Genomic DNA, 279046 nt, shown 5'->3' with positions numbered 1-279046 from the left:
AAAGAAAAAGAAAAAGAAAAAGAAAAAGAAAAAGAAAAAGAAAAAGAAAAAGAAAAAGAAAAAGAAAAAGCCTGGAAGAGTTGATTTATAAAGGGAATGAGCTGTAAGATAATGTGCTTGGACTGGCTAAGCTGAGGCAGGTGTGAGAAAAGTGGGTGGCAGCCAGCAAGCACCAGAAACAGCCCAGGCAGTGAGAGGGAAAAGCACAGCCTTCCTGGTGAGAGTGAGACACACAGAAAGTGCATGCTAAGTAGGAGTGCCAGGATGACATTTGAAAAGGGGAAAATTTAGGCTGAGCATCAGGAAAAGCTTCCTGACAGTGAGATGCGTGCACTGGAACCATCCCGCGGGAGAAGCCCTGGAAGCCTCATCACTTGGCTCACAAGGACCGAGCTGGAGGAGAGCTGCAAGTCCTGGAAAGGCCTTATCCAGAGCTCGCTAAAAGTCAAGAGCAAGGCTTGGACTAATTATGGGAAGCCTGCCTCAAAGACAAACTCCACAACCAGGAATACTGTGCAGGAAGAGGGGAACTCCCCATAGGTAACTGGGTGGTAGCAGATTCCAGGCACAAGCATCACTCTCCCCACGGGAGCTGAGAAAAAACCAGGTGAGCATGGTGGGAAAATAGATGGGGAAATAAATAATCCCTTCTCCTTTAAGGCAACATTATCTCTCAGAGAATAGTTGCTCTGCTCTGGCCAAGGCACAGGCAGCTAGGGCTCAGGCTTCTGTTAGTCTGGGCCCCTGGGAAGGCCAGCTGCCAAAAAAGAGGGAAATTTTGCTTTAGTCAGGGGATAGGGCATGGGTACATTGGGAGGGAAATGAGAGTGAGGTAGCTTTCCACAGGAGACCAAGGGAAAGAGGGGAGACAGGCACTGTGTCTCTGGATGTGTAACAAAACAAGAAGCCCATCAGAACAATTGGGACTGGGGGAAGGAGGTAATGGCTGCACGCAGAAGCCAAGGCAGAGAAGCTTCAGGAATGATGCCATTTCCCTCCTATCAAGAAGAAGTCTTGTCCAAAGGAACTCATATTAAGAACAGCCAGGGCACTGACTCCATCCCCAGGGCTCACTGAGCCACCAGCCCTCTTTTGTCACAGGAGGCAGGAGGCGATTTCCCCTTTGGGGAGGCAGAGTAATTTCACTTGCAGGGGACTATCTCTGTGCCCCATTCCTGGGCATGTCGCTTGGCCAGCTGTGCCCAGCCAGGCCAGGTGGACCCTCTCTGTCGTGGCACATGGAGAGCTACAGCATGAAACCCCAGAGCTGTGAGCTAAGATCACAGGTGACATAGTGTGAGCTGAACATCATCCCACCAATTCCAGTGACCTTACTGGGAGCTTATATCACAACATCACTTCCACAGCATGAAACTGAATTTCAAATTCCGATCCCATGTGAGCTTGTTCTACCTCCAAGGATAGTATTTCAGTGCCAAAGGTAGCCACATAGTCATGCAGGAGATAGTCAGGCATGGGCAATTAAAGCAATAACTGGGCTGTGCACACAGCAGCCCTGGGAATGCCTGTTGCGTGTGCCATCCACCTCCCATCCCAGCTTTTACTGCTGTGTTCCTTTATTCAGAAACACTGCCTTCTCCATTTAAACAGCAAACCCAAGAGGGCAGGAAATGACAGCCCATGCTCTTGCCAAGCCAAAAGAAACGGACCTAAAGTGGAAAGCCTATTTTAAGAGTAAAGTACAATACAAAGAGGTTGCACTTATTTCCAGACCAAGCATTACAAAACCAGGGAATTCAGAGTTAAAGTTATGCTTAAAATAAATTCAAACTTGTTGAAGTGTGGCAGTGTGCAACCAAGGCATACAAATAGCCTTAATTCTGCCATGCACTGACACAGCCGTATGACTGTGATTAATATGTTTTACTACTTGTGTTCCTAAACTAGATTACCCTGATAGATACATTTTTTTTTCATATTCCCTTGTTTTTCCCTCCCCCAACAACCCTGTGCCCCAGATATTGCCACTAGCATAGATTTCACTGCCTACCAGGAAAAAAAAAAAGATATATATCACAGGTCCTTCACATCTGTAATGGGAGCCCCAGGCTAAGTATTGTCTTGGAAATACTCTCCCTCCTACCCTCAGATCTGCAGCCACCCCTGCCCAAGGCTCTGAAGAGCACAACTGAAATGTACACCCAGTCCTGCTGAGGAGAAGGAAAGGGCTTTCTTCACACCTTTGATACGACTGTCATCTACACTCGTATTTATTTTACAAACCCATTAAAACCTTGCGTTTAAAGTGTAGAGAAAATAAAAGAGACAAAGAAGCATCATCTGGATAAACAATTATGGCTTTTTGTCAAGGATTCAGGAGCTAATCGAGTCCAGATCTGTTCCACATTCACATTTACATGTGAAATTGTACTTACTGAGCTAGAAAAAGTCAGATTAGCATCAAGAGTCAGCTCTGTCCTCATCTACACAGTGCAAACTCTGTGGAGTGAATGGAGGCTCCCAGGGTGTAACAGAAGGCAAAGTTTGGCCCCAAATACTTACAGGCCATGCAGCTGAGATGCACATGAAAGTGGCTGCTCTGCACTTCAGCCCAGTTTGAAATGACTCTCCAGAAGTTCTATTTACTTAAGAGTGTGGGTGGCCTGACTTGTCACGATGCGTTTAAATATTTGGCACTAAATCACAGCTGTCCACTTATTTGCACTTTTGCTGCTGGGCAGCAGGAACACCCCTGGAATTAGTCAGCATGAGATGCATTAATGAGCTAACACATATATTATGGTTTACATTTTGGACTTCTTTTGTTCACATAAATACACACCTACTCTCCGCTTCTTTCCCAGCACAGCGTATATTCCTGAACATGTTGACTTTCCAAGCTTTATTTTATTTGGCCTTTATTAATGAGCTTGCAAAGTTTTCTGTAATGGAGAAAAGCACCTTGCCCCTAGCAGCCTTTCTGTGCATTACATGCAATCCTGAAGAGACTCATTGTGCGAGGAGAAATCTTCCAGCCTCAGAGAAGTTTTTCTTCACAAGCCAAAAGCCATCCTCTGCATGTAAAGATCCCAAGTAAATATGGAACCAATAACAACCATGAGCAAAGACCTTTGCATACGGAAAATATTTACAGAGTCCGTGTTACAAGTCACTTTGGCTGGAGGAAAATGCTTGCACTTTTGCTGTGCAGAAAGCAGGCAATCTTTTGTACAAAAGGAAAGAAAATCTTGTTATCTGGGTTAACACTCCCCCAATTCATCCATACCACTTCTTCACTGCCAGTAACCTTTTATAAATCACAGATATAGCACAGGTCATGATTTAATAACTCACCAACAAACTGTGTCCCATTCAGTAGGACTGCAAGGACTGCAACTTGTATGCCTAATGGATGCTAATTGCAAAATATAATCATTTTTTATTAAACAAAATAATGGAGATTTTACCAGGGTAATGCTCTAGCATGGAATCAATGGAAGCCAGTTTTTTTGTGTGTGAATAAAACAGTTTTTCATTAAAAAAAAATGCTTATTTGCTAACACCAAAGTTTCTTGTGGGAATACATCACTTTTATAATTTAATTTTCATCTGGAAGATTTTTCAGGTCAAAAATGGAATTTCTGGTCAGAATCATAGCAGGGAGGAACACACAGGAAGCTGGGCTCTGAACTGAGCACAGCCGGACCTCTTTTTTGCTCATTTTTGGCCATACTTCTCCAGCACCATTTCCCGGTTTTCACTCCAGCCCCTCCCAGGAGCAGAAGGTGCAAAACCACAGACTGAAAGCATGGGCCCACTTTGCAATTGTATTTTCCGGGAAGCATCCCCAAATGGGTTGTTGCCTTCAGCCAGAGGACCACGAAGGAGCAACCCCAATGCCAGCAGCCACTCACCCACGCAACAGGATCTGGGAGAGGATGTCTGGCTATATCTGCCTTCTCCTCCATGTGCAGGAACTCACTATATCAACCGAAAGCACCTCTGGTAAAGGCATAAAAGCACCCTCTTCCCTGGGAGGTTGCACAGCTTTATCTGCAGCAGTGGAAGGAAGCGGGAGAGCTGAGCTGCCAGCAAGCCTCCCTACCCTCATAGCCTGATTCACCAGAAGCCCGGCTGCTTTTTGCCACCATAATGACCACACACCAGAGCTGCAAACCTGGTTTAACTGGCCAGTTTGTAACACTCTTGTGTCCACAGAGTGGTACCAAATAGCTGGAAGAGGCTGGTGAGCCCCTCCATGAACTCCTCTGCATTGCATACCGCAGGCAGGCTGCTGCAGCAGAGGTGGAGACTGAGCTGTCACCAGCCACAGTGCACAGCCGTGTCCTCCATTCACCTTAAGGACAAGTCAGAAGCGGTTCAGCTCAGCCGCAGCAGTCAAATGAGTCTGAAACACTTTAAGGAGGGATCAAAATCACATGTGCGCATGTGCGTGTGTGGTTTCACAACACCTCCCTCTCTCCACCACCAGCCACACCAGTTTCCTCAAAGCAGAACAGTAGAGGACAGACCCGTGGTGCACTAAAGCCTTGTTTTTCCCACTGCTTAAAGAACTGACCCAGCCCCCTCAAATGTTCCCAGCATATTTGAATCGTGAGTCAGAGACCACAATGGAGATACTTGCCTAGCTTGACAAAGTTTTAAGTACATCCTGCCAAATAGCAATCACTGATTTTTTGCTCTGTCACTCATGAGCCCTCTTCCTGCTGCCCTAACCATACAAAATGCACAGCCTCACTGGGGAAGCAAGGATTACCGTTTGGATGTTTACCTGTACCACTTCCAACTTCTCATGGTCCCTTTCATGCAGAGCGCTGCCAACAGACCAGATGGAAACTTGCAGGTATTGAAAGCTCATATCTCTGTATCCACTGTGGAAGCAGTAAAGATAGAGGATGGAAAGAATAGCAGCAGTACTGAAAAGCGAGGCCAGGAAACACTTCATCTTTACAGGCAGGGCCTAACATTTAAAAGAAATAATTATTCAAGAACAAGATTTCCACAGACTTGTCTAGCACCTCATTTAGCAAAACATCCTAAGGCTTAGGAGTTAATCTGTGATGGACCTTCACACCCTTCATTGGGCTGCCACTATTGAGGTAAACCTTGGCAAAAGGGAGCAACCAGGAGTAGGAAGCACCAACCATGTCTTTCCTCATAGCTAAAGCCGCTGCCTGTCAGGAGTTAGCATCCAAAGTGATAAAACAATTTTTCACTCTTTCTTTTGCAGTGGCAAAAGGCCTCAGCACCAAGCAGGGCTCTATTTCCTCCCCCCACTCTGGCATATCATCTGAACAGTTCATACAGCCATGCTAGGGGCAAAAAGATTATTATTGTACCATAGGTCACACTCATTTCCTATTTGTAAGTTGCCCTACACAATCATGACTGTTAGAAAGCTTTTTTCTTAATTAGCTGCCCCCTCCCCTGCCCCTTTTTCTTCCATCAAAAGCCAAGATTCTCACACGATCCCAGCACTCTCGCAGAGAGGCACAAGGGCCTCAAGGAAATCCCCCAGTATCACAGTGCAAGGCTTGATCTGCAGCAAGGAGAGCTGGCAGCTGTGCAGTGCACCTCAACATGCCAGCTGTTGCTCCAGTGGTGGAGCCATGTTGGGAGGAGTCCGAGTACCAGCAGCTGAGAAGAAAAGTCAGACACAACCAAACCCTCCAATGTCATAGGAAATCAAGGCTGTGTGTGTGTATGTGTGTGCACTTTACTTTTCTTTTTTTTTTCCACTGCAACTAGACAATATTTCTTCAGAGCATTCATGCTCATACTTGTACCAAGAAATCCTTGCCATTATCTTCTCCATCGCCTGGGCTACAATGCAGGGAGCAGCCTGCTGTTATCCATCCCTGTTGTCTGGGGTTTGGGACAGCTGTGCTGCAAGGCTGGAGGGATGGGGGAGTTTCTGGGCTCTGAGACGTACAAGGAGGAGAGAGATCATTTTGTGTGCTGCTAATCTGTCTCTGCAGGAACACTGATTTTCACCTCTGTAGCACCTGCCATGGGGAGCTTCAGAGTGGGACACAGGAGCAGAAGAAAAATAACTTCAAGAAAGAGTTACTCCCTTCCTTATTAGTTAATGCTTGCCAAAAAAAATGATACAGAGGTAGGGAGTTGAATAGGTCTTAGCGGACTTCACATAACAGATGAAAACATCACACTGACATCTTTCTCTTTTCAGAAAGAAGGAAGCTTTGACTGAAGCTGTCTCCAAAGCCCTAGATAGCAATCCAGGAGCTCAAGGATGTTCTTCCCAGCTCCATCTCAGGCTTGAAATTTCAGGACCATGGTGTCTTGCTGACAAACCTGAGCCACGCTAAGCTGAAGATAAAATACTAGTGATAGTTTCAAACTTCCCTTTTCCCCCACCCGAGCACTCATTGCTCTGAGCTGTGCACGTGTACTGGCCTCTCCCAGCTCGGCCCTGGTGACAGGGTGATACATGGCCCAGACCTGCACTCCCTGAATGCCTCACAGGCTTTCATCTAGCACAGAGCTAGGCACTGGAGGTGCATAAGAGGGAGCAAGAAAGAAAAAGAAGCTGTTGCAATGTGCAACAAACACAGATCTTAATATGGATTTCCTCCCAGCTGAAAGAAAAACCCTGTTGTACAGCCACAGTAGGTCGGACCAGCTAGTGCAGGGGGATGCAATGCATTTTTAGAGCACACTATTCTGGACGACAAGCTTTGGAAAGTGTTTCTGGAGGCTGAACCAACCTCACAGTGCTGGCCCCAAAAATATTTAACACGTGCTCTTCTTAAAAAAGGCATTTTAAAGAAGTCTGGAGTTCAATCTGAATGCAAGCAGTTTCTTTCAGCTCTCCATCCTCAGAGGCAATGCAAGCAGATTCAAGGGGCACAAGCTGGCCACAAGCCCTCAGCTTGCTCCTTAAGCCAAAAATAAAGAATATGGCTGCAAAAATCATTGCATATTCACCTTGTAAGTTTCTAATGGTGTTTCTCGGAGCAGTGGCCACCACTAGTGTGCACCACAGTGCTCTGCCTGGTATTGTGCAGCCACCATGCCATCAACTGGGCTGTGAGATTGCCAGCTGTTGCTCACAATACAAAATCTGGAAGAGAGATGGAACCTGAAACCAGGGAAGGTGTAAACAAGGGGTAGCAGCCTCCCACAGCAGAGCAGGATAGGCTGCCCACCAGGAGTACCTTCAGTACTTTGGAGAGGACAGACTTTCAGTACTTGGCACTCAGAAACCTTACATGAGCACATGCATTTGCACAATGTGCAATGAAACACTGGCTCTGCTCTTTTGACAAGGGCATGTAGTGATGGGACAAGGGGTAATGGCTTTAAACTGAGTAAGTTTAGATTAGATATTAGGAAGAAATTCTTTACTGTGAGGGTGGTGAGGCACTGGAACAGGTTGCCCAGACAAGCTGTGGATGCCCCATTCCTGGAAGTGTTAAAGGCCAGGTTGAATGGGGCTTTGAGAAACCTGGTCTAGCGGAAGCAGTCTCTGCCCATGTCAGGGGGGTTGTAACTAGATGATCTTTAAGATCCCTTCGAACACAAATAATTCTGTGATTCTATGATAACACACACACCAGCTCCTTACAGCTAACATTCAGACCTGACGACTCCAGAGGCCTAAAACAGGGGATGCACCTCTCTCCTACCCCTGCTAACTCACAGCAGCTACGAGGGAGGAAGCAGCACATATCCCCACTCAAATCCACTCCTGGAACCCATATCACCAGCAAACCACCAGGCTGTTACACCATTACAAGTGGGCTTGGCAGAGCAGCCTCCCCAGCCAAGGTAAGGTTTGTATCAGGGGCTAAAGATCAAACTGTATCTATCTCTGAACACACCTTTGTTAGTTTTGGCTGCACCCTTTCAGGTATCACCAGTCTCCCCAGGCAAACACATTCCTATCCCAAGTGCCCCAAGCCTGCCGTGCTCCTCCAAGGGCTGCGTTCACCTGCCAGGTACCTGTGCACCTACTACATCCACAACACCAGCCAGTAGCCAAGGAAGGACAGCCCCGGGAATAATGTAGCTGCAGCAAGCATGTTGCAGGGAGCAGAGGAAGGAGCTGGAAGCAGATGCATGGTCAGGCTGCTCTTTGGCTTTGCTGGAAACAGGAGTGGAAAGCTGGCACCGACATCCAACCACCCCAACAAACATTGCATTCATATGCAGAGCTACAGAGAAAACGATCTGTCAGTTGTTCTTCTGGAGAACAGGTTTCACCAGCCCGGATTAAATGATTACGTTGCCACAGCATGTGCTTCTTGCTGCTCTTGGAGATAAAGGAAGTAAGGCACAAGGAGCCTTATGGGAGAGAGACCTGACCCTGCAACCCAGCTCCAAGCACCTTTATGCTTGGAGAGAGTTTGAACCAGCACAGAGCACTGGGGAATGGGGAGCAAGTGCATTTAAAGGCAGAATTTTGGTGCTGATGCACTGAAATCACTAATGCAAGAAAACACCTCATTTGATCGAAAACAGAAGGCGCACACTTTCCCTCCAATTACTGCCTCCAGATGTGCACCAGACTGGCTGTATTTCTGAGCCTTCTGCTCCTTGTTCCCACAAAGTTTAAGGCAGAGTGAGTGCAGTTGGAGGTCTAAAAGCACATGTGCAGCAGCAACAGGCTCCACCAGAGCCTGCGTCCTGCCTTCACAAAACCCCTGTTGAGTGACTCCCTTAGGATGTAATTGCAGTCGACTTCATTCCAGGCCATGAGCATATGTCTGGCTACGGACACTACTGCAAGCACACGAGGAAAAAAAAAAGAAACATAAAGGAGAAAGTGCGAAACTACACTCTGGTAATCCAAGCCCAGTTAGGATAAACGGGTGTTTCCCTCCACAAAAAAAGGTTACTTTGCTACCTTTGGCAGTCTGGCCAGCTTCCCTGAATTAGTATTTTGCAAAGCAGAAAAGAAAGGCTGACACCAGTTCAGCAGACTCAAAAATAAAATATTGCACCAAACCCATGGGCCCCAGCAGCACACCCTGAATCCCTCTGGAGCACATGTGGGCAAAAAGCAGATGCCCAAAGAGCTAACACAGCAATTTTAGGACTCTTACAGACTTCTGGGGGCTTTGAACCCTTGAACTAGGGATCCCAAGGCATCTTTCTCCACACTGTGGCCTTTCATGGATCATCAGAGCTCACCCCAAGTCCCCATCTCTCAGAGGAGTATGTGTCTGCAGTGGGGGCAGTGAAAGGTTCAGGGTCAGGGATGCAGTCACAGCACAGTGTGGGCAGCAGGAGGTGGAGCCACCACCCTCTGCACCCACTGGGTTTCACAAAATGAACAGTAGCAGCAGCACTATTGCTTTCATATTTGCCTTTGTTTTTCCCCCAGAAAGAGCAAACCTGTGCATTGGTCCATCTACTGCTCAGGAGCTGCACTGCTCTGAGGAGAACTCCCTACAAATAGCCTGCACCAAGCACCCAGCACTCTCAGCTCAAACAGTTGCAGGCTGGCAAATCCCTAAGCTATCAAAGTAAGGTCTTATCAATGGGAAGTTTGAGACAGACCTAAGCAACACTGAGCTGTCCTTCCCACATCAAGTGGCCATGAAAACACATAGGATTTGTCCAGCTGGGATGGCTCCCAGTCAGGCATTTACATTTATGGCTCATGGTTTTTAAAAATACATCCCAGTGCATGTACGCATGTACTCCAAGATACACTTACATCCACAAGCACATGACCCAGGAGATGGGTTTGAGCTGAAGTGACTCAGCCTCCTGGTTACAGGAACAAAATTAGCAACCACTCATAAACGTCTTATGTCTTAGATGGGGCTAGATGGCACTGTAAGTTAGTTAATGTCCTTTGCCTCAGGAGATTTCACTTTGGCATTATGATCAGTGGAAAACCAGGAAAGCTGCTGCTCCCTAGGGTATATTTTCCAGAGCTGGGCTAGTAATTCACTACAACAGCCTGATTCAACACATTTTCTAGGTACCTAGTTAGGAGCTGTATCCAATAATTTAGTCATCCTTTGGAATTTACTTCTTTTTTTTTAACAAATAATTTTTGGCTTGCCAAGATTTAAACATATGTTTTCCCCCAATACTTGGCCTACATTTCCCCTGCTTTAATTTATCCCATTACTCCTTATTAAGCCCTGCCCCCCTACCCCGTTGTTCCCATGCTGGATCCCTCTACCTCTCCCAGGAGAGCAGTGATGAAATGACATTTGCCTCCCAGACCTCCTGGCACATCACCCATTCTCTTCAGGGTCAGCCCAGCGGGGCGGAGAGCCCTCTGGCCTGGAGCACTCAAGGATGCACAGCTGAAACAGAGCAAGGCAAAGCAGTGGAGGGAGGCAAGGACCAGGCTTGAAGGAACAATGCCTGGCTGTATTCAGGTTAGAGCATTCCAGTGCCACGGCCTCGAGTCACTGCCTGAGCTGGTTAGGAGATGAACGAGTAAGGATCTGCCCTATTCTCACACCCAGACCTTCCAGAGTCTCTGCACTCGAGCGAGCACTCTGTGGCTAATGGCACCGTGCCACCGTGTGGGGGGGGGGAGGGGGACATGCCGTCTCAGTGCAGAACATCTGCCTCTGGGGCTGGGAAGAGGATGGTCACCTCTTTAACAGAGACCCTATCCATCACATCTAATACTCAGATGGATATCTCTCTCCCATCATTTAACAAAGGGAGCAGCCCTCTGGAAAAAAAAAAAAAAAAAAGAAAAAAAAACCCCAACACTTTTCCCAGCAGAGGATCCCATCAGCTCCCCATCAGCCTGGGTCATTCGTGCTTGTGAATCTGCCTCCCCGTTCCTCAAGTAACAGATTAGTCACGTACATTTGCAATGGCAGCAATTCTGCCAAATAGCTGAGGAGCGGGGAAAGAGGAGAACAGCAACATGAGAAAAACAGGCAGAGGAGAGGAGATGAGAAATAAAATGTCTTTTCCTCTTCTCCCATGCTCCTTTGGTTTTCAACAGCGTTTGCATTCACAAGCTGCTGAACAGCTGAATCACATGCTGCAGGTGAAATCCAGGCGTTATCTAGCCAGAGACTTGGACAACCCTTTCTCTCCTCTTTTGCCTCTGGGCTGGCAGGAGCACTGCCCAGCAGCCAGAATACTGACAGCTCCTCTGAGGTTGGGACAAAAAGCCTTCCTAAATACGAACAATGTTTGGCAACTGGGAAAAACTCTCACTTGAGTTCCCGTCTTCTCAGTGATTGACAAATGCCAGACCCTGCAGGGCTGACATAGGCTCCGGGCTGCAAAGTGTCCCACTTAGAGGCAAGTCAGTCGGAGGGGAAAACAAACAGGCTAAAGGTATCCAAAAATCCAGCTCCTGATTAGTACGTGGCTTACTGCAAATAGTTACTTCCTTCTTTCAATAACACGCATGAAAAATCACCGTTGTCATTAGAGCAGCAGCGCGTGGAGCCTGTAAGCAGGTCATACAGCTCCTCTGTGCTGTACATGCTTGTGTCGAACTGCCCCTGTCCCAACACGCTTTCAGCTACAAATGCCCCGACAGGTAACAAAGAGCGAGAATCAAAGCAAGAACACCTGAGTGATCCAGTAACGGGGAAAAAAAGTGCAGGCTGTTTCGGGTCATCTGATTTGTGCACACATTCCCAGACACTCAGTCTTTTCCCTGTAGTTCAGGGAAATTCTAAATGGGCAGCATGGCCTGGAGAGACTGTAAAGAGGAGAAAAGAAAACTAGTGCCTGGGGGAAAGCAGATGAGCTGGTTTTCAAGAAGAGCGTTACTACTGCAATAAGAGATAGGGACATACGTAGGCGGTCCCTGTCCTGGTAATAAATAACAGCTACAAAACTCTTATTAACCTCTGTAAAATATGTTGGTTCTGCCAGTTCATCCATCACGAAGCTATCTGTCACGTGTCAGCACTGCAGTACTCACTTCAGCTGCCCCAAGACAGAAAATACAGCAGGCCGGTCGCAGCATCCCACATACCAGTCAAGGAAAGTCACAACTGCAAAGGACGCATCCGTGTTATGATAAACTGATGCTCCCCTCTTGTATCCTCTGCATTAGGGGGCAGTTCTGAAAAAGGACAATAAAATACAAGTATCACTTCTGAGACAGGAACTTCACTGTAACAAAAATATAAAAAAAACCCCTCAGGAATCTTCTACCTTTTCTTCCTACGAACAAGCAGCCATGGGTTTTGGCCTGAGCATCTGGCCCAGTGCATTCACCTGCAGTCCAATGCAAGCCTGGCTGGTCCCATTCATCAGCAGGGATGGGAAGAGCCAAGTCCCTTCTCCTTTCCCCATCCCACTTCACGGAGGGGGATTCAAGAAACAAGTGGCCTGATACTGCTGAGAGAAGTCCTGTCCCATGCGTTGCCAGGCTTCCCCCACTGTTCCATTTCAGAAACAGCATGGGGAGGAGGGAGAAATGGATAAATCAGAGCTCTGATATCTGGCACTACACCAGGACATAGATTAGACTACTCAATCATTTTAATTGCTATCCAACAGTAATAATCTATTTAGGCAATTTACTCTAAAACATGCATAGCACTTTGGTCTGTTTATAATGTTAATTGGGGAGGTCCTGAACCAAACAACCACCCTGGATAGCAAAGCTGTGTATTTGGGGGGATTTGTTTGGTTGGCTATTTCCAGAACTGCACTAGCATAATGTTTTTCTTAGCTTTTTGCTTCAACATATATATTTTTGTCTGTTTACTTGGCAATCTCATGTACTTGGCAGAGAGAAAAAAAAAGCAGAGCAGTAACCGAAATTACACACACTTCCCCATGCAACACAGGGTTATTCTTCCATGTCTTGTTCCTGCCCAGCATATTTAATTTTGTACTCCTTTGACTTGGATGCTCAGGAAGGATGCCATTTTTAGAGTTACCAAACCCAAGTAGCTGGAGATACATAAATGAGGAGTATGTCAAGACCTAAGGGGAACCAATGGTTTTACTAGGTCATCAGTTAACCCACATAGACAGGAGTGCTGGGTGTCGGTGAAGGAGACAATCCAGCTCCAAGAGAGACCCCAGCATGGGGAGTTTCATCCTCCACAGAGGCACTTTGCTCTCCCTTAAGGAAGATGGGACATCGGAAAGAGTTCATTCCCCTCCATCCACACTGTTACCACCTCTGTTATTGCAGGTAGGCCCTGGTAAGGATGTGCTGAGTATGCAGAAGCTATTGCCTGCCATATACTGAATAAAACCACAGGGAAAAAGATGGAGAAGCCTCTGCTCTGGCTGTGTCCATCCCACATGTCAATAAGCAATAAAAACAGGGCACTGAAAAATAAACCTCACTGCTTCAAAAAGCTCCCAGGAGCGTATCTTCAGTGGTATCATATTTTTCCTGCCTCTTTCTGATCCTTTTTTTACTGTTGAAGTTGACATCTTTTTCCTCTTGCTGAACCAGCATTTCCTGACAGCAAACCATAGTCAGAAATTTTCCATCCAGCCCTCAAGTGGATTTCAACATTCAGTGCTTGTGCATGCTTATGAGAAGACGTTAATGTCAATCTCAGAAAATTATCTACAGGATGTGCAAAAGGGTATCACCAATGAGGAGCATCACCTGCATTTGGGGAAGTTCAGACACTAGCTAGTTTCTTTGCCTCAAAACTGGTGTCAGCTCTTCTCTGCTCACACCTGTAATGGTGATCCTCGTTTGCATGTTTATTGCCCAACTGACCTGTCACTTGGAAAAAATCCTTCCACAGGGAACACTGCCTTTCGTGACAGAGCATATCCCCTTTCAAACACCCCAGGGACATTCTGATGGTTTTAAAACCAAACATTTTGGAGAAGAGCATTGCTCTCCCAATAAACAGCAGTACAGACAGGCCTCAGAAGCCAAACAAGCAAGACAGGAGCTTGTGGGAGGAGATGGTAATAAATACAATAGCCAGCTTCTTAATCACCATTCCCAATGCCTGATAATCATTACCTTGTCACAGCTGCCCTGGTCATAGCAGTGACAGGACAGCTCTCCCCATTTGCAGGACTTTACCCAGCGAAATCTCCTCAGGGATGAACAAAGACTTAAGTGTAAGCACACCTAAGAACTTTTAAAGAAGTTGGAAAAGAAATATCTCCTGCTCTGCCAGAGAGCCATCAGTCACAAGGCAGCCCAGGAACAGCAGCCTCCAATCTGCAGCAGTTGGACTTCAGCAATCCCAATAGTCAAGGCTTTTTTGGGAGTAGGGATGGACACAGTGAAAACCAGCCTGTCCCACTCAGAATTTCTGCCTGCAGGGCACTCACGCCAAAGCTGTCTTAATATGGTTTTAATGGCAGTCAAATGACAAGCAAGGCATCATTCCCTTCAAAGCCCAGCACTCCTCCTCCACTAAGATATCTACAACTGCTATCATCAGCTTAAGGGGCAATAACTTCACCAGGACACAAAGCTGGTTTATGAGGGGGAAGGGGCAGAGTTAACCCAAAGTCATTAAACCACCCACTGTCATCAGCCAGCAGCTCTGAGCACACTCGCAGGGAGGCAGTGGAGAGACACAACATCCCAGCAGCATGTCCGAGAGAGGATGCGTTTTCTAAAGGACGCAGCTGATTCATCTCTGCACTTAAAAATCTCGGGCAGTTTCAGCTGCAGAGGCCTGACCTGCTTGGCATCCAGCCGGCCGGCATCAGCTGCCTCCTGGAAAAGGGAAAGAAAAAATAAAAAGCTTTCAAATTACTGAGTGGGCAGAGGAATTGGGAGGTGGGGAAAGGAGCGAGTGTGGGGAGAAGGAGGTGGGCTTGCAGGCTCTGGTTGAGTAACAGGCTAATTCCACCCTGCTCCCTGACCACGACTCCATCTAATTACCCTGTTTCCTCTGAGCTGATTGGAAAGTGGCCTTGTGTCTGGAAAAGGCAGTAAGCATCTTACATGCATCTGTTCCACCTAATCCCTAATAACTAGTGCCTGTGTGTTCCGGGAGAGGAGGAGGAGGTGGGGGAGGACAAGCAAGGAAGGGTTTCCCATGTACACTGCCATGTGGCAGTGGGCAGGGCAGCCCTGTTGCCTGGGCCAGGGGCTTTCAGGGAACTAACACTGTTCCTCTTCTGCCCGTTTCACAATCTGGAGGCCCTTTCCTCCTTCCCCTTGCAATAATAACAAATTTTATTTAAAAAAAAAAAAAAGAGAGAGAGAACTAGGACTGGGAAGAACACATTTTGCTGAGCCTCGCTGCAGTTGGGATCTGTTTAAGCCACTCGTTTTCCCCTTGCCCTAATCCTACATTATCCTTTAGGCATGACGTGCAATTCCTGAAGGGGGGTGGGAAGCACTCTCCAGGGCCCTGCATGGTTTGCCCAGGAATTTGGATTGCACTTTTTATGTGCAGCTCCGGGAAGGGGCAGAGGGATAATTATGCAGCCATTTAGTAGCCAGACAGGCACATTTTCAGCGAGCTCTTCCTAGTGGGAGCTAGTTCAACGCGAGGAAAGTGCGGGGATAAACAGCTCCATTTGCCAGTAAAAGGATTGTCACATCTGGAATTTAAACAAGTTACGAGGAGCCAGAAGCCACTATTTTGTTTCGCTCGCACGGTGTCATAAAACATGTTAGCACTTTAAAAGTGTTGCAAGGCAGATGGACACAGGACAATGACATCTCCCATAACCCTGCCATGTCCTTGCGATGGCAGGGGACACCGGACTCAGGCCCACATCTTGCTCAATGCCCTCAACTTTGTTCCAGCCCCTGGGAAGGGAGGCTTTTGGCCTCCAACACAACCAGCTGGCGTCACATCTCCACATTATAGCCTCGGGAGGCTCCCAGCTGGGAGAGAGGCATGCTGTGCCCCCCTTGCACACCTCATGGGGGATGCCAGCCTTCCCCCCAGGCTCAACCCACATGGAGGAGGACTAAGTAACCAATCACTTAAAACCAATTTCAAAAAGGTTGGCTGTGCCTCTGTGGGGTGTTTATTTCCAAGAGCTTTCCACATTTATCCAGCCAATTTTCCAGTGTTTTGCTTTGGGATTTTTGCAGTTGCAAGCTATGAGTGCTCCTACTGCAAGAGCCTCCTTGCTCATGCCTCAGCACACCAATGATGCCAGAGGTGATAATGAGTCCCAGAGGCTGAGATGCACCTGGTTCCCACAGAAAGCCCTTGTCCTCACTCCAACAAAAACACTGGGAAGCATCCTGCAAAAGAATGGTGGATACAGACGTCCACAGGCTAGACCCATCCCATCCAGTAATGGTGGACATAAAAATTAAGAGGAAGAAAACTGAAGTCAATGGCATTAGCCATTTCACCTTTGGCGCTTCAGATCTGCACACAGGCCTTAAGGATGAGCAAGGCAAAACCCAACAGTCCACCTTTCCCAATTTACTTTTTCTCTCATTTTGTGTCATGGAGCAGCGGTTACCCAAGAAACCTGCTGCCCACTGACTTTCAAGAAGGACCGAGCCAAACTGGGTGAGAAAACAAGTATGAGCACAAAAGTCATCTCTCATCCCATCGTGCTGGTTGTGAAACACTGTACAGAGGTAAAGGCCTGCAGGTTATCATGTAGAAACCTGGCTGTGATTTATATCTCCTCCTCACCCTCCCTCCAAGGGACAAAGTGCTGCCTTGGGGAGGCTCATGTCACTCTGCAGAGGACTGGAAGCATCACTGCTCACTATGCTGTTTGCTGGTGGGGTACAATCCCAGCTTTTGTGAGTCATCCACCTAGCCCATCCAGTATCAGATCCACTGCCTGGAGTCCCACCAGCACTCACATGTGCCTCTTGGGGAGCAAACCTCACGGCAGGGACAGCTCCCCTGCAGTGGGATGCACAGCACCAGCCCTTCAAGGGTGACGGGAGATGGAGAGAGTCAGCTGCGTTCTCCTTGAGCTCTCGTGACTGGCCAGAAAAGTGAAGTGAAAGAACATGATGGGAACCTGCAAGGTCAAACTTTGCTTCTTATGCTGTCTTCCTGGTTCACAGGCTTTCCTTTTTGTTTTATTTTATCACATTTTTTTTCTCATCAAGATAATGCTTTATTTTCTTGATGAGAAAGATACACCAGTTGAACTTCAGCTTTGTTAACATGAATCATGGAATCATAGAATTATTTAGGCTGGAAAAGATCTCTGAGATCATCAAGTCCAACCTTTGACAAATCACCACCTTGACAGCTAGACCATGGCTCTAAGTGCCACATCCAGTTGTTTCTCGAACACCACCAGGGATAGTAACTCCACCAACTCCCTGGGCAGTCTGTTCCAATGCTTAACAACTCTTTTGATGAAGAAATTCTTCCTAATGTCCATTCTGAACCTGCCCTGGCTTAGCTTGAGGCTATGTCCTTTTGTACTATCACTAGCGTCCTGGGAGAAGAGGCCAACCTCCACCTGGCTACAACCTCCTGTCAGGTAGTTGTAGAGAGCGATAAGGTCTCCCCTGAGCCTCCTTTTCTCAGCTAAACAACCCCAGCTCCCTCTGCCACTCCTAAATAGGATTTACTCTCTAGACCCTTCACCAGCTTCATTGCCCTTCTCTGGACACACTCCAGCACCTCAAATGTCTTTCTGCCCTGGTCCTGCTGGCCACACTATCGCTGGTACAGGCCAGGATGCCATTGGCCTTCTTGGCCACCTGGGCACACGGCTGGCTCATGTTCAGCCACTGTCAACCAGCACCCCCAGGTCCTTTTTTGCTGGGCTGCTTTCCAACCATTCTACTCCAACACTGTAGAGCTGCCTGGGGTTGTTGTGATCGAAGTGCAGTACCCAGCACTTGGCCTTGTTGAATCTAATATCATTGGCCATGGCTCATCAATCCAGCCTGTCCAGATCCCTCTGCAGAGCTTTCCTATCCTCCACATGCAGAAGGCATCTCCTGTCACTCTAACTGAAATTTAAAGCCCTTTAAGGTAACTTGATGCGACTTTCTCATAAGTAAAGGCTCCTGACACTTTAAGATTAGCAGTTGAAAGAAAAAAAATTAAAAGTCTTTTCAAAACCTCCATCTTTAGGTAACAGATAAGTGGCATAAACATTGTGTGCCCAGAACCACAGGCAGTTTTCTGTTAATTGAGGCTGAAGTGCTGAAGTACTTTGAAAACAGAGGTCACCTTTCTCCCAAGCTGCAGAGATGGCTTTGGGGAGGAGCTGTGACCACAGGTGTCCCAGTAGCACAGACTTGCCTGAATGTGCAAGAGTTGGCATGGAATATAAACAGTAGCAAACAGATGGTGTTTTAGGAGGAGAAAACATCCAATTGATCAAATTTATGGCCAGAGGTTGTGCTTACAATTGCAGCTGCAGCCTCACTACTTCCTCCTCAATGTTCCTACCAGCCATGCCACAATAGTTCCAGCCCTCTGAAGACCTTTTCCACAACCTGGTCATTACTACCTCAGGGAAAAAAACCCAAACAGTCCAGCCTGGCATGAACTCTGCCCCCAAGCTACATCTCCAAATGACAGGAGCTGCAAGAGCGGTAAGAAGGAAGAAAATTTGGCTTGAACAGATCTCCTCTAATGAGGAGTCAGTACAGAAGGACATTTATTTGCACCAAAGTGCCAAAGACAATGTAGAAACCTACCCAGCATTTATTTGCAGTGCTAGGAGGAGAACACTGAGGTACCTAGGCTTCCCACAGTTAGTGCCTGTAGGAAGAATAAATGACCACAGTTCAGGAGACATGTCTCATAGTCCCATGATGTACATAGAAAGCTTCAATCAGTCCTTCAATGTCTTGCATTCTTTGAGATCCCTTTCAAAGCCATTAAAAGGCTGTTTAAAACAGAGTTCTTTGCATGACAAATTCCACATACTGCATACACAGACATCATGGTTTCAAAACTCCTAAAAGAATAAATTCACTATATCCCAGTTCATGCTCTGCATATGGCATGATGCTCTCAGCCTAGATGGATGAAATAAAACAATGACTATGTTATATGGTAGGGCTTAGCATGAAGTGGCTATTTTCTACTCTGCCTTCACTGAGGTTCTATCTTTCTAGGATGAAACCTTCATAAATTTTCCATTTGGGGATACTGAGCAGATTTATTCTGACGCCCTTCTCTGGGGAAACTCTGCCGCTTCTGAAAGACGGGACGTGGCTGCAGCACCTGCATGGTCACAGCCCGCTAAGGGGCATTTGTTATCACCCATCCCAACTGAGCTGATTAATCCTCAATAGCAATGGCTTATTTTAATTGTCTGAACTCTGTCAAGGCGGGGCCAAATCCCCTTAGCTCCTCTAATTCTAGGAGTTGGATTTTCAGCTCACTTCATAGGGTTTTTGTCTTTCAGTCTTGCACTATCTTTGTACTAAGTCACATACCACAGGCCATACCTTGGAAAAACCCGTATCTGCAGGTTCCTGTCCTGGACAGGGAAAAAGCTGATCTAACATGGAATATGACTCTACTTTGAAGGTGTCCCTCCGGAAGTCCTTTCCAACCAAAGTGTCTCTGAGATAAAGGCATTACACTGCTTGAATGGGGATAAGCAGAGTCGAAGTTGCATGAAGCTGGGCTGACCCAGAGCATGACCTGTGCACTAAGCATTCCTGGGAGCCTGGAGATGCCTAACTGTGGGCCTGCCTGTCCAGAGATGGTCTCCTTTGGGACTGTTGATACTCAGCAATGGGTTCAGAAATAATACCATGCTAATGGGCTTGAGGACAGAGTGTCCACTCCTGAAAATCTCAGCTGAAAGCACTCGCCCAGTGCTAGGCAGTGAGTGAGCTGGCAGAAGCACAAATTGTGCCTCATTCTCCCTGTTGCCAGATTTCTTCTTTAGCCACATGATCTATGGTAAAAACTTACCTGCTGCAACTTTATATAACAATTATGTCATCCTTAGATTTCAGGCAGCACCTGCAAAATCCAGTCAACTTACCACACCAAAAAAAAGAAAACAGTATGGTACTTCAGATGAGAAGATAGATTGACAGCCCTGTTTTCAAGGGTGAAGCCTTTACAGTTTATAATTAAATATAACCCTTTATTTGAGCTATTAACCCAACTTTAATGGAAATCCTTGAGAACTTTACCTAATGTTCTGTGATGGGAAAATGTAAATAAGGCATTTCCAAAGCAGATAATGAACTTTTTTTACAAACACCAGAATCTGTTTTTCCTACACCACAAATGTTATAGGTAATCCAGCTGAGGGGCCGAGCAGACACAAACTGTATACTTTTCCATTTCCATGTGAACTGGTGTAAATCAGGAAGAATTCATCTAGTCATTAAGCATAACAGAAACAGAGGGGTTTGCTTTGGCTATAGCTTATTCATCTATGGCTCTATATTTAAATATTTTCACAGTATCTCCCACACTGGGGCTTGGGGGTTCATAGGCAGTCAGAGATGCGATTAGATAAAAGACTAATTTAAGGGCTACTTGACTTTTCATCCTTATTCCTTACTGCCTTGCTTTTGTGGGTTTAAAGCACAATCTTTTGACTAATTAAACACATATGAATATTCTGTTGCCTGTGCACTGAATATATAATCAGACTCAAGAGAATGATTATGTGCTGTCTAGCTGACACTAACACTTCAGCATAAAGGTACCCCAGACACCACTAAATGTAACCTATGAGCTCCTGCTAATAACGTGCTGCCTCTGATCTCCAGAGGATTATCTTACTCTAGAGCTCTTATAGGAGCCGTATATTGAAAGGGGCCTGAAACAGATACCCTGTAATTTATGTCTCTGCTTAGTGCCTCAATGAGGAAAGGTGGCCTTTGCTCTAAATTTTAAGAGTTTCTTTCCTTCTCTTCTTTTCAGGTGTGAAGTTAAGGCACGTGATCTTCAGGGAGTAGAATGCTGTAAGGAACAACTGGGTGGTTTCAGGGAAGAAAGTGTATTTTGTTGCCCAAGCTCCATCTTTTTTTCTTTTTTTTTTTTTCATATTCAGGACCACTTTTTCCCCTTATACACACAGAGAAACCTCTTAAATAAATTATAGTAGGCAGGGCCCTGTCTCTCTGCTCCAAAATTAAAGATGTCTGCTGCTTTATCCTCACTAACCACTACCTCCTAGTGCTGTTATTTAGTATACCTCATAAATATCAGAGTCCATTTCCTTTCCTCTACTTGGCATTTTTCCCATCACTTTTATGCTGCTGGGTTTTGGTTTTTTTGTTGTTTTTTGACAGAGGTTACCCTCCCAGTCACTACATGATAATGATTTTTTTTTCTTCTGTGCTCTGTGGTTAGACCAGCTCAGACAACTAGATAAATATTGTGGAGAACTGACCCTTAAATATCAGGTTTGCCTGTGTTTTTTCACAGAGGTCTTTATTTCCTTAAATTGTAGGTGGTCTCCTTAAGACAGCAGGAAGACAAGCCTGATGTAGTGAAAGGAGGGGAAAAAGAAGAAGCAGAAAAATCCCCTTAGGATGTTTCCTATGGTAAAACAGAGTAAAGAATATTTTCAGAAATGGTAAGAAATATTTCAGGGCAGCTCCAGACAAATTCAAATCCAAATCTTCTGTGAGATTCAGTGAACTCCGCAAATTGTGTGTTTTCTCCAAAACCCCAAACCAGGCAACTTGAACCTGATTTTGGAGTGAGTACTGGGGATACTGGCATTTCTGAAGAATGTTTGGTGTGATTTTTTAAGATTTCTGGTTTTTTAGAGTAAAGTCTGCTTAAAAAAAGAATGAGTGAGCTACTGAAAATCAGCCTCTATCAACTAATATCAACCAAAGATTTAGATAAGGAGGGGGGAATGCCCCTTTACTTGAAGTATGGGCTCAGTGTAAGCAATCTGCAAATTTTCTCTCATCTTAAAAAGCAAGTGATACTTGGACAGGCCAAGAGATAACAACAGGCATGCAGTCATAATGTTGGCAATACCTGTGACACTGCTAGCATTACACTCATGTTATCATGGCAAAGCATACGGTATCACTGCAGTTCAGTCACTTTTCCACAGGGTCTACCTCCTTATAAAACTTCCTTCAGCAGGAGACTGGCTTACTTTTTTTGTTGCTGTTGTTTACACTGTCAGTAGGACATGTCTTCTGCTGGTACTGAGAAGAACTGTACCAGAGAAGACGTAGGACCTTTGTCAGTGTACTTGATCTCTGGATTTCATCACACATAACATGCTTCACTGCAATTGCTTTACTTTACCTCTTGCTCAACACAAAGAGGTACCCAGACTTCAGAGTTGTGTATCTGTGCCTAAGCTCCAGGTAGACATACCTGAACATTGGGAATGAAGCGAGCATCTCCTTTACAGCCCCAAAAGTGTGCCATTTGGAAAGTTTAGGAGCAAAGTAATTACTCAGCTAGGGAGCACAGCTTATTGGTCCCAGCTGATATCAACCAACTCAAGGTAAAACTTCTTTCCCGGGGCGACAGGTGGTCAAGTTGGCCCCATTGACACCCCTCTGCAGCTCACCCTCAGCTGTGGTGGAGCTGCTCTGTGACACTCACCACACTCTGCTTGTGAGGCCTTGAGGGTTGCAGGTACCTGACACAGGGCGTCTGGTGGGACCCTTCATTCACTTTTCTCAAAGTCATTTCCTTTTGGGAAGGAAAACCCAAAGTGTCTGCCTACTCACATGGAAACATACCACATATCTCAATCAGAGCTGCTAAGGCAGATTGCTAAACTTAATTACCAGTTCCAAGGGCTGAGATAGTGAATGACAGGTCAATTCATGCAGTGAGCTAGCAAAGATTGCTGATAAATGCTTTCTAATTGAAAGGATGATAAAACACCTATTAGTCACTGAGGAGCTTGAAGAATGAGTTAGCCCTGGGTTTTTTTACACTATGAAGATCAAGAAGCGCTAATCTCATTAGCACTCTGTCGTCATTTCCTACCAGCCTAGTCACTCAAAAGGTCCAGGAGGGATTGCGACATTGCGGGAGGATGACCAGTCACTTGTTCTCTCAGTCCTATTAAGGAGATTAATAGAAAGAAGCATTATCAGCGTGAATAGTCTGTTGTACTCTGGAGAACATCAGACATTTTTATGAATTAGGAAAAAAGCAAAGAACAAAACTAACCTCTTACACAGATCTCCCTTGGAAAAGCAACTGTGTTAACAGTATGTTGTATCCTTTGCAAAGCACCTTCTAGCCTGAAGCATAAGACGGAGGGTAGTGGGCATTAGGGGTCCAGACACTTGAGGCCCACCTCCAGCAATGATCTGTGTACAAGCAGTTTGAAACTCGAAGGCTGAACTTTGCCCTAGACAAACCACTACATGGGCACACGTACCTGTTTTTCACTAAGGCATTAGGACAGTCACTCTGGCAGTAGGACACAGCAGTCACACAGGATGAGAAATACTCTTAGATTGTCACAGCACGAAAAGCTACCAGAGCTGCCCTGCAAAAGCTCTGTGCCTAGACATGACCCAGAAGTTACCTTCTGCAGAATTAAGTAACACAACACTTGCTGCTGGGAAGACACGAAAAGAGCCACCACCCATTAGCAGGAACCTCTGCTGCCTTGTTTCCACGCTGTGCAACCCTGGATGATTTTTTTCTGCTGTTTCTCTTTCATTTCCTGCTTTTTTGCTGGTCCTTTTAGACCATGAGATGTTCAGAGTGAGACTGACAGTGTATTTGCTCTGTGCTTAACACAGTGGGCTACAGCCCTCTCTTAAGCCTCTAGGTACTGCTGTCATGTAAACAATAATCCATGACACTTGCACACACCACATTGCTGAAATGTAGCCATGCTAGAGGTAAGGTTGGGATGTGGCCAAGTGACACAAGCCACAGTACACGTATAAGGTAAAGCTTTGCCAAAGACAAAAGGTCAAGTCGTTTCTGCACCCTTAAGAAGCAGACCTCACCTTAAGAAGCAGACCTCACCTTATGTGTTAGGATGTGCCTTACTTTCCCCCTTTCTGTCTCACCAACACCCACACAGTACCACTCAGTACACAGTATTTGATATCTACATCAGGAAGCCCAAGGTTTTCCAGAAGGTTGCAGCACTCCTGAAACTGTGCTTTCCATGTTTAACTAGTGACAGATTTACTGTCTCTATCTCAAAAATCGTGTAAATTCTTTCCACAAAGAAGGCCATTTCCCATGGAAAGAAGTGAGCCAACTGGCATATCTGACTAGAAACTGGCTTGAGGGGAGACAGAAAATAGTTGCACTAACCAGTGTGTGAAAGCAGTCCAACGATGAGATGATTAGTGGTCCTTGTATTTATGGATTCAAATAGTGTAGAAGCTTGTAAAACTGTAAGACCTTGTTCTTTTAATTGCAGATCTCCAAACTTTTGAAAGTCCAGATCAGTCTTGGTCAGCTCATTCTTGTTGTACACAATACGGTTTGCCTCAAGCCAAAAGCCTCAGGCTACGCACAGACAGCCAGTTCTTCATAGTCAGATGTACAGGTAGGTGTTTTGACAGAACTGCAAGAGACAAATCAGAACAGCAGCTCTGCAAGTAAAATCTTACAGATATAACTTGCAAAGGAGTAGCAGTGATGCGCAACTATGGGCAAAAACTTCTTCCATCAGCTGCATCCAAAAGATGTGTTAACTAGAAGTATAGTATTACAATAGTACACTAACATTTAGAACAATGAGTCTCATTTAGTGCCTGGCTGTGAATGGAGGTCATCTCGTGCCATTCACTTTACAGCACACGTTTCAGACCTGCTCTCCATATGCTCTCCACATGCTCTCCACATGTTATAATTATGTATCAAATATAGTCATGCATATATAATTATGTATCACATATATATATATTTTAATTTGTGTGGTCTCCAAGCGTACTACCCCTGTTGTGCAAGTACCTATGTTGGTATAAAAATTCTGTTTAGTGACTAATTAAAATATATTTCTATAGTACATTTTATTATATAAGTTTATTTATGCTTACACTTACATAAAAATTTCTAAGTTAGGGATAAGCCATGCTACTCTACATCCATTTAAACTACTAAGCACCCATTCTCACTGCAAGATTTTCTACTAGGCATTTGGAAAAGTGCAGCAGCTGAAGCAGACCAGTCCGTGGTTGTAGTGGTTATACAAAGCTTCAGTATACATCCCAATAAAGGCTCCCTAGCGATTTTCACACATACTCTGGAATAAAGGACACATATCTCAATGATACAGAAGCTTTTCTCCCTCTCTTCATGCTCTCATCATCAGTGAACATCCTTTGGATCAAAGATTGTTTTTTGATCCCAAGAAAAGACTAGCAGTGATGGCAGTGTTTAGGCAGTTGCTCCAATAGTTATTCACAGGAGTGCAGTACAAATCCTATCAGGCAACTGATTCTTTTTTTTTTTAATAAAAACATCTTTAATTTTTCAGAGTGTCTTTTTTTTTCTTGAAACACTTTCTCAAGCAAGCTACAGCTGCAGCCTCCATCTCATCAAACCACAGCCCAAATTAGCATCCATTCAAATTAATGACAGATATCCCAAGTTTTATGTTTCATGCTTACTGCAAAACTGAGAAGATGTGAAGCATGTTTACAAATACAGAGACATTTTGGGAGTTGCCCTGTTTGATGTCTGGACTTGTTTTGTACACACTCTTTATATTGCTACAAGTTCTTGGAGGAGGATCCTTCCGCGGTGACTTTACTAAATTAAATTAAATGAAGCCTCCTTCTGTTTAAGCCAAAGGGAACATGGCTTAAAGCTTTTTTTTTCTTTTTTCCAGTTGTAAGATATCTTTTTAGCTTATATCTTACTGTGTCATCAGCAATTAGGCATGTACAGGAAATCAATCTCAACAGGGATATAAGATTCAAAACCTGCCAGTAAGCATTAGATAACAATGCTTTTTAAACATAAACTCTTCAAAATTATGCTTATTAGTGAAATACAGTGTCTGAGTCAAACACTTAGATAACCTAACAATAACTAATTTTGTTCAAAAGAATAAACCTGAACTGTTTTGGTGACCATAGGAAGACAGACCACTAAGATAAAGACTGGCCAGAGTTCCTCTAGGCTGAGAAGTATGCATAGCAGCATGACAATTGCTAGGAGGGACATCAATGTAAAAAAAGAAACAAAAATGCACACAAAAAACCCACAAACAAACAAAAACAAACAAAAAACCCCTCATAACAGAAATTTAGGCCTGGGAAATGCATGTCAGCCAGTAAGGAACTCTGTTCCTGTAGGCCTGGAGATTCAGGATGTCCTTACTGGGTGCAAACTAGAAGGACCACTTTTGAGGCACTTGTTTTCTCCAGTGGTTGTTTTTTGCATCAAAAATTTTCCCCAATAGTTACGGGAGCTAAGATTTCCCACCTAGGCAGACAGGAAAACATAGATATTTTGTGCTCATATATGTATTTCCATATCTCTGTACACACCTATGAATACAAACACAGAGGAGATCAAATGCTGAGCTGAAGGGAGGAAGTGTCCCTTCTCTGGTTACATGTCTGCACACGTAACATCAGGTTCAAACACTGAGGTGAGGTAAATTGGAAATGCTGTGTTTATGTCAGTAGAGTTAGGCCATTTGATGCTGATCCAAAATATCTGCTTTAAGTATGTAGACAGGCCATGCCTTCTTAAATCTGAACAGATCCACTGAGTCAGAGGGAGTTTGCAAAGAATCAAATTTACTCCTTTTTCCCTCCACCTGCAGCCTATTAATCCATAAAATTTGGAAAACAATGCAAACACACTGCAGTGTATTATTAGATTTTGAAAAGTCCTGCAGACTGTTGGAGTTACTCGCAAGAGTTAGGTTAGCAAAGTTGCTCTAGCAACACAATTCTTGAGGTGCAGTCAGCAAACCAAGGCTAAAAAAACAAAGAACCCACAAATCAAGCCCAGAAGAACAGGCAGCTTGTTTCATTGCTTCTGACAGCAAGGTGGTTTTAGTCCTGCTTTCATTTGGCCATGTGTGTCCTTAGTGATTTTGAAACTGGAAAGGACCTATTAGATATGTTGAATTGGGGTACTGCCAGTAGCTATTGCTTTCAAGACCTTTACACACTGAGATGGGAAGAATGCGTCCATGAAATAGATACTGGAGCCTGTGTGTTTGTGCATGTGTGTATCAACTTCAGAAGTAAAAAGGCCTGAATGAGTTAGATCTGTAAACTTAGCTCCCTTCGGGAAAACTCCTTCTCCAGAAACCTTCTACTTTTTTGGAAAATACACATTCATGTTATTCCAGCTCTCTTATATATTTTGTAATTCCAATATGCAGTGAGGTCAGTGTCTACATTGGCATAAAGGACTCCTGCACAAACGAGTAATAAAATGTCAAGACTGCTACACAGATACACAAATTTATCTATAAAAAGGCTTAACGTGCTGCTTTACATTCACAAATAATGGTGTATGGGTACCCAGATACGCCTTCATCCCTGCTCTTAATAGTTTTCACTTAATGACTTTATTAGTCAAAATTCTTCTGTATCATAGAAAGAGACACTGGAAGACAGTTTGATGTTGAAAGGACATCACAACACTCTGCCTCTCTGTTTCCATCTTGTGTCTGTATCCTGTGATTTCAATTCCACCTCCAAGTTGGACTGAAGCGGAAGAAAAACTCTCCACAGTGCCCCTCCACAGCATCACTCTGGTAGGGAGACAAAGATGTGTGGGATGGAGAGCGGCTCAGAGGACACATAGCTGACCGCTGGTCTCTCTGCATTGCCTGCTGCAACTCTTGACCCTGTGCCACTTCCAGACTTTGAGTGTAGCAATGGGCCATGGGCCCTTTCATCAGCCCTAACTCCCAGCAATTGTCTTTGTGATTGGAGAGTTACCTATTTGCTCCATAGTTAGTAAAGGAAGCAACCAGACAATTGGAGCAATAGGAAGTCCCTGTTGCCTCCCCATGGGATGGGACGTGCCCTCTCATCCACTTGCAGAGCTCTCTGGACCAGGAGTGTGAGAAGGGATGAGGTCCTACTCCACATCCAGCCATGGCAGCTGAGCTCAGCTGGGAGGCGCCGGCAGCCAGCTCCCAGGTTCAACCTTTCATGTCCAGCAACAGCAGCGAGGAGTTCTCAGATGAATGCTCCTGCCCTGAAACTCACTCCCCTTGGCAGTTGCTCAGACCTTGAGTCCACTGACCTTCAGGGCACCATACAAGCTTCATTCATTTTGCTTAACGTTCGATTAACTGAGTTTTCTTCTATAACTTACTCTCAGATTGAGGCCTCTGTGGCAAACAGGAATGAGAAATAAACTTCTTAAATTTTTCCGCAAAAGACTGCAGGGCAGCAAAGTAAATACAGTTACTCCATGCAATCTAAATCAAAAAACAGTATACAGAAATATATACAAGAAAAAAAACCTTTAACATTGATAAACGTAAAAACACTGGCAGGGATCTGTAAAGAGTTGACTGACTGCCTCTGTTTATCTCCTTGGCAAAAAACCGCTTTGGACACAGATCAGAGTTACAGCAAAGGGCCAAAAGAAAATGCACAATTAATCTTTTTTGTTGTCGTTTTTAAAAACACCTGTTATGCTAGGGATGCAAGAAAAGTTTTTCTATTTCTTTTGTCTCTGAGCAATTGCTAGAGCTGCTGCAGAGATATTTTGCAATTGTGAATGCAAAAGGAGGTGGTTTATCTGGCAATCAAGCTGTGGTTCCCATGATGAAAGAGTCTGAGGACTCTGGCACTGGCATGCACATACCAGCTACTCCCTCCTGTGATCCTCTGGGCTGCAGCTCACCCATTCTCTCTTTTTTTTCCATGTCAGGACTTTGTCATAAAGTTTCTGAACACCTGGGCTGTGGCTTCAAGTCATCTCCCATCCCAAATGAAGGGACTGCCTCAGGGAAAGACAACCTAGCTAAAGGCTCATGTCCTAGTTGCCAGGACAAAGTAGGGGAGGAGAGAGATTTAAGGGACTTAAGGGATTTTAAAGTGTTCCCTGTAATTTGACACTTATTAATCATGTTCCAGCCCTCTTACTGCCTCCAGCTCCTTCATAACTCAGTACATACCTGCAGAACTCCAAGGGTTTCTACAGGTGAAAACAAAAAGATCTGAATAGTTCCCAAAGTACTTCAAAATTAATTGGGTAGATTATGATGTTGAGGTTTGTTGAGCTTTTTCAAAAATCCTGACAATTTACGTGAACCAAAACAGGGCAGAGCTGACTTTCAGAGTCAGTATGGTTGGAGCACATTGTATTTCCTCAAAGATAAGAGAGAGAATCGTTTCACACTTTGCCCAGATTTGCAGCAACACTGGAGCTATGTCAATCATGATGATAAATGTTGCAATGCACAGCAGACTCCTGATACAAAGTCTTCTCTTTATGAAGTTTTCCAGTTTCTGAGAGAGTATGATGTAGCTCTTGGGCAGATCCCAGATGGTAGAAGCCCACTTCAGCACAAACTCCACTGAGACCTTTATGGCAGAGATGAGTCCTCTCTTCTTGGCCAGACAGTGCAAACACAGCTCAAACATGCTCATCCTCTTTGGGTTGGATTTGGTGACTCCTGGAAAAAGGAAGACATGAATACTACACTTTTTGTGCCTCAGCCATAGAAAAGGACAACCTGTGCGTATTTAACACCTATTCACCTGGACATTAATGGTGCATCCTTACACTGGGCTTTCAGCTTTGCATATTTTCGGTTTGATCCCAGGTAAGGCAAGGTAGCATTCAGCACTCATACAGCCTCACCATTTTGGGGGAACCAAGCAAAACCCTGCAACTTCAAAATCTACATCTGCATCCATATTTTGTAGCTCTTGCCCAACCCTGCTTTGCATTAATAGTTTGGGAAAACACTATTACAAGAAGAAGAAAAAAATCAAAAGTTTCCTACTCTGCATGATGAAGAACCCACTTGGGAAATCACCTAACCCACTAGATGCCAGGCATAAACATTTCATCCAGCTGAAAGTAAATACAGATCTCTCTGCTAAACTTCAGTTCCAGATATACAAAAAAAGGCTTGAATGAAGGAGTGAGGCCAAAAATTAACTTCAGCAGCATGAGTAGGCACAGTGCTGGGGAGCACAGGGGAGTAGAGGTGGAAATTTGAGTAGTGGTGGGAATTTGAGTGACTCATTATTCCAAAATGCTAGAAAACACCCTTGGTCCCACACTATGGTGTGGCTGCACATGCTGAAGGTGTCTCAGGTTCCAAGAAGCAGAGGCATCCGTGGGGCACCTGGGTACTCCTGGGACTTCTCCGTGCCCCTTTGATTCCCAGGCACAGTGGCAGGATCTGTACATGCTCTGAAGGGTTGCATCCCTGCTGTTTCGGGCAGTCCACGTGGCTGGGGGCAGCAGGTCCCCCTGAATGGGGCAGCTCAGGTGTGTGCTCCTGTAGGGGTACACAGGCAAGGAGATCAGGGCCTGTGTGTTGCTGTGAAGATGACTTTGATCTTCCTTTTTCTGGAAAAAGTAAAGTGGTGGGAAGGATAGAGAGGGAAGAGGAGATTACAGAGCATGTAACCACCCAGAAGTATTGCCCACCACCTGGGAATCCCCCGAACATGGGAGAGGGCTTCCTTTGCCAGAAAGCTCAGCCAGCTGTTTTCCCAAAGGGCTCCTTGGCATTAGAAGTATCTTCGCATAACAAGGAGTATCTTTTAGCCTGTTCTGCTTTTTATTAAGGACTTAGTAAGCACTTTCTTAATTCATTTAATGACATCTTTCCTTTGTTTCCCAAAGCCAGTCACACACTGAAATTACTGACCTTAGTAAACACCAAAAAAGAAAAAAAAACCACTCTTTTTATTGAAAAGTTTGGCATTAGTTCCTAGTAACAACTGCAGAATCCTTACGGAAGAAGCCAATTAAGCAATAAAGCACAATGAAGTACAGCCTATTACACTAACATAATAATTCACACCTACAGTATTGCTACTAGAATCACACCTGCAGTGTTGCATAAAGCCAAAAGCCAGGAACTGTTAAAACAAGCTGGCCAGTTTATTATTACAATGTAATTTCTGCCTGGGGATACACTGCAGAAATTATAAAATATTGATATGTATTTTTATTTGAGTGTGAACAAAAATCTGAAATGAATGAGTGATTTAAGAGTAAAGTCAGATGGAGCTTGATTCATTTGAAATTATAAAAGGCCAAATGCTAAAAATTAGCCAGTGGGGTGGGGCTCTGCAGCAGAAGGGGAAAGGAGTGGATAAGGTGACATCTTGCATCTGCTCTGTGTCCTGCTTTCATGGAGCAGGTATTCATCTGATCTTAGTTGAAGGATCTCATTGAAGCCAACAGAGCTATCATGTACATTGAGCTAGCTGTCGGGCTGGAAGTAATTTGATGGAAAAAAAATTAAGTGCTTAGTCAGAGTATCTAGCATGCCTTCCCTTTGAAACATGCCCCAGTGATAACTATCATAATGATACTTCCTTGCTCAGGTTGATTACAGAGGAATTAGGCAGCCATCGTCCATTCTTGCTCTGTGAAGAGTTAAAGGCATCTGAGTTAAAGGCATGGGACATGGCACTGCTCAACTGTGTCAGCAGCAGGTCACCCCATTCCAAAGCCCTCCCAAACAAGGAAGAACTAAAAGCAAAAGATCTAGAGACAGTAAAGACCCCTTCTCTTATGGCACTCCCCAGATAGTTTAGAAAACAAAAAAAAGTGTTGTTTTCTTACAGCATGAACGGGGCTGTATATTCCCATTTCATTTGGTTATGACCTTAAATGAACCAGTTGCAGGATATAAATTAGGTAGTGGTGCTCTGGTACTTGGGATATACTCTTTCCATTAAAATTTTGGCAGACCAGAGAGCAGATGTAGCCTGCTCCTGCTCTAACACCTGGTGGGCACTGGGCATCATGGGGGAGTTGCCTGCTGGCATTCATTCTTCGTGCACCTGTAACGCAGTGCCTAAAGCCACCCCTGGTATTACAGGCAAAATAAAGGCATTGCCCATTCCCACGCAATGGCAAAGAAACCATGCTGCTCACTGTGGGCTCCTTTGGCAAGCTGGGGCCCTGACGAACAAGCTCCACAGCTTCCCTCTGCTCATTGACCTGATGGCCTGAGGCTGGTCACCTCAGCCCAGCTATCACATCCTCCTCCTGCCTGGCCTCCCCTGCCTCCGCTTTCCTGTCTGTCTGAAGAGCTGCCACAAAAATAACCTTCTCTTTCCACTTACTGTGACCTTGTCCCCAGGTGCCCCTGGGAGGCGACAGTCACACCAGATCTGCTGTACAAAGGCTGCAGCCATCTCTCCTGGTAACACTTTAACTCTGAGCAGCCAGGCAGGCAGGAGAGAGGTCAAGGTGGTCCCTGCATCACCTCTGCTGACCAAGTCCATGGCACACCAAAGTCCCTCATACAGGCAGCCTCCTCAACACTGGGTGGACAAGGGTCTCCATCCTGCATTCTTGCCCTACCCTGCATTCTGGATCCCCCAGAGTACCTTTGGTACAACAGCTGATGATGATGCTTGCTCACCAGCAGAGGCAGAGGACTGCAGGGGTACTTGACCTAGGACATGTCCCTGTGCTCCAAGTGGCCCCTTGGATCATGCCAGACAGTCTCCGGGAGTCCATGTGTGATAAAATCCAGGGGTCCATGCACTCCGTGAGGTGCTGAACATATAGCCTATTGGAAATCCCATAGATTACAGCCCAAAGAGTTACTCAAGATTACCACTAATTAGTTAAACAAACCTCACCCTCTGTGATTTCTGTGGAGACTCGGCGGCCTGAGCCTCCACTGCTTCTCTCTGGTGCCCAGACGTTATCAGGGGCACTTGTCTCAAAACTGGATTGTCTTGCAACATTTTTCTGAAGCATTGTTTGCTTTAATCTGAGGATTTCTTGTGCAAAACAAAAAAAAACCAAAAAAACCCCAAAAAACCCCCCAAAACAACAGACAAATAGATAATTTCTAGGAACAAATTAACGGCTTTAGGAATCAAGTTGGGGGAAGGGAGTAAGAAAAAAAACAGTAGGAGCTGAGGGACTTTAGAAATGCCTGGAGCATGCCCAGACCTTGTGCTAAAGTGAAACGAGGTGAAAATGGGTCAGATTTTTTTCTTTTAAATTTGTATTCTACCTGTTTAAGTGGCTCTTTGAAAAGTTGTAACAGCCAAAAATGTGTTACACAGCTCTGAACACTGAAGGGAAGTAAGAGTAATCTAGTCTTTCTCGCCTTTTTTTTTGTGAAAAAACATGCCTTTGCAAAGGTACAGTGCTGTGCTCAATTCAGTTCCCAAGCTGCACTACTAAACTATCACACATACATACAATTAATTCTAAAACCTAGAAATACAGGGGAAGGGGAGTGACACTATTTTTTTTGTTTGTTTTTAAAGAAGCCATTTCTAAAGATGTAGCAAGGAAAAAAAAAAAGGCACAGAAAAACACATTTTATATTAAGACCAGATGTGAAAAGGGGGAAAAATACTTGGTTTGTGCCAACCAGCACTGAGGAGAATTTTTTATGTTTCAGCTTTGGAGTTGAATCTGCAGCACCACGCACCACATGCTGATATCCGTCAGTCTGATGACTGGCATTTTAGCAGCATAACACTCCTGCCAGCAGGGAAAAGGGAGTTGGTAAACTAAAAGCAATCTCTTCTCACCGTCTATTATGGTATAACCTTTTGGACAGTTAGTGAAAACCAGTTCAAACTGTGTTGCCGTCCAAACTTCAGACCCATTGAAAAGCTTGCCTTGGCCCCAGGCCAAAGTCCAGTGTTTTATTACCAGTCTCATGTCTTTCTGTCCCTCGCCTTCTATTATCCCCTTATTTTCTTAGCTTTTTAGGAAAAAAAAAAAGAAAAGAAGTATCCTTATAGTACAACAACTGTCTTAACAAATCCTGGTACATGTCATGGACCTTGTTAATTGATTCCACATCCAAAACAGAAGACTTGGGCTATTTTTGTTGTTCAAAGCTGTACATTGGCCAACATCCTCTGCATATAATTAACCCCCTATTTCCATGGAATCTCTGCATTAACTTATTACAGACTCGGCTGGTAATGAACTCCCGGGAGAAGTCCACATACAAACATTGGCCATTGGCTTTGCTGCCCACGTGGATTAAACAAAAATTAATCTCATCTATTTGGTTATTCATTTGGTGTCTTTAAATTGGAGGCGTTTTTCTGCTTCGTTTGATGCACACAAAGAAAGAGGGATCTGGCTACTGAACTTTATCCAGAAACATCCATGTGTGGCGCAGATTAATGGGAACTTTTCATACCCATAATAGCTTTACAGCAGCGAAGTAGAACACGCAGTTCTCCCTGGGTGACTATAAGGCTCTAGGAAACAGGGAAAACAAATGTGGCTAGAAGATAGTAATGTTTTGCTCATCAAGTGCTGTGTAGTTTAGACATCATTAAAGTGACATGTTTAGAACTGAATCTGGGAGGAAACGCACATTATGTTAATGTGGGGGTTTTTTGGTTTTGGTTTTGTTTTTTTTTGTGGGGCACTCAGACTTTTGGACACTGAACTAAAAAGAAGGATGTGACAGATAGAGATGTCCCAAAGCAGCTGCTGGTATCAAGTGACCACATGTAAAATGGTAAAATGGACCACACGTAAAAGGGAACTGACAGGCAGACTAGTAAGGAAAAGCAGCGGCAGCAGCAGGGATTACCAATTCCCCCTCTACCTGCTTCCTGCTGGAAATGGTTTTCTAACTTAAAAGAGCAAAACAGATATTTTTAAATCAATTATGACTTAACTGGTAGTGACTACCAAACTGAAATCCAAGAGAGTGAGATCCTTCTCCAGGCTTTGCCCCGACCACAGATCTTACGGTAGATGAGTTGGAGGGGGAGATCCTTCAGGCCTGGTTTCAGTCCATACCTGGAAGGTGTATGCCCTTCCACCCTTCCCCCCACCACGTGGCCCTGAGACCCCACAAAGGAGCACTCACCAGACCACCAGGGGAGAGACGGACGAAAGAGGAAGTCTATTGTGGGATAGGGGCTTATATAGCTCTTGGGAGGGTCAAAGGGGACCAATCACAGGTGAGGGGTCTTGCAGTCAGGTAGGGAGTTTACAGCCAATAAGGAAGGGGTTAACAAAGGACCAATGGGAGTACCTTGGGACATCTTCCCAGGACACTCCTGCCTGAGAGATAAGGGGTTACACAGAAGGTATTGGGAAAAGCAGTGACTCTGCAAAGAGCCATCTTAACACGAGTTTAAACAACATTAAAAACTTCTGATTCACCAGTCCATCTTTGGCAGCAATACATCCATTGCTACACAGATCAGTCATCTTACTGTTCTGTGCCTCAGTTTCCCCATGGGATAAGCCTGGCTAAGAATAACAGCATTCTCTGGAAAATGGTCTGAGAGCTACTAGAGGAGAAGACTGTAAGTGGATAACTCTAAATAAACTCACTTCTTCCCTGCCTCCGCCCTACCTCATCTAACTTCTCCTCAAAAAGAGGGTGCCTCTTGGGTTTTGAGGTTGCAGTCTTCAACAGCACTCATCTTTATACTCTGTGGGGATCTCTCTGGTCCATTATGCTCACATGGAGGTATCCTGAAGAAATGTCACAAGGCCTTATGGTCTCTTCTCCTTAGCATGGACACAGAATCTGCTTCTTGGCATTAATGGACTTTGTCAGGTCAAAAACATCAAGGTCAGTCCATCTGTGCTAAAGAACTTCCTCAACTAGACCTTTCCAAATTCATGGTCTAACTTTTGTGGACAGTACTAATCCAATTTCTCGCATGAGATCCCAGTGCAGCAGACCTGCCTTTTCTGTAAACACCCTTCCCTACCTCACATGTGATTTCAGTTCTATTTAGAAAAAACTCATTACTTCAAAAGGTATTGATGAAAATTTTCAGTTGTGGGTGGGCCGTGTGGTGTGAAAACCCACAGTACAGCCTAAGTCACCTCCTCATACAATATTCCTGCTGTTGTAGGACCTTCTGGAAGAGGAGCAGACCTGGCCACATGCTTCAGGGCCCTTGGGATTTCCCCTGGCCCAGACAAGTGCTCCTCTTCCGACAAGCCAGGGATGGAGTTCCTCAGAGACCAGCACCTTGAGTCCACCTCAGGGGTGGCCTGATCAGTCAGGAGGACTATCCACAGTGCAGCCCATCCCTCACAAGGGAGCTGCCAGCCAGGATCAATGCCAGACAAAACCTCTACCTTTCACTGCAATGCCATCATTTTCAGCCTGAGGTTTTCAGGCTCACCTGGCACTTGCTCAGGTGATTAAAGTTTGGGGCGGCAATTGCCTGCCTACTGGCACCTAAGCCAGTTGGATTAAACCTCACTGGCATCTGCCTGTCTGCGTCAAAGCCTTGGGCAGCCATGCAGACTTTGCCTTTGACAAGCAGGGGCAGATGGGCTTGGAGGAAGGCAAGTGTGGTGGCCCAGCTCCTTCTTGGAGGCATTTCTCCCCTCCTGCCCCCCACGTCCCCAGCCAGCATCTCCCCCACACAGTGGGGCTGAGGCAGCAGCCAGCTGTTCCCCCCCCACATTCCCAGCAGTTGCTGTCCCCCTGCCACCTCAGCATCCCACTGGCATGGTGAATTACATCAGTGGGAAAGCAGTCAGGGGTCACTGGTGTATGGCGAGAAGTAAAAATGATCAACACACCACCTCTGCAAACAGCTTTGAGCCCCACAATGCAGGGAGCACACATGGGTGAAGCCCCTCTGGGAGGAGGGGGCTACCTGCCCTGCACCCCCAGCCTTGCAGGAGGAAGCGGCAGGAGCCGTGTACTCTGGAATACCTGTTTCAGATGTATCTAAGTAGAAAGCACTAAAAGTTGCTGAAGGGCCTGGGAAAAAGTGGCTTAGAGAGAGTGTTCACATCCATGGCCCTAAGTGCTCTTCATCTGAAAACCACCGGCTGAGATGCTGCCAGGACTCTCACGGTAATGCCCCCAGGGTGGTGTGTCCTGGGGTGCCACTGTCACTCATCTCCTGCAGTTTGAAAGATGAGCAACAGGAACACAACTGGTTGCCCCACTCTTTCTGTGGGGTTTTCAGGCTAGACAGAGAATGGATGGGCTTTGTTCATCCAACGGAGGTCTCCATCCATTTCTGACAGCCTGCCACAACCTACTGGCCAACATCTCCTGCCAAAAAAGCAGGAGAGCAGAAAGCAAAGGGTGTGCAGAAAATGGAAATCAGGCTTGAGGACAAATACAAAAGCCAGTGGGGAAGTGGCTGAGACCCACCCACTTCTTTAAAGCAGCTTTGCAAGTTCTTTTGCCACCCGTATTTAACCAGTCAACCAGTTCATCTAGTCAGCTACGTCAGCAAGCATCTCTGCTCCAAACACACTGCAGTTGCTGTAAGGACATCAGCGCTGCTCAGGCACATCACTGCCAGCCGGAAACACACTGACTTAGGTATTGAGTCCATGCAAAAGAGCGGCAAGGCACAGGAATGGACTAACAGCGGGAGGCTGACTCAAGTTCTCCAACAGAGCTGCCCAGCTCATCTTTTTCCAGACACAGGGTGTCTTTGGCTGGGTAATATAAAGCACAGCACAGCTATGACCAGTCCAACGCACAGCAAGAAGAGGAAGCAAAGCAAAAGTGGCACTTATATTGACTGCATCAAAACCAACATCCAAAGGACATCACTGTCGTTTATTGTAAATAGTGCAAGATAATTTCTGCAGGCAAATACATCAGTTGGACATGTCCAGTCCCATGTTCATTACCAGCTTGGGGATGAAGTTTGTGGGATTCTTATGGTGCTGAATTACTTGGCTTATTACAAGCACACATTCTTACATACAAGTTTTTGCACCAGGGTGCAAAAAACAGTGTGTAAGAATTGTGAGTTTAAGATCAGGATTGCACCTCATCTAGCAGTCTTTCTTTCACAGTTCCCATGAAAACAACAGTGTGATTGCCCTTTATTCAACATTTACTAATGCTTCTAAAATACTGGGAAGAATTTCACTAATCATCCGTTTCCTTGTGCTTCACAAAGGAGCCAAAATAAACCCTTAAAAATTACAAGACGTGCAACAATTAGTGGAGGTCCGTAAGCAGCACCAGTTAAATAACCAGCCAGCAGATTACAGGACAAAAACCTTTTCAAAGGGAACTCGATAGCAGAGCATCGCTGAGAATTCAGTGAATGAAAATTTTCAAGTTGCCTCTGAGGAAGGATTTTGCTGAAGTCAATGAGACCCTAGGGAGAGATTTAGGGAATTCACTTTTCATTCAGCCTGAAGTCTTCTCAAAGTAACTTGGCTATTCACACCAATATCCAAAGCCTCCAGCTCAAGTACACAAAATTCAGACTACCACAGCTCTCACACACATTCAGGCTCCTCCAGCGGAGTCAAGGTTTGCCCGGTGGATCCAGAGTTTCCCTTCTCTCTGTTTCTTACATTCCCTGACCCCATGGAAACTACCCTCAGCACAGGAGGGAGCTGCCTGTATTAAGGGGGAGTGGGGGCTCGAGAGGAAGACAAGAGGAGCAAGCAACTGCTCTTCAGCTGACCTGACCACTCTGCGAGCTTTACAAGGCTCTGCAAGGAAGAGGATGATCCTCGTGGACCTTGCAGTGCAGGTGATTGCTGGGTGACAGTGGTGACAAGCTGCCACAGGAGAGTCAGAGGTGCCCCATGCAGATAAGTCTTGCCCTCGGCAGGTCCCTCAGAAGAGAAATCATGCATTGGAAGGAGGTCGAGCTGTGGGTTTGCTCCATGGTGGAGCATCCTTGTCTCCATCTTCCCAGAAATCTGGTAAAGAGTGAACCAATGGACACAGTGACCAGGCAGCAGACTAGAAACCCTGGGATTTCAAATGCTTCCCTCAAGTTTAAAACCTGGTGGCATCCATCACACACTTCCTAATCAGGCTTCCATGATCATTATCCATTTTTATCTTTACTTTCCCTATGGTACTCTGGATGAAAGATACCAATCCATCTGTAATCACAGAAAAAGAATGCTATAAAAAGTCCCAATAAGCTGCTAGGACCCAGCAATTTCTATAAATCACATTTACCGTTTAAGTTCAAGGAAAAAAAAAAGAAATTGATCTACAGTAAAAGCAGAAAATGCTGTGTCAGGCAAGAACTTCCTGGTTTGCTGAGCTGGGGAGTATCAGCTGGGATTTTAAAACTGAACCTTTATGTGTCAAAAGTGTAAAATTCACAGGAAAACCAGGTTTCCAAAGGTTTATGTACACAGTTTCAAGCCTTATGTAGGCATGAGAAAGTTCTACCAGCTCAACAAATAACATGATTTTTAAAGTGAGATATTCAGGCCAGCTCTGTGAATGTGTATTTAATTTTCAGTTTATTTTGGTTTAGCTTAAAATTGACTTCAAGATCAATTATTCTGTTTTCAAACTAAGCTGTCCACTTTGCAACAATTTTAAACTTTGCTCTCAGTTGTGGAAAGCAACTTTCCCACAGAGCAGAGGACAAGACTAGTTTTAATTCACACCTTTGTTTATTTGAGAATTCCTGTGTGGAGCTAGTCTTATTATAGAATAAAAGCACTTCATGCAGGGACTCAATTAACAAGAGAGTTAGAGCCCATATAATTATTTCCGAACATTCTGTGTGTATGCCAGCTTTGTATCACAACACCTACTCTGTATGCCAGTTCTGATGTCATGACATAACTTTTTGTAATAGGTTATTTGGGGATTAAAAACAAAACAAACAGGTATTATAAGGAAAAAATATTGCCACATGAGGGCATGCTTCATCTCTTTCAAAAGGTTGCCTTTTTGACTCAGATCTAAGGCAAGTTACATTTCAAGAGCTAGTTTTAGGAAAAGGGAAAACTCAGTTTTTATTTATGATCTGCTAGGTTTCTTACATACCAATTAAGTGCAAAATTAGCACAAACTTTGAAAAGAAACATTCTTTATTTCCATCCACAGTCATACTGTTTTCCTGTGGTGGCAGCAACATACCCTCTGAGCTTAGGGTATGAGGAGATGAGCTATCTCAATGAATAATATTCATATTCCATGCCATTTAGTATGGAATAAACACAGGACACAAAAATCAAACACAAAGTTATGAAAGATACAAACTTCACCTTTTGCCCAATGGGAACATCTTCCTGGCCAATCAGCCATGCCAAGACAAAGGGTGACATCTCTTACTGCCCTCTTGCAAAAGAAGGGTGGGGTTGTGAGGTTCCCCAGGGTTTCCCAGCTCTAGTGCACCACTGGATTGTCTCCTCCCAGGAAAGACTGCCCATGAGTCTGTGCCCCCTAGATCCTGAGATTGCTGCCAAACCTGCAGTATACCTTTATGGGGATTTCTCAAATCACATGGTCACCCCAACAAAGTGTCACCTGCAAAGTCCACCTTTTAGGCAAAACTACCACTGTCAGGCTTTCAGAGTTCATCAAGTCATTTGTGGTAACAGCCTAGAAATTAATTAGGCCTGTAGATGCTACTGACAGGCAGCAAGAGGTTAATCTGTCCACCCAGAGAGCTGCACCAGAGCAGGAATGATCCTCAAGGCCCCAAACTTTCTCTGGTCCTCAAAGGAGGATTTTGTACCCATGGTGGAGCACAGTGACGAATTAGGAAACAACAGCATCCAAGCCTTTGAGTCACTAGAAGTAATTTTTCTTCTAGTGAGTCAGAGTATCTGCACATTCTTGCTTCCTGGAAACTTGAGCATTTAAACATTCAACATCCCACTCAAGTATCATGTCTGTATCCTGGAAATGATTCTACAAAACATTAGGTTTCTCCCAGCTAATTCCAGCTAATTCTATTCTCTAGCCAATATCCACTGATGCTCAACATGCTACAGGACCTAGCCTTGAGGTGATTTGTTAAAATAAAATGGGTAGATGTTTTCCCAAATTCCAGAGGAACAGGGTCACATGCCAAGTTTCAGAGCCTGACACTCACTTGACCTGGGCTCAGAAGTTCCTGCCAGAGGAGCACTAGATCCTAGAGCCTTCATCATTGGCTGATGCAGGGAACCAGGAAGCTGCAGGGACTGTAGCCCTCACAGCACCCGGCTGCACAATTTTGGCAACTTGAGCTTGTGCTGACTAAGATGTTCACACTGACGATAAAAGCCAGCTCATGGGGGAAATCTTTCTTTGGCTTCTCCCTTTATCCCAGAGATGTAAATTCACTATGTGTGTCTTTCACCACCACACCCATGCTCCAAGATGACTTCATCTGGCCATGGAAAAGACAGACAAAACACGAACGCTCTGATGCCTGTGGAGACAGGTGCAGTAAAAGCCATGGGTAGAGCAGTAAATAAATTGAGAGACAGGTTTTTAATCCAGTGACATGGATCATGTTGAATTCCCACATATTTTTGTTGCTGTAAACATGTTTCAATTATGAAATTGAAAGATGCCAGGCTTTATGTTCTTACTGTAAAATATCACAGGAAAATGCACTGTGATATTGAATGGGATCAACACAGGTAATAGTGACTAAGATTTTGCTCTTTTTCCTGTGATGTTACCAAAAGTAGTTTTGAATTTATACCTCAGCACATAAATACCTGGACATTTACAAGCATTCATGGGGCCAGACACATTGCAACCCTGGCTGAGCAGACCTGAAGGAACAAGAAGCCCGAATACCCACTTGCAGTTTAGGGAGGGATCAAGTTTCTCCTTAACTGCCTTGCCAGGCCATAAACTGATTTTTTGTGCATCGCCTGGCTTCTCTGTCAGCTTTTGCACCACAGCCGGAACCCATCCATCCTCCTAGGCCATCACTGCTCCTCAGAGCCCTGCAGCTCCTGGCAGAGCTGTGGCTGGCCACCACTGCCCACTGGCTCCTGATGCTGCCCCTTCCTCAAGGACTTTGCACAGCCACCCTATCACCCTGGAAGGGCTGCACTGCAATTTTCTAATTGGGTGGAAATAGCAGCTGTATCCCCCTGTGCCTACCAGGAATAAAAGCAAAGGCAGGGAGATGATCATCCGCTGAGTGCTAAGGGAGAGGAAAGGTACCCCACTTGCTTGCCTGGCCCCTGCCATGCACAACACCAATATTATCTGCACCTCTGAGCATCCCAGGCTTGCCTGGCACCAGGAGATAAAGGAATTCCATCATATCTTTAAGGAGGGATGGGGTGCATGAGAGGTAGCCTGTGACCCCATTTCAGAATTAGCAGGAAAAGCTCAGTGAGTGTGTGGGAGCAGGTGGCCGCAGGAACACGGGACACTTGAGTCACACATGGTGAAGACCAGCCTGAAGCAGACACCATCACCCAGCTGGGGCAGCAGGATGGCCCTCCCACAGCTCCTGTCCTGAACAGTGTTCTACATACATACAGGAATGAACTCCAGCACCAGAGGAACAACCTTCCCACCAAGCAGAGAAGGAGGTGCAGAGAGCAGAGTGAGAGGGACTGTCATCTAAAGAGTGCTCAGAGGAGGGAAGTAAAAAAGATGGAGCTGAGCCAAGTAAAATAAAAAAAAACAAAGTAAAAATAAACAGAGCAAAGTAAAAAATAAATATGTAAAAAATAAAGGGGAAGGAGAAGTAGCCACTTTCTCACTAACTTGTGCCTCAGCAGCACAGTCCTCTCCTAGATCATGGACAGACAAGGGTGGGTCTCAACAGGACTTTGTCCCTGCAGGAACATCACCCATCAGACCAACCCCCACAGCAGGAGCCTTCTCCCGACAGCAGAGGAGCTGATCCCACCCACAGCAGCCAAGGAGGCTGCTCCATGACCCGGTGGATGATGAAGGGTGATGAAGGACCTGAGCCCCTGGGTGCCATCTTAACCTGACCCATGCTGCCATTTCACAGGTGGCTCTGGCTGGGAATCAACAGGAACCCAACGCCCCGGTCGAAGGCTAGAGCAGCTCGCAGGCTACAGCGGGTTTACAGATAGTGCCACCAGTGCTCCCAGGAAAACACAGAAGAGGAAAACACTTCCTTTTTCAGTTTGTGCCCTCCTGGATTAGGCAGGATGAGGACATCTGATGTCATCTGCCCATCCAGGCGGCCTGTGAACATCCCCATGGGGGACTGCCACCCAGAAGAAAACCTTCAGGGAACATAAGAGGGCACAGGAGATGACCTCTTTCCTGAGTCCACAATGTCCAAGGCATTGGCTGGCTCACCATCTTCCCCAAAAGACATTGGTAGGACACATGCATCAGGGCAGGATGCGAAATCTACAAGCTTTTTATTTCATCTGAATTTAGGTGTTGTTTCTGAACAGCCACCACTTCAGCAGGTGGCATTCTAGCTTGTGGGCCATCATGCACTTGGAGGTCTCTCTGCCAAAATTTGCCCTTATTTTACATCACTACAAGTGTGGCCTGACTGGGAAGGCTCCCCGATGGCTGTGGAGGAACAGAAACAACATCCCAGAAGCTTAAAAGGCTGGATTCAGGCACTGAAGTTCCTTTGGTGCCACTAAAAATCCCATCCAAAGTCCCAGCACAGGCAGGTTATACAAGCTCACCTGCCCACACACAGGCACTGCTGTCCCTAGGACTTTTGCCCCACTCACAAAAGTAAGTCTATTTATAAAGCACCAGATTCCTGTTCCAGCTTCACCACCAGTGCTTGCAGCGTCAACAAGCCTCTGCAGCTGCAAGGCTGCCCCTTGCCACTCACCCCAACAGGATCCATCAGGACAAAATTCTGCCCACCCCAAAGCATCTCTCTTTGCTCCACTGCCTGTCTGCAGCTTTTGGGGCAGCAGCCACTCCTGTGAAGGTGCCAGGCTCCACATGGCCACAGCCGAGGTGCGAGCACAAGTTCTGCTTGCCTGATGGCTGGTAACCTGTAGCAGAGAGGCAGTGAACAGCTGGGTTGAGAAAGCTGCTGCTGCTTGCCAAGTCTACATGGTCACCATAAAAAAAATTGCTAGGCTTTTCATGGAGTAAGAGCTAAGCACGAGCTCCCACTTCAGCCCAGAGACAACTGCGCCTGCTTCTCTCTCTCAGGAGGAGAATTCCTCTTTGACTGGAGAACAGGCATAAGGGAAACAGCACATGGCAGCAATCATGGGAGAGTGGCAAACAGCCATCCTAACTGGTGGTCACAAAGCTGTCCAGCAGCTGCAGAGAGAGAGGAGGGGAGAAAATGAGCCAGAGGGAAGATGGAGTGGGGGAGGAGGGGAGGAAGCTTTAAAGACAGGAGATTAAGGGCAGCCTCTCAAATGAGTCAAAACTCACTGAGATGTGGTTACAATTTGTGGAGACATCCACAAATGAATAAAAAGGAATAAAACCTGGACAACTAGGAAGTTGAAGTCAATTGGGTTTATACATATTTAACAGGGACATTCATCTGAATAGAGGCCTGCCTGTAGCATGCTAGAAACAAGTCACACTGACTGGGAGGCTCACACAGAAAGCCTTGCTCCAGGCCAGCACACGATAGAATGGCAGGGGATTGTTTGCTGCGCTCAGGGAAAAAGCAGCCCTGATGCGAACAGAGGAGAAGATGAAGGAGCCAGTGAGGTACAGGGGAAAGGGTATCTCTCATGCTGATGAGATGCCAGGGAAAGGGCATGCTCTCTGGACCCTGACCCAGGAAGGACAGGACAGACCATGCTGTTTCACAGCTGAAACCTTCCTCCTGGCACACACTGTGGGGACAAGCAGGGCTGCTGCCTGTGGAGCCAGAGCAGCTGAGCTGCAGCCCAGGAGACAGCACAGCTGCTCAGGGTGGATAGCCCCAGGAAAAAGCTTTAGCTCTCCTTTTCTGGTCCACAGCTCCTGCTCTCAGTGCAGCAGCAGGGCTTTGACAAGAAACCCCAGAAATGTGTCGGGATCATGACTGACGTTAGGAGGATGAGGGACATCTCTCTAGCAATGTCTCTCTAGCAATGGCCTGCATCCAGGTATGAACTTCAGCTATATAAACCTCTTGCCACACATCCTGGTGGGCTCTTTAAGAACTGGATTAGTGGGAATTCAAGCCTAAGAGAACCACGCTGCATCAAACCAAATTACGTCTGCTCCACCTCTGCCTAAGCACTGCCTGAAGTAATGCTCTGGCATAGGGCTCTGCAACAGCATGTCCTGTATCAGAGTTGCTCCATGGGCAGCCCTCAGCAACCTTGGCATTTGATATGAACCCTGTTAGTATAAAAATGGAAAAGCCATACTGGGTACTACTGGCTTGAGAAGTGTCATCACAGAATTCCCCCCTGCCTGGTGTCCTCCATCAGCATCCCTATAAAACACAAAAACAATTCTTACCAAGGCAAGTTCCCTCTCTGTCCAGCACAGCCTGTCATAGGAGTTCTGCAACCTGGGCTACGTCCTCACTGACACCTTCTCAACCTCAGAACCCTCCAAGGGTTTGCACAAGCACAACTGGTTGAACTTTCTGGTGAGGCACAGGAACACAGGCACTCTCATCCCACAGGAATGGCTATGGCCCTGTTGACATGGAGGCTTGTAGGTGGTGTTTCCAGAGCAGATTTCCCTCTCTCCTCAATGCGGAGGCTCTCCCTTGGGGCAGAAGCAATGGCCTTAGTCCACCATGTCATCTGTGGCAAAAAAGCATCAGCCAGACAAGGAGAGGCTCTTATTTGACAGCTGGGAGGCAGGACATAGCTGAAGAAAAAAAGGGGAGCGCACCTAGAGCACATGACAGTAGTACGTGATATGTTCCAGAGATATGTGAAAATGACGGTTATGAAAGAGACAAGAGGGGAAGGGAGAGGGAAAAAAAAGGCCTTTTGGCCCACGTCCAGGGGGAAAGGTTCACTTCTGTCATCAAACTTAATGGTTCAGCCTAGGGAGAAATGCAAACGGCATCAGGTCCTCCCTTCCCAGAGAGGGAGAGCAGGGTCAAATGCAGCACCACCTTTCCTCTCCCTGTGCATGCCATCTGCCTCAGCCTGACCCGAGGCAGGAGGTTGTCCTGAGCTGCCATTGTAGCCGGATTCAAGGAGAACAGCAGTGGTCTGGTGATCACTGCATCATGTAGGGAATCAGAAGTACTTTTGCCTCAGGCAACACAGTAAGCTCAGTAGGAACCAGTTTTCATGCATCAGATATATAACATGGATGCCACACATCCCATTTGGCAACTCCCTCACGTATTGCAAGCTTCTGGACAAAAGGACTCCAAACTCTCTGGATCTGGCACAGCACTCGCTTGGGCTTGAATTTAGACTTGCATTCTTGGCCAGCAGCCCCAAGCGCTGGGAAGGAAGCATCCTTATTCCCCCTCTCCTCCCTCCTTTCCACTCCTGCCCCCAGACTGAAGGCATATCGGATCACTCTGTGAGAGAGGGAGTGCTCTTCTTCTGAAATAACACCCTCTGCACGGGCAGTTCTGCTGGTTCTGCTCTTCTCAATCCACCAGGAAAAAAATCTCTGCTGGAATCCTGTTCTGCTGGAATCAAAAGACAAAAGGCAGCTGATTTCGGCAGAATTTTCCTTAAGAATAAAATCAGGAAAACAAAGAGTTCCTGATGGTATGCATTGAAATATTTTAAAGAATGCTTGAAAGGCAACATAGCTGCTTTTTATTATTATAATTTCAAAGCTACTTTCATTTTAATTTTGAAACTCTTTGTATTGCATTAGATAAGCTGTAAAACTCAAAATCAAAGATTTCAGTAATTCCAAACAAAAATAAAAAACCTATTTGAAAGTTAAAACCCAGAATATTTATAAATTTGCCAAATCAAATTCTGAGAAGTAAAAATGCTCTACAAAACAAAACCTAAGTATCAATTTTCACCATCTGTATAAATATTAAACATTACTTGAATACAATTCTCAATCTGAGAAATCCCCTTGCGTAGATAAGCCTTTAGTACTAGGTAGGATGAGAAAAGTGCTGTAAAATGACGTAAAAAGCTGCTATGTAAGTATTGTAACTCCAGTAAGGGGCTCTACCAGTACAACATCTACATCTTTGAAAAAAATAGATATATTGTATCACCAATAAAAGTTTACAACTAAGGGAGAAGTTATCTGTACATCAGGATTTACAGGTTTAGGAATTATATAATCCTAAGTGACATTTCCAGCATTCGTCCTCTAGACCACATGACTTTTCAAAACAGTCAAATAACTTCAGCATCCTATTAACTGTGTCCTCATGTGCATGTATGCAGTGCCATTGGTCTTACAGGTGTAAATTAGGGCAGGATTTAGTCCATGATATCCATATACCAAAAGAACAATTGCAAATCCTTAAAGGAGAGGGGGAAAAAGGATTCAATAGCCTTAAAAAAAATTAGTGAGATTAGAGACAAAAGAAAAATAATTATGTCGACAAAAACAAAGCTATATGTTAACTTGACCCTAAATAAAATCTTAGATACTGGCTAGTAAGTTCTCTGTTGAAATCACTGAACCCAACACTAAAATAAAAGCCACTTTGGAGGGGGCAGCAGCTTTAAACCTACAGAAAGCAGCTTTACATACCAACCGCAGGCAGTGAGCAAAGATCACTGTGTTTAAGCAGAAACTGCAGGAAGTGTGTGGGTGGCAATAGCCATCCTCCACACTAGAGTTTAGTGGGTGACCATTCCTGTGGCTGGTCCAGGAGAATATCCATGCTGTGGTGAGATACACTGCCAAGATGCACCCGGCTTTCAAGGCTCAGCAGCTGACTTTTTTTGCCAGGAACCAAAACAAAATTAGAAGAGCCAGAAATGAAAGGTGAGATCTTGGACCAAGTACAATAAACTTTGGATCCTGTACAAAAGTCACAGAGATCAGATGTCACCCAGTGATTATGAGAAGATGGGGTAATACCAAAGAGAAGGAAGGCCAGCTATGTTAAGAGGAAGAAAACTCCTTCAATTATAGCCCAGATCTACAAGTCAGAAGATCTAGTTTACACTCTTGACAAAGCTGAAAACTTACTGTGACATCTTAAGCAAACTCGTTTGCTCCTCGATACAACAGGATAATAATTTACACAGTATGGAGCTTTCCATTAACTGAGGTGCATAGACTGCTTGCAGCTCCTAAGGTGAAAAGTGCTCTTACCTTAAAACACAGCAACAAAACCCTCCTATCATCCATCTGCAGAGCACAGTGGGAATGCTCCCAGTGGGGTACTACACACAGCCAGTTCCCACTGATGTAAAACATTTTAGTACTTGCTACTCAGTGCCATTTACAATAAGGTTCAAGCATACTGCTTCCTATCCCTTATAACCACCTCTACCACACCACATTCTTCATGAATGGAAACTATTCATACCATTATACTAGGAATAGCCAAGTAAACAGGAAAAAACCAGAAGATTTACTAGCAGGTGCTATGGGAGGGGAGAAGGCTATGGTGATCAGCAGCGTTGGCAGCTATGTAAATGGTACTAAGTGTGGCAATTTTGTTAACTACTTCACTGTCAAGAAAGTCAGAACCATGGGGATTCATATTTAGAGAAGGCTTTCCAACATACTGTTGGCTCTTATCTTAACCCAGCATTCTATGTGCTATTAATCACAGGCCATGACAGACATTGTATCAGCATCAGCAGCAAGCAGAGTAGCAGAATATTCTGCGTGGGAAAAAAAAAACAACCAAAAAACCACCAGTGTATACCATGAATAATGTCAGTTGTTCTACAGTTTCCAACTTCCAGTTAGGGTTATTTGGCTCTGAGCTGATGAAAGCACTTTCAGAATATCGGCTGGAAGGAGGACAGCATCCAGATGTATTTGACAGGAGTAAAAACCTATGTAAGCCCTACGTTTCTTGTCTAAAAGTCACCACCCCAAAATAGCTTGTGATCTAGTTATTTTTATTTAAAGAAGAGACTGTGCCTTGAGTTTGGATCAGAGTCCAGATTCCACTAGAGTTTCAGACTGTTATTAAGGTAGGATGCTCCATTTTGGCCCAGTTCAGAAACAGGATGACCAGTAAGCTAGGGATCTTGTTTAGAGCCAGGCTCAGACATTAGGGGTGGTCCATTTTTACAGGTTTGTCTCATACTGTAAGGGAGCAGTGTTACATGAAAGGGAGAGTTTGTTTCTTGATGAAAGGAGAATTTAAAAACTGTCCCCAGTTCCACATTTCAGAAAGGCTGCAGGTTGTTTCTTGGTTGCTAGGAAGATTCTGCATCTCAGCAGTCCTCAGAGAGTTACCATTTGATAAATAACAACGTTTCACTACCTGAAAATCATAGTGGTGGGTACTAACAGCCATTCATGTTAAAGCACAGTCAGCACACACACACATTTACCATGAGGCCACACACAGTATTATAGCTTGGTTTTTTTACCTGTGCCTACATCAAGGATTTTTTTGACAGTTCTGTGTTTGGGGATGTCAAAACCCTGTAGGAGCTACAGGATCTCTTAAAAACCACCTGCACCTTTTCTTCATCCTTCCTCCCATTTCCAAATGATCCTTTGAGCACAGGAGTCTTCTTCATTGCCCCAACTGAATAATCTTAAAGATTTTATTATAACTTGCCAGTTCAGCTTTAACCACAGTGGTAGTAACATAATAATTAACACCAATTTCTTGTAAAGACTGTTGGGAAATTTGGACAATAGTGATCCCAAAGTTACCTGAGCTTCTACCACACTGTGTACCCATCCTGGAGCTCTTGTTTACATAGGAAGCTGACACAGTTCCAAATATTCCATTTTAGTTGCTCATGTAACAAACAGTTCTTCACATATATTTTATTCACATGCTTGGCACATGAAACAGCTGTAATATAGTCTACTCCAGTAGATGCATCCAGTCCCAGACCCATCTTCAGACCTCTAGGAGGCAATGCAGGAACTGTTTGGGCCTGTGGGCACATTCTGTGGGAAAGGATTCAGCCGCCTTCTCTCTTCTCTCACCTCTCCTCTCACTCAGGGCAAGCCAGTGCTAGTAAACAGCTCTCTCTTAAAGGTAAGGAGTGTCGGTGGGTTAACAAACACCACCTTTTTTCAGGACTTAAAACTATCTGAGAGGCTTCACCTGACAGATTAGGAAGACCTTGGACCACCTTTTCTAATAGCAGAGTAAGGGGTACAAGCGCCATCAGCAGAGGATTGGTAGCAAGCATCTGGAATGGCTGTAAAATTTCCAACCAGCTCAGCTGTTTGAAAATAAATGTCTGTCCACAGCCTTATGGAACTGAGCTGGTACCTCTTCAGACATCCCTTACATAAATCTCTTGTACACTCAAGAGATTTATGATAAACACTTGCTCTTTCCTTAACCTTCAAAACCTTTTCCACCTGCTGAATAACACCAGATTCTTTCCTCTCACCCAGCCTGTTCACTATCTATAAAAAGCCTCTAGAGAAGATTCAGTGGCACCATGGACTGGCTTGTCAGCAGTACACATATGACACCCATCTCTCCATCATCTTCACCTCCCATGCAAATGACACCATTACCCAGCTCTTCAAGGGCTTGGCTAAGATCAGCAAATGAATGAAGTTGGCAGAAGGTAAATTGTTGTAAGAGCCTGGGCTGATGAAGATATAGGGAAATATTTTACACTTTGATAATGTCCATTGCTGGCATTAAAGACTAATTAAAGATTTAATGATCATCTGCACTCTATCATCCCAAAAACCCCAATAATTGTTGCTGTAAAAGCCTCAATCCTTCAGCACTATTTCCAGTCTGATAACCTGAAAGATTGGACTTGGCCCTAATGCTTGATTTCTATAACCTAGTGGGTTTAGGAATGACAACCCATACAAGAATGCATCAGGCCATTTATTCAGCAGCACAAGACCACCAAACAAGCTTAAGCTCTGTTCTTTGCTCTGCTAACTACTCAGTCCCAGCTTAAATTCAAGGCTTTGCCCTTATTTTTAAAGCCTTTATGACCTTAGCAAAAATTGATTTAAGGGCATCCACATTTCTGAGATATGACACTGTTGAAACCTGACAGTTAAGTTGCTCTGTAACAAAATAAATAGTTACTTTGCAGGGTGTGTGCACCAGGGATAGAGATTCCCTACTGTCTAGTACACAACTATGGCCTCCTGATCACCTGCAGGAGACAACCATACATCTTGAAAGTGCAGAAAAGAGAAGCTCCAGCTTTTCCACCCCCTCCTTCCCATCTTTATTCCAAAACCATCAGCATGAATGAGTAGTCCATGACTGACAGACAGGATGAAGTCTGATTTCCAAGGGCACGCTCCAGTGGGAGCTCTCTGGTGCCTGATAAAAGGTGAGCTGAGCTGGTAGCATGTTGATGCTTCTAGCACAAACAGGCTCTCTCATGTACCCATCTGCCTCTCTCTTTCAACCTCACAGGAACTTCACTTTCAGATCTGTATTCTTTTGCCAACAGGCTCAAACACTTGGGGAGGTGGGGAGGGAGGGTACATGGAATCACATACACAGACAGACATATACACACAGCATGAATTCAGAGGCATTGTTTTACTAGGAAAGAGTTATTGGCAAAAGTGCCCTATGTAAAAAATAGGAGAGGAAATGAGAGAGAGGAATGTCAAAGATGCCTTGTGTTCATTTTCATGAGCTCATAAAGTAATTGGAGGCAGACAGATAAAGGTATACAAGAACATCTGAGGAGTCATTGCTTTCCAACACACCAGTAACAGCCAGGGACTCAGAACCTGGAGAGAATCAGACAAACATTTTTAAATGACAGATGAGTCACTAATGATAATCAGATCTAAAAGAAATTTATTTCCTCCTAAAACAAACCCAAAAGCTGTTTTTCAATTATGTGAGATCAAGACAAAAAGTCTAGAAGATATCATTGAAATACACCTGAATCTATGTCCCTAACTCACTGCTACATAGGGAGGGGACCTTAAGATTACATTTCCATGTCACTTTTTCATTTCCTGACCACTGCTAGGTTGCAATACATCTAACTACATTTAAATTGCCTGCCAAGCAAAGTAAAACAGAGGTACCTCAATAGGGGAACCAACCAGACATGTATCTATAAAATATTCAGTATAAATGCTCTGACAATGCAGAATTCTCATGAGGCATCTAGCATTCCATCCATCCCCCTGGATTTGCTGGTTTTGCCTGGAATGAAAAACGTGCATGTATGAGCAGGGATGTCTGTTCAGAGACACTAAAACAGGTTTATAATACACCATGCTCTTTTCTTCAGCACAAAAATAAGCCCTAAAGAATGCATGTCAGGTAATTTTTTCTGAGAAAAACCGGCAATAACTCTGAGCATTTCAAATGCCAGTCAGACAGCTTTTCAAATGGTTAAAAGGTGCGTGAAGGTTGAAAAGCTCAGAAGTCTTGCCAAGGTTGATAAGACTTTGCAGAATTTGTTAAACTAAAGTTTCCATTAAATTTTCACCACAACAACCATGTAACTTGACATCTGCCTAAATTTGTGCAGACCTTTGTGATAATCTGACAACAAGTAAATAATCAAGCAGATCATCAGAAGAGAAACTTAGAATCACTGAAGAGGCCAACTCAAAGACTATGCCTTGATGAGGTTGTATCTTGTCAGGCTTTTCCAGCTCTTGATTCCAGCAGCAACACTTGGGTTGGCAAGTAATTTTTCAATTACAACTGAGAAGAGAAGCAAAAATTAGAAACAAAAATTATGCTGATTTAATTATTTCATAAGGCAGCTAGCATCATCATAAAAGTGCCCAAATTTTACTGCAAACCAACCTCCTCCTCATTCTCTCCCAAAACGCTTATCTTCTTGTCTTTAACTGACAATTCAGAAAACAGTCAGAGTGCTGCTTCTTTCTGCCTTGTATCCTCTGCCTCGCTTGCACATGTGCTTATCCAGTAACAGCCATCACTAGTGAAATGGGATTACGTTCCACTGGTTAAGCGCATGAGCACAGCCCTGGGTGGGGCTGTTGGAGGATCAGCTCTTAATAAGGTGTCCAATTTATAATCTAGCAGCGTGAAGAGCAACTGGCTCTCAAGAATGAATAGCTCCTCTGTGTTACCATCTCCTGAGGCTGGCTGCCGAGCCAGACCGCCTCATCCTTTCTTCTCTCTCTCTTTCAGATGTTGTTACTCTTCTCACTAATTTTTTGGTGTTTCCCAGACTGGAGATATAACTAGAAAGGAAGACAAGAAGTATCCACCCGTGTCTGGTCACACACAGTTTGAACAAACCCTCTGCTAGCTAAATAGGATGCAAACCCTTCGTATTTACTTATTCCAAGAAGGTTGCGTCTCAGCCTAGGATCCTGCTCTCGGAGACAACCTTTGTGCCAAGAGATGCCTTTAAAAGGGATGTTCTGTGCAACAGCCCCCGATCCGCGGGACTCCAGGCACCGCACGCAGCGTGCAGCCGAGGGGAGCAGAGAGGCGCGATGCCCGGGCTGATGCCCTCCCTGCTTTTGCCCCAAACCTCTCCGCTGAAGCGGTGCCTGGCGAGGCGGGGCGTGCGCAGGCGGCGGGCGCGGCCCCGCCCCCGCGGCGGCGCGCACGGCGCAGCGCCCTCTGGCGGCGCGCAGGGGCCGCGCGGGGCAGCACCTGCCGCGCCGGGCCGCGGGGACCGCCGAGGCTGCGCCCGTGATTACCCTGAGCCGGGTTTTAACGTAGCGTCTTTCGCTTACCGTGCAGGTCGGGAGAGGCCCGTCCTTCTGCTGTAAAAAGACCCCGCAGGGAGGCCGTTGGCACACCGGTTCTGCAAAGGCTGGCGGTGGCACAGCCGAGCATCTCCCTCCCTCTCGTCTCCAAAGCGGTTCTCTGGCTAAGGATCCACCCTGCCACACGAGGCTTGTCATAGAGCCTCCCATACCTCCAGGAGACACAGTTAATGTATTTCCTTTCCATGGCGATGATCTAATCCAACCTCTCACAAAGCACACATCTGCAGCATGCTGTGTTCACAGGAAGGACTTCTCAGGAACAACTGCTCCTTGGTACCTACTGACCTCCTTTTATTCTGTCTCTGTGCTGGCACTGCATGGTGTAGAATGACTCTTTCCTGCCTGCAGCACTTAAACAAAAAAACCCTTCAAATACTTTCTGAAAGTACCACCTGAAAACTTTCCATCATTCCGTGCTTTCCCTCTTGCCAAAGTGAAGTGAAAGGTGATACGACCAGCCAGTCAATCAATCTCTGTCAGGGGCATCTGGCTCCCGTAGGCTTTTTTATAGTAGCAGTCTGTTTCTAGGACCATTGGTTCTTCTGCAGCAGGATGCTGTTTTCCGGATCTGATTTAAGCTGAACTCCAAAAGACCACAGAGAAAGAAGAAGCAGGGAGTGTGCACTCAACTTCCTGGAAAGACACCCAAGCTGTTCTTATAGCCTTCTGCAACCTCACTCCATCCTCCCCAGCTTTCCAGCAATTGCCAGCACTACGGACTCAGAGGGCATGGGACGCAGCCTGCAGCTGGCCCGGGGAGCCTGCCTGGTTTGAGCAGTGTTTTCAATTAATAGCCTGCTCAGCAGCCACACTATGGTCTGTGAGAAATGCTAAGTGTTACTAGCAGTTTCTTGGTCCAAAATGTTTGGGAGAGCCACTGTTCTGTCCTCAACCTCACAGGGTCTTTGCATCTGGGAGGGATGCCTGGGATGGAGAACACAAAAGGACAAGCTGGACTGGAGTACCCATTATGCCATTGAAAAAAATGAAAATAAGATGTCAACAACTTCTATGGGCCTAATTGTTTCTTCTCAAACAGATTGTTAGCTTATGTGAATCAGGGTAGCTCTACTGAGTAAACCAAAGAATGGAAGAGGGAGGGGGGATAGCCTTGGTATCAGAAAGGCACAATATGGGTCTTTACCCACATTGATTGCTGGCTACTGAGTAACATTAACTTATTGCCACAATCCTTCCCACCACCAACAGATAGTGGCACTAAGAGAGATGAAGAGGCACAGAGTGGCAAATAGTGAGACTGCACAGTTTCTGCAAACACCACCATGCAAGGCCACCTGAAGGGCTGGACCTTCACTCCCTCTCTCTGCAACTCCTGCTCTTGCCCTGCTGCTCAGCTCTACCATTAAACCCAAACACAGAAAACTTAGCTGATTAAAAACCAGAAATGGTTATTTTCTGAGCCAGATTGCTTCCCTGATCTGTTCCACCCTACAGTCACATACACTCTGGACCAGGTGTAAAGAAATACAGTACAAGTGGTTCTTTCAGCATCAGTGCCAGCTTGAAGAGTTCATCAAACTCCAGTCTGGTGAAACACTGGGAAATCCCACAGAAAGCAAAAGAGAGGAAGCTGTACTTTAATTTGTGCAAAACACAGGCTAAGATCAGGCAGTGAGTGAGTGATGCAAATGCGCCTAGTCAGATTTCTCCACTGGACCTTCAAGAGAAAAAGAGGTAAAACATCAAGCACAAAGGGCATCCTGACTTCTCCAAACACAAAATCAGGACAAGCTAAATCCTGTCCAATTGCACAACATTAAAGAGTGATTCTGTGCTCTTACCTTCTGCTAAGGGAACAGCAATGTTCTGACCTGCAGTGATTTGTGTGTAGGAAATTAATGCCATAAACAAGTGAGAGGAACCAAAATCTCATGCCCTAATCCTTCAAAGCAAAACCAAATTCTTTATGGGCAGCACGACTGCTGATGAAGGAGGTAATGTTTATCCTTATTTGAATCCAATAAAAACATCCAAACAAGAGAAACAATGCTCAAAGAGCTCTTCTCCATTACATGTGCAAATAATGTTTTAAAAAAAATAATAATTACTTCACATGCTTTACAAATACTAATTAATTTAGCCTGATGTCTCCCCAGCTGGACAGGTGTTACTACCTCCAGTGAACATATGAGCAAGCTGAGTAAAACAGATTTGGCCCTGTTTTTTTAAGTAGCATCTAATTTTCAGTGCAATTCTGTGTACAGGCAGCTTCTGTTAATTTTGGCTAGAGCTGTAAGTGATTAATACATGTGCAAGACAGATTCTGGGTATCTCAAGCTACAGGGCTAAAATTAAAGCCCGTGCTTGAAAATGTGATCTTAAAGGACTTGCCCTTGGCTGGGCAAGAGAAGGAATCTGTTGCAGGATCAGGAAAATAAGCCAAGTTTTCAGATTCCTTGGGGCTTGTCTCCACAAGAAATGTAGGGAAGCAACGCAAAATTGCAGCATGCCAGAAACATTCTCCTCAGGTGGACCCTTCAGTCTTCACTGCTTTCAAAGAGCAAATTTTAACACCACCATAAATTCATCCTTTCCTCCCCAAACACAGAGAGACTCACTTCTCACATAGTGCTGAATACTGTAGCTTGTTGCCACTTTCTAAACTGAAAGGTGATGGTGACAAGAGAAGGATGTGATGACTCCAGAGTAGCAATAAGAAAGCCAAGGGTAAAGTTTCACTTTGATTTCAGCAGAAAGCTTCCCCATAAAGATGTTTTGGTTCGCAATCAGTGATGAAGTACTTACCTGCATTTCAAAGAGGAGTGAGCTTCCTTCCACTTAGCATACTCAAGATCATGTCTACTGATTTTAAGAAGAGACATGGACAATCTGAATAGTTGCCCCCATTAGTTGGAGCATGATGCCAGCCCAAAGGAGGAGCTGTGTGGTTTCATGCTAGAAATAAGCAGCATTTCTCTCTGCAATAAACCCTGTAGAGATAATCTAACAATGTCTACAAAGGAGATTGGGCTACAGATACACATCCTCCCAAACTGAGATGCTGGTGGAAAAGTCTATTGTCTCAGCCTGTGGTTAAAATCTCTTCAGGTCTGTTTTGCTCAACTGTGTTTGAATGTTTCTCACACATTTTCAGTCTGAATGAGGTAGGTTAGAGGCGACTTCAGTATTATAAGCTACCACCCAATGCAAGACAGGAAGGGCTCAACCCACAGGTTACTCCCTGGATCTGAAGCAGCAGGAACCTCCGATACCAGGGAAGAGCTGGAGACAGAAACTTCTGCCACAGCTTACGTGAACATCTATGGCCTAAGTGAAGGGTGATGGTGTCTACAAGTTCATACTTTGGCTTGTCACATGCCAGCTTTTCATGGAAATGAGGCTGGTGCTAATGCATTAAGTCGTGGCTAACATTTAAAATGGTGTGGGCATAGCATTGCCATTATTTAAATTCTCAAATTGGTCTGATGTAGTTTAACTGGCAAAAATTACTTTAGGCTAGGTCTGCCAAAACTGGTGGGTTCAAAGGAAGTGCTGCAGAGGGTAGCCTGCTGTGAGGATGGTAGCCAGCCACAGAGCAACCAGCCAGTAGGTGCATGCACCACAGCAGCAGGCCTAAGGTCACTTTATGGTCTTGGTGGACTTGAGAAGAGTAGGAACACCACGATAGATGTAATACTGGTTTTGCCACTTCAGGTTACAGATATACAACTGTTTGGACTGAAGCAGAGCCCTTTGGTGTAGCTCCCCCTCATCCCTCACACACACACACACAGACTTACACCTGCTGTCCCATGACACCAAGCCAAGTGTTTGTGTAGCTAAGATCTAAAGATTTTTTTTTAAGGATCTTTGGGCTAAAAAAACCCCACCGCGCACTCTCCCTGAAAAGCATATATTTTCTTTTGAGAGGATCATTTCACAGAACTGGTTTAAAGGGCAGCTAGACAAACAGCTGTATCAGCACAGCAGTAACTTGGGGCAGCAGAGAAGGAGCCAACCAGAGCAGCCACCTCACTCAGTTGAAAACTAGAGCAGGATGTCTGACTGTGGCCCAGCTCTCCCAATACTTTCCAAAGTGTATGTTTTGGTTAGAATTGGGTTTGTGGTGTTCTTGATTTTTTTCCTTGTTTCCTAAGGAAATTAAGTTTATGCAATTGCTCTGTCCCTCAGTTTTCCTGTAATCTGTTTCAATTCTGCTGTGCACTCTCAGTCAAATATGAAAGAGTTCGAAACTACCAGGACTGTCTAGGTAGAAGCCCAAACTTGTGTCCTCTGCAAGCAGAAAAGCAGGCAGAACTCAGCTGCTAGCCAGTGCTGATGGTTAGCTGACACACAGCTCTGGCCTATGGCTTCAGAGGGGCAGAGAGGGAGCTGAAGTGGTGAACTTGATGTTCATCATGCAAGGCCAGGCTTTGTCACTGTGATTGCTCGTGCACAGACTGCCTAAATCCAGACTTTGAAACTTATGGCATGCAGACTTCAGTGTGCACTTGTGCTTTAAAATATAGCGTCCTGTCAGAAGTTCCTACTATAAGTCATTAAAATGTAGTTAGTACTTTTAAATCCATTCAGTGATTTCTGTATCAGGCTATTGTAAGATTAATTGTCTTAACTACACAAGTAGTACAGATATTCTTAGTGAAAGAGGTGATACTTGCTTCTGTGCAGGGGCTCAGTTGTACCACTTGTGCAATATGATGCCTGATACTGTATTTATATTGCTAAAATGCATTTTCTGAGGGGAAACTCAACACAGAGATGAATTGCATCTAACATGAGAGGAAAAAAAAGAACTTGTCATCCAGATAGGTTATTTGCTGATCTATAAATCCGAGAGAACAACAACGCATACCGTATTCCCGCCTGTTCCCACACACTCCTTGTCATCGCAAGAGGTCTTTAGTACCCTGAAATATAGCTTGACAATAAAAATTAATTGAAAGTGCGCTAGAATCATTAACTTTCAGAGCTTCATAGTTTGCCCATCCTTAAATAATGCTGCTTATAAAATCCTGTTTGTGCTACAATTTCTTGGCTCTCTGCCATGTAGCATGTACAGAAATCAGCAATATGTGCAGCAGGGACTTAGCTGGACGTAATACGAATGCAAATAATAGACTTTCTTCTTCAGCTCAGCAGCAAAACATTGACTCAGATCTTGAGACCAGTTATAGTCCCAGTGGTGTTTACTCTGTGTAATTAGCAGTATCAAGTGTGTTGTCTTTTGGGTAGCCTGATTGTTTCCATATGGACGTGTACCTTCTGTGAACACAGACAGGGCAAGAGGCAGACAGCATTCAGAGTGCATGCATTACAGGAAGCACATATGTTTTAAATACATTATCTCTACAATTAAGAAGAGTTTAGAAACTGGTCATATAAATCTTAGAAAATGCAGCCAGCAGAGAAAGAAAAAGACCTTCTTTCCAAGCAAGAATTTTGCCTGGGTAACTACTTGTACCCAGGTCCCCAAGATGGTGCAGACATCTCCCTGCTTGCTGGTGGGAGAGCAGCATGAATCAGTAACTCACGAATTGCTCCAGGAGGGAGAAGGCTGTTGACGCTGTGCTGGGGCCTGGAGGAAGATCGGGCTGGCATTCGAGGTGGGGCGTGCCTGGGAATGCTGCACAACATTCATCTTAGGAGCAGGTACTTGCTGAAATTCCAACTACTGAGAGAGATGGCTGAAGCAGAGTGACGCCTTGCCTTTGCCTCGCAAAGAGGTGCAGTTTTTTTACCTTAGGCTAATGTTTCTGACCTGCCCCACGGTAAAAACGCTCTGAAACCAAGCAACTTCAGCCTCACTGCAAGGCAAACCAGGCAAGGGCAACTCCAAAGGTGGGGGCCACTGCTGGACTCGCCTACTTTACCACATCATCAGCAGTTACTACAGGGTTGAAAAATAAAAAACATTAAAAAAATCCTTGAGAGCAGAAAAGAAAGGCCCTAATGTCTGTTTTGAAATAAAGAGTACAGAAAGGGTTTGTTTGGGGTTATTTATCTCTTGTTCTCCCGCTCCCTTCCACGCCCCCAACATTGCCACAATCTGGCAGGCTCTCTCACCCCCAACCCTCAAGCCTTTGCTCTGTGGCTGGCAGCATGGCTGGAGGCTGCAGGGAAGTGGGGAGAAACAAGGAGAGCCATTTCCACTGCGGCTTGGCTCTTCCTGCTCCCCTCTGTCCTTGGGATCCTCCACACACCTCTCATAACAGCAGGGCCCCTCTTCACCTCACCCTTCATGACACTGCACCTTCAGGCACACCTTGCTGATTGGGAAAGGCTCTCCCTGGATATTACCTCGCACACCTATTTTTATGGCTGCAGTAGATGCCTGAATACATGTCATCATAACTAACTGTCTTGGGCTCCTCTCTGGCTCCTGCCCTCAGTGCACTTCCTTGTGCCATCCCAGCATCCCAGGACAGCCTCCTCATCACGCTTTTCTCACCTCCCAAAACCTCCTACATATGCGCCTGTTTGATCACTTTGCTAACAATATTTCAGTATCTGTTTTGTAGCAAACCACTCTTTGTCCATAACTTAAGCTCACCAAAGGAGACTGCCTGACCAGGGTATTACAACTTCTTTGTTGTCCTCTTTGCTACTGCAGATATGGTAAAGATTTAACCTTAAAACTTGCCTTGCAGTAGAGAAAACACATCCTTGCAAAGCACCTTTAAATTTGAGCAACTGCAGCTAGGGCTGTACGAACTTGCATCACATAATTTCACCTCCCTTTCTCTTCTTCCTCTAGGAATTATCACAAAAAGCTCCCCAAACAAGCTCTTTAATTCATAGATCTTCACTTTAAAGTACTGCAAAGCAATATTTTATGCAAAAAATCCACACAATACATTCTTCTCTACATGTCTTCTTGAAAATATCTTGCAGTTTGTGATTTGGATAGAATTCTGCAAGCCTAGTAAGAAATAAAAAGCTTTTACAGAAAAAGGCATATGTTGTTCATGGGCATTCATTCATTAAACAGCCTAGCGGTTTGTTTCAATTGTGTCTTCTGACATTAGGATTGAGGATGCCACTACTTTAATAATAATCTATCAAACAGTATTGCAAATAGTCACTGCTCTTCAATTTCTTGAAAAGCTCTGAAGAGGTGAAAAATGCCTTTGCAGCACAGCTTCTGTTTTATCTCCACCACAAGATTTGGTTATCTCAGTGAAAAATATTGCACTCGAAATTAGTTTAGTAGTTTTTACACTTTGTAGTTTTGACACTGTTGTCATTCTGCATTTACTATTTTCTCAGTGGTTTCTGACTTTTTTTTTCTAATTTTTCTTTTCTCGTTTCCACTTAAATGTCTGCCATGGACAAACGCACTTCACAGCATGCGGTTGCTGTCATGGTCACAACAGATGCAGGGAAGCCCAGTGTAATCACTCAACCTAAAAAACATTATTGGCAGTGAAATAATCTGCGTGCAGTCTCATATCCTCACAAACCCTGCTGCAGGTATGTAACTCTTCCCTAGTGCATGGCAACCTGAGGAAAGTTTAAAGATGCTTGAGGTACTGCTACCAACTTAGTACTGAAGCATACAGGACAGTGCATGCTGTTTTAAAGCTTACATAAATACTAAATATGTTTTATGGCCCTTTTATGTGTAAAACGTTAGGTTAGTTGAGAAGTACAAATGATTAGTTCAAATTTAATAATTAAAAATACAACCACCTAGACCTTTGCTACATGCACATTTACATACAGAGAGAGAGTATCTAGAAAACCACCGTTTCCGCTGTGATGACAATAATATACTGCTTATGTGTCATGTTATTTTGAGTCATTATTAATCTATTACTCAACTAGTTTAGTAAATGTGGTACAATATCTCGGGTGACATTGAAGATTCAGGCCACGGACTCCGCAGATGTAAACATATGTGTAACGTGCTGAAATGCTTACAGGAACGGAGCAGAAATATGTATCAAGTCCAAACTTGAAAACAGGTGGTTTTAAGTTATACAAGGACAAAGAACAGCAAACAGTTTTTTAAGCAGGCAGTTTTTGAGTTCAGAAATTAAACAGCTTTTTTTATTCCCTTTTCCACCACTCAAAAAATGTGGGACAAGAGCACTTCCTTGGCATGAACCAGGGAGCCCTTGCAGGGTGGGCTTTGCAGCAAGGCTGGAGCAGGTCATAGCTGGTATTTTGCAATAACAGAACTGAAAAAAAAATTAAAAAAAAAAAAAGGCTTCAGTTAACATCTCTTGTGGCAACCATGGTGGGCTGGTGCATGTCCTAGCAGCAGGGCTCCCCTGTGTCCCGGGGAGGTGTTTCCCCTGCTCGTTCCCTCGGGCCCAACACATCTGCCTCCTCAGGGAGCTGCCCCCTTCCAGGTCCTGCTGAGGAGGGAACTCTCAAACCTGCCACCTGCTCAGGGACCGGGGAGTGCTGTGGGCCACCCTACTCTCTCCTTGCCTCAGGCACGGCCCTGTTCTCTGAAGGGAGCCAGGTAAGGCGGAGATCGGGAGCTGGGGGTGGCAGCCCCCCTCTTGGACCTTGTGAGTCCCAGCCACACCTCCAAATGCTGGTACCCCCAGGGTAGCACCTGTCCCCGGATTGTCTACACCCCCTTCCCAAGCATCAGGGGCCTCCCACGGCCCGGAGAGGCCTCGGTTGCCCGTCGGCACAAGGCTGGGGATAAGTGGGCAGCCCCGGTGTCGAGGCGAGGTGTGGCGCGGCGGTGAATGTCTGCCCCCAGAGTGGGGCGAAAGGCTTCTCGGCTGCCCTCGGGGGAAGGGAGTGTCCCTCGCAGGGGAACAGATGGAGCGCCCTCCTCTTACTCACCGACCTGCCCGCCACGTCGGGAGGAGGTTTTGCAAGTATCTGGGGAAAGGGACGGGCCCCGGGAGCGTGAGAGTGGGAAAGGAATGGTGGGGTTCCATAAAGGAGGGTGGGCGAGAAAGGGAGCGGGACAGTCAGGTGTGCGCGCCCAGGCTAATCCGGAGGCAAGGGGATGGCGGAAGGGGCGCTGGGAAAGGAAACTAAACACAGCCCAAATGTAGCTGTCCGGCTTGGAAGCACAGGGAAGGGGGACAGCCTCACGCTACAGCTGGTGTGGGTGCATGCATCGATGCGGGTGCGTGAAAGATCTGGACAAGGAGCACCATAGATGCACAGGCGAGAGGGAAGACCTCCTTTCCAGGAGGTCTGCAGTTCCCCCTTCCCGTTCCTCGCGTGCTGCTGGGGAAACCTGCGCTTTTGCTGCTTGCTAGGAGACAGCACACAGCTCGGTGGGTGCGGGTGTGTGAGGCTTGCTAAATGGAGGCTCTTGCTGGCCTGCTCGTTGCTGCTGGGCTCGGGGAGGGAGGAGGAGAGGGAGGAGGAGGAGGGAGGGATGTGAAAGTGGGTCAGGAATGTAACTAGACTCTGCCCCCCTTGTTGCAGGCGCAGGCGGCGCTGCCTTAGCGATGGAAAGCAGGCATTTCACTGTTGATGTTCCCCAGTCCTGCCGGCTGACGGTTACTAGGGGATCCTGAAGGATGTGTTTTCCTGTGACCCTTTGAGAAGAAAAACTTAGTTGCCTCAGTAACCAAGTTTGGCTTGGATGCAATGATGCAGTAAATAGCATAGGTGAGCCTTGCTAAATGGAGGAGGAGGAAGCTGAAACTTTATAGGCTGGATAACTTGCAGTCAGGTCCGGAAACATTTTAAAAACGTCCCAACAAAATGTATTAGTTAAGTACACGACTTTTACATTTCCTCATGCAATAAAACTCTCAGAATTTATCCCCTATGTATTGTAAACTAATAAGAAAACAGAGATAGAAATAAACTGCCTTAGTGATGTAGCATGAGGTACAGAGCTCATCCACAACTCTGCAGTAGCCCTGTACAGCCCTTTTCAATGCAAATAATTTTTGTTTGGTGGCCTGAATTTTAGAAAGTTAAGGAGTGTGAAAGAAGGTGAACACTGACTCAAAAACTAAAGTTTGCATCCATCTTCTTTTCAGCATTGTTACTGTAGGCTAACAATTTTCAATATTGTTACTTAGATTAAAAGAGAGAACTCATCAACCCTGCTTCTATAGGATATCTGTAAACTAAATACTTTCAAAGTGGAAAGCAAACTAAAATAACAAGCAAAAACTTTTAACTTGAGGCCCAGTTATGCATTATTTCTGCCTATTCCCTTCAGTTGTTATCATCTGATTTCTATCATCCTCTAATAGAAAAATAGGCTTTTATTCATGAAGGTGGGGAATCACTTCTCAGAGTTAGAATGAAGAACTGAAAAGAAACACTGAAGACAGATGCTGTGATACATCCATTTCTTTTTTAGTTTTCTTCCAGAGTTGTGTCTTTTCTAAAACACTGGTATTCTGAAGAAAAAATGGGCTGCTGTACACAAGACTGATTCTGTTCCCAGCCTGAGGATCAACAGAGAACTGAGCTGTCAAGCTTACAGATGCATCAGGAGTGAGGGGACAGCGAGTGTGTCAGTGCAGGCCACGCAGCAGATAGGTATGCATCCAGTCGATGGATGAGGCTATGTGTGTACATTTCATTAAGGGAACAAAAGTAACTGGAGCAAACTGTGCAGCTAATGCTTTTACTCCTTTGAATTATTGTCAAGGAGGTATTGGTATAAATAAACATCCCTTCAGCTTATTTCACCTCTGAAAGCTACTCACTGTTTTAATTAAAGGACATTCAAGGATGAATAATGAATGTTACTATTTCTACATTTTCCGTGAAATAATATGTCAAGCTGATTTCCCATATCATCTTCTACTAAAAGCTAAATGTAATAATAAAAGATACATGAATGTAAGCAAATTGTGGTGAAATATAGCTAATATATTGTACCGTTACTCTTGTTTTAAGAAAAAAAAAAGTAGAAACCAATACTGATTTAAGTGCTATGAACCAAACAAAACTTTTCTTAAACAGAACTCAGTGGAGGGCCTAGGTGATACCTTATAGATGAATGTAGCCCATTGCCTCCAGTCATGGAAAATATTCACACAGTCTTCATCCACAGTTTTAAGATCTGCTTCGGTATGTCATGCTTATTTTTTTGTGGAACAACATTACTTGGTTTTGTCAACTTTCTTGGCCATGCTGAACAGTTAGTGGACAGTCTTTCACGCCACCTGCTTGCACAGGCCTATGCCGCTAAGCAGTCTTGCAGATCTGGACAGGGGGATCCCACAGGTCTCTCACATTATCAGTGAAAATGCCAGGTTAGAAAGCTTCCTCACTGGGGACTGCCACAGACAATTTTGATGGTCCCACCTATTACCTGCATATTTTCCTGTGTGTTCAGGCAACCCAGTGGGCTGGGAAAACTAAACATTACGGAGAAGAACAATTTGTGTTAGCAACCATACCTGCACTTACTGGCAGGGAGGTTTTGTTGTTACTCTGGGGCCCTTTTTATGCTCCTCTGGACAAGCAAAGGGCATGCTAAGCCTTATGGAAACAGTCACGAGAAAATCCTCCTGTGCTCAGTGTAGGAGCATGGTGTTTCCTATCTATTCCCTCCACCCCTTTCTGTGGGGATGATGTGAGGAAGGAGGTGTGGCCAGAAAGTTGCTGCTTTCTAGTTTTTTTTGGCTCTGTCAAAGGCCTTTGTATTCAAGGGTAAACGGCAGGGACCTTGACGCTGCTCTAAATTTGTATGGATGTCTTAGAGGTCCCCAGAAGGACCAGATAACATGACAAAGCATGAAGCACAGCTTAGGTATAACAGCGAATTTGACCTTCAACCTGTGGTTGCTTTGAACAGGAGTTGATAATGGCATCTCAGACCAGACCTTTACTGCCAACCTTTGGGCATGGGCTTAGTCTGCAGTGAGAGGCTAGTTAATGCACAAGTATGGAAAAAGAAACATGGGAAAGCTCCAGGTTTTATACCTGAGTCCCTCTACAAAAGTATTTTTGCTTTGTTTTTGCTTTAACTTGTACACTGGAAAATTAGGAGGGGAAAAAACCCACTGTTTAAATAGGCTTTTTCTAGCTGCGTTGAGTCCCCTGGTTATTAGAGAGAAAAAAGATGCATTAATTTTTACCAAATTATGTTAGCAGGCTGGTGTACATGGTTTAGTAAAATACTTACTTTCTGAGTAATTGTAGCATGTTTTGGCTTTTAAAACCATCATTTCCAAAACAGATACTAATAAATTTTAAAAATATATTAGCTCATCTTGTCTCCACCTAGCAGAGAAATTATTTTGCATCCTACTAAAGTGGCTGTCTGGCTTCAGGGGGAGGATAGATTGGACCCTTAAGATAGACTTAAAGATTTAGCCACATGCTATTTTTGAGCTTTATTTTCTTGGTTACTATCTTGTTCTTACCAGACTGAATTGCTGGAACTTCTCTGTAAACAGGATGAAACAATAGCAGCAAAGGTAGGATGCCATACCAAGCTGAATAAGGACCTCAAAACCCATTACCATTTTAATGATGGCATTGTTAAGCAAAGTAGCCTCAAGATTAAATCCTTTTCTTCATTTAGAAAAACTAGCTATTTATCGAGTGTTTTACTTTTAGCAACCAAAATACAGTAGTGTTTGGCTTTCTTTTGAAACTCATGTAGTTTCAAAGCTGTTTGCAGCTGAAGATTGTCAGCCACACACTGTACTTACTAAACAGGTTTAAAAGCAGACACGGTTAACAGGATGTGACATAGACTCTCTTCAGCACAGTATCTGACACATCCGTGTACTTTTCTAATAACTTTGAAAAGCTCAAGCTTAGAATGCAACAAGTCTTCTTAAAGTTCGAATCCAACAAGAAAGCCTTAAGAAAGGTATATCCCACATGTATCTTATTGAGAATTATTTCAGTGAACTTTTGCTTATCAGTATTGAAAAGATGTGTTAAAACCAGTCTGACAACTTTTTTTTCGTAACACCATGTGCTGGAGGGCCTTGAGAAAACAGTTTTGAAACAATATCAGAGCTGAACTACTGAAATGCTTTGAACAAGAAGAATGTTCATTAAACACATTTCCCTGGTTTTTGTTGTGTCCCAAACAACGAAAGTCAGATATTTCATGATTTACAGCCCCTTTTCTAGTGAGATGCTTCAGAAAGAGCTCAAAAGATTTGCATCTTGCAAGTAAGAACACGGTGGACTTAAAATGCTTAACCTACTCTGGTGTTTTTTCAAAATTTTAGCTGTGAATGCGCTGGATCCTGTTTCAAAACATGCATATAAAAGTGTTAATTACCCACCCAGCTCCCCTTATCTTAATTCACTGTAAGTCAGCCAACACCCACGGGAGAGGCTCTGCAGTGACTGGACCATGAGAGATGCAGACATTTTGTACTTCTTTGGAAACAGTCTCTGTGGTATAATCCTGCTTTCTCTGAGTTGCTATTAACTACAACTCTTTGGAGTGAAATTAGGTTTCATTGCCCAAGGCTGTACTCTTTTCTCTCCTGCAAAAGGGCTGTGCTTCAGGTCACAGGTCTGTGCATGGGTCCTCCCACCCAAGCCCAGGGCACAGTTAGAGCGCCTGACAGATCAGCTCCTCTGCAGCCACCTTGCAGTGCTTGCTCTGCACTGAAGGTCTGAGGAGAAAAGACATGGATAAGGACTTTGCAAAGCCCATGAGCTTTCTATTTGATTCCCCCCTTTCCAACTGCAGATTTCTCTGTACTTCTCAGCACCCCTTTTATTGATGTGTAGCAAAGCATTTCAGGTCAGAATGGGTTATTCAACACCTCTGAAAAATACAGTCTCATTGTATACAGCTTGCTCTGAAAAATCAGACTTGAGTGCCAGAAAAACATAAAATAAGAAGAAATCGTAGATGTCATTTTTTGGGACATACTTCCTGACATAAAGGAAGATGCAAGCAAATAGTAGCATCATTCTACAGTGAGAGGGACTGGGTGAAGCATACCAGCTCAGACTAAAAATGAAATTTTGCTAAAGGGTAAGGGCCTTCCAGTATGGCTGATCATCATCAGCAGAACTTAAGAAAAATCAGCATAGTGAGAGAAATGTATTATAAAAATGTTGGGCCTGACTCTAGAAATGTTTGTGAGTCATCAGGGATGCTACCCAGCAGGGAATTGTAAAGGAAGAATCTTCGTTACATCTAGGGCTGTTTTGAAGAGCTGCTGTTGATGGTACTTCCTCCTAGGCATTCCCAGGAGCTGTGTCTGTGTCTACTTTGGTAGAGAATAGATGGTGGATCCTGGTATTAGCAGGACCTTTTACACATCTGTCTTGGTATTTTCTTTGAAGTCTTGGGTAATGGCAAACTAGAGTCTCGGTAGAGATGATTTTTGCAACACAGGAAACACCTGTACACTCTTCTCAAATTATTTCTCCATGTGACAAATGCACACCAGCTCTGCTATGTCACAAGGCCTTTTCACCCTAAAAGTTAGGGTCAGGAGAGACCTCACAAAAAAGCACTGGACAAGGCAAAATCTTTCCCCTAAACCTTCCCTCCTTTCGCCTCCTACTCCGTGTTCTGCTTTTCTGCCTTTTTTCCCCTGTGTTATTCAACCCACAGCTTGCCTTCCTAGAAGCATCAATCCATCATTCCCTATATTTATTTTTGTGTCTGTTCCTGAGTTGTCAAGGACCAACAGATTCTTTTTTATTCCCAGTGTGCACAGCTACAGGCTAGTTTGCATTCAGAAGCTGTAGAAGTGATGTGATTTCTGCAATTTCTGAAACTTTTTCTTTAAACATGGTTATACAGCTGACACCTCTCTTCCTCGTTTTATGAGAGCCTACTCTATGTCATGCACTGAAGTGTGCACTGTTGATATAAGCAGGCCCAGAGCTGGGAGAGAGGGCTCCTGTTCCCAGCCTTTCTACATATTACTGATTAGCTGCCCTCTCACTGCTTCACTTCCTTCAGCTGTGCAACGGCACTCACAAAACTGTCCTTTTCATTATAAAGTGATTTAAGATTCTTGGTGAAGAACATGACATGAAATCAGACAGTCAAAGCTGTTGGAGAAGTATTATACATGACTGTCACTCTATGGAGAATTCTCCAATATCGTATTAGTATACACAAAGCAGCAAAAGTTTGTTTAAGGTTAGCATCTTCTACTCTTAAGCCTGGCTAGGATAGAATAGCATCTTAGATAAGAATATATTTGTGCAGTGTAATATCATTACTGTGGTCTTCAGATCTTGTCGAGATCCTGGCAGAAGTATTTGCAATAAGGAAAAAAAAAAAAAAGCAAGCGATTTCTCTTTTAACCAGTTATCAACCTTGAGACAGTCTATATACTTACATGGAGGTAGTAAATGTCGTACAAACAGTACCTCTTCTTTTGTTCTCTGAAATCAGGATGGCTTCTAATCATTTAAGTGTTGCTATTTTATTAATAAGTGCTACTGTATATCTCTTAATATTTTACAGAAAAGTGATAGTAGGTGAATTACACAGTTGTAGAATTCCTTACAGTTGGATATATAAGAATTTCTGTAACTTTATCTTTTCTCAGAGCAGGCCTCAGAAACTAGTCTCGTAGGATGTAATAAATAATATTTATTAATAAATAAATAATTCAGGAACAGATTTATAAGCACTTAGACCTGTCAGTTACGCCATCTTATTTTCTTGCTGCTGAATATGCCCAGCAAGACACTGAGGGTTTTTTTATGAGAAACTCAAAGTAACTTGGAATTAAATTCTTTCCAATTAAAAAAAATAACTGTAATTCATTGCACTGAATCATGTAAACAACTTTGATACTAGAGGCACTACTCCTTAACCTGGTATCTGAATTTACTAGCAGATAGTTTCAATCTTGTTTTTAAAGTAACTGAAATGCACATGCAGATTTAGGGTTCTGGATAGGGGATGAAAGCAACTCCATCTTCACTCTACTCCACCTCATCCTGTAAAAAAAAAAGTTTTCCACCAAAGCAGCATCTATATAAGATGCACAGTAGTTGTACATGTTGTAGATTTTATTAATCTGAAGCTGAGCCTTTTCATCTTCACACCATTTTACCTCCAGGTCCTGTAACAGCCTTGTGCTGGGTCAGACACGTTTTCCAAAGAATGCCCCAGAAAGCACTGTGTGGGTGGTATTATAACTCTGTATATTCCCACAATGGAGCAGTGTGTCTGTGTAATGGGATTGGGAATTTTGCTTTGGAGAGTTAATGTGAATGCTAAATGATAAATAAAATGCGGAAATGAAAAGAAGGCCTAGAAGAATGGAAAGCATCCTAGTAAGCCAACATTTATCTTTCTAACTGTGGGTCCTGTGAAGTCTGCAGAAAGGGTTTATGGATGAGACACGACTGGCAGAGAGCATGCAGCATTGTTGCTAAGAGCAGATCACCAGAACCCTGGAGAATCACAGAATGCATGGCTATTCAATGTTTAAGTTAATAACTCATAGAACCTTGTGATATTCAGAAGCATTTGGCAAACATCTAATATTACTGGACTGTTTAAAGATGTTTGCAGGTCACATTTACAAGTGGATGTCTGTTATGCAGTATTATTAACACTTCTTTCTGCTGTTGTTGGCACACTAACCCCTTCCCACTGTACCAGGAAACTGTATTCCATTCACAGATAGCTGACTCCATCCTCTAATTTTTCATGCAAACAGGCTATAGTAGAACATCTCTTTAGGAGATCTTTTTGTTATCCTGTGTACAAATCATTATGGGTGCTTGATAATCAAAGAAAACCTTACTAAACATACAATTTATCAAATTATCTTTATAAACAGCTCTTATGTCACTCTTCTTTAAAGACGAGTGACATAAGAGAAAAACCTATTTCTTCATTATATTGTTTGTATTCCTGAAAGCCTTTTCTTATATGTTCACAGCAATCTTCCTATCTCCCTTTAATCACAGTGGCCTCCACCACTTTTTCCAGCTGTTTAGAATTCATTGGGAAGAATTTACCTTGTTTTCTTAGTAGTAGTTTTCGAAGTGCCTCAACATGCTGCAGCATATTTTACAAACAGTAGAGGATTTAAAATGAATAATTCTTACCAAGTTTCACTTTTAAATTAACTTCCTAGTATTATTCATAGAAAAGGCTGTTGGTAACTAGATTTGCTCTGGAATTTTTACACAAACTTCTGAAACTAAATTTTACTTTTACATCTTGAATTTTTCACTTATATGTCTGAGTGCTGATTAAGCCCTCCTTGGGAGGGTTTATTGAGTCAAAGTGACTCATTCAATATCCCAGTAGACTGGGCAGTTACCTGAGATGCAGGAAAATGTCTCCATTCATTTTCATCCTATTTTCATCAGAGATCACACAAGTAGTTATATGCATTATGCTATTAATTTTTAAAATGGGATGAGTGTAGTTCAGCATCTAATTCATACTCACATGCTTAAGATTCAGGGTTGCTCAGCAGCCATAGACGCAACAAATGTGCTCAACGTGTCTGAAAACCAGGCTATGTAGGTGCCTAGAAAATACAGAATCAAATAACTAAGTACAGGCATCCTAACTGGAAGAAAATTAACCTTTTTTTTTTTAATTTATTGAATATGGGCGAAGTATTGTTTCCTAGCAGAAACAGAGCATATAACTTAATGGATCTCATGCTCATTCAGGCGTGGCAGATCTGACATGTACGTTTATGATGTCTGGCAAATGTAATTATTTTTCTATTTAAAAACTAAAATGTAGTTACTAATCCAGTAGTCCGATTTTACACATTTGTTTCACTTTTTAAATTCTAAAAAAGGTAGTAATACGTTCCCTAAATTTTGGGGAGAAACAGCTTGTAGTGCGAATAGTGACATGATGTATTTTACTGATCCTGGAAGGTTAGTTTAGGCCTTCCTAATTACATGAAATTCCCTCTTCTCACATAGCCCTGGGATAATTGGATTGTATGGCATTCCAAAGCCTTTGGGATGCTAAAATAATCATACATTAACCCTATAAACATAATTCTGCTTTGATGTTCTCACTACTAGCTGCTAGCTGAATAATTACAGTTTCCTTGTGATCAACTTTCATATGATAAGAGTGATAGCAATGATAAAGAGGATGAAAAAAGTTGCAAGACCCTTGAAATGTGTTTTTAGTTCTTACAAAGAAAGGACATCAATTTATAGGAACTGATGTCGAGCAGGCCATGCAATTAAAGCTTTTGGTCCCTGTTTCATTACTGGAGGAAAGTGGGGCTTGTACTGAGTTGTGGGGAGCAGCCACAGGAACTGGTTGTGGCTTTCTGGCTGAGATAAGTTTATGCTGTTCCCTTTGGCAAATCCTTGTCTTATAAATTCCTCAACACTTTGTTCAAAGTACAGCTGTGTTTCAATAATAACTTATTTCTGTATAATTCCAGTTCAGTGGTTTTTGTTACATACACTGCTAACATTTTCACACGAGTACTCCAGCTGTACAGCAGTTCTCTGCAGTCAGCACTAGCCTAAAATCATGCCAGGAACTATCTGTATTAGGTTCCATGTTACCAAACTTTTATATATGGAACTATGATGCACCACTCCCATCTTACTTTCTCTTCATTCCACTGTTGTCCCAGCTCTCGAAAACTCACCACTTTTATGCCAACTTAGCCTTAATTTACTGCCACAAGATTTTGCTGTTGTTCCTATTTACACACTATATTATTGCAGTACCAAGTTTTGCAAGAGCTGTCCGTTTCCAGATAGGAAGTCTGAGCCCGCTCATTCTTTGCCAGTGTGGTTGGGTAATGTGTTCATCATAGGACAGGACTAATGATAGTAGCTCTACTGAATCAGCACATGCAAGCAGGCACAAGGAATATTTCCTCTCTTTTGCTGTGTCAGTATCCTGGAGTCTAGACCAGAAACATCACCTGTGGATCTGTCTTTGAGATTATCCCAAGAAAAGTATATGGACTGCAGTGAATTGTGTCCATTGGCTCATGGGTCAGGGATCAACACAGGAACATCAAGCAGGGTTTTTACTGATTAAGTCTGTGCCCAGAGAATGACTGACTACATCTTCTGAGGTGAATCATTCCCATTTATAGCAGAAACCACAGTTCAGAATTTCAAGTCACTTAGGAGACTATTTGCTACTCAGTTTTTGATTACATATAAGTATAGCCATAGCAAAACTCCTATAAATACCAGATAAAAATAAACAGGAAACAAAAGCAAGCTTACTTTTCAGTCAGAGAGAACTCTCATGCAACTTTCTAGCCTTGTTTAGCATGTGTGTGTGTGTGCGCACAGGGATAAGCAATTGTGGAGGACATCAGCATCCTTCAACAGATGGTATTTTTACATGTAGACCACTGCTCAGGAGGCTCTAAGGTGAATTAATGACATTTGTTTTTATGTGTATTTTAAATCAGGCTTTACATCCAGATCTCAAGAGGTAAGAAGACAGTGCTCCAATCCACTGTGCTACTGGGCACCTTAGCAGTGTTCTCCGGAGCCCTTCTCTTGGATTGTCTGCTGTATAACTCTTATTCTAGTGACATTAGGCTCTACCCTCAGGCCTTTTCTTGTTTGTTTTTTTTTGTTTGTTTGTTTTGTTTCTTTGCTTTTAACCATTTCAAAAATCATATTGCTGAACTATTCAGGCTGCTCATTTGCACTTTAAGAATTACCTTTAGCCACTTCTGTAAGGGAAAGGACATAGAAGAAAACAAAACCTAATGAAACAAACTCAGATGATGTATGTGAAGTGAGTACATAAGATTGTTCAGAAAATTGAGAACATCTTATTTGCAGTTGCCATTTAATCAAAATTCGTACCTGAGAAGATTATTTCACTGGTGAGTTTAGAGAGCCACTGCAGTCAATTATCACTTCACAAGAGATTGCAGGAAAAATTTTGCATGACTGTTAGGATTTCAGGATATTTTCATAGACATTAATCCCAAGCAATTTAATCCTTTGCTGTAAACACTGACTGCAAGCTGAAAATTTGGAGTTTAAATGTCTTCTGCCCTTTCTAGTTACTTGGAGTTCTTTTGAGGAGAAGGCTGATGTCTGTGACCTGTTCTTAGAAATCATTTGTTTCAAGAGTTGAGATTTCCATTAGGTGAATCATTTTGGGTAACAGCTTTCTTGCGCTCGTTTTGATAAGAGTGGTTTAGGGTTTTTTCCTTTTCAAGTTTCATTTTAGTTAGAGCACAGTCCCATCTGACCACCGAAGTAATTGAAAACAAAACAAAAAAAAAAAGATGTTTAGTAACGCTTTTACATTACCTACCAAATCTTTCCTCTCTAGATGCTCATTAAGAGAGTTTTCACCTTCTTTGCATTGCACAGAAGTAAAGAAGATGATGGAACATATTATCTATTATCCAAGTTGAAGACAGGAATGCAGAAAAATGTATTGAGAATACTTTATTCTCAAGAATCCTTTATTTTAAAAAAAGTGAATGTGGAGTGACAAATGAAGGTTTAAGTGTCAATATTAGGAATTAAATGCTCTTATCCACATTGTCCTAATATTCAGACACTTTGCAATTATTGAGAGTTTTCTTTTTGTAGAAGCAAATACTTTCTTATATGAAAGCTTGGGTCTACAAAGCCTCTGGTCCACTTCTTCTGCCAGGAAAAACCTTCTGCTGACAGTTTTTGCTGTAGTTGTGGAAGTGATAATGTCAGTAGAAGAATTCCTTTCACCTCTCTTAATCATGTCTCCATTATGGACAATCTGCTAATACAGCATAGCTGTTTTGACAAGGAAAGAGCTCTACTGGTGTAGTTATGCCCCTATATGCTGCAGCAGAGTATATCTACCCCCAGTATAATTTACATCAGCAAAACCGTACTTTTGCCAGCATGACTTGTCTGAATAACACAAGCTGTGCTGGTGAAAGTATGGTTCTGACTGCATAACTCTGAACATTCACTGTTTTTGGTATCGTAGCTCGGTTTTCACCTCAGTTGCAAATCATATCCCTTTGTACATCTGACCACTGTGAGTATGCCTGCAGAACTTTATGGCATAGACCTGTCCCAACACAATTTTGCTTCTGGTTTAAGGAGGCACAAAGCTCAATTTAAGCAGGTACGAAAGCATAAGCGACTCTCTTCATGCTCATTTACCTGAGCCCTACCATTTTCTTCTGCTTCCCCCTTGATTCTTTGCCTACTGCATCCATTGGCCATTTTTTCCTGGTAGTTCGGTTCCTCTCTACTCTTCCCCAAATCCTGTCACTGCAGCCTCCCCCAAGTAATGTTAATCTCTGCCCTTGAAAATTTTCCTGCTTTTTCCTTCCCTGCAGGATAACTCCTTCCTTGCATGCTTTCTTCATGACTGCTGCCTCACTTCCTATTTCTTTGCTTCTCTGCTGCTTGCTGGCCCTCTCTACCTATTTTCTGCTACTTTGTGGGTGCATCTCAAAGCACTGTCTACTGTATTTTCCCTGGGCTGGTTGGGGTTTCCTTCTTCCCATCCGTTTTTCTACTTGCACTCTTTAAGCTAAAATTAGCTGTGGTATGAAGTTAAAAAAAAAAAATGTAGGCTGGAAAAATCATCCCAATAGCAAACCCTGCAAGAGTATGGACCAAGCTCCCAATAGTAGCTGTCAAATCCTCCATAACTGAGGATACTTAAAACTAAACCAAGGCAGTACAGAAAAGTAAACTGCACAGAGAAATACCATAGCAGCCTCAGGGAATGAACAGCAGGCATCTTCTATTTCTAGCCTATAACACCGAAAGATAGTAAGTGATGCTTCAGCTGGATATTGCTGCCTTCCTTTAGCTGCTGATGTTGCCACTGGTGCTACTGCAGCCCTTTGAACAACTGAACATGAAGAAGCTGCTGTTAACATGAGCATTTATTTTATTTGTGAGAGGTTTCAAAATCCACTCTCCCTAGCAAATGGGACAGGAGAAGCACACAGCTGGCTTACTACTTGCCTTCAGGAGAGAAAATAATCACATTTAAGCCAACAATCAATTAGGTGTGAGAGGCTGGGTGGTCAATAAGAATGAAACATGTACCAAATCACAAGCTGGGCATTAAACACTAACTTCTTTTTGCACACCTGTGTTTTTTGCAATACCTGGGCAACAATGCAGAGTTTTAAAACAAGTGAAAGTATTGCAGTGGGTGGTTTTGCTTACTGTTGTTTTTCTTCCCGCTCTGTCTCTACATAGACACACATGCACATGGGTTATACAACCTGTTTCTGAGGTGCACATTAGTGAACACAGAACTGCTTTAGAATGTAAATGTCAAACATCTGCCTGTTAGTGTTTTCATGCTATCTTTTTAAACAGTCTGAGGAATAAGTAGGCTGTGCTGTTCCAAAATTTGCTAAGTAATTAAATCTGCAGGAGGGAATCTTACTTAAAACCTACTATTTTTAAATCCTTCTTTTTTAAGAATTTTCATTACTAAATGAAATTACTCTTTTGTGCCTCTGGTGTTTCTTTTCATTACAAGGCTTATTATCAGTTGATTATCCCTTTAGCCATTATCTATAGTTATGACTGTATATCTTGAAAGAATAGGTTTAGGTTGGTGAACTTCCCTAAAAAGGATTTAGAAACATTGGTTATTGCTACAGTAGTACAGGGGAATAGTTTTTGCTACTTTTCACATCCTGAAAATCAGAGCTGGGGAAAGGGACTAGTTCATCAAGCTTGTCCAGTCCCAGCAGCAGGGCTGCTCTGCATTGCATCCATCAGCTGGAGACTCCCACAGTGAAAGGAGAGAAGGAGATAGGACCAGCAATTATTGCAGCCAGAGACTTTAAGCAGTTCTGCAACATGCCCTACAGGCTGTGATCTGGGTGGGGGGAAAAAAATGGTGTGGGTTTCAGAAATACCGTCTCCATATTTCCAGATGAGTCCTTTGTCAAAAGGTAGTCTTGTGAGTCAGCTCAAGGTCAGTTTTCCACTGTTGAAATGTCTCAGAGCAAACAGGGAGCAAATACTTATACTCGATCTTTTATTTTTGCTGTTTGTTATCTCTAAATGTCTACTGAGAAGAGTCACACAGCAGAGTGGCTGACTTTGTGCCCAAAGAACTACACTGGGATTTGGGGAGAAATACTGGTTTTAATTCCAGCCTTGCCACTACCAGAATGTTGTGATGCGAAGGAAATTGCTTAAGCACTCTGGGATACCCCAGCTTTTCTTTCACACTGTGAAGGCTAATGTTAAGATAAATTTGGACTGAAACTTCGGCCTTGACTTTCTGATCATCCAAAGCTGCCCTTGGATGTAGTGGGTGGGGTTGCTGCAGGAGCAAGTTCCACAACTCCCTCGCTCCCCAGCAGCCCGATTTCCAGAGGCCAAGGTATTTGAGCACGGTGGTGCTACGTGGGGAAAACGGGAATGCTGTATGATGCTGTGTCATCAGACAAATGTTCTGAGAGAGTTTGCAGCTGGTCTTATGCGATGTGCTTTTCTGTGTGGTTTTCCCATACGCAAATTCACCAAGTTTAATTTTCCAAGCAATTTGTAGGAAATATATTTAGTTGAACTTTTTCCCTTTTATTCTGTGTAATTCCCTGCCTCCATGGTAGTCACACTTGTCGGTTCTGCATTAGTATTTAAGGGATTTTTGATCCAAGAAACCTGTGTCTCAGTTGAAGGAAAAAAACCCACTAAAGCAAAGCAAAACCCCAACCCATGAGAAGACTCAGCAGTAGCATGTTTGTTCATTTAAAGAAATAACTGGTTGAAACATAAAGGAAATTCAAGCATTTCTTTGGGTCTTAGGTTTTATAAAGACTTATTTCTCAAAGCCCTCAGGGCTGTATTCTCTGATCCTCCAAGCAGGCTTTGCCTTGCATTAGTATGTCATCTGAGTTCTGCCTCTTGACACGAGTGAGGACATCAGAAAAAGGATGACAGCGAGAGGACTCTGTATGTTGTACAGGCAGGCATAAGCTTGGGCAGGGCATGGGGCTTCCGATGCCTCTGACATCCTCTGTGGCTGGACAGCCACACTGCATGGCGAGGGAGCTGGGGCCTGGCAGCTGCCCTCACCCAGCAGTCATGAGGTGTTAGAAAGTTAGGGTCCAGCCCTGCCTCTTACAGCATATGAAATACTCCTGGTTAGTCAGAGAACTGCCTCACTCAAAACTGTTTTGGCTGAAAGGGATGTGTAAGTTTACAAGAAATTAAAGTAACTTCTTAATACTATGATCTAAGGCAGAGAACATTGATAATGTCAAATAGGATGGGGGAAGGGGGAAAGATTTTCTAGCTAACCTTTAACTCCTCTTTTACTGCCAATGTTAGCTTTAGTCTCCATGCTTTAAGACATCCTCAAATTGCAGCCTTCATATAAGCTACACATCCTGTTTTTCTTCTCTCCTTGAATACCTTAAATCAGCATCTCTGATATTTGAATTGTGGGTGGGGGCTGAGTTGTCCTTTTCTTGGGACCACAGCAGGTGGCTTTATGTCACCAACAAGGCTGTGTCACCCAGTGGTGTTAACAAATTTGATAACACACTAAACACCTTCACAAAACTATTGTTTTTATTTCTACTATTGCTCATTGTATTTAACATCACAGTGTAGGATCAGAGAGCTAGGCGAGGGTTATATAGAAACTAGAGAAAGTCTTGCCCCTTAGTGTGTTTATCATCACTATTAAGTATTGATATCACAATACCCAGAAATTGGATATTGTATAGAAACGGACTAGTCCTAGGAGAAAAAAGACTTACTACTTAAACTGTCATAGAGCGGTCAGAGGAGATGGGCTAAACCACAGTAATGTAGATGGTAGAAATTGCAGTGATGAAAATAGCTGTATCATGTAAGCCATGTAGTAACATTCTGGGAGAGTCATTCACAACAGTGGGTTTTATTATACAAAAAGTATCTCTACCTTCTCTTTCACTCCAATAAATAATAATAAAAAAACCCATTTGCCCCGAATTTCACATTCAATATTAGACCACAATAGTTTTTTTACCTCCCTGATGCATTATAAAAGTTCAAATGACAGAAAGTTGGAAAACTGAGTTGTTTTAATTTCTCTTGCCTTGCAATAGCTCAGAATTATAATTAATTCCTAAACTATTAAAAGACATATCACTTTTTACTATTTCATAAACCCTGGTAGTTAATCAGGTTTTTTTGTTATTACATTACCCTTTTGCATTGTTGGGGGGTTTGTGTTTTTTTTTTTTAATTTCTAGCATTAATGTAACATGGTATGTACTGGTTCACTCTTCATTACATCTTTCTGAAAGAATAGGGATGTTAAAAACACAAATGCAATTAAAAAATTATCTACATGTTTTCTCCAAGTGCTAAAATCCTAATTTTTTTCCAATGTGAGCTTTACATTTTCACATTTCTAGAGCAGATGCTGAACTGAAAAACACTTGTTCTTCTATTCCATCTATGCTTGCTAAACTTCCCACATCGAAGGTTCTTCAGCACCTCTGAAGTTAGAAAATACATCAAGGGTGGATAAGAATCTTCATGCAGAAGTGGTCCAAAATGCCTCCAAGACTACTCTAGAGATACTAGCCAGAGATCAATGACACATGCATTGCTAACCTCCAAATATGATTACCCATACAGGAATTTTCACCAGTTTCACTTGCAGCCACTTATGTAAATGGCTGTGTAAGCCAGGCCCAGTCTTCATGAGTCTGTATGTATGTGCTGTGCAGGCTTAAATCACAGCAGTCTTGCAATGTGAATAATATGTTTTAAGGGCTGAGCCTGAGACAGTCAAACTGCTCAGGTTTTTGTTTAATTGGATGCCTGACCACAAGAGATTCTGAAGTAAAGATGTAAGCTGGCTACAAAGCCGTTGAATTTACCAGCAGCTCTGCCACTGCAGGTTGGCAGGTACAAGGGGGACAGAGATGAAAAGGTTAAAGACACGTTGCGATCAATTTATTTTTAATGGCTTCCCTTGACTGTTTTTGGTAAAAGAAGAACCTTAGAACAATGAGAATGTGCTTTCTAATGGTTGTGGCTCATATTGTGGGGTAAAGTATGATACTGCTCTTCTGTCAGTCAGCAACTCCGCTTTAACAGAGCTTAATGGTATTAAAATTTATCTACAAAGCTCATGTGTAACACTGCACAAAACTCAGGTGACAAAAATTCAGCCTGCAGAAACCACCACAACAAATACAAGCAGGTTAAAGCTGTAGTTTCGGGTTCTGAATACATACACATGTGCGCCTTTCGGTTTTGCAGTTTTGGCTTTTCCAAGTTCCAGCTCACCACACCTGCAGGTGTTTTACTTGGGAGTCCATAAGGGAAGAGAGCTATTCCTGACATGAAGCACAGCTCACGTCTTTGAGACAGGACCTGTGTATTCCAGACTTGTGCCTTTATCCAGTACTTGAAAAGAATGGTGCAAATGAAGTTAGTCATGACATCTTACAGGCAACAGACCGTTTTTGAAAAGAGTAGGTTGAGGGCTTACTGCCACATACCTGGAACTTAGCCTTCTTTTCCATGTGAATCCCTTTTCAATGGGGAGATAGGATACTATATAAGCTGGTACAAGCCTTTTGCCCAGAGGTCATGACTTGATTTCTTTAAAAAAACAGCCAGAGACTTTAAGTTCCATCTCACCAATAGCAGCTTTAAAAGGCCTAGCTTTAGTAGCTTTAGACATAGTGTAAATAACCATTTCCGTAAAGTGTAAACGGGTAACTGGTTCCTGCTATACTCATTAGGACACTCCTCGGAAGCAGTGCTGGTTTACTTTTTTTTTTCCCTATCGAGCTTTCAAGATGGAGTGTTGCCAAATATTTTGTTTTTATGTGCTGTTATTATTTGTCACACAACTCTAAACCGGTACTGTCTTTAAAGTGAAAGCCCCACGACTCTGAACACACCTCTCCATCACTTGTTGAGTCGTCTTCTACATCTTTGAACTTCCACTGCAGGGAAAGTGGAGGAAGGACCGTGCATGCAGTGCCGTGCACAGCGCCTGTGCAGTGTGTAACTACCCGTGGTTGCAAGCAGCCGCATCTTGCCTTTGATTAGGAACAGCATTTGGACCTCCTGTTCCTATGCTGATGTTCAGGGTCCTGTTAAATTTCACGTCCTTTAGGTTTCGTCAGCTGGATGGATGACTGACCCCAGCTGAGACCCAAATCGCGCAAGGACGAAAGTTTCTCAGGAAACAAACAAACACAACCAGAAGCCGACTTCTGCCAGCGGAGCAGCGGGCTGCGGACGCTGTACCTGGTGAGGCTGGGCTGGGAAGAGGAGGAGGAGGACGCACAGACATTTCCACGGGCAGCGGAGAGCCCCGATGAATTCCTTGAAGCCAGCAGCGCAACACCACCACCGGCGGCTCCGGATGCGCTCCAGCCCCGAGCCGGGGAGAGCCGCCGGCTGCGGGGGACACGCACGCCCGGCCCGAAGCGTGGCCGCCGGCCGGGCCGGGCCGGGCCGGGCAGGCCCGCCTGGGAGAGCCTTGGGAGAGCCCCGCGGGCGCGGCCGCCGGAGCAGCGGGAGGGCGCGGGGCGCCGCGTGGCACCTGGCCGCCCCCCCGCTCCCCCCGCGCCTGCCCGGGGCATCCCGCTGCTGCGCTGCCGGGCGCAGGAGGGAGGGAGAGAGGGAGGAAGAAGCGAGGGGGAGGAAAGTTGTGCTCACTCCTCTCCTTGGAGGCGCCCCTCCCTCCCCGCGACGAGGGCGAGTTAGAGATGCTATTTGCAACAGGCTGCTGCTGCCGCGGTAGCGCGTCCCCGGGAGAGGAGCCGGAGCGACACGTGATGTGTCTCCTTATCAGGGTGCGCGGGGCAGCGCGGGGGCGGGCAGGGGGCGGGGGCGCCCGCGGAGCGCGGCGCGGCGGGGTCCCTAACCGTGCCCATCTCTCCCCTCCAGGGAGGCGCGGAGGACGGGAAGTTAGCGCGGAGTTGATGAACTTTGCACATCCACAGAAACGCCATTTTGATTCCTTTTTCCGGAACAAGTTTGCGGCTCCCTCCCGTGCGCGCTCCCCCCGGCGCGCCCCCGCGCCCCCCCGGCGGCCCATCCTCCCGGCATGTCGCGGCGCAAGCAGCCCAGCCCCAGCAAAGTCCGGCGTAAGTACCGCGGGGCTGCCCGGCCGCCGCGCTCCCTCACAAAGGGCAGGAGCGTGCCTTAACTCCGGAGGGATCTATTTTTTTTTTCCCCTCTTCTTTTCTTTTTCTTAAGGTGAGGGGGGGGAGAAAGAGGAGGAAAAATAAACTTCTTGGAGGGGGCAGGCGCGGGGGTGAGGACGTTGCAGCCTGTCGGCTGGTTGTGCGACTTATTTTTAAAAATGAAATGCTTGTTAGTGGGGGGAAAAGTTTCCTTTAAAAAAAAAAAAAAGAGGAGGAAAAAAGTTTGGCTGGCAGCGGTGGAGATGATGATGAGTTCGTGCAGCCTCCCTCTTCCCTTCCCCCGCTCCTCCCTCTCCTCTCCTCCCTCCGCGGCTCCTGGTTTTTTTTTTTCCCCTTCCCTGTTGCAGACTTTCTACCAACCAGCGGCACCAGCCGCGGCGTTTTGCCTTCAGGACCTGATGCTCATCCATATTAAACCGTCTGAGCTCAGGAATCCGGCCAGATCATCCCCCCCCTCCTGCTGCAAAGTTTATTTTTAACCAGCCAGCCACCGCCACAATTTGGATGGGGCTGCGAGGAAGCAACATCTTCTAGCCCGGCTCGCCCCCGTCTCCCGAGATTGCCTTTTAACTTTTCCTTCGGGCTTATTTTCCTGCCGGCGGTGGCGGCGGGTCCCGCGGCGGCCCCTGCCCGCTGTTCCCGGCTGGGAGGGCCGCGCCGGAGCTGAGAAGTTGGGATGAAGGCGCCCCTTCTTCGCAGGTAGAGCCGGCTTGCGCTGCGCATCTCTCCGCTGACTTTCCGCCTCCCCGGCGGGGCTGGACGGCCGTGCCTGCCCTTCCTCGGCACCCTGATACCTCTCCCCTCTCCTCTCTCCCCCTCTTCCTCACTTTATTTTATTTTTTCCCCTTTCCTCCACTTTCTCCACCCGCTCCCCCGTTCCCCCCCCCCCCCCCCCCCGTAGGGGCGTGCGTGTCCTTTCCCCCGCCGGCCCGCGCGGCAGGGGGGGGGGGGGGCCGTGCCCGGGGGGGGGGGGGGGCGCTGCCCCCCCGCGGGTGCCCCCCCCCCCGTCCCGCTGCCTTTGTGCGGTGCCAGGAACACATCCCTGTGCGTAGGGGCCATCGGCGGGCAGGGACGCCTGGGCGGCGTCACCACTACAGGAAGGAGCCGGGCAGCATCCGAAGCTGAGGAGGGGTGTCCGGGCCCTCGCCCCTACTCACACCCATTTTGGCGGGGGGGGGACGACGGCGAGGCAGTGTTCCGCCCCCATAGTGGCCGTGTTTGGGGTGAAAACAAAGTTGGGGGCGGCGCGGCGTCCGCCCCCCCGCCGCGGTGCCCGGTGCGGATGGGAGCCGGCCGAGACCCGTCTCTCGGGCGACTGCGCTCCCTCCCCATCGCCGTTGCTACGGGCCGGGACACCCCCCCCCGCGGCTCCACAGGGTGAGGATGCGAGGCAGCTCCTCCTGCCCAGTTTGTAACACACAGGCTCGGCATCCCTCCCGCCCCATTCGCTGAGGGTGAGGGGCCGCGGGGGTCGCGGGCCGGGCCGGGGGGGAGTGCGGCGAGCCGAGATGCTGCAACTTTTTTTTCAGCAGAGGAGGGAGGGCGGTGGACTGAACTTTGTCATGTCGCAGATAAGTTTCCTCTGGCTTCTTCTCCCTGCACCTTTCCCCCGCCTCCCCTCCGCACGCACGCTTGATCTTTTTTTTAATCTCTTTTTTTTTTTCCTAAATAATTTTCCCCGTTTCACCTCTCGGCTGCGATATCTTCGCCTGCTCGGCATCCTCGCGGGGTTGCGCAGGAGGAGGAGAGCGCTTCTCCTGGCTCAGCATATTTCCCTGCCCGGCCCGCTCTGCTCGGCTGCGCACCCCGCGGAGGCCCGGGCGCCTCCGTGCCCCGCCGCCCTCCCACGGCCGCTCCGGGGTGTCCGGCCTGCGGCTGATGCTCTGGTCCTGCGTGCCCAGGAGCCAGCATCCTGCCCGGGAGCCACTGAGCTGATTTCTGGAGGGGAAGCAGAGTAGTGGTAGTGGGGGAGACCAACCATCCACTTTTAATTCCGACTCATTCTTTCGCCTGTCTTCTCTTGGAGATAAGATCAAGTGTATTTATGTATTTTAGAAAGTAAACTTCTAGGTCAGTGCGATTTGGGGATGGTGGTCTAGGAGATACAGCAAATGCAGTTGATGTTTCTTACCATTTCAAGATCCAGCCCCGTGCCTTGGAAAAAAACTTGCCTATTAACAACAGGAGCAGTTGCTAAATAATGCTGTGTTGCCACCCCTACAGTGCACAGTAGACAGCTGTTATGATGGCTGAAGTTTTTTCGTTGAGGTCTGTCGTTTTGACACAAGCACCGAGTTTTGTTACCGCAGTTCCTGTTTTCCACAGGGTCAGCGTGCGTGAAAGGGATGCAATGACTCAGGGTCAGGCCAGCCATATTTGTTTTAGGTTTTAATTTTCTCTTTGAAGACTTAAGGGTACATAGTCTTTTCTTGGTGTGCCTGCATAATGCCGATTAGCCTTAACGGGAGTTGGGTACATCCAGGAAAGAATAGGCCCTTTTGTTTGTTAGAAACCCAGAAACAGCATGAATCCATCATCCAATCAATCAGTACCAGGGCTCTCCCTCACCTGCCGGCAGGGACACATCCAGCTTCTCTTGCTGCGGGGCAGCTGTTCTCGACCGAGTGTGGCCTCTTTTGCTCCCTCACCTTCCTCCTCCTGACATCCGTATTTGGAACTGAATTCGTATCATGTAGTTGGGAAAACACCATTCTTAAAGTACAATTGAGTAAACTTTTATTCTGCTCTCATTTCACAGACAACTTCTAGTAGTCAAACTGTTGTTTGCCCATCAGAAGTGACTATTTATGTAGCCACTTTTACACATTTATTTTGATAACTAATGACTCTAAATATATATATATATATATATATGTATGTGGCTTGGTATTAAGACAGAATATAGCAAGGTGTTTGCTGACTGTTTTTCTGGGGGTTTTTGTTTGTTTTTCACCTGGACCTGGGTGTTTGAAGCTTTAGTTGCAGATTTCAGTGTAATGAAGCATCTTATTCTGACTCAGCTCACCCAAGTTGTGCGTCCATTCTTAACTCTTCACAATACTCAGTGACCCTCTGACCAAATGGCTTTTCTCTTTGATTCTGAGGATGAGGAGATACTTGGAAGTTTCAAAACTGGAAAAACTTAATCTCTTTGTTATCCGTTAGTAATATCTGTAATCTCCTTTGGTACCAAAGGCAAGTGCAGTGTTTCCCAAGGCATAGGAACACTGACTTCTGTAGTGCTTTCCTCACTCCTTAAGGATTTTATAATTTTGCATGTGCTGAAGTCATACTACAGTCATAATAGTAGCTTGACTTTAGTTTGTGAAACTTTCTTGAGGAGAAACAATTTGAGTTGCTCTCAGTTGGATTTCTCATTTAAATAAAAACTGTCGATGTACTTAACATTGTATAGATTAAAAACATATAGATAAATCCCTTTGGTTATATTCATTATCCCTTTTAAAAGTAGGTGGTGCTTAGAAGGTCATAGGATAAGTGTTGCTAAGCAGCTAAACAGAAGGATGCTAAAATTAACCTGAGTGTTTTTGAAAGGGATTCACTTTTTAAGTTGCAATAATTTTTTATTGACTTAAAATACATGTTTTGCTAGTAATACATCTGAAAAAAAATACTTAGATGCATGAATAAAGCTTTCCAGGGGACTGTGTCAAGTGTTCAGGTTATCTGCATACAGGAGTAATTCTACCCTCCCCCAAAATGTCTAAATTTTACTTGATTTGTGCCCTTTGCAAATGTCCTTCCAGAGTTATCTGTTGCTCCAAGAGCATCTGGAGACAGTCTTGGGAAAAAAACTGCAAAGGTTCCCCAGGAACAGACAGAAAACAAGTAAATCCTGTTAGTCTGAAATCTGTGCATGTGTGGAAAAAGCCCCTTTTAACTTTTTGATGAATGATGCCTAAGTTTGGAAATCTGTGTTTTAGGTGTACACTCTTTAAAACATGTGAAATCATGTCTTCTTCTTTCAGCACAATAAAGGTTGTTTTGAAATGAGTGTATTATTGGACCGTGTTACTAGACCAGTTTGCAACGGCTGCCTTGTTGATGTGGTAGCTTCTTGCTTGGGAGATAATTGTAGAGGAGGATGGTAGTGCTGTATTTCGTTCTCCTGAAGGTAGTGAGAATGCCTGTTGCTCTCTGTCTTTTTATTTTAACTCCTTTCTGAATTCAAGCAAGATGGTCAGTCATAGGATTACTGCTTTAAAATACACCTTGTCAAGAGTATTCTACAGCTTGGAAAAGGGACAGGAACTGCTTCGTGTTCTTTTGAGTACAGCTTTATCGTGGATGGAGTGCTCAGGTACCCTGCAGCTTTGCTGGAAAATGTTTTAAGGAGCAGATGTAAACTTTGAGGGTGAGAAGGAATTATTTTCTGAGATGATGCAACAGCTCATTTCTTGCTTTGAGGTGGGAGATTGGGCTTGTCTAGTTGTTGTTCAGCAGTTAAAGCAGATTTTCGTTGGGGAGGCATATGAGGAGTCGTGTCTCTCTGTGAGTTGGTTTATTTTGTTTGGTTGGCTGTTGTTTTGTTTTAAATATCCTACATAAACCAGCATCTATGGGAGCTGCGGCTTCCCCCCCACCTGCACATTTAGAAGCATCTTTATGGGCAGTGATTTCAAAGGCAGGTCTTGGGTATCTTTAGAAATGCCACTCTGGTGATACACAGAAAAGTTAGCTATTTGTATGGAGCCAGGATGGGCTTGAAGTTTGCAGAGCTTTGCCAGGCCAAGTTTGGCTATCAGCATTTGATTACAAATGAACATAGGTGAGGTTGGCCAAGGTGGGAAGTGCTGGCTCTGTTCTGGGATACTTCTGAACAGGAATTTCAGGAGCATTGACTCTTTGTTCTTCTTTGGTGCAAGAAATCTGATGATGGCTTATCTTTGATGTCTGCCAGTCACGATGTTTTTCCCACCTGAAGGTGTTCCCTCTACCTCACCCTACCACTCTGTTTTGAATAGCAACATTTGAAGGCCAGTGACTTAGATGAGTGCAAGGTTCTGAGACAGCAGCATCTCACCCCCCTTCCCTCAGCATTTTACTCTGAGCAGGGTGACAAAACTTATTTAGAGCTTGTGCTAATGCTTTATTATGAAAAGCATTATCGAAAGTAGAAATAATTGCCAGCTGGGGCATATGCTCTGGACTCCTTTTAGGTGGCTTGTTCCTGTTGTGGTAGAAAAGGGGCAGAACAAGGAAAAGGGCCTGGACAAAAGGGAGAAGAGTCAGTGGGATACTTGGCTCGTGGCTGTGCTGGTATGAAACCTGTTAGAGCAGCCTCCTGCAGTCAGAGAGGAATTGTCCTGATGTCACTGAGCAATGCCTGGACCTGTGCTTCCTTTAGAAACAACACAGGCCTTCAGGTGTATCCTGCTTTTTTTTTTTTTAATAAGGACATTTCAGCTTTCAGGTTGGCCAGCCTAGCAATCAATAAAGGTGGTTGCCTTTGAATAGGTGCCTTACCAAAATACGTAGTTGATGGGTGGTGACTGTTTATTCAGAGTGATTCAACTAAGTAAGGCTAAGAGAATCTGAATACCTCTTTAAAGATGTAGAGAGAGGCAGCTGTTTCAACAATAGGATTCATCTGCAGAGTCCCAGCCATCCACAGAGGTGCTACAGCAAGGGAAAAGAAAAGCTGTCAAAATCCCCCAGGGCATTGTTAGGCTTCTGAGCTAAAATAGGTATTCCAAGGACCATTAGAGAGGGAGGCCTTTTAGACCTTGATGGCCTCCCCTGTCTCCTTTGCAGATCTTCCCGTAGAAGCTTGTGGAATGCAACTTTTAAATTCCTTTTCCTGCACCTAACCTTACCGAGCAGAAATGTTTTGTGTTTAATCTTATTTAATTATTTACTTCTATAATCTCAGGATTTTGAGAGATCCTTTTCCTTTTGAAGAAGACATCCCCATGTCCTGCTGTCTGAAATTTCTTTGTAAGATCCATTTGCTCGAGGGATGTTATTTGTGTAGAGCTATCAAAAAGTGTGGGAATGGTGCTTGCACACAATGGCCAAGTGAACTGTCAGTGTGATTTCTGTCAGCTTTGAAAAGTGGCATTTAGACTTTTAAGTTACTCTGGGTAAAAAGTGTGTTAGGTATTGTGGGCATTTTGTATGCTGATGTGCCTGAGTGACTTGTTAATTTGGTTCTAAAAGAGAAAGGTGTTTTGTGATTAATAGTAGAATTGCCAGCCTCTCATAAATGTAAGACTTCTCTACTTGCCAGCTCCTGGTAGATATTTTAACAGGTGTTAGCATGTGCTCTCTTGAAACACCACAAATGTAGGTGTTTCAGGAATGGGTGCTTGCATCATCTGTCCTTTGAACATGGAGGATGATCAGCCATTGACAAACCTTTTTTTAGTTAATTTAGGTATGTACTTCCTCCCTGAGGACGAGAGAAGCAAAATGTTCACATTGAAGTGTAGGTGGCCGTTTCTTTTATCATGTATGATTAGCTGGCTTTAACTCTAGCCCTTGTTAGTCCTGTTTCATACAGCAGGTGATGTCAGTGTTCAGGTGTATCGGTACCTGGGAGTGCTTTGCTCAGAGCACTTGCATCACAGCAATAAATTCCATTACTCTGTTCAGGCTGAACACCTTTGCACTGGTAACATTAGGGCTTGGAACAAGAGAGAACTGCTTTGGAGTTTGCACCAATAAGCTGCAGTACTTCCTTGTATTTTTGGGGAGCAACATCACTTTTAGTTTGGACCACTCACAGATTTGGGTAGGGGAAAGAGCCTGGTTTAAGTTCCTCTTTTTGTTACACAAAATGTATTTTTTTCATTAAATTAAGTTCATTATGTCTCAGTGCTCTTCGTGTTTTGAGAACAAGAAGCAGCCAGGACATGAATATCTGTGTGCTGTTCTTTATTCCTGTGTGCATTTTTTTTCTGATATTGATGCAGTTGCTGGTGTATTGAGGAAACACACAAGGTGTCTGTGATGTCTTGTGCATGTGCTTGCCTGCTTTGTCCCCTCCTTCTCCCCAAATACATTAAGGTATCCTGAATTGGTCTTCAGCTGGATAACTTGCAGCACAACTCACATATTTAGCTGTGTATACATCCTTATGCTTTTGGGTGGAAGGGAGGAGAGCTGCAGGAGGAGGGTTGCTTTTTAAGTGAGACACTGAAGAATCAGGAAGGGGAAGCATGTGCCATAGAAGCCAGATGTAGAAGAGCTGTAGCTGGGTTACTAAGCACTTCCATTTGTGAGGTTTGACTGTATTTTCCAGGGGAAGTACTATGAGTGCAATGACAAGTGCTCCTCTACAGAGATGTAACTTATGTCTTGTATTTAGTTGATTTGGAGAATATATTTCTTTTCGTCTGTTTTCCTAACCACTGCAGGTATCTTTTGTTTTTCCTCCTTATCAGATGGCCCAGCCAGGTGTTGCTAAGTACATCTTACTACACTTACTACATCTTACTACAGGTTCAAGACTGTGGTCCTTGGCAGGTTCTGGAACAAGTCTTGGAGCAACTTCCCAGCCTTTATAGCAGATAGGTGGCTTTTCTGCTTGGTAAGGTCTCCTGTCAGTCTTTGAACTGTCAGGAGCCTGACTGTCCGTGCTGCAAAAGGGTAAAGAGAGCTCTACCACAGTGCCCCCTTTTCCCTATTGTAAACTTCCTTTATCGTTGGAAACTCTGCTTTTCTTCAAAAAGTAAAAAATTTATTTTCTTATCAGTGCTACCTACACTTTATGGGAGAAATATTCTCCATCCTCTGTCTTCGTTCCTCCTTTTTGCAAAATGGCAGTGTCTTTTTGCTGAACATGAAATGCCTACCATGTTCGACCTAAGCAGGGGGTGAATTTCTAGGGGTGAGTGAAACGATCCGTACCTCGGAGTGGATACCAGTTACCCTGGGAGGAAGCCATGCAGATTATAAACTCTGCAGGAAGGAACTGGCGGATTCTGTAAACTCCGCAGCCTCCGTAACTGCAGTTTCAAGCAGTTCCCAATCTCTACTTGCAAACCTTTTGGAACTTGTAAGCTCCTTAGATCTAGTGGCTGAGAATTTTCCATGGTTCCCTTTTCCCTCAGGAAAGAAAAAAAGTTAGAAATAAATAGCAAGGTTACTCATTTTACGTGCTCAAAAGCCAACAAATGAAAGTTAAGGTGTTCACAGAACAATAAAGTGGACCCAGCTGAACACAGATTATGCCCCGTTACAGTTGCTGTTACATGTTTAATAAATCAATAGATGTGTAAATAGTATGTAGAAGCGGAAAGCGTGGCTTCATTTGAATCAACAGCAAAATTCTTTCGGGCTTCACTGGACTAAGATTTTATGCAGCATATACGCAGCTGAAAGCTCTTGAGCATTCATAGCCTGAAAGATGCCAGGAAACTTTTGAAAAACTGAAACACTCATAGTGTTTTTCTGGTTTTTTGTGTTTGAAATTCCTACAGGTGTAGTTACAAAGTCAGTGCATCAGTTTTCGGTGCTTGTTTGATAAACAGCAAACTGAATTTGTGATATAATAGCCTGTTTTGGCTAAATTCTCTTCCATCCAGATTTTGGGCATCATTGAGAGTACAGCTAGTGCTGCATCCCTTTTCTAAATCCTAGAGGCTGTGCTTTAACTTTCTCAAGTGTATTCACTCTGGTGAGTGGGAGGAGGACTTGCCCTTCCCAGGCCCGTCCTTCCCTGCAGGAAAAGGGGAATGTAGAAAATTCTCCCTGAGGATGGATCTGGGACAGAGATGGCCCCTGTGTGTTTGGGGCCAGAGTTTTTATTTGCACCATTGCGTAACTTCTAATCTCCATAGGAAAAGATGTGGGTTAGTAGATTTGCAATGCCACAGACTTGCATACGGTCGTGGTCTGCTCGATAGCCAGCATGTGCTAGTATTGCATTGTAGATGTACTGATGCCTTCCTGGGATCATCCTAGAGATCCAGAACAGAAGGATCTGCTGTTGGCTGACTTTCGACCTCATGTGTTGGCAGCCTCTCTAGTGGTTGCATTGCCTGAGTCGACTGACTTGCAGTAAGTGTTTCCGTTTGTGTGCTCACTGTCTTTTCAAAATGATTGCTAAAAAATATTTGGGCCAAAAATAATCTACACTGAACAAGAAGATGCCAGCAGCATGTGAAAATTGCATGCTGTAGTTACTGTCCCAGCTACTAATTCAAACAGAGCTGCACAGATGTGGATTAGGAAAGTCCAGACTGCTGATTTAAAAATTTCCACTATTTCTGGTAATGGATGTTTATATGAGCTGCCTAGTCCAAAGACCCAGGAAATGAACTGGTGGTGGTCTTTGTTTAATTCCTGGTATACAGATGCCAAGTGTTATGCTTTGATTTCCTACTCTGTAAACTCTTCAGGGCAAGGATCAGCATTCAATTACCGAGTTTTGAAAAGCCACCTAACATGCTGCGGAACCGACCTGCTCGGCACTGCCTCAGTATAAATGTTTAATTATAACTATCTTCTTACCCCGTAGTGGAGCCTTTCCAGATACGAAGGTAAAGGCATGCTGGGAACCTGCACTGCTGCTGCTTAGGTGTCTCCTTATAAACAGACAGCTTTGGTTCCAAGGTAGCATTTGGGCAGCTCTCATAGATGCCTTTTTTGCACATGAGGGACAGATTATTTATTTATTTTCTAGGTAGTATGGGTGCAAGTATATACACATGTTCAGGGATCTGTGTCTGGTTGTTTGGTTTAGAACCAAATAAGCTCCAGGCTTTAATATGTGTTTTAAACCATCATAGTCAGATCATGTCCTTCTCTCTCCATTTTGCTTTAAGTCTCTATGTAAAAGTGGCAAATGTCAAGGTTCTGAAATTAAGAAATTAGAAGAAGAGACTGGGAATAGAAAGATGTCATCCCCTCAATACATCACCTTCCCAAGACTGAAATGAAGTGCAGTTGCTGGCTCTTACGATTCACAGAGTAATCTAATTCTGTTGCCTTGAATGACTTGTGTTATAGTTTTAAACTGAATTCTTAAATCATCCCCAAAGTGATGGAGATATCATTTGTTATGTTTATACAGCATGAAAGCATATGGAGTAATGGAAACATCTAGAAATTAGACCTCCAGAGAAGACTCCCATTTTAATCAGGTTACTCACTTGGATTAAACCAACTCAAAAAACATGAGCTCAAGTACTAAACTAGTTGCATTTTCAGCCCTCCAGGGGTCTGTCTGGGAGTTTATCGGTGTGTTGTAGTCTGCCAGCTTTGTAGAAGCAGTTTGGTGTTACTAAGGTTGGAATAAGCTGATGTCAGATTTTTGTCTACAGTGCATAGCAAGTAGAGGTCAAACACTTGTACAGCCAGTGATACTATGACTTGTTAAGAATGTACGCAGCAGGTCGCTTTTCAAAACATCTTTTGAAAAGCAGCCTGCGAGAGCAGTGCCATGTAGAAGAGACACGCATCTTCCTCTGGCATCAGCAAATGGATGCATCCTATCACATTGGAGTGCTGAGCATGTTTAGTCATGTTACTGTAATAAGCTCTGGGAACAGGAATGGGTTCTACCCTGTTGTGCTTCAGGAAGATTTGAATGAATCTGACTGGTTTGTTCCAGGGAAACTCGTGTTTCTGTCTGCTGCTTTGTGCTCAATACAGAGAAGGAAGGAGTTGAGTTTGTTTCTTGGCTGAAGGGGAGTCTCTTTGCAGTTTAGGATTGCTAACATTACTTTACTTAAATTCTTATTCCTTAGAAGAGGTAAAACTAAAAGCGTGACTCCTAGAATTGTCAGTGTTTCTGGTGCTGATAGTGTACAGACCTGCTTGGTTTTGAGATTCTCCTTTGCCCAGATAAACTAAATATTAGGGATCTTTCTTGTACCTCCAGCCATAGCCTTCAGGCATCCCTATTTCTCCTGCCCTGGTGAATCATCCTCCAGCATACACAGATGTAAATTTTAAATGTGCCATGGTGGGGGTTATGATCTTTATCCATTTCTTTTTTGTCTTAACACAGCTTATCCTGGTAGCTCTCGAGGTATTTTCTAAATTTGCTGGTGTGTGTGTGTATGTTGCTGGCAAGTCTAGATCAAGCCAAGCACTGATCCTGCAGACACTTTAAACACAGATATAATTCTACTTAAGTAGGTTGTTCCATTTAAGTCAAAATGCTGGCATGGGCAAAGTTAGGGGAAGTGTTTCAGGACTGGAGCCTGGATTTTGCTTTCAGGAAAAGTGTTCCTGACTCAAACCAGAATCTTTAACCCATGTGAGCCACAGCTCCAAGTTTGTTTCACTTACTTGAGTTCCTGACCTGCATGAGGAGGCATTGCTCAGCCCAAGGAAGTGTCACAGGTTTTGCAGCCTGAGGAGAGTTCGCTTTGAAGAAAGCCAGCAAGAAACGTGGCCATGAAGCCAAACTTTTTCAACATATGGTGTGTGCAAGAGTTAAATCAAAGTACTCCAGCAGCTCATGTGCTCTCTGTGTGCGCATACTTTCCTAATCTTGACATGGGGTCTGAGCTGCAGGCTCCAAGGGTGTATGTGAAGTTAGCTTGGCTGTCACCTTTTCACTCCCCGGATCTGGCTGTGGCTCAGCTCAGGGACGCACCCCGCCACTGGGATTACCAGCTGCGAATAGCCAGCTGCCTAAAACCTGCTCTCGTGGGACTGGCTGGGCTGAAAGGTGCCCTGGCACACCTCACCTGCCCTCGCACTGTTTCTTGCCCTTGTGGGGAGCAGTAGAGGGAAGAAGTGCTGCAGTGGCCCCTCTCCTGTGCCTGGAAGATGTCTTGCACCCGCTTTGTGCACTTGGGTGATCTGGATGCACTTTCTACTGCTCTGCTATCATCGTTTGGCTGGAGAACAGCTGCCTCCATGGATGGGTCTGCTTTAAAACAGGGGAACAGCTGTGCAGAGTGGTCTCTGGTGCTGGCGGGCTGTCTCTGCACGTGGGGGAGAGGAAGGGCAGAGCACATGTTTTTCTCCTCTAGGTGACAAAGTCCTAAGGGCAACTTGTGCTTTGGCTTTCCGGGAAGAAAAGCTGCAGTTCCTTCAATCCACAGCATGCTGTCAAAAATTGCCAGGCATTTCTGACCAGAGGCTGGAAATGAAAGCTACCTTTTTTTTTTCTGCTTAGGTTTCTTTGGAAAGGCTGCCAGTGGCCACCTTGCCCCACCCTGCAGACGTGTGGGCGGGAGTGGGGGTAGCCGGCAGGAGGGAACATCACCAAAAAGGCAGAGCGACTTGGCTGGTGGCCACACACAGGAGCAGGAACAGCTGCCTAGATGGCCCCCAGAGCCTCACTGATGTCAGCATAACCAGTGCTCCTTAAAACACAGCACTGTGGGGGGGGGTGAGGGGGAACAAGGCTGGGAGCAGCTTTAGGGGGTTAAGCAGTACGTAAAACAACCTCCATGAATCTTACCCTCCCTGCTTCAAAACAGACCTTTACTTTCTATAGGAGTGGGAAGGTTTTGAATGAATGAGTGAGAGTTATGAGAAATTCGTAAAACAAGTCACCGAAAGCAAGGAGGAGAAAGAATACACATTGTAAAGGTTGTATGTGGCTGCAGTGTGTCTGTTTGCTTGGGTTTTTTCCTTTTAAGAAAAGTGTGGCTAGGAACAGTTTGGCACTGTTGGATAAATCTCCCCTATGTTGTCTCTGAGAACCTGTCACGCTGTGACAAATCATACTGTCAAACATCATATCGTGTTTGAAAAGTAACTGGCTTGCCTTGGGATGCTGTATGAAATACGGCAGGATGTGGCATCCTGCAGGGAGCATGTCGTGTGCTTGCCTGGCCTCCTGCATGTGCTTGAGCAGAGGAAGGGAATGCACATCAGAGGAACACAGTTGTTCACAGCTTCCTTCCACTCCCCTTGGTTGTTCCAGGGAGACGGCACTTGGCATTACCCATGAGGTTTACCGATGCTGCCTTTCCTTGTATGTTGATAACCAGGTTCCCTGACGGTGATACCTCTGCATGGTTAAGGGGGAGAGGGGGGGCTGTCTGTCTGAGCTCCATGATGTGGGGTCAAAATTACCCCGTCACAGGTACCATACAGGATGAATGTGAGTTCCTCTCAGGCCTGAGATCTGACATGTAGCTGGAAGTGCTGAGGGAAGAGGATACCAGCTTTTCCAGAACTGTGCAGCTCAGTCACAGAACGAGGTTGGACGGGACATGGAACTGGATTCCAGGGTGACGTGGTGATTGCAGCCTCTGCCGGCTTTGCTTCTTCCCACAGCTGGGGAGTTGATTTTCCCAGTAAGCCTGTGCCAGCACAGTGCTGCTCCGAGTCTTGTGGTGTTATCCCATCACAGAAGTTGTGCTTGAATTGCTTGCAAAGTGGTATGCAGCACGCAAATCTAGGCAACAGGGGTGAGCCAGCCTACCCGGGCTTGTTGCAAAGCTGAATTTGCAAAATGCTGTCTCCATCAAGGGCGATGTACTAATAAGTTGCAGAGATTCTGTCTTGAAAAACAAGCAGTGTAACACAGGCATTCAGGGAGGAGGATGTTGTGCTCTTTTATAAGGTTTATGCTTTTTATTAAATCAGGTTAACTTCACCGGTTGCATTAACATTTCCTATATCTTTCCAGAATTCTTGTAGTAATTAGGAAAAATGACAGAGAGTCACGGCCCTTGTATGGGACCGAGTAAGCATCTGGTCACATTCTTTTCAACTGGGACAGTGACATGAAGAATTTCTTTACCAAAGGTCACAGAGGGAGACAGTAAGAGAAGCAGAAAAAGAGCTCAAGTGCTCTAAATCCAGTCTTGTGTCTCCGCCATTAGATCATGCTTCCTGTCTAGGTAGATGAACCCACATAAAAACCTTGGTTCACAAACAGATGACATTCAAGTACTACCAGCATTGTAAAATACAGCTAGGACTAATATATTTGCTCTGACTTTCATCTTGAGTGCCTGGTGGAACACCTGTAAGTATTTACATTTTAACATGAGCTTTTGTGCTTGTGAAAGCAGACAGTTTGACAGCAATGACCTCTCACACAAAAGCCTGAATAAGTGATGAACTTCCAACAAATCCATGACCTGAACTCTGCTGGATGCATATTGAAGGCAACAAGTTAATATGGCCTGTGGCAATACCACAAGAGGACTGGCTCTGTGCTGGGCTCTTCTGCTAGAGGTGGTCCACAGGCGAGCCTCTAACCACTATCCCTACTCAAAGGCCGGGAAGTAAGTGTGCCTGTACTCGCTGGCTAGGTGAGGGCCTCAGGCAAATGTCCGATGCAGAAAAGACTTAATTTTTTTTCTGGACATTTCCCATCCTGCTGCTCTGCTCTGACCCTGTGTGATGGGCTTGGTTGGTGTTGCAGAGAAGGCAGAGGAGTGGATATGTCTCCTCCCTCCCAAGCGGCGCACTTCAGAGTTTGCTGTGCTTAAATTGAATTGAGTGGTAGTTAAAACTTCAATTATGGGCAGCTCTGGAGTTGGATGTGTCTCTGCTGCAAGTGTGGTAACCACTGGCCATCAGACAGGGATGACAGCCCTGTCATAGTAACCTCTGAAATCACCCTGACCTGAATCACATTGAAGCTGTGGCTCTGGCGACGTTTCTTCAGAACCGCCCTGCCCTGGAATGAGTAGTTAGTTCCTGGTGCCTGCTCCTCCAGTGGAACTTGGGTTCAGAGCGGAGGATGCCTCCTCAAGCTGACAGAAATGCCTCTGGATCTGTGGTATAAGGTTTTTTAGTTCTGTGCGAAACTCTGTGGAGTAAGTCATGCTGCATTTTTTGCCTGCAAAACTGAAAACTAGAGGGAGTCCTGCTTGTGACTAGTACCAAGTCACACTAAAAGCCCATCTAGCCCAAGATGCTGATCAATGTGGATTTATCAAAACAGAGTATGGCAAGAGGGCACCTATTAATGATGCTTTCCTGATGCAGTCTATCAGCAAAATGCAGCTTCTGGAATCTCTTGAGCCAAGGGGTTTCAGTATTCAGGTTCAAGAATGCTTTTTTTGTGAGCTTGTCCAGTGGCTTTTTAAACCTGTACTGACACTTGGTATGTTGTGGTGATGAGTTTTGCTGTTTATCTACATGCTTCATTGGAAAGGAGGTGAAAAATCGATTTTCTAAACCTGCCATTTTATGCTTCCACTTAATACCATTTAGGACTTAGATTAAGGGAAATAGCAAGTATTCATTAACTACCAGCCTTCTCCACACCTTTCAGGATTTTGTGGCCCTCTGCTGTGTCACCTCTGTGGCCTTCCTCCCAGGTTGGAGTCCTGATCTGAGTATCCATTATTATGCAGTTGTTCATACTTTCAATTACGTTGTTCACCAACACTTGTTAAAGCTTTGGTTTGCCTTGTTGACATCTATCACAGACACATGCCAGAAGTACTTTATTTGCCTACGTATTTATTGCTGTAAGACATATACTTGGACGGGCTTAAAGATTTCCAGGTGCTCCTATGATTCTCTGTCAGCTTTTTTGGGAAACTTTCTCAATGTTGACAAGTTGCAGTCAGAAGATGCTGATTGGTGAGGTTCTTTGCAGGTCTGGCTCAGTTACTTCTATCCTGATGGTTTGAGAACTGCTTGTTTACGTGGTGCTTTGCTTGCTGCTTTCCTTCCCAAATACACTGCTGGTTTCTAAGAGTAATGTCCCTGTGTCCCTCCACTTCATATGCCCCTTCCCTCTCTCCCAGTTCCCCCCCCCCACTTCCTCCCTACAGATGGCAGCCTGAAGCATGTCCTGTGCATCTAAACCTTGAAGAATGCAACTTGTCCAGAGACAAAGGACATTTGTCCTTGCCGGTTCTGAGAGCAGTTCTTGAGGATCCTCTCCACAAGTGATATTACCCCCAGTAAGGTTTGCCTGCTTTCCAATGCTTGACTGCTGATTCGGGATGATGACTAGGGTTCATCCATCCATTTAGTCTCAGCAGGTATCAGAGGAATTGTTTTGAGGTCACAGAATTAAAATCTTTATTGATGTAACTCTGCTATGTTTCCATCATTTTTTTTTTTTTGGTAGTCTGCCAACCCACTTGTCCACCTGTAGGACTGGTCCATGTTGGTGGACTTCGAGATGTTAATTTTTGCAACCAAAAGAAGTTTGTTTCAGTACTGACCTTACCACTGCTGTTTACTTATATTAGATTGTTCCCAGGGTGCTTTACAAATTGGTGCCTACAAGGCTAATGAAATGCAGTCACTTTTGAAGTGGGGAGTGAGAAAGGAGAGGTTTAGATCAGGTCATGCTAACCCCTTTCTCTGTGTAAAGTGCTGCGCATTCTTCACTACTGACATGGCCTAAAAAGGAACCTTTGCTTTTAAAGCCCTACCTTAACCTGCCTACCAAATGATGTGTACTACTTGATTTGTGTTTAGCTGATGAAAACTTTATTCCAACTTGCCAGAAGTGGGAACTTAGTTGCAAGGGAGACAGTAGTGATTTCAAACCTTTTGGTATGAAAGCCTTTCACAATGAGAACTCAGCTTTATCTAGGTTACTTACTCCCTTTATTAAGCCTCTCAGGATTGATGAAATGTAGTGGTCTTAGGAGAAACAAGCCTTGTTCATCATGTAGTACTGATTTATAAGTATAATCTTTGAAGGTTGCTGTGTGTAAAGCCATTCCAATAAGCTGTTCAGCACTTAATGCTGAGCTCTGTGGCTTCTCTGAATTATATAGCATTTGGAAGTAGCATACATATGTGTTTGGAGAAAGGCAAACTTTCCGTTTAAACTATCAAGTTGTGGTTGTATTTCTCATTGTTGAATTTAGAGCTCCTCTTTTATTTCTCTGCTGCTGCTCTAAGCATTTAGTATCTTAAATTTAAATTTAATATCCTAAAGGCCCTGTGAGGAGCAAGGAATGGAACCCTAGTATGGCATATGCTTTGCAGGTGTCTCTCTGTTCTTGGGTGTTAGATCAGGAAAACCTAAAAATAAACATAAAATTAAGTCATTGTGTATGTGTAAGCAGGAGGGCATGTTTATGTTGCTTTAATTAGAACTATTTTCTCGACTGCTTGTTTTATTAGGGTATGTATTCTAAATAATAAAGATTTTAAATATCTTAAAGATATACCTTAAAGTGCTAGGCCAAAAAGCTGATAAGGACTCTTTGTATTTGTCCCTCTGTCTTCTGAAAGTTCAGTTTTGGCTCGATCAGTTCTCTTCTCTGGATTGCTATGCAGCTGATTCAGTTGTGCTGGCACAAGGAGGCAGGAGAAGACATAGCAGAGAAGGACAGGACTTCTGATTGCAGTGCAGGTAGAATAGATTTTAAAAGCCTGTGCAAGCATCATTAAAAAGGCTGGTGCTCAAACCATCAGAACCATCATGTCTTTCGACCGAAGCAGGGGCCAGGATGAAAAGTAGAAGAATCAAGTGGAATGCCTTTTTGTCAGTTTATCTTTGAAGGGGCCTCAAGCCAACCTTGGATGAAACAAGATGCATTGCCTCCTAGGATGGATCCTTGAATCCATGCAGCAGTGTTGCTGGGTTGATGGATTCCTGTACACAGAGCCTAATCCAAGCTCTGCTCCATGGGTGGGGGGTGATTAGCAATGTCTGTTTTTATCTGTCCTTCTATATAGGAACTGCATCTGCTGTGTTGTTGGGCTTAGGATCTTTGCTGGCTTGGAGCTGTGGTGTTGAAAAACCAGCACAACCATTTTGGATTTTTTTTAAAGATTTTTAACATGTAGATTCTTACCTTCATTCTGGCTTCCAGCTTTGTTGAAGCGAGCATCCACTCCATGGCTAGTCGGTTCTTGGGTATCTCTATACTATGATTCCAGTAACTGTGAGAGTGGCAGGCTTATGTTAATAGAATCACTTTCCCCTGCCCCTCACCTTTTGCTTTTCCCAGTTGCCACTGTCAAACTTGCCCCCCCCAAACATTGTGGTGTTTGCCTTTAAAGATTGTATTTAACACCACTTGTATTCAAGCTTTTTCTCTCCACTTCAAGGCAAGTATTCTTCCAGGTATGTGACTACAAACAATGCAAAGGGAAAAATCTCAGTGGAGATCTGTGCATGATGTTTTTTATCTCTTTGAAGCTGCTTTTTTTTTAAGCATCTTTTGATATTTAGGTATTTCCTCCCAGCCTTCCCCTTTCTGATGTGTCTTTGCCTTGATAACTAAAAAAAATTCATCATGACGTTGAATTACTGACTTCAGAATGGTTTCCTTGGCAACCTAAATGGCATTTGACATCACAGGATGAAGAAGCAGCAAAACCAGCTTAAGAAAGGTTTTGGGTTTTTTGTTTTGGTAATTTGTTTACCCCCTCACCTCTGGCAGCTCATTGCTGCTGTTGTAATCTTCCAAGATGCTGATACAAGGGTTAATGGGGTTTCTCTGTAAGCTTTATATCTAAAATGTTCTGAGTAGCCAGTCCTCTTTCATTTTTTCTGTCTTTTGAGAATCCTACCTCACCAACTTTTGTTTTGGTCAATAAAGGGGAAGCAAACCATAGGCTTTCCCTGGCATCGGAATGAGCAGCTGAAGGAAAGGAAAGAGCTTCTGGAGAGGTGCTGACCCTGAGTGCAAGTGGCACAAAACTACATGCTGTTTGTATCAAGAAGCTTGAGAGTTTTGTCTGTGAAGATAGTCTCGTCTTCCCACGTTACCACACATTCTTTGTTTGCCCTCTTGATGCAAATCTCGTTATTGCATTAGCTGTGCAAAAAATTCTAGAAATCAGGTCTCCTTTAGCTGTTCTTTCTGTTTGCAAATAATTTTCCATCTTTAGAGAGTATCTTTCTTAATCATGCTTGATATTGTGTAAGGAGATCATGTTTCATCATGTAAGATTGTGGTCCAGGTTTTGTTCTGACTGGACTGGTAGAAATCTGTGCAGTTTTGCCAGTGACGGGTCAGCATCTTTTGTGGAAGAAGCTGATTTGAGTAGCCAGTATCAATCACAGCCAGAGACACCAGCTTAAGGAAAACAGCAGTGAAGACTGATGTAGGTTTTGTTGGAATGCCCAAGATAGGGAACTAAACATACGCTAAAAGCCAAGTGAAAAAACTACAATGGCCCATTTCCAAGAAAATTGTCTTGTTGCAAAGGAACTTGGACTGTGAAGGGTCCTTATGGCATCTGCACACTTAATACAGGCTCTATCAGTAATTATCATCAGTTAAAATAGTCCTTTTTTTTTTTAGATTTTTGCACTTATTTTTTTTTATAACTGTTAGGGGGAGTAGCATGTAAAACAGGGCAGCATGTAGAAATCTAAAACTCCAGCCAAAAGACACCTTCTTTTCGTGTCTACATGTTGGCTGTCTATCTATTGGCAGCAGGCAGCCTGTGTAGACTGTGAGGTTTTAGCACTGAAGCATGGAAGAGTGAATTAAGGGGTTCTGAACTTAAAACATTCTTCTCTTCTAGGGAATTTCAGTCCTCACCATTGCTTAGTTATTTATGTGGAGACTGTGTGTAGGGTTGTTTTTCTTTTCTTTCAGTAACTCCTTATATTCACAATATGGTAAACTGAGACAGGTTGGTAACTCTTCATTTTTCTCAGTTATTCTGCAGTTTAGTAATCAAATGAATTGGAGTCAGTTGCATGGATACCCAGCTGGGAGGAAACGCAAAAGAGAACATACTTTTTCATCATGAAATAGACTTTTGTATAAGCCAAATAAATGCTTTGTCATAGAGATGTCAGCATGGGACATTTTGTTTCTGCATGAATTATGGATAGCATCATAACACCTAGGGCATTGTTACACCTTTTAATCTCCCCCTGTTACACCTGGAAAGGCAGAGAATTTTGTGAAATGAGCCAGTGTAGCAGCATCCTTCCAACAACTTGACCCCGAGTTTTTTGCATTTTGGAGGAAGCAGATGCACAGGTTCGTACCATGCAAGCAAACTGACAAGGGCAAAGTGTAATAAGGCATTGTGAGACTTTCCATTAAAACCTATTTTTTCTTTAAAATTACTTTGTGCATTCAGTTATGCAGGTGTTGTCAGAATAGAGAATGGAAACTGTGTCCGCGATGCTGTGAGAAAAAGGATTTGGGTGATCATCTTCCTTGCAGGCTAAATCCATGCCTTTTGCCCAGGATTTTCATTATTCCAGCCTGGCCTGAGATACGGTTTTCCTTTCAGCCAAGACATTTGTACTGCTGTGGCTGTTACATCTGTACTGGGCAGGCAGAGAAAGCCAGCACCGGCAGTTCCATGCACTGATGGTACTGCTGCCTTGCTGGCCAGGGCTGGGTTTCTTCTCTGACTTAAAAAGGTACAGTTAAAGTCGTTCAGCTTTTCTGTGCATGGATGAAACCAGAATTTTCGCTTCATAGAAAAGGTTAAACCTTGTAAGCATGTAAGTTTTAGTGTGCAAAGGCTGTGTGGTGGTGCTTCAGCAGGTTTCAGCTTTCTTTTTGTTGTTGTTCATAACTTTTCCCCATAACTTTAAAGGCCTTGCTCTTCGTGAGGCTGGTGTTGAAGGGAGTGGAAATCATCCCGGGGAGAGGAAAAGGACAAGCTAACCTTGGCACCTGGGGCCTGGCTATTATGTTGCACTTCCTCTGCGGGGCGGCGCGGGGCGCGGGGCCGCCGGAGTGATGTTCTCACAGCAAATGGAGGAAGTTCCTCCAGCAGCAGCAGCGCTTCTGGATCTCCTCTCGCCTGGGGGATGGGGCAGGGTGGTGAAAGAGGGTTATACAAAGCACTGAGGGGAGGAGGGAAAAAATCCCTCAACAACCGGGATCCCTCAGCTACGTGCAAAGCTCGACAAAACTTTTCGGAACTGTAAATACTTTGGGAATCCACCTTTGAGCGAAGGGTTGGGGAGCAAGGGAGTGTTTCCCCTGCGCTGCTGGCGGCGGGGAGGTACCACGGGAAGAAGCCGGGGAAGGATGGAGGAGGGCGGCCGCTCCTCTCCCTGGTTGCTGACTAAACAGTTATGTCAGCTGGCAGTCGGCGCGGCCTGGGGATTTGCGATAGAGCTCCTGGAGGGTGGGGGGGGCTGCGCGGGGGAAGGGAGGGGAAGGGCTGGCCCTGCTGCAGCCACTGCTGCTCCTGCCTCTCCGTCGCCCTCGTGGCAGGGAGGCCTGGGTGCTCTGCCCTGCGGTGTGACCCTGGGAAGTTTCTGCGGGGATGCGCCTGTGTCCGTGTTTGTTTGGACACTGGTGCGGTGCCTGGAATAGCAACCCCAGCCCGCTGGAAGGCTGTCCTGTGCGGGGAGCGTGTTCTCGACACCCTGGTACCCGTACCTTCCTCGCCTGCTGCGTCAGAGCCCTCCAGAGCACGTGCCTATGCCAGAATTGCCAGAGCTTGTTGCTGGGGCAGGAGTAGCACGCTCCCATCCAAACTCAGTGCATCTTGTGGATGCCCGGTTGCTGGATGTGTTTGCCCCTCTGCCGGGCTCTGGCTGGTGCTCACAGTGAAAGTGCGATGTGCAGAGCAGCAGCAAGGCTTGGGCAGTGCCCTGCCTGTGGTCTGCCGCAGGTAGAGACTGCCCCGCCTAAACATGGCCCGGCACTGTTAGGAAGTAGAAAGGGAATTCTGGCTGCTGTTCAAGTTTAATGTTTCCTTTCTTGGCCTTAGAGGCAGATGGAGGCCAGGGTAGTCCTTGAACAGAGCAGGAGGTATTTATAATGATTCTCTCAAGTCAGTAATGTTCAAATCCTATTTTTCTGTTCCTCTTGTTTTGTTTTCCATAAATCCTGTGCTATAAAGCTGGAACAGCCTTAGAACAGCTGCGGCTTTTCACCCATATGCTTCCCTCCCCTCCACCCCCTATTAGGTGTAAGTGAAGGATGGGTTGAATGTGAATCACCTCCATACCTATTTCACTTCTCCTGTCCCAGCAGTGCAAGACAGAGAAGGACCCTGTCCTGACAGGCAAAAAGGGTGTGTGTCTCAACTGTTTGAGGTCAACTGAGTTAGCCAAACACAATTTAAAAAAAAAAAAAGCTCTCTTGATGCTCCTTAAGGTACAGCCTACTGTGTCGGAAGCCATGTTTGTGGCTGTGCTAGGCTAGTTAATGTGTTAACCTGCATCTTAATGAACATTAAGGTAGACTTTTAGTAATGTTAATCTGACTCAACTGAGCTACCATGGTTGTAAGTCATGAGTGAACCTGTCCGGTCCACATGGACAAGCTTGCTGGAGGCTTTAGTTAGTAGGACAGCACCAGTCAGTGTTTCTGATGGTCTAAAAGTGATTTGGCTTTTTTTTTTTTTCCATTTTATTTTGCCAAAGCTGAGAGTGCTGTGAAATATGAGTGAAGGCTGTAGAAAAATGTTTATAATGTGATGTGGAAATACAGATCTCACCCAAGAGCTGCTTTGTTGTACCTTTGTACTGCTCTCATCACCTCAGTGCAGTTCTCAGCTGGGTGTGTTGTGCCTGACACTCCTTCACAGCACACCTGGGTGCCCTTTTATGCACAAGTCAAGCAGTAGCGTGATTTCATAGTGCCTTGCGATACTTTGCCAGGTAGCCTTACCGATGAGCTGGGCAGCTGGACTGCTGTCAGTTCTCAACAGCATAGGTGTCTGCAAGCCAGTGTGGGAAGGTTATAAAGCACTGAAGTATCTGAGTGACACCTCAGTCTCCATTCTGTTTTAAACACTCCACTTGTGACAGGCCACGAGAGCGAGCACTTCATGGGAGTGTGTTCAAATTGATAAAACTTGAATCCTTAAACACCTAGTTTCCGCCTTTGCTTATTGTAGGTAAAAAGGCTTCTTTGGTGGTGGGGGTCTTTTTCTGAGCAGAGAAAAAAGTGTCCAGGAGTCAGGAAGCCACTCAGAAGTTACTTTTGAGCCAGATGTACATCATCTGTATTTTAAAGCAGTCAGATTGCCCGTGGCTCTATGAAAATGGAATTATTTTGAAAGGAGAGGGGTATATAACTGTTTAAGTGCCTAGGCATATGGTCTGAAATGCTGAATAACCGCAATTCTCTCTAACTTCACAAGGAACGCTTCTGGAAACGGCTCTTGATGCATTGGGTACAAAGCACTACAAGTGCAGGTAAACAGTTCTTTAAAATATTTTGGCGCACTGAGAAAACTTCAGAGAGTACTACTTGGAAGCTGAACACTTGACTTTTTGTGGATAAGATCAGTTTAAATAGGTGTGTTTTTCTTCCTTCTGTGTGTATGAGAGAGGGGAACAGGAGGGCAAGTAAAAAAATCAGAGGAAAAGACCTCATTGCTGACTGGGGAGACTTGTTTGACCTTCTGAGCCCTATGCACTTGTCTGTGGTTTCCAGCCAAAGGCTCTCACTTTGAGAGCGCCTTGCTCCTCGTGCTGAACTATTTTTTGACGCACCGAATGAATGCAATATGTTAACACTCCTGTAAGTCCCAGAATTGCTTGGCTGCCCCTTGCCCTGCCTGCCTTGCACTGGCTGAAAAGGTACCATTGTTTGTTCTGCAAACAGTGGGTGATGGTTGTTTCCAAGGTGACTATGGCACTGTTGCTGCCCTCTAGTACAAAAAAATTGGCATTAAACACCTGAGAGCATCCCACTGTCTCTGGTGACAGTGGGAGAGAGGGAGGAAGGAGCAGTTTGTTAGAGCTCTCTGGGCTGGATATTAGAATACAGATGGAGAAAATGCCAGTAAAGCTAAGAAGGGGTGATATATACATTGAGTTTATGCTACTAAACATTTTTCCTAAATAGTGCACGGATACAGCTATTGAAACCTGGTTGTTTCTAAGATTGTGTCTCTGCTGAGAAGAATTTATGATAAATTTAAGGTGTTTCAATCATACTTATCAACTGTTGTAGTTTGAGTTCACAGTAGTAATATTCTAGTTTTTCACTTGATTGATAGGATGCTTTCAAGACTGCTCAAGCAAGGAAAGCTAGAAGGAAACACTCAGCCGTTCTGCTTGGTCTGTAGATTTTCAGACTTTTTGGAAAACAGTTATTAGGGGATAAAATATGCATCCCCCAGAAAAAGAACTGCAACAGTCAGTTCTTTCATTGATTTTGTGTATTCTTGAATGGCCTGTGGTACTCAGAACAGGGACTTCTTTTGAACTGTCTAGGTGGATGGATTAGAAGCATTTTTTCAGTCTTCTCCCTGTGCTGCCTTCCCATCTACTCATGCAGCTGTTTAGTGGGGGGGGGGGGAGAAATGAGTCTAAGAAACAAAACAAACCAACACTTCTTTTTAATTGGTCATGGATGCTGCTAGCAGAACTTTGCCTCCCCCTGCATGAGGTTTAGTACAGTTCATATGCAGGTTTCAGTAAACATTAACTACTTTTATCAGGGCTCGCAGCATGCAGAATGGTTAGCAAAGAGCATGCACTGAGAGAGACAGAAAAAATGAACAAGTCCAAGGTCAAAAGGATGGTAGTTTTTCCTTTATTAAAATAAGGGGTGGTGAAGGTTGACAACAGTTTGTGGAGAAAGTAGGCTTGTGTGAAAAACGTGGTTCTTGTCCTTAGGCTTTCGTCTGGGTGAGAGTTTGTGGGGGTACTGTGCATTTTGAATTTTTCTTCCACTCTAGTGAGATGACCAGAACACATCAGCCCTCCTCAAACTCTTGCTGACTGACAGCTTGAGCTCCTTGTGACTCAGATCAATCCAGAGCAGAGTATGAGCTTTGCTATCACTTGTTGCATCTTTATAGGGGCCTGCTCCTACCCAGCATCCACAAAGATCCCACTGACTTGAGAGTGCACAGCTAAACAGAGATCACAATTTCCTCCCTTCCGTGCCTGCAATTACACAAAGCTGTCCTGGTTAGGGAGGAGGATTAAGGAACTGTGGTCTAGCATTTTGCCTCATCTTTCTTTCTCTTTGAATGTTTCTTTATTGCTTTTGAGGGGTGCAGTGCTGCTAATTTTTCTGCAGAATGAATTCTGTAGTGATTAAAAAATAGTTGATCGGCTTAGCAAGGAAAATGGGGTAATTTGTGGGTAAATTAATGAAACGGTTTTGAGGTGTGGAAAAAAAGGCATTTTGAAAAGAACATGTGACTTGCCCTAATGAAATTTGTTGAAGCATCTGATGCCACAGTTCAAATTGTAAGTTATTTTTAATTGTGCAAATCAGCATATCCTGCCCCTCCTAGCTCCATTCAAATAATACTTTGCAAAAGAAGGAAGCAGCAGCATTTGCCTGCATATTTCCTAGAAAATGGCATCATTGAAAAGTTGTACCTCATTGGGAAAACACAGGTTTACTTGAATGATACATCAAACACAGAAGAAATACAAACCGTCTGTGGCTGGTCTGACAGTAGTTTGAGAAACACCCTCTGCTGCATGCCCCTCAAATAAGAAACGTGTGCGCACGGTTAAAAATCTCATCTTTGTGGTGACACAAATGATTCAATGCAGGAAACGAGAGGAATCTCATTCAGCAGTTAAGCATTTGTGGGGCGGGGGTGTGAGGAGGTCATGGTGTTCAACACACCCAGTTAGAAACCTTCAGGCTCCTTTCGTTACTGCATGTTACATTGATTTAAATCAGGGCTGATACTAGACACATCAGCACAGGAGGCAAATCCCATCCTGTTCAATCCACCTGGATCAGATGGGAAAGAAAAGAAAGACAAAGAGACTTTTTTGTTCGTTTTAAATTTTAACTACAGGCATTACCCATCCTACTCAAAACCGTCCCTTGTCATGGGAGGTGTAAGGCTCAGCTCTCACATCCTGCTGGAACTGAGCTGTGGGGTGGCTGGATCAGTGCGGGGAGGAGGGCCACCACCAGGGTTGCAGTGGCGGCCCATGTTCTTTCTCCTGCAGGGGCAGCATGGTCTCAGGGCAGGCAGAAGGAGAGCTTTAGATGCAGGCTTGCAATTATAGCTTCTTGAAAGATGCCATAGTTCATCTAAATATAAAATACGGACTGTGGTTTTGGTCTGAAATATTTGTGGGATTTTACCAAACCACTACAAACAAAGTAAACAGCAGTGAAAAGTGACACATTTCAGGCAGGATTTATTTTTTATTTTTGTTTTGCAAGGTGATGTGGAGACTTGTATTCTGTGATTCAGTGTTCAAAGGAAAGACATTTCTCAAATGGAGTACTTCTTTTTTCATCTCTTATTCACAAACTTCCCAAAGGGCTTTATATTAAGGTGTTTCAGGAGGCTGGGATGTGATTTCCTTTTTAACTCTGTTGATGTTCTCCCACGACTTCCCAGGTGTTTTTGCTGCCTTCACCAAATTTAAAACAAACAATTTCCTAATATGTTGATCATGTGTTGTATTAGAAGCCTTTGTAAGGCCTGTAGAGGGAAATCAAATCGTGTGTGCCACTTGAATTCTAAAATACATTCACTTAGTACTAAGGGCAGGTTTAATGGGAGCATGTACGGAACATTAAACGTATATGTAAACTTTTGCCTTGCTTGGAAACTGACCAAGGAATAAAATCAGTTTCTAGATTGCTTTGATGCCTCTGCAAAAGCATTTGCAGTTTTGTATTTGCTGTATGTCTCCAACTGATAACCAGCACTAATGAAGTGGCTTTTTAAACAGTTTTATTGAAATTCTTTGTGCAACTACAGCGCAAACTTTCTTGCAAAAGCAATCATTTACAGTGCATAGCTGGTAAACCAAGGCATTACCGTTCATTCTCCAGTACCCCAATAGCTATTGCTCAGTTCTCACCACTGTAGCTCCTAGTGTTTATTCCTCGACTCCAGTAGACCTGCAGGTTTTTGCTGCTCATAGCACTGAGGTGTAGGAATTCTCTGGAAGAACCACTCATCCTTTTTTTTTGTTGTTTGTTTGGGTTTTTTTAATCTCTTTTACTGTCAGTCTGTGGGACCACAGTCCTGTTCCCCTCTGAATCATAAAAGGCTTTTAAAGGACCGTAAGGTGCATTGGAGGTAGGAAGAATTACATGCATCCCTTTTTTAGATTCCTTTGCAAAGGCTTCATTGCAAGAGACAGTGCAAGACCCTATTAAGTCTCTTTGCACACAAAGTCTTTTAATGATAATATAATGGAGGGACTCTTTCTGTCACAACCATTACAAAAAATTTCTGTTCTCTCTCCTTCAGCTGGGCTTGCCTTTGCCGGGGAAGACAGTCTCATTACTCCAAAACTGTCATGGTTAGTTTTTGGCTTGGTAGAAAACTGTTATTGGGTGAGATATGAGACCTCTGTGCTGTGTGAGCGCTGGGAGGAAACAGGGTGCGTCCCCCACTGCAGCCTCGGGGCAGCCAGGAATGCTTGGGGAGAGTTTTTTTTTATTTCCTATCAGTGTGCAGGTGGGCCTCAATTTCTTTCACCTCTTACGGAAACTTTCACTGACTCTCCTACTGAACTTTAGTTACAGTGTATGATTTGGGTTTTTTTCGTTTTATTACTAAGCTCAGTAGAACAGAGCAGGTGACAGGTATTCATTAATAAGCCATGCTCCTTAGCTGCTTAGCTCCAAAAGGAGCACTTTTGCATTGACTTGTGTGGGTGTCTCATGGATCTTAGGGGCAAGCCAGGTTCGGTTTCAGAGATGCAGATGGCAGGTGTGTTTGAGGCAGGCTGCGGTACCCAGCATTTCAGCTTCAGGAGACAGAGCTCCCCAGGCCGAGGGCAGATTGCATAGCATGCTCCCATCCTGCTGCAAGACCTGGGCATCCACAGACCTGTCTGGGCTTGCCAGTGCAGGGTGCTGACCAGATAAACTGTCCAGATGAACTACACATAGGCCACTGACTGTGAACCGAGCATCCCCCATGCAAGGTAACATGGGGCTTGGAGATGTGGCCTAGTACACAACAAAGTCACTGCTTTGCACAGCTTAAAAACCTGGATTGTTTCAGTCTTTCAGCTCTCATGGAGGGTCTTACATTCAAAGCACTAATGATTTCCTTGTTGAGACCCAGACTCTTTAAATTTTTATTAAAGGGATTGTCTGTGCTGACATTTAGCTAGCACCAGATGTTGGCTTTTAGTTACCAGTGTGGAGGTGGCATAGCTAATAAAGGCAAGGATAAGAAACTTGTGAGAAACTCACTGTCAGATGTGGCTTTGTGTACTGCAGCCTGCGTGATGTCTGTCGCTTCTTCATGGGCCAGAGTTCTACAAGAAAGCCTTTTTTCTTTCCTTCTTCTTTTTCTTCTATACTCTTGACTGGCCAAGTGTTTTCCAAGCACATGTCTTTTTCAGGTGACCTTGCTCTTTTGTTAGAGACTAGCTAATGAAGGGAGAGTGCAAAGAGAGCTCAGTGGCAGATTTGGGTTTTTTTTCTCTTATATTTTGGTATTTCTTCTGAACATAGCTTTCCTGTAGATCATACTTCTCCCCCTCAACCTCTTTTGGCCATACCCTCCCTCAGAAAATGTCAGCAAGCGATTGTTTCCTTTGCAGAGCTGCAATCCCCTAGACAGAGGCTTTTCCAGTTTTATGAATGCACCATTTGTTGCTGAGGGCACAACTGTTCGATATAACTGGCTGCATCCCACTCTGCTTGGGACCAGCATGCACTACAGCCAGGCTATGCATAAACCAGATTTTTGTATTAAATGGCACCATTTTGTCCACAGCAGCAGTCTGTCTGTCTTTTGTGTGCACGCGTGTGAGACTTGCAGTTTTCAGATGCAAAATACATAAAGAACAGCAGTTTTGCAGAAATACGTGTTACTCAGTGAGCGTACCGTGCTATTTTAAGGTTTATTTTTCTTAAGGAGTTCCTGACAAGTGATATTTCTTCATTATTTTGTGTAGGCGGGACGAGGCAAAAGCACATTTTGAAATATTTTATAAAATGGATGCATGGTATAATATTACAAATGTAGTTGTTTCGTTGAGGACATACTCAATTATAACTTAACTGAAAATATATGTAGCACTTTGTATGTGCTCATTTATGTTTTATTGTATGTCATCAACCACATCTCCATCCCCCCTCCTTCCATAAGTGCCACAGGGCTGGAGACTATGTAGGTATAACCACTTAAAGATGCACTGTGCTTTATATTTTTAATTATGTCTAGGAAATATCTGATGTCAAACCTGACACTTTTTCCTCACTACCTGCCCTGCTTATCCCCTTCTAAGGTCAGCACAATTTACTGTTTTCAGAGGGGCTGCTGTGCTGGGTCAGGATGTGTCGGGGAAAGCTGGAGAGGCTGCATGTCTTTAGTATTTCCCAGCCCAGGTTTCTGCAGTGCACACACATCTGCAACTTTTGGTTAACAGTTAAAATAATGCAACACCAGTTTTCTAGCAGACCGGGAGGTGCATGAGGAGTAGGCAGATGCACAGTTGGGGGTTAGTGGGTACCATGCTGGTTGCATGCCATTTCTCTGTCATTTCCCTCTCAGTCCTGAAAAGCTGCTTTTGGAAAGTGCCATCTCTATTCTTAGTTACGTATAGCAGGGATGCTGCATGAGGCTCTGGTCCCAGCAGCTGAATTGCATCTTAGGGTTTTAGTTCATGCTGCCTGACTCATTTGTCTCAATGCCAAGAGTTTCTCCTCAGAAGCATAGTGGGCTCCTTTCCCTATCTCTATTCTCTCATACCTGTTGAGTCCCCTCCAACAAATAAGAAATCTTCAAAGCAAGTCCACCAGTTTAGAAATTGCTCAGTCGTGCTTCAGTAAAAATACTTTTTGTGCTCCATCATCATTGTGTTTAAGAAATGGGGAAAATTGGAAACCTCTGATTTCCCCTCTTTAATGAAGGTGGTACTGATTGGAGATGAGGATTCCTGACACCACCCTCCTTTGGGTGCCTGAACGTGTCTGGGCATTGGTTAGGCTTGCCTGAAATGTCCCTAACTCGTCCACCAAAAAGAAAATATAATTAAAAAATACAGCTGTTGCAGCCTTTCCATGGAGGTTTCCACACACATCCCCGCCTCACCATGTTCCTTCATATATTCACTGCCCACATAATGTTACCCGCAGGATGAGGGTGGGAAGGGGAAGCTTGTTCTCTCTCATGTGACTGCAGCACAGTTAATAATTGTACCAGCCTTCAGGGGCTCGCGTGACCAAAGGGATTGATCAGATTCATAACCGGACAGAAGTTTTTCAGGCACATCTTTGTGCCTCAGCATCCCAGCAGATTCAGAGAAGGAACCAGATCTGCTTATGCTGAGATTGCTCGTTTGTTATGAGCTGGCTAGCATACAGCATGTAGAGACAAAGGCTACCCTGGCCTGAAAAGCCCCTAAAGAGAAGCAGTATAGTAAATACATCTGTAAATCCATGTTCAGGTTACAGACTGTGTGTGTCTCGTATGCTCTTGCTCACTTGCTCCATCTCCCTGCGTCCCCCCCCCCGCTGCCTTAAAAATGGGATGGCAAAATATTTTGAGAAAATGCATCAACTGCTAAACTGTTGATATGATTAAAAAAAAAAAGGAGTCTTCATTCAAGCATATGTTTCCAACACTTTAATCTTTTATGGACTGCATACTTGCTGTGGGAGTGGAAGGGGATGTTGCAGGCTTACTTTCAGTGTACTTGGAAGTCTTTCCCACAGCGTGAAAACTCCCCAGAAAATGTGAAACAACGGCCTGGAAACCAGGAAGTTTCTGATGCCTAGCACTTATAGCTCTGAGGGATTTGCTGTGCTCTGGAGGTCATGGAATCATCTTTCTTCTTTGTTGGCTTCTCCAAGTTTATTTTACACATGATGGAGGGGTATGTGTGTGCTGCTGAGCTCTTCAGGGTCCTCATTTTTGTAGCATGTTTTTGCCCCTGGTTCTTTTGTTACTGCGCTCCCACGATTAGTATGTCTGCTGCTTAAAATGGCTACTGAGCCACCATCAAGTTCTTGTCACTGGTTACTAACTGCTTAACCTCTGTCAAAAACCATCCAGCACAGCTTTGAGTTGATGCTTTTATTGCTTAACAGGTATATTTCTGATCTTTGGGCTATCCATTAACCCTGTGAATACTGTACACAGTGAAGACATAAATCTGCTGTGGTATGATGGTATGTCCTGGTGCTGTGATGGCTGCTGCTGCTCCTGCACTGTGCTCTGATTAGATTTGTGTGGCATGCAGTCTTCTGCGTATGTGGTTTGAGGGTTATTTTTTTTTTGCTTTGTTTTCCCACCCCCTTACCACTTTGTATAGTTTTGAGGGTTTCTTGAGGAGTTGCTAAATGTCAAAAAGCAGCAATGAAGGTGAGAAGTCTGGCACTTGAGGGCTGATGGTCCTGGTGAGTTGATCCCGTTCCTTCCAGTAAAGAAACTATGCATCCAGTTTCAGTCTGTGATGAACTCAGTGTTTTGTTTTCTGGCGTCTCCTTCCCGTGTGCCTATGTTTGTGCTGGAGTGTGATGGAGCATGGAAGGAGTCAGAGGAGAGAAGGGGCTGCAACTTGGCTTTGGCTGCCAAAAAAACAAAAACATCGAACAACCTCAACCACAAGGAGAGTTAACCGGAACATACCACAAAACAGGTTAGGCAGGACACTGAAGCCAGGTACGAACCTTCTCCTGTGCTTTAAGGCATCTTCAGTACACCCTCCTCCCTCTGCCCTTTCAGGATTTTCCCCCCTCCTCCCCGTTGTGAAATAGTCCTGTGCCGACTGGGTTAGAACGTGGGGCAGGCGGATGGGTTGCAGCGCTGGCTCGCCTGCTGCCAGCTGTTTCTTAAGAAATAGAGGTTGCACTTGTCCGTACCCGTCATCCCGTCGCAGAGGCAGCGCAGCATGTGCCTGTGTGTGTGCCTTCCTGCCCTCCCCAGGGTTGCCTGCTGAACAGTCCCAGCCGAAAAGTAGCGGGGGAGGAAGAGCAGCAAGGAGACAGGGAATGCTGGCGGGCGGAGCTTGGAGGGCTGATCCTCCATGTAGTTAATCATTACATGCGGCATAACCTGTTCCTGTTTTCTAGAGGTTTCACTGGCACCCGCAGCCAGAAGCATATGAGGAATATGTGACAGACTGCTTTCCGAGCAAGATGGTTTGTCTTGCAGCAGGAAGCCCAGCATCTAATACAAGACATCATTTCTTCTGTAACATCTTTATGCCTAATCGTTCAGTAAACATACCATATATAGTCCGATTCGTGCTTGCTCTAACACCCTGCTGCAAGGCAACTTTGCTAGTACCACACAGATTCCTTAGCTCCTGGTAACTGGCTGACAAGTAGGATGTTGCCAGACGTAACGTAAATATTTCACACAACTGGGGTTTTTTACACTCCTGCTTATAGTGCATAAAGCATGTATTTCTAAACATGACAGTCTTAAGTCTGGCACTTAAAAATGAAGAGGATTATACAAAAAAAGGTGCCTTATCAAAGGATGGATCAGGTGCCACCTGCACATATTTGTTGCAGAATAAAGATTCCACTCTTTCGATAAACATCATATGAATTTTGTATTTATGAATCAATGTTTGGTGGGCTTTTTTTTTCTTTCTTTTTTTCTCCTGTCTCCACTTTAAATGCCTGCTGCCTCCTAGGTGATGGATCCCAAGCTAGGACTGTCGTTCACTGAGAACTTTCTCTTTTCATTCTAGCGTTTTTTGTGAAATTTCTCCTCTTCCTCTTTCTCTGTGCCCTCCTTCTGTTTCCCCTGGACTGGTGGGGTACTAAGCATGGCAGAGGACATGAAGAGCAGCAGTGTGGCTGGATTCACAGCTTTCCTAATCAACTGTTACATATGGTTTGCCTTCAGGTTTTTTATTTGTTTGTTTTTAACATTGTCATATCACTTCAGTAACATTCTGCCTACTTCTGTGCTAGCAGAAGAGACTCAGAAGAAGGAGATGAAGCCTGCCTACCTACACCCTACAAGGCAGGGGTTTTTTTCCTTTTTGTGCTTTCTGCATCTTGCCCCGTTCATTGATGTGTGAGAAGACAGCACAGTGGTGTGTACCCTGCATAACCTTGCACAGAGCTTTCTGGCTGTCTGCTTGGTGATGGCTGTTAGTGCCTGAGTTCAGCAGTTTAGTGACTGGCAATGTCTCCTGTACCACTGAGGTGGTTGCTTAATCAGAGAGGGTGCCGGTTTGGATGCAGCCTGATACAGGTAGATTTTCCTATGCTGGCTTGCTCCTTAGTTAGGTAACACTTCCAGAGGGGGAGACTTTGCAGGGGGCAATGTTTGGGTGTTACATAAATGGACAGGACATGCATTTCTGGGACTTGTCTCTCATTGGCCTGGTCAGAGTGAATTATGTCTGACTGCTTGGCAGTTAATTGGACCATCCTTCCCATTTCCTAAGCTGATAAGCCCCTCACTGTCTGCCTCAATCAGGCTTCTTTGTTTGAGAAGTTACTAATGCCACAGAAGAACAGAATAACTACTTTCCTGTAACCAAGTGAGGTGCTCTGATCGATAAATCTATGAAGATTCACTGTATTTCTTCAGCAAAATCCTTTCACAAGGCTTACTTGTACCGTAACACCAGTAGCAGTTGGCAGGTACTGAAAAGTAGGTATAGCTGATGTATTTAGTACATACCTTGTCCCTTTTTGAAAGAATGATATTTGTGATAAAGTTATCCTGTGAACAGCTTTATTCTGGGAGATCCTAGTAGCTGTGTCGAGTACCATGGGGGTCTGTAGATGCCTGTCCATCAGGATTGGGTCTCAGAAATGGCTCTATTTTGCCACAAAACCTTCAGACGGGGACTGTCTTGATGTGTCTGGATGGTGCCTAGCTTAGAGTGGGTGTTGCCAGAAGGTGAGTAATAAATAGTGATTAATCGTCTCTGAGCTATGGATGTTTGTATGAAAAAGCACGTTGCTAAAGGCTTTGCTTCAACGAGATCATCAAAATTAACCACACAAGAGACAGTAGTGTAGCATCCCAGAGGCTTGATTTTTCTGTCTCTTGACTGGTTCGTTTTGACTTTTGTGGATTTACTAAATCTGATTGATGGAGAAGCATGGGTCCCTTTGTCTCTGAAATATCAGTAAATATCAATTAAATGATATCAGTATTACAGATTGCAAATGGGCTGAGTGATACAGAATCAGGGTGCACTAAAAGTAAACACCCTTTTGTTAGATTGCTCAGTAATCTTCTTAATGCAGAGGTGTGGTTAGGAACCTTACAGGTATGCATCCTTGTGTTTGTACCGTTGAGTCTTTGATACAAACGCATAGGAAAGATGCAAAGGTACCAATTCTTATGTTAATTATATCTTGAAGATGAAAAGTAATTTTGTTTTACAGGAGACGGTTTATCCTTTGCAGTCAAAATATAAGAAAAGAAATATAAGAGGAAATATAAGTAGAGATATGTAAAGAAATATAAGTAGAAAACCTAAAGCCATAGTGATTTTTAAAATAGTTTCCATTCTAAGTTTACATACTGATTTGAGCAATGCATTGCATCTATTTGATTGTGCAGTTATTTCTAAAACTTTCTGAAAAGAGGGATTCATCACAAAAATCTTCTGTCTCCCTCCATCCTTCAACTGTTTCTGGCAGCTTTCAGGACCCTAAGCACACAAAGCGGATATTGGAGGATTTGCTCCTTGTACAAAAATTGGAAGGACTGGGCCTCTTTCTTCTTAAAAAGTTTCCAAAGTAGGGTTTGTCTTGACTTAGTCGTAGAGGAATGTAAAGTATACAAAGAAAATAAATGCATATCACGTTGTGAGCTGACATCTGTAGGTACGCTCTGAGCTTGGGAAGGGACTACCTGTTTATATTTCATTGTACCTTGGAGTTAATGGTGTTGAGTCTTGTTATGTCTGTAGCGTCATGGGAGGATGATGAGAGGACGTAGTTGCTGTGGAGTTCAGGAGGCCGTTAGTGACCCCTCAAACGTTGTTACGTCCGAGAGACATAGGAACGGGTGAGCTGAACGTGGGGCCTGGTCCATAGGGTAGGATCTGCTGGAGGGGCTGTGGGAGGCAACTACCATCGGTGGCTGGATCGTGTCCATTCCTCACGAGGGCTTGCCTGCAGTCATCAGACCCCAGGCAGGTAGCCGGTGACTTCTCCTACTGTGACTTCTCATATTAGCGTTTTATTGCCTGACAACATTCAAGGTGATGGGCAGAGAATTTGCATTTGGATTTTAAAGTTTCTAGAAGAGTGTATGTGCTCTGTGTCTTGTCTGAACCTTACCCAGGCTGGTTCCAGACCAACCAACAGCCACGTACTCAAAGACCTTGCTGTCTACCATGGGATCAGTGAGCCTCAGGCTTTCTGAGTGGAGGTGACAAATGAGGGGGAGGAGGTGTCCATGTCTTTAAAAAAGAGTTGAAAAGGAAAAACTGGAAAGCAAGCAGCTACTGGCTGTGAAATTCTTGGAAAGAAAGATGCTGTGTATGTAGAGGTTACTGTGATCACACCCTGCCAGGCATTGGGCACACCGGTGTGGGTTGGGGGAGGCAGCGTGGGTAGGCCGCAGTGCAGTCCTGGCAACTGGGAATGGATGAGGAAGCAGGAGGCAACCCGCCTTCCTTCAGAGAGCCAGGAAAGCATCAGGGATGGAGTTTAGGAAGTGTTCAACCTCAAAATTAGGGCAACTTGAAGGTGAATTAACTGCTGGGCCTGTAATGATCTGCATGTTCACGTATGTATAGGGCCTTACGCACAGAAAGGTTTGGGATGAGTCTGGAAAGGGTCCATATTTAAGGAATGTAGTTCTTCTGGCTTCTGAGAGGTTTTTTGTGTAGACAGCATGGAAAATGATTACAAAAACAAGTATTGCAAGACACTTAGTGAGATGGGAAACTGGCAGTGCTAAGGCTGTGGCTCTTGTACTCGAGTGATTGTGAGAGAATGTCAGCCTTTTTCTGCTTTCTTTTCCCAAGCATTTTCTGACTTTTGAACTACCACTAGTGGAGTTTATCCAGTGGGCTTAAAGTCAGCAACCCCAAAAATGCATTGAAAATACCTCATGACTTTTGGAATGAGAGTCTGTGACAGCAACTGGACTCCAAGAAAAAGAGGTACTCTTAATGTTTGCTGCCAGTTCTGTCAGTGTCGTCTGAGATGTTACAGTGTCTGCTTTCACTGTTTTGGAGCAGGGGTGATTGGGACTGACCAGACCAGTTTTTAGGGAGCTTAGTCAGCTTCCTAATTTCCAGGTGTAGTGAGAGAGTCATCAGGGACAAAAATGGAGAGAGAATGTCAGTAAGTTCCTCTTCATGAAAGGAGATGGGCTGCCGGGAGGATTTCCAATTGGAGATCACTAGGCAGCTTTTATTATGGGCCCTGTTTTCTCTTGCATGTGGCTCTACTGAAGTTTAACCATTTGTGCTGAAACACTACGTCAGGTGTTTAGCTTCAGGCCACATTTGTTTTTGAAAGAAAAATAAGTAGTAAAAAAAATTCTTTGACCATTTCTGAGAGTGAACCTGAGGGAAAAGTGAGTTCAAGTTTTGAATCACTTTTCATATCTTCTCTTTTCTTATTGGAAAAAGAACAAAACCCACAACAAATGTAGAATCCCTACAAAGGGGGAGAAAGTCTGACCTGTTCTTCTAGTCCTCAAAGCTGTAATGCAGGGACATTGAGATTTGGGAAGGGTGAAGTGGGTGGGAGATTGCAGTTATAGCTATCAATTGAATAAGCTAGCTCTTATCATAGCTGATAATAGCTGGCAATGGCAATTTCTCCAGTGCATTCTGTTCTTAATGTCTGTTGCAATTTAGAGGTAAAAAGGACTGTGAATGACCCAATGAAAGCCAGGAATTATCATGTGTGTCTTACTCCAGACCAGAGTAAGTCAGTTCAGCTCTGTGAAGACTGAAGTTGGTAACCTAGTCCCACATCTTGAGGAAGTAATTTAGCAATCTTTTATACCTTTTTATTTGTCTGCCCTTTGAGGTGCAAAACACTCATGGGGAATACATGATTGTTCCTCTTGCACTGTGATGTACAGGTGTAGGTATAGAATTTCTGGTTGAGGGGTTTGCCGATGTAAGATGAAAATGCTATTCTCATGAATGTGCTTTACTCTGCAGACACTTCGGTTCCATATGGAGTAAGAGTAGCTTGAAAGTTGTCTGACAAGATTTGCACTCCTCACCAAACACCACTAGCCTCCTAAATAAAAACAAAGGCCCAGAAGTTCGTAAATACCTGTGCATGTGATGTAAACAAACTTCCTGATTCAGGGACCACTGTTGAAGCTAATGGGTCTGTCCCATAGAATGAGCCTATTAGTATCAGTTCATTAGCAAGACTGAGGCCTTGATTTGTAATGACCCCTTAAGTGTAACTTGCAATAGCCTGCTTACTGTATCTTACTGAACTGCTGTGGGTGCAAGAGGGAAACAGATTGAGCCTGGAATAATATTTACCTTCTCTTCTAGTCAGGAGTATCTGGAGCAAAAAAGAAATGTACCACACCTCTAGGATCTCCAGAGTTGGCTTTCCTGAGAAATGAAATACCCCGGATGTTGTATACACAGGGCAAAGGCATCTGCTGTATTTAAAAATATGCATATGAAAATGGAACTGGAAGTTACTGCAAAGCTGCATTTGCAGTTATCATAGCAAGGAAATTTTTAGAAACCAGACCTGAAAGACTTTACAACTGAGAGTTTCTCAGGATACTCCCTGTCATTTCTCATTTGCTTTGGTGAAGTATTAAAAGAACCCCTTATTTCTGTAGTTATAGTCAGCAATTAATAAATTACTTTCTGAGTTTGTTTTGATTATATGGAGTGTATATGTGTAATACATATTTTAATGTGCATTTAAAAACTGCTTTTTTGCCTGATTATGGAAGGGGAGACTGTGGAAAGAGAATTTTAAATTCTTTAACAAAATACTTGATTGAAGTAATTTATTCATGTTAAGCAACCCAGAGCAGTATTGAATAGCTCTATCCTTCTCTATTTTGAGGAACTCTTTAAAATGGAAGAAAAAACCCTTTTTTGTTTGTTTTCTAAGAGGGGGAAAAAATAATTTCAAAATGGGTTAAACAGTTTTGTGATTCTTATTCCATTCCTTGCAAACTTCCCCCCACCCCACTCCAAGCCCAAACGCTATTCCCTTCTGCACCTGCCCACAGAATTGTCATGCAACTAATTTTAGAGGTTTACACATTTGTTTTAAAAACACAGCAGTCTCCATCTCTGGTAATCCACCAGGTGGAAGCAGATGTGTACAATATCTGTACATGTATTTGTAAATCTGGGTTTGAGCAGAGGGTGTTTCTAAGAGGGCAGTGTGTGTGCAAAGGCAAGGGGACCCTTGGCAGTGTAATACCATCAGTAAAGCAAAAATTTGCAGTTAACCAGTAGCTGGATTCGTTGGTGGTTTTTGTTCATGTGGTGGGCTGGGTGACATTGTATTAGCCAATTCTTCTAATGTATGGTTGGATGTCAGTTGCCTTGCTGTTCTGAATTACAGTAGGGAGAAGGTACCAGGGAGGGCATGGGGAGAATAAGATAGGATGTGGTTTCTTAGAGGTGGATGCTCTTCTTGTGCTAACAGAAGTTTTGGTCTATTAGCCTCAAGCGTGCTTTTCTGACCTAGAAATTCGTTCATAGCTTACTGGTGTCTTCCTTCTGCCCATCTTCCCATTAACCATCTGCTATCCCTGTGCCTCTCTGCTCTTGCAAAATATGGCGTCTTTGAAGTTTGGGCAATATCCCTGTAGTGTTTGGCCCTCAAAATGATTTTGCTTTGAGCACATCTTTGTCTGGAACGCGCTAAAAGTGCTTAGATTTTGTTTGGTTAAGGGGTGGGTGGAAGGCCAGAGGGGAGTCCAAGAGGTGTCAAACAGAAAGCTTGAGGTAGCTCAAAGTGACCTCCTGAAAGCATCCCTTCTGGTCTGTGAGTCTGCTAAAGGCAGTCATTTGGAAAGGGGCTGCGCTATCCAGATTTACAGTGCCTCCTACGTTTCATATAACAGAAATGCTGTGGCTGTGTACTGCTGCAAGTTTTTGTTGTCCTCCTACAATTTTTGTTATTGTTTCTCTCTTGGTCTGTTGCACTAAAATTCATGTCACTGCCTGACAAACGATATTCCTAATAAGTTAAGGTTTACTTATAGAGCAAATCCTGGACAGTGAGACATGTTGAATATATATTGGCTTAAATGATTTCGTTACTGACTTGTACTCTTTGAGCTTTGAGTAGTTCTGAGCCTGTTACAGAAACAATCAGATTGCCCAAAAGTGAGGTGTTCCTTTCCAGCTATACCAGTGAAGATATTTGCATTTTAAGTCCAGAGTTGCAAAACTGAGTCCTGTACTTGTACTCTGTGCATGATAGGACAAAAATAAAATGGAGGAAGAGCTGAAAGAAGCAGTTTGCAATCACTTGAGGCCCAGTGGGAGGTGAGGGTCAGAATTGCTCTGAGAATCAGTTCAGTAGAGTATATGATAATACAAGGAAATGTATTACAATAAGGTTTTCAGGTTTTTTTATTAGTAGCAGAAACTTCAAAAATAAAAAGAGAGAGAGAGAAAGCCTGGGAGCAGAAGTGGCCTGAAGGAGAAATGAGCAAGACCAGCTTAGAATTTCAGAGAATGATGTTTCAGGAGTGCTGCCTCACTGCATCTTCATGTGAAACTCCTTTCTGTCTTATGAAGGAGGGTGAGACAAATTACAGTCTTGTGAAATCTCACTTCTTAATGCTGTTTTGAATAACATGAAATAGGTCTAGGCCTTACGCTTTTCTTGCGGATTGAGGATTTTAAACAGGGAATGCCGGGCCTGCAGAAAAGTGTCTGTAATCATAAATCTGAAAGCGGCATGTGGCCTTTCTTGTCATTTTTAACAAGCCAGAACTTTTCAGAAATCTACCTAGGCAAACTTTTGGTCCTGCTGTGCCCCAGTGTAATAATTATAATGCAGAAACAGCTGATGGGTCACATCTCCAGGCCTGCGCAGCGTTATGACTTGCTACCTACATTCCATGTTTAGCTTTGAGTGATCAGATGGTGTAAGCAATGTGAGATAGTAGCGCCTGAGGACATGCAGCCAGACAACACGTCCTGTCCCTCTGCAGCTTTGGTTTCTTTTCTCTACTTATGTCCCATCCTGTCCCCTTAAGGTGATGCGTTTTACAATAAATACCACTCTCTGTAGGAGGTCAGCTGCCTGTGTGGAAGCATGTGTGCCATTCCCACTGTGTTGTATGCTAAATCCAAGGGCCCAAGGTTTGTAAATATTGTTTCTAAAGTACTTGAGGGCTCCAGGTGAGCTACGTGCTGGTGGTTCTGGAGCTGTGGTTGGTACATGTGGCACACGATGGCAGGCTGTTTCAGCATTGTTACTGATGTGACTTAATGAAGCATGAGTGGTATTGGAGGGGGTAAATTTTGTCTTTGTGTCTGGGGAAAAGGTCATTGACAAATGTTTACAAACAAACAAACGAGTTGAAAATTATGCTTAATTCAGCCATGTAAAGACTTAAGGAGGCAGGGAGGGAAAGGTATATATTCGAGTTATGTTTGTTTTGTGTTTAGCACTGTGCAAAAGGTACACCCAGCTCTTGATGTAGGAAAAATTGGATAGGTAAGCAGGAAATTACTAACTCGTTGCCTGAGACTGCTCTTGCTCCCCTCATTCAGGGATGCCATCAGAGAAGGGCAGCGCAGATATTTTAATTGTGGTAGTTTATTTTATTGTGAACTTATTTTCACTGAGGTTAATGAGAGAACTGAACTTCAGGTAGACTTTTAAATAATAGGAGTGTTTTCTGTGGCAGAGGGTTGCAAATGAGCTCTGAGCTGGAGAGAAGGAGCAGGAGCAGGAGGGGGGAGTCTGGAGATGGAGCTGGTTGTGGGTTCATTCCACTACATCTTTTCATCTTTCCCTGGTACTGCAGCACCGCAGGAGTAGAGTTACCAACAACATTCTTGCTCAGGTCTCTCATCCCTCACTCAAATAGAGGATGTAATTTGACGATGTCTCAGCTCCCCCGCGTGAAGGTTGTTGATGAAACTGTGTGTATGTACATTTTTAAGTGCAAACAAAAAACAACCCAAACAAACACAGATCCCAAATCAGATCAGTTCCGTGATCCTGGATCACTGTGTGATTGTTCGAACTCTACTATTGGCACAAGGCTGGAGGGAGAACATGTGGCCAGAGCTGTGGGGTAAAGTGAGGACTGGCAACCTGTCCTTCTGAATGACAGCCGTGGCTTACATCAGGTTAAATCTGCGGGCTGGAGCGAAGCAGAATGGATTAAAACCAGGTTTTCACTTCTAGCCTTGAGTTTCCTGCAATTCTACATCAGCTTGTGGGGGTGCATGTATTTCTGCATCCCTGCTGCCGTGGAATATGGGAGACGTTTTCTTACAGGACAAGTCTTGCAGTCAGTATTCACTGAAGTTTTCCTTTTTTGAACGGCTGTGTCCACAACTTTCACAAATAGATTGTGAATCTGGATTTTTATCTCCTCCTTCTCCATCGGTATCGGCTGTTATCAGCTGCAAACAGGTTAACAGTGAGGCCTGCTGGGCTGCTTAATGGGTGGCCTGGCGCTGCCTTTGGGCTGATGCAGATCATTTCTATTGGCCAAGGTTATCTCCTCCTGACCTTGTAACCAGAACTCAGCCTCCCGGTGGCAGGATAATTGTGAAAAGGAGGGCTTCTGAAAGAATTCCTAAAGGCAGGAATATCCTTTCTGGTTTTGTGAAAGCCATGTTTTGTCTTCATTACTGCTCTGAATGGGAAAGTGCCTTGATGTTGAGTTTGCAAATTCAGAGAAGGTTATATTTTAAGATTCTTGTCTTCTGAAATCCGCTGTGGAAACTTTATTAATTTAGTGTGGCAGGAGGCTGCTGTACCACAAGCCACTTTTGTTACTGGACTTTCTTGGTTGCTTGCTCACTGAGCATTGATAGCTTCCTATCTGTAGCTTTTCATACCAAAATGTCTTTTACCTTGTTTGCAGTTGGTTTGGTTTGCAGGACTAAATATGTTCGCATGCTTTTGGGTTGAAGAGGGACTTCTTTTAGCTGTGTAACAGAATGAAGCATGGGGATTAATGGGGGAAATGGGGAGACAGGGAGGAGTTTGGTGGGTTTTCTTTTTTTCCTGGAGGCATCAGGCTTTTCCTGTAGTGAGAGAGAGCATAGTACATGGAACCTAAAGATCTTTAAAGTACATGCTGAAATGGATGCTGGGAAGATACAGTACAGTGCTTGGGCACAAGTCCAAGGCTCCCAAGGCAAGTAATATTTAAACAAGCTGAACAGCCCCTTTTGGCGAGCAGCAGGAAATCCAGCACTGAGCTTTGTGTTGTTGCATGGTCAGCAGAAGATAAAAGCTCAGGCTATGCAGCTGGGGTTCCCTCCTATCACTGAATGGCAAACTGTTAAGGAAAGATAAAAGGACAGAAAAGAACAGGGGGTCGTCTTATTGAAAAAAGCATTCCTTCTTATTTTAAGCCATCGGAGTACTTTGAAATACACTGAGCCTGATATAAGTCAGGAACAGCACCATCGACAGCTGTTGGGGCGTGTGGGAGCTTTTACATCAGTTGGCAGGCAAAAGGTGTCTTCGTCCCTCTGCTTCATCAGAGATAAATGTTTAACATGGGTAGGGTAGTGATACACGTAAGTGCTTCACCGTGAGCCTCACAGCTGGCAGGAGCTTCCCAGATCATTTTTTTAGGAGCAGGGCGTGTAATGGTGGGGCTGCTATTGACTGGGGATTTCTGAAATGCAACCAGCATTCAGCCATATATAGCCTTTCCAGGGCCTGCTTTCTGCAGCTGATCCTTGGTAAGGGACTATTTTAACAATGAGGAAGAGAATTTAAATGAATGAGATGGCTAGCTCAAGTCTTCTAATCAGTATTTGCTCTATTCCTCCCCACTGTCCCTCCTCCTTTTTTCCTGCATCACAGCATTAGTGTCTTGGGAAAGAAAATGCTTCAGAGCATTTGTTACCAATTTAGCAGCAAGTACGTGCTCAAGTTTGGGATTTCTGAGATCTGTGTGTGCCATATGTAGGCAAAACGTAGTATTTGCTAGTTCCAGTAGAAGGGAACAGACACAAATTTGCTGTTCTGCAGATAGTGTTTCTTTAATCTAATGAGACTTACATTTGTGCAGCCTTTTTGTTTTGGTAAGACGGTTAACCGTCCTCCCTAGGGTGCCTAATTGCTTATCATGAACTAATCAGTCCCCTGGGTATATGAAGGGATGAAACACTGCCAAGATAGAGCCTGTGACTTCCCCCAGAGGTGTGATAACCCTCCCAATTACCCCACCCTTCAGGGAGCTTGCTTACTGCTATTTTGAAGACCTTGTTACTTCAGAAATTATCCATGTTTGGAGATTTTAGGAAGTTTTAGAGGAGTGTATTTGCTGAGAAACCCTTGAACTCGTCAGCTTTCGTGGGTTTTTTTGTCAAGTCTGTACTGAATAATATTTCAAGTTTGGTGTGAAAATGCTGAACATGTTAGTACTGCCACTTCTGTTTATGAAAGTGCCTACCTTCATAGCCTTCGTGGCGTGCCAGACCCGAAGAGATGAGGAAAGGGCCAGTTTCTGTCTTCAGTTGTCAGTTACTTGGGATGGTGAAATCTGCAGAAACTCAATTTGAAGTTCAGATGATGGGACGAGTGAAACAAATCTGGTGGTGACTTGTTTCTGATTTTTGGTAGAATGATAGTTATGCACTATCATGTGTGAAATGAGTGGGTAGATTAAGAAAAGTTTTTCATCTTACAGTAAAAAATAATTTCTTTAACTAGTGTTTTTTCTGTCTTTCTCCTCTTAGTTTCTTGTTTTAACTCATTCAAATACGTGCTTGTCTGCTCTACAGGTTGAGACGGCCAACAATTTCTTGAATTCTTCTGTTGTATTTTTCTATATTGAATGGTTGAGTTCCATGAGGCATATAAAACTTACTACAAAACAATAATGTCTGAACTGGAAGCAGAAAACAGCTCCTGCTATTTAGTTTCTGAGTGAAAACATGAGTTCTGGTGTTGAGGTTTTCTTTGTCCTTTACTTTTGCTCATGAAAATGAACATAATTTTATGTGAAGTTTGGAGAATGGAATCTGTCATTCAGGTAGAAATATAGATTGTTCCTTTAAAGAGTTGTAACCTTATCAGTGAATAATATCAGATTTATTTATTTTTCTTTGTGGTTCTCTTAAAACACTTAAGGTCTACTTCACCTCTGGTCATAGAGTAGATTCTAAGTGACCTTAGCAATATCAATGTAAATATAAATATTTTCATAGTCTGTACTGGCTTAAAAATAAAAAAAAGCAAGGTGATTTCATGCTTAGAATTAAAAGATGATGGCTGTGTTGGTGTTCATGTTTACATGACCAAGAAAATGTTAATTTGGAAGCATCACTCCTCAAAAGAAGTGTGGCTTTCAGTATCGTAGGTCTGATTATGATGTTTCAGTGTTGCTTCACTATGTGTGCCTGTATGAAAGTGATGAGTCAAGTTTCCACTGGTTGTCCTACTGTGGAAATTGGGGTGGATGCAAGTGGGCACACAGGCCACTTGATGAACATTTTTGTTGTCATCATTCATTTTTCTCTACTTGCAACTACTACTTTACCCAGAACTGTGTTGTACCTATGCATAGTTCATACTAATTTGTTTCACGCTAATATTTTGATTTATTATATGTCAATATATGGGAGTCAGCAGAAGGAAAAGAATTTTCCCTTTTCATACGTGAATTGTTTCAAGAACTGTCTGTGTCATCTGCTTGATGGCAATGTGTGAAGCACTAATAGTGGAGTTGTTTTTTTGGAAGAAGAGGGTGGTTTTGGACTAGCAGCAGACGTTTTTGGCTGGAGGAATAGCAACTTGAAACTTCACTTGCTGAAGAAACCTGTTCACAATTTTGTCTGTTTTGTTTTTTTTCCCCAGCGTTCCTGAAATAAACTTCCTGCAATTCTTTGCAGTGTGCAGGTGTCCAGACTCCCCTTTACTCATGGTCGCCTGTGAAACCCGTCAGGCTACTGAAGGCTGTACCTAAAATTCTGCTGGCAGTGCAGCACACAGCAGTGGCCTTGAGATAGTTACGGTGGACACCTTGTGCAGCTACAGGCTGTAGCATCCCCTCGTAGTCCGAACAACTGAGTATTGCGGTCCAGGAGTCTACACGTGTGGAGGACTGCCTGGAATAGAAAAAGGAAAGCTGCAGAGATTGTAAGCTGCTGCTTGATCCGTGTGGCTGTTGTGCCGAGGAGCATCAAAACATTGCTGGATGGATCCGACAGCTCATTGCAAAGTAGAGGGTCAGTCTCGTTGGTTATTTGCAGTTATTAACCTTAGTGGATTTTAAATTTTTTTGTTTCCTTTGTTTTTATATTTTTCTCTGTATGTGTAAGAGGACTGTGGCCTTGCAACCAGAATGCTCATGTTCAGGAAACTTAAGGCTGTTCCTACTGAAGGGCTTTGAAGATCAGCAGGCATTTCCTCCAGGGTTTACAGCATTGTTGGAGGAAACAGTCACTGCAGAAGTCTTCAGGCCTATCCCCCTGACTCTGGTCATTCCTTACCTCACCAGCACGTGGATTATGCTGTTTGCAGACTGTCTAAGCTGCACGATGACCTCCATGGATTCCTCATGAGCTTTTACAAGGCCAGGCCAGTGTACTTTGTAAAATCCTTTAGATATGCCTGCTAGGCCTTTAAAGTCCCAGAGCAAAGGCTATACTGCAAGGAACTTGGAAGGTTAGCAGCTGGATATGGTTGTGGATGAAGGGGGACTTTGTGTGTGTGTGTGTGTGTGTGTGTGTGACTATGCAGTTCTTGTTTTGAAAATACATATTTTTTTCAGGTCAGATAGAGATATATTGTTTCTGAGAAGGCTTCTTGTACTCTTTAACAAAGCTGAGGGACTTCTGAATACCATAAGAAATTGTTGAACAGGATCCCTGTGCCCTTTTTTTTGCACGCGTGTTGCAGTCTGTGAAAATTAACAGATGCTGTTTCACTTTGTCAGTGTGCTGGAAGCACCTCCCCCAGGTTAGTTTCCCTGTGTGTTCTTCAGAACAGAAAGCAATCTCCTACTGAAGAGTGCCATTGGCAGGTAGCGCTGCTGTTTAAAATTTTCTTAGTGGCTTTCCTGTGCAGATCTCAACTTGGAGAGGCTTGCCAGCACTGTCTATTGCTGTAATTAATTTACTTAACTAAACCAAGAAAGAAACTGTATTTCAGAATTTAGAGCTCTGCAAACAACCCCAAAGGCTATTGGCCCAGCTGCTATAAGCCAGTGGGTGTGCTCACAAAACTGTGGCAACTTGTTCATCAGTGGTGGGAGAGAGATGTTTTTCTGAAGGCTGGGTTTCTCCTTCACCTGGAGGAAGCAATAAACCTCAATTTGAGTGATCTGTGGTACTCTAGCATCTGTGGCAAATATATATCTAAAACAACTCCACATAAAATTAAAACAGCTAGTTTGTATCTTTTAACTCTGGTTCACAATAACGGGAGAGTGGCAACTGATGGTTGTCTATGCTTAATATCTCTTGGAGATTATGTAGATGATATGTATCTGTTTCTGGTCCTTAGCAGACTGTAGGAGGTGCTTGACCTGAGAACTCTTCGTGCCTTGTACAGTGCAGGACAGATGTTGCTTTGGCTTGTGGGTCTCCAGAGAGTTTTCCTGGTGTGGAGATAAAAGCTAGGAAGGAGCTCTACTGGTTGTCTTGCTCATGTAAAAGTTGTGTAGCCACTTGGGATACTGCAGTCGGAGGCTGACATTACAAGTGTCTCCCAAGGTAGATGGGAGAGCAAGGGCTGTACAAGCATGCTTCTGAGTCCCTTTGCTTCCGTGCACCTCTCTCCTCCCTATGGCATGTGGTTTCCCCTCTGAAAATTTCAAGCTAAAACCTTCTAATTTAAAAACCTATTTGGGGGATGTGGGGGAGGTAGGAATATGATGTGTGTTTCTAAACTTTTTAAATTATCTTGATTATATATTTTTTTTGTTGTCACTTGGAGAACTTGATAGGGGAAATAGTTCCTGTGCTGACCAGAAACAGAAGACAGGAAGATAATGATGTTAACAAGGTGGGGGAGAAAAGGAGGTGTTTGTTTAGAAAAAGCCTAGTCGCTAAAGCCTGTGGGGCAGAGGAACCCTGCTGATAACACAGATGAAACAGTCTGCCTCTTTCCTAACTTTAGAGGAGTGGAGCTTTGTAATAAATGGCTGCCATGTGGCAGCTGTCTCCCAGCTTCGTGAGCCTGGCAGTAGTTAATCCTGTCAGCAAGTCATGCTCCCTGGAAAAGAGCAGTGAGAAGAGCCACAAACTCTTGAATCATTCTCTCTTCAAAATATTTTCATGTTGAATCTCTTTCTGCTTAAAATGAGTTTGGTAATTTGGTGGAGGTTCCCATCTTTAAGTAGTATTAAAGTGCAGCTATGTTGGCTTTTAAGTAAAATGTTAAAAACGTGCTGAGATGTTGTGATTATTTTCTCTCTTTAAAAAAGCCAATTTAGTTTTGGAAGGTATATTTTCTAGAATAAAAAATGTGCTGTGTAGAGAAGGGACACTCTGTGTTGCTATCCCTGTGTGTTAAGAAATTACGGGTTGAGCATCTGAGATCACGATTATCCTTGAAAGCTTGAGGCTTTAAAATTAATGTGTTCACTTCAATTGACTTTTTGTATTTTGCTGAGCTGAGCATGTAATGTCTCTGTCCTTCTTCCGCAACCCAGAAAACTAGAATTTTGACTTAAAAATGTTGAGATTGTTGTGCAGTAATATAGCAGCATCAGATTTTACAGGCTCGTGATAAAATCATGATGGTTAACAGTACTACCACAAGGAAATGGGGTTAAATCCCTGTAATTTCTACTTTTTCTTTTCTCATTTTACTGTGTTATCTCGTGAGGTGTAAAATGTTTTGACATGCTACCTGGTATGGTGCTCCAAGCAGAGAGTGTGCTGGCATCTCCTCCAAAGACAGTGTGGTTGGACTGCAAAGCATGAGTTGGGAGCTCTGCAGTAAGCGAACTGATGCTCTCTTCCTTGGGCTTGCCTGTGTAAGGATGTTTGCTAGCATATGGATGCACTTACAGCAGTGAAATGCCGTGTGGGACGTAGCTACTCCAAAAGGAGTCTTTTCCTGGTTCAGCTTACCCTATTTGCAGAATGTTTTTTGTAAAATTACCTGTGCATTCAATCCCTTTTATGAAGCTCTCTTTAAATCCTCATCTTGGAGGAAGAGGATTGCAACCAGAGCACCACACAAGAAGCACGACACTAGCACAGGACATTTTCTGTATCTTCCTCAGCATGATTCATCCTGCCTCTCTAATCCCTGTTGAACCCATCCTGCGCACATGCAGCTCTGGCTACATGTGAAGAGCAAGTGTGAGGGGGTGAAATATATGATTGTTTCTTCCTCCAGAGACTTGCTTTAAACCTTCACCTCAAGTCCTGAGTCTGATGCTGCCCTTGGCTGAGCTGCTGGCTGTCAGGATGAGGGACAGAGATTGGGATGGGGACTGGCCCTCCCTCCTCCCTCTCTCCCTCCCCAACAGCTGCAGGCACCAATTGCCAGGGAGCAGCCCTGGCCGCATGGTTTCGTGGCTTTTCTTCCTCTTGTACTAATGTGCCTTCTTGTTTCCATGATGATGCTCAGAGGAACAACTGGACAGATTGTCTCCTCTCGGGGTGGGTGCCCGGGCATCTGCACAGCCAGTTGGTATGGCACAGGAGCCCCTGTTTTTTCAGTGGCACCAGGGGCTATTGATGGCAGGCTGGGGCTGTGCTGCTGCTGCTGCTGCACAGATGCTTGCTCTTGGCCCACCTTAAAAGGACAAGATATCCCGTGGTTTAGACTGGCCATATATTGTTGGGGATGTCAGCATCTCCGTCACAGCTACCCAGCTGAGCCCAGTGTCCTGCTTTGCCTGCCCTGCGTGCCTGCAGCCTCTCCTTAGTCAGAGCCGAGGGGTGCTGGAACTTGGACTGTTTGAAGAGGAGGTTGCTTTTCTTCTCTGTTACTCAGAAATGTTTTCCATCTGGCTCTCCCTAATGCAATGCATCTAGTTCACCCCTTGTGCTCTTGGACAAGTTTCTCATTCTCTCAGCACAGTGCTTGCTTAGCCATGTAAGTGATGGGACATCAAACTATAGCTCCCCCTTCGCTCCCCTCCAGGGATTTAAATTAACAGGGTTTGTCAGGACAAAGCAAAAATGAAAAAAAAAAAACACAAACCCCAACAAAACCCAAGCAACAAACCCACAAGGTTACATTTTGATTGTTTCCTCATTTTGCATCCCTCATCCCCTCTTGCTTGTCTCAGATGGCGGCAGCAGCAGATGAGGTTTTGTGCCCTTGGGCTGTGCTGCCCCAGGATTGCTGGGGCTCCCCTCAGGCAGGTGCGTCTTCCCTTCCTCGGCCTGTTTGGCAGGGAGACACGTGTGATGGGGTTGCCCACTGGTCCTCATTTTGGCTTCCCCCTGCCCCTCGGTTCTCTTGCCCTGTCCTCAGCTCCTTCGGGGCCGTGTGGGCAGTGGTGGTTTTGGCAGGCAGTGTGACACTACCTGCCTGACCTGTTCCTGCTTTTGCAAGATACCTCCATCCTGCCTGCTGAGGGAAAGTATATTCAGGGCCCACTCCCTCCAGTCTCTGACTGTGCTCTGGACTCCCACCCTCTCCCACACCATGTCCCAAGGCAATCCCCTTGCCCAGTAGGATGTGAGCCAGCCCTGATGCAAGGGAGAGATGCGGTAACTGGAGTGGGGAAGGCTGTTTGATGTGGGGAGAGACCCTGGGCCCTTACCCAAGAAGTGCTGCCCTGCTGCAGCCAGTGCCAGCCCAGGAGAGACTTGAAGGGACTTTCTCGGGTCGCCACTTCATCTAAGGCAAATAAACTGGAGTTAAAGCCAAGAAACACATCGACTTCCTGGAACTCTGCGAGCCGTCCGCACAGCTGTCCCCACTCCCCGAACACATGCAAAGCAGAGCTTATAAGGACAGACAGTATTGCTTTTGTGTCCCTCCTCAGCCAGTGGGGAGGGCGCAGGGAAGGGGATGGGCTGGGTAAAGCCCAAGGCGTGCCTTGTTCCGTGTTCCCCCTGCATCGCTGTGGTTCCCAGTGACTGAAGGAAGCCAGGCTCCCTTCCCACTGGCATCCTGACAGCTGTGCAGGCAGGCAGGGATGAGAATGGAGTGGTGTTTGCAGTTGTCTATGTGGGAAGGAGTGGAGGGATGTCTGCTGACAGCCACTTGTTTTACTCAGATGTTGCCCTGACTTTATTTTTGTGCCTAAAAGTGATGCTTGTGGTCCCAGGTTTGTTAAGCTGTCTTCAAATTTCAGTATCCTTTTTGTTTGAACAAACTCTTGAAGGTGACTGCAGTGTGGTGACAAAGTTTTCTGGAGGGCCAGGTGCTCACCAACAAGCTGATACGGACAGTGAAGATGAGGAACAGCTCATAGATATGTCTTTGGTTGGGGGGAACGAGTGCTAAGGTGTTAGAAAAGTCTCAAAATTCATCAGCAACTGTTGATCCTAAATACAGCCACAGGTTATTGCAGTTATTGCTGTGCATTTTGTGTGGCACTGCCATCCCTGAAAATGGCAGCGCTGGTCAGGAACTTGGTGCAGGCTTGGATCAAACCCTCTGAGGTGCTTACCAAATGTGCTGTGCTTTCCTGTTGGGAGCCAGGGGTCCGTCGGGTTTTGCTTTCGGTCTCGGTGCCAAGCAGCTTGTGCCTTAGTTCTCTTTTCTAGCCTAGCAAGACCACAAGCTCCCACACGAGGGCTGTTCCCACAGCACTCAGCGCTTGCAAAAGGTGCAGATGTGGGTTCCCTGTTCAAGTTAGCAAATGGAGTGCAGGGCCAGGAAGATAGGCATGAATGCATTTTATATTAAGGCTGCCTCGTACCTCCACGCATTGCTGTGAACTAGTTGGACTGTATGGGCGAATTTCATCCCTGCTTTGCCATGCAGTGTCTCACTGCTATATTAGTACAGCTTCCTTGTTTTCAGTGTGTTGCATCAATGTAATACCAGAGTATCTTGGTGATTCAGAGTTGTCATTCACTTCAGGCATTAGCTAAGTTAGAATTCTGATGTGTTTGATGGAGAGAAGGTTTTGGTCATATGAGCCAAAGTCCTGAGGAGCACTACTGGTCCATAAGTCACCAGAAAGTGATTTTCAAAAGCTACGTAAAAAGTAAATGCACACGTGTATCGCATCATGTTTGCAAGAAGATAAAACAGGAGGAGTAAATATGTTTGAGTATTTAAAATTTAACCTAGCTGTTAGGTCTTGTCACAGGAGCATACAAAATAATCTGGAAATATGGGGGGCATCTTGTTCTTGTTTGATGCTTCTTCCCCTGCCTGATTCCCACACCAGAAGGTGGTCCCTAGCTCAGTTTTAAGGCATGACCATGTTTATTCCATGTCTGGGTGTATCTGTCTGTGTACAAGTTAGGTAAGAAAAGGCATAATGGATGTTGTAGACTCATAGGGTTATTTTAGGAACGTGCACTAACACATGTAAAACAATTGTATCACTAATAGTCAGATAGTTCATAGAAAGAGGAGCAGTCCGTTTTTTGGTACTCAGAGAGTACTTCAAGAGATGTTACCCCTTTTGGTTGTTGTCTTTTAGGGGTTTTTTTGGTTGGTTTTGTTTTACCCTAGAGGAAAATGTTACTTACAGGTACAAGTTTAAAACCTTTGGGGTAACATTCTTAGTTTCTTAGGGGATGGTAAATGAAAGAGCAGCCACTAGATACTTCCATGGCACTGTGTTTCTCTGCTTGTGTTCCTTTCCCTCTAGGCTGCTCTGTACTGGTGCTCTAGCAGTGGTCACAGTGAGGTGATGCTCCCAGTCAATTCTCTACCGCTGGGGTGCCCAGTCAGCACCAATACTTCAGTAGCAAGGGCAGAGTTTGGTTTTCCTTTGCCTTGAGGCAGTGCCTTGAATAGCGTTAACCTTTTTTTCTTCCCAGACAATGGCTTTTCACCCTCTTTCCTTCCTGCCAGCTTTGATGCAAAATCGTGTTCAAAAAGTAGTGCGGGTGATAGTGCACATCTCTTTTAGGGTGGGAGCAACCATTTGTGCTTGGGATTGTTGCCATGTGCTCTGGGAGCAAAATTTGCTCTTCTGTGTAGAAGCTTAGCAGCAGACCAGTGCATCAGAAACAGTTTGTGGTGTGGTGTAGTGATTCTTAGGTATTATAATCTCAAGGGTAAACGGTAAATGGTAAACTTTGTTTATTCAAATGTGATATACCTCTTTGAAGTTCTGTTCTCGTCTAAATTTGTATACTAGCAGGTCTGGCCTTCATTTAAATGATCCTTGGGTTTTTTTCCTGCCACTTAGAAAAAAAGCCAGTGGGAAAGCCTTGACTAAGCTAATAGTGTTGCTAAGATGGAAATTATGAAGAAGGCTCAGGATTCCTGTTTGGGCCTCATGGGAAAAAGTGGTTTGAAATGCATGTGTGTAGGGGTGTGCATTCCTAAACCTGTCATTTCTTTTCCCTGTTTCTCCTCCCCCACCGTGTTCTGAAAGAGTACTACAGCATGTTTAGTGAAACCAATAGAAGTATTTGGCTGAGAGTGTTAATCTTTCCCTGGCCCAATTAGTGCATGGCTTCTACTTTAACGTTAATGTGGATTTTTTTCAGAAGGCAGAACAATGAGCAGCTTTGTGCTACGTACCAGGTTTTTCCCTTTCTTGCCTGTGTTGTGCATTTCTTCCTATCTATTCTAAAGGGAGAGCTCATGTGCAAAGACAGTGGAGCAGTCTAGAGCAGAGATCAGCTCCCGGGGGCTGGGACATGCTGCTCCGTGCTTGTGTAGCTACCTCTCAATGGCAAATCAAGTGACTGTGACTCTGAAGACTCACCATTTCTTCTCCTTTTTTCTTCCTTTTCCTGTAGCCTGTGTTCTTCTTTCCACTTCATCTGTGATGCTCTTCACCAGAAGAAGAAGCAGCTGTAACTCTTTGGAGTGGTCTTCAAACAAACAAACAAACAAATACAAATAAATACACATAAGTGAAGGGGGGGAAGTAACTGTTGATGGGCTCAGCTTTAACATACATTGGAGTCACACTTTATCCCAAAGGAGGAAATAGGTCTAGCAAGTGTCTTCCTGTACAGACTGAATGGGAAGCAACAAGTTTTTTCTTTTTTTTTTTTTTTTTAAGCTCTGCTTTCCCAGTGGCTCTCCCATTAGCTGGTTGTGTGGGGCATCAGGGGTGGGCCTCTGTCAGAAGCAGGAGCTAAAGGCCCCTCAAGTCTCACTGTGGAGTAGAAGTTGCCCCAGTTTCATGTTTTCAGCAACATCATCAAGTGGAGGGAATGTGTTCCTGCAGAAGAGACTGGTCTATCGGTTTGGCTGTGCAAAGAGGGCTGCTGCATTTTTTGTTTAGTCCTGTCCCCCCTACCATGTGTTAGCACTCTTGCTTAGTTGCTCGCTCTCTTCTTTTCCTCTTTTTCACAGAGGATGAATGTGGCACTGGGGGGTTTCTTCAAAGTAGAAAATGACTTGAATGCCTGTGACCACTTCCCTGTTTCCTAGAGGCTTTGGTCCAGTGTTGAATGCAACCTGAGGCTGTACTGTTTGCCAGCTTATTTCCTGTTTGTCCTTTTTCCTGGAGGTCTTTGTTTTCTTTTGGGGAGAGGGAGGAAGGAGGCTCCATCAGCACAACCTCCAAGCAGGGACATGTGAGTTGGGAAGGTTTACAGTCCTAAAGTCAGTATGACATAGGGCATCCATGCTGGTTGCTGCCTATCTGATTCCAAATTTCATAGATGCTGTGGAAAAAACCCCAACACTTCCCCACCCTCAGTGATGCATTTTTTTTAAGGGGGGGGGTGGAAAACCCAAACCAAAAAAAAACAACAAGGCTGCAAGCGAAATCTCTCAGTGTGTTCCTGCCTAAAGGCGCTCTGCCATGGGTTTTCCCACAGGAAGGAGTGATTTGGCCCAGTATTCTTATTGTTTCTATATCCTATTGCAAATAGAAAGTCATGCTTCTGAAATTGGTGTGTGCTGCTCAGGCAGTTATCTTTGTTTCAGTGGTGCATTTTTGCCACATCCAAGAGAGTGGAAAATACATAAGTAAATAAAAATATGCAACAACAGTTCAGTTTCAATATTTACACTGCTTTCAAAATTTTTTTAAGGTGCAGAAAACGGTTTTGAAAACAAGATCTGTGACTTCATATGTTGGTTTGCCTTAGTAGGAAGATATTTAGATTCAGAAATAAAAAAATAACCATTGGTTCATAGAAATTATAAAATGCTGTAATAATATAATCCATAGTTTTCCTCCTGAAAAAGGAACAGAGAGCAAGCTGGCAGGTTTTTCTAAACCAGTAGATAGGTTTTTTTAATGTGCATGTATGCCTTCCTCTGAGCATTTCCCATTTTCAGTGTTGCTGAAAGCAATACCAGAAATTCTGACTTTAGTTCTCTGGGAAGCTACTCAGCTATCTGAAAGCTACCTTGGCAAACAAGGTAATCTTCGCAGTTACACAATAGATTTTTTTCCAGGATGTATCAGTGGTGACATTGATGGCCTAGGTATTAACTGAAAGAGGAATGAATATGTGTATTTTGGAAGGAAAAGTTGTTTTGTTTGTTTGGGGTTTTTTTGAGGACTAAAGCACTTACTTGTTTTAACAGAAATCTCTCCAAATGATTTAAACTGATCCTTATTTTTGGTGGTGCTAAGCAGATACAGCAAGCAACTTTAGATTTAGGCCAGTCTCAAAAACAATTCTGATGTTTATTCTATTCAAAATTAAGTCAGCTACCACAGAAGTGGTTAGAAAAAGACGGGGGGGGGGGGGGAAATTACTATGTTGCTCTTGAATGAGGTGGACCTTTTTTTAAAAACAAACAAAATAACAGTAAAGTTACAACAGTTAAGGACAAAGGAAACAAATAAATGGCTCCCATAATTACTGGAGAAAATACAGAAGAATGGATGCTTGGCCTAACCTTGGAGCAGGAAATCCCTGTGTCAGAGGGACATTAGTGTTTCCTTAACAGAAAAGTTCAAAAATTATTAGGGAAAAGCCACCTTGAGTTGTTCAGAATAATATTTTGTCTGTTTTTTAAGATGCGAATTGAAAGCAGTGTTTGTTAAGAGGTTGATGTTATCCTGAGCCTTAAGTGCTTGGCTTAGTCGGGTCCCAGGTTTTGTCTCTAGACTGCACTGGCTTGCTATGTCAGATCATCTGTGTGCTGCTACTAAGAAGGTTGGCAGGTAAATGTGGGAAGGTTAAATCCATTGCTTTGTCTGGCATGGCATAAAATGAGCAACTGCTTGACACGAGGTGGGCCCTTTCTTTTTGTCTGTCTCTTCTTGGGCGCTCTAAAATGTTAGTAGTTGGGATAATGTAGTCATTTATTGTTTTCAAATGCTGTCCAAACAGCATTTGAAGATGTGTTGTGTGACTGATTTGCATGACATCCTTGAGAATGTCTTTTTTTTTAAAGGAAGAAACCCTGTTGAGTTAACCGTGATTTGAAGGCAATTGTCTCCGCTCTCTGATAAAAGGAAAACTTGCATTAAGGTTACTGGATTTGATTTGTAAATCTGAGATGATGAAATGTCCACAGAGTATTTCCTTTTATAATGAAATAAATATTTTGCTTGTAAAGTTATAAAGGTGTATTTCTCCATTAAAAATGTGTCAGTAGTTTTCGATATTACAAATAACCTTTTCCAGAGGCTATAGCCATGAATGCCATGGGCAGAGAACTCCTCTGATTCTCATGTGTTGGTTGTCCCCCATCACCTCTAAAAGTGATGTTTAACTGCCCTGTCATTCTCTAGACAGAAAAGGCATCAGTAACAGTGTGTAGCATAGTTTAAGCCAGCTCTGTATATGGAATAAGATAAATTAGCAAAAATCCAACCAAAACAAAACCCCATATCCCCCCAGTAGCCTCTTTACTGAAACCCCAATGATAGCATGATAAGTTTGTGGTTTCAGAAGGGGATGTGGAGGAATTCGGTTGGTGCATACAATGGTTGCTTATGTCTTCAACTCATCTGGAAACCCTGGGCAGTGGCTGTGAAGAATGTGCCAAATGGTCCCAGAAACCTCAGTAGTCATGTAACCACTGCTAGAAGGAAGTAGGTGCTCACAGTGAATTCATGTATTGGAGTAAAGGTTAATCTTCCAAGAAGAGAAGAGAGGAGCAGTGCACATATGAAAATGAATTACATAAATTCTCTAGCTGCAGACTATTCTTCCAACTTCTTAATCAAATGTCACTACTATCAGCGATATGTTAGCTTACTCTCTCCTCCTCCTCCTTTTTTTGCTGGCTGAATACCGGGGACGAAGCTGGTAAGGGTTTCCTTTCTTTGTTTGCCCAGGTTTTGCCACTGGCAGAAGCAACAGCATCTCCCAGCTCAATGCCTGGAGCGGGTGCTTGGCTGTGCTGGAACTGTTTACGTGCTTCTGTCGCTGGGTCTATGTGCCAGTCAGGGGAGCCCTCAAACTAGAGGGCTGTGGTCTTATTTTGCTCAAATGGCGTCCAGAAAAACTTATGCCTTTTCTTTTTTTCCCTTCTCCCTCACATAGTGCTAGAGGGTGCTGCTGAAGAAGAGGCTGAAGAGCCAGACGCTACTACACGTACTACACTAAGTGAGGAGACCAGCAACCAAGAAGAGAACCAAAGTCAGTCGGGGGATAAAGATGAAGGTAACTGGTTCGACTAGCTCTGTGACTCTGTAAATTAGGGCATCGATTAAGAATGTGGAAACATTTCTTACCCATCCATACACCTTATCTGTGTGAAGAGTATAAGATACATTGAGCAGAAGCACTGGTGCATATGTTTCTTTCCCCTTCCCTAACTTTTATCTATCTGAAAAGTATAAAATAGATTGAACAGAAGCATGGGCACATAAATACTTGACTACCACTGCAGGCTTCCAAACTAAGATTTTCTTGGCTCCCAGTAACTTGGCACCACATAACTTAGCCTCAGAAAAACCACCTGTTTATAATCCTCAAACTTATGTTCCAAAGACAGTATTATGCAGAGATCAAATGTTCACAGACAAACATGTTCCTCCTTGTTCACCTTCACATACTCTTCTATTACAGTGACTTTCTCACAACACACATTAAAATTCTGTGCTTTCCACCAGAGGTGACAGAGCAGTAGGTTTGCAGGGTGTTCTGGTTGTTTGGGAGACTTCTTTTTGGAAAAGGAGTGTTTAATTTGAAAGCATTTTCCTTTTCAAATTCTTAAAGAGCAAAGTGAAAGGCCTTGCCTGTGTGTTTGACACATCTATATGTTGAGAAAGCAGAGATGAGATTTTAGGTGTGTTTTGAATTTGGTATCTGAGATAGCAGCATCCATGCTACATACAGTAGGTGATGGACTAGTCTGAATCTCAACAGCTTTAGCTGTGACATTAGTCATGGTTGTAACACATATGCTCCATGACTTGTATGGCTTGGTAGACCAAAACAGAAAAAAAAATAACATAGATGCCAGCTGTGGCAGTAAAGAGGCTACTGGGGGGATATGGGGTTTTGTTTTGGTTGGATTTTTGCTAATTTATCTTATTCCATATACAGAGCTGGCTTAAACTATGCTACACACTGTTACTGATGCCTTAATTGTGCGGTTCTGCTCAAAACACATGCTTGCTTGAATAATTGTGCTTGCCAGAGCGTGCATTCATCAGTACTGCTCTACTAGTTCATGGTGATCACAAGGTACCACAAATGATACCATTTCACAGCAAGAGAGTGTGAAGTAAATCACTATAAGCTGCATAGAGAATTAAGGTTGAAAATTAAGATAATGTGAATGTCCTGGGAGAAGAAATGTACCCCTTGTCTTGTGCATTCTAATATGAGAAACTTGTCCTGTTACAAGAACTCCAGTTATTATGGGCTGCTGCCTGTGATCTATGATGATTCAGCAGAGTGTGATGTGAGTTACAGACAGCTGAAAATACTTTGAGTTGGTTTTTTTCTTCAAGATGGCCTAAGAACTAATGTGTGCTTTTGTTTGTAATTCCAGAAAAGCAGCTGGAAAGCTTAAACACCTACAAGGTATCCCCAAGTTCACCAAACAGTTTGGACGGAGCAGACTTGTCCTCCATTGACGCCATGATGTCAGCAGTGATGAATGTGGGGAAGATTGCTGAAAACGGCGGGAACTCTCAAAATGTCAAATCTCCCTCAAAGTCTCCTGCACCAAATCGAATTGGCAGGAGGAACCAGGTGTGTAAACCCAAATGCAGGGAAGGCGAAGGGGAGACAAGCTGCATGGGAAATGATAAGATGTAATTTCGTTTCTTTGATTATTTTGCCTTTTTTTCCCTCAGTTGATCTTTCTTGCTTCTGCCATTGTTTCTCTATGTATGTTTTCTGGTGTCTCTCTAGAACATAACTTAGAAAACTGATAATCAGAAGGGTCCACTTGCTTGGATTCACACAAAAAAAATTGAGCACGAGCTCCAGTGTCATGCAGTGGTGAGCTAGTCTAGCAGATGTCCCTAGCAGTAACAGAGTCACCTAAGAATTGCCATTTCAGTCCCACTGCATCCTTTCTCCAGGCTCTTTCATTTGCATAACCTGTTGGGGGACCAGCTCAATTCATGAAACTAGGAGAAAAGAATGACCTCAGAGAAGAGCAGAGCAGTCTGCCAGGAGGCTTGGCTCAACCATCATGTGGGACCCCTCATGAGGTGTGCAGCTGTCCCTCGGGAAGATACAAGTGATTTAAGGTTAAAGGTGGTGCTAGAACAAAACATCCATCAGGATATGCAGTTTACATGTGTAGTGTAAGGTGCATTTTCTTCTTTGTTAATAAAACCATGAAGAGCTATTGCAGAATGCTTTATATGAATTTTGCAGAGCAAATATATTTAGCTTTTATGAGTTTTTTTCCATTTACCAGTTGATGGCACCAGTTGATAACAATATTGATCTAAACAAGTGAAAGGAGTGAGTTGTATCAGTTAAGGCTGTGGTTATTTATATTCATGTTTTTCTTCTTCTGGGCCAAGCTCTACCAAGGAAGGTGCTGCAGAATATCAAGAAATACCCCAAAACCCTGTGTCCATTTGACTTTAGAGCTTACAGTGAAGCATGGAGACTTCGTAAATGAATCAAGATGTAACAGGGACCAGAAAGGTTGAGAGGCATGACTCATATGATGTTCCTATAGTAGTTTATTAATAGCTTGCCGAGTAGCTGCCCAGTTGACAGACTAATGACTTGTCTTGGATTTTCAGCATGAAAGGAGTTAAAAGCCATTAATTGTAAATGGAAATTCTTACATGAAGAGTCTGGGCTGTATACAGACAACTGTGTTTGTGGGATCGTATTGCCTAGCACTTGGCTTTAAGGTTTATTTGCAATGTCCTCACTTAGGGTCTGCCCTGGTTCCTTGATTTCATCGTGTGAAATGAGGCACTGGAGTCCAGACTAGTCTCAGTGGCAGTGCTATTACACAGCTGTCCACCGGTACACCATGTGGTTTGGCTTCAGGGAAGTTTATTAGTGTTGGTGACCTTTATTCCACCTGATAGTTCTGTGGGCATCGAATCAAAGGAAGCTTGAGAGTAAATGTGACAGGATTAAGAGGGATTCTTACAGCATAAAAATAAACAAATAGATTGAAAACATAGTAAATAGCCTATTTGTTTTTAGGCTGAAGGATCGTTAAGGCCAGAGCGGCAAATGGCTACATTACTGAGAAAATACAAGTGAGATGTGAAATATTAAGCAGGTATCAATCTGGTTAGCAACCTCTAATACAGCGAATTTCCACTTTCAGCGTAGCAGAATGAAAGCACTGAATTGTTCTAGTGTGTGGTAGCGCACAGATCTCAGATTCTGCTCATAATGTTCCCCTTATTATAACTTCAAGGATAATAACAGTTAGCTAGTTTTCTGGATCTGACTGCTGTTTCCCATGAGTTGGCAGTGAAACATTTTGCCCTGAACCTTTGTCCCAAAGTCTGTGGTTCTCTTTATAATGCTGACTTTATCTTGGCTGTCGTCTACCCATAGTCTAATAAACATGTTCTCAAGTCAACCTGCATCCATTTTAACTTCTTATTTGCTTTACTCTTGAAGAAAATAAAAAGTGTGACAGAGGTAATTTTTTGATCTGGAGAAAAACAAATGGACCTAACGCACAACTGCAAAAGCATTCCCCATCACTTGAATGCAGAGCAGTTGTGCCAGGTTGACTTAAGAGAGAGTAGCTAACAAATGAGCTGTTAATTTTATATGTCAGTTTAGGAACTGCGTTTTCACAAACCCAGCTCTGGTGGGTGCTATGTTTTGAATTTGTGAATGAGGGTGCTTTTACAGTAGGGATGCTAATGTTTTTTGGTCTGGATTGGGTCAGTCAACAGCATTCCTTTTGTAGATACCCTGGATTTGCTTGAGCTGTGTTACGGTATGCAGAATGTACCCTGTCTGACCACTGGAGAAAGTTTGGGTTTTAGTTAATAATAAACCCCAGATTCAATACTTAATCAGCTCTGGCTGAGCTATAGTGTGTTTCTGATCTTTGCTTCAAGGTGAACTAGTAATTACTCTATCTTCTGTTAATTTGCTGATTCAAAGAGAAGGCAGTCTGGAAAGCTTAAACAGACTTTGAAACAATCAAGTGCATCAGGTAGAACTGCAGCACTCTTTTAAAGAGGAGGGGGACAAAAAACAGTAGTGGGTTGATAATTTCACAGAAATACCCTGGGGATTAAACACCATCTAAACTGTCAGCACAGCTACAGGGATTTTCCTTACGGCACAGTGTGCTTGTTCTCTGTCCTGAGCCAGCTTTAACACGATTGCAGTATATTTGGAGCTGAACATTACTCCATGGACAGGTTGCTGAAATAGGATGGAATGAATATTTGTGAATTACGTGTTTGTATATAAAAATGGGAGAGGGGCACTGGGATAATGCACTTCAATTTTCATTGGGTGTTCAGACTTCATAGTGGCAACCTTTTTTGCTTTCTTTCTAATGTTTTGCAAGTGCTAGTACGTTAGGCCTTGGCCTGTATGCGTGGCCTACAGTGGGATGTAGAGCCCTGAAATACAGTTAGAAAAACATGTACAAGCAAAAGAGTAGAGAGGAGTGGGAGAACCTAATTGTTGCAGTCCCAATCCTGTTAGAAGTGAAGTCACAAATTTTGTTTACTTTGGACAAAATGGGAAAACAGCTCTTCATCCCTGTCCACAGGTCACTGAAGTTAATAGAAAATCATCATGACCCTGTTTTTGAAAACACAGTGTAATATTATAAAAGGGGGCTCTCTAGAGTAGTTCCCCAAATCATGCAGGAGGTGATACTGCTTTATTGAGACATAAAAAGAACTTTCACACTGTGTCAGCATCTTCCCTCCTAACATGCCAGAGAATTTGTCACAGAGACTTGTGTTAGTCATTCTCAATGTTCTTCATGAATGCTTGTGTCTGACAACCTTCTGAGTTGATGACCTTTGGGATGGCATTGAGGGAAGAGAACTGCATGGAGAGAGGAAATGCATAGACACAATCATACCTACCAACTTCCTCCCAGCTGAAGAGTTACTGAGGATGAGTTTTTCTTTTTGCTTGTTTTCATGCTTTTACTAATGATACTTAAAATATCCAGCAAAGAACTTCATTAGGAAATGTCATTTTGGCATAAATATGATATTTTCCTATTGGTCATGCAGAGATGGTTTTTGTACTGTTGGCACTAGAAGCGTGGGTAACAAGCAGTGGATCTATCTGGTGAAGATTTGCATCGTTCTGACAAAACCTGAGGTTTAATTTTCACTGCTGGACCATTTTCTTTTTAATATACAGGCGTTGATGCAGAAGCCACACCTGGGCTTCTTAGTGAGGCAGTGAAAATACCCTTTACATCATCCAGTAGCCATCCTTGTGGACAAATTCAGGCAAACACCTTTGGTTCCTGCAAGAGTGCCATTTCATCCTTGGCTGAAAGAGTGGTGGCTTTGCTCAGTGTCCCAAGGGCATACTTAAATCAGGTTGAGCTCTCTGGTCGGCTTCACTGTTTGTAGTTGTGGTTTGACCATGGTTACTCCTGATTCTCACCTGGGTGGAGAATAACCGGGTTCATAATGTGTTCTTTTGGAGTCACGTACACTCCTGCATTGTCACCTCTTTCTCAGTATGATCTCATCAGATCTTGCAAGCTTCAGAAGGGTTGGGCCTGGCCAGTGTGCCTGAATGGGATGCTTCCAGGAGAAACACAGGATACTAAAGGAAATGGTGATGATGATTCAGTAAATGCGGCTCTTCCTTCTGAGTCAGCCATGGAACAGAACATACAGCCCCTAGAAAAGTGCACCAAGATAGTACTTTGCCACAAGTTGGGGTGGAAAATCTGAAGTTCTGACAACTTGGCTGTTAAAAATCTTTTGGGAAGATTAATGACGTTTTCCCACATATTCTGGTGGTGTTCCAGGAATTATTTTCTGCTCACCTAAATTCCTCCTGGCACTTTGAGCTCGTCACAATAATTGCCTTCACATCCTGTCCTAAACTGGTACTGCTGTGTGTCCATGTGCTGTTAAAACAGCTGCTGTATTTCTGTGGTAATTGAAATGGCCCCTAATTATAAATTCAGAAAGTTTCTGAAACTTCCTTGAGGAATCTATGAGATGATAAGTTACTCTGCTAGCAGTGGCCTTTTGTACTTAGGATCGATTATATTTTTCCACCCTCAGCAGTAACAGCTTTTGGGTTCTTTAAATTGATATTGCTTCTGATTGTTTCGTTCTGTTTTTTTTTCACAGGAAACAAAAGAAGAGAAGTCTTCCTATACCTGTCCTCTGTGTGAAAAGATTTGCACTACACAGCACCAGCTAACTATGCACATTCGTCAGGTATGTAGAGTTACCAGCTCTTGATTTCTTACTTTTATTGAATGTCTGGTTTGCCAGGGTGCAATTTGTACTGGTGAAAAACAATTTCATGTGCAAGTCAGAAATGCTTCCATTATAATTTTATTCAATTGTTTTACTTCTATTTTAGTCTTCCTTTGCATTTTCTTCAAAAAACCACACCCCGCAACCTAACTCTGAAGTGGGTGATTGTCCTCCCTTCCTTACCCAGCATTCTGCCCTCCCCTCCCTCCCCCAGCAGCTCAAACAAGGATGTATGTCCTGTTCTGTGTAGCTTAAGGTGTCCTAAGAATCCGGAAAGCTGCTTCCATCATGAGGCATAAGTCCTGTTTTGTTAATCTGTTTGGATACAGGGCTTTTTACTGGTCATGCAAATTAAGGAGGAGGAAGACACAATTTTTAAATCACTTCATTGTAGAAGAACCCCTCAGTCCTTCACAGGATATAAGCAATTTTGGGAGACAGAATTAAGAATATATTTCTTTAATGGATAATGCACATTTTTGTCAGCTACAGGCCTGTTCTTGCCCCTCCTGAAATATATGCATACTTAATTAGGAGGTTTGGCCTTTTCTCTAACAGAAGGTTTTGCTTTGGATGCTAAGGTGTGGTTGATGACTGTGAGTTCACTAGATACTTATTACTTCAGTTTTTCCTCCTGTGCTGTAACTGTTGCTTAATTTTTTTTTTCTTACTCTTCTGGTGGGTTTTTTTCATATGTGAAGAAATCTTAGGGTCTTGGAGTGCAAGTAAGAAAGAGTGGTGCATATATAGCACTGTAGCTAATGGCCTTAATTTGGACCTGTAATGCATTCTTATGGCCATAGAAGTCTGCATGTGCATTCAGAAGCAGTTTCTGTTTTCTTACTACACAGTTTGAAATCAATGCCTTTAAAGTGTATTTGTTTTTAAGTATCTTCTGCTGTGAAGTTCATAATTACATCCCCTTTCCTCACCGCTCACACAACCCCAAACCACTGCACAGCTTAAAGTATCCCAAGGTACCATTTATCTGATGGGTTGTTGCTGAGTCCCCTTTTGCTGCAGATCCAGCAGAAATGCTGCATGTGACAGGCATTGCAGGCTGTATGAAACAGCTATTTCTGCTCATGCATTAAGGGGTTAAAAATCGGAGGGGCGTTGGAGTTGAGGTGGGGAGGGCTGGGGAGGAGAGGTATTTACAGGGCACACCTTAATATAAGTTATTGTGCTTTATGGAGTGGCTCTTTAAAGTCGCTTTTGAGATGTTTATAGTTCTTGATGATATTTTACTGACACTTCAGAAGGGACTTTCAATGAAAAAAAAAAATCATTGCTTTCTCTAGCATAACACTGACACTGGAGGGACAGACCATTCCTGCAGCATCTGTGGAAAGTCTCTGAGCTCAGCGAGCTCCCTTGATCGCCACATGCTGGTGCACTCGGGTGAAAGGCCTTATAAATGTTCAGTATGTGGACAGTCCTTCACCACCAATGGAAACATGCACAGGTGAGTGCTGATCGTGTTCCAGGAGTTTGAAAAGGATTACAGCATAGGTGGCTGGTTTGTTTCCTTGGAGGGAATTTCAAACTGACTAAAGACACTGGGCAGACAATGTGAAGTATCAGGGACCTACAAATATGGCAAGACACATGTACACACTAGGATGCTTAGGTAGTGGAAGGAAGTTAGAATTGAGAGAGGTTTTCTAGCTCTCTTTAAGTATTATCAAGAGTTGTTACACCTTTTTTTTATTTAGTAGTAGTAATATTATTATTATGAAAAATGGATTTTTCTCTGGGGACAAATATATAAAGCCAAGCTGTATAGGAGCTTCTAATTTTGCGGCTTCAGAGTCGTAGATGCAAGTCGTCGTATTACAACATCTGTGGTGGCGTTGATGTTACGTACTTAGGTATCCATGTGCCATCGTGAAGATGCCTCTTTGGCATATTTGATCTTGGTTTTGAATACATTCATCAATACTTGTTTGCACTGTAAACAACTTATTGCACTATAGATCTGGCAAATTCTCTGTAATCCAAGTTTCCAAATATATTTAATGTAGTTTTATTTGTAGGGATGTAGCATTATGTCTACTTGTCAACTGGAGAAACAAAATGTTAAATCACGTGTGTTCCTTCCCCTCTCTCATCCCTCAATTCAGCATTCATTTATTTGCATGGGTGGAACACCTCAGAGCTCATTAAGACTTCGTGGATTCCCACATAGCTTTAGTCCCCATATCAAAGACTTTACAACCCACAAAGAAACTGCAAGACAAGTGGGGAAAAAGAGTATAGCTTATAAGCAAAATGGCAAGAGTGATGTTACAGACTGGTTCTGTGTGGGAGGAAAAGAAATCTTGCTTCCTTGATTATTACCAATCATTTTCCAAGCAGTGTGCTATTGGTGGAATGAAAGGGATGATTTTGATGACAATAAGAAAGATAACGTAATGTCACACAAAGGAAGCAATAGCTGCTTGCAGTTTTCCCTTTCTTGTATCATTTTTTCCATGTTCAAGATGTAGTGAAAACAGAGGAGAAACAGGAGGGAATGCAGTTTTGTAATTCTGTATTTGTTTAACTTGCAATTGAGTGGAATTGGGGAGGTTTGGAAAGATAGATATAAAATAAGAAGGGAAAAACACAGGGAGGAGATACTGGCCTTGGGCATTGAATAAATCACACATCTGACTCATCTGACCAGAGGTGGTGTGAGCCACGTGTTTGCCAGACTGGCTCATTACTCTGTGTGCTCTGAGAAGGGCAGGGCTGCTGCTGAGTTGCAGCTGATGCCGCTGTCAGTATCCAAGGGTGAGTTCCAGTGGTGGAACCACCTGGGGTGGTCAGTCACTTGTGTCTGGGCTGCTTGCTGAAGGACTGTTTGTGTGGTTTGTTTGGCTTTTTGCTCTTTCCTGCCTCTTCTGGAGGCTTCCCCTGAAACTTGACTCCAGGCCTGTGAGAGAGAGATGTAGTCACCTTTGCTTCTGCGGGTTTCTCCATATAGCAACTCTTAGTGTGCTTTTGTAGCAAACTTGCCAGAATTGCCAGGCTCAGTGACTTGTCCAAAATAAGTAAGTACAGATCAGAACCTTCTGATGAGAAGATTGTTTGGTTTTAAATTCTTCTCTTAACAAGATGTTGCTTGAAGTTACCAGGATGGAGTGCTGTATTTACTGACTGCACTAAGGAGAACTTCAGTTCATGCAAGGAAAATCTTCATATTAAAAGTTCTTTCCATCTGATAGGTTCCCGTCTGCTCTGTAAAACTCCGTGTGTAGGCCTTTGCTGCAGCAGCAGAAACCTGTTACTGAGTACTGCAACAAGTGACCCCAGACTCATGATAAGCAAAATCCTGAGCACACTGAAACAAGCTGGTTCTGCTAAAGCAGAGTTGTGGTGGTTGGCAGACTGGGCCATCGTTTTTTTTTCAGTGCATAATTTTTTCTTGTTGTTATAACAGACTGTAATACTGAATCTTGTTGCTGAAAGTATGAATGTGCAAGTAGGCAAATAAGGATAAATTCAAAGTGAAATTAAATTTTTTATCTGGTACTGTGACACACAAGGAAGATGTTCATTTTGCCCACCAGTACCTCCTTCTGAAACAGGTATTTCTAGTCTTAAGATGGTGCGAAGAAAATTTCTTTTGCAGACATCTCAAACTTAGCTGTAGCGTCACATCCAGTGGACTGTCAGTGCTGTGGCTGAATGCCACTCACATCACATTCAAAACTGTTTCTGCTTCAGGATTCTGGAGAAAGGACCTGCTTGCCAGGTCCTGCCTTGTCTGTAACTCCCGCAGGCCTTGCTTGTAGTGGTGCCATGTCTGTTCTTCTGTGCCAGCTAGATAACTCAAGCCCATCTTCCTCTGCTTTTGTGTGCAGTTCCTTTATCGATCTCTATTTTTGTACAGTATCTAAGTAGTGACAGATACATGCCCAAACCAGTAAAAAAAAAAAAAAAAAAAAGATTTCTAACGTACCTCTGGTAGCCAGCATGGTGGTATCCCCAAGGCATTGCACAGTGTGGGGTCAGAGAGAGCAGTTGTAGGTTTAGCAGAAACTTTTGAATGTACTGCTAAAGAATCAGTGTAGCTTGTGAAGGTCATGCAGGAGCCTCTCAAGTATTACTGCACTTATGCCAAATATGTTCAGCTCAACGGAGTGGAGCAAGGGAGAAGTTAGTCTGCCAGTATCTGAATGGGGGAAAAAATGTGTAGGCACATGCTATGTACATCCTCTCTTCTCTTTTCCCCCCTCTGCCTTGTTCTGGCTCTTATTTAGCTGTCTATACTATTTTTAAATCCAGACTTTTAAAAGACCTTTTAGGGGAAAAAGTTCAATTGGAATGGTTTTGTCCAGGGAAATACTGTGCCATGAGAGTGCTTATTGCTGTTCCATCACAGAAAGAAATTTCTTATCCATTTTTCCACCTCAGAGCAGCCAGGCCATTAGACATTCAGCTTAGTGGAGGAGGGAAGGAGACAAGTTTTGGTTGCTTTTTCAGGTTAGAAAATGATTATCAGTGTTGTTACACTCTAAAGTGCCCATCATCTCCACTGAAATTATTTTACTAAGGGAGGAAAAAAATTCCAGGACTCTTACCTGTTGCTCTTTTGGATGACAGCAAAACTTTTATGCAGTAGCCAGACTTTTTGTGGAGTGAGAGTGCTGTTTTCTGCACATCTCTGAGTTAGTCTAGTTGTGCTAGGGTGTTGCATGTACTCTTCACCTGTGAAATTGATGCTGCCCTTCCTGACTCCCACAATACATGCAGCATTTCATTTGTAAATGAGTCAGAGCCTCTCACATGAAGTGCAATTTGTTTTTGTTGTGCTCCTTGGCTCGTGTTCAACAAGTCAAGTTGAATGGGCACAGCAGACAGGGGTGGAGGGAAAGGTTCTCTTGTGCAACACTAGTCAGAAAAAACCTGCTTCCTTTTCTGACCAGGGTGACTCTTGGCCAGTATTTTCAACAGGGAACCTTGAGCCCAGGCCATCTCAGAAGACTCTCTTACAGGCTGCCAGTCTGTTGAGGAGTGGCCTGAGCCTTCTGTGAGGACAGTCGTATTTGGAGAGAGCAAAGGTCTCTGGAGAGTGCTCAGTGTCCAGAGTGAAAAGCTGATTTTCTCATTCTTCCAGATGTGCCATTAAGCTGTTCCCCCATATCAGTCTTGCTTCTGTTTGAGGAGAGTTGATGTAATCTGGTACAATAACGGGGGGCTCCATTGGTATCTGGTATCAGGATAAAGAATTGTTCTGGAGAAGAAGAGCTGGAGATGATGCTGAGTTTTTTAAAGATTTCTTTTTGGCCAGTATTGGAAAGAGCAAGTCTTCTAGGAAGTAGCAAGCCTTCTAGCATCAGGAACTGATTTGGGGTTTGGAGGCATTGTTTTCTCAGGGCTTTTTAGGAATTTGAAGGAAGGAGTTAGATCACAGTAATTTTGAGTTCAAAGTTCCTCTAACTGGAATGGCACTGCAATGATCAGTCCATAAGCAAATCTGCAGTTTAGGATATGCCTTATCCTCACACTTTTATGGTAGAGACACAACCCCTGTGGCTCTCTCTTGGTCACAGTCAATTAAAGTTGAATATTCTTATATATCCATCAGGAGCATAAATGATAGGGAGGGGAGTGGGAGATATATAAAGAGTTTTCTGTAGCTCTGGAAGAGTTGGGGATTTCGAATGTACTGTCTCCAATCAAGTAGATTGTAATTACTAAAGACTTTCCAAAGGTTTTCAATCTGTACTGTCACAGTAGCTCCCTAGGGAGTTTATCTGAGAATAGTCCCAACCCTGAGGAGCCCTTTTGGATCTAGACCCTGACACCAAATGGGAGGTTTCAAGTCTCTTACTCCATCTGCACCACTGCATCCCCTCAAAATGCAGACAGAGGAGTTATGCCACTGCTGTGGATTGTAGTGGTGGTTTGTAAGTGTTAGCAAGGGACCTTGAGGTAGAGAAAAAAACTTTGCTTGACTTACTGTATTGCATTCCAGTAGAACATGCATGAGGCTTCAGGGGGAAGGGCAATGCCTCCATTTGCTCCAAAAGTGTTTCCTTTGGGGGTAGGAGACTTTGCCAGCAGTTCCCTTTCCATTTCTGTGACTTATGATGGTCTGTGCCTATCACTTTAAAGTCACATTTTTCTCCCTGCCAAAGACATGCTCTCCATGCAAGTTGAAAATGTTAATAGGATATAAATGCTGAAAAGGAGGCGAGAAATGATCTTCCTGCCAGTTTCCAGTGGGAAGCTATTAAAGGCTCTGTGGTAAGTCTGAAAAGAGTAAAGGGATAATATATGTGTTTCAGCCACAGCTTCCCCAGTTTGGTAAATGAAGCTGCAGTGTCCATGGCTGGTTTTCTCCAGGCCGTCCATATAAATGCAATAATGCAAACTAACTGAAGTGTTTCACGTGAAACCAAAGCATCACAAGTATCTACCTTCTTTCTTTTTTTCCATTCCTTGACCATACCTAACAAAATTATTCAAAATGGCTTTTTATTTACATCCTGCTTAGGTACTTGTAGGCTGTTTATGTACCATCTCAGGATCAGGTCTCAAAGATTGGGAAATTTTTTTTTTGGCACATGCAAAACACCACATGCAACAACCACATGCAGAAGTCTTTGAAACTCAAATTGGAAGATCTGGATCGCAGAAGCTATGCTTTGAAGCATGCTTAAAAAGGGTCCTATCAAAGAAGGTATTTCTTCTTTTAATTAAGAAGGCACTTTCATTCTCAATCTTATTTTCAGTACTAGATAATTTTCCCAAACTTCTCTTTTTAATTCAGTATGGAGAGACAAACAGCTGTTTTTTTAAATCAAGGTATGGTACTATTCTTATGTTCAAGTTAAATCTTTTTTAAACAACACTTTTTGTATGTTGTGTGTATGTTGCTGAGTGAGTTTCTTGGGAAAGATAGAAAATGCCCATGCTGGGGGGTAATTTTGATGTTGTGAATTTTGATGTTTTAACACGCCATCTTTGCTGGCAAATGAAGAGCATATGCATGTGGAAGGTTGTAATGTGCTGGTCAGAAGATGAGTGTTGGATCCTGATAAAGGCTTAGGCGTTGAGATGCGTAAGCTTTAGTGGTTTCCCTGCTTGCTTTAACATGGGCCTGTGTTTCAAGGGCAGACATGTGCGCAGGCTGCCTGTGAGTTTGCAAATATCCAGTAGGCAGAGCGTCCTCAAGATCTGGCTGAATCCATCCTCTCTCTACATTTCACCTGTGAATCGCTCCCATGTTATTTATGGCATTGGCCTGCTTCCAGTATGTTGTGTGTGCTTTGTAGGGTGCAGTGCAGTAACAATGCCCAGCCTATAAGTACAAATAGGATCTCTGCAGTGTAGCACATGGGGGCTGGCATTTGCTTTAGATGGGAGTTTTGGAGGCAGAGCATAGCCAAATGTGGTGATGAGCTCTCTCGTTTTTCCAGAAGAGGAGAGGAACTGCCTTATTACAACATGGTTTGTTTTCTGGTGGTTTGCAAAGATGGCCAGGTGGAAATCTGGCGTAGCTTTTAAAACCTACATGCAAGATCTTGAAGCTAAAAGCAAATAACCAAGGAACTCTCCACGCTGAAAATGATTGACACTTCACGTGTGTGAAAAGGCTGTCCCTTATTGTCTTGCACAATAGAAATGTCTCTTTGGTCATCTCCTAAGGAGCTTTTATTTCAATGTACCAATTGGTAGGCAGTCCTCTGAAATATTAAGAAGCAGGCTGTATTGCAGGCTGTATTACAGGCTTTTAAATGCATTCTTTATATGTGGGGGATGATTTAACCACTGTCAGCATGCTAGTGAAAGATAAGCTTCAGCAAATGCAAGTGCCCTACTTCTTGAGCAGGGATAACGAACACAAAGGACTAATTTCTGCTTCTAGTAATTGATGACTGTAGTTGTAGGATTCAGGTGATATATGATAGCTGGTTTTTTTCTTTGCAATTAAAAAATGTTCCATTTTTTGCTAATACATTTTGTAAGTAAGGTTGGGGAAACAGGTGAAGGGAAGCTTTTTGGTCTCTCTCCTGTCATTAGATACTATCCAGAGTAAATGTTTGGTATTCTGCTGGGATTCCCATGATTTGAAGAAGATTAAATTAGAAAGAACTAAAGAAAGAAAGGAAGGAAGGAAGAAAGAAAGAGAGAAAGAAGGAAGGAAAGAGAGAAAAAGAAGGAAGGAAGGAGAGAAAGTCAGGCTTTTTCAATAATAATATAGCAGTAAGAGTCTGTTTCTCTGTGTCTTTGATGAGAATTAGAAGACTACACTATTTTTAATGGTCCCCAGGGAGAAGCCTGTGTCTTCCTCACTGTTGCTGAGCAGATTGGTCATCTTTTGTAAAGACTTAATATAAACTTTTATTTAATTCACATGACTCATGAATAGGATGCTCCAAAAAAATCCCTCCATCGATATCTTCAGTGGTAAAAGACTGTGGATGAGCTCTTGTGCCACAGTACCTCTGGGCTCTCAGAGCCAAAAGGAGATGCCATGATTTTGGATATGTTACATGCTGCTTGTAGTCTTGGACAGTATCCTCCTTCAGTTATCATTAAAGTACAGCAAAGGAAGTTAACACAAAAACACAAATGCTGAGATCTGATTAGAATCAAGCGAAGCAAGGAAGTGCAGAGTTAAGATTTATATGCAGACCTTAATTAGCTCCATTGTTCTTGAGAACTGAAGCGTACACAATGAGGAACATTATACTTGCATCTCCAGAGCTCCTCACTACCTAAACATAAGAAAGACTTCAGTGTACTTTTCAGTCCTAGATTTTGTGTGTGTTGCCTTTAAGCAATAGCAAAGCCTAATCTTGGGCACTGTAAGGTTGTGGATTCTTACGTTTTGGTTTTCTGCAGGCAAAAAAAGGGAACACTTTTGTCTCAAGGAGTTTAGGTTTCTGGTGTGATTTGTGTCAAGGGGAAGGTGGTCTGACGTGGCAAAGTAATACCACCCTCCTCACGGGCAATAGCATAAATCTCCGTATAACAGAGTGTATTGAGCATAGCTTAGTGCTGCTTTGTTACCCATGTCACAGCTCAAATAAGCAGAACCCCCTTGACAGATTAGACTCTTGCCACAGAGCACATGGCAGTGCAAAACCTTGATCTTTCTACGTAAGTACCCTTTCAGGAATATCACCTCCTCTGAAGGTCTAGTATTCTCAGGGATGCTTCCTCCCCTTCTCACCTTGACGAGCTACAAAATAAATACAAGCCTTAACTTAGCGAGCACTAGAAAATCCAGGCAATCTTTGTGAGGAGTTGAGGTGCTTTTAGTCCTCTGCCATAAACCTGACGTTAACATGATTGTTTTGGAGATGTCAGCTCTCAAGGTTAAAAAGTAACATGTTGTTTGGTTTGCATTTTGGTTGGTGGTTTCTCTTATAGCTTGTACTTCAGTTGGGTGATTCTGTGTAGAAAATGCTGGTGGTGAGAAAGTTTGCTGAGAGAGTTTATATGTTAAGGTAATCTTTGTTCAGCCTGTTGTGCATGCACATCAGAAATACTTGCAGTGCTTCTCTGATGAACGTGTATTTCCTCTGTTCCTCCTGTTGTCTGGAAAGATTCTTGGGCCAAGTACCCACGAGAATGAGGAAAAAGTCTATCACAAACTGCACTTGTGGTTGCTGCCGTTACACCTTTAATGTATGTCTTCCAGCTTTACCTTTTCTCCCCTCAGTATCTAACCTGCTCAACCTGTTCTAGTTCAGCATGCTGAAACCAGCAAGCTGAAGAACATACCCCCTCTCAGGGTCAGCAAGTTTTTTCCTCTTTCTTTTCTTCCCTCTTTTAAAAATAGGCTATTCCTTAACAGTAGCTTGTAAGCACTTGGGGAAACTTCTTCAGCTGTAAAAAAAAAAAAAAAACCAACCGAAAACAAACCCAAAATGGTGAAGGGAATCTTTCCATTTGAACTTAGCCAGGCCCTTTCACTCCAGTTTTTGAACCATGATGCACAAAGCTTAGGCAAAGTATATATTTAATTGCAAAGGTCTATAAAGTAGTAGTGCCATTATACAACTGCTAAATAGTAGACAATATGCAAATACTCCTTTCTGTTTCTTGAGGGCATCTATGGATAGATATGCTGAGTTCTTCAGGCTGCTCTCTGAGCTGAAGTTTACCAAACGCTCTCAGTGATTTTTTTGGTAAATCCTCAGAGTCATCTCTCTAGTGCTGACTCATGTGAAAAGGTATCCTGAAACAGAGAAGGGGTACAACTTCTGTGGGGTCCATTTTTGCCATCAAGCTAACAGCAGTGGGTGGTGCAGCTGACCTAGCTTGTTCCCACATCAGGCCACTTCAGTGTGTTGTCTTTTTTGACAGTTTCAAACAGAGGGTAGAGAGAATAAAGCGACAGTTGCTCATGGACTTAACTGAAATGAATTTCTCTTGAGGGTGAAAGTTCCCAAACTCCTGTAAAGTAGCACAAGTCATGCAGGAACTTCTGTTTCCAACTCCTGCACTTAACTAAACGGACATGTAACAAGACGTGAAACCTTTCCCTAGGCTTCTCTGCTCTGTGTGGAATGCTGTGAGGAAAGAGGACCACATGTTCAGGAACAGGAGAGGAAATGGGCTGAGCACGTGAAACCTCTTTTGCTGGGATGCCGTCCTCAGCGCTGGGAAAAGTTTGCACAACTTGCGTGTGTGCGTGCAGTGATAACCTCTTACTTCCTTGCCCCTCGAGTTACTTGGTGACTGCTGATATGAGGGTGATGTGGAGACCCTGCTGTAACGAAGATGCGCTTCTCTTATCTAGTGCAGCTTCCTTGCGTGCGTGCGTCTGTGTGTGTGTGTGTGTGTGTGTCGGGGGCAGATATTCAGCTCCATCTGCACAGCGTCCCCAGCATTGCTGTGCCTGGCTATTTTTTCCTCCTTGAGCTGTGTGACGCAGCAAGTTGTTCTGTGCTGTGTGCCATCAGGATTGCTCAACAGTGGAGTGTGAGAGGGAACCAACAGCATGAGGGCTTTGCCTGGTTCTGGGAAGTAGCTGGGTTTGGTTGGTTAGGAAAGGGGTGCGGTTTGTGGGGAGAGGCAGGATGTACCTAGGACTTCTTTGACTGTGTTTGCTCCTTAGCATAAACCTTTTCCCTGTTCTGATATACCTTCTCTAATTTTCTCTTTCCTTCTATCTCCTTGTTTTCCCTGTTACTAAAATTTAAAATGGCTTTAATTGTCCTTACCATCTAATAACACTTGTTTTCTTTTAACATGAAATTTCCTGAAAAATCAGTTACTGAAGTAATTGATTAGGGTTGTGTTGCATGTTAACTAAAGGATATGCCTGAAAACCAGAAATTTCCGAAAAGATTGAAGGAAACAGTTCAGAATGTCCCAAGGCCAGGATTTTGGTACACTTCTAAAAATATTATTCCTTCTTAATTTTACTTAATTTTATTGTTGTTAATAAACTTTTTTCTCCAAGCTCAAGGAAGTACAGTGGCCTCAGAAGGATCTGGTTTAATATTGTCTTCTGTGAAAGAGTTTCCTTTGTCTTGGAAGTCTCCTTACAGTATTTGGCATGGTTAATTTAGGTCCGCTCTGAATTTAATGCAGACTGCAAGCCGACAGCTTGGTGAAGTGATACTGGGAGGCTCACACTGCATTTCCCTTGTCTTTTGCCCTCCCTTACACCAGGATTGATGCAAACTGCAAATAAATGCTTTCTTTTGCTGTCCTTTGGGAAGCTTTGCTTTAGAGGCATGGTTTGAATCACATCCCTGTCACAGCATCATCAGGCAAATATTTGTCTCCCATTTTTCCTTTGAGGTGTTCTGACAGTGTTGCTGTTAGGGAACGGGAGTAACTTTGAGCCAAGCTGGGAATGCAGTTGTATCAATTTCAGCCTGTTTGAACTTGCTGAGTCTGCGTGGCAAGTAGTTGCTTAATGTGAATACAGCATAATTATTCAGAAATGGTACCCCCTTCCCTTTGGATTTGTAGATCAGTATCTTTCCTCTCACTCATCCTTACAACTTGCCTTTTATTCACAGCAAAACAAAATTTTTCTCTGTGATAAAAATACAGAATGCTCTGTGCGCATGTGTGTGTATCCTGTATCCTTAGGTATCATGTATTGGCAGCTGCGTGGCACCGGTTAACTTTGCAGACTGTCCTGGTAGCACTGAAAAGAGATTTCAAATCCATCATTTGAGTTTAATCACAGGTGGCGTTTTCAGCCTTAGCACACCCAGCTAGTCTTGGTGGATCTGAATAATAATACTCATGTCATCCTAATGATGCTATCTGCTGGGAGAACCTCATTGCACAGGGAGACAGACAATGTGGCAGCCTGTTTGAAACTTGGGGGGATGCTTCAGGCACATCTGTGTGGCACCTTGGATACCTGGGGGATGCCAAGGGGACTGCTACACCCATGTGCTGCCACATGCTGCTGTGTGGGTAGGCTCACCATATTAGCCCTGGAAGACAGAGCCTCCATGACAATAATGAGCTGTGTGCCACTGTGCTGGCAGGATAGCAGTGCCTGGATGCCATGGGGAACACTAGCTGGGGGATCTCCTGCTGTGTCTGCTTGCAGACATAGTTGAAATGAGTCAGGGCTTCCCAATCTGATCCTTCCTGGGATCTGTTTGCCCCACCCTACCCTTTCACTGCATGCATTGCAGTGGCTTTCTTAATAGCATACCCATGGAGACTTCTTGCTGTTCAGCTTCATTTTGTTTATCCCATGCTAGTGTTCAACACTGGTGACCACTAGAATATTTGGTGGTATTTGAAATTTGTTTTGAGATTGCTTTGCAGTTGTAAGAGGGCGTTTCCCATATGGTTGGAGTTTTGGTATTTGAATGTCTCGTCTTGCTGTGAAGTGTGCGTGCATGTCTAAGGGCTTTTTGGGTCATTTTTAGGTTTTTTTGAGGATACAAATATTAAACAAGCTAAGAAGAGAAGACAAACAGAAACTTGTCCAAGTACAGATCGTGTCTGATTCGCAAAATTACCTGCATCTTTCTGGTTCCTTTCTGATTACAGCTGGCAAGGGCTGAGTGGATTGCTCTCTTAAGTGGGTGATGTTGGTAATTAACACTGGAAATACATTGTCAATACAGATTCTCTACATGTTTTAACAAACAAACAACTGACTAAACTGTTTAACCAAGGGTATAATGACACTACACTTTTGACTTAAGTTCCAGTCATATTCATGAGACTCTTAAGGAGGGAGTTAGCAGCAGGGTATTGAATGATTGCTCCTAAAAATACTGCTGTTTCACTTTCTCTTTGTTTAGGGTTTACTTCCTGTACTTCCAATCAAATGGCAGATTTAAAGAGGAGTTCCCTCTGTTTTCCTGTATTTCTAGACAATTTGGGCTGAAGTATCATTTTTTTAAGCAGAATGAAACAAAAACAGTGACAAAAATGGCGTGACATAGAGATCTCTGACAAGAGATGTTACCAATGTAGTTTTAAAGGCTTTTTTCTCTTCCTCCATGAGACATTTTTCATTTCATGAGGCCTGAAGAACATCATGGTCCAAATTTCAACCTAACTTGGATGCATCCTTTACTTCTGTTGGTTCTGATATGAGGGCACAAAGTTGAAGCTTTAACAAGTTTTTTTTTAAAAGCTTTGTTTTTTTTAAAACAGAGATGTTTGGTCACGTTCTGAAGGACAGACTTTTTTTTTTTCCCTCTAAATTATTGAAAAAGTGTTTTTTGATTCTTTGGAGTTTGTTTACTGTTACTTGAGGGGAGCAATGTAAGTGAAGGATCTCGAGAAGGAAAACAGTGAAAGAGCTAAAGCAATTATATCAGCTAAATTGTGACTGACAAGCTCAGTTCTCCGCAGACTAGCTTGGGAACTTGAGTAATTCTTTATGTTGGAAGGGGAAAAAACCCTATATTTTAAATAAGTTGAAGGATGGAAAGCACTGATTTTTATTCTTAGTCTTTGATTTGAATGATTGGATGTGTGGCTCCCTTGTCTTTTGATAAGCATCAGATGTGTGAGGATTTTCCCCTTGGTTTTGATATCAAACTGATTAGAAATCACAAGGGAGATGAGGAATAGCCATGTGCAATACAGTAGAGTATAGGGTACATCTAGTGGTAAAGTGGAGAGACTTATAATAATATGTGGGATATGAAGCCAGAACCTGAACTTGATACTGTCAGATGATCTCTCTGGACTGATAATGCCCGGATTCATTGGCCTCCCCACTGCGTTTGCACAGGCGTGGAGACGTGAGGGAGGAGGAGGGTGTTTATACATACACTGGATTCTGTGCTCACGAATTAATCTTGATTTAGATGCTGGGACTTTCCCAACTAGGCCTCAGTGAAATTGCTTGCTGCTCCCCCTCTGGACATGCTGCTCCTTCTAATCAGACCTACCTGGCATAAACCCCTCTTGACTGAAAGCCAGCAGTGCTTGTGCTGCCATAGTTATAAGGGAGAGGCTTAACCCTGGACCCTGCTCAAAGGCTGCAAATACACCCTTTTGTTCCATACCTTCCTTTTGCCTGGGCTTCCAAGTCAGACAGACCTTTTTTCTTAGGGATGTGAAGCATATCAGGAGCCATGGAAACTCAGGGTGCAGCCACGGTGTGCTTTTTTCTTCCCAGAATTAAGACGTGAGGGATTCCCACGCGTGCTGAGGGATGCTTCCTCTTCAAGAACCAAAGTGATGCTGATCGGGTTATCTACATGCAAAGCAGGAGCTCCTGGTTTTGTTCATAATTCAGTGGGGCTGGGAGCAGCTGCATCTTGCAAGTGCCTCCTTCAGGATTCTTTGGCTGCTCATTCTAGCCTTGAGCCAGCCAGTCAAAACCTGCCCACGTTCTGGTTTTGGCATTGAAGCTGTAGGCTGCCCTGTTTTGAGACCTCCAGAAAGCTTATATGATCAACATGCATTGAGAAAATACATCAGCCCTTTCTGGAGATGCAGTAAAGACTGGGATGTGACCAGCAGGAGCTGTATGTCACTTCAGCAGGACACATGCTACCCCTGCCCTCCACGTGAGTCACTTCCCATAGACACTGATCCAACACCATCCACAAGGAGAAGAAGGAGTAAGGCACTTGAGTTCTGCATTTGCTTATTATTACAGAAGTCTCATCTTCAATGTAAAGTAGCAAGTATTTACTTGCTGCTGTTCGGGGCCAATAGTCACCCTTCTGAAATCATGCTCTGCATTACAGTGTGGGGTTGAAAACTTTTTCTGCCTATTTGTCTTAAAAAAGGGAAAAAAAAAAAGAGAAAAGAAGCTGGGGAAATTCTTTTGTAGTATCATCTTAATCATTCTGCTCATGTGACCCTGAGAAGGGAGAGGAAAGTTGTAGCAGAAAAGGGGAAGTGGAAGGTGATTCTCAGGGGGAGGATGGAATGAAAGGCAGTCAAGCACTTGAAAAAATGTGATTTTGTTGGTAGGGCTGACTGGCACACTGACCTAGCACAGTTGGATCCTCTTGGCTCACCTGTGAAATTCCTTGTTCAATAGGGAGAGAAGAGATTACAAGGAGAGCTTTTCCATGTACAGCTGTGCCTCAAAAAGCATGGTGTGTAGCAAGTTATTTCCTTTTTTTGCATAGCAGTTCTTAAACATTTAGAATTTATTCAGAGGTGGATCAGACATGTTTGGAAAAGACTTAATTTCCATTTTGGGATTATTGATTTCAAATTTTTCTAGTTCTCTGTCTGGTCTCATTTTAAATAGAGCTCCACCACTTTCTCTGAGGTTAATCAAGGCTAGCTAGCACTTAGTGCAAAGGAGTCCTCCCTAATATTAAGCTCAATTTTTTATCTCCTTCCTGTCATCCTGTGGATCATGGTTGCATTTTAGTGTTCTACCCTCTGTACTGTCCCAAGTGTATATGTACTGGCATGCTGGGGAGACTAATAACCACTATATGAAGTGCAGGTTCCAGGGCTCTGTACCTTCCTGAGCTTGTCTGCTGTGCTTGGGTTGCTCTGTAGGATGGCTCAGAGCCACAGTTCATTGATTTAAATTGGAAAAAAAGAGCCAAGTTTCATCTGCTGTGGCTCTGGCTGTCTTCTGAGCTGCAGTAGTGGTCACTTCCGAGCTGCTGGCATGTGTTACTGTAACTTGCATCTGCAGCTGAATATGAGCATTTCTGTGCATGTCCTTATTTTGCCCTTCTTTTTTTGAACTACATTCTCACTTAAAGTGTTGAGTGTTTATCTTTATTTTTTAGAACTGATGAATGTCCTATCATTTTCCTTTATCATTTTAAGATGCTGAAAGCCAGGCTGACTTATGAGCCTGTCTTTCGCATTCAAAGTATGCCAGTGTTGTCAGGCCAAAATATGTTGTTATAGTCACAATGGGAAAATAACTTCTAAGCACAGCTTTGTTCCTGTTCTTCTTGTATCTTGGCAGGCTAAAGTGAGGTCGAACATTTCCAGTGTTACATGTAAGATCTAATCAAGGCAAACTCTTCTAAAGGAGGATAAGGCAATACAAATACTTCCCCCCCTTAATTATGGCTAGGAAACTTTTTAAGTAGACGAAGCCTTGGTGAAGGGAGTATTTAAAAGAAAGGTTGTGGATGTGGATGTGACTTGGTATCTGCTGCAGTTTGCCCATGTTGGGTGATTAATGTTTTCTCGAGGCAGAATGACATCCATGTTGCAAAGTAAAAGAGAGAGATGAAGATTGTGTCTATCCTTTGTACTTCTTGACTTTATCTTCCCGTTTATCTTGGGCTGTAGCTCTAGTAATCTTTTTCCTCTCCACCCTTAACTTGATGTAGTGAAACTTGCTTAACCTGCCAGAGGAACAACCTGCTGGCTGTAATGTGGGCAGGTTGCAACTTTCTTTGAGAATTCTGGAACCTGCTGCTTTGGTTTTGGATTTTTCTTTTTTTCCCTAATGATCACATGAAGAGAACTATCACAGTGGCTGTGATGTTTGACCTATGCAGTAAAAGTCAAAGGTGCAGTCAGGGTGTCTTCCTGTTTATAGCTTGATAGCTCAGGCTGCTTCCTTTCAAATATGCAAAACTAAAACATGAAGGGATTACCACATTCCTTGCTGTGGGTACAGATTCTGCTTTGGCTTTTAGGGCATGGCAAAAGCGCACACATTGCAGGAAGGAGAACTGCAAGCTGGGGGCAGCCAGTGAGGAACACCAGACATAGCAAAGCCCCATTACTGTGGTGCTGCATCCGTATTAGTGAGCCCTGCCTTACTGGCATACTTTATATTGCAAACACAGCTGAACTGTTTTTGGGACTTGCAGGAGCCAGTGTGTTTGCATGCATTAGGTCATGCCAAGCAGAGGTGCCAGATTGGACTGGCACTAACCTGGAGATCTCAAGAGTTTTTCCTGTTCGTATGCTGTGGATGTGCCATCACACCCCTCTCAAACAGGAGCAGTTCCATCAAAACAAGCATTGTTCAACAGGTGGACAAACAGCAGGAGGAAAGAACATAGCCCTAAGGAAGCTGTTTTGCATAGGTAGCTGCTAAACAGGAGTTGTGCATACTTGCTAATGGCTGAAAAGAGACTTTAAAAGAAAACAGGAAGAAAAAATCCCACGCTTAATGCCTAGCAGTTTTTTTGTTGTTTGTTTGTTTACTGGATGAATGTAATTTAGCTTGACCGATTTGGCTCTCTAGCTATCTGAAAAGTAACTGGCCGAGTAGTATTAGCTGTGCATCAGCCAAGGTGGCAGAGGGTTAAGCAATCAGACCATGTGGGTGTGTCTGGGGTGGGGGGACAGAGAGGCACATGCAAAAGCTTTGTCTTGCTTTCAGGAGATCATTGAAACTGGAAAGCAGTCTTTACCAGAAAGAAATAATAAAAACACAGACCAACGAACCACCTTCCAGGTTCTGCTTTGCCTGTGTAATTGAATGCTATGTTTTCATGTTCCCAGGTGCTTTTTAAGTTTTATCTTCAGTAATTGTGGGCAGAAACCCTGTGAACAAATAACTGGTTTCTTCTCCCTTATTTTTGTGCAAATACAGAAAACTGCTGCTCGTGCTGTTGTTTTATCACCCATAAAAGAAGCTCTAGATAGTATGAGAAGTTAGATCAGTGCCACTGGGAAAAACAAACAACCGAAAAAAAAATTAGGTAGTACAGTACCTATAGATTCCTTCCCTGCAGATTTTGTGAGACCGGGTAGCGCTGGATTCATTTGGATTAATCAGTTGCTTTGTGCCTGTGGTGCCAGGGCTACCAGAGGGCTGAGGCAGGGGAGTGCACAGCACTCTGGAGGCTGTGTCAGCACTCCAACTTCTCTCTGGGTTCTGTCAAACCTGGAGAGAGCAAAACTATCAGAGCTTCATCCTGCCTTCTGCTCCCAGTTGGGCGATCAGCAGGGAAGAGGTCAAACAAATTCAGCAGCATTTCTGTGATTCTGTGTCCAGTCTAACTAGGCATATCTGCACATAGATGTGACTGAGAGGTGTCACCAGTGTCTGTCCACCATTTGTATGACCAGTGCAGGTTGCTGGGGATCTGGGGAAACCACGGGTTTTTTGTCATGTGCTTGACGGGTGCTGAAAGAAGGCAGTAGCTGAACAGCCATTTTAATCTTGCATCGGTTCTGGTGTGTGTGGTGCTTTTGCTTGAGGCTGTTCCCTCATAACACTCTCAGAAGCCTGGCTGTAGTTTGAGACAGTAATTTAGATGCCTTCTCTTTTTTTAAAAAGTTCAGAGGTTGTGAAAGGAAACATTAAAAAAAGCATTTTGTGATGAGACAGTCTTCCCAGCAGCTCCAGTGGAGTCTGCTTGTGGGTCATAGAATCATAGAATCAGCTGGGTTGGAAGGGACCTCTGAGATCATCAAGTCGAACCCTTGATCCGCTACCACCATGGTTACTAGACCATGGCACTAAGTGCCACATCCAGTCTCATCTTAAAAACCTCCAGGGATGGAGAATCTACCAGTTCCCCGGGCAGCCCATTCCAATGCCTGATTACCCTCTCTGTAGAATTTCTTCCTAATATCCAACCTAAACCTCCCCTGGCAGAGCTTAAGACCATACCCTTTTGTCCTCAGGTCAGCTTGGTCCTGAGTGTTATCTTGAAGCATCATGCCCTTGGCATCCAAAACTAAAATGGATTTAATGTCCTAACACCCAAGCAGTTATGAGGACATGCAAGCCTCGTCTAGGTTACAACATTCTCTGATGTTGGAACATGATAGTGCACAGTCATGTTAAATGGTACAGTCCTGAGCCGAGTTGTGGATGTGACTTTTCTGAAAGATGTGCCCAAATGCCATTAACATTGCCTCCCTTCTGTTTTTTTGAAGTCACTCATATGGACAAATGGCCAACTCTCTCCTGCACTCCAATATCTAGCTATTAGAAGCAGAAATTTCCATTGTATCTAGGAGCATACATTTGATTTTTTTTTTTCCCAAATCGAAGTGAGGCTAAAGGCCATATATTTAAAAAAAAAATGTACAATTTGAGCTTTGAGTTCTCAGAAAGAGAAGCATGAGAGTAATACCTTTCATCTAACTGAAGGGAACTAGATGGCAGTATCTTCCTCAGGTTGCAGATATGGAAAACCAGTAGGCAATTGGGTCAGGTACACAGATATGCATGAGATTGCTTCTTGAGTAATTTTGCCCCTCTCGTTTTCCCCATGTCTTTGTGACAAGAAATAGTTTTTTTCCTGGGAAAGCAAGTTTGTGAACATGCCTTGGAAGTATGGAGTTTCACAAGTCATACCTGTTGCTGTTTACCACTGTGACCAGATATATCTTGACTTGAAAGCTGCAGTTGAAATTCAATATTGGGGTGCACTATTGTGTTAAGGATGAGAAGGAAACAAATAATCTAAGTGTTGCTCTGACACTGGAATATGCAGATCCATTTGAGGTACTGTCTCAAACTCTAAAAGGAGAGCCACTGAAGATGGGTTGCTTTTGTTGCACTGAGAGAAGTGGATGCTAAGCTGCAGGCTTTCACTTACTAGATGGCCACAAGACTGGGAGGCTGGATGTGTAGGTTGCTGTGCAGTATTAGGCAGGACCAGGGCTTCTTGGATGATGGGGAACAGGTACACTGGTCATGGAGTTAGATGGTAGCAGGGCAAGTGCTGTGCTGTGGGTTGGGACATGGAGGGGAGCTTCTGGTCTCCCTGCTGCAGTTCCATGCAGTCCCAGGCACTGCAAAGGGCCCGGGCTGGATCATACCCCAGTTGTTTTTCTGAAGTTCAGTCCGGTTTATGGAATCTGATGGTATCCTTTAAAGGAAAACCTTAGAAGTGGTGTTGGCATTAAAATTTACGTGGACTTTCCACCCTGATTTGCTTGCTGACAGTGTCTTCTTCCCCCTCCTGCTCAGGCACATGAAGATTCATGAGAAGGATCCGAACAGCACAGCAAGCACAACTCCCCCCTCGCCGCTGAGGCGCAGGCGATTACCTTCAAAACGGAAGTTTAGTCACGATGCTGATTTGGACAGAGAGGAGAGGACACCTGCAAAAAAGGTTCTTTATGGGGCATGAAGTAAAAGATGTTTCTGGCTACCTCCTGAACTGTCTGCTGTTGAGTTCGTGCAGTCAGCATAGAAATATTAAAATGTGGTCTTGTTACAGCCCTGAATATGAGTTGCCATGCTCGTCCTGTGTAGCCAACACGGTTGTCTGAGATTGAAATAATTCAATTTTTAAAATTCTTTATTGTTTAAATTTTTGGATTTGCTTATGATTTACAAATAATTCATGTTGGATGACAAGAGGATGAACTATTCTTTTGCTGCTACAGCTTTTCCCATAGCTTTTTTTTTCTTCACATTTAATTCTTAGTAATCTTGCAGGATGGTGATTTAAACTTTTAAAAAAATACTGTTTACTTCAAAAGCAGCAATAGCGCAAGTCTGATTTTGTCTTGATCTGGAAGGAAAAAAATCTGCAGTACATTTCCCTTTCACAGTAGCATAATCCTGCATTATTGGAGTTGCAAGAACAACCAGAAAATATTTATTTGAAGGCTAGACATTTCCACTAGGGTTTTGTTTATGAAATACTTGTACAACATGTATGGTGTCTGCCAAACTTGACTCTTTCCACTTACTATCTCTAAATGGCAAGCTTGAAGCAGTTCATTTTAGCACAGTATCACTCGTTCTGTGCATGCTTTTCTCCCTGTAATCAGTAGAAAACTACAGAAAACATGCACAAGTTCATTGCTTTTCCCTAGCAGTTGGAAGTGTCTCAGTGGCATAAATAATTTAGGCTGACAGCTCCCCTGACTTTCTGAAGGGGGAGGAATGCTAGTTCAGTGGTATTTAAACATACGGGCTTATAAGTTGTTCAAATCAGTTTCTCATCAGAACTGATATATCTGTGACTCAGTTGCACACTTTATCTCCTACTGAGTGTCCTTTTCTGTCATGCATGTTCTTACACGTGCAGAGGCTCTGTCGCTTACCCTCTCTGCTGTGGAATGTAATTTCTGGTTGCTTGCAGCAAGGTTAGGAGCAAAGACCGCTACTTCGTTTCTAAAGAAAGACTTTGAATGGATTGCAAGTTTGGTTTGTTCCTTAAAATTTGGTTTAGTGAGGTTTTTTTTCCCTTTTTCTGAAGGTTGTCGAGGATGGTCACTCCGGTGAAGGGGATAAGAAGGCTGACGATGAAGTTTATCATTGTCCAGTGTGTTTCAAAGACTTTTTTTGCAAGTACGGGCTAGAGTCTCACATGGAAACACATCCAGATAATTCATTGAGGTAAGAAATAATACGAAGAGTGTCTCTCATCACCAGATGGCCAGAGGGAACCTTCTGGGGAGGAGAAGGAGCCCTTCATCCCTCTGCACTGTTAACTGCCCCCCTTTGTGATTTTGAGCAGGTTTTTAAATGTTTTGCCTCATCTTGTGTCACCAGGGTGCTGTAGAGTTTAATTCTATTATATTTTGCATATTCAGGAAATCTTGCTAGTTAATAGCTGGAAATATTTCAGAAAAAATTATAGCCCACTTCCTCCCCTTGAAACCCATCACTGTTGTTACATAAAACTGTAAAATGCCAACAGTCCAAAATTTTAACAAGTTAGCAAGTTAAACTGAAGATGCCTAAAACATGGAGAAAAACTTGATAAAAGTATTCAGATATCAACTTATGAGATTATCCTGTTTGGGGAGAAGAAGGCAGCTGGATATGAAGGGGGTTTTTTTGAGTCATGGGAATGAAGATAGGTGAGTTTCTGGTTCCAGACTTTCAATAAAATGTTTTATGCTTTTCTGCCTGTTGAGGTTAGGGAATGATGTGGATTTTGGCTTAAATCAACTTCGCTTAACAAGGAAAAATTAGTTATTAATTGTTTGGGAAGGTGCTTGGATGTTGTGTTTTGGTTCATGTAATTGCCCCTGAGACTCCTGATACTTTTTTATTTCCTGTTTTTTACCATGGAGAAATGGAGAGCCAGATACATGAAGATATAAAAGAGATATTTAAAGCCTAGTTTAAACATGTAGAAAAACTGCTATTTTAGAAAAGGAGATTGTTTCTTTGCTGAAGCTTGTCAGTGTTTTAAGCTTATTTTGGGACATTGGACTCTAATTCAGCATCTTGAAGTATCAACACTTACTCCTGAATACAGGTTCTTAATAGAATGGCATGGAGCAGAGGCATCTCATTCTATTAAATGGGATTAATTGATTAATTCTATTAAATTTTCCTTTTTTTTTTTTTTTAGAAAACCATGGTAAATCCATGTGACATATTTTTAAAGGCACTGTAAGTGTTGCAATTCAATAGTTGGAAAGGAGTTGGAAAGCTTGGTCCATTAAGTGTTGGTTAATTAAATGTACTTTGCTGCTTCTGAGGTAAATGAAGTAAATTTTCATTGCAGATCAAAACTGAAACAGTTCTGTTCTCTGGCAAAAGCTCTGCAAGCTACACAAAATGGAGTCTGAGTCATTTTGCCTTACACTTCATGCTCTAGAGAAAAGTGACTGTCATATTAGCTTTATCCTGGTATTACCCTTATTTTGAAGCTTCTGTGAAGATATGTCTTGTTTGCAAAGACGGACCAGAGGAAGAGTTGGATTGTCTTGCTTTGAATGATGGATAAAAGATAAGGGAATAGATACCATTCTAGCTTGGCAGCTTTGCTGTCTGCTGCAGAAAGGCAGGGGGACACACTGGCTGTGCAAACATGCTGTTCCTCTTCGTGCAACTCTTTCTCTAGTATTAGGAGACTTGCTTTTGGATAATATTCACCTGATATGGATTTTGCTACCCTTGATTGTGTTGAACAACAAAGATTAGAATGTGTCCCTAAGTCAAGAGCCACAATTGTCGAGCTCTGTGTGCATGATTTAAGGGTTGTGCTGGGATGCTGGTTTTTATGAAATTGTCTAGATGATGGTAAGGGAGGATTGTCAAGTATTTACTTCAGCAATTTAAGACAAGTCAGTGGAGATAGGACAGGACAAGAAAGCTGTAGTTCTCCCTGGTCAGCTACAATATTCAAGTGCAACTTACCCTGCCCATCTGGTTTAAAACACACCTTTTGTCCTAGTCTAGACAAGTCAAATGACACTGTCTGCTTGGCCCAACCTAACAGAAAATCCTCTTGTAAGCAGAGCAGTTTGAGTTGCTCTTAAGGTGACTCTTTCATCCCAAAGGAAATGGGTTAAAATCCTTGGCAGACAGGGGCTGTAATCCCCTGGCTCCCAGTATTGTGCAAGACTGGCTGTAGGATTCAATGAGATAAGCAGAATGTGGCATGCCATTCTCAGTCCAGAGTTCATGTGATAGAAATCTTTTTGGTGAGGCTTAAGGGTGCTTTTTTGAGTGAAAGAGATGAAGAAAAGAGAATATTTTGCTAGTGTATCAGAGCAAGAGGCATATGTATACGGTATACCTGTGGTGGGGGAGCAGACTGCAAAATGTTAGGAGTTCATCAAGTCCTGTTGTTGCCTTATTGTAGAAGACAAGGGGAAAGAACTCTCATTAAAGTTCGAACAAAAAAGCATAGTAACTGTGTTATGAGCAAAGGGCAAGGAGCATAACACCCTCAGTCTGTTTTTATTGCCCATATTGTAAAAGTAGAGTCACTTGATCGGGACCTATGAAGCAGGTATCAGATGTGTATCCCAGAGCCAGATGCTCTGGGGGCTGTGGTTGGTTTGGAGCTACTGCAATAGGTAGCCCAGTACAGACTGTTTTGTCATGACCAAAAATAAGTGATGCTCAATCTGCCTAGCCATGCCTCTCATTATAAGGGTACAGGGCAAACATTCGAATCCTCTTTGCTCCCCCCAGTAGTTACTATGAAAATCATTGCAGACCGGCTCTGAAGCAGTGCAACAGTGTGCGCTGCCTAGATGGTGGTACCAGCCTCCCTTCAGGGATGCTTCCTCAGCAGCGGCCGAGTGCCCCGGTGGGCAAGAGCTTCAGCCTGGCTTCCTTGTGGTTCTTTAATCCTGCCATTATAGTGCTGTTGTGTAAATAGAGCCTCTTGCCCCCAGAGCTGTCTGAGTCTGTCCGTCCCGGCCCCCCTCCTGCTATGCAGCAGAAAAGGTACGGCTGTCTGGTAGCCCCGGGATCAGTATGTGAGCAGCTAATTTACAGGGTGGGCCAATACCCTTCCAGATACTGTCAAATGATCAACTTTAAATCACAGGGTTAGCTGTTCAAAGTCAGTGTCTTCCCTAGTACTGCTTTTTCATGTAAAACGCCGAGCAGGGAGCACCTCATTGTTTACTTGCAGCAGAATAAACAATACTTAATCCACTGATTGTGTGAGAGGGGCTCCCGCTTGGGAGAGTATCTCTTGATTATGTAAAATCCTAAATCGTGCATCTTTGTCTCCTAATTACTGTAAGAACTGCCCTGCTCTTGGGAGCAATAACAGGACCCTTTGTCCCACTGACAATGGGCTGTGGCACTGCATCTCCTTCATGGCATTACACCCCCTGGTCACTCTCTGTCCCTTTGAAGCTCTGGAACCTGCACCCTAATTAGTGACATGAGCTGGCCCCAGCAAGGTTGTAGTCCCAGTTAGCAGTAGGAGGTGGCCCAGGGGTGCTTTCTGACCCCCTTGGCCTCCCTACCTGGATTGTTTAAAGAAGAGGTCTGTTTCCCTGCAGCTGGGGCCTCAGGACGCCTTCTATTTTGGTGAGTTTGTATCTGAGTGTTGATATAATTAGCAGAGCGCTGAAACGCTGTGCAGCCAATAGGGAAAATGAGAAACCTCGCGGAGCAGGATAACTTCCCTGGAAGCTTTTGTGGCGGAGAGTTGCTGTCAAACGTGGTAATGTGCTTGTACAGGTCACCTGACAGGCAGCTCTGAGCACATCAGCAGTGCAAGCAAAGGAGACATGAGGGTTTCCTGGGGAGAAACCTCTTCAGGCACTATGTTAGGTTTCTCCTCTTTCCTTTGGCAAGTACAGTGGAACAGGCTTAAAGTAAAACGTGTGGCTTTTTTAAAAAGAGTACGTACACTATAAAATTCCTCAGTTGGATTTTGGTGTAACCAGAGCATACCCTTTATATTTCCTCTCCTTCTCCTCCAGGAGGTTTTGTAAAGTACTCTGTACCAAGAGCTAAAGGTTTTATAATTTTTACTTCCTCACAGCAGCGAGGAGACATTTATGCTGCCTCTCATGCCTGCGTATCTTCCTGAGGAGAGCAGGGGGGAGGTGGTGATAGTGTTTCAGTTACCTCCTTTCTTAGAAAGGATGTTTATGTTTAAACATCAATTCTTAGCAAGGATAGTTGTGTAGTTTGAATATGGTAAAAGTCTGGCTCTTAATGAACATTATGAGGACTTTCTGATCACAGTTCAGTGTGGCTTTGCCTTCAGTTACAGGATTTCTTTTTGCTACATTTTTATAGGAGACGAGAAATAGACATTGCAGTGTGAAAGACATTGCCTGACTAAGTCACTGAGCTGATCTGGTGACCAGAACCAGTGGATCCCTGTTGCCATGAATGGATTCAGGGTAGATTAAGTTTTTTGATCTTTTACAAAGCCTGTCCAAACAGTGATATAATATATTAAGGTTTGTAACTTGCCAAATCCCAGGCATATTTTCACACGAACAGCGAAAGTAGCTGTCTTCCCCCAGGGTAATGTGCTCCTGTAAAACCTCCAAAGAAAGAAAATGAAAAGCCATCCACAGCCCACCTTGTTCTTCAAAAAAGCCTACCCAAGTTTTGTGAAAATTATTAAGTCAAATTGTCTAGAGGTTGAACATTGCCATGGAAAGTTATTGCTTTGAACAGCTAGATCAGTAATGGGCACAGCAACAGAACAGCTCAGGCCCTGGAAGAGAAAGTGTCAGGACGCTCTGACCACTGGTATCTGCGGTTGTCTGCCTCTAGTTTTTACCAGAGTAACCACTGTGAGCTCTTATTTCTGAAAACACTCACAGGTGGAATATGCTGTCATTGTGTCTTGGTGTTACCTGGCTTCACCTAGATGGAGTGGACAACTTAAATGCCCTAGGAATGGTCTGCTGGACTCTGGGAAAATTGTTTCACAAGATGTCACATGCAGCTTGCAGTTCAGTTGGGCTGGTCACCCAGCTTCCCTCTTTGCCAGCACATCTGCATTCTTTAGTGTATGGTGGCAGGTGGTGGGATGCTGCCAGGCACCTGGACCTAGGTTCCAATCTTAAATCATTTTAGCCAATGCACATGAGCAGACCCATTTATGTCAAGACAAAAGGAAGTGGGTTTTGAGTGAAAATTATTCCAGCTACTTAATATATTGAACGTTTATTGCCCAGTTACTGTTCTTCAGGGCTGTTCTGCACATTGGTTCTGGGGAGAGAAAATAGCCAAGAAAAGAAATGAATGTAGATTTAAAGTGCATGGAGATGATTTCAATCATTAGCACCAGTAGAAAAGACTAGCACAAGATTAAGTTGTTTACAGAGCCAGCAGTGTGAATGACTAGTAGTACATTGTACAGGATGTTAAAAAAAAAAACAAAACAAAACAAAACAAGAAAAAGACCCTTAAGTTTCATTCCTATTTTTGCTAATGCCTATTTAAGCAAGTTTAGGAATTCAATTTCTATCTTTTCTCTCCTTGTCTAGTAGGGAATAATCCTGCTGGCTTCATTTTTGTGAAGCACATTGCTTTTTGCATGTGGCCAACCTTTTGTGGGAGGAGGGTGTTAGTGACATTGCAAATTTACAAGAGTGAAGGTGTTTGAAAACTATATGTTGTTTGCAATTTGTATTATTATAAGACAAAACTACAGGTTCAGGGTGGGGAGAGGAAGTTTTTTCTTGATAGTTGACACTGCTGTTACTGGAAGCAACTTGAAGCATGAATGATGAGTCATCTTCATTCAGCATTGTGAGATTATATACTGCTTTTCTGTCTGTCACAAAGTTGGTGTGCACGTAGCCTCATTCCTTGTTAGCACTTCAAAATAAGAAAAGCTGTGCTCTTTTAATGAGGCTGAATAATTCTGAGATTCTGTCCTACACAGTTGTTGAGAGAGATGGAGAGCACTCTAGCATGGACATGTTCATGGACCTCCTTGACCTCTGGTTTTGGCATACTAAACTTTGACCCTGGTTCTTCCATTCTGAGTCATTGTTTGAGATTGTACCAGCAAGGATAGTTTAGGTGGGAACTGCGCTGGAGTTACTGAGTACTAACAAGAGTCAATGCTACAAAACTTGTTACAGCCAAGGATGGAGATGACAAGGGTCAGTTGTGTGGCATTGCCGATTCGGCTGACTCTCCTGTTCTGCTCTTCTCTCAAGCTGTTTGCTCAGTATCTTGCTGATAGGAACTAGAACTAGTCTCTTGTTGGCAGTATTTTCTGTGCAGGAGCAATTCCATGAGACAGCTGATGACGATGAAATCCAGCTCTAGTAAATGCTATGACCAAAAATATGCTGTGGTACAATGCAACTCTTAGTAAGGCAGAGGAGAGGGTATGCAAGCAAACTGGTGAATGCATCCTTTTACTGAGCTAATGGAGAAGTAGAATCAGTGGGTTGAGCATCTGTCTGTGTGCTGGCTTGCAAAAGCAGAGCAGAACTGCACTTGAAGTGCTTTCTGAAGTTTCTGTTCAGAAAAGAGAAATGGGAAACATCTGAAGAGCAGCGCGAGTCCAACCCTGGCCTAGAAGTGGTCGGCTCACTTCAGGGAGCTCATTGTGTGAGGAGACTGGGAATCCAGAGCAACCGGATAAAAATATCAGATAGTGAATGGACACAGGGAGTGATGCTCTCATGTGAAACTGTGTGGTGTGTCACATGGTGTTGAATATCTTAGCTCAGCTGCAAGAATAGAAAGTGGGTAAATGCAAAGCTGACTGTAGAGGAAAGCTGCTTGTAAAAGGGCATACAGGAGAGAAAAAGGGATGAGCCAAAATAGGTTATTAACACACCTACCTGATCCTAAGTATCAGGATTTGTTTATACGCAGGCTCTCTCAAAGTGTGTTCACAGTCATGTCTGCATGCTGAGCATATCTTACCTGCAAATATAGGTAAGGGCAAGGGCATGCAGTCCAGATTTGGCTGCACCTTTTTGTGAGCCCTGTTGTGATCAATATGTGGTTGTGGAATTTCTCTTTATGTTACTTATGAAAAATTGTGTTGTTTTTTAACATGGTAGACATGTAGATTTTTTTTTTTTAACTCTTACTGTTAATTTTAAAATAGCACAAGTACATGGCTTCCATATTTGAAAGGTGTTAGAAGGTAGGAAGAGCTCTCCATTTCTTACCCTGAAAGAATACCAGAAGATTCATTCGAGTTTGTGTGCACAAATAGTGACTGTTATTCTGGATGCTGTGCAGCTTCCAATTTTGGTAGTTGTAGAGGACTGTACTGGTCAGAGGGTTGGTTTTTTTTTCCCAGGTATGCTTGTCCTGACTGTTAAACTTTTCATTTTTGTTTGAGTTGATCTTCAGCTCTTTCTCTGTGATTCTCTCCAGCCAATTTGTTGAGACTTCTGGTTTTTAGAACTTTGACCTTTATTAAGTAAAAAAGTCATTATGAGAAAATGACTACTTTGTGCAAATGTCTGCAGGCCATCTCCCATTTCCCCTTTATTTTTAATTAGTTGCATGTTAATTACGTTGAAGTAAATGGTAGAGTAAGCTACCATTCCAATGGGGCAGAGATGTTTAAATCTGGCACTGTTGAAGTGTCACTGGTAAATGCAGTTCATTAGTGTTGGGAAGAAGTGAAATCTTTTCTCCTGGTTTTTTCTTTGCTCACACACAAAGAAAGTTAAAACATGACGCATGCCTTTTTATTAAACCTCATAGCAGTTAATTTTACTCAAGTTACTCTGACTGTGGGAATCATGATGCACTGGTAGGGAGACTGGCTCTGCAGCATGCTGACAAATTTCTGAAGTACAGCATCACCCTGGTTTATATTGGGGCTGTTCTGGCTCCTACATGATACTTTTCTTGCCTGGACCACAGCGCAGCTGTAGGAATGAACGTAACATTGTGCATCCCTCTATTAATAGAAGGGTTGGTGCAGGGGTTTCAGCCTTTGCTGCACCCAAGGGTGGCTTCTTTGGGGGGGAGAGGGTTAAAAAGAGCGACAGGACACATTGGTAACAAAGTCAGACAGCCAGTGGGGAGGTGGAAGGGGGGAGAAGTCAAAAAAAAAGCCCCACTTTTGCTGTGTATGTGAAGCAGCGCGCACGGAACTTGTTAGTGAGCTGAGTCCAGGCCCTTACGCACAGGGGAGAGGGAGGGGAGCCTCTCCGTCCCGTCGCGCCTGGCAGGGAGTTGGCTCCTGCTGCTGCTGTGCCTCTTGCGGTTTCAGCACAGACCCATAGCGTTGGGCGAGGTCGAGATGGGAGAGCAGCAGGTCCTTCGGGGTCAGACACGATCCTGCGGGGAAGGAGGCAGGAACGGTCATTGCAGGACAGTAGGAGGACCCACAGGGATCCCTGGGGAGGGAGGCAGGAGCGAGTTCGCAGCACTGCTGCTTTTCTGTCACTCATCTACAGCAAGTGGGAGAGATTAGTGCAGCTGTTGGATGTTATTTTCCAGGGCCCTGGGTGTGGAGGCCAGGAAGGGGTTTTTTTTATCCAAAAGGAGATGAGTAGCTGGACCTGGGTGGGGTTGCACAGGAGCAGAAACCAATTTGCTCTTTCTCATCTCTCTCCCTTTGCCTTGCCCCAGAAGAAGCAAAAGAGAAGCAAAGGAATCCTCTCCTGAAGGGGGATATGTTTATAACCTGCTAGTTTTTCTTTCATAGGTGGAGAAAATCCTTGTGTTCAAAACCATCCTTTCTTCATCTCCTCCTGCTTGTCAGCCTTCCCTGCAGCAGACATTGCCAGTGCAAAGTCTGGGAGCCTGCTCTCCCTGGTGCAGGCATGAGTCAACAGCAGGGAATCAATCACTGATCTTTCTCTTCTGCCCAGTCGTATTACTTTTAGATCCTAGGCACAGGATTTTCTTTGCTCATGAGAGCCACATTAATTCTGCAAATAAAGTGAGACAAAAAGGAGACTAATAGTGACAAAGATAGAAATATATATGGTACATACTAGGGATTTCAGTGGGAGGAGTTAGACAACTTCATAACTTAATTATGTATTAAAGACTTCTGTCTCAGGATATGTTTCATTCTTGTTTTGTTCTCTTTGCTTCTGTTTGTGGAAGTTGCTAAAGAGCACAAACAGGAAAGGAACAAAGTGATATCAAGCTTTTTATTTTAGATAAGACCTAGAAATTCACACTGTTTTTCTTTGTTCACATCCACAACATGAGCAACTTTGTCTTAGTGAGCTGCATGGGTGAAAACTTCAGGGTTTAGTCTGCTCTTGTGTGGTTTTGGAAGTGTAAGTAGAAGAATAGTAAATGTCACTCGCTTTCCCACCGCCAGTCTCAAGCAATGCAGAGCATAGCATTTGTTTAATTTTTTGGTAACATAATGATGGATATAAATATTTGGCGTTTGCATCTTGATTACTGAAATATAAAATTTAGAAAGATTGAATGTTTGTCTGCATTACTCCTAATCAAAATCAAGACTGATTAATTTTGCTTAAAATGTGGCTCTGCATTTCCTTTCTAAAATGTTTTTCCATTTCTTAAAGAAGAAAAGCTGTTTCCTCTGCTGACAAATTGGAATTGTCTCAGAGGAGAGTGTAATACAAGGCAACAGGCACTGCTAATGTAAACTTTTCTTGCATAGGTGCCACTTGTCAAAAGCGTAGCAAATCCTGGCTTGCCTCTTGAACAAGCTTCACAGAGCACTGACTATTTCTTAAAACCTGTTAAAATGCTTTTATATCCCAATTAGCATTACAGATTTCAAGAATACTAACTTATTTTAGTAGAAAGCTTTATAATAGTGTGTTTTTACACAGAGACCTTATCTGCATTTGAAAAAAAAAGAAAAAGTGCACTGGTGTAGTAATAATTAAACAGACTTGCCTGGTGTAATATGTAGCCTGAGCACCAAATGCCGCCTGGTCATTGCACTGTTATATTTTGGTTCTGCCTTTGTGTTTTAGTAGTTGTGTTTTCTTATCCTCTTGCTTTGTGCTCCTCTGCCAGCAAGCCAGAGCCCTGGTATTACATCGGCAGTGTACAGGTATGAATTACTTCAAAACATAAAGGCAATTGAGAATTGAGCTCATTTTCAAGCAGCCTTAGCTGCTAAAAGCAGTTTTTTCCTTTTTGCTTAAAATTGAATCTCTGTGCTTGGAACTGAACAGCTTTTTTCTCCCTACTCTGTAATCATATTTATAGAAAAATGGAAGACTGTGGCCAAGACTAGCAATCAAATGATAGCACAGCAGCTTTTACTAGATACATCTGGAAACTTACCTTGCAAGTAGAGTGCTTTTATCTCTGCACAGGTGTTGAGCCACTGCTCTGCCTGTTCTGCGAACAATCTCAAAACCTGTTCCCATCACTGTTCTCTGCAGCCGTGTCATCCGTGTTTGACTTGGCACTGCACATGAACAGACTTGTGAAATTTTAAGGACATGGAGGGGTTTTTGTTGTTTTGGTTTTTGGGATTTTTAAGTTCATCATGAGCAAAGTATTACCATATGTTTCAGATGCTTTATTTGACATGCTGGACTTTTCAGACTTTAGCTTTTTTTTAAAGCAATTTAAGCAAGATGAAGAAATGTTCATATCACCTAGGATTCCTTTCCCTTATCCTTCTTAGGCTGTGGGTTTAGATTTAAAAATACAGTAGGCATTGACACTACCTAAAGATGGGAAATAGTGTTGATGACAAAATAGAGAAATTAATGGTTAGACTTCCTTATAAAAAAGCCAGTGCTTCCAGTTAATGCACTGTTAGGCATGTCAGCTTACTCCATTCTAAATTTAACACAAGCCTTAGTCAATGCGGCATGATGCTTGCCTTAACTAGTTAGGTTTTGACACTTAGTACCTTGCAGAGTTTTTCTTGGAGGTGCTATGGATAGCTGTCTGCATCTGCATTGCTAATTGTGTTCAAAGCTCAAGTCATGTCATTTGTGAGAAATTCAGACTCCCTTCCTACTTGAGGTGAGGGAAGGAACTCAGCAAAAAGGCAGAAAAAAACGTTGTGCAGACACTTGGGCAAACAAGGTGTGTATTTTAAATAGCTTGCATCCGTAGCAAGCCCAAGTGATGTCTGCAGAGCCTGAGAGATCTCCTGAACTGGTGGCATGGTGACGCCCCTCAGAATCAGGAGCGGCTTTGCAAAGACCTCACTTGTTCTTGGCAAGCAGCATGGGCACCAGGTGCTGGGGTGGTGACTGGAGCCCACTAGGTCACCAGCTTGCCTAGGGAGCCTGCCCAGAGAGGCTGCTCCACATCTCTCAGGGAGGGCTTTTCTCAGATTGTTTTTATTCCAACTCTCCAAACTGCAACTGCCTGTACAGGTGTGCCTGGACCACAGAGAAAGGCATGGCATCCACGGGTCCCTCCCATGCTCCAGCTCCTCTGTGCCACCAGGGCAAAGTGCTGAGCCAGGGCGCGGTGCATTTATGTGCCCTGAAGAGCCTGCATCTTGAAATGCCAGGCATAATTTATCTGTATGTTTCCACTTTCAGCCAGGTGATTCTTTTTGACGGAATGGAAAAAGAGCTTAATCCTTTTCCCAACTTCTCTTTTTGCTTGCTGCTTCTTCACCCACAGCAAAGAAGAGAAAAGAAGACTAAGGAAGAAAGAGAAAAATACAGAGGAGTGTTTCATTCTATGCTTTATAAAAGAGAGAGATACATTACTTTTGCTTGGGGGGAGGAGAGGCTGTTCCCTTTGCATGGAAAACACCATTTTTAAATTGCAAATTTTTGCTGTCCTGAGGCATAGCAGTTGATACAGGTGTACTGAGGAGGACTTTCACACGGGTGTCTGCTCAGAAAGATTAACTCTGAAGTGCAGCTTTTGATGGGCGGCCTAAATAAACTAGTGCTTAAAATCAGCATGTCGCACAGCCAGTGGAGGTGAGAGAGTGCAAGATGGATGAGTCACACCTTCCCGGTCTGCAGGAGGTCTGGCTGCTTGCCAAGGATCACTGGCTCCTGCTCTGCCCAGATCTTGGCAGGAGCCAGCTCTCCCAGTAACTCTGTGGTACTCTCAGCAGTAGCTGTGCCTGCCTCATCACACACAAGGGGATACACCCACTGCATTGGGTTGCTGGGCCAGAGGAGGCCAGGCACACTGGCCCGGAGATGCCTCAAGATGCCCCAAGGTATGAGGGTCTGTGTCCCTCTGCAGAACAGCCAGTGATGCTCCTGATGGTGCAGGGGCATTGCTTCCAAACCTTCACTGTTTGTATGCTGACATACCAGGAGGAGCATGCCAGAAACACTGCTTGCTTTCACGCAAGGCATTTTCATCACCTCTAAAAGTGAGTTTATTTCAGTAGCCTGCAACTTCTTCAGGTGACTGTTCTAACCCTTTAATGCCCTCCTTCCCCCAGTGGTTTTGGTGGTTGTGTGTGTTTCTGTTTTCACTGCAGATGAAAGCTTTGCATCATAGAGTAGGTGCTGCCAAGTGAACTGGAGGAGAGCCGTAGATCCTGATGCTGGAGAAGTACTACATGTTGGCATTTCCCCACCACCACCAGAGATTCTTGTCACATTTAGCATACCTTTTTAAGTAAATGTTAGCTTTGTAAATGGCATTGGTTTGGTATTTAATAGACTGGAGGAACTGTGCTGGCAATAGTTATAAAGGTGGGATGCAAGGGAATTGACAGGAGAGTTAAAGCAGATTAAAACTTCAGCGCACAATATTTATGTCCAAGCTTTCTGGGTACTCTGATAACAAAGGCAGTGTTATATACACTTCACACTTGCTTCTTTCACCACTCGGAGACTGAGTCCAGTTGCTTTGTGGGTGACTTAGTTATCTCTTCATTTTCAGGGAATAAAAAAATGGCTGTGGGAGCTTATGTAGTGATAAAAAGAACAACAATGGGAGTTTGTTGAGGACAGGACAGGGAGCAGGTGGTTTCAGGATTTTGTCAGAAGTCATTTCGAATTGCAGGATGTTTTTTTAATGAGTAGGCACGTGTCCTATTCCTTGAGGTAGAAAGCAAGGATGGTATGGGAAGAACTAAGGCAGGGGGAGATGTGAAAAACTGTTAGCGCCTCTAATATTCTCACTGACAAAATCTGACTGCTTCACATTCACTGGTATTTGCTTCTGTGAAGCCCATACTTTGGTTTGGAGCTGGACCTGTAGCCACAAGGAACTATGTTGAGTGAAACTGTTTATCACTAGTTGAATGCAGAGTGAACGTGACCTGTCATGCTGCAGAGCTCAAATTCCAGATATTTAAAAGGCAATAGGCTTGTTTACATGTTGGCCAAATGTTGCTGTGTAGCCCTTACTGCCTGCAGCACAGCTTTGGTTATTTAATGCAATGTTTCATGTGAGAAACCTTTGTTTAGCTGAATTTAGGATCTGAGAACCTTAAGAAAAACAAGAAATCACAGCAGTAACATGCAGGTAGAAAAAGACATTGTTTCCGCATTTTTCTTCAGGGCACACTGGCTGTGAAGGAGGTGTAAGAGCATCAGAAGTGTTGAACCTGTTTCAGGTCTTCCTCCTCTGACATTTCTCGCCTTCTGGTTTTCCTTTTAAAACAAGATATTTCTCATAAAAGCTTGGAAAAAAAATCAGTGGAAGGTTATGGAAAGGCAGTGTGAGGAACATTAACACATGGGTATTTGAGTGGTGTGCCATAGTATGTTTTAAGCAGTGGTTATAAAAGGTGCTATTTATACATTTGCAGCTGCTTGATACTTAAGTTAGATTTAGTGTCTTCTTGTCACTGATTTTTTTAAAATGTTGTTTGTTTTAACAGTATTTCTTAGTAAAAATGAAATGGTGCAAAGCCCATTGAAATATTTTTGGTTGGACAATGGGAAGGTTGTCAGAAGGCTGTGGTCTCAGCTGCCATTTTACCACCTGCCCTTGTGGGATTGTCAGTTCTCATGTGCTATGTTCTTTAAACTTTCAGTGAACTTATTAGCCAGAAACTAGTAGAAAGTGACTGACTGAAATGGCCTTTTTGTGGAGATCAGTTTTTGACGTGCTGTGGCTTTTTTATTTTTTGCATTTAGCAGGTTCTTGGTATCGTGGGGCGAGAGGAAGGAGGGTGTACTAAAGCAAGAAGAATGCTAGTTCTTATGTTTGCAGCAGTCAGTAAGTCATTTATATTTTATTCCTTTCCTTTCCAGGTGTGACATCTGTTGTATTACCTTTCGTACTCATCGGGGCTTACTGCGCCATAATGCAGTCATCCACAAGCAGCTTCCCAGAGATCCCATGGGAAAACCTTTCATTCAGAACAACCCTTCAATTCCAGCAGGCTTCCACGACTTGGGATTCACAGACTTCTCCTGTAGGAAGTTCCCCCGCATTTCTCAGGTACTCTTGTTCTTCATAGCGTAAGATACCAGCTGCTACAGCACATACCTTATGAAACCATTGAAGAATTCATCCTTGCTGAGGCAGAGAGTGCATGTAGAATATTTTGTGGAAAGCACATTACCACTGTTTGTGTAGGCTTCAAACATTTTCTGCCTTTTCCTTTTCTTTTCTCATCTAGAGAGTATTGGCACTGGGTTTTTTTCAGCATTCCAGTGGATATCTATCGGTGTAAAGATGTATAAAAACATTCTAAAGGAAAACTTCATCATATTAGATCCTTGCCCCTTCCAGCCTGCCCATTAGTTCTCTTTCACAAAATTACCCCACATCTGAAATCAGTAACGAGGACACATGGTAAGGAAGACATTATTTTAATTTACTCTAGCAAGGATGTAGTTGTGATGTAAAAGGTTTTATTACAAAAAACTTTGAGCAGATACCTTACTTACTAAACAGTGACATATTCAGTGATTTCTTCACTAAACACTCCCAGGCACCTTTCCACAATGTTCCTTATGTAAGGTCTGAGGGTTTTGCACCTTTGAGGGAAAGTGGCTGGGGGGAGGCAGGGAGGTAGTCTGTAAATATTTTTCTGAGAGCCATAAAGCTTTCTGTTGGTTGATATTACTCCTCCCTCTGTCAAACCTTGCTTGCCTTAGTTAGTTTGGGTCTGGATGAAGCTGCATATCTATTAAAAAAAAAAGACATCAACAGCACAATCCAGAAGGACCATGCTTAGTCAGTGTCTGCACTTCTTTTATTCTACTGGGATTAAAGCATTGATTTCCAGCTCTTCTGGCTGCAAGGTGGTAGACCTGAAATTTGTTGCTGGTCCAGGGGGAGCACATAGATAATTCTGTAAGTCTGTTATAGTTTTGGTGTAAAAGTTACAAAATCAGAAGAAAAAGCTTTTTAAACAACTTGTTTGGTGGGGGGTTTTTTGTAATTAATGGAAGACATTAAGAGATTGGTATTTTCCTTTTGTAATAACTTTGCTTGCATTGTGAGACGAAACTTACAAAGTATGTAGAGTATAGAAAGATGTTGCCAGCCCTCTACTACTACTTTTCTTGGGAGAGTAAATGTAATCAAACTTCCTTATCCGAAAGCTTTTCTAATTTAGGCTCTGAGTTTCATTGATCTGCTTTTGGGGGATATTATTTTGGTTGGTTTATATTTGGTTGGTTTTGCCTTTTTGGATGCTGGTTTGTTTTTTTTTTTTGCTTCCTCTCCTCCTAGGTTCTTTATAGTAGTAGAGCTAAACGAGGTAGTCCTACTGCCCAGTTTACTTGCTGTGTAGTCTACTGAGGCTCCTGTCCTGTCAGTGACATGAGAGAGGTTTCTGGTAGGGAAGTTCATGACAGAAAACTGTTTGAGAGTCTGAACAGCTATCTGAAGGAGTTTGCCTTTATAGAAGGGAACTTCTGGAGAATCAGCCCCTAATTGAGGTACACCACTTAGGAGACTAAAGGCTGTGGAGCAGGAATATCTCCATACCAGATGTGTGGTGGCTGCTCTAAACCCCTTAACTTAGGCAGGGGAAAAGAGAGTGAGCTGTTTTTGTTTTGCAGTAGCGTGTAATGCCTTTCCAGTTTAAGATACCTACTGTAAATATTTTTGCATGTCTCGCAGGTCTGGTGTGAAACAAATTTGCGAAGGTGCATCAGCGACTTCCATCGATTTATTTGCGAGATGTGTAACAAGGCATTCCCCATGCTTTCGGCGCTCAAACTGCACACAGAAACGCATGTGGTGGATCAGGGAAAAGACAAGCACAAGGCGCAGTCCATGACCCCACCTGGCGAGAACCCAGACCAGAAAGCCTTCATGGCATCCTTGGGCCTACAGTACACCAAAGACATCAAGCCTGTCAAGCAGGAGGACAATACACAAGATGAGGTCCAAGAAATGCGGCTCAGAGCACTGAAGAGTAACCTACCTCAGGAACCTGGCAGCACCACCCTGCTCAGCCTTTCTCCTCTGGAAGCTGCCTCCATGGGAGGGTCATTTTCAGTCCTTCCCCCTACAAAAGAAAACATAAAGCTTCTCTCGCTGCAGCCTTTCCAGAAGGGTTTTATTATCCAGCCTGACAGCAGTATTGTGGTGAAACCCATCTCCAATGAGTCTGCCATCGAACTGGCAGATATTCAGCAGATCTTGAAGATGGCTTCTTCCGCTCCTCCTCAAATCAGTCTTCCTCCACTTTCTAAGGCACCTTCTGTCCCTGTGCAGTCCATTTTCAAGCATATGCCACCACTGAAGCCAAAGCCTTTGGTAACGCCCCGAACAGTTGTTGCAACCTCTACACCTCCTCCTCTTATCAGTGCCCAGCAAGCCTCCCCCGGCTGCATCAGCCCAAGCCTCCCACCTCCCCCTCTGAGGCTGATCAAGAACTCGGTGGAGTCCTCCTCCAACTCTCATCTCCCTCAGCCAGGAGCCAAATCAAGTCCTTCCTCGCAGTTGCTCCTCCAACCCAAAGTAGAGCCTTTAACTCAGCATGAGATGAAGACACAACTGGAGCAGGACAGCATCATCGAAGCTCTTCTGCCTCTGAGTATGGAAGCCAAGATCAAGCAAGAGGTCACAGAAGGAGACCTCAAAGCCATCATTGCAGGGGCAGCGAACAAGAAGACCCCAACCATGAGGAAAGTTTTGTACCCCTGCCGTTTCTGTGACCAGGTGTTTGCCTTCTCTGGTGTCCTGAGAGCTCACATCCGTTCTCACTTAGGTATTTCCCCATATCAGTGCAACATCTGTGACTACATCGCAGCTGACAAGGCAGCACTGATCCGGCACCTGCGGACACACAGTGGGGAGAGGCCTTACATATGTAAAATCTGCCACTACCCATTCACAGTGAAAGCCAATTGTGAGAGGCACCTGCGGAAGAAGCACCTCAAAGTGACCAGGAAGGATATAGAGAAGAACATCGAATATGTCACGAGCAATGCTGCAGAGATGGTGGATGCCTTCTGCTCCCCAGACACTGTGTGCAAGCTGTGTGGTGAGGACCTGAAGCATTACCGTGCCCTCCGCATTCACATGAGGACACACAGTGGATGCCAGAAGAAGAAGCCATTTGAGTGCAAGGAGTGTGGCACGGCTTTTTCAGCTAAGAGAAATTGCATTCACCATATCCTCAAGCAGCACTTGCATGTGCAAGAAAGGGAGATTGAGAATTACATCTTAACAGTGGACTGCAGTGCCCAGGAGAGCCAGACAGAGCCTTCTTTATTGGAGGACAGCACTTATATGGACCACAAGCCCATGGCGCCTTTTCTGGAGCCGCAAAATGGCTTCTTGCTTGGAACATCATCTCACGTTTCCATCAAGCGTGAACCTGTGGGCAGCTTCCCGATGGATTTTGATGAGCCGTTGGATTTCTCTCAGAAGAGCAAAAACCTGAGTGCTGTGCAAGTGAAGCAGGAGAACCTGTTCGGCTCTTCTCCCCTGTCCCTTTACGACTGTTCCATGGAGCCTATCGACCTGTCCATCCCCAAAATCCTGAAGAAGGATAAAGATGATGTCCCATGTGAAGCCAGGAATCAAGAGTTGGCTGCTTCTGGGAACAGTGATAAAGCCTATAACTGTCTGCAGTGTCCTTTGGTTTTTGGTGCCAATGGGGGCTCAGAGACAAACCGGGGTGTCAGACATCCCCAGCCACTGAAAGGTTCATTGCATTTGACTGTCCCGATCATTTCCCCAGCTCTCCCTGGCAATTCTGCCTTGCTGAGACCCTTGAGGCCTAAACCAGCACCGCCACCTCTCTTGCCAAAGCCTTCAGTAACTAAAGAGCTGCCGCCGTTGGCTTCCATTGCACAGATCATTTCATCTGTGTCTTCTGCTCACGCTTTGCTGAAAACAGAGGCTCCAGACGCCAGTCCCAAGGCAGCGAGCAGCTCCACTGGGTGTGACAAATCAGGGAACGCCAAAGCTAAAGTGACAATCGTGACTGCTGTTCAGAGAGACTCCAGCCTGCCCAGTGACCTGTCTCAGGCATGTGATCCAGAGCAATCTCCCGTTGCTGATGCTGGGTTGACTAAGAAGAGAGGTAGAAAGAAAGGAACGAAAAATAAGCCCAAACTTAGCAGTAATGTGGATCTGGAGTCAAGTGGGGAGTTTGCCAGCATAGAGAAAATGCTGGCTACCACAGATGCTAACAAATTTAGCCCATTTCTTCAGTCCACTGACAATTTCAAGGAAGAAAGTGGCAGAAATGGAACAAGTGAGGATGAGAAGGAAACTGCCAAGGATAAGCTGCTGAGAGGGAAGAGGAATGCTTATTCAGACTGCCTGCAAAATATCCCCTGTCCTTACTGTCCTCAAGTCTTTCCATGGGCAAATTCCCTGCAGCGGCACATGCTCACTCACACAGGTAAGAGCACTTTGTGCTCACAGTAGATTGTAGCCCCTGAGGATGTTCCTCATGGAAGGGCCTCTCTGTGGAGGAATCTTCCTTTCTTGTCCTCTCTCTGGTGTCTGAATTGTATGCTTCATTAGTTTGCAAATCCCTAGCTGTTGCTGTTGTGTAGTGGTAGTGATAGATTTTTTCAGTAGTTGGATAATCTCTGTGCCTTTGAGTATCAGAAGGTAAATTAAACTTCTAATACCCATTTGACTTCACTGGCATAACTTAGTATACTTGGGAAGAGATTCAGGTTTCAGTTGTTCTTTTGTTATTATTGTCTTATCTTAAAAGAGAACATATGTGTTGAATATTTCATTGTGCCTTACATGGTTTGTTTGGCTGCTTCTGGTGGCTCTTTATCTGCATAAGTAATGATAAAAAGATCTCTAAAAATGAGAACCACTAAGTATAGAATTGTGGCAGGAAAATAAAATAATAGAGTGTTTAGGGGTTTTTTTATCCTTGCCTCTAGGAAGTTTCTTCTCAGAGATAGACAGCTAAAGGTGGGCACATACCCTAAGGTGTGGAGGTGTTTATGGAATCTCTAGTGTTGTGCCACTGTGTAAATAACCTCAAACCTGGTGCACACAAAAGGAGGAAATGGGTAGAGAGATTTATCCTAGGTCTGGGGTTATTTTTTGTTCTTCACTATAAAGGAGATACTGCATTGAATGCTGTGCTGATTTGAAGTTCACTCATTTTTCCACCCACACTGTAATAAAGTAATTAGTAGATTCTCATCCTGCTCAGAGAGAGTGAGGACAAAGCTCTACTTGCTGCTGCTTCCTTTTAAGTCAGTCACAGTCGTTGATGTTATTTACTTCATTATGCATCTCAGCTCCTAGCATAAAGAATAAAAATCAGGGATATTTGTAAGAAACATAGGGGATTTGAGTACAGCCTTATAAAAGTTAACTTTTTTTTTAAAGAAATTGAGGTTTCCTGAAGCAATTGATTCATGTCTGTGCTAAAGAGGGAAACCTGAAGACGTAAAAGAGGTTAGCTAAGAGGTTTAAAGGGAATCTGAGCTGTGGAGCAGTCCCTATTCCAGTTTGCTTTGGGTGACGCAAGGACATAACTTGCAAGGTATCAGTGCAACAGCGAGGCTATTGTTTTCTGGTCCACAGAGACCAAATTATTTCATCTTATTAAGCATACAGTTTACTTTCAATGGTGAAGGAGAGCTCTTTACTTGTATCTCAATTGTTTTCCAACACCCTGGTCTCCAAAAAAAATAGATAGTTACTGAAGAACTGTTCATGAGACAGAAAACAATGGAGAGGCTTTTCCCAGACTAAGAGGTTTGACCTGCTTATTGATGGCAGCCTTCCAAGGTAGCAGCACTGGTGTAAACCCTTAATGAAGACAGGAAAATGCACTCAGCCATGAATTATGCTGGTAAAACTTGTCTCCCTTACGACCACTGGGCTTGGAAGGAGACACCGTCCTTTTAGAAGGCCTGTGCTGCAATCGCCACAAGGAAGGCAGGCAACTGCAGCGGTAGCAGGGCTGGATCCTCACCACAGATACAAGATTTTTGGTGATACTACGGCAGTGGCAATAATCAGATTTTGGTTGGTGTGCTCTGGCAATGATAATACTGAGCTCTTTCTTAATCTCAGAGCAGTGTTGAGAGAGACTTGTTGCTGGAGGACCACCCCCACCACCAGCAAACTTTGACTGGCCTTGGGGCATCTGCTTTCAGGTGACCTTAGCATTGTGTTTCTAAACTGGGAGTTCACAGCAGCTCCCCTGTGACAACAGTGTCGATGAGGTTTTACTGGAGGAGAGAGGGAAAGGTAAGTTAGGAAGGTGGAGGAAATTTAGGCCACGGAAATGGTGCCAAGGGAAGTACTAGGATGCATTCAGCTGGAGTGAGCCCTGTGTTTTTTATGGTTAGTGTCAGCTGCTAGTGGCATGCGAGAAGTTTGGCAGCTCTGTGGTAGATAACAGCAGTTTGTTGGGTTTATATTGTGGGTGGGCAAGTTGGTTTTCTCATGGAGGCATCTACAGTGTTGTAGTGCAACGCAGCGTTCCTGTCCCCACCTATTGCACAGGCAGTGACTTGTTAGATAGCTCTGTTTTTTAAAAGGAGTTAAGAAAAAAATGTATTTGCTAATCTTATTGTAAAGAGAAAAGGGGAACTTTTTTGTCTGGGATTGATGGCTGCTCCCTGGCCTGTGTAGAGGGATGGCTGACAGGCTGATGTGAATGGGATAGATGAGAGTCCTGGTGATCTGCTTCCAAGCTGCATGTGTTGGCAATCACAGCAGGCAAGCTGGTCTATATAACACTACTATCAAAAAAACCCAACAAGGCAGTTGTTTGAGATAAAAAGCAACAACTAGCTCTTCTTTCTTGCTCTTTTTACTTGTCCATTTGTAGGGAAGTTGCTATTCCAGTAATTTGTGTAAGTGGTCTAAGTTAGGTTGAAGAAAATGTATATAATTTGGGGCATTTAAGTGTTACCTGTATATTACCAGTTTTAAACTACTGTATTTATACAGACATAAAAAGATTCTTGCCAGTGTGTCTTTCATGTTCAATAAAATTTCAACATGGAGGGCTCCTTCCATGAGGTGTCAAGATCATATTTCCCTTTTGTGAAAGTGCAAAAATGCATATGCTGACAATAACCCACATCCCTCATGCAACCAAAAGTCTCTCTGACAAAAGCTTTTGCTCTTTCGTGCCTCAACACCACTGTGCTTTTTTTTTTTTTTTTAATTCAAAAGCATTTCCCTGAAGAAGCATACACCTTCCTCACCGGTTTCTTATTTTAGTGCTGAGCTCGCAAGTGGGGCACTGGGAATTTGGCATAGCTTGGTTTTATACAGTGTCTAACACAGTACCTGTGTTTTGAACATGCTTGAACACTTGCTTTTAATACTTTCTTTATCTTGATGTCTTTACTGTGTAATTTACTTTTCTGTGTTCAACTTGGTTAGCCTTTCTTTTTTACTCTTCCCTCCTGGTCTTGACTTTTTTAATTCTCAGAGCAGCAAGTGCCCCGCAGGTGATGCAGTTAATTTTGCTCCTTTTATAGCATGTGCATGAGACTAGGTTCAATATAAAATTACAATGATGGTCTTTTTTGACCACTAGTTTGTTATAGCTAACCTAATCCGTTTGCAGAGAGTCACTTGAGCATATTTTCAGAGGGATACCAAAGGGTTTTACTCGGCCTACAATTATTTTTTGTAGCAAGTGAGATTCAATGACAGAGGAGGTTTTTGGTTTGGTTTTGTTTTGCTGCTACAGCAGGAACAAACTGTACAAGAAAAGGTCCATAAACAAAATAAAGGAATAAATAGATAAATAGAATGTAGTTACACCTAGCCCATGAACCTGAATGTTTCCTGTCGATTGGAGATCACAAGACATAAAAAAAAAGGACTGGAGGCACTTTTATTCTTTGCTTTTATGATTTACGTCAAAGTGAAATCATAAACATCTTTACTTTGCAACTTTTGTACTTGCTATGGTGATAATGTGTTTCCACTAGGACAACGATGGCAAGAGATACCTGAATTAAGGACTGATCTTCTTATATGCTATGATTACTCAGATAACCCTTTATACTGGAACAGACTCCCTTCAAATGACTAGCTTCCATGAAGTGTCCAGACTAGACTAGTCCTGCTGTGCTGCTGACCAAAGTTTACGGTCAGTTCTGGGTCAATATTTAGGCACAGACGTATTTTAATACAGGCCATGACTATTCTGACAGAAAAAAATTAATAAAAGATAAAAATGACATTGACTGTTTAGGTTATCTTCCAGTGAGTAAGTGTATTTTATCAGAAGAGCAGTTGCCTTTAAGAGACAATGCAGGAAGCGGAGAAAATGGCTTTTTTTAATTATCTTTTTTGTGCCTTTGAAGGTGACATTTTTGAAAAGCAGTCTGGTTTCCACTTGGGAATAGCATTGCAAGTTGGGATGGGAGGATTGGAGTTTGCACAATAAGCAGAATTTATGTTTGGGTTTTGAGATCTCCAACTAGTACGGCTGTGCGGAAAGAAGAATATTTTGTTCGTTGCAAATATTGATCTGTATAACAAATATTTGGTTGATGTAAAATTTTTAAAGGCTGAAAATATGAGAAAATTGTGACCTGGGATGCAGATTGAGTTTCAAATAATTAATCCTCAGCTAGTCCCGTCATTTCATGCTTGAAAAGAAATGTGGAAAGGAATTGGGCTATCATGAAGCAAAAGGGTTTCTGCTCAACTTTGAAGTTTTGTATTTGCATTGTGAATGAAGCCAGATAAAAGTGCAAAAAGTGATGTTATTTGTAACCATAAATTTATGATTGACTTAGGAGGCATCTAAAAAGTAAGAGTGACTTGAAAGACTACAAAAAGCAGTGCCATGATGCATCTAAAAAGTTGTGTTGACACTGGAAGAAAATTAAGGGAAAGAAACAGCTCCCAAGGTGTCTGCAAGATACGGGGAATCCCTGGTATGGGTTGAGATTTTAACTAGACCAGAACCAGCTTTCAGAAGATTAAAGTGAGAGAGATGCCCACAATGTTGTATCAAAGAGGCTGCTGGCTGTGGCAGGGGGTTGGGTGGTGTGTCTGTGTGTTTTCAGAGGTTTTGGGTGGGAGGTGGGAGGTGTGACAAGAGCTGGTCTCGTTTTACAAGTAACTATCCTCTCAATCTCTTTCTTCATCACAAGGATGTCTTGCAGAATTGCTTTCCTCATTTCATTTCATGATCCTGGTTTTTCTTTCAACTTCTGTGCTCAGTCCCTTCCCGTGTTGTAGTCATTTAAATGAATTACAGACATAAAAACTTTCTCCTGGGGGGAAGTAATTGATATGGGGCTTGATCCACTGAAGTCAGTGGAAAGATGCCCTGTGGCTCTGATGGAAGTCTATCTGTCTATCGCACAGGTGATAGACATTTATGGAGAGGCTTTTGAGGTGCTTACAGTCAGGATATTGTGGTTGGTCACCAAGCAGTAATGGAGGTAAAGGAAGAAAAGACAGTGAAGTTTCTTATTACACACTGGGAGGGACAGATAGAAATACATTTTATCTTGTGTCAGGCCAGAAGCCCTTCTGCTGTCAAAAATGTAGTGGTGTCTTTTCTACCAAATATGACAGAATTTGCATAAACCTGGAGTTGCCAGCTACTACCTGAGAAGAAATATGCTTATCCCCCAGTCTAAGAAAGAGGATGCTGGATCTCACAGTGGCACATGCAGTTTTTCCCGACTGTTCAGAATAGCAAGCCCAAGTTGTATTTAGTCGGACTGAAGGCTGCAGACAAGCAAAGCGTAAGGATGTGAGAAGTACCCTGCCACTGAGGGCAGCGGTACTCTTGTCTCCAGTGGTAGCAGTAGGATGTGCTATTTAGTGTGAGCTGTGGACCCAGCCACTTCCTTCTGTTCCTCTTAACTCCATCCGCATCCACAACTGGTTCATTAGGGTTGTGTGTTCGTAGGCACATACCTGCCTGCTCTCTTTATTACCTATTTATGGAGCTGCTGTCTGCAAGTCCCTCTGATTGCTTTCTGAGCCTGTTGATGCAGTCTGGCTTTAATTTGGCTGCTGCTGCAGGCCGCACCAGTGATCCTGGAGAGATATCAGCGATGCCTTTGAGTCCTCCTGCCTGAATGTACCTGCCAGTAACATATTCAGCATCACATAGGCATGTTTTAGATTGTTTTACTTTATATTAATCTGCATTGAAGCTTGCCTGCCATCATATTGCCCCCTCTGTCTTGACAATTAGTAGCAAAAGAAATTGACTGATCATACAAGGCTTTTTTGTAGGCAGGTGAGTGGCATTTAAAAGCCAGAAAGGAGAAGCTGACACAAATTCAAAGGTGAGCACAGTTACTCAGGGTTTTAATGTGCTGACCAAATGGGATGAGTGCAAGAAGGAAGCTCAGCAGATGGTGGTACATGTCTCTTGCCTGAAAAGTGTTTGCACAAGGGAGCTGTTGCTGCAAGGTGTTCACACCTCCAGTACAGACAGGGTCACTTAGTGTTGCTCAGAGTTGGTTTCACGGGATAATTGTTGAAGTAACAAACCTAAAAGCGGCAAGAAGTTGGCTCTGTGCATCAGGGTAGTTAAAATTACAAATGAGTTATTACCCTCAACCTCAGGGTAGCTGCTGATCAGATTGCACAAAAATGAGCACAGGATTTTCTTCTTACATCTCCATGAGCCAGTTTGTTTAGGAAAGTCTGCTGTCTTTCCACTCTCTCTGATCCTCTCTTCTTTTAATACAGCAGGTTGCCTTGCAGTGATTCAAATGTGGTAATACAGGTCTCAGTAGTAGTCTTGCATTACAATCTGCCATGCTGGGGACCTGTTAGGACATGATTTGATCTTGCCTATCATGAAGAGACTAAGTTGCCTTGTTACCATGTTAACAGCCTGTAACTTCACAGGGCTGTAGCTCGGTATCTGGGGGTGTCACGTGGGCTCATCCTGCCTATGCAGACAACAGATGGCTACAGCATGAGAGAGGAAGACTCATGTTATGACATGATCCCCTCACAGAACAAAAGTCGGCAGAAAGGGCTCTGAAAGTGCTCACCTCTGACAGTTCTCACGGCAGAATGAAACTGAAATGTTCTACTTGAGTCAATTGAAGGCTTACTTTATACTCAGCGAGATCCTAATGCAGCTCAGCTGGTCGATGGGATGAGGAGGCAGGCATTTTTAAAGCCGCTCAGATGAGCACTGGCACAGCACGTAGGATGGGTAGGACCTTGGTGGAAGGTAGATGTTCTTAGCAGCTGGCACTGGGCTGATCAGAGTGGTTCAACCTGCCCCAGCAGACAGAGCCTTGGGCCATGGTTGGATAACACAAAGCACTTCTTGGCCACACTGGCTCAACCTGTTCCCAACTGTTCATCCCTGCAGCTGTAGCTGACCCAGCTGCCCAAAAAAATTAAAAGGGCAAGGAGAGGGACTGGCAGTCGTGAGATCAGTTCCCGGATCTGGCTGGCGGTACAGCCCTAAAAGAGCACATTGATGCAGCTGGGGTGTGGAGCTGGCAGCATCTCCTGGGAGGTGCAGGGGATAGATGCTGTTGAAGTTGGCTTTGCTGTCAGATGCTTTGTGTCTTCGAATTACAGCTTTGGACAGCAATATCCTGGTGAGCCCATATCCTATAGTGTACACTGTTATAAGTTATCACATGCACTTTATAGCACAGCTTAGCATTTATAACTGGCTTTATCAAGTGGTGTTTAATCATGGTCCAAAATCATTCAACAGCTTTGCACTTGTGGTCTCCCGCTATTGGCCAAGAAAAATGGATTTCCAAGTCTGTGGAAGTAAATTAACTATTTGAAACTGTGGCTTAGTTTAAAATGTGGTGATTTCTTTTTTTGTGCTGGCTTTAAAAAGTAGGTAGGTAGCATGCTCAGGGTTCACATGCAGAGTCCTTGTGAGGACCGTCCTTGGACGTGAATAATCATCTGGATTTCACTGTACAGCAGAAGGAAAGGGAATGAATGGTGTTTGGTCAGCCATAAATGAAGAAAAGCTTTAAGATGAGGTGTAAGACAGGAAGTGCAGTTCAATAGAGTGTCACTGGGAACAAGTTTATAAGGGTTTCTTTTGGTCTTGTTTTAAACCAAAACAATAACAGGATGGTGATTTTGAATAGGATTCAGAGATGAGGAGGCTGTGTAAGTGGTGGGGCTTGCACAGATCCCTGCTGCATGGAGAGGAAAGGAATGGTCTAAAGCACCTGAAGCAAACTGAGGACATCTTCCCTGGCTCACAGTAGTCAGACCAGGGGAGAACTGTACTGGCAGAGAGGCTTACAAGAAAACTGTGGAGCGACTTGATGAACTGCCCACTTTCATCGTATTAAAGCAGCCCTGACTTTCTCTCCTTTGGGCTTTCTGAATGTTCCCTTCTTGCAACAAAATACAGCTAACAGAGAAGAGATGTGGGATGGGAATGGGGTAAGGGATTATCTCTTACGTAATAGAGAAAAAGACTTTGCTAAGGAAAGATCCCTTTCGTAAAGAGGCTTGCCTCTAGTGTGAGAGGATCGAACACAACTGCTCTGTGCTAAATGGGCAAATATTTGCAAAGTAAGTATACTCGACAGTGAGCTTTCCAATTGGCATTTAGTAGAATTCATCTTTGCTCTAGATATCTGCCACTCTGTGATCCCTCCAGAAATCATATGAGCTCTGGGTATAGTGGGGGACTTTTTCCAAACTGTTCTAGCTGTTTTTACCTCTGAACTACATTTGTGGGTATTTCCTAGAGGACAAGGGGCTTAAAACTGTTTTTTCAGTGTCAGGCAAAGTTTAACAGCTGCTTCAGAGCCGCAGCTCAGGGTAAAGCAAGAGCTGCTTGCCACTGGGGCTTGGCCCAAGTGCTGGAGCTGTTGTATGGAGGATACTGAGGAGATGGTGTATAGCTTCCTTATTGTATTGTCAGCTCTACATCAGACTGCCTTTCTGCTGAACGGTGGAAATCACCATATTAATAATAAAGAAATAAATTCATATTTCACCATAAGCTGAAAGTGTGGGGTTCCTCCCTGCCCCCCACTCCCTTCAGTGCAGATTTCTCCTTGGTAGGTGCAGTCAGAGCTAGTCCTGAAAACTTTTCTTTGTGACTTCAGCTGCTCTCTTGGAGGTACTGGGGAATCATACATTGTATCAAAGGCAAAAAGTGTTTTTTTCTCAGAACTGGTTTTCTCCTTTTCCCCCAGATATATTCAGTTCCATTTACTGTAAATAGTCCTTTTCTGTCTTGAATGTTTTCATGTCAAAAGGCATGCAGGTACGACCGAAGTTCTCTCAGCTGTGGGCTGATTAAATATTTAACTTCTGTGTGTGCATGTGATGTAATGAAGGTGGCTAAATTTTAGTGTTTAGAGTGTTTACAATAAAAATGGACAAAGATAACGCCCAAAAATTTGCAAGTTGACTCTGCAGGTCAAAAAGATGTTTTCCAGTTCGTGGGTGGAAGTAGAAGCAGTGTTCTGTGAGTGGGTCCAGAAAATGCCAAATTTGCTAGAACTGCTACCACCTAGTGGTGGCTGCCTCCATTGTAAAATATAAGAATAGCTGGAGTTATTTCAGTTAATGTAGGGAAAATATTATATCATCAGCTCATCTGACTGATAATGCCAACTGTTTGTACAATATCCATTTCCAGTGCTCTGTCTGCTCCAGTTTTGAGGATTATTTATGTGATGTGTTTCCTAACACTTCTCTTGGGATGTCAGGAATGTTTGTCAATAAACACTTGCTTTAGCCACAAAATAGTTTTCATTACACCCTGTTTAATCTAATAACTCCTTAGTGTCTTAGGCTCTACTGCCTATTCCAGTGTATTTCCACAAAAACAGAAAACCAAGGGAAAAAAAGAGTCAAACCAGCAATCTCCCCACCTTGATCTGTGTCTGCCCTTTAGCTGAAATTTTCCACATTTGGCATCTCTCTTCATCATTTGGTTTGTGTATGCAGGAAAGCGGTTTCCTCCTCTTTCTTTTTCTTGCCACCTATAAAAGATTAAGCAGATTCTTCTGACTGGGCTGACCAAAGACTGCAACTTGAATTGTAAATACACTTTAGCAAAACAGTCTTTTCTTTCCACGGTTTGAAGGAAAAATGATTTTGGCTACAACTATATAGTGGTTTCTTTCATGCAAGCGGAAAAGCTTTTGGATTCTCAGATTGAGTCCTTGAGGTTTTGCTTATGAATACATCTCATGAGAAGTTCTTTTTTCCCAGGAGCTGATGAGGCAGCAGCTGAGTTACCAGTGATTGTTTTGTGTTGCCTTCTTCCGTACATGCTTACCTCCTAGCTCTTCTTCTCTCTCTTCCTTACCTTGTGCATCTTTTTTGACTCTGCTGTCAGAGTTGACATCATCAAATAGTGTCACCTTCTTATTGTCATTTTGAAGGAGTGACACAAACTGGTTGTCCATGACAAGGTAACGTATTCTGCTCCCACAGTTGCTGAAGAAGTGGTGGTAGGTGGGAGCCTTGGCAAGTGGACTTCTCCACTCTTGTCCTCTTGATTCACCAAGTGTAAATATGTGTGGGTAACAAATGGACCAGAAAGCATTTTACAGCCTTAATAAGTGAAAGATGTGAAAGGGCCGAAAGAAACGGCAGGCCTTTCGCATGCATCCTGTTTCCTTCACTGGCTGGAATCAAGTGGCTGCTCTGCAACATAAATCAGCAACATTCTGGATATGATATTCCATCTGAGAGGAGCTTGGCCTCGTTGAGGGGATGTTTGCCCAGATCTGAAGGCTCAGTCAAAATCCTCCTCCTTGTGTAAGATACAAGCCTGCTGGAGTTCTACGACCAGTAGGGTTTCTGTTGCTGCAGATAGGCATGTAAGTGGGAAAAAAACTTAGTGTAGGCCAGGCCTAACCTCTGCTGGTGGGGATGAAGCAGCTGCCAGTGCAGGACTACCCTTGCAGCTATCCTTTGCACTGCAGGAGGAATCCCACACCAGACTTGACACAGTTGTCTTCACAACTGTTTACCACACACCCTCACAGCTCCCCCCCTGCTGCTATTCCAGTCCATTGGAAGAGAGCTGGGCTGATTCTCACCCATCCCCAGACAACCAAGATTTGTGCAGAGCAGCTCACTTTTTCACCAGCTGCAAAATTAACTGCATGGGTTGGGGATAACTACAGAGCAGCTCAGCTAGTGAGGAACTACCACTTTACATGAAGCACATGCATGAAGTTTCATAAGGGGCCTGTGACACTCCTTGACAAAGCAGACAGCACGTCTGGTTTGTGCAGGTAAGAAGGAAGAGTGCTCCCCCAAGCACGAACGCGTCAACATGTTCCTGGCTACATCGCTACCTGAGTTTTGAATGTCTTCCTTCAGGGGCACTGGGCCAGCTTCAGAAGAGAAAACCTGTGTACATCTGTGTTCCCAGGATCTGCAGTGGTCTGTGCCCTTTGTGAAGGCACATTGTTTAAACTTAAGAGTTTGTTTTTCTTGATGTCAACTTCATCTGTTTGCCTGTGCTAGTAAGGCAGCATCACTTACCTGTGGACCACCTATCCCTTGAAGCATTATCTCTTGTGCAGAAAAATGCAGTTGCAGGCCAGCCATGGGGAGGGGTCCAGGGCACAGAGGAGAGGAAAGAAGGAGACAGAGTTCGAGTACAGTTCACTGAAGAATGAGTATACTATAAGAAAAATAATATATTTTTGGAAATACTGGAAGCAGAAGAAGAAAAAGGGAAAAATTGGAAAATCATGCATAATGTATGACATGTTGAATGTAAAAGTTGGGACTTTTGTATTGAGAGTTTTAAGACGTACTGGTTTTGGCTTGCACTTACTTGAGTGATTCCACTGGATATTCTCACTCACTTTGCTCATGATATTTCCTTTTGAAAAACCAGGAAAAAACTTACTCTTCATCCATTGTCTTCCGTTTGGTCAGTAAAGAGTTACAGAATATCTCTCTGGGTACAATAAAAGAGGAGCTTTCTCTCATCTCAGTTTCCTTGTGCTGTTCACTGATCTCCATCCTAACAGAGCTCACTGGTTTCCTGCCCCACTCCCTAATGAAGCCCCTCTGTGCTGTGCTTGGAGCCTTTCTTTGGCCTAACACACATCCCGTCAGGGGAGCATTTCCTGACCTTGGGGGGATGAGACAGGGCAGCCCATATCTGCCAGGAGGTGCCCCTCACTTTGCTGAGGGGGAGTAGTGGTGGCAAGGGTATAGCACCTGGTTTAGGTGCTTTCTGTTGGTGTCACTTCAAGGTCTTCATGCCTCAGATCCACTTTGCTGTCCTATTTTTGTCTCTGTCCATCTTCCACTGGCAACCAAAGGCAGCTGAGGAGGAAACTCCTGTTACCTGTTGTTTCCCTTCCCTCCTGCCCCTAACCTGAAGGGAGCATGATTAGAGGATCACTTTAGTGCAACATAAACCTGTGCTCTGGTGAAAAAGACCCTGTATGAACATTTAGGGCTATGCAAGGGCTGGGCTGGGAGTGAATAGCCAAGGAAAGACAAAGACCCTTCCCGCAGCAGCAGGGAGTCACATCTTTTGCCTTTAATCCTTCCTTTCATCTCTGCTCCTGGGCCAAAGTGAGACACTGCTGGTGAGAGCCAGATGTGCTTGTGGAAGAAGACAGCAGGCAGGAACCCATGGCCATGCTTCCTTTTTAAACATCTTCCCTGTGTTGATATGGCCTGGGTTTGGCTTCTGGGCTCACTCCCTTGCCTGTACTGGCAGCTGTGAGACCTGGCTACCTGCATGTAACCAGGAGCACCACGCATGGGCCTGGCTTCTCAGTCATGCCTAGTTCTCATTTCTCTGGGTCGTGGAGCAGTACTTCCCCTTAATTATTATGCATTGGCATTTCAGCTTGATTTTTAGAAGTGACCTCTTTTTTTTTTTTTAATAATAGCTAATTTTTTTTCTTTTTTTGCTTTAATATAGCCAAGAGATAATCAGCAAGTCAAAACACAGAATTCAAATGGAGATTCATAGGGCACTTGTAGGTGACCTCTGTTTTCAGATGCCCCCATCCTCAAATTCTCTAGCATTATACACAGATTATGGCTTGCTTGCCTGTTTTAATGGGCAGATAATTAGATGAGCAATGAACTTTGTGGAAGGCTTTTGTGTAATCCACTGTCTGTGTAAACGGATCTGTTTTGATTAAAAGGTGAGATTATTTTTTTTGACAGGCCACTTCTCCCCCCTCTACCCCCCATGAAAAAGCATATCAACGATTATGCACTATTAAGTGATTGTTCACTATCACTGGAAACGCTGCTGCGCTTTGACATTTGTTTAATGGCCATTTATTTTCACTAGTGCGAGGAGATGGGGTCAGTGCAAGTCATGTTGCAAGATTAGATTCGTACTAATAAGTACCTGAGAACTATCTTCTTATCTTCTGTCCTTACTCTTTGCTTATGAAAAAAACCCTGTGATAGGAAATCTAGGCGATTTGGAGACAAGCACATGTTGTACTTTTTCAAACAAAGAACTTAAACTGCTCTTCTAAAGTTTCTAAATCCCTGTAGTTACTCAGCAGCTCTCGGGCTTGCAGATGAATGTTGAAATGTCTGTTAGATTGTGGGCTTCCTTGGCTGCATGCTGTCAACAAGAAGGAGGTGGGCTGGAAGAGTTAAAGCAAAGGGAAGTTTCAGCTTTCAGAAAGCACAACTTGCAAAGTTCGTGTCCTGGAACAGTTGCTGGAAAGTGGCACTGGGAATGCGGTTACTTGCCATGCATCATCATCAGCTTTGGCCTCCAGAGCCAATCAGTTTATTTCCTATTTACAAGTACACTATTTATGTAGAGCTTGGAGGGGGTACAGCTCCAGCCCTCTGTCCTCCTGAAGCACCTTATCTGTTTTAATTTTTTGGACATTTGTTATGTCTTCAGCAACATTAATGCTACAGACCAGTAAGGAAGCAGAGGACATCATTAAGGATCACCTCTTAAGTGATTTTTGCCTTCTTGTTGGGGTAATTGTGAAACAGCAAAGGGTGCTGCCTGTTACTGCCCCTTGGCTTTGTGTTTTGGTTGCAAGTGGCATATCAGAGACCCAGGTGTGGATGAACTTCTGCATCTTTTGCTTTTATGGTGTATACCCAAGGTTTTAAACAACTTCTGTGTTACTGCCTGCACTAACCTCTAGCATTTAATTGTACCAGTTGGTTGTATGAGGCCTTTACATTCCCTATGAAAAGCATTTCCTGCTACACATAAATTAGTTTGATTAATATGTGGGTGTATATTACTTTGATCTATGTCCATATTTTTCATACACAAGTTTATTAGTAATATATCCATGTGTCTCAGGAACAGTATTTGTGGTAGTAGTGACCTCAGCTCTTCTTTGATGTCTCAGTATTTTGTGTTCTCTGGTAAAAGTGATTATATTTTAAAATGATTTCAAGAAACTGCCAAGATTGTGGGTGTATTTTGGAAAAGAAAGTATTTTGTTACAGATTTTGTATCATCATGTTAATTGGGTTCTGTGATGTTTTGATCTCTTTTCAGCTTTAAGTTACTGACCTGGGTCACAGATAAGAGAAACATATGTTTGGGTGCTTGATCAGAAGCAATGCTTGTGGGTCCATGTGAGGCCTTTCTGCTGGTAGTTGGGAATTATCAGAGAGCATCCCGCTGAAAGTTTCTCTCTGTTTACTTGCAGACAGCCAGGCTGATGCAGAGACGCTAGCTACAGGAAACAAAGTCTTGAACCTGACCTACTGCGAGAAGGAGCAGTCAGAGGAAATGACAGAGCTACCAGAGAGTGAGTGCGGCCCCAAGGAGGAGCAAAAGGCTGACTCCCTTCTGGCAGAAGAGGATGCTGAAGAAAAAGTGGATGGATATGAAGAGGGCCCTGAGGAAGATTCTGTAAGTAACAAAAGTCTTGACCTCAATTTTGCCAGCAAATTAATGGACTTCAAGCTGGCAGAGAGTGACCAGGGCGCAGGCAGCAGTTCTCAGACTGAAAGGAAACATGCCTGTGACATTTGTGGCAAAACCTTCAAGTTTGCTGGCACTCTTAGCCGTCACAAAAAGGCCCACATTCGTGAGGACAGAAAGGATGAAAGGAGCAGTGAGGATGAAAGCAAAAGCATTCAGGATGATGCAGGAGCTCCCTCGATGCAGGACTCTGGTCTTGAGCAGGAAGAGTCTCCGTTGGACTTGAAGGTAGTGGAGTCTCCTGTGGACTGTGAGGCAACAGGAAAGGAGAATGAAGAGAGCGAAAGCATCTCTGAGGGGGAAGGCACAGAGAGAAAGTCCACTGAGAAGAGCAGTGATGACAAAAAACCAAAGACTGATGGGGCTAAGAGTACTGCAAAAGCAGACAAAAGAAAGAAAGTCTGTACTGTGTGCAACAAGCGTTTCTGGTCTCTGCAAGATCTGACGCGACATATGCGGTCTCATACAGGTAAGAGGAGGCTTGAGAGCAGAGCAGAACGTGAGCAAGTCTGCCACCAGACTGAGGCATCTGCTCTGTAGGTGCACGGTGGCTGCTAGCACTTGAGGTTGGAGATGCTGCTTTTAGTCCTATAGGTATCTGCAAGGTGTCTTCTCTGCCCCAATCCCCCATGCTGCATACAAAGCCTATGGAGAGAGCAGGAATTGCCACCACTGTCTTATTTTCTATTCCCAAACTTTTTCCCCATGCTTGCTTGCAGAGTTTAGAGGTGAGGGCAAGCATGGAGATGCCTGGGAAGTTGTTCTGTCCAGCTTCTGACTCCCTTCTTACCATGCCATGTGTATATGGCTTTACCTCTTCCCAGTATTTTGATAAGCAGTGGAGAAACGTGTGAGTATGTGATAAGACTTGATCTCAGAGTGGAAGTTTAGAGAGAGGGAGATAGCCTGGTTTTGTCTGATTATCTGAGCCTAATATGGGTAACGTGCTGGTGATCTGTGTGACCTGCTGCTTGGGTGAAAGGCAAAGCTACAGTGGGCACTTGGGCAGGGAAGGTGGAACGCAGGTAGTAAAACGTTTGTCTGATGACTTGACAGGGCAGTGGGATTGCTTTTTGTGATACACAGATTGCAGCAGTGCCTTGCAAATGAGGTGAAGCTATGAGCCAGCTCAAAGGTGAATTAATCATTCATCCTTATTAATGCATCCTTATTAGTTATGTATTTTACCTGCTGGCAAGCTGCTCTGACGTGGGAAAACTCATGTAGTTTGACATTTTGTATCTTTTGAAGGTGTTCTCTGCTGAAGACAGATTTTGAGATTAACAAAATATTTGTTCTGTAATTGATAGGGATTTTTAGTAAACTGCACCAAAGAGTAGAGCCTGAACTAGACTGCAGCCCTTCTAAATCATAAATATTGACCAATTGAGTGCAAAATTGATCTGTTTTCTTCTGGCATTGAGCCACAAGTAAAACAGGGGACAGGTCCTATTCTTGTGCCTATTTTCATACTAGTGCAGAAGCTTTGGGAAATGTTAATATCTAAACTACTGAGCTTTACCCCCAGATGATGTGTGTCCGTGGAGATTCCCATACTCTCTGTTTTAATTGTTTTCATTGCATGCTGAGTTACGTGGGCCTTGTCAGGATGTTTCTTTCTTATTTGACACTGAAGGATGTTTTAGCATAGAATAGATGCGCAATAGGAACCTGAGACAGTGCTTTCTTCAAATTTAATAAATGTAAATACCACCAACCCCCACTATCAGATCAACGTATTTTCAGCCAAGGATTTTGCACCAATATTGTGGGTTGACTCTCCTCCTTCTCTCCTTCCCCCTTGTTCAGGTTGCACATTGCTTATACTTCAGTTTAAGTGTATGGGTTTTTTAAAGATAACTGTAAGGTTTTGGAGTTTCCTTATTCAGAAGACACGCTGAAGTGTGCAAGAAACCTCTGCCTTCCTACCGCATGCCAGTTGGGCTGGAAATTTTTTTCCACTCTCTCAGCGCATGCTGCTTCCCAGCAAGTAGCTGTGAGATGCTCTGGTGCTGCTGGCCCAAGCGCAGGGTGAGCCGCAGTGCTGCATCAGCCACACTCAAGTGCCAGATGGGCAAAGGCTTTTGGCTGAAAATGCTCTGGGAGAGCTCTACCCTCTCTTGATAGCAGGTGCCTGAGCAGAGCACTGGAGAGAAGCATTTCTAAGGAGTATCAGGCTTCCCAGGGACAACACAACGTACTTGCACATTTAAGCCATTCTCCTCAAGTTTGTACTGGGTTTTCTTTTAGTGATCCCAAGCATTATTACAAGTGAGTAATGAGCCATAGGTGCCCTGTTCTAATCCTCATTGGCCCAAGATGGTGTCTTGAGGGAATTGCAGCACTGAAAACTCTTTAAGAGGTGCAGTTGGAAAGAGCGGATGGGTTAGGGAGTTGGATTTGGAAAGGAAAGGATGGGACCTTCAGTTAGGGCAGGCAGCAGTCTGAGGCACTATGTTTGGTTGGGACTTCAGGCAAATTTTGTCTATGGGGCTGTGGCCACTTTGTTTTCCAATGAGTTCATGCTTAGGAAAGTATTCAAGCATCTGAGGTGCAAAAAGCAGCTCTGAGATCGCAGCAATCTACCTGATTACGGCAGAGAATGCCTGCAGATGCTCTGCAGCTTAAGATTGCAAAATAAGAGGAAGAATTTTGTCCTGCAAGTAGCATTTCTGGAATGTCTGAGAAGAGGTTTTTTAGGGGTTTCACATGTCACAGCTGTCCTAAAGCATTAGTGGGCTGAGGAACACCAGCAGCTCTGTAAATAACATCCCGAGGCAGGCATTTTTCACTTGGTCAGTAAATTTTGACCACCTCTACCAGGCACATCCCATATCTCACAAATGCCTGACTAATCTAGGTCCTTTAGCTGTTCTGTGTCCACTTTGGAACATGGTGGTACTGTCTTCTGCTTCACAGAAAGAGGAGGGGCTGTTGTGGCAAGGGTAATTCCTGACAGCCTGTCTTCAGCGTCGGTGATTAACTTGTGCATTTCATCTTCACCCATCTGTCAGCATCTAAGAGAGAGGGAGATGATTTCTCATGTGCTGTTGACCACAGTTATGTGGGCTGTATCCTCATCCTTCCATCCAGAGATTGACTGAAAACTTCTTCCAGAAAAGTTGCACACTAAATTCAACAGGATGCTAATGAGCACCTGGTGCTTATAGTCTTCCTCCCTCCTTAGTTCAGGGCCTTGCCAAGCTTGTAGCTGTCTCAAGACACGTAGTTTTGATTTTTCTTTTGTGCCATAAGCAATGTATCTGTATTCCTGCGTGCACTCCATCAGCTAGCTTGCTAGAACAGAAGCAAAATATCAGCATAAATGTGACATCCATGTTTGATATGGGTACTAAATTTACAAAGAGCAAATTGTTTTACACTGCTTGAAACAAGAAGGAGATGCATTTGTGACCTTACAGCTGATTTTGTCTTTTAATTCTCTTCTAGGTGAGAGACCTTACAAGTGTCAAACCTGTGAACGGACCTTCACTCTGAAGCACAGCCTGGTTCGTCACCAGCGCATACACCAGAAAGTCAAAAATGCCCGAAACCACGGGAAGGAGAGTGACAAGGAGGAGACCCAGTCGAGGTGTGGAGAAGACAGTGAAAATGAGTCCAATCACAGTGGCGCCAACCCCATCTCAGAAAACGAGTGCGACTCCGCGGGGGCTGTCGGTAGCCATACACCCCTCATGGGAAGCCGAAATGAGTCCCTGCCCAGCATGGTCATGGATTCCCCCTGCGGAGAGGAGAGGAGCAACACCTGCCTCATGGAGCCCACCAAGAGCGCACAGAAACAGACCGCAAAAGACCAGGAACCTCGGGGTGGCTCCGAGCATGAGAGGCCCTCAGGTTTCATTCAAGACTTACTGGAGATGCACAACACACCATCTCCCATGAATCACATCCTTGCCCCTGCAGACAGTGCACCTCAGCTCTTGGGGGTTGAATGACTTGCTAGGAGGTTGGACCCATCCCAGCAGGCAAACTGAAGCCAGCAGAGCAAGGTGTCTGGAGTCTCGTTTTGGAAGAGCGACCTACAGCTATGGGGAGAGTATGGCAGACTGGACGTGGTGCCATATGCCTTTCAGTATAATAATGCAAGAGACTACAGTATATACTGATTTGAGTGCCTTACTACTTTATTAGATCTTTTGGTATTATAGATTTTTTCAAAAATGATTTTAATATTTTAAAGAATTATTTGGAGAGGACCCTTTTTCATTTAAGCATTAATGTTACCTTTTGTATTGGTGTGTGTGAGCTTGTTCTTGTATATCTGTGATAGTCGCTGTGTTTGTTCTCTGAGCTGGAAATGGGGGCAGTGGGGTGGGAGGCCCTTGGATACCACAGCCAATAACTGGAAGAAAAATGATGTGAATTTTTTATGAAATAGTCAGAGGAGATGCAGAGGAGATGTTGATTTATTGTTTTTTCTCAGTAGATGTTCTTGCATTTGCCACACGGTGGAGCATTAAGCCTGTTTGAGGCCTGAACAACGTGGCACTTGAAGGTGTTCAAAGTGGTTCAAGCCAAAAGCAATGAATTTCAACCTCGTGCTTGTTTCCACTTAACAGCATTAGAAATGGTCTTCTGAATCCTAGGGGTTTTTTCTGGCCGTCATGAACTGAGCATGTGTACAGAGAAGAGTTACATAGCAACGTAACCTATGGAAATTATGCACCTGCTGTTACATATGTTTGATTTGCTTCAGCATATTATTATTATTATTATTTTATTATTATTTTATAAATCCATCAGTTCGCTCGTCTCTGCAGTCAGCAGAAACCAATGGGCAATATTTGCCCACGGAGATGCGTAGCGCAGCTTGGATCCCCTCTCCAAGTGTTTTTGACTTAATGCTTTCACCAGCTCCTCCTCCTCCTCCTCTTGCTCCTCCTCTTCCTCCTCCTCCTGTGTTGCAGCTCTTCCACTGTACTTTAAATTAAACCCTTCCTCTGACCAGAGAGTCAAGTGGAGGCCAGCGAGGTATCGTCCCACCTGTGCAGGGGTACATCTCACTTGTGGTGGGGTGTGAGTGTGTGCGTGTGGGTGCGTGTGTGCGTATCAGGGGAGAGGGGTGCGAGGACGGGGCCGCGCCAGGTCCCTCCAAGTGCGTGAGAAAGGCACTGCGAGTGCTGGATTAGTCTTGTTGCAATCACATTGGTGACAGCGTGTGTTACTTAAAGAGCAAAGTTATTCCGTCTTCCAGTTGAAAGCAAGAGAGAAATGCGAGCCTTACCCTCATCTTGCTACTGTCACGTTCTAGAGAAAGAAAATACTACTGGTAATAAAACTACAGATATACGACATGTTAAAAATAAATAAAATAAATTTAAAAAAAATTTAAATTCTTCCTGAGATTTTGGGATTGATGCTTGAAGACTTAAGGTGTGCGTCTAAATTTCATATCAGTAATTTAACCCCTTTAATGCTGGCAGCTGGAATTTCTCTGTATGGCTCCTGTTGCCGGCAACAGGTGACACTCTGGCCACCAATATTGAAGGGGTTAAGTGAAATGTATCCTACTGTAGCTGCGCATTTTTAGGAGTGCACAGCATTTTTGTTGTCCTTGTTGTTGTTGTCGTCGTTATTGTTGTTTGTTAATTGTCCTTCAGTCATGACCTCTGGGACAGACAGAGCCATAATAGCATTGCCGGAGCCTCACTGTGCTATTCCACCACTGCAGCCCAGCCCAGCCCAGCCCGCACTGTGACCCTCCCTCCTTCCCCCCGCAGAATTGCTTTTCCTGCTCTCACCAGACATGGAGGAAGTGGGCCTCAAACCCAGTCTATATTATATAATATATATATCTATATATATCTATCTATATATTAAAATTCTCGTAAAATTTCTGGAGACTGAAATCTCACTGTCCAGAATTGAGAGGAAGAGAAGCGTTCTTGAGTAATATTCTTGCAAATAGAATAAGAAAAAATGGTTGAGGTATATGTGATTTCTATTTTTTTGTGGTTGATTTTTTTTTTTTTAATTTTTAAATAGGGATGTTTGAACCAGTTCTGAAACGAAGCTAATGCCAGATATAGATAAACCAATCACAACCAGTGATTCATCTGAAACTCTACCCAGGTGCATTCTACTTAATTAAAACCAGTTCATGCATCCCTTAAATTGTTATTACTATTATAATTATAATTATTATTATTATTATTATTATTTTGGGTATTTTTTGGTTTTTGTCATTTGGTTTTTTTGTTTGTTTATTTTGGTGGGTTGTTTTTTTTTTTTTGCAACTCTCCACACTAAACTGCGCAATACTGTGGGGGAGAAGCCATTACTAAACTATATGCTGCAGAACAATGTAGCAAGTAATTAATTCCCAGCATCCTGCCGGGACATCTGCTAGCAATAATCACTATTGATTTAAAGCTTTATTTAGCCTTTATCTATATCCTAGTAGAGTATAAGGTCTTGCCACATTTTATTGACATTTTTATTAGTTGAGTTTGACTGAGAACTGTTGCTGTTGTTGGGGTTTTTTTTTGTTTCCCCTCCTACCCCAATATTAAACTGTGAAATTTATAATGTGTTTAAACTATGGGTGAATCTTAGGCTTTAGTTTGCATGTTCAGCTAATTTGTCTCTATATGATTTTTGTTTGAATCTTTTTATTTTTTTCCTCTCTCAGGGCTTTTACAAAAAACAAAACAAAACAAAAAAAAAAATCTTCTAAAATTCTTTTTCCTGAGTTGCAATGGACTTAACATGGAGATAATTCAATCACTACATTAAGCACTTGACTGTGAAAGCGCAAAGAAAAATAAACAAAGGAAAAAAAAAGAGAGAACCTTGTTTGAGGCTGTTGTGAAATAACTTTTGGGGGCTATGTGACAGTCTGATTCCATTTTCAGAATGATTCATCATCTTCTCTCTCTCTGTGTCTTTTTTCTCTCTTCTCTCTCTCCACAAAGGAATTTTAATCCTAGTGATTTCATCCCATGCAGGAAACAGTAATAAATGTGTAGAATTCATATTTTTCTAAAGGGAACTTAAACTGCTGCTACGAATTGTGTACAAGACTGGTTTATGCCACATGAACAGAGAATCACACATTTGTTTTGGTACTTTTATTCCTCTTTTTATTCAGTTGTACAGTACTTCCAAATTCAAAATAAAAGGTAAAACTTGTTCTGTATCAAACCATCTAAGCAATAAAATGTTATATTTAAAAATTATAGGTTATGAAATGGACATGGCTCTTCTTGTGGGTTTGTTGTAACTTGCTCTCAGACTTAGTTCTGCTGGAGGATGATGTACAAGCCAGAGCGTATCTCTGCCAGTAGCATCAGCATTTCTCTTCCTTCGGTTGATCTGAGTTTGAGTTGCAGATGATTGCAGCACTCTGAAAATGCACGTTCCTTTTGACCACCATTTTCTGGTAGTCAAGCCCCTTTGAAATGCTGCTTTTCTCCTGTTTTAGTTCCTCAGCAGAGCAGCCGAATACAACAAGAAAGTACTTTGGTGCTGATTTTCCTGCATAGGCGGTGGGTCAGGGTTCTCTTTCCTTTTTTTAATTAATTGTAGCCCCATGGTCACATAAGTGAGTGTCCTTCCAGCTGTGGTGATTAACACTATATCAGTTGCTTTCTGTATAAATTAAGTAGGTTTATGCCACTGGAGTTTTTTTCTTGCATAAATGTTTATGGTTGTGAACTCTTCGGGATGTATTCAAAAGACACGTGCATGTGTCACAAAGAGAGAAATCCTTTGTTTTAGCTTGTCAGAGCTGCCTTAGTTGCATTTTATATGCCTTCCTGTAAATAAAATGCCTTTCACAGGACAGTGAGCCAAAGAATCATCTGAGTTGTGTATCCAGCTCTGGAGGCCAGGGAATTGCAGTGAAGCCGAAGCATCCCCGTCTTCCTAAGTCCTGCTGCGATGGCTCTTTCTGGCAGAGAATTGAACCAGGTTCAGAATGAGAGAGACAGACTTGGGGTGAACTGCTGCTGCTTTCCTCCCTCAAGCCTCCTGCACCTTCCTGACAGAGGTCAAAATTCCTCAGCACTTCCTCTGGTGAGGAGCTGGTCCCTCCTCCCTTAAGAGGGCCAGGTTCAAAGAAAAGCAGTCAGCTAGCCAGCTCTGCCCCAAACCGAGGATACCTGATGAAGTGGGGTTCTGGGTGGGCTGAGGGGGTGGAGACATGATTTCTGAGGGAGGAAAACAGCAGAAAATAAATTTTCCCTCTCCCACCCACTGACCTGTGTCTCCTCTCCTCTCGTGAGACTGATGGGAAGCTTGCATCCAAGTGGTGTGGGGACCTGTCAGGAGGTGTAAAATCAAATGGGATGAGTTTATGTGGCTAGGAAGTGACTGTGACTAGTTACTTATGAAATAGATGACTTAGAAAGCACATGGTTCTAGGCCATGGAAGGGTATAATTGCTGTGCCCAGCCCTTTTCTCCTTCTACCTCAATTTGCAGTGACTGTTCACAAGTTGGGAATTTCCCTGCTCTTCTTGCCTTTGACAGGGTAACACCCTGCAGGGCCAGATAACTTTGCTCCTTGCTGGCCTTTCCCTTTCCCTCTTTCTGCCTCCACTCCTCCCCGCACCAGCTCCAGTGGCAGATCTGGCCTGAAACATCAGGTTAACAGAGAGGCAGGGAGGTGGTGGTGGTGTCTCTTGTGTGCTTCGTCCAACTTGCTGTTTCCTCGCCTCATTCCCTAAAGATTTTTTTCCCCACTGTGTTTAAAGGTGAAGCTGCAGGTTAATTCTCCACATGGACAGAGAGTGGCATAGCCCCTGTGTTGTGGATCTGTCTCACAGCAGTGCCTCAGGCATGGAGGCCACACACTTAGCCCAGAGCATTAAGGTTTGGGGAAGATGTAAGTCCTGTGCCACCACAGGGATGCCTTGGCAGCGAGGGGCACCAGGAGAGTGGGGTTTTTTTCCAACTGTGGAGTATGAAGCTGTAGGCTGTGGGAATGGGCTGGAGATAGCAGGATTGGGTAAAAACTGGCTGTCCCAAAGCAAGATGCAGACCCTGGTTGGAGCATCTTTTGCATCTTTGCTGCTACTGAATTGCGAACAGGTAAAGAGAAAGGAATAAAGGTATTTGTTTTCCATTATCCAGCTGTCAAAAAGTAGCCAGAGTCTGAGGGATGGGAGGGCTGAATGCCTACACCAGCATCTTCAGAAAGTGAATACAATCAGAAATAATTTGCTGTTGACACTTAACATAGTGTTTTGGCCTGTTCTGTTGAAAAAAAGCCTTTCTCAAACAAAATCAGTCACAATTCAACTAACAAAGGTGGCAAGGGGTAAAAGTTTACTTGAAACTTTTCCTTCTTCACAAGTCTCCTATTTGGGGAGTCACACATGCCGTATTCTTTAGGCCTTTGTGTAGAGTTACAATGGGATTGAAAATGTCACTTTTAGAAACCTGAGGTTTAGAACTACCTGTAAAATGGAGACAAGACCCCAGCACAGAATAATCGGCACTTTCTGTATGTCAGTCTAACTGGTGCCATTTTCTATCACCTACTCTGACAATGCAGGAAAAGAAAAAGATGGAGAAATGCATTAGATGGTTCAATCAGAACATCTCAACTGCTGGACTGTGCAAAAGGGGGCCACGCCAGCATTTCCAAGAACCTGAGTACTGGAGTACCCAACATCAGGGAGGGAAGTGAGTAAAACCTGTACAATGCACCAGCATCTTCTGGTGTCATGGGTCACCTGAGCCTCCAGCCAAGGAGCTGCATAAAAAATTTTCCCCCCTATTCCCCTTCCTTGGCACTAACTGTAATCACGTGTGCAAGGGTGGGGCTGTGCTGCAACAGCGAAAGGGGCAATGAGGGAGATGCTGGGTTTTGTGCTCTGATCTGTTTAAATAAAGGAATTGACTTGGGGGATTTTGAAAACCTCCTTCATGCTAGGGAGGAGCTGAATGTTTCATGAAAAATGGTCCAAGATTTGGGGAAGAGGGAAGTGTGTGTGTAGGAAAAGGTATGTATCTAGCCTAAGTCGGATGGCATGATTTGACTGGTATCTGCATCTTGGATTTCCTGTGCGGTGTCTGACCTGGGGACGTGTGTGCACTGAAGGTTGGTGGCATATCAGCACTTCACTGTGGTGACCCCTGGACTTTGAGTCCTGGGTGTGCTCTGGAGTTTCTGGGTTTGGCCTCCAGCCCCACACTGGAGTTGTGCTCCTCACTCCATGTCCTGACATGCACATACAGGGAACAGGGGAAACAAACATCCAGGAGCATATTGTCACTGTCTGGAAACAGGTGACTGCAGCTACCTGCAGATTTGCTGCTGGATTTCCCTAGTCTTTGGAAATTAGTGCCATGCTGGATCATAGGATTAGAGAAAATGGAAATATCTCTAAAATGACAGGAGATTCAGCACAGCTGGGGTCCCTGAGCCAACAGCTCTGCTGAGCGGGTGTACAGTCACAGCCTATTCCTCTCATTTTGAAGAACATTAACAGGAAAAGTGGTTTGTTCATGGGGCCCCATCTAGTATGTCTGAAGCATGTCCTGCAGATGCACAGACTTGCACTCAGCAAGTTCATACCTCTTGGCCTTTCTCAACATGACCTCAGTGGTGTCTTTCCTAGTCCCCTCAGCTGAGGATTGTGTATTGGGAATGCAGTTTGAGATGATTTAGCGCCTTCTCGACAATCCCGAAAGGATGATTTATACCAAGTAAGCCCAAGGTGTTTCTCCCACACGTTGAGTGGGTGTCAGACACAAGTGGTGTGTGCCCTTAGCCCTAGGACAAGTGAGGGACTCATTCATCCAGTGGTACTCGTGTGTTTGCTTGGGAACTACTAGAGGACTGGGAGGGGGGCACAGCATAGAGAGGAGTGCTCTGGGACAGAATTATTTAGGATGTCTCACCAGCTGCACCTCTACAGGTGCAAAAACTGCGAGAGCACCATTCCTGTGTGCTGCCAGGACCCATAAGTGGCTTCACCTGGGCAGGGAGGCCTATTTAAAGCAAGGGATGGGGTAAAGGTTAGGCTGTGGGTAAGAGTGTTGTGTTTGTGAGCAGCAGCATGTTCAGCACAGTAAAAAGATGTTTATGAAACTGTTTTTCAAAAAATACCTTTTTTTAAAAAGGAAATTAAGTGGTTTAATACTTGGGAGAAATACGGTGGAGAGTCAGAGGGCAGCTGGCCTGCTCCAAGACAGCAGTGAAGACACAGACTGCTGGCAGGTTACTGCACAGAATGGGATGCCCAACAGATATAGGAGCATCTGCCTTGCTGTTGATATATGCAAGTGTCACCGCAGGTAAGTGGCATATAACCTGCACACACATGCCAGTGTGTTAATGGGGTGCCAGACAGACAAAAAACTTGATTGATTTCTCTATGGAAATTAAAACCTTCAGAGTATTGCTAGGTAAGGTGCCAAGATGCCTTCATTTCAGGATGCATCTGAAATCACTCTGTAGAGGTGAAACTAAATGGAGTTGAGAAATATTGTTGAGGCTTTCCTAAAATTCTAGTATTGCCTCCTACTTTTAGTTCTCAAGTCCCCCCTCAGCCTAAAAAAAGACCTTCACAAAAGGGAAGCAATTTTTTTTCCTATATTAAACAGTAGTAAGTGGGAAGACTCCTCTGGCTCACCCAACCTCACTGAGTAATGTGGTAAACACTGTAGCAATCCTCTGAGTAGTAGGAACTGAAAATAGCTTTCTTCTTTGCTGTGCTAGTTTATTTCTCCTGTGCCAGATTTGTCTCTTGTTTTCAGGGAAAACTGCCAGGACTGTATGAGGAAACTCTGGACGATGGGTGTTTGGAAGACACTGTTGTGAAAGCGCCCGAACTTCTCTAGAGCCTTTCAGCAGAGGGTTGTGAAGCAGCTTACGAACATCAGTTAATGGGAGGCTGTAAATAAGAGAAATCTGTTGGAGAAAAGGCTTTTCATCGTGAAAGGCCTGATCTGTTTTCATAATCTCAGAGGCAGAGGTTAATGCAGTAAAGGCCAGCACGGCTATGGGCTGACTTTGTCGGTAATTTTTAGCTTGTAACCACACGTGGAGCGCAGCCATGCTGCTCATAAAAATGTGTGAAGGTTAGGACAAAATGTCAGCCAGAGGGTCGGTGGCTCTACTACAGGGCATGACCTGAGTAGCTGGGGCATGAAGAACAGCAAAATGTGCCTCTTGGCAGCAAATGTACAAAGAAATGGTTCTTCCTGAGTGTGTGCACACAGCACTATCAGCCCCTGCATCCAGACAGGGAGTGGGTGCAGGAACAAGGTCAGTTATGTTTGAGTAACTAAAGCAATTGATATGTTAAGCTTCCTCCCATCTCCTGATCCTACAGAGAATGACAGCTTAGGTTTGTTTTAAATGAGCAGCATCTGACTTCTAATGAATCTGCACCCAAAAGAAATATTTGTATCTTATTCTTGGTGATGGCAGTGCTACTTGTGAGATGTAGGCTTGCTTTGACCAGTATTTCTTCCAAGTATTTGCAACTCAAGCTTTACCACATGACCTGTGCTTGGGAACGGGAAGGTGACCAGGTAAAACCTGGCTCTAGACAAAAAATGTAACCTTCGTCATTGCTGTTTTCTTCTAATTCTAGCGAAGCGCAGCCCTACTTGATGCACAGGGCTCCCAGGGAGCAGCTGGGGAGGAGGTAGCACATGGCCTCCTATGTTCTACCACATGCACTGCTGCTGAGTGGGATCCAGTATTCCTGGATTTGCACACTTTGCCACAAAGTCTTTTTGGTCGCAGGATATTTAACACCATTTCATCTGCTGCCTTCAAGGTGCCTGTGTGACTGAGGCTTCAAGGTTACATGTATCAGGTCCATTATACTGCACAGTCAGAGAAAATCAGAGTATCATCCTGCCTGCATATACACAGCAGTCTGTGAAATCTGCACCACAGCACAGCGAGTTTGATTTCTGAGCTCGTGTCTAGAGCACTATCTGTCAGTATCTTTTGGAGTTAAAACCACAGAGGCTGTCAAGCACAGCTACCTGAGACACAGAGCCTGTTATAAAACAAGCTTGTAGGTGAGGGAAAGAGAGGGATCTGGAGAACTGAACATGTGCACCTCGTGGTAACATGTTCTGGCACAGGATGCAGAGCCACATGCTGCCTTTAATGCATTTGGCTATTACTTTTTGGTGAGTGCACCTCTTTGACAATTGTGAACTCCTTTTCTGAAAGAAAAGAGTCATTAGCAACTGTAAAACACCTGCTTAAAAATGAACGTACTTAATTTGAACAACACTTAATTAAAAGTGATAGCAGCCTCTCCCCCAGTTTCTTCCAGGAGTGTTTTACTGAACTGCAGCTGAGGGATGTTTTCAGTTTGTCAGCAGATTCCCTGATAGGGAAACAGTGACGTCTGGGTAGTGCAATTCTATAAATTCAGCAAAATAGGAATGAGGGGTGACGGCCCTTGGGGATTGTCACAGAAAGAAATGAGTAACCACAAGGAGCACTGCACCTAACTAATGAAACAGTGACACCCAGTGAGATGCTTTAAACGGGAGCAGACTGAGTTCAGTCTCAAGAGAACCTTGAGGGAACCTATCAGACTACTAATACTACTAATCAGGAGTGTAGTGTAGTTTTTAAAACACGAACTAAATTCTCTTTCATGCACCACCTTTCCCGTGGTGCCTAACAGCAAGATGTGCTTCCTGGTTTCCAGCTTGCTTGTCGCAGCAACAAGTAAGAACTTAGAGGGCAAAATGTCATTTTTAGCTGTGAGAAATTAATTCCACTCTCCATGAATGAAGCACTATTACAAACAACCAAGCATTAAACTAAGTCTTAACTACTGGCTCTAAGGAAAATGTCGCACTTCATAATCAAGTGTTTTTAGGGTATTTAAACTTGCTTCTAAATATAACCTGTTATTTTGGTGACAATGTTTGCCACACTGTATGCAACAGTCATCAGACACTATTTAAATTCTAGCATTTCCTTTGCACTGGAAACCTGCAATAGGGTATTTTAAGACTTTCCTCCTTGCTAAAGAAAACAGTGTGTTCTTTCTTTCCTTCTCTCTTGAAAACTTAGGGGTGGAAAACTTGCCAGCTGAGGCTGGGATCAAACATGCTGTCCAAGCAAGGTTGTGTCCCCTGCTTGCTTCTGCAGTGCTGTGGATCCAGGCTCAGGCAAGGAAGCTGCTTCAGTGTTCTGAACAGTCTGGGCTCTTTGATCCAGCCTTCACAGAAAAGCTGAATGAGAACCTCTTTTTATCTGACTGTGGTCAAGGTGCATATGGGGTTAAAAGGTCCAATTTAATCCAACTCTAACCACAGGAAACCTGACTGTGGAACCAGCACCAAGACAGCAGATGGCAGAGGCAGTGTGTATGCAGCATCCCTATAAACCTTGCCTCTGCAACACCTTGCACTGACACGGCATGTTTTCTGGAAGCAAATGCAAGACACAACCGTTTACAGCTTTTCTGACTTCAAGCTTCACATCTGGCAATTATTTTCTGAAAAGCACAGAAAAATACATTGCTCAGATTTACTCTGGTGACCAAGATACAGCAAGGAATGATTAAGAAAGGCTAGACACAACTGCTCTAACCCATCCATGTAGATGCTGCTCTTTGAGAAGGGGCTAAAGCTCTCTTGTACTTGTCTGTTTTGAGGAGCAGTTGTCACAGGCTTGGGAGATCCCTCAGCTGGCAGATTTGGGTATTGCTGGCTGTAATAATTTCCATCTAGTGAACCCGGTATTGTATTTTATCTCCAGGGTAAAGGCTTTAATCCCACATGCTCCACCACTGCAGCTTCATGTCTATGAAAATTACACTGAGTAGCTCCATCCAGGCCCCGCGGGGCAGGACTGAACCTTCTTTACTAGAATATACACTGTGAGATCATCTTGAAAATCTCCCTTAGTCTCACAATTGTCTGAGTAAGTACATCACCTCCAAGCATTCTCTTCGCTGTGTGAAAGAGCCAGCTCTTAAGTGGTGGTTTCATTATGTGAATTTAAGTGGCACAGGGAAAACTCAGTTAAGGTAGGACAAGTTGTGGTTTCCATGTCAGCTGAACAGACAGAGAGGGAGGAGGAAAGGCAGGTTAAGTTTCAGCTTTTCCTCAGCAGTTAAGGGACTGGGATGTTGTAATGCTGAAATATTACTGCATCTTGGCTAATATAAATTTATAGCCAAGACTACTAACATGACAGGCAGATAGACTGCAAAAACTGGTTTAGAAAGAAGAGATACCAAGATGAGATCTCAAAAACCTATCTTGATCTTTTCAGGGAAAGACGAGGTAGGCTTCAAATTTCAGAGTTATTTTTATGTCTTCTTGGACCTAAAAATACATCAACACATCTGCTTTTAATTTTTTCCTTATTTATCCACAGATATAGTTCACAAATACAGGAGTCCCAGCATCCTTTATTTTTAAGCCATTTTTGTTAGCTTTTTTCCCCAGCAAGTCTTACCTTGCTCTGTTTGGATGTAATATACCTGCTGGAACTGCTACTTGCAGAATTACTGCCTGGAATGTCATGTTTGTTTGGTCAGATAACAGCATTCATGGAAAAGCCATAAGGATTTGGCCTTATTTAAACCTTGTGCTTCAGCAACCTTTAAGCATCTTAACAAATCCTTTTTCCACTGCCTAGGTTTTAACAGGAGGTTATTCTTTCTAGAAATGTAGGGGATTATGGCTCAGTTTTAACAGATGAGGATTCAAGAACTTACTGAACATTTTCCCAGGGCCCTCCCTCATTCTTATAAAGAATTCTAATCTTAATTATGAGTCCACTGTCCAAAACAGAGTATTTGCTTAATATTATTTCCATCCCAACTACACTTGCAGAAAGCAGCTTTTTAAGAATAGTATTTTTTCCACTCTTTGCATATTTGCAAGTACAGGTTGCTTATCAAGGAAAAGGCCTTTTTTTTGGTGCCATACTCATGCTTTATTAAAAAAAGAAAAAAAGCTACACAATGCTAAGAAAAAAAAAATCAAGTATAATTTACAAAAACCTGCAGCTGTTTTAAAGAGATCTGATCTCACTTATAAATGGAAGTCAGCAGGTAAAAACATAAATGTTAATTTAACACTTCAGTTGCAGTACATCTGAACTTAATCATCCAAAACAATCAGTCATTCTTAAACTGACTGTTGATTGTAGCTTCACAAACAATCATCTGTATCAATTGATTAAAAAAAGTCCCTGGGAAAATTGAAAAGATAAATGGAAAAATGTCAGAAGAATGTTACTTAGCCCGCCCATAAGCTTTTGCAGAAAATAGGAGATTTTTCTGGCTTTGCTCTCCTCTGTAAGTTAATTGCAATTCCTCTGTGAATTTTAGACACGTCTAAGTGTAAAGCTGCTGAGTTCTGTTCAGTGAGGGGACTAAACAGGTACAGTATGGATCTATGTATGCAATTGCCAGCAAGCTACACTAGTGCTATGTCTTACTACCTCCATGGAAGCGTATTGTGCAAGCCTCAAATAACTTCAAAACGCTCTTGAAACAGCCCTTGTGTCACTCCTATGAGGTAGGCAGTGTCCTTCCTTTGGAGGAGAAAAGAGAACAAACTCTTTACTGCTCAGTACATTAGGCACACTGAAAAATGGGACAACCAGCCCACATTATTATTTGGCTTCCCTGCTACTTTCCTGAATTCAGAGCTTTCACCTGCAACATTTTGTTTAGCACCATGCATTCCAGGAATAGTCAGTGAATGATAATTTTGATTATACCCGCTCCAAGCTAAGAAAGAGCTTCAGTATAACTCTTTAAAACAAGCACTACCATCACTAGTCTGCTCCATTCAGCTCTGAAGCCTGCAATTTAATAATTTTGTACATGAAGAATTAGGGTGATGCTTCAATCCTTTAGTCTGACAGCAACCACTCTTCTTTCTCAGATTAAATGATACTGGGAAAAAATGAACTGCTGTCATGAAGCAGACAGCATACAGAGGGCTACAAGTATCCCATGCAGTTCAAATGTAGCTCAATTAATGCTTTGTAGACATGAACTCTAAAGCAGTTTTTCTTGCCCCAAGTGTGGAATTTTTAAGTCTGCACAATTTTTTTGAGTAAGTTAAGGAGCTGTGAGAAAGGAATTAATAGTGGTCCTTCACTCTAAGGCCATAGTTTATGTGCTGTCTAAAACCACTTTAACATCTCTTACTAATAAGGAAGAAACTCTAGCCCACATCTTTTACAGTTCTCACTGTGAAACTTTCTCAAAACCTCACAGGAGCAGTGGTGTGGCAGTGTACTACGCCAGCTGAATAGTGGTGAGAACTCTAGATTATAATAATGCTTATGCTGCCACGTGGAAAGGGGTGGCATAGACAGGTAGAATTGCTATGTCTCATATTTAAGTCAGTGAAAGGATACCCTACACAGCTGATAATAATGATATCCAGTAACATACCTGTGACACTAAGCTATCTCTATGTGTTTAAAAACGGAGTAGAAAATTCAAGTACCAAAATAAAAGTCTCTAACCAATGGGATAAAGCAGCAACTATACTCTCCCATTTGAAGAAAAATGAGTATAGTAGACCGGCTTATTCACTAGAAATAATGTTAGAGATGCCAAAGTTCAGTTTCCACTGCATATTGGAATGTTAATTTGCTTTAGTTGAAACTTAGCAATAAAGAGAAACAAGTAATTCAAAACTGTTACAACATTTATCATGAGCAGTAGTGGTCTATTGGCCACTGTTCTTATGAACTGCTTCTGGCTGAGAAAATTACTGAGAACCATCCACAGTGAATGGCAAGTTGTATGATCAGAAAGATCATACAAAACTGGACACTGCCAGTGCTGATTCCTACACAAGATGCCGCCTCTCTTCCTTCATGCTTAGAGCTTAAGCATTTGGAAGGTAACCACCAAGTGCAGAGAAAAGAACTGAAACCTTCAAGTACTTCCTTCTTATTTGTACAGTCCTTCAGCTTCTAAAGGCCACACTTGCTCCAGGACTCATTCAGTAAGAGCTAATCTATTTATCTCAACAAATAAAACCAGAGTATTACAAATTAGCATCCTCTGTACTGATCCTTTGTCTTTTTTCCTGGCATACCACTGTCTCTAGAGCAGCTGTCATCACCCCCCCCCTCAGAGAGTGCCTTTGATCCTTGGGAAGAATTAGAGCACACAGTTCAAGATGACCTATTACCAAAGGTGAAAAAAAAAAACCCCTCTTGATGTCAGGTTAGAGACATAATCCAAAAGAGGGAACTTAAAAGTTCAGTGTATCAGGTGCTGCAATAAATATAGGGCTTTAGAATATGAAGCATTTAATACAGAAACACTCTGTTGAATTAATGCAAGCTTGAATATAAGCCCTCAAACCTACCACAGAATCACAGATTACATCACTAAAGGCAAAAAAAAGTTGTTCCACACAACTTGAGTGGAGATACCTCTTATGAAGGCAGCATTCAACTGTTTGCTAAGTGATCTGTATGAAAACAAAGCAATCTTAACTGCAAAAAATATTCTGCCTGGACTAGCTATATTTTCAAAAAGTTGAATAAAGCATCTCTTCCATAGCAAGACGAGTCAAGAACATCTTCACAGTTCATTCTGGCAAAGTGTATAATAAAATAGTGCCAGTATAGGTAGTTTCAGAGCTTAGATGCTTCAAACACACTGTGACAGGATTTGGAAATATTGCTCAGCATTCATTGACTCAGAAGCTCAGCCCCTGCAAAGCAAGTTTAGACCTAAAAGAGCATTTCTACAGGTGGGGATCAGAAAGGTCAGGGAAAGAAGACAGAGGTCTCAAATTGATGGCTCTTCCTGACCTCAACGAGCTTCCAGATAACCTTCAGACACAGGAAGAGATGCAGTTGAGATGCAAACGAGATGCAAACAATTCACGCCTTGTCCAAGTGCCTGAATGGCAGCAAACTGACACTCTGCATATCTGCTCTTTTCCCTGTCAGTTAAATTCCTGAATGCAGTGGATGTGGATCAATATCTCAGTACCTGGTAATCACATAAGCCACAAAAGGGAATCTCATTTTGATTTCATAGAGCTTTTCTGCTCGAGTACTGAAATAACATGTAGTTAGTGATGAATATGCGTCTGTGTTACTAGTAAGAAAGACAAAGTGAGAAAAAAAATAATTCAGACCAATGTACTGAGCAGCAGAAAGATGAGTGAGATTTAAAAACCATAAAGGGTAAATTAAATAGTTTGCCAACAAAAAAATTCTTTGATGCCAACCATTTTTCAAAGTCAGTTTCAAGTGTGTACAGCAAATCCTTGTAAAGCTTTAAAAAAGCCACAAATCAACATTTGGATACATATGGCATTCTAGTTTTTAGGAGAGAGAACCAAGAACTTACTGAAAAGTTGTTCTGTCTTGTTCAATAGTTTCTTGAGTAAACATTGCAGAACTACCACTATAATCAGAATACTTAAAATGCTGGCACGACTCAAATAACTAACCATTTAAGAAGTTGGGTATAAAAAAGATTTATGTAGTAATACCAATTCAGCACACAAATTCCATGCTTCACGAGTTCTGCTGCTGTGTAAGAGTCTTTCTAACATCTATGCAGATAAGTTCAGATTTTTAGGTCACTGCATGCCCAGATCAAAACAGCAGCAAAATATCTACCACTACAAGCAGCTATACCCAATTGTGCCTTTAGAATGCAAACTATGCAGAAGTCTAGATGATCAGTGCCTGGCCACTGAAATGGGACCACACACACAAACTTCAGTGTGTGCATGCTGTAAAGAATAATGTTACTTACTGAAGAAGAGAAATGCATACAGATTCTGTTACAGATATGATACAATCAAGACGGATTAAGTCACTAGACATTCAGATTAGGGAGAGGAGAAAAATCCTTCAAAGACAATGTACAGATGACAAGCCAGCATTACAAAGAACTCTAAAGGCACATTTCAGGTAACATGTTTCTGTTAAGACCAACCGCTTACACACGCAGGCACAAACCTTAACAGGTACTTTCCCCCACCCCCCAACAATTAAAAAAAAAATTAAAAGAGAAGTGCATTTTCAGTAATATTAACACCATTCAGTTAATCTGTTCAGTCCAAATGTTTAGCAATATTTTCCTTATGGTGATATGGATTCTCTGCACTACTCCAAAAAAACCCAAACAGGCAGGATTAGTAAAGGTTCAACTGTTGTACTTAGTTAATATTACTCATCAGAGCCCACTGGTCTCTTCTGTGCCCTCTTGTAGGGCAACCTCCTCGGTGAAGCTTTATCTGGGTGGAAAAAAAAGAAAAAAGGAGTTACAGTTGCATCAACTGCAATTGTTACGTGACTATGTATTTTTCTCCTCCCAAACAGAAGGCAAACTGCCCCGCTAATGCAATGTATCACCACAGAGAAGCCAATTCAAGCAACTTGTTCAGCCTTTTTCATACTAAATAGAAGGTAACAAAAAAACGCTTCCATTCTGTAACATGCAACTCCAGGGTGAGGTTTGCTCTAGCCAGTTACTAAAATACGAAAAAACCCAGAACCAAAAACCTACACCATCTCCACCCCACTTGTCTGTTTAGAAAACTTTCACGTTTGGTAATTACGCTTCCATAAAGTTAATGAATTATTTTGATCAATACTGACTTGAGTTTGCCTTCCTAAAGAATTTATGATTGACTCTCCTTTAAGCAAGTTCTCTTGCATAAAGCATTAAAGCATTTCCACATTCATATAGATTAGCAGCTGAAGATAAGTGTTTTTCTTGTGAAAACCCCCACTTTTCCAGAAAGCATCCACATTTGACTATGAAGATGCACTTTGTAATCAGATACCCCATATGAAGATTCTTGACTGTGAGGGCGGTGAGGCACTGGAACAGGTTGCCCAGAGAAGCTGTGGCTGCTCCATCCCTGGAGTGTTCAAGGCCAGGTTGGATGGGGCTTTGAGCAACCTGGTCTAGTGGAAGGTGTCCCTGCCCATGGCAGGGAGGTTGTAACTAGATGAACTTTAAGGTCCCAATACAAACCCTTCTATGGTTCTATGATTATTGTAGAGAAGCTTCAATACTCTGTATGAAGTGCTAAAGTGATTGCTATGTACACCTGCTGACTTAAAAACCGCACATTTTCTTAAAACAGAACAATCTCCAATAACTTCATTGTTTAGAGTATGTGAAAACACAAGGAGCAGCCATCATGCCATTATGAGCCAATCAGTACAGTATGAAATGTCTTTCAGCAATAAAAATTCAAGAACCTCCAAGATTTTGAAGGCCACATATTTTAAAGAATTCTAATGTAGAGTTCTAACTGAAGCTAACCTGGAGCTGAGAAAACAACAATTAAGAACAACTTAATTGTTCAACTTACATCAGTTTTTCCTAGACTTCAGATATGAAAAGATATGAATATCTATTTGTCTTAAGAAAGGGACTGGGACAGGACCCAAACATTACCAGGATTTGAACCTGTTTAAAGATAGCTTGTTATTTAAAAAAAAATATAGCATTTAGTTTTTCTTGCTAGATTGACACTTCAGATTTCTGTGCCTGGATTTTACACTATCATTCTTGTGTCTCACAGAAAACAACGTACAAGAAAGCTTACATCTTCACAAGTAGAGCAATAGTCATGTAAATAGAGTAAAAAGGGTGAAGGAATAAAAAAAGCAAAGTCATCAGCTCCTGGCACACATCAGAGCTAAGGCCTCTAGCCCTTCTACACTGAATGAAGCTCAGAATATGCTTATTTCATCAAAAGAGCAGTCTTTGCCAAGTAAAGGTAGGTCCCACAAAGGGTTTTCAAAGCACTTCTCTTTACATGTCATCTAGGATGCACTTTGTTGAGGCTCTCCCACCTCACACCAGACAATGCTTCTGATGATAGTTCACCCAGGATAAGGAAGACACAGGAAGATAAATCTGATTAGTAAATTATTATACCCAAGGGTGAGGTTTGTTTCTCACTGAAACAAGATGCACTCAGCTATTGGTCATGAACACTCCCTCCACTGTCCTTATGTAATATCAGTTTGACATTACACTAAGGTAGTGGAGAAGGCAAAATACACATCTGCCTTTTAGATAAAGAGTTCTGGGAACTGTTAGAAGAGACAACAGTGCTTCAGCAGCATCCTACTGAAACTATGTAACTACAATATAACCAGAAATGCATACACAAAATACATGAAAACATAAATTTAGAAGTACATAAAATGTGTTTGTGCCATTGCACGCATCTGTTCTGTTATCTTTTACTGCTCATGCTACATCACCAGGCATTGCATGCAGGAAGCTGTACTTCTATCCATGTCCAATTATTACATGGACAACACATTAACCACTTTCACTCTGCAGCTCACAAAGGGTTTGCCTCACCTCTTCTACTCTGCACTGAAGCCATGGGAAAGCAAAAGAAAAGAAAGAGTAAGAGAAGTTAGAAATATCCACAAACAGTCTAAGGAAATCAGATATTTAGTTTACTGTTGTCATTTCAGGTATCAAGTAGAACTTAATCATTTTGGATTTGTGAAGGACATTAATACCAAGTTTTAATGTGGCTTTAGTTAATATACACTTCTAATACTCATTTAAAACTTTGGTCTACAGGCAAACTTCCAAACAACCTACAGAAACTTTGAGATGACAGCTATTTTCTCCTATTTAAACCTCCTTTGTAGAGATTTTATACTGTTAAAAAATAGTCTACAGACCAAATTGTAAAAGTCACCAATAGTCATTATAGAACAAACTTCACTGGTTGATCTAATAAAGACCAGGCTGCTAAAGTAACAGTCTAATCATTAAGCACAGTGCTTTAGACAGTTTTTTATTCCCTAGAAGAGTTGGATGCTGTTCTGAGAAATGGGTATCAGTTACTTATTCCATTATAATTAATTGATCAAGTAGGTTTGTGATGCTCCAGTTTGTGGAAGGCAGAATACTTACTTATTTGATTTAAAGTTTCTTGGGGAATCCAGCTCATATCAACATCATTTTGATTTGATGTTCCCATCTCTACTTTCTGTACCGGTCTTTTCCTCTGAAAATTCAAGAAAGAAAAGATTTTTCTTTCAAAGAAGGTTTGGATAGCACAAGTATAAGAAATTACTAAAAATGCTATATTTAATGAATTGTAATTATTTCACTAAGGCACAAACTTAAGGCTAGTCAATGTATGGAGCTGTCTTTGGAGTTAAAGCTAAGCTATCCTTCCTAATAGCAATTTATTCCTCAAGCCTCACATTACCACTTCTTATGCCTCACAATACTTATTCCACATAAAGACATCAAGATTTCATGCACACCTGGGCAAGTTCATTATACCTGTTGCAAAAAATAGCTGATGATTAATCAAACTTTGTGATGACCAGTTTCATTATGCTTTCTCAGATTAGTACAACATTCTTGTATGTCACCTTGCAAAATAGATGTCAACACACAATAATCATCCCATACTTTTTCCCAAGTGAAGCTACTTCAAAAATATGGTAAGCCACACCGCACAAAGGCATCACCTATTCATTGCATACAGATGAGACTTCAAGCTTTCAACAGTTTTTACTTGCCAAACCACATACACAGACAAACCCTTAGTTGTTATTAGTTAAATTAATGCAATTACAAATGGAATTACAAATGCCTAATCAGCATTATGGCAAAGCTTTGATGAGAACTAAATAAAGGACTAGACAGCTGTTTTCCCCAAAGTCTGTTCTGGATTAAACTAATAGGCAGAAATAGAGAGCATGGGGAAAATCTACCTAGTAAGTAGTGAATGAGAAGACACACACATCCAGTGACTGGAAGGTATCAAAGCTTCCAATTCAGCTTCAGTGTGGTGCCAAAGAGCAGACCAAAAGAGCATGAGCTGAGCAATCAAAATGTCTTCGGTTATGAAGTTTTAAAAAACTCTCTAGTTTCTCCAGTAAGCTCTAAGGTTCTAAAAATAAATCTTCTGAAGTTTTACTTGTACTGTCATATTCCAGAAACAATTACTGAATTGCTTTCTTTCATATCAGAAAGGTTTTGTATTAAAACAAGTACATAGACAAACACACTACCCACCTTCCTAGATTCTAGCAACTGATGTAGGCCAACAATGACAAGTAGACCAAGTCCAGCGAGGAACATGTACATGAAGATCCTTTAAAAAACAGTTTAAGAAACCATTAAATGAAAATCTTAAGTTCTGAAGAGGGTTTACACAGAGGCACAGAATCTAAGCCTAGCTTTGGCCACATATGAACTTTTGTAGGGGAGGAGTGGGGGAAAAAAACAATGATTTTGAAACTGAAGTGCTAACAAATATTCTGACTCTGACTTCAGAAACTGTAATCAAAATTAATTCTGAACAACAGAACATTTGAAAAATGCTTTATAAATTAGAAAACTGTTCTAAATAAATACTGAAATTATGTAACTTCAAGAACTTTTTTGCACTATCATGAAGTTTCAAGATATTGGATTATAGGCAATATTTATGTTTGTGATAGCTTCAAGCACTTACAAACCCCTTAAAAATCTCTTACATGCTTTTAGTACACCACTGCAAAGCGAGTGCCGGTAGGACTTAATTTATTTGCAACAGAGCTTTGAAAGACCTTGCTTATCTTGTTCTGTGTTCCACAGTTAGAATTCTACCTATGCAATCAGTAGTTTTTTTTAATCTGTGTATTTAGGTTTGTTTTGAAAAATTTTACCAGAAATATCAGTAGATACTTAGCAAGAGGTGAATATAAGTTAGATCTAAAATTAATTTGGGAAGTAGGCAGTTTACAGGTAAAAAACCTATTCCAAGCTGAACATCTGAACTCAGATTTATGATAAAGGAAATTATGGAATTAAACTAAACAAGAGACTTAATTGAAAATCCCTGTTATAGGGTAATTATTCACAGGACATTTGCACAAACTAGTTCTAACACACTGAATTCTTTTGAGAGCTCCTTTTTCAGAGTATCACACTCTTTCGTGTGACCAATTTTTCTTTCATTTATGTCATTCTATTTGAGAAATATGAATTAATGCAACAGCTATTTCTTTTGGCTGACCTTTTTTAAAAGGAAGCTTGCTCAGCAGGCAATTTCTACCTGTGGTAGGACAATTCAGATATTTAACATTGTCTATAAGTACTTCTGAAGAATAATTTTTTTTAACTCAGGGGTTCACTTAAAATTCCACTCCAGTGTTAAAACATTTAAAAGCATATGAGCACAGTATATGCTTAAGACATATAAGGTTTGTCAGATCTACTTATCTCTGAAAAGAATCACTCCTGAAAGATACCTTCTACAAATAGGGGATAGTGCAAAGAATGATTGAGTTCCTCTACCTTGTACTCCAAATACATCTTTTAGTTTATATAACCTTAGATTATACTGGAGTGCTCCAGAAGAAATTTATTCCAGTCTTGACAGCAGGGCCCACAGCCTAATACTATGGACCCTCTGCACCTCTTAACTCTTAGGAAAAACCACAGTAGCATAACAGCTTGGAATTGCTATGTACCTGTATAACATCCGGTCCTATTCCAGGCTTATGTCCTCTGAGCTAAAGCACATCTGTAAACTGCTCATTGACATAGTACCAATCCTGAAGATCCCCACTATTAATACAGACTTTAATTTTGGGAAAAAGTTCTTATTTTCAGTCTGTCAGCATTGTATTTGTCAGATGCCTGCTACACCATCAACATAGCAGACCTAACATTCAATAAAATGAGGATACAGAAACTATTCTCACTGGCACCATCAGTAACCTGCTCTACCAGGACACAAACTAAACTTGCATCTCCAGTCTCCTTACGTTTCTCCATCCAGTCCATCTTCTTTTTCAATAATTGTAACAGTTTGATTGAAGACAGCATCTTGAAACATGTTGCCCTATAACAAAGTTTGCACATAACATTTCAAACTAATTTGTTAAACACATACACAAATGTTTATCTTTTTCCATGTTCTTGGAAAAATTCTAGAAAGCAGTAACTCCTGCATAAGACTTTATTAAGTTAATAAGTAGTGCTGGTTTGACTCAACACATAAAAGCACAAATGTTTCGCTCCAACTGCAAAGAACAGTCTTGATATTAGCAAGACAGTCACACCTGGCCTTCAGTATGTTATTTCCTATAACAAGAGATATTACATACTACGGGTTCTTATTACGACTACCAAAACACAAAGGTACAGAAGCCTGTGACCTTTGACCTGCACCAAAAGAAAAAAAGAATCCCCTGTTTTATCCCTATTTATGCTTTTGCATAGTCTTCCCCCAGATTGTAACTATTGGCCATTTATTTGCCTAAAATAAAGTTTGCAGGTGGCATTCAGGTTGGTAGTAGGGTTTGTTAGCATAGTCCAATCTGAAAAGCACTGTGAAAATTAAGTTATCCTAAACAGAGCTTTAGCTTTGGTTAGTTGGTTTGGTTTTTTAGGAGTACATCCCACTACTATACAGTTCTAAGGCCTTCTAGCTTCCACTGATGACACAACTTTAAGTGCAACATATAAAGAACTGAGAGTGCCTGGGCAGCTAATGTGAAACATGTAAACAGTCACTTACTGTGCTTATGTATCTAGTGATTCAGCTAAATATTACAAACACATTCACTTTATGAAGCAGTAGTAACTCAACTGAGCAGTTCTTTCCTGACACCTCCACATTAACTAGGAAGATTCAGATTAATTACATCAGGCTTACGTTTACATCTCTGTAGTTAAGATTGATAACTAGACCGAAAGGACGACCACCCATAGGCTCAGCAGGGATGAAAGAGTACTCAAACGTGGCTTGTCTCTGTGGTGGAACTACTGTGTTCAAAGAGAGAGCTGTGAAGTTCTGAATGTAAAACTGGTAGTCTTGGGGATACCGGAAAGAAGCATCAAGAGACTCAACAATGAAATCCTCTGTACCCTTATTGGTGAAGCCCACCAGAAATTTTACAATGTTGTTCGCTGGAAAGTCTGAAACACAAAAAAATATTCGACCATTAGAAACTTCATACACCACACCTAGCCAATTTCTCAACAGAGAGCACCTAGAACAGACTCTGTGGTTTTAGAGCTTCATTGGTTTATGCACACAGATATAGTCTAAGCATTGGTAAAGAGGATGGTAGATTAGCAGGGGTCTCTTACCTTCACCTTTCACAAATAAGATGGTTGTATCAGCACTAGGTGAGGCTTTAGGCTCTCCCGACAAGTCTTCTTCCTCTTTTTCTTCTGTCTAAGACAAGAGACTTTTTTGAAAAAATCCTATAATGAACAGTGAAGCAAAGACCATGCTTGGTTCATGAGAATCCCATGTGGCAAAGCAAGCAACAACGGCAAGTACCAAATCCTACTGTTGCAGGATTAGCACAGTCAGTCTCCCTCTAGACTTGATTAGCATCACTTTCAGCATTTCTCTTTCTACTTGTTATATTTGACACAGTACTAATCTGAACTGCATTTAGCTCTATTGAAAGGTTTATAATCAGAAAGCATCAGCGTGGTTTCTGTTTGGGGGTAGAAGGAAAAGAACAGAGTCTAAATGTTAAGTGTTCACATCTAAGATACTCCTATTTAGAAAACAAGAACTTCCAAAATACAGACAACCATAGGACAAATGAGAGTTACTTTCACCATAGAGGGAGTGTTTAGTAGCTTTCTATTCAGTTTTCATTAGTTAATTGTATGTATGCCTGGAAACGGTTAGACTGCTGGAACTAAGCAAGTTCATGGACCCAGTTGTTCAAGTTCACCTTTGTGACGAACTTTTTAATTTGGTAAATGCAAGCATTAAAGGCTTATTTTCCACTTGGGGATCATGGGATCATCACTGCCCCCACCAAATAAAAACAAGACTGACCAGTCTTGAACAGTCTCAGCTAATTGCTTGCAAGTCAGATCATTTGATTTCAGTGCTTAAATCGACCACCTGAAGCAGTGGATATCCTACTGGATCTGTCGTACACATACCATGAACTCAGGAACCAGAGCTGAGCACCTAGCATCTTGATTTCAAGATGCTATGCTGAAGTATATCTTCTCTTTCAGTGACAAATAAAAGAAATGTCTAAAAAGTGTAATGTTTTGTAACCAAGCCATAAACTATTTATTAAAAGCAAAATACATTCGAAAGGTTATTTAATAATACTCTGTCAGTACTGACATAGCATACCTTTGAACACTTAGCAAAGCTGGTCAACCATAAGCTCACCAGCTTACCAACATCAGTAAAATCTGATACAACGAAAGAACAGTTTACCAGGTCTATGTTCTTATTACGCGTCTTTGCCTAATGTCCCAGACTTCCTTATTTGAGAGAATTTTGTACACTAAGTGTCTAGCAAACCTAATACTCAGCTCCTATAAGCAGATCACAAAATGACAAAGTATTTAACTTTTTTGTTTTCAATTTTTTTTAATTTGTCTTGTAAATTAAGTTTAGTTAGCGGAATTCTTTTACCTGTGTTGTCTTGTCAGATTAGTTTTGCTTAGCATGAATAACTAAGGTTTCCGAAGCCTTAGGCTGCAAGCTGCAAACTTTCACCTTGAAAAGTTGAACAAATCTTGAACTGTTGCTTAGCTATGTGAAGGGAGGCTGTGAGACCAGTGCAAACTGAAACATTAGGAAGCCACAACTGTCAGCAGAAGATGCAACCCATCCAGATAAATACAGATAGAGAAATAACTCAATAAGGAACAAGAAGACCCCAGAACAAAAATCACCATTAAATCAAGAGGCATGTGCAAGGTGCACAAAGAACAGGTGCACAGGTTGTAAGAGTATAAAAGCCCAGGGATTTTGTTCAGGGTTCTTTTCCAGAGGGACCCAGCTCAAGCTGTCCCTATTGCAGTAGCACTCAATTATTAAATTATTTTTTCCTGGAATCAGACATCTGAGACTCTGCTGAGGGAAAACTTATGTCAAAGAAATTTTTTTAACGTGTGCCAAGCTGAAGCAAGTGATCCTAAACAGCAACATGCTCACAATATACCCTGCAACAAGTGTCAGAGGCTAGGAATGTAGCAAGTGAAAACGGGCTACAAAACAGATGTTCTGTTGCCCCTGGAAAGTAGATACAAAGAAGCCAGAATTAAGTAGTCCAATAGCGCAATCTTTTTCTCAGTTTACTGAGGTGCAGCTTAAGCTACAAAAGAACTACGGGGGCTCCCATGAGAATCTGTTTCTCTCACTTGGTGTTCTTTTTTGTGACCTACAGTTTTGGCAGGATGTCCCCATGTGGTTTCTCAACTTGTAATTCAGGAAGAAAAGATAAATCCTTTTGACACTTCAAACTGAACACAAGCTTAATTAGACATGTGGAAACAGCTATTTGAAAATAATGTTACTAAACTCATGCGTAAATTATCCAGCTTGAAGCACTTTTGGTCTAATTCATACTTCTGAAGTAACACTCATGTAAAACTACCAAGTCTGTTGGCTCATCTTCTTCAACTTCAGCTTCATCATCCTCATCTTCAACTACAGTATCTTCCACAGCTTCCTCATCTTCTGTAGCATCTTGAGCTGCAACTAATAAACCTGAACCTACCAAAACAAAATTCAAGAAAGCCTTTTTAACATCTAGTTAACGAACAGAAAACTGACACTGAAATACAATTCTCAAACTAATGTTTGAAGAAGTTCTTAAAAATCTGTCCAATACAGTGTTTTGAAGCCTCAGTTGCAAAAACCTCACATTAAAATGATGCCTGTGTTGATCTTTCAGCCTTATTCCTTCTCTAATAACTTTCTCACCTACTCGTTTATCTGCCACCAAGTTCAAAACCAAAAAGTTTACAGTTGGATGACATAAAATTCAGCATTCACTCAGCAATGCTTAAATTTGCAGAAAGCAACAAATTTGCCTTAAAAGCTATTGCTTAATTTTGGAACATGTTAACATATGAAAATATTTTAATTTTGTAATTTAAAAAGTGAAAATAAGACATTGCTATTGCCAGGAAATTAATTTAGTAAGTACTGTTTCTTCTAAGACTAGCAAGTCTACTAAATGATTAGCATACTGATAACAGAACAGCACACTTTGAAAGGTAGATAAAAAGTTATTATTTTTTGCACCTATTTTCACTCAAGTTTTAAAATATAAAAAACTCTTTTTTTAATATGACCTCAATATAGTGTACTAATATATCCATATATGCAACAGAACCACAACATTAGTCAGAAAAGAAACCTGACCTAGAGTAACGCTCCAAGACAAGTGCAATCTGATAGTTCATTGCCTCTTTGCTTTCATGGAGCCAAGCCTCATACATTCAAACACTGGGCAAATATGATTAACAAAAATATTGGCCATGGGACAAAGTTCTGTCCCTTTGCAGTTTACAGCAAAGGCAAGGCTGAGAACTTTTAAAACACGTGCACAAAACTACAGATTGTTTTGTTAATAAACCTAACGTTTTCCATATATGAAAAAGTAGAAATGAACGGATGTGATTGATTTACCCAAGTCTGAAAAATATCTAATTGCTATAAATACGCATTTAAAACAAATATTTAAAAATTTTCACTGGAAATAAGAATCCTTGAGCAGGACAAGTATATCCGAAGACTAAAGAATTGTCAGTCAGAGCTAGAAAAAGCAAACACAACCCCTCCTCTCAAGTGCCTTCAGAAAGTACACTCAAAGACTTTTGCTCGAGCACGTGCAATACTTAACCTAAGCATTAACTACCGTGATTTTATTTGCTGAAGTTTTAAACTTGCAAGTGTACGAAAGATTATTTCAATTTAAAAATGAACAGGGTACAGGTAAGCCATAGGCACCCTTTGCTGCCCAGCACACTCTTTCATATCCGTAGCTTACAGTCTTTTCAATGGATGTCGGAGGGGCTGATGATGATGTGGCAATAGCGCGAAAGGAGAGCTGCCGGCTGTGGGAAGGGACTATCACACAGTGCGTGCTGCAGCACACTGCAAGAGCTGGATGAGAAGCCTCCCTTCCCTCTCCTGCCTTCCCAAACTTAGTAGTAGGGAGGCAATTTCCAGACCATGAATCAGATAACGCTGCAGCGTAAACAGAGATTAGCGCTCCTCGGTGTCGCCAAGGACATTCGGGGGTGGCGGCAGAAGAGGTGGGAAGGCAGGGTGGCAGCCAGCGCATCTGCTGGGGAATGTGGGAACCAGCACCGCCGGGGAGCGGCGAAAAGAACAAGCACTCTGCCCCGTCCCCAGGCGGGGTCTGGGCGGGCCGGTGTCACGGCCCGGCCCGGGGACCTGGCGGCAGCCGCAGGGCCCTGCCCGACACCGCGGACTGCTCTACTGGGAGAGACGGGGGCCCAGCCCCGCATCCCGCCGAGGCGCCCTCGGACGGAGCCGGGGCCCCGCAGGCAATGGGCCGGGCCCCGAAGCCCCGGCGGCCACGTGCGCGGTGCGCCCGGGGCGATGAATGAGCAGCGCCCGCCGGCTCCCGGCGGGAGGGTCGCGGAGGCGGCGCTGGGCTCCGCAGGCCCCGCGGGAGCGGCTCCCCCTCCCCGGACCGCCAAGGGGATCCCTCCCGCCCCACCACCGTTCTCCCGTGCCCGGGCAGCGGCGGCCGCTCATCCGCCCGCCCTCACCTGGGCCGCCACGGGCGCCCCCGAGCAGCAGCGCGGCAGGGAAGACGAGCAGGGCGAGCAGGAGCAGCTGCGACAGGCGCCTCATGATGGCGGCGGCAACAGCCCGGCACCCAACGCAGCCAGCCCCGGCGGTGGCGGGTGGCGGCCGCTGCGGGATTGTCTAAATGGCGGCGGGTGCGGGAGCGGGCGCTGGGACCTCCTCCCGCTCCTCCATCCGGGGCCGCGCCCGCCCCGCTCCGCCCCCGCGGACGTGGCTCCGCCGGGCAGGAGGCGCGGCGGTCACGTGGGCGCTTAGCACACGTCTGCCCTCAGCCGCCACCGGCGTGCGCGCCTCTCGATCCACCCGCGCCGCCCCTCCCACAGGGAAGTGGGCACGGCACCGAGCCTGTAGCAGTTCGGGGAGCCTTTGGACAACGCTCTCATTCGCCTGGTGTGGTTCCTGAGGGGGGAGGGGAGGGTGGTTCTTGGGGCTGTCCTGTGCAGGGCCAGGCTTGGATTGATCCGCGCGGCGCTGCAAAATGTGGAAGATGTAAAAATTTTCTCAAGAGAGGATGTTCTTTGATGTTTGATCTTTGTATACTTTTCAAGCCTGATAACAAGAAAGGAGATTTAACCCGTGAATCACATAGCAGCTAACAATCAAGCTCTGAGTGATTTCCATGTGTTAGGAAGAAAATCACCTACCTGTAGAATTGCCTTGTTAAGGTGTAGGGCTTGACATGCTTCGATGATCTCAGACCTAGGGGGAGGTTAACAAAGCTTGGGAAGAAGGATGCACCACTGATAGCGGATACAAAGAATGCAGAATTTACGGGGCACAGGAACATTTGGCAGAACTCCCAAGATAAGGAAGGAACTAATGAAGACAACTCAGCAGCTGTGCTGAAATCAGCTCCAACTGAGTAAAAGGTAATTCCGGCATGGGGGAGATCATGATGACTGGCTCATGGACCACAGACCCAAGAAACTCACCGACTCAAAAGTAGAGAAGGACTGAGCATGCGGATTGATTAGCACGAGAAGCGAGGGAGTCATTAACCGATAGAAGATAGAATACTAATAAATAAAGAAACTATGTAACTTGTAACCAGTGAACATTAATGCCTGTGTTTGCTAAAATGTATAAATAGTGGACAGTTTTGATAGTTGGTGTGCTTGATTTGTGGAATACCACCGAGCACCCAGGCTCGCACAACTCTGAAATAAATAGTAAATGTTTCTCTCAAGTGTGTAGTTAATGGTTTGTTGCATGCTGGGTAAAGAATCCACTTTTTCTGCACAAGAGTGGATCCCTTCCAACTTGGAATATTCTGTGATTCTGTGGGAAGTGCTGCCTATGGCTGTCGGGGTGCTCATGGCCACAACAGGTGGATGGGGTGGCTGTGGGAGGCCAGGGCCGCTTCTCTGCCAGCGTGCCTTTGGCACTTGGCAGTGTGTGAGAGCCTGCACTTTGAGCTTGGGATGCTTCTAGTGCAGGGAATGCCAGTTGTGTTCGTCTTTGTTAATGTACTATAACACAGTAAAATCCAAAGGATAAGAATTTTTTTTTAGTAGATTAACATACCTCTGGAAGGAGCAAAGATAAAACATATTACTGAAACAAAGGTGCTGTTTAAATCTTGTAATTCCATGTTGCTTTAGAATAACTGGGTTTAGGTCATATATTTGACAGCTTAATTGAAAGTTTCCCAAAGTGTGATAGGCAATGAATATGACACTGATACATTGCCTTTATCTCAGGGGACCTTTTCTTAAATGTTAGAAGAGTTATTAAGATGGAAAGTTTTCCCAGGCCCTACAATCAAAACATTCAGTGAAAATAAAAATACCAGGGCCAAAAACAGCCTGCAAGCTTTATCCTTCCTCCGACAGTTAATTCAGCAATTTGTGTACAGGATACAATGAAGCAAGAGTAGTGTTGATACATTCTATATTTTGAGGTAGCCTTAATTTGTCATTTGAGCATCTGCAGCTTGCTGTGACGGCAATGGTAAATGTAGTCTTGAGGCATTCATTTTTTATTTTCACTCATTTGATTTTCAACCTGCAAATTACACTAAAAAAATTATCATAAGTAACTATTCTAACTTTTAATCTTATTTCAACATGCTGAAAACCTTACTGAAATGCTGTTAAGTATTGACTGAAAGTGATGCATGATTATGAAAACTGGAAAACATTCACTGCTACTGATAGAAGTATTTCTAGTCAGATAATATCCACACAATGGTATAATATGACTTTTTCTGTAAAGGTCCTAAAGTTTGTTTAACATATAATCTTTGGCCAAACGCGTTTGACTTAACCTAGTCATGGTTTGGTTGTTTTGTGGTTGTTTTTTTTTGGGGGGGGGGGAAGCAGCTAATTACTTTTTCTTCAGGAAAGTAGAAGAATACTGGCATGCTGTAGGAGGTTTCTTATATAGCACTGTAGGATCTGAAATATTTTGTGTCTTCTATACATTGACTATGTACTTAATGTGCTGCTTTTCCATCTGAGTTAACTACTCTTTATGTTGCTAATTAATTAACCTGTATGGCGCTCTTACTGAATTTGCACGTGGTGGGCGGCACATAAATGTGTTGTTTAAAAGTGTGTGTGAAAATAATTGAGGTACCTTGACTACCTTCAGCAAAATGCTAAGCCAAGACTGACTGCAATACTACAGCTGTGCCTAAAAGCATATTAGGCTGCAGTTCTTTTGTGCTAAGTACTGCACCCATATTAAACAAGTTATAATTTGAAAGAAAAGCCTGTATGAAAAACTGGAGCAAGATTCAGAGGTTTTTTTTTTCACGGACTGCTCCACATGTGCATTCACAGTTGTAATAAAATAAGTGTTGACAGTATTTGCCACTATTGTGACTTTTAGATTTGACATCCCTTCTGTTGGATACTAATTCTGAGAAAGCTAGTATTCACTGGGAGTTCATGTTGCCCATGGAATGTGATTGGAGTCATGTACAAGCATTGTATCCTTGCATTTTAGAAAAGGGTTTCAGTTAGAAATTACATGTAAAACTGTAACTAGAAAATACGCCTTCGGTTTCATAAAGTGTATTACGAAAAGAGTGAGCATTCCTAGTCTGTGGATTGTAAATAAAGTTTACTTTGTATTTCCATTTTGAACTTCTTAAATGAATCTCCCAGATGTGTGTTTCCTCTTTGAAGATACCAGGAAAAGGCAAATAACTGTTTATGTCCATATAGACAGACTTATTATTGCATTAATACTTCTTTTTGGTGAAGTGTTTAAGAACCAGCTGGTCTGCCTCTTCAGCATTTACTCAGTGGCTTCTATGAGAGATGAATTCAACAAAGCACTTTTAGGAGCAGTGTCATACAAAAAGTCCTAATCTGTTGTCTGCTTCCTTTATCTCTTCTTTACCTTTTTTAGTTTAGAGAAGTAATTCTATGGATATGAAATTCTGAGATTTTTTTTCTTTTAATTTCTATGGTTCTTTTCAAAATTACGAAGTTACTATACGTGGCAGTTAATAATTCCAATGAGAATCTCCCACTTAGACCTATCAAGCTGACATTATTTTTCTCACCACTAATTATACGTTTGGGGAATCAACTTATTTGAAATTGATGCAGGCAGAAAGGGGTCATATTGCAACCCTCATCCCTGGAAATCTGTTGGTTGCTTCTGACTAGGAGACAAAACTGTTCACAGGAGCTCTTAATGAGACTTGCTAGGTTTTTGCCTGAATTGTGGGGGTTCTTTGAAGTTTTTTCAGGAAGAAATTTTATTTACCCTATTACAGCAAAATTGTCTCAAAGACACACAGATTCCTTATTTTATCAAAAAAAAAAAAAAGAGAGATATCTCTCTAAAGACATACCTCATAGAAATATATGGATAAACTGACAGTGTTCCACAAACATGACTAAATAATGACTAAATAGATGATTTTTTGAGAAATGGAAAAATTCAAATGAAAAATCTAATAATCTAGATAAATTTGTCGTTGCTAACCATGATTGCTTAATCAGATTTATGGATTCCATATGCTCCATATGATGGCAACAGGAAAGGAACTTCAGAGCTCACTTTGGCTGCGTTCAGGGTTGCCCAGTTTAGGACTCTTTGTAACACTTCAGTTGAAGGTTGAGGTGATGATTTTGTAACATATACAGCTTAAAGCATAGCATATTTTTAGCTACCAGATTTTTTTATCTTCCCTCTGCATGAAGAGCAGAAATGAAGTTGTTGACATGGAAAGATAAAAACCTATTTTTATTCTACACTGTAAGTTAATTTTTGCTACTAATTCAGTGACAGGCTGGCTGTTTGGTAGATTCATGTCATTGTGGACCTGAATTTCATAAGTCCAGTCTTCCTCACCCAAGAAAGGATGCTACACTGTGAAATTAGAAAAGTACAAAGCTGTAGAGAGTCCTGACTTCTGAAGAATTCGCCAGGTGCTTCTAAGTGTGTCAGTTGTGAGGTGTTAGTAACAAGAAAACCTAACAGACTATCCTCTTTAAGGAAAAAAACCCTAGTAGACTGTCTTCTTTAAGTAAAAGATAGAATATTTTCAGTTAGTTAAACAGTTTAATTAACTGTTAAATTACTGTATATAAAGAATAAATAGTATGAGCAATATTTTAAAATCTGCAAGAAAACTTACGCTTTGAAAAGAGTCAAAGTGATTCAGTGGTTTTGGTGGTACCAACTAAAGATTTGACATGTCTATTTAATTATGTTTATCTACTAATCCTTGAATGTTGTTTGAAACCTAGCTTGAAATGCCAGAGATGTCTCAACTTCAAGACTACACCTTAAATTCACATTTCTGTGAATGCAAATCACGTTGGTAGGTGTGACAGTTTGCTTTTCGGAGCCTATGTGGCGTAGTGGCTTAGGGTACCAGCATTCCCTTTCACATAATTTGGACTCAGCATGGAATAGTTCAGGAGTGGCAACAAATCTGGTGGTGCAGTTCTGCAAAGCTAACTGGCACACTTCAGAACTGCTTGTTCTGGAGAAGCTTGGGGCTTTCACAGACATGGATGTTGTTCACTAGTGGCAAGCTCTGAGGTGAAATGCTATGGTAGATTGTCAGCGCTAAAGAAAAAAAAAGGAAAGATGACAATTTTATTAATTCCTAGATATTACACTTTATGATAATGGAAATTAACAAAGCAGATATTTTATCTTTGTTGAATGACTTTATGTACTGTTATTGGTGCATTCAGATTGGAACTCATTCACTCTCCCAGCAGCAGGATCAGGTAGAGAATTGGAAGAGTAAAAGTGAAAAAAATCACAGATTGAGATAAAGACAGTTTAATAGGTAAAGCAAAAGCCACGCACACAAGGAAATTAAAACAAGGAATTAATTCACTGCTTTCCATGGGCAGGCAGGTATATGGCCATCTCCAGGAAAGCAGGGCTCCATAACACATAAGAGTTACTTGGGAAGACAAATGTCATTACTCCAAATGTCCCCTCCCAACTCCTTGTGGACCCCCAGCCTCCTTGATGGTGGGGAGTACAAGAAGCAGAACAGGTCTTGACACTGCGCAAGTGCAGCTCAGCAATAACAGAAACACCCATATATTTTCAACCCTTTTTTCAGCACAAATCAAAACCACAGCCCCAATACTAGCCAATGTGAAGAAAATTAACTCTATCCCAGCCAAAACCAGCACAGGTGTCAAACTTTGCAACATTTGCATTCCAATCCTTTCATTTCTTTTCCCCTTGAAGAAGTGAAAAAGGCCATTGTCATAACTTTTTATTCCCTCGTTTACTTCAAATAATAAATTGCAAAGTGTTTGGTCACTGCTTGAAATTAGGTGATTGCATCAGGTGATCTGTGTTAAGTCAAAATTCCACATTTGGACTCACGTCCAGCAAAGGACTTTAGGAATGCTATTTTTCCTTTAAAGTTCTTAAAGTAACTTCTTGGTCAGAACCTTCAGCTTGAGTCAGTGGAAGTTTGTCCCAAGAAGGTAAGGGGAACTGCTGCACGTGGCATCTAGGAATGTTATAGATACTTACAATGCTTACAGTATCAATGTGACACTATACTTAGCTGTCTGTTATTCTCTGACTCTATCATATCTCTTTCCATCTGGTAGTTTCAAGCTGCAGGATGTGGTTTTGTCCTTGGTCTTTCACCCTCTGTTGCTGCAGGTTTTTGTTCTCTCTTCTAAACTCACAAATCTGTTGTTGCATTTTCTTCATCTTGGCTTGCTCATTTTCAAATTCTGCTTGCAGGATTTTAAGCTGAGGAGCCAGCTTGTTATGTTTAGATAGCGGCTGTTGACTTTCTGCTAAGCTGCCATCTCTTTCTCCTTGGAATTTTGTTTGCAAGGACAGGAGCCATTTCTGTGTGTATTCTCACTTTCCTCCCTCAGTGCTGTGGGATGATGACCAAAGAGTCAGGCAAGGGCTAAGGATTACTCTCTCTGGCATACACTGTGTGCGTTCTGTGTTATCTTTGCAGATGGAGATCTGCACAGCTGATGTTGAGAAAGGCTGACCTGACCAAAAGAGGAGGCCTGTGGAGATAGGATGGTCCTGTTTGGGCTCGGAAGAACGAAACAAAGTCATATCACCAAAATTTCAAAGGACACAATGGTCAAAAAGTAACTTTTGCCTGTCTAAGGGTGGTTTACATATTAAAATGCACAGCTCTGCATATGCTAATAAGCTTAATGAAGTACATGCTATTATGTATATGACTCTATTACTCAACTTTTCACCTAGATCATGCTACACGTAGAGAGGGAGGAGGAGGATAAGATTGGGCTGTATATAAGGACCTATAAGGGGCTCCCTGATCTGTGAGTGGAGAGAATCTCTCTATTGTTTCTATCTCCCTCCTTTTATTCTTCCTTGGGAGCAAGTGATATCTCAGAATGCTGGAGTAAAGAGTCCTTACCAGCTTTCAGCATTTCCTAGGGGGGCAATCACTTTCTATCATCAACTAAATAGAAAAAGGAGAGGTCACGTGGCTTGACAGGATTCAATTCAGAGAAGACGGAAAGGCAATTAAGGATAAATTTAGTAAACTTCACCCATACTGTTACCATGCTAATGGAGTTGTGTCATTCTGCTATTGCAAAAAAAGAGGTGACACCCTCTGTTCAGTTTATGCAAACTATTTTTCCACTAACTTCAGTGGAAATTTTCCATCTGCAAAGATGAATCAATGTAAGCCAGTATTACAAAATTATGAAAATTAAGAAGTTCACCCTTCTACAATGCCTACAGTCCTTGCACCTGCACCAAGCTCCAGTGGAGTGACAAGTCTAAAGAGTAGTTGTCAGATTCTGGGCTAAATTACAGTAATCCATGACTTTAAAGCAAAAATTAAAAAAAACTCAAAACATGAAGAAATCAAAATTCAATTATTGTAGAAAATGAAGAAAAAGAAATGTTTACATTAAAGTGGTAAGAAATGAAATGTCTTCCATGCTCCATGAATCGCTCTATTTACTGAATTTTGAGAAGATTGATAAAAGGGAGATTTTACTCACTGCAGACAAAAGTAGAAGGCAAAACCCATGTTTGAAATGCTACTGAGTTAGTCTGTTGGAAGAAGGCTATACATTTTTAAGCTGAATTTCCTAGATACTATAACAAATTTAGTAATAAACAGGAGCAGAGTTTGATCTACCATTTTTAAATTATTGGTTTAATTTTTTCTTACATCACTTGTAACTGAAAAAAAAAGAAAACTATAAATAAGGAAAAGTATCTCAGATTCTGGTGGAAACCCTATCAGAGTACTTCCTCTTTTGTTGTACTGTATAATGGCCCATCTTCGTGAATGAAGATTTTGGGAAAGGTCTTTTTACCTTTCCAGCCTGCGCAATGGATTTTTTAGGTGAGACACAGCCTGCGTTGAACTGAGCCCACCCTTTAATCCTAAGGTTCATCTGCCAGGGCCAAGCAAGCTTGGACAATGGCAGTGAGGTCCTCAGGACGTAGGTTTGTTTAGAGTGTCCTTCTCATAGATGGATGGCCTCACAGGGCTAACGGGTTCCATCTGCCCGGGAGGGACTGGGAATTGAACCTGGGTTGCAGCGGTGAGAGTCCCGCATGCTAACCACTAGGCCACCAGGGGTCCCTTGTTGTACTGTATTACACTGCTCTTTATACCTATTTTCACTTCTCTGTTTGACTGTATAAGACCTGGTATACCCACCATGTTCTCATGCAAAGAATCAGATGATATACTCATGTTATTCTCTCTCCAATGTTTTGGAGGCTTTATCTGTTGTTCGGTGGCTGCCTACCAAAAGTGTGTAATTTGTAACCCATATAATTTTTAATTTGTAATAACTGTCATTAAACATAATTTAAATCTTAATTAAAATTTTTAATACTTTGTAATCTGAATGGGAACTGCAATGCAAATGCATTGCCCCCCACGTTCATTACTCAGTTAATTCAAGGCACAACTCCAGCACCTGCATTTGATACTCTTAACACTTCTCTTTTATATTATACATCTGGGAGGCCCAGCACTTCCATATAAAATTTTGCAATGTAAGTTTTATTAAAGCACTACTACTAATTTTATTGGAGAAGGGTATTTTGATCATTCAAGCAGCATGAAATCCTACCACGGCTTTTTCTGGACTGGGAGTTTTGATAGTTGAGTTCAAATTATCTTCTCCAGAAAACTGTTTCTCAGTAGCAAAACCTGAGTATGTCCTGAAGGGAGAGACAGGGGGTTAAGTGAGAAAATAAGACACATCTGTTATGGAAGATCCTTTAATAATGCAATCCAGCAGCAACTCCCCACTTCGACAAATGGCTCCTCATGAGGAAGTACAAGGGCCTTAACTGATAATTATTCTGGCAATGAAACATCTCCCAGTTGTTGCCATCCCCCAGCAATTCTTTTTAAATAGTGTTTCTCTCATATGTTCTCACTCCTCTTTCTGGCTGCAGTTGCCGTTGTGCGTTTTTTACCTCCTTTCTTAAACATGTTATTCCAGAGGTGCTACTGCTATCGTGGATGGACTTGGCCAGCGCTGTGTCTGTCTGGCACTAACTCTGTCAGACATAGGAGAAGCTTCTGCCAGCTTCTCACAGAAAGCTACACATGTAGCCCCCCCCACGTTCAAAACTTTGCCACATAAACCCAATATATCTCCCTAAAAACGTCGTCTAAATGCATTTATCTTCGTGTCTTGTTGAGTGAACACAAGAAATATTACTATCTCCATTTCAGAAATGAGAAATTGCCACCCTGAGATTTGTTAGAAGGGAGTCACCCAAGGCCACACTGCAGTTCAGCCTGTGACAGAGATAAATCGAGAGTTCACAGCAACCCTAGCTCTTTGTAACATAGGGGATTCTCCTTCTGAAATACCACTGCCTAGTGCACTATTTCCCTCAACCCTATTGCAGATGAATCATTTGTAGAACAGTTTGTGCCTGTTTCCAAATGAGTGCTTGAAGCCTGGGACAGAACAAAGCAAGTTGCCCTCTAAAGCTGTAGAGGAAGTTACGTGGAAGCCTGGAGCAAAGAAGGAATAAAAATGAATGTGGAAATCCTTTGGTAGTGTTATGTTTCAAACTGTCCCCTATCATTATAATAAATGAGTATATTTACTTAAGAGCACTGAATAATTTATTGGACAGTGACATAAACCTGTAGAATAGCACATTCTTTCTGCACGTGGATTAACCCATGTGGATTAAGAGTTCTTCAGCACCTGGTTCTAGGAAAAAGAACAGCAAACAGGTGAGCGTAATCCAATTTCTGTTGAAAGAAGCTGTACACTTGGGGGGAAAGAGCACAGACCATGCCTGCACAAAGGCACATCTCACCTCTTTAAACTAACTGGTGGCTACTCAGACGGGGTGAAGGCAAGGTGTGCTGGCGGGGCAGTAACTGGACCTAAGCTGGGTGGCAGGGCTGATGGCAGAGGTCCTGCCTATTCCCAAACCAGAGGTGAACCCTTGACTGCTGCTGTAATTATTTTGCAGCTAAACAGGGCCTTGAACAGCATGGTGTCCACTGTCAGAGAGGAACAGTGGCAGTGAGTTCCTTAGGGTATAGGCTCCCGTTTTTGTTCAGCATTTGTATGATGTCCAGCACAATGAAGCATGATGGGAATTTCCAGGTTATACAAGATAATAAGAAATATTGGGACAGTTTGCTTTTATATGGAACCAACTTTTCCCCTTCCAGACCTCCCTTGTGACATGTTAGGGAACTGACTTGGAGGTTGGAGACATTGAGCAGTATGAGGCAGGGCCCTCCAGCAGTGATTCCTCTCTCCTCTGGCTGGAGCCACCTGGGTCCAAGCAGAGCCATAGTACCTTCTCACACAGTCTGACCTTATATGTTTGTCTGTAGTAAAGAATGCTTTGGAAAGCAGTTATAGTACCGTTCCTTCTGACTGACACTGTCTTCTCTTCTGCCTTAGCAGCTGGCACTTTGTTACACAGAGGGAGCATGTAACACAAGATTCCCTCTTTTATACAAATGAAGGAGAAAAGGATACTTAGGTTCGAGGTGCTCTAGTGTCGAAAGTTTAGGTGGCAGAACTTGAAGAAAGTCTGAATAAAGCTTTACCTTTAGAAATATCAGTAACTGGCTTGTTGCTTTCCATGTTCAGAGACTCTCAATGAGTTGACTTTATGGAAGTGTTGCAGATGCAAATGACACCTATAACATTGATTCCTTTTTAAAGGTGTCTCAGTATAAGCATCTGTGTTTTCTGCACAATCACAGGTTTTTGATACCTTTTACACATACCATTTGGATAATGGTAAAACATCTACAAAAAAAAGACCGCTTTTTAAAATTGTACCATTGTGTACCAGGTAGAAAAAGCCCAGCACTCACTTTTATTTTCTGAATCCTACATTATATTGGTATATAAGTAGATCATAATGTCGTTCAGCGTAAGGGGTGTTAAGACCTAAGATGCTTCTAGCAAGGCTTGAAAATTTGGAATTCTTTTGGCTTCGATTAGGTATTTATTTTAATAAAGATTGGAATTCAATATTTCAGACTATACTAAATAAAACTCTACTCAGAATCTATTATGGAATCTATTATGGGTCGTCACCAGTGTCTTAGGGAAAACAACCATGAATATGTGGCAGAAATGGTCATTTCCAATCAAGAGAAGAGGACTTGTAGATGTGGTATTTTTAAGGCTGTATTATTTAATATTATACAGGTGTGGCACAGTTGAGTATGTATTGGCAGTTGCTGTGCATTCACAGAATCACAGAATGGTTTGCGTGGGAAGGGACCTTAAAGATAATCCAGTTCCAATCCCTCTGCCATGGGCAGGGACACTCTCCACTATACCAGGTTGCTCTGAGCCCCATCCAACTCGGCCTTGAATAGTTCCAGCCATGCTCAGCTCATCTGGGCAACCTGTTCCAGGACCTCACCACCCTCACAGTGAAGAATTCCATCCAAACACCTTATCCAAACGGAACCTTTTTCAGTTTAAAGCTATTCGCCCTTGTCCTATCACTACATACCCTTGCAAAAAGTCCCTCTCCGGCATTCTTGTGTGCCCGAGGCCAGCCGCTCCCTGTTTCGGAGCCTGGGAAGCAAAGGCATCTCCGTCCCATCCTCGCTCGCTCGCGCTGCTTTTGGTCCCTCTGCTGGCGCCGTAGCGGCCGGGCCGGCGCCTGCGTCCCGCGGGCATCGCTATCCCCCCTCCCGCCGCCATGGACTACCGGGCCGTGGTGATGAGCCAGGTCGTGCCCGGGCAGTTTGACGATGCGGAGAGCTCGGAAGGGTAGGAGGCGGCGAGGGGCCGGGTGTAGGGGGGCGCTGGGAGGGGGACCGGGAAGGCAGGCGGAGCGGGGCGGGGAGGAGCCCCGGGACTCCCCCGGCGCTGGCGGTGCTGCCCGAGTTACAGGAGGGAGTGAGAGGAAAGGCTGCGTGCGCTCTCCCAGCTGCGCTTTTCTGTTGTGTGTGCTGCTTTGGGACAGATTTGTTTTGGCAGAAAACCGTGACATACTTCTGACATTGCAGCATCACAGAATCATTTAGGTTGGGAAAGACCTCCAAGATCATCGAGTCCAACCTGTGACCGAACACATGTCGCTGAATGCCACGTCCGGTCTTTCCTTAAACACCTACAGGGATGGTGGCTCTATCACCTCCCTGGGAAGACCATTCCACTGTGCAGTCACCCTTTCTGTGAAGAAATTCCTCCTTATGTCCAAACTAAACCCCCCCTGGTGCAGCTTGAAGCCGTGTCCTTTCTTCCTGTCACTGGTTGCCTGGGAGAAGAGACTGCCCCCCACCTAGCTACAGCCTCCTTTCAGGTGGTTGTAGAGAGCGATAAGGTCCCCTCTGAGCCTCCTTTTCTCCAGACTAAACAGCCCCAGCTCCCTCAGCTGCTCCTCACAGGACTTGTGCTCCAGACCCTTCATCAGCGTCATTGCCCTTCTCTGGACCCACTCCAGCACCTCAATGTCCTTCCTGAATTGAGGAACCCAGAACTGGACACAGTGAATTATGACATGAGTAAATCACAAGAGCTCATTTCTCCCATAAATTCTGTTTCAGGCCTACCTAACATTTTTCATGCAGGTTGTGCTGGTGCCCTCAGATGCCAGCGGGTTGGCTGTCTGCTGCTGTTGAGGTTTTGTGTGAGACCTTGCCAGTGGAAATCTGCTGCAGCAACAAGCAGAGTGGTTTGTCTCTGGTGAAGGAGCCAGCTGGCTTCATCTGGCATGTCCATCCGATTGGAGTCAGAGGGATCTGAATGTGTGTAAATGTAGAACAAATTAAAAGGCAGCATTGATGTGGTGAGGGCAATAATTTTAATGCAGTCTGCGCTCTAAAGGCAGTGACATCCTCTATAAGCATATATTTAAGCATATATTGCTTAAAGACAGATGAAGTGAGAGGCATCTCATGGAGAGCTAACCTTGCAAAAGCATTTGTTGGGATAAATGTGTTGAATTTTTGATGACTGTACCAATGGTTTTTAGTTATATAGGCATTTGTATTTCTTTTAAGTGAATCTACAGAAGACACAGAAACATCTAAAGGTGAGGTCACTGAGAGTTGCCAGTCACTCCCATGTGAAGAACTTAATGCTGAGGAAGGAGATGGTGATGACTACAATGATGATGAAGAGGAAGATGAAGACTGGGACTGGGATGATGAGGTGGGAAGACTCTTGAAGCGCCACAATGCTGCTGGTGGGTGCAATCCACAGGTATGTTGGAGGCTATTCTGTGAGTGTCAAGGGTGCCCAAGAACAAATGGGGCTAATCTGAAGGCTTCGTTCTCTGTTAGTACTGTGTTGAGGATCAACGTAAATAGAAATTTTTCCTTGAGAGCATGCCTTTCTTTTGAGTCTGTTCCTCTGCCATGCTATCTGTATATGTACATTGTAGCCAGAGTTCATCTTGATTTTCTTGTCTCAAACCCTGTTGCTGGATTCTCTTTTTCACTGCAGTTTTCCTTCTGTTCCTTACCTTTCTCAGCTTTTCTTTCTTTGCCCACCCTGATCTCTACTGATATCCCTTACTTTTTGGTACTTGTCCTCTATGTTGCTCACCATTTTCCCCATCCTTTCTATTTAATTTTAAGACCCTACCTTCTAATGACACCCAGGGTGAAACAGGTTATGTTTTAAACTTATAGTGAAGGAGGCAAAAAAAAAAGCATAGGAAATGGAGGGGGGTGCTAGAAGTGAATTAAAGTGTATGCTGTTGGCACAGAAACTCTGGTGTTGTGCAGAATGAAAAGCACACATGAGGGGTAAGAAGGGTGCTAGTTCTCACAGCAGCTTGGACAGTAGAGGTTCAAAACCTCATTTTTCTTACTGTTGAGATAAATTAGAGTGGTGCTGATCACAGCATGTCATGTCTGTCATGTCTGACAGCACTTGTCCTGGGTGATTTATTCTTGCCTTTAGTTAGAGGTTTATGCTATCCAATGTTGATCAAACCGAGTTCAGGTATTAGTTGTATTTGGAGAGGGCTACATGTAAGAAAAGACAGCATCATGTAAAGTTTTCTCTGTTCATTACCTTTGCATTTTTTTCTCTCAATTTTCTCTATGTTTTTGTTTGCTATTTCCTTTCCTTTTAGTGATAGAAAAGATGCTATATGAGACTGACAGCCTCCTAGACTAAAAATGACCCTGGTTTGGGGCACATTTTTTGTTTTAACTGAGATGTTAGCTGTATTTTCTTTTCTTGAATTAAGTAAAATCTGATGTTAATCTATATCTATTTCCTCACCCTTTGTGGTTTTCTTGTTATAGCTTTAGGCATAGGCATTTGAGCTGAATTTTCCAATGATATTGTCTGTATTTCAAAGGTCTGCGCACAGAAGGCAACTTACATTAACAAATCCTTTGTTTCAGGCGAATAGACAGACCCCTAGTTCCTGTTCAGCAAAAATGTCCACCCCTACAGACAAGGTTTTAAGAAAATTTGAACACAAAATTAATTTAGGTGAGTACAATTGCATTGTCTTCTCTTATGAAACAGTTAACACTCTGTGACATTCTCAGACTAACTGTGCTTACATTAAGCCAGAACTCACTGGAATGAATCACTTAAAAATGGCTTTTGCGTGCTTGAAATTGCCTTTAGTCTCCATTAACTGGCTGTCCTACACCTTTGTCTCCGCCTTCAGAGCCTCGTGGCTGTTTGTTGGTTTTTTAACTTCACCTTGACTTCTCCAGAACACATAAAGTTCTTTCTTCCCTAGCTTCTCTGTAGTAGCAAACTGTTTGGTGTGGAGGGAGGGTGTCAACTCTCTGTTGTGATATTGGTCATTCTCACAGCTGCTACCACAGCTACATTTTCTAGACAATTGCAGTCCCCTGTAGTATTAGGATGGCACATTATGCAACAGTTCTCTCACTGGGGTAGAGTTTCTGTGATAAGTGAGGAGGCTGCTGTCCTAGACGGTGTAGTTCGATGTTTACCATGAGATGAAAATGGCTGCTCGGCACAGCCTGGTAGGACAGCGTGTGATTGGCACCTTTTGACAGGGTGGTGATCAGAGGCTGTGTTTTCCTTTATAACGAAGTGGTGCTAAAATGAAGGTTGCTGGGATGTGTAACCAAATACAGCAGCTTTTATACATTTAGACATTTAGCATTTAATCAAAAACCATTTAAATATATTGTTAGAGAGAATCCGGGAGCCTATTGCTGAATTCTGTTCAGAAAAATGGCATTTGATTGTGATAAGAGAAGAGCAGACAAATTTAATGGTGAGATGTTATCCAAAAGGCATTACTTCTGGATGGCATCACAACTCCAAGTCTGTGGAACTGTCTCACTGTGTTATTCCCATAGAGTCCTATTTTGAAATGTAGACAGAGTGAAGAGCTAGGTTAACCCTAGTGTGTAGCTAAGCTTCTCTGCTTGTTACAGAGAGCTCTGCCTATGTTTTACCATTGTGTTATGGCACATTGGCTGGCAGCAGAATTCCAGGGGCAATTTCGAACATAGGAAACTTCTTTGGGTTTGGGGTTTTTTTCTCATTTTTTTCTAATGTGTTTTTCAGATAAGCTAAATTTTGATGACTCCGTTATAAACAGAGTCACAGAAAAGTCTAGACAGAAGGAAGCAGACATGTGAGTATTACTTGTAGTTCTGTTTTCACTTAAATAATTTGAACCCAGAAGTGTAGTGCTTATTTCCTTATTTTGAAAAGTTTGTTAAGAAAAATGAAATTTAGAAGTGATCTGTGTGCAGTTTGCCTTTTAGTCTTAAATTTTTTTGATTTCCAAAACAGTTGTCTAAATCATTCCAAAATTTTGATTTTTTTTGTCACTGGTAGCACACCTAATTGTGTTGGTGTTGTAAGACATAAGTGACGGGTGTCATTCCCTTAGAAAAGGCTACTTTATCTCTGTTACTCTTTTTTTCTAGACAGAGATCCTTAAGCAGTTGGGCTAAAAAGGTATTAGAAACCTTTTGAAGTTTCTTCCTGATGATTTGGTGAGGGAAAAGTAATTCTTTTAAAGATTTTTTTTAGGCCTGTAGCTTATAGGTGTAAGTTGTAAAGACAGATACCATTTTCTCCTGAATGAGCATAATTCAGCACAGGCAAGAAGATATCTATAAAAGTGAAGGACACTGATGGTCATGGTGGTGGTGGTTTGTTGTGTTTTTCTTTTTTAACATCCCTCTGCTGGCAGGAGAAACCTTTGCTTCTGTATGAGCTGAAAGCCTTACTCCTTGAGGCTGTCACCTTATCTTTGATACAGAATGTCGTGATTTGCTCTGTCAAAACTGAGTCCATATGTGGGATTTTATCATTTTGTTTTCGCTTCTGCTAGGTACCGAGTCAAAGACAAGTCAGACAGAGCAACAGTAGAACAGGTAAGTCCTTAATTCATCAAATTTCTCTTGACCAGAGCAAATAATGTTGAATTTTGGAATCACTGATAAAACAGATACAATAGCAACTGAGTTTACTTTGGAATTCTGTTCGCTTGTTATTCTGAAGAGACCTGTTGTTTCTTTTGTGTATATGAAGGTTGTACTTGCTTCCATAAACATTTTGGAGCTCATTTTTGTGCTTAGCATTGTGTTCATATATGCAATGCAGAATTCCAAAATTCCAAAGAACAAGAAAAAATACTAGGTTTGCCTTTTTCTTTTTTTTCTTCTTTAGCAAGACTGAACTAGTACTGGCCCTGAGCCACATAGCTGCTCTATTTCAGTTATGATACTGTATCCCAAGAGAAACCTTATTTTAAAACATTTGATGCTACTATGTGTGGGAAATAATTCTCTTTTTCTCTTCAAGAGCTAGCTCAAAAACATATGCTTAGCTTAAAAAAGAGAAAAAAGAATAATGTTGGCAGAAAAAGTGAAGTATCATTCTAGAATCATGGCAGAATTCTGCATGGTTGCTGTTTGGATTATCATTTGATCCTGGAGAGTAGTCTGATGCCATGAGTCCTTTATTATGGTACTAAGACTGGACAGTATTATTAAGTTTTATCCTCTGCTGACTTTTCTGTATTAAATTTGAGGTGTTGGATCCAAGGACCCGAATGATTCTCTTTAAGATGTTATCTAGAGGTGTCATATCAGAAATCAATGGCTGCATCAGCACAGGGAAAGAAGTAAGTTTTATTGAAAATGACATAGTAGTCTTTTTTTTTTTCAGCAACCTAGGCAGAAGTTTTTGGTGCTCAGAAGATATACTGAAATACTTGGGTTTAGTACTACCTGTTTTGTGTTGCTTGGTTGGTATGAAGTTATCTTAGGATAAAAGGCAATTTATGTTAAAGGAAACCAATTTTCCCAAGTATGAAAGATTTCTAAAAATGCTTAAATGTTATCTTAAATTTGTGGATCTTGTTAATTGTATCTTTCCACCAAAATTTTTTGAAAAGTTATGTATAAATGTAATTTTATATGATGCCTGAAATCTTCATGTGAGACTCTTGTGTGCAGATCAGCAGACACGGGAGTATCTAAATCGTGTAACAGAATTCTGTTTAAAATGCTATTGACTCTTCATTGCTTTTACAAAACTATCATGTTTGTGTGCTGTTATTATCAAGTAATATTACAGATAATTAAAACCAGACCACAAATTTCCAAGTAAATTAATAAATCAGTTTTGGAATGCCTAGTCACCTAGGCTGACTGGTTTTCTTCCAAGTCCTTGGATACTTCCACCCTGTGTAGAAGTGAAAACATGAGATATTTGGGCCATGCTTTAGGGACTAAATAGTGCACAGGCTCAAGTTAACTGTTCACACAAGGACTTGTTTCAATCTCCAAAATGAGACACAGTTTTCTTGTTCGGTGTTGGTTTTGTCCTGTAGCCATTGTTGTAGCCCTGTCCTGTGTTACATACTTCCTGTAAGCTGCCTTATAGAAAAAGGGTTGCCCTTGTGTTCAATCTCATTCAACTGGGTGCCATGTAGGGGCTGGGGTGAGATCGGATCTTTTCCGGGTGTCAGAAAGAGAAGAAGAGAGAAGATTATGTTGCTTTAAAGAGCTTTTCTTTAATGTTGTTTCTTTCCTTTATAATCTGATAGGCTAATGTATATCATGCTGGTACTGCAAATGGAGAGAACAGAGCAATAAAGATTTACAAAACCTCTATTCTGATGTTTAAAGATCGGGATAAGTATGTGAGTGGCGAATTCAGGTGAGTTTGACTTCTGCCTGGTTTTACTGGGGAAGTGGGATTGTTTGAAAGGTGGTAAAATCACTGGTGCTAATATTGCGTTGATTGGCTAAGAGTCCCTGATGTATTTTCTTTTTTATTTAAAGATTTCGTCATGGATACTGCAAAGGCAACCCAAGAAAAATGGTGAAGACCTGGGCTGAAAAAGAAATGAGGAATTTAATAAGGTGATTTTTTCCAGTTTTTATTTCATCACGCATAGGTAACTGAAACTTTTAAGTTTATAGGAGGTACTCTCCTTTTGCTAGACTGTGGTTATCACTATCTTTTAGGGTCTCTGGAGTGTTCAGGAAAGTGTCTTAAACTTCACTATGGGAGAGAAATTAAAAGGGGAGGGAGGAATAAAGATATTCTTTTGTTTTACTGCTCATGCTCTAAGCTCTTCAATGTCTGAACTCTGTCTGACATGACTGAACAGCAACAAAAAGCTGGAAATAGCTGCTACTGAGTAGCAGCATGCTGTGTGATATAGGTTAATCTAGGATTAACCTGAACTGTGTAAAGACTCTTTGTCTGACTCAGGAATGCTTAGAAAAGGGTCAGAGCCAGAATGGTTGCGGCTTTTTGTATGCATTTCCTAGTTGTTCTTCACAAGTGAGAGTTTCCTGAGCTCTTACTGTGTATTATGTTTAAAGCAACAGAGCTCCTTTATGCACCACTAGTGCAATGCAAATAGCAGAGTTTGATTTTATGTTTTTCTGTGGCTTTGTTTCAGGTTGAATACAGCCCAGATACCTTGCCCAGAGCCAATTATGCTAAGGAGTCATGTACTTGTCATGGGCTTTATTGGTAAAGGTGATAGGTAAGTATCTTTAGAAAATCAAGTTTGTTTGGTTTGGTTTTTTTGTTTTAATAGTAGCTTTCCATGAAGGTTTATTAAAACCAAGCAAACCAATCCTCTGAATTTACTTACTATTACTTCAGGCCTGTAAAATTAACCTGTTACTTTTATATGTGACCTGTGGAATACCCAGACATTTGCCAGCTACTACTGCAGGCAATCGGTATGATTCTGAAGCCTCAGCTGTGTGCAAAATTAAGTTGTAAATTGGTTTAAGCGGAGATTAAGGCTGGAAAGGTTTGCTAATCCTACGTGAAGATAGCTCATAAGTTTTGTAGTACGAACATTAATGTAACGTGGTCCAAATTACTTCATGTTGGAAATAGAGTTCCAGTATCTTTGGCAAGCATGTAGCAAGGTTTGCTGCCCTTCATGCTAGCTCCTTGCACTTTGTTGCTCATGCTGAATTGCTTGACATACCTACTCAGTGGAAGGATCAGATACAGCAATTAAAGCATTTGCAGCTGGCACAAAGAAGAAAAAAGTATTCACTTTCTGTTATTTGTATTGTAATTTCAAGGCCTGCTCCTCTGCTGAAGAATGCTCAGTTATCTGACTCCAAAGTCCGGGAGCTGTACCTACAAATCATCCAGTACATGAGAAGAATGTACCAAGATGCCAGACTTGTTCATGCAGATCTCAGTGAATTTAATATGCTGTATGTTTTTAACCTTTGCTCTGAATTGTGACATCTAAAATGTATGGATTGGCAATATCTGTGAGAGTACTAATGTACCTTTAAGGGAGGGTGGAGTCCTTTTTGTTACTGGGTTTTGTAACTTTTGTAATTAATTATGTAGCCTTTAGTCAGATCTGAGCTTTCTCTGTTAAAGAAAGCCCAAGCAAACAAACAAGCAAACCAACCCCACAAATACCAAACAAAAAACCCAAATAAAGATAAAAAACACTCACCGAAACTCCCAAACAAAGCTCCTCACAACCAGAAAAAAAACTCCCTCAACTGGGGGAAAAATTAGTAAGGTAGCGTTTTTATAATTTTTTTTTTATGGTGGAGTTAGTGCAGCTCTGTATGGGGTTTTTTTGTAGATACCACAGTGGGGATGTGTACATAATTGATGTGTCTCAGGCTGTGGAGCATGACCACCCTCACGCGCTGGAGTTCCTGCGAAAAGATTGTGCCAACGTTAACGGTGAGCGGGCTGCACTTCAACCCTTGTTCTGACAGCTGGTTTATTTAGCAAGTTTAACTGTGTTCACCTGTGTTCTTTCAGGTGTAACTGACTGTAGAAGCTGTCAAAATTCCATTAAAATACTTCCTCTCCTATGTTCTCAAGACTTCCTCAGGGAACAGTGTACTGTGCTGAGTTCAGAAGAGAGCAGCCTATTTTGCTAGAAATTATCTGGCCAAAATGAGTCACCTGGCTCAATCTCAGATTTATGATAGATATGAGTCCCAGACTGCAGCACTGCCCACTCCAATCTTCCTTTACTTAAAATACTGTGCAGACATACTGATGTGTTTCCTTCTGTGAATTGAATCCACATCTGGAATTTCTCAGCTGGCAAGAAATTACCTTATGTTATAAAGTTCCCTGCGCTTACTTGTCCAGGGCAGCTGAGAGGATCGAGGCATAGAGTAATTAATTAGAGATGTTATCACTTGTCATAGTATTTTGATAAACAAATTACCTTTACGGTGTTTTTCTCCTGAGAATTTGGCCCTCATATGTGAGTATTACATGTTGTGTAACACACACACCTCCTGTTAGGGTGTGTCTCTGAGGACAAAATATCATAATTAGGCTGTACTGCGTTTCAGTAGATCCTTTTGTTTCTCTGGCAAAAGTTTGAGGTCTCTATTCCTTATTGGAAATACATTTTTTTCACTTTATCATCATAGCTGCATTTTTTAGATGTAATTACTTGTAGTTTTTGTCTCTTCCCTTGTCTCCTGGTAGACTTTTTCCAGAAGCACAATGTTGCAGTGATGACTGTGAGGGAGCTGTTTGAGTTTATTACTGATCCTTCTATCACAAGTGAGAACATTGATGACTACCTGTCTAAGGTAAGACCTCATGGCCTTGTTGCTTATGTAGGAAGACTTGAACAATAAAATCAGGTGTAGTTCAAGCTCCTTCATCTCATTTACTCTACATCCTGCTATTGAAGGAAGATAGTACATGACACTGTTATGCTAGAGCTTCAAAAATGCACACAGGTCTTTTCCATTTATACCATTATGGAGTGACAACATTTTCATTCTATGTTTTCTCAAAAACTCTGATCATGAAAACTCAAATGTCTGTTTGAGGTGCTACTAAAACCAGGATTAAATTAGTTCTTTCTTTTTGGTAAGGAGAAGCTCTGCAGAAATATAACCATGCTTATATAGAGAATGGGATTAAAAATGCAGATTTGAGCAGGGTGGGTTGAGGGGGGAAGGGAATGACTACAACAGTGTTACTTCAAGGTACATGATCTTGCTTGCCAAATACAGCTGCTGACAGAAGATGTTGGTTCTAGGAGGAATTGAAGTTATTCAGTGCTGCTAGCAGCACCCATGTATTTCATCTCTAGCTGCCAGTCCTCTGCTCCCAGTTAGATATTTCTTTAGAAAGGAGTGTGTGTGTAAGTGCTTAAGTTAACACAAGAGAAATGGGGGCCACGTATGTCATGCTAAGAGTGGAGATTTGACATGTCTTTCCCGTTCAAGACCACATGAATGTGGTCCAAATAACAGTACAGCATGCAGAATTCCAGATGTTGTGTACTTTCTGTCATACTGGAGGTTGAATGAGAGCGAGCTGTGCCACGTGGTTCCCCTTACTTGTCAGCTCCTCTGGCTTGCTTGGTGTGCGTGAGAAGAGCCAAGTTCCAGGACTGAGCACTGCTCACTGTATTCTCCTTGTGCTGTTATGTCCCATAGCCATGCTGGGCCTGCCATTATTTGGTCTGGGAGGAGCAGCAAATGTGTTTTCCCTCTATTAACAGCCCCGATCTGCAGTTGTAAGTGTGCTTTGCAGCAGTGTTGGTTACCGTTAGGTGTCGCTCAAGTCATTCCCATAGGGAAACCTGGAGTGTGTGTGCGTGACAGTGAAATACAGGGAGCAACACAGATGGGAGTAGTTAGTTCGATGCGATTCTAAAGAGTTAGTGATGAGATTCTAAAGAGTGATAACTTTGTACTGTTTTGTATTTCTTTAGGCAATGGAAATAGCATCGAAAAGAACAGAGGAGGAAAGATCCAGTCAAGATAAAGTGGACGAGGAAGTGAGGATTTCTATTCCTGCTTTAAAATAATATTAACCTTGCCTCTTCTAAACAATGAAAAGTGTTCTGTTTTATTTGGCAAAATGCACAGCTGATGATAAGCAGAACATTGTTTGTGATACTAGTTGAGATGTGAAGTATTAAGGGATGCCATGTGTAAAAGCTGACAGCAATAAGCTGTTACAAGGCAAATACACCATTTCCTAAACCAGTTTGTTTGCTTGTAGCTAGGTCCTTTGATATATCTTCCAGTTCAGGTTTAGTTAACAAAAAACAGAGTAAAGAGATCTGATTATGTTGGTGGTTTTGGACCAGTGATACAGAAACAGGCTATTGGGATACATGCATTGATCAATTTGCTAGTCCCAGTCTCATTCAGTTTTTCCATTGCTTTTATATTAAGTGAAGCCATTTCAAATCCACTACAGAAAGCTGATGATGTTTTGAAAAGGCTTGATGTAAAGATACAACCATTTCTATCTGTTCCAGAAGAGTTAAAAAAACCCAGACAACAAACCAGAGAAAAACCAAACCCCTATCTCTGGAGTCAGTACTACTTGATTTATCGAAGACTTTTCTTTTTCTCTTGGAGCTCTGCAGGTTTTACTAACTGCTTCAAGATTGACCAAAGAAAGATTTTTTTGTTTCCCAGGATATCCTCAGAATACAACTTCTGAACTATAGTCGGATGCTAGTGTTTTTTAACAAGTCCATCTTTTGCAAGCCAATTATTCCTTTATACATAAGGTACTGACCTGTAACAGAAATCGTTTCATAGCATCTAAGTTCAGTTTATTTCTCTTAAACTTCTCATGTTACCATGGCTAGTTTGTGTCACTTTCTTAACAAAAGAGCAGAGCTGATTAAGGGCAAGCTCTGTGGAGGTGGGAGCTTCTGCTTTGTGCACAGCACTTAGACAAGCAGTGATGATCACAAAGTGAACTGAATTTGTATTAGGATTGAACTGAAACCTTAGAACTCAAATAGGTTTAAGAGATAGTTGGAAGGATTGGAGAACTTTGTTATTTGCCTGGAGATAGTCACACTAAAGAGGAACCTTATTAGTCATGATCTATCAATAATATGTAGGTTGCATGGTAGTGAATGACTGCTATGCCAATTTTTTGTTTCTCTGAGTCTTTGTGATTATTCTTTTAAGGATGCATAATTAGGAAAGAAAAACATTGTGGCACTGTATGTAAATAAGTAAGTTTGTGTTTCTTTTCACTCTGCCAGGTATTTAAGAAGGCTTACATACCTCGAACTTTGACTGAAGTTAAAAACTACGAGAGAGATGTGGATATTATGATGAAATTGAAAGAAGAGGATATGGCATTGAATGTTCAGCAAGATAATGTGAGTAGACATATTGAGGCACTGCAGAAAAAAAGGGAGGGGATATGAATTCTTCTTACTGGAAACTGATAGCAGCAAACAAAACCAGAAGCTTTGTTACCAATGTGTTGAGTACTGAATCCGGTATCATACTTCAAAATTGTCTGGTTAGTGCTAATGCTAATGGTGTGGGGTTTATCTTGGTCTTTTTTTTGAATTTTGTTTTAAATTTATGTTTAAATAATAATTCTGTCTGGGCACAAAGCATTGAGACATATTTTGATAATTTAATTTCTTTCTCTCTCCCTTGACGTAGATTCTCTACCAGACTGTTACAGGACTAAAGAAGGATTTGTCTGGTGTTCAGAAGGTGAGAGGATATTTTTGAAATCCTTCATTTTAGCCATCTTCAGAAAGGTGCTTATAGGTAGCACAGAGAATGCCTCATCTTGCAGCTGGCACCGTGAAAGAAGCCTCTTGTCTGCAGAGTGACCGTTTATGTCCAGAATGGGTCTGGCATGGCAGCATGTCTGCACAATACAGGAATTGCTTCCCTTAACCGTGGTCAGTGCTTGGATTGCTTGAAATGAAATGAAAATCCTTGATATGGCCATGATCTCTAAAGTTAAGGTGGAGATGAGGGAGTGTTTTCTGATTATAGAAAATGTAATTGATTTAAATCATAGCACAGCTGCAAGTTTTGATATATTCAGAGTATCTTTGCTGTAATATTGCATAAAGAATAGCCCTGCAGTATAAGGCATAAGATATTATGTCTTACTATATTTGAAGTACTTGACAGTGACACTTCTGTAAAGTACATTGGATAAGAAGTTGGATACAGATCAGCTGTAGCCTGTAATTCAAGGTAGAAGCCGTGTGTGGATTTCCCCCTCCTTACTTTTTAAATGTTATCTAGCAGTGGTGTAGACTCTGATTTAAAATGGAAATATAAACATGGATGGGATCAGGCTGTAGCAGAGTCTCCAGGCTTGTTTAGGAATAAGTGAGTTTTCCAGTGTAGATATTTGTGTTTGCAATATAGTATACATACAGTGCCCCCAAGGTGGCTTTGAGTATGATCCAAGATAATTAAAAATTGGATTCCACATATGTTAGCAAATCGCTGTTTAACTTAGGGAAATTAGTTTGGGAGTACAAATAACAGCTGTGCTGTGAGACCTGACCTGAAAGAAACTGTGTTGTACATTGTAGATTCCTTGTTCTTAATTTGCTTAACCTACTTTTCATTCTTTTTCTTGAGACTCAGTTATGGCTGTAGTAAAGGAGATGGCATCAGCTCTCTCGAGGGTTTCTTTGCGGCAGATTCTGTTCTGTTTTTTTAAGAAATATATATATATATACATAGTGTATATATGTGTGTGTGTGTATTGTCATTAGTTTTCTTGGTTTTGATTTGATATAATTCTTGATTTATTTTGCAGATTCCTGCTCTTCTTGAAAAGGCAAACCAGTCAGAAACCGACTCTGATGACGATGACGATGATGATGATGGCAGCTCAGAGGACTCTGATTCAGGCTGTAAAGAATCTGTACATCCCAAAGATAAACCTGCTGAAGTTGGCATGGACAAAAAGGTTAGCTGGCTAGGAATTGTTTATTTTTCCCACCTCTGCTTATGTGGCATGAAAAAATCCAAACTTAGTGGGTTTTGCTAATTCTTGTCTGAAACAACAGAGCAGAGACAGTGAATTTCGTGCTTTATTAGTGGTGTTTTTATGTAGAGCAACGTGTAACACAGCTCTCTGTAGCCTAGGCAAAGCTAGGAGAGAGGTCTCAGGGAATTATAGGGGTACACAAAGCAGAATTTAGTGAAGCCTGGGCAGCTTTTCAGTGCTTCTGGCTACTCCTCCAGGCTTTGGTGTTTGGTTTGTGGTTGAGATCACTAATCAACTTCCTTGTGCCCAGGGAACTGAGACCACTTGACTTACAGAACTGGAGTCTTGGTGACAGTGTCCGTACCTCAGCGACTTTTGCAGAACAATTAGTCCAGACTGGCTACCTTTGCTGGGGGGCATGAGTTGTAATGTAGTCATGCAAAGCAATTATGGTTAGAGTTTGAGTGGGTTTTTTTAAGGCTTCGTTTTCTAAACTGCAGAACAATTATGCTCAGTTTTGGTCAGGCTCTTCTGCAGAGTATCACTCATAGGTGAGAGCCTTTTGGCAGACTTTTAGGTGCTGTGGAAAAAAAAATAGAAGCGTGAAACTTGCTGGGCTTAAGGGATTCAAAATTTGGGAGTTTGCTGTTGGATTTTTCTTCTGAGAAAATCTGTCAAATAAAAATACAGTGCTCTACTAGACACTTTATACCAATCTGGAGCTGCTGTCTTTCAGATATGAAGCAGAGAAGTCTTGGTCACTTCTCATCGTTATTGATAGGTTCCCTTTCTTCAAAGGTTGCATGAAATGGATATTTTAACTAGTTTGAATTTTGTCTTGTCATTACCAGTGTGTAGGTCTTGGCTCCACCCCAACCTATACTTGTTTTTTCTTTTCCCCTCTCTATTCCTATTTTATTTTTTTTTATTTCTTTCTCTTGATAATCTTATTTTATATCATGTGTTAAATTAACTTGTTAATGTGACAATTGATTAACTTGCTCAAAATCCCTCACTCCTTTCTGTCTTTAACTGAATGGTGTGTGATTATTTATAGGAAAGGAAAAAGATGGTTAAAGAAGCCCAAAGAGAAAAGAGAAAAACCAAAATCCCAAAGCATGTGAAGAAGAGGAAAGAAAAGACTGCAAAAATGAAGAAAGGCAAATAAAATCAGCTTTGGCTTGGAGAAAGGGATGATGTGTTGTGAATTAGTCAGTTACCATCTTTTTTTCTTTTTTAAAAAATTAAAAATCCTTTATTTATATACGTACAATATTAACTATAAGGGTGGTTTTGTTAATAACATGGTGTAATTGTTTCAACAGAGGGTATACCATGGGTTTCTCAGTGGGAAAGAATGAGTTTAACACTTGTGCCTGTTAAAATTCTTTACCTGTGCAGGTTTAACTGGTTGTTAAACTCACACTGATTTGGTCCTGCGTTCTTACTCCCCTGCCTCACATTGCATATAAGCAAGTTTGGTTTGTTCCAGAGCAGTGATTTCATTCAAAGACATTCTTGGAGAGGGGAGAATGGCAATTCAAAAGCCCGTGCCTTCTTCACAGTATGGAAGCAAATTGAGCAAACTGTCTTCTGCAGGCTGTCACAGTCACCCGTGGATAACCCTGCAGGCATTGTACCTTTGCTGCCTCCTTGTGGTTGCATCACCTTTGATACTTTCTTACTGAAAGCTGAGTTTTGTGATTTGGAGGGCTGTCCTCATTGCCCAGTGCCCTTCTGAACTAATCAGGCAGGTGTACCCAAACAGACAATGCCTGATTATTTTTGTCTTTTTTTTCTGTCTTGGATCCCAACATAAGGCACTTTTTCTCTTAAGAGTGTTATTAACCCTCTATTTTGTAAGCTGGTCAAGTGAGTATTTGCTGTTTAATCGTGTGTGATTGAATACAAGGCTGTGTAAAGGCTTGTGGCAAAACCCCTTCCTGGTATGGCTCAGCGTTGCCAGTCTGTGTTGTGCTGAGATACCCCAGCTCTCAGGGAGGAGCTGGCAAAGCTTTACTCATGAGTGACCCGCCTGTGCTTGGGCAAAGCTGTCTAAAGACAGACCACCTTGGCAGCTCTCTTGGCAGCTGCTTTGACCACTGAGGCTGACAAGTGTTGGGAAAGGTGCTCTCCTCACACAGTAGCCATCAGCTGTCTTTTCCCTCTGCCTGCTGTTTCAGAACTTGTGGCAGCACAGAGAAAGGTTCTGATTCCAGTAAATGTCTTGATATGTTCTCCCACATTAAGGGTGGAGTTGATGCCCTGAGGATTTGTGTTTACAGGACATACATCCTCTGATGACGGAAGACAGCTTTTATCCATCAGTGCATATCCAACAATGATGGGTTGGCTAGGGGCAGGGTCAGGCTTCCCTCTGTCTGCTCCTCACCTTCCACGCCCAAAAGAAAGAGCATATTGGCTAATTGCACATGTGGCTGCACTCCCCAGATTGACCTTCACAACTTCTTTGTGCCTTTGATTAGAAAGCCAGTAAGAGGGGAACCAGCCAATGCTTCCAGATGTCTCTCTCTCTTCCTCTCCCCTCTCCCCTCCCTTACTCTCCCCTCCCATACACTCTCACACACAGTATGCATATAAGTGTAGACAGTGTGGCTGGAGTGTGTTGGGAAACAAGACTGGTATTTTCTCAGCATATGGGGATGTTGGGAGACCAAGATAAAATATCTGCGTTTTGGAAATTGGCATTAAATCAATGCCAATGTGCAAGAAAGAGGGCAGCCTCTAACTTGGTAGTGAAAGGACATGCAAGACCTATATCCAGAGGTGAGGGCATACTGGGGGTGGCCATTTGTCTTAACACCAAGGGTTGAGCTAGAAGTATGGACGCTTTGTTTCCTGCTTTCCCTTACCATCGTGGGAGCTTGCCCAGAGACATAATCAGGCAGAGGTGACCTCAGTGGTGGCTGACCTGAGCCTGGCTGGTTGTATTCATTGATGCAGTGCTGAAGGTGACTGAAACAATAACAGCTTTGTGCATGTTGCCCTTGAAATCCCCTTGTATTGGGGATTCTTCCTGCTGACTGACAGGACTGTGGTGTGTGCATCTGCGATAGCAGCTGTGGTTCATGAAGGTGCATGCACCAGGAAGTGTGTGTAGGGACTAGGGGCTGTGGGTGCAGTGGGGAATTGTGTCCGAATTGTTGCCTTTCCCCAGTAACAAGCCATGCACTGGGCAGACCTCTATGTTTTTGGTGAAATGGGTTAAGTGTAAGTGAATCTCTATGAAGCCGTGTGTGTTTTAATTTTATGTAGCTCAACTGTGGATGATTCCACCAGGAAACTGGTCCATGGCTGATCAGAGTGAGTCTTGGGTTGGCAGACACAAGAGACAACCAAATTTTCATCGGGGCTGGCTGCTCTGAAGACAAGGATAGATGCTAGTTCCTGGCGTAGAGCCTGGAAGCCCTGGAGCCAGAGTGTGTGTCCAACTGGGGGGTGTTTACCTCCTTTACCTGAGAAGACACTTCAGAGAAAGGAGGCTGCTATTGCCTGTGCTTGAGGGAAGAGGAAACGTCCCAGCCCACATAATCTTGTCTTCCCTCCAGGTCATGCACCACAGCCTGATCAAGTTTTCCTGGCTCTAGCCATCCTGTAGCAGGAAAGTGATCCTGAATCAGTAATTTCAGATTGGACCCTTGCTCACAGTGATGTGTGGCAGGACTGTCTGTGCGGGCTGTGTAAAGCATGAGCTACCTGCCTCAGGTGTTTGCTCTAGGGTGTGTTTATGTAGTTGAGGTGTTTGCAGGGGACCTGAGGTGGAGCATGCCAGAAAAGCCCATGTTGTGCAAGTGCAGGTGTCCTGGGGATGGCTGTTGCAGTGGGGTATGTGCTTTTCGAGGTGGGCTGTGAGTGCAGTTCATGTGTCCTGGCCATTGCAGGCTTGACACATATAGAAGTGAGGCAGTCTACAGGGATGGAGTGGGTGGGAGCTTTTTGGGCGAGAATCAGGAGATGAACCGTCTTCCTGGTGATTCCTGAAGCAGGAGAATGGCTGTTGAAGAATGCTAGATACAACTACCAAAAGACACCAGTCTAATTGGGGATAGGGAGGATGGGAATGGGATGGCATGACTTTGTATCCTGTGCTAAAGAAAAAGCTTCAAAGTAACACAGATACTCACTTATGCTGTTCCCCCCCAGAGATGAGGATCTGACAAGGCCCGCTCATTTTGTTGGCCATAGCAACTTGTTTATGCTGTGCCCTGCTGCTGCCTCACGTGCAGACAGAGAAGTATTGCCAGGGCAGGAATACTAGTTCCGTGTATTAAAGGAACTGGGACAAAACCAGCTCAAGGTAATGCTCCCAATTTATCTTCCATACTTTCCCCCACCCCTCGGTTCCCTTCCTCCACTTCCCATTATTGTACTTAATGATAAGGCTCTTGGGTCTCTTGTGGGCTATTGTAAGAGCCTCCTTTGTGGAGCTCACCTGATGTCACCTAGCACAGACAAACAGAACCTGGAGAGGTGGGCTGTGGGGTAACTGGTGGGCTGTGGTACCAGGAGATGACCCTGCGGCAGTAAGACTGAATTGTGCAAGTGTGATACCTACCCCAACAGAATTCCCTTCTGTTGACTGCAGACACGGTCCTCCTCTGCTCCACTGCTTGATAGGTGTTCCAGTGTCCAAGTGGAGCATCCAGATTACTATTTTTTCCCCCTTTTGAATAAGAACATCTTTACTGAACTCATGGCATAAACTCAATTGCTTTGTCACTGGGGCTTTTGGAATGTTTCTGCAAGCAAGGCTTTTGATAATTGTCTGGTGTGTTTTTCAAAGCACAACTGTTTTGTTATCTGCCTTCTCTGAAAATGGAGTCCAATTCTGTCTGGCAATCAGGATGAATGTTTACAGCTGCCAAAACAGAACTGTCAACTGCTTTGACACCCTTTCTGGCTTAAACTAGGGGAGAGGATTGGTTTAAAACAGGCAGGAGAAGGTGCTTCATGGAGTGGGCAGGCTGTGGGTGAGTTGCAGCAGAATGCTGCTTGTGTGTTTGCACTAGTGCAGGTAAGCATGGTCTGAAAATCAGCTACCTAATCTGAGATGCTGTTAACTTATTATTTATGTCTTTACTTATTTAAGAACAGGCTGAGCATATGAAAGACATCAAATTCTCAGGCACAGGTCAGATGCTTGGAAAAATGCATTTCTGGGATTTTGCAGCCAAAAGATTTAGTGATATTCGAAAGCTTAAGTATGTAGAGTGGGAATATTTACTACTCTGCTATCAAAGATAAAAATGTACAAGAGCAATTAATTCTATCTTCCAGGGCCTTCCCAAGTAGTCCTTTCTTGCAGTCCTCCCCCAGTACGTCTCCCACTGAGTCCCAGTGAATGACTGGGGAGGCAGATACTCCTGGATAAGATATGTTAAGCTCCAAAAAAGTTCATTACTGAGGTGTTGGAGTTTTTTGGGGGTTCAGCCCCATCTCCCTGAAGTCCCTCCATGCCGTATGGCTGGTTTACACTCTGAGCAGTTGGCACTAGGCTTCCTCCCAGGTCCAAGGTCTGTGCCAAACTGGTATTAATTTGTTGCTTCTTCCATACTATATATTTTATTATATGTAGCAATAGAAGCATTGAAAGGTGGAGTTTTGTGAATGTGGTTTCCCAGTGGTGAAGCCAGTAAAACCAGCTTTGCGTGTAAGGATTTGTCTCCTTAGAGGGATTTGATTTCCATGCTGAAATATTTTGATTAAACAATGCAAAACTAGCTGTGGCAGGCTACATGCTTGCTTTTGGCATGTGTGCTCAGGCAAGACTCACGCCTGTGGTCCTTTGAGAGACAAAAGAGGTGAGCCTAATGTTTTCTGAGGACCAATGTGTCCCACAAGTTTTGGTCACAGATAGTGGAGAGGCTGATGATGAGGAGCTGTGAGAGTTGGATTCCAGAATACCAGATTGCTTACCTGGTTCTCCAACTGAAGCTTTACATGCTGTTTTCACCTGCAAAATTGTACAGCCATTTTGATACTGTAAACATGATGCACAGGAGCAGAACAAGCCAGGTGCTTTGTCTCTGTGTGTCCTTCACCCTGAGCTTGTCCCCTGAGGTGCACTTGCAGGATGATGGAGGACCACTGGGGTAGGAAAGTGTGTTAGGGGTCTCTTGTCTGGTTATGGGGACAGTCTTGTCTGGTTATGGGGACAGTCTTGTCTGGTTATGTCTGTCTTCACCTCTTCCCACTAAGGAAACTAAAGAATCTTTTGGACATGGTGAGTGAGAGAGGACTTAAAGAAATTGTTTTGTCACTCTCAGTGAACTTCTAAAACACTCTGTGGTAAACAGCTTCACAGATCTCTTAAATACAAAAAGCTAACTCAGAATTTATTTTGAACTTTCTAGGGCATTTCTGTAAAAATAAATACATAAGTTAATGACTCATTGTTTTTACAGTTGTAATTTTGGTTCTTCTCAACTGCTAGTAGACTTTCAAAGCAAAAATGCTGACCTGCCTTAGTATCTCGTTAGTTTTCTGGGCTTGACATAACCTTATGTTCCTTGTGCTAATCTTCATATCCTCTAGAGGGAGAAGTTAAGTTCTTGCTCAGACTATGTTGGAAAGTGTTAAGGCTCCCTTATGTGAAAAATGCTATTGATGTTTCAATTCTCTACATAACTTTCTATAAATTTTGATGGATTTGTACATGCACTTGAAACTTTTTTTTTATCTCTTGAATCTGTAGTTCTTGGACAAAGTTTTATAGTTTGAGGTCATAGGGGCATAATTTGTTCTGGGCCAGGCCAGGACTGCAGCAGTGGTATTAATGCTGGGTTTAGGAAGAGGTTCTAGATGGCACTTGAGAAACACTGAGGAGACTTCTTTCACCCTGTACATATGAAGGCTCATGGTGAGAATCTAAAAAATGCTAAGGGTGTCATTCTTCAGCTGTCCAAATTCATGAGCGTAAACACCCATCATTTATGTAATGCAATATTTAGCAATTGTTTTGCCACGATCACTTGCCCTAAAAACAGTTCAAGTTGCTTTCCCCCCCCTCCCGCCTCCCCACCAATAGTTGTTTATTTTCAAAGGATTGACATAAGAACAAACTTGACCCTTCTTCCTGACATGAAACAACCTGCCTCCAACCTCTGCAGCCTGTATGGAACTGCAAGCTCCCCTAAGACATGTAGACCTAGCCTACAGTAGTAGGTTCAAGGCTATCTCTCTAATCTAGCCCAGAGATCCATGTCTGCTTTGGAGCTTGCAAAGGCCACGAGGCTGGGACTTGCAGTTGGCAGGTATTGCTTGGGGTTTTGTGTGTTTGTAGTTTCCTTTTTTTTTTCTTAAAAAAAGCGCAAATGGCAGGCTATGGTTCCAGCAGGTTGTTGCAGAGCAGTACTGGGTTAAGGGCTGGCATGAAGGCCAGTGATGGGGACATGAAAGTTTGATTCATAGTTATCTTCTGGAGATCCAGAACATTTAATTGGCATTCCTGCTCTTAAGCATTCTTTTAATCCCTTTGCCTAATCTGAAGCCTGACACGAGCCCTGTGCTCTGGGATTTCATCCCGCTCCCAGACTCAGCCAGGGCTGCTTCTCTGTAGCTGACTGCAGCCCCCCACACATCAGGGCCTGGGGGCAGATCTAGTGCCTCCAGCCCTGAGTGCTAGCCCCAGCTCCAACTCTAGCTTTACCTTGAAACAGGAAAGTCCTGTATTCCCCAGACTTCATTCTGGGATGTATGATCAGCACCAGCTGTCATCCCAATCTGCTGGCACCTAAACAAGCAAGAAGCAGAGCTGGTTCTGCAGCCCCTTTCCTCTATAATCTAAACCCATAATCAGATGGAGCCAGCAGCTTGCCAAGCTGGTACTGTCCAGAATCAGCCTAGCTTGGTGGTACTTCCAGGATCCAGAAATAATATTATCTGTGCATTCCTCTCTGTCTTTAGCCCTGACTGTGGGTTGCCTGAAAGATGGGTGGGACTCAGGATGGGCAGCTCTGTAAAGTCTGAGTGGATGTTTGTACTATCAAAAATGATGCTGAATTCTGAGCAGGGAGACATTGCAGGTCTGCCACCAGCACTTTGGTTACGGATGTGGACAGCAGGTCTGAAAAGGTGTGATATCTTTCTGGATTCTTCACTGTGCAGATTGATGTTTGTACAGTATGTAAGTTAAGGTCATCATGTTGGTAAGATTGCTGTTAACCTACAAATAGTCAAAGCAGGTTGGAGTCAAGGTTTGGAGAGGTAGGGCTGGGTAAGCAGGCTTCTCACTACATCTAGTAAGGATTGAGAGGCGAGTTGATGTCAGATGCGTTGAGTTGTTTGGCATAAGTTTACTCTGAGGTGGTAAGAGGACCAGTTTTTGTCCACATACCAGAGTTTGATTTGGGATGCACAGAGCCCGGAGAACTGTGAGTTGGCAGGATGAGATGAAGGCTAGTGCTGACTAGAAATGGGGAGCAGAGGGCCTGCTGGTTGTTGCTGTTTAAAAGAATGTGTTCTTGATATAAAGCGTTGCTTTATATGCTTTTATACTTCTGGTTAGAGAAGAAACTTGAGGAATTGTTTGTCCTCTGTCCTTGTCAGGTTTCTCATTCCGTGGTCCTCGGAAAGGCATGAGCCTGTGGAGAGTTGTGTGCGTACGTTGCAGAGCATTGTGTCTCTTTGGGCTACAAACAGGCCTTTTTGTGGACCTGAGAACTACCACTGAAGTAGACCTCAGGTCTGACAGATACTTGGGCCCTTAAGGAAATGTAAGGAGGTAGTACTATACTGTGTGAAACAATTTGCTTTATACAACTTACTTTGCTCTAATAGTGATGGATACAGGAAATAGTTGGTCCTTTGGTGGTAACTCAAGTGATGGAGCAGCAGGCTGGGTAGCCAAAGCTAGAGGGGAAAGAGCATTTAAGGAAGAGGAGAAGAGGTTGCCACTTTGTTGTTCTCCAGCCCCTTTTGCACTATTGCTTGTTCTGGATGTTGTCACTGATACATCCACCATGATCTGAGTGCTTTCCAGTCCTCCTGCCTTATTAGTCCAATCTGACTTCAGCTCCTCACCTTTACCATGGACTATACACCAGCTACATTTGGGGAAAAGCAAAGAAACAGCAGGGAGAGCTGGGGATGCTTTTTGGGGCAGTTTTGACTTGTTTGAAAAGCCACTCCCTGTGGGGATATGTGGTTGAGGTGGCAGATTTGCAGTGACTTGCCTCCATGACATCAGGCACATCGATGCAGCACAGAGTATGATTCATTATTAGGGATGTGTAGGGACCAGACCAAGGGCTCAATCCTGCTAAAGGCTCAACTTCTGGTGCAACTGATGGGAGTTGAACTTTAAGGCTGGGTTCAAATGGGGCTGAGGAGTTTTCAGCTGAAGAAGACACAGGGTTTCTTGGTCACGTCATGTTTTTGGTGTTCTGGCACATTAGTGTTGGTGCAGTAGAAGAAAATGAGTGGTTCCTTCGAAGTTGTTTTTAAAGCATTTAAAAGGACAGTTCCAAGCAGTCAGTTGTGTGTTTTTTTCTTTTTCTTGAGCTTCTAAGAATTACTACTTATATCCCTGAAAAAACTGAAAAATAACAAAATACCCTATTTGTAACTATCTCTTTTCAACCATCCAAAGTGATTGCATTAAGATGTAATTCAACATTATACACATGATAGGTGGTGGAGAGAAAAGCCAGTCCTGCTCTTTTCCCAAAGTTGAACAAGCTCCAGCCTGCTATGGAAGTTGTTCATTTATTTGAGAGTGAAAAAAGAAAGACAAAATTTGTTATTGCATAAAGGAGTCAAAAACCAATTTGAACTTGCCTTCAGCATTGGCTTTCCAAGTACTTCAATATAAAACTCTCCCAAGATCCTGGTAAGTCCCTGTCAAACACGTTTTATGGACTATTTCCTCTCCCACAGGTGAACTAGGAACACTTTCTTGTCATTTTTTTCATTTGGAGAAACCAATAACAATGCCCACAGATGCTACTGCAAAGAGATTTCCACTTCAGTAAATAGAAATGAAATGTAGGCTTTCTGTGACCAGCCAGGCCCTTTTATGGGAAGCCCATCAATTTCACTAAGTACCCTGTGGCTGCCTATGGGTTCTGCTGTGCAGAATTAAAGGATTAGAGTTTGTATGGGATTAACAATGTTGGTGCTGTTTCCATTGCTCAGTGTATTGTTCTGGAAGATGTTTAATGAGTACAATTTATTGACAATCAGTGAGGCTGGGTGATGCAGTGTTCTGGCTGGGATGGTGAAGTGTTGGAAATGGGAGCTGAGAGTAATGAAATCAGTTTGGTGGCGAGGCTTAAATGAAAATGAAGTGTGTTTTGATCAAGTCTTGAAGGTAGCTGTTATGGGTAGCCAGGAGAACCTATGGTTTAATACTAAAAAGGGAACAAGTGAGGGAGAAAAATAAGATGATGCAACTGAAATTTTTCAACGTGTGGTGCAGATTGCATAGAGCCATCCATTGGTGTGTGCTGTGCTGTCAGCCATGCGTGCCTTTAGGGTGTCTTACACCTTAAGGTGTAAGAGCACCTTCAGACTTGAGGCAGCTCTTTGCTGGTGCTTTTTGCTACCTCATAGTTACATTAGCCAGGGCCATGAAGAGATGTAAGCTCCCAGATCAACATAGCAGCTCTTGGAAAAGCCTCCAGTGGGTGATCTCTTCTGGGAGTTTGCTTTTTACACCGGCAAAAGACACAAATTTTCATGTGGGAAGGAAAGCACGACAAAACTGTAGCTTGTTAGGAGTGGTTTTACTTCCAGGGTAGCTGTAGCCTCGCATCTCTGAGTGACTCCTGAGCTGTTGGATTTGGTAACATTCACCAAAGTGCACAAGACAAGGTGATTGAACTTCTTGTGCTTTGGAGATGAGGCTGTGATGTTCAGCCATCTTGTATTCCAGATGGGCAGTTTGGTTGGGGATTGTAGTACCATGTAGATAAGTCTAAGAGAAAAGGCTGCAGAGCTCCTTCAGCCTTTCTCAATGGGAAGACCAAAAACCTGAATGAAGCAAATGGCTCGATGGGCATGGGTGAGCAGCTACACGGTTCAGGCCTACCAGGGAGTTTTTTTACAGACTATTTACAGGCCAGTTTAGCAGTTGTCAGCATTTGTGGGAGAGGTGAGTGTAAAGGAGTGGTTTAAAGGAGGATGCATGTCTAGAGTGACACCTGGAATTCCTCTCATTTGTAAGAGGAGGATGAGCAACCTTTGTGGGCAGGAGATGGACAGCAGGGGATGTAGTGTTTCCATTTCAAAAGGAGGATTCCTCCACATCCCTCTTGCAAGTTACAGTGAAACCATTCCAAATGCTACGGGCCAAATTTTATTCTCAGTTACACCCATGCAACCTTACTGAAGTCAGCAATTGTCTGTTTTGCAACCATTGCCTGATGCAATAACTTGAGGGTTACCTATCTTACGGGTTCAAGATATGCTTGCATTCCCAGCATTGTGACAGCAAATAACGCTGGACATGAAATTGCTGTTGCTGAGTAATTGCTGAAGAATAACTGAGGCCAGTAGTGTTGCATGGTTGTAACTAACTGCACAGGGCCGAGAATACTCGTGTGGTATCTAGGAGTTCATTGGGACCCAGGAGAGACCGACCCATCTCTCCTTCCAGCTAGAATGCCACTTTCCCACATCAGGCACTCCTTTCAGTAATTATACCCTTTTTAGACTCACCCTTTAGCAATTACTTGCCTAAGCCCTGCCTCAAACTGACATCATTGGAAAGTCCAATAAAAATACGGCAAGCCATCCCAGGAAAGCAGAATGCTGTATTATTAGCAGTATTTCAATGTAGCTGTTTTGTGATGATTTTCTAAACCTTATCTCTTAACAGGGAGCATTTGAGTTCCCTCACAGCAAGCAGCCTCAAGGGTCAGCAAAGCCCCTGTCTCATTTTCAGCGACGTACTGGCCTGAAAGGGCTCCATATCGGTTCCTTTCTTTTTCTTCTTTTTAAGTCATCTTCGCAGTACTGTACACCTTCTTCTGGAAGACCCAATCTTAAGCTTCTAAGACCTCAAAATATTGGCCTAAGTCAGTAGTTGTCTTGGTTCTTGTTTTTCAAAGTATTTTTAAGTTCCTCTTCCTTTCTGTTTTTTTAAATGTTACTTTCAAGTTGACCACTTCTTTGAAAACATAAAGGCATATTCAGGACTTGCACTTGCTCTGGGAGAGAGGAAGGCAACAAAGTAGCTTGCTTTACTTTTTAAATGAATTTTTTTTGGAGGGAGGGGGTAATAAAACTTCATGAATTGGACCTTTTGTAAGGACATAAGAAGTTATCACTATTTTTGTTACAGGTAAAGCTGAAAAGCTGAACCTGAATCAGAGCAAGTAGTTGAGAGTTTCGAGGTTTTTTTCCATTATGGTCCTGTCTGAACTGGCATACAGCTCATCCTAATGACATCAGATTTTTGGGGGGGTTGTTTTTTTTTAATTCATCGTTTACATGGGAACAGTACTCTAGAAAAGAATTTTCCAAACAAATAATAAGAAAGGAAACTATGTGTAGAAAAAATCATGGAAGCTAATTGGAAATTTTGCAGGGAACAATTTGTGCTCTGTAACACCTGATGATGGAAACATGAGGCTTTGCAATTGTAAACAGATTTTCTTTCCATCCTGCTTGGCAATCATCTTCATTTTTTGGGTGTAACCCTTTCATGTACGCAGCTGCACTCCCCATTCCCACAGCTAGGCATGCTGGGTAAACCTTTTGATCTCACCTTCTAGCCTTTGCTTGCTTGCATTGTGTTTATTACAACTTTTTCAACTCCTCCGGACCAGGGTGTGATGGATGATCCTGGAGGATCTGCCCCCTAGATCTCTGTGATTGTACTGAGTTGCTGGTTTCTCCCTGACAGGTGCAGGCATGTTGATTTAAAACCAAACCAAAACAAAAATCTTTTTAGTAAAGCGAAACCTACTTGGTTTTAACTCCTTCCTCTGCTGTTATACTCAGGGCAGGAGAGCGGAGGCTTTACTTGGCTTCCATTTCTGCCTCTGGCACCATCATCTCTTTGAATTGCAAATGTCTTACCTTGTATTGGCTCTTGTCATTTGGTACCAGCAATGGCTGTTCCTCCAGAAGTAGGATGCACCAACCTCTAAGAGCACTCTAGCTCTTAGCAATATGCTTTTACCTTTCCTTTGTTCTCTGCGTGTTGTTTTGACTTGGTTTTCTGTGGTACTGACCCACTGGCCATGGAAGTAGAGGGGCTTCTCCCAAAGCTTGCAGCAAGCTCTGGGGAGTTGTCAGATCAAATCCTATACTCATGGCACAGTGAAAGCCCCTGTTAACATATATCTCCATGCTGTGCCCTGATAATGCTACACTGTTCAAAAAGGTACTGCTTGTCTTCCCAGCAGCTCCCATGCTCCTGAACTACAGTGGTATTTGCAGCTGTTGGGCATATTTACAAAACACCATAAGTAAAAACAACTGTTGGACTTTTTCTTTTCTGCCTTTGATTTAAATAGTTTAAAAACTAGTTATGGACGTCATGCTCTTTGCAAATCATTACTGTGTTGTATTGCTTGTTCGGAGGTTGTAGCATCACTGTGATCAGCATGAGCAGATGCTTCTGAAAGATGTGAAATGCCTCCATTCCCTGCATTTGGTGTTAAAGAAACCTTTTGACTTCTGAAGTGCTACACATGTACTCTTATCAGGTCCAGGGAAATGCAAGAATAGTGGCACACAGGATACTTTGATATCAGGGAGACCCAAGCACCTTTCACATTAGTTCTGTGCAAGTGTATTGACAAAACTTTCATTGTCTGTTTTAAGAGAATATGAAGCCAATTGTCTTTATATGTAATTTGTGAAGCAATATCAAAAAGTACATTTAAAAAAAATATATTATCTTGAATGTTTATGCAACTTGGAGTAAGTTGTTTTTTGTATTTTTGGGTATGCATGCATCACTTCAAGCTGAACCTTTCAAAGAGTATATTGTGGATTTTTCTTCAATAATGGAGGAGAAAACCAAATCATGTCCCCAGTCCACCATTTGATGCCTGAGGAGTTTGGATTGAATTGTACATTGAAAGAACATGATATACAAAGCACATGCATCAGCTCAGCTACTTTTTAATCTGTTCCTTGATTTGTCCACACTCAGCAGCTTTTTTTTTGGCTGCAAGAGAAAGCCAGTGCAGTGCTTCAGGCAAAGGCGTCACCCAAGCTACCTTAGTTGATGAAACTAAAGTTGCTTCCTGAGCGTTACTGTCCTGTACATTGTTGGATGAGCTGGCTCTGCATCTGTGGCCAGTTTGGATGTCTGCAAGTGATTTACTGTGCTCTGAACTGCAGCTGCTTCATGTACAGCATCTGATCTGGGACCACCACTGGGAGCCGTCCTTGCTAAAAGTGAGGGAGAGATTAAAGCCAGCTGAAGAAAAAAGGGGTTATTCTTACGGTCCCTCATGATATTTGTTTTCCATTAATTCTTTTCATAAAAGATGGAAAACTCTAATTCCCCAACTGATCCGAGCTCCAGTTTTTACTGGTGGTTTCTTCTTGGTAGTGAGTTATTGGGAGAGGGCAGGAAGACTCACAGAGCCTGTGCAAGGGATTTCAAAATAGGAGTTAAAACAAAACAAAATGTTTTTGTAAGTGTTCAGGCCTGAAGAATTAGCAGGGGAAGTTCATTGATGATTTGAAGATAGCAGTTGTGCAAGGTCTTGTGAATGGGTGAAACCCCACAGGGACAAGCTGAGAAATGGTGATATTACCGCAGGGATCCCATCTCATTTTTCTCTTATTTTCTCGTAGTTATCTGAGATACACTGGCTACCTATCAGAAAGGTTTATTGTCATCATGTTTGTTGGCAGCAGGGGGTGTGTCGTGTAGGTACAAGTGAAAAAACATTTGGCATGAATATTACAATATTCTCTGAAGTGTTACTTAGCTAGTTACTTAGTTACTTATCTTGGATAGCAGTACTTGATACAGTCTACAACTTGTGTCGCAGGAAAAAGTATGGCCCCTCAAGTAGTAGTGTGGGAATTAATACAGGGATTTATACAAATTTTCCTTACACAGACCTTGTGCTGATTTGCAATTTGGTATGAAATGACTGTCATCAAAGAGGTTCATCAGAAAAAAGTCAATACAAAATGAGGTCAGAAAATATAATGTTTCTTACTTTTCATGAAAACAGATGGTATTTTCCCAACTTTTGAGTCACTGTAAGAAAAAACTGCAAAACTATTTTCCATCTCTTTCAGTGAAAATGTGCCATAAATGTCCTTCTTCCAACCACAATTTATTAATGTAAACCTCATGAGTCTACTATGTAGGGCATATCCAGCTTTGACTATTTAGACAATTAAAAAAAAATGCCTTTTGATATTTATTCTGGCTGAGAAGTGAAGATAATATAAATAATGTTAACGTATTTACAAAATTGAACGGTACTGGCACAAATATGGAAGCATCCTATGAGAGAAAAACACGCAAATGTGTAGCACTTAGCATGACAGTTTTAACATTTTTGAAAGAAAGTAATAGATATATTTCTTAGTTATTTCCATTCCAAATTAGTGCATGAAGAGCTGTCCCACAATAATATTTCTGACCTGATAATGAGTCTGTGGGCACGCACTTAAGGTTGAAATGTGTGTTTGCAAACTCTGAGTAGTGGGTGGGGCGTGCATGGAGTGGGCCTGTCTCTTGAATATTTCTTAGGCATCAGTGTGTATCTGACCTTTCCTAATCTAATGAATTTTCCATGCCAGAAGAGCCTGTATTCCACACATGGACATCATGCAGCCACTAAGAAGAAGCAAGCATGGAAGTGTATTTCATCTGTGATTCTGTATCTGGTACCCCTTTGTGGCTGCTGTTAGGGGTTGAACAACAGGTTGGCCTGAAGGCTGAATGTCTCCAAGACCAAGAAAGGTCAGGTTTCTGCTGGAAGAGGCTATGTTGCAGAATGCCTGATACCTCTCTGCTTGATTGGTTAGTTGTTCACTCTCTGGGGAAGGGGTGGGACTGCGAAATCAGTTAATACTGACAATGAATGATTGGACTGAACTTCATTTCAGTCACAGGGAAGCAATGCTCACCAGTGGCAAATGCAGCGCCAGCAAATGCGTCAGACACTCAAACAACTGGTCTGCTGGGAGAATTAAGCCTCCAGGAGCAACACGACAACTTCTGTGGAAAGCCTCACTGAACTGGGAGATGATGTGCATATGTGATGCTGAGGTCAGCATTCGGGTGGAGTATAAATCCTAACTTTATAGATACTCTGGTGGATTTGTTGTCCCATGTGTCCATTACTCCCATAAATACCTGCATGGTGTAATTACTGGAAGAGCAAAGTCAGTTAAACGGAAAGTTATAGAAAGTTATAGTAAAACAAGAAGCTTTCACCACTTGCTATGAGAGATGTCATCCCTGGGGTAAAGCAAAGTGAATGCAGAAGCATGGCCATGGAGGAAAGTCATCAGCAGTGTCTCACCTCAGCCTGTGCTGTTCAATGTATCTGTAAATGACCAGGGAGAGGGCAAGCAGTGAGGTGAGAAAACCTGGGGACGATTCTGATACATAGACAGACAGACAGACAGCTAGCTGGCTAGCTGCTGGAGGCTGCTACCAACACCTATGATAGTAAGGAGAAAGGGGGACATGTTCCTGTAGCTCACTCCTGCCTGTGGTCTTTCATGAGGCTCTGTGTAACCACAGCAGTTGGTTTTGCTCTGTATCGCTGGTAAGAGCATAGCAGATAGGAAGAGCAAGAACTGCAGGACTTGTTCCTTCATTTATAAATTTCATGGTACTATTTCTTGCATTGTAGAGAGGTTTAAGAAATTTTGGGGGCCCCTTGGGCTGTAGGAGCCTCTTTGCAGAAGAGGACAGATGCTTAATAAGTGTGTGATAAGCAAAAATTGGTGGGGGGAAGAAGTATTACCACTACCTCATGCCGCTATGGGAGATCACACTGTGGTTCATCTGGGGCTGGATGGGAGCTGGGCACACAGAGTGCCTCAGGGAGGAATTGCTCAGCATCTTCCCCAGCCAGAGAAGAAGGCTTTCAAGTAAGAAAGTGGATGAAATAAATAACTAAATCCAGGAGGCTCAAGTATCTACTGGAAACTACTCCTTGCCTCTTTGCTCCATGGGAAAAAGGAGGTAAGAGGTAAGAGTAGGACTAGGCTCATAGAGGCAGCATCCTGAAGGATCGATTTTACACAAAACTATGGAGGTAGGTCACAGTCATGGGCCTTGCAGCAGAAAGGACTGGACTCTTCTGATGTCACCAGGAGACACCCTTCTTCCTCATTCATTCCTGAGATGGAAGATAGTGCTGCTTTTATTTGGGCCAGCCAAGAGTGTAGCAGGTCAGGACTGGTTGTAAAATGATGTGTTCATCCATACAGAAATGTAACATACTAGTGAAAATAATCTTGTAACAGAAATTTATCTGGGCCACTTAGTAACAAAAATCTCACTGGGCATTGCAGTGATGGTGTAGGTTTTCCCTCCTTCCCCCTTTTACCTGCTGTGTCACTCATGATCTCTGCAGGCAAGGGACAATGTTGTGATCTGTCTGTGACATAAAAGATGTTGTTCAGTGCTCATATCAGTATTGTTTGCTTGGATTATATTGTCTTTTCAGGTTGAATACACAGTGTATTAAAAAGCACACAGTAATAAAAAGTAACAAATAGTGGAACTACAAATATATTTTGGCCCACTCCTCAGCTGCTGTAAATTATGCTGCATGCACTGAAAGCTCCTGATAAAGTACTGTCTTGTTACATGGCATAGTAAAATATATGTTTAAGCAGGTTTAGGAAGAGACGTTAATAAAACTAAGACCATGTGACAGGCCATTCGATAAAGTGGCTTAAAATAAAAAGCTTTCAACAGAGGTATTCAGCAGGATGGGTTTATGAGCTCTGTGCTGCAAAACAGCAAGTCTTGCAGCCTTCCCCCCATGGGTCCCTGGGGCTGCCTGCAGAGCAGGTCTCCAAATTTTTGAGGCCTAGAGCATGGTCAGAAGTAAGGCAGGATTAAAACCAGAGCTTGTCTGAGAACCATGTTGATAAAGGATGACATTTGCTATTGGTAGGAGGAAGCAACACTTCATGTCATTAAATACTACACACCAACTGGGTTGCTTCACATAGCACACCTTGGCATTGGTTACGGGGCATGAATTGGGGCATAAGTCCTTCCCTGAGCTTCTTACCTTTTTTCCTTGGCCTGGTATGCTAATGAAAGCCCTGGCCCAGCTCTTTCATCTTGTCCCAGGTTTTCCTTTGTTGATGTGGAAAAGGAGCGAGGGAGGGGGCCTGGACTGGAGAATAAGAGATAAAGGAAGTTTGTTTTTGGCTGAGTCAGAGGACAGTCAGATGAAGAGTTTTCTTTGTAACTTAATAGCTGCATTAATCACTAGAACTGCAGCTACTCCCACTGATGGTCAGAAAAGGGCCCTGGTTTCTTACGACTTTGTTGATACCAAATAAGTTCTCTGCAAAAATGCTCTCCTAGCAAGTGCAATTAGAGTGCTTTAATAGGCATGCAGGATGTGGAAAGATTTTTAATTATCTTGCATTAAACAGCATAACGTCAGCAGGAACAATCTCTTTATGTATTTTTAGATTAAATGAAATTATTCAGTATAGTAGTAATGTAATCAGAGCATCCCTGGGCAACTGGCTAAGAGTGGCTGTTTCTTTAAAGGAAATAAGGTCTGGACTTGGCAGAGTTAGTGTTCATTGTTGGACTTGATGATCTAAGAGGTCTTTTACAAGCTAAATGTTTCTGTCATTCTATGATAATGCTAATGCCTTATCACATTTCATATACTAACATGGAGCTTAGTGAGAAGCAATCAGTTTAGTATGGCCCGGATGAAATAATGGGTTGAATTTACAGAAGCCTTTGTCTATATTTAAACACAAATGTGTCAGGGTAAGGTGAATTTCTCCCTGTTTTCCCTTAAAGAAGGGAGAGGTAAGATTTCCTTGAGGAACAGTTTAACCCAGAGGAAGGAAGTTCAGCACTTTACTCACTGGGCTTTGACAAATGCCTGTCACTGAAGATTTTTGGGCTCCTAACATTCAGCTGGATCCATATCCCTTGGTGCTGAGCAAAGCTTTTCTAAAGTAGCTGCCTGAGTAACTATAAATCCCAATGAAAACAAATGGAACTGACTAAGACATCTTTGAAAAGTTTCTTCTTAAATAGGCAACAAGGTGGAAGAACTAAAGTGACAGATTATTAATGTATCTGAATGAAAATAGTACAAGAATGGAGGAAAGGGAGTAGAAGATCACAAAACCCTGAATTACTTATTTCAGTCCTACTCTTCTTGTCAGTACTGCCATCACTAGACCCCCAAGTGCTGAATTGTCCCAGTTTCTTTTTGATTGGGTGGGCTCAGCCTCTACCGTGGGCAGGGACACGTTCAGTGCCTCTAGAATCAGTTACTTTACTTTCCCCCCAGCATCTGCTGTCAGTGCTTGTACAGGTGGCAGGTTGCAGCAGCAGTGTCAGTGGCTCCCCAGTCCGACCCTCCCTCACCCTCTTTGTCCGGAGCTTACCTTCTCCTCCCTGGCAGTGCTGACAGTTCCCACTTAAAAAAGCCTAAAGGCTTTCCTTTCTGCCAGCCCTGCGTTTGCTGGAGCTACGTAGTGTCTACAGTATGCACAGCACACAGGCTTCAGTTTCTATTTATCTGATTGCCTAGAGCACGTGAGTTTTTTACATCCCCTATAAAAGTTACATCTTCTCAATCTCCCTAAGTCTCATAGATGAATATATGCAGTCCCACCCACTCCCAGCACCACACTGGCAGTGCAGGCATTGCTCCTACCCAGCTCCATTGCTGCAGGGTCTGTTTTATACCACCATAGGCTTTTTTTTTTATTTCCCCCTCTCTACTTTTTTGTTGTTGGCACTGTGATCACCAACCCAGGCAGTCATTTTCAGTTTGGAAGGCAAATGAATATTGGGGAGGAGCTGGAGGGTGTGCAAACAGAGAGCAGCATGCATTTCTGGCTCTCTGGTGCAACACTGTGGCAGGGCAGACCTGTAGCTGCAAGGGAAGGGATCATTTCCTCAAGTTTGGAAAGTGAAAAGCTGAGTGGATCCCTGCTCTAAAGCACTCCCTCTCTACTGGTTGGCCATGTGGGTTTATTTGCAACCTTTTTTGTGGTCCCTCTATAATTGCAGCTTGCTAGACCTGTAAAAATAGTACCTCATGCTCTCTGCAGGGCTAACTGCTAATTACCTGCAGCCATCGGTGGCAGAACCAACACAGGCAGCCATCCAGTGGCATGTTCCTACCTGTAACTCAGTGTGAACGATGGTTTATTGATAGCGAGGGGATGGGGGGGGTGGAAGCTGCCTGCTTCCCGCACCCATTGCTCTGTGCCAGAACAGCTTCATGGGAGCTGGGAGCTGCGTCAGGGATGTGAGAGGCAAATTCTCCCCTCCTGGCCCGGCACAAGGGCATGGCCTTTGAAAAGCTCAGACACAGTGTAGCTTTGGAAAGAGTCAATGGGAAATAGGTTGCCTTGGGGGTGTTTGGCTTGTATGTTGATGTGGCTTTTTTGTTTTGAGACCAAAAACTGCTGGCTGGTTTGAGTGAAAGTCTTTCACAACTAAATGTGTGATGGAAATACCTGTGGACAGCCTGTGGAATAGGTTTGGAATACATGGAAAGTTGTATGTGCAACCTGCTTTTCTATTCTTTGCAAGTTTACTCTGTGGGTCCTGAAACATTACCTACTAGGGGTTCTTGAAGATTCCCTCCAAAAGATGGATTTCTAGGCTGTTGAGTGTTTCAGATCACTTCTCACTGGTATAGAGGAGAAAAAGAAAATGATTCATTCTCTTCTCTTGAAAAGCAAATTGTTCTTAGCACCATTACAATCATATTCATCAGGGCATTATCCAAACTTTTCTTATTTTCACAAGAAACGTTTCTTTATGAAGATCACTGCCAGGGTGAGAGTGCTGGAGCTAGATGAACCGCAAGTCCAGCAAAATTTGGAGCCTCTCTTCTCCTTTCCACATTAAATTTGCTCACCTCATCTCTCTACTTTCCACACTGACGTACATTCCTAGCCTCGCCATTTCACATGGAGTTGATGTTAAATAGTGTTGCTCCAGGAATCATATGAAGAAGGGAAGTGGGCTGAAGTCAGCATAGCCAGGACATATATAGACATAAAGGAGATAAAGCCACACAATATTTGCAAACAGCAATTTCTGATATCCAGTGGGTAGCTGCAAATGCAGCAAATCCATTCCTTGTATACAGCCACTGATATCAACAGATTTAAATGCAAGATGTGTTTGGCTCAGTGGGTGGAACCGATCATTTATCTAATCTGGTCTTTTTCAAATTAGCATCCAGGATCACAGGTTGCAGAGAGAGACCACTGTCCTCCTTGGACCAGGAGCCTGGGGAACAGGACAGGGGCCTCAGCTCTCCCAGGTGACGTGAGAGGGGGCAGAGGGCCACATCCTTACCTCCTTCTCATGAGTTTTAATTAGCTAAAACTCAAACAAGCTTATTGAGGACTGGGGTCATTTTCATTTCTTGTGTTGGAGGGTGGAGGTCTGCCTGTATTTCCCAGTCCTTTAGGAGGTGTGAAGACAACAGATACAACATAAGGGACCCCAGATGGATCATGCTGTAAAAAAAAAGGTAAGTTGTCTTACCTTAAGACTGCACCTTAGAAAACGTAGCAACCTCATAATCCAAAAAGGGGCTTTTGTGCCAAATTCTTCTATGTAAACAATAAAACTGTTTCATTCATAAATCAAATATTTGTCCAGGCTGCATGTTTGTGCAAACTGAGCTTATATACCAGTCACTAAAATTAGTGTTCTGCATCTCAGGAGACCTTGTTTCTACTCCGCGTAAGTGGAAGCACTAAAAATTATGTTTGCAATGTGGATGTACAATTACATTTGTTAGTTTAAGCTGAGATTTAGATATAAGAACACCTAGCTGGTGCCAGACAGTACCTAATCTTCTGCTAAGTCCTCTAAGGTACCATAAGCATGGAGTGCTAATTCACACAGTATGAAAGATGAAATTAATTTCCTTTTCTTGTATTAATCAGAGGAGACCAGCTCAAGCAGTTAATTCTCCACACCACTCTTGGACCACAAGATTCTGACTGTGCATCAACAAGGAGCAATTCCAGCTCATTTTGGAGCTCAGGAGAGACAGGAGTTTACTTCCCATTGATGGGATGATGAATGCAATGGAAAATCCTGCTTGTTTCAGCCAGAGCTCCTAGAGGCAAAGGGACCATGCTGCAGGAGGACCTCCATGAGGATTTCTTGGTTTTGGCCATGGCCCATCTTACCACTCCTCTTTTCAGAAGGTAAGTTTGGCACGAGCCAGTTTTCTGGTGTGCCAGGCCTCCCTCAGGATATGCTGGCTGGCAGGGTTGTGAGAGGAGAGGAAAGGCACAGCAGCTCTCTGTTGAGGCAGCAACACTTGAATGAAGCATGCCTGAAAAATTCTTGACTACAGATCTTTTATTAGCTGCAGCAAGATAAAAGGCATGTTTTGTGAAAGTAATACATTCCAACGTTTCACGTAAGAGTCAGGAGATGGACAGCATGCATACGAGCACATGATCTGTTTGTTTGAGTCCATCTTTACGTCCATAGGATCAAATGTTTGTTATTTACACAATGCTTAATAAGAGACCTTGAGACCATCCTACCTGGCTATGAGCCACGTAGTGGGGGTGTGATATGCTTGGTTATTTTGCTGTGGTTTTCTCTTTTTGTTGAAAGATGTTTTTTGGAATGTGCTGTTTTCCAAGGTGAGATGCAAGATGCAGGAGTAGAATTGTGGTAGCTGGGATGATTTAAGGATAAAAGAGAAACAAGGTTTGTTAAAAGACTAAAAGTCTTTTGTCAGGTCAAGTAATGAGGCTGGAAAGATAGACAAGATTTCCACCTTAGTATTCCTTTATCGCGTCTCTTTTTTTCCCATCTAAGCTTTCCCAGCTGGTCCCATACAAAGTGCAACTTCTCCCATAGCAGGGCAGGACTGCTTGCTAATCCAGGGATAGGAGGAAGTTAAACTGTCAGCTTCATAGACCCATGATACTTTGAAAATGATCTTTCCCCCTTGAAGCCCTTAACCACCCTTGTCATACAGTCATTTGAAGTAAAATTGGGATTGCCTATCTTTCCAAAAATCATGCTTTAACTCAGCCACAAAAATATAGGTTTGATTCAAGATTAGATTTACAAGGTGAGTTACATAGTTTGTCCTGTGCCAGGGATTAATTATATTAGCGAACCAGTTCCTTCTGGCTTTAAAATGTTCATCTCTGTGAAAAATAGCCATCTGTTTTCAGCTATGGCTGTATGCAGGATAGGGAATGACTTAAAACATGATCTCTGTTACGTCTCTTTCAGCCTCTTTCCTGCTGTCATATCCATCTGTTTATTGTGTTTGCTGTTCTTCTGCAAGGCTGTGGTTTGCTGATCTCCTGACAGCGTTTGAGGGCTTTCACGGGTGAGAGAAAGCCATGGAAAAAATACCCTTTACCTTAAGCGAACAGAGATTCCTGCAGTTGCGGGGCTGACAGTCCACAGCTGGATGGATCTCTCTGCTCTCTTTTGCTGGAGGCACGAGCTGCATGTTTGCAAGCTGTGGAAGCCATGGGATCCTGAATCTCTGTAGATCTGCTGGGTTTCATGCAGCAATCAAGTCTGCTTTCAGCTCTCTGCCCACTCATGCCTGCATTGCTTCTGAATCTCCAAGTTACATTCCAAGGTTTTGTGTTGCTTGCTTAACTGAGCAAAGGCTCAAGCTGTACCACAG

At 43.1% G+C, this 279046-nt stretch overlaps 3 protein-coding genes and 6 long non-coding RNA genes across 22 annotated transcripts in view; 3 read left to right on the top strand and 6 right to left on the bottom strand.

Annotated features, from left to right (window-relative positions):
- The window catches only part of LOC113964256, a 23445-nt gene extending 8891 nt beyond the window's left edge, over nt 1–14554 (bottom strand). The window contains exons 1-3 of the long non-coding RNA XR_003533131.1: nt 14421–14554; nt 11873–12016; nt 4754–4853 (exon numbers count right to left, since the gene is read on the bottom strand). This is a non-coding gene — a long non-coding RNA (uncharacterized LOC113964256). The remainder of the gene's footprint in view (nt 1–4753; nt 4854–11872; nt 12017–14420) is intronic.
- Nucleotides 14555–44431: 29877 nt separating this feature from the next.
- Nucleotides 44432–49315, bottom strand: LOC113964254. The gene is made up of 3 exons (XR_003533129.1): nt 49285–49315; nt 48190–48269; nt 44432–46138 (listed from the first exon to the last, which is right to left on the bottom strand). It is a non-coding gene; the product is annotated as an uncharacterized LOC113964254 (long non-coding RNA).
- Nucleotides 49316–50724: 1409 nt separating this feature from the next.
- Nucleotides 50725–53539, bottom strand: LOC113964255. Its single transcript, XR_003533130.1, has 3 exons — nt 53451–53539; nt 51622–51742; nt 50725–51315 (listed from the first exon to the last, which is right to left on the bottom strand). It is a non-coding gene; the product is annotated as an uncharacterized LOC113964255 (long non-coding RNA).
- Nucleotides 53540–61520: 7981 nt separating this feature from the next.
- Nucleotides 61521–63989, top strand: LOC113964286. The gene is made up of 3 exons (XR_003533147.1): nt 61521–61753; nt 62689–62874; nt 63584–63989. It is a non-coding gene; the product is annotated as an uncharacterized LOC113964286 (long non-coding RNA).
- Nucleotides 63990–77989: 14000 nt separating this feature from the next.
- LOC113964251 lies at nt 77990–80506 on the bottom strand. Its single transcript, XR_003533128.1, has 2 exons — nt 79347–80506; nt 77990–78599 (listed from the first exon to the last, which is right to left on the bottom strand). It is a non-coding gene; the product is annotated as an uncharacterized LOC113964251 (long non-coding RNA).
- A 508-nt stretch (nt 80507–81014) lies between these two features.
- RREB1 (ras responsive element binding protein 1) lies at nt 81015–205688 on the top strand. Of its 10 annotated transcripts, none has more exons than XM_027676229.1 (12): nt 115956–116077; nt 116914–117051; nt 137584–137703; nt 139043–139245; nt 143796–143885; nt 145229–145392; nt 164206–164350; nt 165449–165588; nt 179511–179700; nt 181336–184078; nt 198270–199016; nt 201998–205688. In XM_027676229.1, the coding sequence occupies exons 2-12, from the start codon at nt 117000–117002 to the stop codon at nt 202501–202503; spliced, it is 5100 nt and encodes a 1699-aa protein (XP_027532030.1). In that variant the 5' UTR covers nt 115956–116077; nt 116914–116999; the 3' UTR covers nt 202504–205688. The 10 variants fall into 10 exon arrangements, with proteins under 10 accessions (XP_027532032.1, XP_027532036.1, XP_027532030.1 ...); XM_027676232.1 differs by lacking the exon at nt 116914–117051 and adding an exon at nt 125921–126291 and having other exon boundaries at nt 115956–116312; XM_027676228.1 differs by lacking the exon at nt 115956–116077 and adding an exon at nt 116320–116632.
- Nucleotides 112222–115296, bottom strand: LOC113964250. Its single transcript, XR_003533127.1, has 2 exons — nt 112817–115296; nt 112222–112522 (listed from the first exon to the last, which is right to left on the bottom strand). It is a non-coding gene; the product is annotated as an uncharacterized LOC113964250 (long non-coding RNA).
- On the bottom strand, nt 205628–230257 carry SSR1 (signal sequence receptor subunit 1). Of its 5 annotated transcripts, XM_027676238.1 has the most exons (11): nt 230043–230257; nt 227891–228009; nt 225612–225699; nt 225175–225437; nt 224282–224358; nt 222543–222621; nt 221424–221517; nt 220854–220868; nt 218694–218757; nt 206770–206829; nt 205628–206459 (listed from the first exon to the last, which is right to left on the bottom strand). In XM_027676238.1, the coding sequence occupies exons 1-11, from the start codon at nt 230125–230127 to the stop codon at nt 206435–206437; spliced, it is 969 nt and encodes a 322-aa protein (XP_027532039.1). In that variant the 5' UTR covers nt 230128–230257; the 3' UTR covers nt 205628–206434. The 5 variants fall into 5 exon arrangements, with proteins under 5 accessions (XP_027532039.1, XP_027532040.1, XP_027532041.1 ...); XM_027676239.1 differs by lacking the exon at nt 220854–220868 and having other exon boundaries at nt 230043–230256; XM_027676240.1 differs by lacking the exons at nt 205628–206459; nt 206770–206829 and adding an exon at nt 212981–213002 and having other exon boundaries at nt 230043–230255.
- Nucleotides 230258–241654: 11397 nt separating this feature from the next.
- RIOK1 (RIO kinase 1) lies at nt 241655–256485 on the top strand. Its single transcript, XM_027676226.1, has 17 exons — nt 241655–241787; nt 243023–243224; nt 244382–244472; nt 245538–245607; nt 246316–246358; nt 247018–247110; nt 248038–248150; nt 248276–248356; nt 248905–248991; nt 249551–249688; nt 250078–250181; nt 250950–251056; nt 252196–252261; nt 253498–253617; nt 253913–253966; nt 255042–255194; nt 256273–256485. Exons 1-17 carry the CDS (start codon nt 241717–241719, stop codon nt 256381–256383), a joined length of 1704 nt encoding a protein of 567 aa, XP_027532027.1. The 5' UTR covers nt 241655–241716; the 3' UTR covers nt 256384–256485.
- Nucleotides 256486–279046: the final 22561 nt, after the last annotated feature.

This window comes from Neopelma chrysocephalum, unplaced genomic scaffold (assembly GCF_003984885.1).
Source record: "Neopelma chrysocephalum unplaced genomic scaffold, ASM398488v2 Primary Assembly neopelma1_26b, whole genome shotgun sequence".
Taxonomy (NCBI): Eukaryota; Metazoa; Chordata; class Aves; order Passeriformes; family Pipridae; genus Neopelma; species Neopelma chrysocephalum.
Note: the sequence above shows the minus strand (reverse complement) of the source record. Positions and strands in the feature narration are given on the sequence as shown.

Coding starts and splice junctions, on each gene's coding strand:
- RREB1 (XM_027676229.1), top strand. CDS start 117,000: ATGACTTTTGGAATGAGAGTCTGTGACAGCAACTGGACTCCAAGAAAA. Junction 117,052..137,583: donor CTGGACTCCAAGAAAAAGAG/GTACTCTTAATG, acceptor TCCCTCACATAG/TGCTAGAGGGTGCTGCTGAA. Junction 184,079..198,269: donor GCACATGCTCACTCACACAG/GTAAGAGCACTT, acceptor GTTTACTTGCAG/ACAGCCAGGCTGATGCAGAG.
- SSR1 (XM_027676238.1), bottom strand. CDS start 230,127: ATGAGGCGCCTGTCGCAGCTGCTCCTGCTCGCCCTGCTCGTCTTCCCT. Junction 228,010..230,042: donor GGGCGCCCGTGGCGGCCCAG/GTGAGGGCGGGC, acceptor TTGTTTTGGTAG/GTTCAGGTTTATTAGTTGCA. Junction 206,830..218,693: donor AGACCAGTGGGCTCTGATGA/GTAATATTAACT, acceptor ACCTCCTGACAG/GTCCCCACACCACTTGGATG.
- RIOK1 (XM_027676226.1), top strand. CDS start 241,717: ATGGACTACCGGGCCGTGGTGATGAGCCAGGTCGTGCCCGGGCAGTTT. Junction 247,111..248,037: donor GCATCAGCACAGGGAAAGAA/GTAAGTTTTATT, acceptor ATAATCTGATAG/GCTAATGTATATCATGCTGG. Junction 248,357..248,904: donor GAAATGAGGAATTTAATAAG/GTGATTTTTTCC, acceptor GCTTTGTTTCAG/GTTGAATACAGCCCAGATAC.